Here is a 257,050-nt window from a genome sequence, read left to right on the forward strand (position 1 = left end):
CTTAGGATGACAATTGAAGCCATTTATCATGCTCCTACTTGAATGCCAAATCTTGTTACATACAGAACCCAGCTATTTCAAGGATGAGCTCTCTTTTCCTCTGAATAAAATCATGCTAGGTTTTACACTCAAATTTTGCTGACTCGAGATTCCGTCATATCATGCAGGATCTCAGTCCCCTGGAAAGTCTTCCTCTTCTCACGTAGATTTGGAAGTCCTAGGGGTTCCTCACTGATCTACAAACAAGCTCACACTCTTGGGTGCAGTGTGCTCCTCGGGCTTCCGTTGGGCCTCCACTATTTTAGTTGCTGCTCTACCTTATAGGAGAATGCCTTGCTTAGATGTTCCCAAACTGTGGAAACTCTTTAAGTTTCCAAAATAGTGCTGTGTTCCCAGAGAACAGGATCCTTGTCTCTCTCCTCCTGGGGGCTGGTCCTATGGGCTGGGGTAGCGACCAATGAACCATACCGATTCTCATTGTACTTAGCTCTCCTGTCTCCTCCCCTGGGACTTACACACACATAATCTTTACAGAAAACTTCTCCTTCACAAGTCCCCTTTTCAGAATGTCTGTCAACTCCTGCAAAAGAGGCCTGGGTAGTTAGTTGGCAGTCCTTCCTTTTCTAGCAGATCAACCTTAAGTTGAGTCGCAGTCTTCCAGCTTCCTATATATATGATTGCTAATTCTGTCGACACCCCCTCAAGAGAGGTATTACTTACCCCCGTTTTATTTGTTTGTTTGTTTGTTTGTTTATTTATTTATTTTTCTGGTATTACCACCATTGTAAAGAAAAAGAAATGGAGCAACATGAATATTAAGAAATGTATCTAAATTTATTGTTCTTAAATGTGACATATACATTAGATTTTAAAAATACTATTTTCCAAATTGCTCAAAGCACACTATGAACTTCACTGCATACTTTCTATAAGATAGTTTCATGACAGATATTATCTTCATTTATAGATATCCCTGTGGTACAGGGCAGATTTATACATTAATCCGGATGGTAAGATTGTGTGCAGTGTTTCATATTTAAGGCCTTTCTTCTGTAACCTCCTACCTTAGATTTTGCTCTTTTGGAAGCTGGTGCTTCAAGGTATATTTTCCAGTAGACTTTTCTGCTTATATTTGAAGATCATATTTTAAATATTAAAAACCAAACCAAAATGAAACTTAATATCAGCTTTTATATTAGCCAAGATTCTTGGCCAGAAGTAATATAAAGCTATTAGTTAAGGTAAAAAAAAAAAAAAAAAGAGTTATTTGTTGGCTCATCCAATCATACATGGAGAAGGGTAGGGGTTCAGCAAGCTGTTCAGGGACATAAATGCTGCTAGGATTCTTCATGTCTCTTTTCTTCTCCTCTGCGTATTGACTCCTTTCTCCCAGCTTCCTCCACAGAGCTGGAGATGTGGCAGCCAGCAGCACTTGGGTTCAGGGGAAGAGCTTCCCTTTTCTCCATAGATCCAATTCTGCAAATCTCAGGGAAGCCCTCAGACTGACCCACCTGAAAGATCACAGGTTCATCTCCGTGGCAAAGGATGCCAGACAGACCAAAAACATGTCTACTGCAGATGCTTTATTTTAAGATTTTATTTATTTATTTGAGAGAGAGCTGGGGCAGTGTTGGGCAGTGGGAGAGAGATAATCTTAAGCCGACTCTTCACTGAGCACAGAGCCCAATGCAGGGCTCAATCCCACGACCCCAAGATCATGACCTGAGCCGAAACCAAGAGTCAGAAGCTTAACTGACTGAGCCACCCAGGTGCCCCTACTATAGATGCTTTCATCTGTTTTGTCTGTTTTGGACAAAGGTGAGATATAAATAAATGTTATTGATGTGTTATATTAAAAGATGTAATTTTGGGGGCACCTGGGTGACTCAGTGGGTTAAAGCCTCTGCCTTCGGCTCAGGTCATGATCTCAGGGTCCTGGGATCGAGCCCCACATTGGGCTCTCTGCTCAGCCGGGAGCCTGCATTCCCTCTCTCTCTGCCTGCTTCTCTGCCTACTTGTGATCTCTCTCTCTGTGTCAAATAAATAAATAAAATCTTCTAAAAAAAAAAAGATGCAATTTTTGTGAAAATGGTTAATTATTAACCCAATTGTTGGTCATATATCACCAGAACACACAAGTGATGTTCATGTAGGCAGCTCTCACTTATATTCAAACTCATGGCTCTACCACTCTTATTTATTGAAAATGTTTTTCCCTAATCCAGTCTTACGAGCATTCCCCCGCTGCCACAACTAGGTTATTCTCCCCTTCCTTGAATCTGAAAGCAAGAAAGGATCAGTACCCTGAAGAGGAATGGTTTTAAAAAGTGTGGTATCTTATAGGTATTATTTCCCTTTTATATCTGACCAGTGGGAGATTTTAGAGTTATTTTAGCCTAAGTACCCCTTTATAAAATTGGAGAAGCTGCAGCTCATGGCAGGCAATACATTTTAGACAGGGGTCTTTTGATTGCATGCTTGACCTACACAAGAAAACTCAGGAGAAGATAGATTTATTTTAAACACGGAGATCTCACAAAAACCCAGAGACAGAAATCAAAGTTCAGCCTTCAGGAAAGGAGGCAATGACGAGGACTTACATTTAAACTCTGACATGTAAAGGACTTAGAAGTCTTTGCTCTCATCCTTACAACCTAGAAAAGGCTGGTCAGACTGAAAATTAATCACTTTTTTTGGACCTATAGAGAGACCACCACCCGGAAATCTGGAGACACAAGGATATCCAGGGAGTGAGCGCCAGGGTCTGCTTATCTGGAGCAGAGACTGTTAGAGCCATAAACTGGTAGGAACACTTTAGTGGTGACTCTGAACAGTTCCTGAAGTCTGAGTGGGATGCAATGGCAGAGTGAGAAACTCCTGGGGCTTCAGGCTTATAGGGGCCCACACACTTCCATGGACTTACCTGCAAGAACTGTGTTGTCACAGTGAAGACCCAAGAAAAATCCCTTATGGTTCTGACAGGAGAAAGGGAAGAGTAATTGTGTGTCGTAACGCCCAGGATCTTCTCCATAAGGTCTACTCTCCAGGAGAAAAGACTTTGCAGCTAGGATAAGAACATTCTTCCCAACTCCTAGGGTTCGTTTTGTTTAGTTTTGTTTTGTTTCTCCTCATCTAATGTAGGTAGGGGAACATAGAAAACAGGGGTCAGGTCTTCAAGGGAATAGATTGGAAACCCTGTAGCCGGTGAATGGATTAGGGAGTGGGGGTACGGGAAGCTACACTACAGGGGAAATACTTGTAAAGGTCACAGCCCAAGGACACAGGAGACTGATATTTAAATATTTAAAAGACTAATATTTAATCATAAGACCTAGAACACTCCTACATCCCCCATGTTATTGTCACACCCACAGGGTTTTGGTAAAGTAACAGTGAATTACAGTTGAAAGAGTTGCGAGATACAGACTCTGAGGAGGAGGAGTACCACCTAGGGAAGCCCAGGTTCAAGAGGGAAGGCAACTATAAGGAAATTAGAGGAATCTGTAGCCTCTGGCCCCTACAGCTACAGCATACATGAAATATATCCCAGTACTTAGCCAGCTTGACATACATCCTCATAGTAAAGTCCCGTTTACCTCAGTTCCTTTTATTCAATGCATCATGCCGGATTTCAACAATTACAAGACACGCCCGAAAGGCAAGAAAAAAAAAAGTTTGTAGCGACAAAGGAGTCATCAGACTCGGATATGCGCAGATTTTGGAATTATCAAACAGAGAATTGAAGATAACTATGATAATAAAGGCTTTAAGGGAAAAATGGGCAACAGATAAGAACAGATGGGCTAATATAAGCAGAGAAACAGAAACTCTATGAAAGTATCAAAGGGATATGCTAGGAAAAATAAAAAATACCCTAAGAGAAATGAAGAATACCTTCAATGGGTTACTCAGTAGACTCAACATGGCCAAGAAAAAAGACCAGTAAGCTTAAAAATAGGCTGTGAGCAACTTTCCAAACTGAAATGCAAGATAAAAAGGATGAAAAAACAGAACGTTCGAGAACCATTTTGAAAAGCAATATACAAGCCACTGAAATACTAGAAGGAGAAGAGAGAAGAGATGTTAATCCAAAGTTAACGGCGGGAGAACTATCCAAAGTTAATGGTGGACACCAAACCACAGATTCGGGAAGCTCAGAGAACACCGGACAGGATGAATGCCAAAAATGAAAAGAAAAACCCACATAGAGCTGTGTCGTATTCAAACAACAGAGGACCAAAAACAAAAAGAATGAAGGCAGCCCTCTTGCATGAGCTAGAAAGTGTCAGGCACTTCTGCTTCTTTTTTCTGTACCATTCTAGACTTTACTTTTCCATAACTGTTGTCTCACACACACCATCAAGGCCCCTTCTATTCCAATTATATCTCACTATTTTATAGCTCTAGTTCCTGCGTTAACACATCATAGATTCTTGGTTCCCAATTTTAAATTCCTGACAGAAAGGTGATTGGCCTGTTCATCTCTTGGAGGCAACAGAGGTCATCGAAAGAAACCTGTAGGTATGTTTCCCAGAATGAGTTGTCCACCTCAACCTGTGTTTTGGGGTGGAATAAAGTGTATGTATGGTTCCTTTTTCATCAAGAACAGTTTGTAAGTCACAGTTTCTTGGGGTTATGGGGTGACCAGGCAGCAATGTATGCTTCTACCACCAAACAAATTATGTATATAACTTAGGTGGAAAATGAGTTTCAGAGGGGTGAGGTGACTTGCTTAAGTAGCCAGTATGACTCAGACTCAAATCTACCTCACCTCTTCACCCAGTGATCTAATATATGGATTAGAAACAAGCTGTTAGGAAAATATATTGCCTGTTGACCATAATCTTTTGAATTATTCCTGCTCGTCCTTAGTAATCATTTTACTTAATTCTAGAAATGTCACTGTTTACCAGAGATTTGTTACACATACTGCATCTTTATGTAGAATAAAAACTTTAGGAATCACACCACCTCTTTTTAAAACCGGTGATATTGCTGGTTCTGGAAACTTTCTTTACCAACTAGTTTTAGTCACTTAGGGCTCTCAGAATAATAGAAGAAATAAAGACTATTTTACTCAGTGAATCTCAAAACGCTTTTTTGTCCTATGGGATATAGTATCTGCCATATCCCATCATTGTTATAGTTTGGATTTGCCGCCTACAAAGCTGTGTGGAAGTGCTAATCCCCAGAATCTCTGAATGATCCTATTTGGAAATCAGGTTGCTGCAGATGTGATTAGCTAGGATGACAACGTGTTTGAGTCAGATGGGCCTCCACCCAATATGACTGATGTCCTTCTAAGAGAATCTAAGACAAAGGCACCCAGGGAGAGAACACTGAGTGATGCTGGAGGCAGAGGTTTGTGTGAGGCAGCTGCATGGCCAAGAGCGCCGAAGATTGCCGAAAAACCACCGGAAACTAGGAAAAGATGAGAGAGGACTCTGGCGTGTTTCAGATGAAGCAAGGTCCCTGCTGACACCTTGATTTCAGACTCTTGGCCTCCAGAGCAGACACAGTAAATTCCTGTTGTTTTAAGCGACCTGGTCTGTGGTACTTTGTTAGGGCAGCCCGAGGAAACTAATATAATTGTCAACCTCTGTCTGAGCCTAACTCAGAAAGGGAAGCTTCTATGAAAATTTTTATTACACTCCTCCCCACCCCAAGTCACATGTCCTTTGATCGCCCAGTTCTGCCTTTTCTCAATACCTTGAAAACCCATACAACAAAAGGAACACGAGAGATAGCTCGTGTTTCTTTGTGAAGATGACTTGCTTCTGTTGGTATTCCCCAATTTCTATCTTCCCTCGGCAACGAACTCAGTATTGGCTTTGATCATCCCAAAGGACCTACATTTCACCAGTCTGGGAGGCTGGGTTCTTTAGGAGGAATTCAGGAAAGTACAGAGGCATTCTAAGGCGATTAGCCTCGTGAGCAACAGGAAAGCCATTTGAAATGTCTGCCCCTTCCAGGCTTCCCTGCCTTGAGGAGATAACGTCGGACACTCACCAGAGTGTGCAGAAGGGGTAGAGTATAGAAAAGGTGTTCTGCCCTCACAAACTCCTTCTGGTTCTATTCAGCTTTTTGTAATGTGTACTAAACTTCTCTGGCATCAAGTCCTATCAGCTTGCACTGGCAGTACAAATTTTTAGCTCAGAATAATTTAACCTTAATAATTTGCTGAGAAATTATAATAGGTATTTGTAACAACAAAAGTTCCTTCACTGCACATGTAACAACAAAAGTTCCTTCACTGTACATGTAACAACAAAAGTTCCTTACCTACTTTCCAACATTTATTTATTTATTTTTATTGTTTTTATTTAAATTCCAGTTAGTTAACACACTAGTTTCAGGTGTACAACAGAGTGATTCTCCCCGTCCACACACCACCGGGTGCTCATCACAAGAAGTGCCCTCCTTATTCCTTAGCATCTACCTCACCCATTTCCCCACCACCTCCCAGCTTTCCGGTATTTAGAAGGTGGACCCAGCTAGATTTGTATGAGGTTTGCGCTGCCTCTTTACATAGTTCCCTACTGAAATAGCTCTTGATCAGTGAATGAATCCTAACCAGTGTGACGGAAGAATGCCATAGGTGTGTGTATATCATCATCTGTAAGGAATAAACCAATATGGCACAAAATAATAAATGGCGGTGTTCAGGGACCCCAGTGGGTGCACAATAAATATTTATTGAGTGAATAGATGAATGAACAAATTCTGAGTACCGCTCATACATAGCCACGGAGACAGAGAGACAAAGTCACATGTTGAACAGCCCCTACAAAGAATGTGCAGGAATCAAATCAAAGGGCAGGAATATATGGAATTAATCCAGTTATCCAGCATACCCGAAAATTGCGTCTATCAGGATACCCACATTTCTGTAGGACTAAATATTGTTGTATGTCTCTTAGCTCAGAACATTTCCTCGCATAACCCTGGAAATGCAGGAAGAGGCCTGTGAACACCCGTGCACATTACAAATCTGCCGTCATGCAGACTAAGTGTCTAAAGGAGGCGGGCTGGAGCATTAATCTTGATTGTTCTAGGGTAGTCAGTTCTCGGATCTTGTGTACATTCCTTCCTGCATATCTCTAAACCTGTGGACACCAAGTCAGAGCATAGTGACATTTAGTAACAGAGAAAAGGAAGTAGAACTCGGATTCATATTTGACTAAGTCAACAACATAAGCAAACAAACTCCCTTTGTTGAAGATGGAGGGAAGAAGAAGATGTGTCCGTTAACTCTGAAGAGGGTTTCTCTTCCGGTCTTTGTTCGCCAACACGTTTATATTAACCGATCATTTTAGTAACTTTATTTTGTACCTACCCAATCCCTGGTAGGATTCCTTTTTTTTTTTTTTAAGCTGTGAGTTCATCAACCTGTTATTTGTTTCCAACCATTTAGGAACGAGAATCCACTAAGATTAATTTCTTTTTAACAGTATTTCAGAAACCCAGTTAGGAAATATGCATGGCTGATATCTTCCTAAAAGCCCTCTTCTTAGCTTGGAATATTTCTGAGGCTGCGAGGGCTTTGCATGTTAATATCCTTTTTAAAAGATTTTATTTATTTATTTATTTAGAGAGAGTGAGCAGGGGTGGGGTGGGGGCAGGCAGAAGGAGCCAAGACGGAGAGACTAGCAGACTTCTTGCTGAGTGTGGAGCCTGCCACAGGGCTCAATCCCAGGACCCTGAGACCATGACCTGAGCCAAAACCAAGAGTCAGAAGCTTAACTGACTAGGTGACTGAACCACCTAGGTACCCCATTGTATGTTAATACTTAATTGACAAGATTTGATGTAAAGTTCTTAAACTTGTCTTCAGAGTCTTCAAGGTATTTAAATAATGTGTGTAATAGGAAGCGATTCACTTCCTTATAAACAATTCTATGATCTCAGCTTGGGAACACAAGGTAGTTCATTTAAAAAAGTGAAAACTATGCTTTTTTGGTCTTTCTCTGCAGGGTACTGGATCATTGATTAGAAGCTTCTCTGAATACGGAAGTCAGTAATATACAGGTTGTGATGGATGCTTTTGGACGGGATTCATGAGAAGGAAAGCAGTCAGCAGGTGTGGGACCAGGCATTGGGACAGCAGCAGGCGTTGGGCAGAGACTGGTAGATGACAGTAGGTGAGGGTTGTAAAACCTATTAGAGATGTAGTTTTTGGTAGTCTGTAATTGTCTCAACAAGTTTCAGACTGCTGACTTTCAACGCTAGTTCTGCCAGTGTGACAGTGGGTAAACTTTCTGTGGATTGGTTTCCTCATCCGTAAAGTGGAGATAAACCTGTACCTGCCTCATAGTGTTGTTATGTGGATTAAATAAAGGATTGTGTGTAAAGGGCTGAGAAAAGGGTCTAGAGCATAGTATTTGCTTCTCTTGTCACCAGTTATTTTTTTTCCTTGTAACCAGTTATCATGCATATTATATACATGAGACTCTCCTAAGACTCAGGTCACTAAGCAAGAATGAAGTTTGAAATGCCTTTGGGGTATTCTTCTAAATGACTTCTGATTATCCTGACAATGTGTTCTACTTAAGACTAAGATTATTGGCCAAAGAGATTATACAGCAAAGTCTTTGTTTTGTAGGATCAGAAAGTTGGGCCAGTTCAGCTTCTTTCTACTTCCCCCACACCCTCCTTCAATGAGCTGAAGAAATCAACTATCATTATATGATATTGATCCCAGGAGGTACCACTGGGATATCAAAAAAATCTTGACCATTATTATGGCCAATTTTTTTAGTTTCAATTATCATGAGTCTTTTTGTTTGTTTGTTAGTGTAGGCACACGTTCTAGATTACCTCCTCATGAATACCTATGTATAGACAGGGTTTTCTGGGAGACCAGCAACCATTAATTCAAGTCTCATCACTTTGGGGTCTACTATGTAACGGCTCTTTTCCTGTTTCTATTTTCTTCCCAATATTCCACCCCATCCCACCCCACAACACACACCCCTAATTCTGATTACTGGACCCAGAACTAGAAGAAGAGAAAGTTTAAGAAACATCATATTTGATTGAATTGACTCCAATCTCTTTGTTCTAGAGTTGTTTATTTCTTTGTTTGTTTTAAAGGTCTGGACTCTAGAGAGATGTGGAAGAGAAAAATCATCGTAAACCTGAAAGACATTCTTTGCAAGATTTAGAGGTTGATTATATATGGATGTATTCCCTTTGTTTTAGTTTTTGTAAATAACATCTGGGCTATGGTTATCAGTTACATACATGCACTTAAAAAGTTTAGACAATAAAGAAAGCAAAGTAGAATATAAAAATCACATATAATCCTCCCACTCAGCTATAATACTAACATTTTTATATATAGCCCCCTAAGCCTTTTCTTATAAATACATATACACACATATATACTTTTTATTAAACAAACCGAGATCACAGAGCATACACTGTTTTCAATCAGTTTCTGTTTTCAAAGAGTAAACATAACCAAAAATGAATTTCAGGAAAGAAAAGCCAAAAGAGCATTCCTTTCAGTCTTCTCCTCACTAATTTTATCCACCTTATTTTCCTGGTCCTTTGCACTTCACCCTTTTTTTTTTAATTTCCATCTAGTCCTGTTGCAACTGGTTTCCTGTGTCTATTAGACCATGTTTTCAATCAGTAAGTTAGTAAAAATTTCCAAATCATAGAATGGGTAAGTATGAAGAAAGTATTCTAAGATCAAGGACTGAGAAATAATATTATTATAACTGACAGACTCAAACAGTTATTAACTATAACACATTATGCATGCTCATTCAGCTGTTGGCGACACTTACCCAAATATCAGAATTTGGCACCTTGCGGGGAGGAGACAGATTTTTGTTGAGATGGAAGCTTCAGCTTCATATGGGATCATTTTCTCAAGGAAATTCTGCTTCTTCTGGCCTTTATATTACTTGTTTTCCTCCTGGTTTCATCCTGGAATGGCATCCGTACATTTCTGCCTCCACAGAGTACAGCTGACACATCTAGTCTGTGGTGACAGAAACCGCAATGGTGGTTACGGGTTGCATGTGTGCACACCGGCACATGTGTTACTGTTTTGACCGGACAGAGACAAGAAGTTACATAGATGTACACAAGTGTATTTTTGTGCACCTTCCTGTTTGATGCTACATCTCAGTTGAAAAAGAAAAATACTGCCTCAATCTACCTTCTTGTGAGGCTATCTGTGGTTTTGCTGGAGATCTAGTCAAGACAGAGTAAATTCCAGAGACTACAGACCGTCCATTGTCTTAGCTATAGAGCCCACTGGCCTTTTCAAGTCCTGGACCGTTGCACAGAAGGGCAATACCACTCCACAAAAGGAGTTTTGCAATCAGGTAAGTTTAGGAAGTGCCTCGCTATCCAGTCCCCTTTGAAAGATTCATAACGCACACCAAGTCCTACAGCAAAGAAACACATTTATTCCAACTCATCCTAAACTTATTTAACCATGAAACTCTTTTAATTAATACCTATTAAGACCTCATTAGAATAATCAGCTTAAGCTTGGAAGCCTGGTCAGGGCCTACCGACCTGCCAGTGCGCCACCTGCTGGTTTCACTAGGTGAGGTCGCTCATTCAGGAAGCTTCTGTTTTCACGAACTCTCACTCACCATCCAGAGTTCATTGTCCTAGTAGTGCTCTTGATAAGCTTTTTCCTCTCATTGAAATACCAGGGACTGGACACCACAGCTTGCCATAACTCAGTTCCAAAAGGAGGTTTTCAGTGGATGTCAGACCATACAGCACTGAATATCAGTGTCCAAGAGGAGACAAGCGTCTGAACAAAGAAGAACAAAGAATGCGTGCAAAGAGCAAAGTCTCTTAGTATTCTAGGATTTTACAGATTAAATACGATGATAATAAATTCAGTCAGTCTATTCTATTTATTTTCTAATTTGAAGTCTGACTTCTTTTTAGCAGACTTGATCAGCATCTAATAGGCTGATGATCAAAGCTGTAATTTTACCTAAACCCAATATGAGTAATTTCACATAAATTTTGAGGTTTCACTGCCCTTGGTTTGTTCTTTCTTTCTTTCTTTCTTTTTGAGACTTTATTTATTTATTTATTTATTTATTTATCTGACAGAGATCACAAGTAGGCAGAGAGGCAGGCGGGGTGGGGGGCAGGGAGCAGGCTCCCTGCTGAGCAGAGAGCCAGATGTGGAGCTGGATCCCAGGGGATCATGACCAGAGCTGAAGGCAGAGGCTTTTACCCACTGAACCACCCAGGTGCCCCTTGGTTCTTTTTAAAAAAATTAATAATAATAATAATCATTATTATTATTATTTTGGGGGAGAGAGAGAGGAAAAACGCACATGTGTGAGGGGGGAGGGGCAGAGGGAGAGAGCGAGAATCTTAAGCAGGCTCCACATGGAGTACAGAGCCCGATGTGGCTCCATCTCATGACCCTGAGATCATGACCCGAGCCAAAATCAAGGGTCAGACATCTAACCGCTGAGCCACTACACTTGGTTCCTGAGGTTCTTAGAGTTGTTAAAATGATATCATAATTGATTTGGGAAGAAAAAACAAAAATAACATAAAGAACAGGAATGTGATGAGAAAGTACACTTCTGCCATAATTTATTTTTTAAAAAGCTTATTTTATCACATATTTGTTTATAGACTGCCACACAACCTAAGAAGAAGATTTTAAAATGTTTTCTACAAATAATCTTTCACAATCTGTTCTATACATGTTCCTGTCTCAAAGTAATATATATTGCTAGCAGAGATTTCTGTGAAACCGTAATTCTTGCTAGAACGGCTAACGGTTGAAGCGTATGCCCAGTTATTACCTGACACTGGGTGGGCTGAAAGGAGCTCGGCGGCTGGGTCTTCGGGTCCCTTCTTCCCTCCGCATCTCCGTCTTCTTATCTTATCTGGATTTCTCTAAAGAGCCCCAGTTCCATGAGAAAAAGCAGCTGGGTCTGAAACCTCTGCCTAATTCTTCTAGGGCGAAGGCACTTATGTTCCAAATTGCAAAGTTTTAAGGATAGAAACCCCCAATTTTAAATGCTATCAATTATTTACAAATAATTTTGTTCTCAAAGAAACATGGCCTAGAGTGTGTCAGCCTCACTATAAAGGACTGTCCGACTTCAGCTCCGGGAGCTATATTCCCAGTATTCAAAGATCAGGTGCATTGGAATCACACAGCAATGTTCATATGCTGATTCCTGCGCTTTTCCTCCAATCTCCGTAGTCTGGGAAGGCAGGCCTGAAGTCTCTGCAAGGTTAACATGCCCGTAGGTGCTGATCCAAACTCCCATGGAGATGGTTTTTCTTTAAATGATGATGATGAAAAAAAAAAAAAAATGATGATGATGGATCTCCTGGTAGAGTTGCCGATCCAAAGGAAGCATGACATTTGCATTTATTTAAGAACGTTAAGAAGGTCTCAGGTTATGTGCATGAGCACAGAAGGTGGAGACCTGCTCCAGGAGCTGATAAAAAGACAAATGTTGAAAGATCTAGTCTGATTTGTCGGTGAATTGTTTGTTATTGCAGAGAACGACAGACAAGCCAAGGACACAGATTTAGACTATTTATTAATGAGGGATGGAGGAAACCATGAGAATGGAAGATTGAATGCTATCACCCCTCAGCCTAAAAAAGGCTCCCAGTGATATTTCGGTGACCTTAACTCTGAACCCTGGCTGTCTTTAGAATTCTCCAGGAGTCAGCTTTTAAAATACACCAGTGCCTGGGCCCTACTCCAGACCAGTTAAATCAGAATCTCCGGGGGTGGCCTGGGGGTGTGGGTGAGGTCTGAGCTTTGGCTGATTTTAACAGCTCCTGGGATGACTTCCGTGTGCAGCCTGCTCGAGGACCACTGCTCGATGACACACGAGAAGCTATTTGAGTCACCTGCTCTTGCTGACGTCACAGACGGCTCGTTTAGCTTCCAGACTCTTGGAGCCCAGTCTTTAGAAGAAATGAATGCCTGGCACTGTTCTTTTATCGCTCGCTCCCACCTCTTAAACCAGCATCATTAGGACTCACTGTTTTATTTATAAAAGCAGTTGCCACCTGCTTTTTTTTTTCTTTTTAAAAAGATTTTATTTATTTGACAGAAAGAGAGATCACACACAGGCAGAAAGGCAGGCAGAGAGAGGGAAAGCAGGCTCCCTACTGAGCAGAGAGCCCCAGGCAGGGCTCGATCCCAGGACCCTGACATCATGACCCATGCTGAAGGCAGAGGCTTAACCCACTGAGCCACCCGGGTGCCCACCACCTGCTTTCTTGCCATCGTTTGTAGCCTTGTGTGGCTCAGAAAAGGACAGAAACTTACATACCTTACACATTTTCTAGTTAAAGTTTGGGGGGTGGGGTTGGGGGTGGGGGCCTTGTATTTGTGGAATTCGGTGATCTGTTGCTTGGCAACTTCAAGAGAGTTAAGCTTCTGCATTCCGCCAGAGTCAGAATTACAAAGTTTGGTGAGCCCCGTCAATTACCTCTTGCGACCAAAAGGAAATTAATTGTCCATCATGCAGAGGGCTTGAGAAGCTGGCATCCAGAGCCATGTGGCACTTCTTCTACTTGACTCCACAAATCGTTCTGCCCTTTAGCCCTCTCAGCTCTCGAGAGTTCGATCTGATCAGACGCGAGGCTGGAGCGTCTTGGCAGAAGGAAACGAGGTGGTCGGACTCTTCCATAACAACATACACAGGCAGTTACCGGAAAAAGCAACTGGATGAGTCCGCCAGCAGCCGATTTTCTTTTAAAGCAGGACGGCATCGGCCTGAGTGTAACCAGTAAGATCTTTGTAATCTGCACCTGGTTATGTCACTATAAATAGACAAGAATGCTCTCAGGAGGAAGAGGGTATTGTAGACCCTGAGAGACTTCATAGACTTTAACTCTGTATATTTTCCTGTGTAAATGTCAGCGGGAAGAAGAGCTAAATGTCAGTTACCAGCTGAAATTATGATTATATTCTCTTTTAGTCCTAACATTCTATATAACTACCTACTCTTGAAAATATAAAACTTTGAGTATTTTATTCAATTGTAGGTATTTTGTATTCTCTGTTTGGCAAAGAGGTGAGTCTGAGAATTTCTCCTTAGTTTTTGGTCTAGTTTTTCCACTTTCAGAAGTTGAAAAATTCCCCCAGAGCAGGAAGAAAGTGGACTAAATCCTTCTCTTTCCCTACCTTGTATTGTCCGTCAGTAAAGGCAAGTGGTGAGGGCCTGAAAGACATTTTCTGAACGTTCACTTTAAGCTAAGTCTTATGATAGGCTCACAGAAAAGATTAATTTGCTTAATATGGTACCTGAAACTATAGAAATAAGGAGTCGCAAAGGAAGGAGATTTTATCAGTGTCTGTGGTGGGGGAAGGGAGACTATGTTTCTGGAAAGATCTCAGTAAAGCAGGTTTCCTCTGAGCTGGCTTAGGTAGCGAAAGGAAGAGCATCGTGCATGGACAGGAGAATATGCACAAAGGCAAAAAGACTTTAATCCCAAGCATTATCAGAGAACCACAAATAGCCCAGTGAAGGCGTCAGTAGACGTGTAGAAAAGTATGAGGACTTGTTATGAAATATGTCCCTCTGGATATTAATTGCCTAATATCTTGTCCAAATTCTGGAAATTCATTTGAAAATCAATTGGGTTTTTGGCTCCAACTTGAGATGTGAGTAATAACTTAAATAGTGCCCTAATAATTATTAATTATATTGCCTTCCAGGTCTTTCCAAATCATCAAAATTGCGCTTAAAAGCTGAAATGTCTCAGAATGACTTTTCTGTTGCATGCCTTGTCGAGTTTATTCCAACCAACTATAGTCTGCATTTTTAATAGCTCTCAAATATGTTGACACTTCAATTAATTGTGGAACTCCCTTTGCTAATTCTGTGAATTTTGAGGTATCTTTTGGCCAATTAGGGGGACTCTTTCAGCATAGCCCGGGTCCTCTCTGAAAATAGTGTTCGAAATCTGGTATCCAAACAGACCCACTCACGAGAGTAGTGATTGTTACATGCATCCTTCCAACCAGTGCCCCCTGTGACACTGCAAACCACAGGAGACCCCAAGCTTGCGAGGTGTGTTTTCTGGGACCTCAGAAATGTAAATATAATCTTGGCACAACTACAGCTTATTCTATTATAGGGTAAGAAGCCAGTCATTGTCATAAATGAAGACGAAGGGCAGATTGAGCTCATTTTTAAAACACTGATTATATTCTAAATTTGCTTTTGTTCTTAATTTTTGTCTTGGTTAATTTTAGCTCTAAGGCAAATATCTTAAGTTCTGAAAAAAAATTTTTGATTAAAATTTTGTAAGGCTATAAGCAGACATTCTCACACTGCTATAAAATCAAAGTGGCCCAAGGGGGATTATCGAGTAAAATATAAAGTGACTGATTATTTAAAATGTGTTAAGTTGGGAAAACATTAAGGTGTATAAAACACGACACGTTTTATTCACCTTATCTATTCACCACATACATTGAATACCCATACAGTGCAAGACAGAAGAAATCTGGGAGAAGTCTTAATCATTTGGCTCTGGGTCAGTTTTAACAGCAAATATGTTAAATTCATCAACATGAAAAAGAAGGATCCTGCACTGGGAGAATGGAGATTAATGCATTACAGAACTTAGACTGTCAGTATCAATCCCACTTATCTGCCAAACTTAAAATAAGAGCTGCATTTTGACATCTGAAGCTAATGTAACATTGTATGTCAACTCTGCTTCAATCAGGAAGAAAAAAAAAAAGAGGGACACCTGGGTGGCTTAGTTGGTTAAGCATCTGCCTTTGGCTCAGGTCATGATCTCAGGGTCCTGGGATCGAGTTCCACATCAGGCTGCTGCTCAGTGGCAGGCCTGCTTCTCCCTCTCCCATTCCCCCTGCTTATGTTCCCTCTCTCACTCTCTCTCTCTCTGTATAAATAAATAAATGAATCTTAAAAAAAAAATGGCACTTTGGAATTTCCGAGACAAGAATATGGCTCAGTTTTAAGTCTTGATGCTTTGTTTATTTATTAAATTATTCTTTCATTTATCCACTAATCATATATGATATTAATCATATATTTATCCCACTACATAAGGTCTTTTGGATAGGTGCTGGGGCTACATCAGTGATGGAAGCATCTATAGGGCCCTCGTCTTCATGGAGCATATAGTCTGGAGAGGGAAACGGTCCCCAGGGAAACAAGCCATTTGTGTTTGAAGGAAACAAATTGGGAACCTCAATAGAAACAAAGAGGGGTGGCACTTTCTTACAAAGCTAAACATAGTCTGACTAGTGATCTAGCAGTGTGTTCCTAGATACTTACCTATAACTGATTTGCAAACCTAGATCAACACGAAAACCTGCACATGAATGTCAACACTGTTTTATTCATTATTGCCCCAAAGTAGAAGGAAAAAAATGTCCTTCAATATTTATTGTGAATAAATTTATTTATGTGAATAAATTAAAAAAAAAAACCTGTGTCACATCCATGTAGTGGAATATTATTTAGCAATAAAAAGAAATGAGGCATTAAGCCACAAAGGACATGGATGGATCTCTCTCTCTTTTTTTTTTTTTTTAAGTAGGCTCCATGCCCAATGTGGGGACCCAACCTGTGGCCCTGAGATCAGGAGTCCGATGTTCCATTGACTGAGCCAGCCAGGAGCCGCCCCCACACTTTCTTTCTATAATTAAAGACATGGACGAATCTTAGCTCCCTAGCCCCAACTGAAAGAAGCTGGTCGGACCATCAGGTATTGCATATTCAACTATATGATAATTTAGAAAAGCAAAACTAAGACAGTAAATGGATCGGCGGTTGACAGGGGATGGGAGAGGTGAAGAACAAGGATTTTTTAAGCCAGTGAAACTATTCTGTATGATACACTAAGTTTTTGTGAAAACCCGTAGTACTTTACAGAACAAAGAGTGAAATTTAATATATATAAATTTAAAATTATTTAGGAGATGAGAGGGTTCCCAGGATAGCACATAAAATGCGACAAAGGAATATAAATGTGTATTACAGAAGTAGGAATCAAGCTCACCGAAGGAATAAAGTGCTGCTCTAAGTAACTTCAGAAATTTAGTAAGACTAAAACTAGAGTGACAGTCCATAACCACTGAACTCTGGTTGATAAAGTTGTTTCCCAGGGGGGACAGGTAACAATTCTGAAACCACTGTACATATACTGGAATGGAACAATTAAGCAGATAGACAGTAGATGATGGGGGCGAGGCTGTTGTTGGGAGTGGGAGGTTAATGATGAACAGAGAAGGGGTAAGAGTGATCCGTGTGGTAATGGGTTAGAATTGAATGCGTCAACATTCATGCAGAACTCATGCATAGCTTACTATAAATATAGATGGCTACGTAAAGAAACACTTAACGGTTTGTGCATATACACAGGTTAGTATGGACACAGGTACTTCCTTACTCTTTGGAGCAAAGTCCCTACCTGCAGCCCGTATCAGCATGGGCCATCAGCTGAGAGGGTCCAGGAGCAACACTTGGTAACAGCAAGCACACCGAGTACGCAGATTTTGGCTTCCAGTGCTATTCTCCAGTAACAGCGCCAGAGTTTCTAGGAGAAATGCTGATTCTCAGACTGGTGGAGGAGATATACAAGATGAATTTGGAGTATCTTATAGTGCCAGAAAGGAAGAAAGTGTCCAACAAAACAGAACAGCAACAACAACAACAACAACAACAAAAACAACAAAAAACAATGAGGGAGGCATCTGAAAGATCTCCCAATGACTGAAGCTGAAGATCTGTGCAACAAAAGAAAGTAGTATTGGCCCAAAGCATAATATAACCACAGGTTCATAGTGTTATAAATGAATGATTGAGTAAATTCATTAATGAGGGGAAAAGGACACATCTTTCTCGCAAAACATTTTCATAATTCATGCAGCTACATTATACTCAAAGAGGTGGAGAATAACTCATGATCACTTAGGTGCAAGCTGTGCATAGTGACTTTCTTCCACTGAATACAGAAAGTGAAAAGGGGGGAAGCCTGACAATTACTACTTCAAGCCAGCTGACCAAGTTTAATTCATATCAACAATGATAATTCATACTGATAGTCTTTAATCTTGGTATGAAATAGTGCTTTACCTCTATGGTTTTCTCCCTCAAAATAATTACCCTCAACTAATCATGAGAAAAACATTAGATAATTCCCAATAGAGAGACATTCTACAAAATACCTGACCAGGGATCATCATCAACATTGTCAAGGTCATCAAACCAAGAAGTCCAAGAGACTATCACTAGTAGGACTAACCTAAGAAGATGTGATGACTAAATGTAATGTCATATCCTAGATGGGATCCTGGAACAGAAAAAGGGCATTAGGGAAAATACTGAGGACATCTGAATAAGTATGGACTCTCGTTAATAATGTGTCGATATACAATGGAATATTATGCCTCCATCAGAAAGGATGAACACCCAACTTCTGTACCAACATGGACAGGACTGGAGGAGATTGTGCTGAGTGAAATAAGTCAAGCAGAGAGAGTCAATTATCATATGGTCTCACTTACTTGTGGAGCATAAGGAATAACACAGAGGACATGGGGAGAAGGAGAAGAGAAGGCTGTTGGGGAAAATCGGAGGGGGAGGAACTGTGAGAGACTGTGGACTCTGAGAAACAAACTGAGGGTTTTGGAGGGGAGGGCTGTGGGGGGTTGGGCAAGCCTGGTGGTGGGTATTACAGAGGGCACGTATTGCATGGAGCACTGGGTGTGGTACATAAACAATGAATTCTGGAACACGGAAAAAAATAAGACAAAATTTTAAAAAATAATGTGTCAATATTGGCTTATTAATTATTACAAATATAGCATTCTAATGTATGATGCTAATAATAGGGGTAACTGGATGGGGAGTATATGAGAACTCTGGACTATCTTCACAATAATTTTGTTAATCTAAAAGTGTTTACAAGTTAAATTTTTATTTATGAAGGGTAACACCGGAGGAGCTCAAAGGAGGAATAAGCAAATACACAATCATAATTGAACATTTTAAGTCACTTCTCTCGATAACTGGTGGAACAACCAAATAATCAGCAAGAACACACCAAATCTGAACATGATCAAGACACTTGCCCTGTGTGACATATCTAGAGTCATGAACCCACGAACCGAAGAATATACATTGTTTTCAAGAGCATGTGGAACATTTTCAAGGACTGACCTTAGGTCTTTAGGAAAATCATTGCTTTCCAAATACTTCGGGATTATTCTGCAAGGCCCAGTCAGAATTACCACAGTGTTTATCTTTGGGGGGCTTGTATCCCTCCTGAGCAACAGTGAGGCCACGTGGGAGTTCAAGGTTGAGACTGGGAAGCAAGCATTGACCTAGGGTGTCCTTATAGAGACAAATCCCTTTATGAAAAAGCAGCAGCACATTGCACCATGCTTCTGAATGAAGAGGCACCGAGCAGGCCTTCCTGAAAGCCACAAGACACATAGGGTGGATTCGTTTGTTCTAGCAGCCATGTAAAACTAATACCGGTGGAACAGAGAGGAGACATGTTTCTACAACGAAGGGATGTGGAAATGAATTTTATAAAGGATAACAATATGGACATTGCATACCTGTTTAAATTAAAACGGGAAAGAAAATTAGTGACTAAAAGTAACAGTTTTAAAATGACTTTTTAAAAAATGCCACTTATATTGTTAAAGTATGTCAAATTTCTAAGAATTAATGTAATCAAAGATGTGCAAGATCTCCACACCGAAAACTATAAAACATTACTGAGAGAAAATAATGATAATCTAAGTAAATGGAGAGATAAACCATGTTCTTGGACTGGATGACTGAAAGTTATAAAAATATTCTTGCTTCACAAATTGATCTGTAGATTCAATGCAATTCCAATAGGTGTTTTTGTGGAACTTGGTAAGATGATTCAAGGCCAGGAAATAGCCAGGACACTCTCAAAAGAGAACAAGGTTAGAGGGATTTTTACAGATAACAAAACTTACTATAGAGCTTCAGTAATTAAAGCAAGATGGCATTATAGCACAAGGATAGAAAATAGATCGATGTAACAGAATAAGGAGCCCAGAAAAAGACCTGTGCATATATGAACACTTATTTATGAAGAAGGTGGCAGAACAGTAGAGAAAATCTATGTTTTCAGTTCTAGGTAGATTAATTCCAAATGAATTAATGATCTAAGCATGAAAGGCCGAACAATAACCATTAGACAAAGACATTAGATGACAGAGGATTTCATGATGATCTTGAGATTGGCAAAGATTTCTTCAACAGAACACAGAAAGCACTAAGCGCAAAGAAGAAGTTAGATAAATTGAACTACCTTAAAATTAAGAAGTTCTGGGAACAAAATACACCACCAAATATGCCACACTGGATGTGGAGCCTACTTGAAAAAAAAAGAAAGGAAAGAAAACCAGTTTGATCTCCTCATCTAAAGTTGATGCTTCGGGGCCCCTAAAACTTAGCGATTCCACTCAATTCCACTTCTAAGTGTATACACAGCTGAAATGCAATTCACATGTGCACCAAGAGACATGTACGTGCAAATATGTTTCTAGCAGCATTTTTCATAATAGTAAAAGCTAAAAGGTCAAAAGGTAGAATTATAGAGGACACGGATTGCATGGAGCACTGGGTGTGGTGAAAAAATAATGATACTGTTATGCTGAAAATAAATAAATGAAAAAAATTTTAAAAAAAAGAAGTAGCAATGAAAATGGTACATATGAAAAAAAAAGTAGAATTAGCACTATAGAGCAGAATGGACAGACAGAGGTATGTTCACACAATGTCAATGAATATGAACAAATGAATATATGCCCAAATTATAGTATTTGGGTATGTCTGCTTAGGTGAAAAAATGTATAAAGAGAAGCAAAGATGATAGATGATGAAGTCAGTAAACTGGTCCACTGCCTATCTGTATTTGACCACCTGCCCTAAACCTATTGAAAATTAATTACTGGGAACAGGCTCAGAAATCTGCATTTTAAAATTAATACACTCTGTTGACTCATCAGCTGTTGTAGGATGGAAAGAAAGAAGCACAGTGGGTTAGCAGCCCTCATCTCCATGATGATTAAGGCTAGTTTGTTGGCCGAATGCATGTCTAGGAGCATTTTGAGACTCCCTAGGCTGACATCAATTCTGCCCTTCCCCTAACTCCCACACACAGTTCCAGGTCCCTGGAGCTTGGAGACCCTCTTGTCCCCCTATTCATGGTCTGGAAACAATGTGCTGTGTGCTGGAAACTGGAGACTGTCCATTCCATACAAAATAACTGTGTTTCCCACCAAGACCCTCCTTGCCTTAAAAAAGTATTGTATCTGGATTTGGGGAAACAGAGATGTGTTTCGAAGGAAAGACACAGCATCTGTAAGTTCCTGAAATACTCCTCTGCTATTCAGTTTGACACTTTCTTGGGAAATCCAACACACTGGCTGTGATATTTCCTGTTCCATTCATAGCACTTTGCTTATTCTGAAAACAACTCCCTGGAGAACGACTCACAAATCCTGCTAAGACAATTATGAACTTAATGTTTGAGCTTTTCATGTATAAAAACTGAACACTTTACCCTTTTATGACAAAACGGAACAAACAAATCACTAAGGATGATGAGAAAGTCCAAGTGGGGTTGATTTCATGGGAGTTGGAGGTTATGGTTTGGGAGCATGGAAAGAGAACAGGAGAGGAAGCAAAAGTTTTACAAAGTCAAATGAGAAGATGAGTGTAAAGCCCTCCACATCCATAGGCTGTGGCTTCTAGACCCAGAAACTCACAACTTGTTTCTTCTACTTGCTTCAGGATATCGTCACCAAATTCTGCCTTCAGTACCACGGTCTGCAGAACTGGCTCCCGGGAGACTACAGATGCGAAGAGTGAGTACAACAGTCCGTCGTGAGCACAGCCTTTTTGCCAGGGTTGCTGTCTTTGTAACTTGTAGTTTTTTTTTTTTTTTAAGGCTTTATTTATTTATTTGACAGACAGAGATCACAAGTAGGCAGAGACATAGGCAGAGAGAGAGGAGGAAGCAGGCTCCCCGCTGAGCAGAGAGTCCAATGCAGGGCACGATCCCAGGACAAAGGGATCATGACCTGAGATGAAGGCAGAGGCTTTAACCCACTGAGCCACCCAGGAGCCCTGTAATTTGTAGGTTCTTGACTGTAGTCTTTTTGTTTCAATTTGCCTAGTAAAGGCAAGATGTCTTTAGCAAGAAAACAAGTATGTTGCCCTCTGGATCTGTCACTCTTATAAAAATGAATTATTCCAGGGCCCAAATGTCCTCGTCCATTTGAGTTCCAGAATGTTACTTCTGCCAGAGTTTGGAGCTTTAGGTAATGTCATCTGACCTTTACTGGGTACATCCAAAAATGAAGACGAGAAACCAAAGCTATAAACCACCACCTAGGAAACTGTATTTACTAACCTACAACCACCTTCACCCTGTTTTAGTTAAATTAGAATAACATTAGCTGCTATAATACACATCTCAAATTCCAGTTGCTTAACACAATAAAAGTTCATTTTTTTCTTCCCATAAAGGCCATGGTGGGGGTTTCGGGGGCAGATGTTCATGATGATTCAGGGACACAGATGCCCTTTATCTTGGGGTTCCACCATCCCCTGGCATACCAGAGTCCTTTGTTTTCGTCAGGATGAAGGTTAGGGAAGGCACACCTGCTTTCTTACCACTTCAGCCTGGAAATGACACACAGCTCTTGTGCTCACATTCCAACGGCACAAGTAGCCACAAGGCTCCACCGAGATTCCAGAGAGTTCAGAAGTGGGTTACTGGACTGGGCAGCCGCTTTCTGGTTAACAACGGTATACTATGGAAAGGAACAACTGGTCAACCACCACACATGCTGCTTTTGAGGAAGAAACATGATAGATTTTTCCCATATAACTTCTACCTCTCAGGGTTCCATCTTTGAAGGTTTAATAAGACTCATGATTAAAATCTCAAATTAGGACTTTTTAGCACTTTATAAAATATTCTGGTCATTGGTTTGCTGTTCTATTTAAAGATTTAACATGCAGGCATGTGTTGCAGGGAGAAGGGATGGTAAAATGAAGTATTCCGCAGCCTTATGGGGTTTTCCTAAATAATGGAAATAAAAGTTTTTAATGACCACCTGGGACAATCAGTCTTCTGCTGGCTTTCCTAGTAAAATCTGGCTTTATCGGAATAGTATATTTGAGGTGGGTTTTCTGTGCTCTTCTGTGGTTTATTGAGGCAAGTGGACAGGGCAGCTAACCATTTGTGCAATTGTTAAAATCAAGAAAGACTTTTTTTTCTCCCCTTTGCAGTAATGAATATAAAGTGAAAACATACTGCAGAGCTGGGAGACAAGTCTGAGCTAGGGCACAGGGAATTAAACAGCCCAATCACGTCCTTCATAGTAAGTTAAGGTGACAGTGCATCTGATCTGAGTGGCACAGAGTCCAGGCCTATTGCATTTATACTGATAGCTGTGCCCTTCAGAATGCTGATTAACCATGCTAATCACCAGTGGCCCGTGAGTGCCAGTAGGGAGCAGTCCCAGAGCTGGATGGGTGGAAGTTCTTGAACGGTGATAACATGAGCAGCAAAAGCAATCATTTCCTACCTGATAGTATTGCTGTATTTTCCTACCTCCTCTCCTACTGGTATGGTACAATGCTGATAGGAGGAAAGGTAGAGGAGGAAAGTCATGATAATGACTTTTTTTTTTTAAAGATTTTATTTATTTATTTGAGAGAGAGAGAGATAGCAAGAGAGCAGAGCAGGAGGGAGTGGCAGAGAGAGAGAAACAGGCTTCCCGCAGAGCAGGGAGCCCAACATGGAACTTGATCCCAGGACCCTGGGTTCATGACCTGAGCTGAAGGCAACCATCCACCTGACTGGGCCACCCAGGCGCTCCCATGATGATGATTTCTTAAGGGACTTAGTCCGTGTTGCCTTTTTCACTCTCCTCCCACGGTCATTTTAACTTAACTGACAACTCCTCTCTACGTCAAGGTAGAGTTACTTAACTTGGCCGAGCAATAACTTCTTGTTATAACTTCTTCTTGTATTTCTTCTCAATTTTCACACTTAATTTTTGGGTTACCAAGTGTGCCAAAAGCCCCTCACAGTGGGAGTTAAAACATGAAGTCAAGTGAACATGGCTCTGTTGATTGTCTCTTTGTAGACACACATCCCTTCGTAGATGCAAATCAGATGGGCTGTTCTTAAGTGCAATTTATGATCATCATAGGAAATATATTCTCAAATTCTTTTTTTTTAAGATTTAATTTATTTATTTGATAGACAGAGATCACAAGTAGGCAACGGCAGGCAGAGAGAGATAGGAGGAAGCAGGCTCCCCACTGAGCAGAGAGCCCAATGGGGGACTCAATCCCAGGACCCTGGGATCATGACCTGAGCCAAAGGCAGAGGCTTAACTCACTGAGCCACTCAAGTGCCCCTCAAATTCTTTTTCACAACTGCCTTTCAAAGAGTTCTTCGCTCTTATTTGTTCTACCTGCACTAAGGTGGTTTTCCTTTTGCATTACCAATAGTTTTCTTTGCAAGTGTTTGATTAGGTTATGGCTTTCCCTATGGTCCATTACATACTTGTCTCTCATGTTCAAAGAAAAACAAGGTGATAGCTACTGGAAGTTAAAACCTTTTATTTTTTTTCTTATTGAAGTAAAATTGGCATATAATTGGAGTGTAAGTTTCAGGTGTACAACATTATAATTCGATATATTTGTGTATACTACAACGAGATCACCATCATATGCCTAGTTATCTCTTATCACACCGTACAGTTGAGCCCCTTTATTCATTTTGCCCACCCCCATTTCCCTTCCTCTCTGGTAACTGCCAATCTATTCTCTGTATCTATGAGTTTGTTTTTGTTTTTTGTTTTTTTAAAGATTTTATTTATTTATTTATTTGTCAGAGAGAGAGAGAGAGAGTGTGTGTGTGTGTGTGTGCAGGCAGGCAGAGGGGCAGCAGAGACAGAGGGAAAAGTGGGCTCCCTGCTGAGCAAGGAGCCCGATGCAGGACTCGATCCCAGGACGCTGGGATCATGACCTGAGCCTAAGGCAGCCGCTTAACCAACTGAGCCACCCAGGCGTCCCGAGTTGGTTTTTGTTTTGCTTTGTCTGTTTTGTTTTTTAGATTCCACACAGAGGTGAAGTCATATGGTATTTGGTTTTCTCCATCTGACTTATTTCATTTAGCATCCATGTTGTCACAAGTGGCAAGATTTCACTGTCTTATGGCTGAGTAGTATCCACTATATCTTAGTATCCACTATATCCACATCTTCTTTATCCACTCAATGGGTAATCAATCAATGGATGCTTAGGTTGTTTCCATATCTTGGCTATTATAAATGCTGCTACAATGGACATAGGTGTGCATAAATCTTTTCAGATATGTGTTTTCATTGTTCTTCAGACAAATACCCAGAAGTGGAATTGCTGGATCATGTGGTAGTATATTTTTAATTATTTGAAGAATATCCATCCTGGCTTTCATAGTGACTGCACCAATTTACATTCCCACTAACAGTACACAAGTGTTCCCTTTTCTCTACAACCTTGCCAATACTTGTTATTCTGTCTTTTTGATGATGACCATTCTAATAGGTATGAGGTGATATCTCATTACGGTTTTGCTCTGCTTTTCCCTGATAAGTGTGATGTTGAGCATCTTTTCATGTATATGTTGGTTATCTGTATGTCTTCCTTGGAAAATGTCTATTCAAATTCTCTGCCCATTTTTTAATTGAGTTTGAGTTTTGTTGTTTGAGTTTGTTGTTTGTTGTTAAGTTGCATGAGTTCTTTATGTCTTTTGGATATTGATTGGTTATTGGATATTGGTTATTGGATATATCATTTGCAAATATCTTCTCCCATTTAGGAGGCTGCCTTTTTGTTTTGTTGATGGCTTCCTTCACTGTGCAAAAGCTTTTAAGTTTGATGTGGTCCCATTTGCTTATTTTTGCCTTTGCTTCTCTTGCCTTTAGAATCAGATCCAAAAAGCATCACTAGGACCCATGTCAAGGAGCATACTACCTATGTTTTCACCTAAGAGTTTTATGACTTCAGGTTCTACATTCAAGTCCTTAATCCATTGTGAGGTAATTTTTGAGTATGGTGTAAGAGAGTGGTCTAGTTTTATTCTCTTGTGTGTGGTTGTCCAGTTTTCCCAACAACGTTTATTGAAGATATTGTCCTTTTTCCTCTTGGCTTCTTTGTTATAAACTGATCATCTATTTTGTGTGGGCTTATTTCTGGGTTCAACAAATAAAGATCAGACATTATAAAATGGCAGTACAACAAACAGAAATGGTTAAATGGTTCAACTTTCTCTCCATTTACATTCTAAGGCAGATACTAGCAATTATTTTTTAATTAAAACTTCTCTCCAGCAGGAGCAATTGATTCTGTGGTGGAAGACAGACTATAAGGCAGCACTCACCAGCTCTCTCTTTACCTTCTCTTGTTCTTAGCACCACACTGTGTCCCCACCCCTGAATCCCTCTAGGATGTGCCCAAGTTACTCTTGGAAAAGGGTACACTGGCCTCCTTGATTCTTGCCATTCCGGGAGATATAATAATATGACCCAGATGTGACATGTGTGAAATCTCCTTGTGATATTTCCTTGACCACAGAAAACAAATTCCAAGTTCCTGAAGCAGCTCTCTGAACAGGAACTGTTTGTATGGTATATGGCCTTTTATAAGGAAGGGTTTAGGAGAACATTAATATTTTAAAAGGGCACCATGATGACAGTTTGTTGTGTTAGTTCAAGAGTATTTGTATCCATGTTTAACGTCCTTCTTTTTTTTACCTATTCTTTTCCTTCCACTTTTATTCTGTGAAGCCTTCTCTAAACCTTGGAAGATTTCTAAAAGCAGAAAGAACTCACTAGACTACCCTATATGCCATGTCTTCACACATAGAGAGCTTAAAGCATAAACAGGATGATATCAGGTGTTTCTGATCACACTTGTGATAAAATTCCAATTCCTTACTAAAACCTCTGAGGTCTTACATGAATGGGACCCTGCCTATCTTTCTGGTTTCATTACATGGTTCCTCCTTTTTGCTCACCTGCTGTTCCAGTTACATTAGCTGCTGTTAGCAACTTGAAAATGCTAAGCCATTTCCTACCTCGGGGCCTTTGCACATACATTCTCTTCGTTGGAATGCAATTATCCCAGCTATGCTGAGCTGTATTCTTCAGGTGTGAATTTAAATGTCACTTCTTCAGATGGGTCTTCACAGCCCACCATATTTAAAGTAAATTATTCATACTCTTTCCCTTTTAATTTCTATCTTGGTGTCTTGCTTGCTTTCTATGCACTATTGTATTAGTTTACTTGTTTATTTTCTCTTTCCTTTTCTAGAACATAAGCTTTATGAGATCAGAGACTTGTCTGTGTTATTTGCTTCTGTATCTCCAGCACCTGGGACAGGGCTCAACATAAACCAGATGCCCTAAGTTATGTCGAACAGTGGTTTTTATGGACTTTCCACTGTAGACTTTCCCCACAACATATTTCTCATACAGGCAGTTTCTTATTTGGAATTTGTCTTCCAAAAGGGAGTTTACAAAATGCTTTTAAAAATCAGAATGCAATTTTTACAGAAGCAAACTTCCAAGAACTTATTTCCAATGACAGCCTTTAGAATCCTGTGTTGTGCCACATAAAATTGTAATACCTTAAAAATTGAGTAAATAAATAGCACCTGGTACTGTTGCGTGTATACACGATTTTAGTTATATACACTCCTCCATCCCCCACCCCAGATCGGCAGTGGATTGAAAGAGATACAGCTAGGCAAACCCCAAATCTGAAAATACACATGCAGTAGTATAAACAAGATATGGGAAGCATGATTGCGGATGAGAGGGAGAGAGGAGAGAGATAAGTGGTACCTGTAGGGCCTAAGGCAGGGGAACGACCTTCCATTTGGTAATGTTGGTGTCTTGTGGCTCCCAAGCTTTGCTAATCTTGTTTCCATAGTGTCTCAAAGATCTACGCCCCATTTTGGGGTCATTTCCAAAGTTTATTGGTCCTGGAGCTGGGGTCCCAGGATGAAGGTGGAACTAGATGGGTTAGGGCATGGCCAAACAGAGGAGGCTCTTCCACAGGTTTTCTAGTCTACCTGAGAAAGGGGCAATACTACCTGAGAAAGGGGAATAAGAGAGGGGTAAAGAGCAGCCAAATCAGGCAGCCTGTGTCCCCTGTCCTGGGAGAGACTCATAGCTCCTCAGTCAAGGCTCCTTCACAACCAGGCCAGCTTCTGCCAGGTAGAGGCTTCAGGGAGAACCTTCCTCCTCCAAAGCCTCCTTGGAAGGCAGAAGTGGGGCCAACAGGAAAGAGTCTCACCTCCCCCTCAGCCACCAGGAGAAACTGTGGAATGAAACCTCCCCCCGCAAAGAGAAACCGGGTTCTGTCTCTCTTCCACACGGTCCCGTGCCTGCCAGCTGAGCTGCTTCGACCCTGAGATCCTGAATTTTCGCTGCTACCATAGGCACTGGCAGTGGCGTTCTTGCCCTTTCCGCACCCATCCCCCCACACCTGTTGCCTGACAGGGACTGACTTTACCGTTTTGCTCCTGGTACAGCCCTTCAAGATTCGTTCTGCTGGGGGAAGGAGACTCCTCAGGTTTAGTGTGAATGTCTTCATTGTCTTTTCTTAGAGCCATCCTTGTTTGCCTTCTATTGTTGCCAGAGGAAAGCTGCCCTTTTGGGATAGTCGAGGACTCAGGCAGGGCCAGGCCAGCAGACCGAATCCCCTAGTGCCCTCAATCTTCTTCCTCCTCCTCCCACTGCAGAGCTCCGCAGCCACTGGCTGCCCAGGTGTGCAACTGAGGGAACAGGGTCACTTAGAACAAGCCTCACTCACCTCGGAGTTCCCACATTCACTCCTGTTGTAAGCTGTCACAGCAGAAGGATCTTGGGATACTGAGATCTGGTTTGTTTCCTGGCTCATTTGTATGCCTTGCTGGGGGCGGGGGGATGGGGGTGGAGGTGCATTTCTTTTAAACTACAGAAAGAAAAAAAAAAGTCTCACATTGGCCACCAATAAATCTAGATAGCCTGAGAAGCAGTTTGCCTGCAATTGATGTCCTCACCACATTAAAAATGACAGATAGGCTGACTGATTGCCAGCACAGGCCCCAAAGAATCCCAGGAATGGGTCCCCAGACTCAGGAAATGCCAATGTTCCTTTCAGGTGTTGGGAATTTCGTTTTGCTCTCTCTGACCATTTAAAATTAGGAACCAGTCTAATAAATGGTTAAGTGAGTTTGTCAGAAAATATTCAAGTGTAAGGCAACAGTTTCCAAATTCCCTGCAGAGACTGGACACAGAGGAACATTGGCAACCAAGCCTGTTATTAAGAAGGTCACAAGATGCCATCTGTTCCCGTGTGCACCTTACTGTTCAAGCATAACATCAACGAGGAGCTGGCTGCAATAGATTTTGCTTGTGAACGTAAAAGTCAGCACTATAGTGGGGACCACAGTGATTTCAGTGGGCTTGTGTGAACAAACCATGCTGTCTGCCTATGGGATGCACAGGGTTATATGGGGAGAAGATGGGAAGAAGACAAAGCACTGTTGTTGGGTCTGTTTTTGCTTATGGCTCAAATGTAATTTGGGAAGATACTTGCAGGTCTTCCCAATCTTTTTCTGTCTGGTTTTAGCCATCTACAAAATACGGTCATAGCACTCTTTCTTTACCTATAATTATGACAGTAAGGTAGATAAAAAGACCTTATTCTTTTATTGACTTCATTTTTTTATCTATAAAGAAGTTGAAGGAATAGCACAATCAATATTCACTCACTCTTGCCTAGATTCTTCAGTTCTTAATATTTTGTCACATTTGTTAACATGTAGCTTTATCCTTATCTCTTTATTCTGATACTTGTATATACTTCTTTGCTGAACTTCTGAGAGTACATTACAGATATCATAACAGTTTATCCTTAAATACTTCAACACTTACCTAAGAGTAAGAATGTTCTCTTACATAACCATCCTACTGTTATCACACTCAAGAAACTTGATATTGATAGAATAATTTTTACTTAATAAATGGACCATGACATGCCTTGTTCTTAAAAATCTGTCAGGAAAAGGCTTGTTCTGTCATCAACCCCAATGGTTAGCAACTCTCTCTTTAAGACACTTCATATTTTTGAGGGACTTTGAAAAATCTAATGAAAGCTCTGGGCCCTATCTTCAGAAAAACATCCGAAAAGAGAGTTCTGCAAGCCAACAATGCATGCATCTTGGATCCCTCCAGGACGTCCATGGACTCTAGGTCAAGTGTTATTAATCTTTGATCTAAATTCTCCTCTCTTGTGTACATACAGTTTAAGACCATAGTTCTCAGGAAAGTTTAAGAATAGTTTGTCTTCCCTTTCCAACATTGTTTTGTGTTCAGGAGTCTTCATTTCAAGAAACCCAGAGTTTCAAGGAATTCAGAGATGTGTAGGTAGGAGATCATCCCCAATCTATGAGAAGGAATCTCAACCAGAAATATGGCTGAGTGTTATATTATGACAGACACCCAGGAGGTGGACTACATGATTAGAAGACCTAAAAGAATACTACTAAACTCGAGGGTCTCTGATCCTGGAAGCCCTGAAGCTCACAGTCCTACCCTTGCTTTCTTGACAACATGCTGTTAGAAACCAAATACTTGCAGCATTCCATCAGGATTGGCACAACATTTAAGGACCTAATATGTAAAGGTGGAATTTGTTGGATGTTACTAACATCGTTACTTTCATCAACAAAATTGCTCAGTTTGGTTATAATTCTAGGACTGGGAAGGGGAAACAGGGAGGTGAGTAAACACTAGAAAATCAGGGTAAGAGTAAATGTCCTTAATTAAAAGGCTGGTTAAAACTACCACTGTCAGGTTGCACTGTGGGCTCTATTTTGTCAACTGTGAACTCACAAAGAAAAAAAGTCACTAGCTAACCATACAACAACATACGTGGGCTCGCTGGTGTTCCTCTCCACAAGTGGACGAAAGAAAACAGAGATATTTCTAGCTCTGAGAAATGACCAAGTTTGGGGAAATGATGGACATACATGCTTTTCCCCCCCATAATCCACCAAAAAAACTTTCTGTAAAACTTTAATATTACAGAATCATATCATTTACTAATTACTGATTATCTCATGTAATTCTTGAAAGGAAGGGTGACATAAACTAGTTAAAGCCTCTGGCAGGCCTGTGGGATTTATAAAAGTCTTACAGAGCTTTGAAGGCTGAAGATTCACAACCAATGGAGTAATCAGAACTAATTGTGCAGGATAAACTTCTTATCCACCTGCTTTTACTTTAGCTATGAAAAAGTGGGATTTTCTTGAATTTTACTAAATAATTGTTGGACTCTATATTTTGACTTTAGCTTGAGATATCTTGTTTTTAAAAATTTATCAGCATAAAATTGCATAAATAGCAATAAGCATTTGAGAAAAATTGTTCCTCTCCCTTGACTCATTCCTAATGAAGAGACTGCATCATGTTATGCCAAGCAAGGCCTGTTTCTTCCTTTAAACCTATATATATATGATTTATTTATTTTTTAGAGGTGGGGATAGAACACAAGTGGGAGGGATAGAAGGAGAGGGAGAGAGAATCTTAAGCAGATTCTGTGCTGAGCATGGAGCCTAGTGTGGGGCATGACCCTGAGATCATGACCTGAGCTGAAACCAAGAGCTGGATGCTTAACCAACTGTGTCACCCAAGCACCCTGATCTTTATTTTTAATCAAATTAAATTTTTTCTCTTATTTTTAAAATCAAAATATACCAGAGAACTCAACATGATCAGTCATTAGGGAAACGTAAATTAAAACCATTGAGATACCACTCCACATCCATGAGATTGGCTGTATCCACAAAGACTGATAATAACAAATGTTGGAGAGGATATAGAGAAGCTAGAATCTTCATTGATTGCTAATGGAAAGTGTTGGAAAACACTTTGACAATTTCTTTTAAGTTAAACATAAACTCACCATAGGATTCAACAATTCCACATATAGGTATTTACCCAAGAGAAATGAAAACATATATCCAAAGACTAGCACATGAATGTTCACTGCAGCATTACCTATAATAGCCAAAATGGGAAATAACGCTTATGTCTATCAACTGGTGAAGGGACAACAAAATTTGGTATATTCATACAATGGAATACTGCTCATTAATAAGAAAGAACAAAATACCAAATAGCTACAATGTGAATGAACCACAAAAACATTATGCTTAGAGAGGGCAGACATAAAAGGCCACTTAGTATATGATTCCATTTAAGTGTAATGTCCAATACAGGCAAATCTATAGAGAAAGTAGGTTAGTGGTTTTCTGGGGCTGAGGGTAGAAAAGGAGATTAGCCATAAATGGGCATGAGAAATCTTACTGGGATAATGAAAATGCTCTAATACTAGATTATGGTATTATGATGATGGTTGTATAACTCAATAAATTTACTTGAAATCATTAACTATATACTAAAAGTAGGTCAATTTTATGATATGTAAGTTATATCTCAACAAAAAAATTTTTTCAACAAAACTGTTAAAAAAATGTATCATAAAATTGTAAAAAATATACCTCTTCAGACCTTGAGAAAAAATTATTGCCTTAGAATTTCAGCATAGCCTTGGTTCCTTCTGACTCTAAAAGTACAAGCTGTGTATTATAGAAAGTTCCAGGCATAAAAATGTTTAACTCAACTTACAGTTTCTGGTTCTGCTTATAAGGAGCTTAGAAGATGCCCCTCCATTCTAACAACAGGTAAAAATCTGAACAGAATTAAAAATCCACAACTCTTCTTGGATTCATAAGAAAGGTGAGGACACAGGGCAAACTGCTCCCCCTAACATTAGAAAGATGAAGTGAATATAAGTAGTCCTAGCTTACCAGAGTGAGACTCACCAGCAGAAACCACAATAGGAACCAGTAACAGGGTTTGAATATCTGAACTGTAATTGAGGAGTTGCTGGAGACTCAGTGCAAATAAGTCTGGGGGTTGAAAACTCCAGAGGGACCTAACCATATGAAAGTCCCTATAGTATTGTGAGATTTATCTCTAGGAATTTGGCCAGGTTATCACAGTAAATATCAGAGAAAAATTCCCTAGTGCTTCCAGCATGAAAAGAAGAAATTACCATTTTGAAGGACTCCAGAGTACTATGTTCTTCTTAACAAGGGCTGCCCTCAGGATAAACTATTTTACCAAAGTCTAATCTGCCAGGGTGTTCAGTTAGGGTACCCTTACTGAGCTGGTGAAAAAGAAATACCAAACTCCAGCCTACCCTAGCCTTCCATGAGGGAGAAGAAAAATACTCAATTCTAGGCCACTCTAGCCATCCTGTTCCACCTAACAGGGGAGGAAAACAAACAAAAAAACCACTTAGAAACACTTGTGAAGTTCACTATCCAGAGGCAGAGGCTCACTAAAAGACTGAGACTGGGCACCTGGGTGGCTAAGTGGGTTAAGCCGCTGCCTTCGGCTCAGGTCATGATCTCAGGGTCCTGGGATCGAGTCCCGCATCGGGCTCTCTGCTCAGCAGGGAGCCTGCTTCCTCCTCTCTCTCTCTCTGCCCCCTCTATGCCTACTTGTGATCTCTCTCTGTCAAATAAATAAGTAAAATCTTAAAAAAAAAAAAAAAGACTGAGACCTAATCATAGGACTGTAGAATGCTTCCCCTCCTCCTATACCCCACTACCTCATTATTAAGGGCTTATTTACAGCAAGTTTTTTCCTCAGTACATCATGTCCTGCTATCAAGAAAAAGTTACAAGACATACTAAAAGGCAAAACACAGTTTGAAGAGCGAGCAAGCATTAGAACCAGATGTGGCAGGCTTTGTTATTATTAGGTCAGGAATTTAAGACAACCATGATTCATATTCTAAGGGCTCTAATGGATAAAGTAGACAGCATACAGGAACAGATGGGCAATGCAAGCAAAAAGATGGAAATCCTAAGAAACAACCAAAAGAAATGCTAGAGATCCAAAACACTGAAAAAAAAAATGAAGAATGTCTTTAATGGGTTTATAAGTACAGTGGTCATGGCTGAGGAAAGAATCTCTGAGCTTAAGGTTTTCTCAGTAGAAACATCTAAAACTGACAAGCAACAAAAACAAAGATTGAAAAAAAAAAAAAAAAAGAACAGAACAGAATGCCCAAGGACTGGAACAACTACAAAAGGTGTAACATATGTGTAATGGGAATACTGGAAGGAGAAGAAGGAATGGAATAGAAGAAATATTGAACAACTAAGAATTTCCATTTCCACAAATCAATGTCAGACACCAAAGCACAGATCCAGCAATCTCTGGGAACCCTGAGTAGGGTAAATGTAAAACAAACAAGATACTTACATCTATGCATATCATTTTCAAACAACAGAACATAAAAGTTAAAAAAAAACTCCTGGAAGAAGCCAGAGGGGAAAAACATCTTACCTATAGAGAAATAAGAATTGTATCCAACTCTCCTTAGAAACTATGGAGGCAAAAAGAGAAGAGCATGAAATACTTAAGGTGCTGTGAGAAAACAAAACAAAACAAAACCCACCAACCTAGAATTCTGTACCTTGTGAAATTATATTTCACAAATGAAGGAGAAATAAATACTTTCTCAGACAAACAAAAAGTTAGGAATTTGTTGCCAGCAGATTTGCCTTGCAAGAAATGTTAAAAGTTCTATAAAGAGAAGGAAGATAATAGTTCAGAAATTCAGATCTATAAAAAGAAAGGAAAAGCACTGAAGGAGGTATAGGTAACGGTAAAGTAAAAACTTTTATTTTTCTCATTCTTAATCTAACAGATAATAGTTTGTTCAAAATGATAATAGTAACAATGTATTCAACCATGCAGGCTTATGTATGTGTCTTACGCATGTATGTGTCTTACTTCAAACAATGTAAGGGTTGGGGTATTGACCCTCCTGCACAGTAGAAAATCCACATATAACTTTGATCACCCAAAACTTACCTACTAACAGTCTGCTGTTGACTGGAAGCCACTGATAACATAAACAGCTAATTAACACATATTTTGTATGTTACAGGTATTATATACTATTCTTCCAATAAAATAAGCTAGAAAAAAGAAAATGTTATTAAGAAAATCATAAAGAAGAGAAAATACACTTATAATACTATACTATAAAAAATTCATGTATAAGTGGGCCTTTGAAATCCAAAACCAAGCTGTTAAAGGGTCAATTGTATATGTACTTATTTATGCTTAAATATAAGAGAAATGAATGACAGCAATGCTACAAGAGATGGGAGAGGGTAATTAGGAATATTTTATTATTATAAGCTACTTGTACCAGTCATGAAGTGGTGTAATGTTATTTGAAAGTGCATTTGGATTAGTTGTAAATGTATACTGCAAACTCAAGGGCAACCATTAAAAAAGTAAAAAAAAGAAGTGTAATTAAAATGCCAAGAAAGGAGAGAAAAAGGAATCATATAAAATGCTCAGTGGATAAGGCATTGGCGTCCTAAAATGCTCAGTTAAAACCACAAAAGCCTGAAAAAGAGTGAAAGACAAAAATAGGAAAAAGGAACAAGGGCAACAAATAGAAAACAGTAACAAATATGGTAGATGCTAATTCTGTTATATCAAAATCACTGTGAACATCAGTTCACACTAATCAGTAGACAGAGATTGTCAGTGGATCAAAAAATAAGGCCCAATTATATGCTGTTTACAAGAAACCAACTTTAAATATAAAGGCACATATAGATTAAAATAAATGAATGGAGAAAAATATGCTATGTTAATACTAAGAAAAATGAGGCAAGAATAGATATGTTAATTTAGATATATATATGATAGTTTGTAATATATATAATATAATAGAGATATTAATTTCAGACTTCAAAAGAGGGAGCTTATCAGGAATAAAAAAGGGTACTAAATAATAATAATTATAAAGGCATCAATCCTCCAAGACGATAAAATAATCTTTAATGTTCATGTGCTTAACAACACAGTGTCCAACGGTGTGAGGCAAAAGCATGGAATTGTAAGGAGAAACAGATGAATCCACTGTCATGGTTGAAGACTTCAGCATATCTCTATCAGAAATGGACAGTTCCAGTAGTAAGGACATAGTTGAACTCAACAACATATCAATCAATTAGATATAATCACCATCTCTTAGATGACTTCATCCAACAACGACAGAACACACATTCTTTTAAAGGTCACATGGAATATGGACCAAGTTAGACTACATTCTGGGAAATAAAACACACCTTAAAATTTAAGAGAATAGCAATCATAGAATATTTGCTCTCAGACCACCGTGGAATTAAATTAGAAATCAATAACAGAAGGATAAGTGGAAAATCCCCAAATAAGTAAACAACAGATTTCTAAGTAACATGAGTCAAAAAAGAAATCTGGAAAAGCTAAAGAAATATTTTGAACTAAGTGAAAATGAAAACACAACTTACCAATTTGTGTAATGTAATAAAAGCAGTGATTGGAGGGAAATTTATAGCATTGATTGCATATATTAGCAAAGAAGAAAAATCTAAAATCAACCTAATTTCTATGTTAGAAAACTCAAATAAGAAGAGCAAATTAAATTGAAAATAAGAAGAAGAAATCATAAGAATTAGAGCAGAATTCAATACAATTGAAAATAGGAAGTCAACAGAGAAAATTAAGGAAACCAGGAGCTGATTATTTGAAAAATGAAGAATTTCTAAGGGGGGGGGGGGAAATACATTAATTACTAATATCAGAAGTGAAAGAGAAAACATTGCTATAGACCCCATGGACATTAAAAGAATAATAAAGAAATATTATATATAACTTTATGCCCCCAAATTTGATAACTAAAATGATGTCTTCCTTGAAGACACAAGCTGCCAAAACTCACACAAGAAAAAACAGTGTGAATAGGCTTATATCTATTAAAGAAATTTAATCAGTAATTAACAACCTTTCCAAGCAGATGGCACTAGGCCTAGATGGGTTCACTGGTGAATTTTACCAAACATTTAGGGGAGAAATTATACCAATTCTTCACAATCTCTTTCAGAGGACTGAAGGTGAGGAAATAATTCTTAACTAATATAGTGAAGCCAGGATTACGGTAATGCCAAAGCAAGGCAAAGACTGCAAAAAAAGAAAACTACAGACAAATATCTCATGAATATAGATGCAAAACTCTTCAACAAAATATTATCAAATAAATCCAACAATGTATACAAAGAATTCTATATCATGACCAAGTGGGATTACCCCAGGCATGCAAGGTTGGTTCAACATTTAGAAGTCAATTGATGTAATCCATCATATCAAGAGACTAAAAAAGAAAAATCACATGATCATATCAATAGATGCAGAAAAAGCATTTGACAAAATCCCACACCCATTCATGATTAAAACAAAAATAGTCTCAGTAAACAAGAATAGAGAACTTCTTCAACTTATGAAGAAAATCTACAAAAAAACCTATAGGTAACATCATAGTTAATAGAAACATAAAGCTTTCCCACTGAGATCAGATAGTGTTCTTCTCTCACCTATTCTTTCAACATCATGCTGAAAGTACTAGCTAATGCAGTAAGACAAGAAAAGAAAATGAAAGTTATAGAGATTGGAAAGGAAGAAATAAAACTGTCTTTGTTCACATATGAGATATTATCTATGAAGAAAATTTTTTAAAATGATTAAAAAAAAACCCTCTCTTGGAAATAATAAATGATTATAGTAAGGTTGTAAGATACAAGGTTAATATACAAAAGTTGATTGCTGGGAGGCCTGGGTGGCTCAGTGGGTTAAGCCTCTGCCTTCGGCTCAGGTCATGATTCCAGGGTCCTGAGATCGTGTCCCGCATCAGGCTCCTTGCTCGGCGGGGAGCCTGCCTTTCTCTCTGCCTCTGCTTGCCTCTCTGCCTGCTTGTGTGCTTTCTCTATCTCTCTTTCTGACAAATAAATAAATAAATAAATAAATAAATAAATAAAATCTTTAAAAAAACAAAAGTTGATTGCTTTCCTATATGCCAGCAATGGACAAGTGAAATTTAAAATTAAATTCAGTGCAATCACTTAATCCTCACCAAGTTATTTTGTGGAAATCAACAAAGTGAATCTAAAATTTGTGTGGGAAGGCAGAGACAGAATGGTCAATACAATACTGGAGAACAAGAACAATGTTGGAGGGCTGACATTACGGAACTTCAATACTTACAATAAAGCTACAGTAATTAAGACAATGTGGTATTGGCAAAAGAATAGACATACAGATTAACAGAACAGAATAGAGGGCCCAGAAATAGACCCACATAAATATAGGCAATGTATCTTTGACAGAGGAACAAAGGCAGTGCAATAAAGAAAAGGGCCTTTTCAAAAAATTTTGTTGGAACAACTGCCAAATGGAAAAAAAAAAAAAAAAGCCACATGCCAAAAGGAAAAAAAAAAAATCTAGACATGTTCCTTACACCTTCACAAAAATTAACTCAAGATGGATCATGGACCTAAATGTAAATGCAAAAGTATAAAACTCTAGAATATAACATAGGAAAAACCTAGATGACCTTGGCTATGGTAATGACTTTCTAGATACAACACCAAAGGCATGATCCATGAAAGAAATAATATATAGGCTGGACTTAATTAAAACTAAAAACTTCTGCTCTGCACAAGACAATGTCAAGAGAATGAGAAGCCACAGATAGGGAGAAAATATTTGCAAAAGACACTTTTGGAAGGAACTGTTATTCTAAATATACAGAGCCATCTTAAAACTCAAAAAGAAGAAACAAAAAACTGACTAAAAAATGAGCCAAAGACTTTAACAACCACCTCACCAAGAAAGATATAAGTATGGCTAATAACTGGGCACCCGAGTGGCTCAGTTGATTAAACATCCAATCATGAAATCAGCTGAGGTCTTGATCTCAGGGTCATGAGTTCAAGCCCTGCACTGGGCTTTGCACTGGGCATGGAACCTCCTTAAAAAAAATTTTTTTTTTAAATTAAAAAATACACACGCACACACACACACACACACACACACACACGGGGGGGGCGTGGCGGAGAGAAAGAGAGAGACCTTCTTTAATAGGTGAATAGATAAATGAACTGTGGTACATCCAGACAATGCAAGATTTATTCAGCACTAAAAAGAAAGAGCTATCAAGCTATGGAAGACATGGAGGCATCTGATGTGCATATTACTAAGTGAAAGAAGCCAATCTGAAAGGCTAACCACTATATGATTCCAACTACCTGACATTCTGGAAAAGGCAAAACCATGGGTACAGTAAAAAGATCAGAGGTTGCCAGGGGCTGGGAAGGAAGAGGGATGAATAGGCAGAGCACAAAGGATTTTTAGGGCAGTGAAAATATTCTGTATGATACTCTAATGATGGACAAATGTCATTATACATTTGTCCAAACGTGTAGATTGTACAGCACTACAAGTAAACTGTAATGGGAAAGGTGATTGTGATGTGTCAGTGTAGGGTCCTGCATTTTAACAAATGTCCCACTGGGGTAGGGGAATGTTGGTGATGGAAGGCTATGCCTGTGTGGGGGCAGGCGTATTTAGAAACTCTATGTATCTTTTTCTCAGTGTTGCTGTGAACCTAAAACTGCTCTAAAAAACTAAAATCTTTAAAAATAAAAAGAGCAGCATTTGAAAGGTTAACTATTTTTAGATTGAGAAAGGGGACATAGCTAATTATTTTTAGCTGAATTAAAACTCAAGAAAATTAACAAAGACTGAAACACATCTGCTACTTGAGTCTTCAGAAAAACCTCACTAAGAAAGCCAAAGGACATGTAAAACTGAGTTATTTTAATAATATTTTTAAATTATAGACTTATATAATTTCAATGTCTCCTAGCTGTTATCAGTATGGTTTTCTTTTTAAAATAAAACTGAAACGTGTACCATTAAAAAAAAAATTACCTCTACCCACAAAAGCTCCAAAGTATTTACTATGAATTAACTTTTCGTCACAGTTTTGTTTTACCTCTTACTTTTCGTTGGTCAAATTCTAAAGGGAAATAAGGCACATGTGTACAATTTATTTGTATGGGTATGATCAGGAGTATAAGAGATTTTATCCTAACATTGGGTTTAATCCTTGTTTTTCCTCTTTATATGTATGCAGGACTATTTCCTCAAATAACCAGTTCTTTTAAGAATGCACCTGATGTCAAACACAGTGTGGTAAGTCCAAAATTTCTCAGCCATCATTTACATGGAGAGAGCTTAAATCATTGTACCTTGCATATTTTATTAAAAAACAAAGTTGGAGTTGTTTAGAATTATTTATTCATCAAACACTTGTTTATGAGTGCTTATTTATTGTGTGTGTAACTTTCTTTTAGGCGATGGGGTTAAAAAGTAAACAACCAGGGTTATAAACTGTTAACTGAAAAAATAAAATAAAATAATAAAAAATGTTACAAAAACACCTTTTGTCAGATTTTAAACTTTCAAATAGTACAGAGGAATAGAGACAAAGTAAAAAGTATCTGAAATCCTTTCTCTACCCTCAGGGATAATCACCATGAACATTTTAGTGAACTTCCTTAGAAATGTCTTCCTATGCTTATGCATAGACAAAGATAACACACACACATCCATGTGCACACACACACACACACACACACACACACACACACACAAGATACACTGATGGGATCTACTGTCCTCTGATCTGCTTTAATCACTGAATATTTTCATGAACATATTCTTTCAGTGTTAGCAATAATATTTACCATTTTTATGGATATGTAAGATTTCATGGACTGGATATATCAAAATTTTTAAATCTCTCATATTGCCAGGCATTTAGGTTTTTCAAACTGGCAACTATTATAAACAATGCAGTGGTGAATAAATTTAAATATAAATTTTTGCAGTTATACAATTATCTCCTCAGGGTACTTTCTCATAAGTAGAATTCTCGGATCAGGAGTTAAGCTTATTTTAAACTTTGATATATGGCCAAATTGCCTTCTAGAAAACTGGCCTCATGCACCAGCAGTACTCAACAGTGGCTGTTTTCCTATATTTTCTCTAACAGTGGTTTTGAAAATAATTTTAATATTTCCTACTTGGATAAAGATATTTTAATTTCCTTTTAACTTTAATTTCTTTATTAGTGAGTTTGAGTGTCTTCTATTAGTTATTCATAGTTCTTTTGTGATTATGGTCAATTCTCATAATTTGAGATAGTTATATTTTCTAAAGTCCTTACTAACACTGAATTACTGGACCATTGCTCCTAGGAGAAATGTAGGGCCAGGCTCCTGTGAGTCCCTGGTCACAACATTTTCATCAACTGTAAATTTGTGTTTATGTGTGTCTCTATTTAAAGATACCTTATTTCATAAGTTTGGTTGATTCATTAACTTTGTACTTACAGCCAACAGCACTCTAACTCATGCCTAAATGAAGTTGATCTAACAAATGTGTTTTCTCCATAAAGCACATCAAAATCTTCTTCCACTTAGGAACGTCACACAGCATGTCAGCACTACACTGGGGGCCATTTTAAACAGTGAAATCACCAACAAACCACATAAAAATGCAGAAAATGTGGCACTATATAGCCCCCCCAAAGGACATTTGTTTAAAGAGGAGAGCTGAAATAACACTGAGAAAATGCATGTCAGGTGACTCGAATTGTTTTGTGCTCTCTGAATGTCCTTGAATGCCTCCCTCAAAAATGCTGCATATAATGACTTTGGTGTTACAAATAAATTTTATAGAGTAGGAAAACTGGAAAACCTGGAATCCATGAATAATGAAGATTGATTATATTCATTTTCTTTGCCCACATTTCTGTTAGGGTGTCTTGCTTTACACATTGATTTGTATGTGCTACTTCTATATTAGGATAGTACCCTTTTGCCTATCCTATTTTATCAATATTTTCCCCATTTTGTCTTTCTATTCTACTACTGTTAGTGTCTGTTATTACAATGGCTTTTGACAGCAGTATCAAAAACTGCCTTTTGAATGAGGAACCACAACACTGGAAAAGCAGTTTTATTAAATTTCTATTGTTGTGAAGGTGGTTGGTATTTATTTTTATCTCTCTTTTTCATAGGTACACCAAGTTCTGTTTGGTGATTTTTCTACAGCACGTCCAAATTATGAAAAATCATGTAAGTCCTGTCCCAAACTATCACTTTATATCATGTTCTGTCTTTATTTTAATTATGGTCTTCATCTGATAATTTCCTCCCTTCCAGAGTCTGAGGCCATTTAAGGCCTTCTGCATTTCTGCTTCTTTCCTGCTGCCATGCACCGTGTTACTTTGTTGTACCTCTCCTAACAGTAAGGTTGGCAGGATGCAGAAATAAGAGGAGGGAGAAATCCCAGACAGACATTTTCCAGCAACAGCTTTGAAAAAGAGCATATACGTGAGAAGGTTGTGGTGGTAGTAAAAGTTGGCGGGGCTGGAGGTTAGTATGGATGTGAGTGTTTGGAACTATTGATTAAAAGTGACTTAGAAGCTACCCTATGACCCGGCAATTGCACTACTGGTTATTTATCCCAAAGATACAGATGTAGTGAAAAGGGAAGCCATATGTACCCCAGTGTTCATAGCAACAATGGCCACAATCACCAAACTGTGGAAAGAGCCAAGACGCCCTTCAATAGATGAATGGATAAAGAAGATATGGTCCATATAATACAATAGAATATTATTCAGCCATCAGAAAGATTGAATACCCAACTTTTGCATCAACATGGATGAGACTGGAGGAGATTATGCTGAGTGAAATAAGTCAAGCAGAGAGAGTCAATTACCATATGGTTTCACTTACTTGTGGAACATAAGGAACAACATGGAGAACATTAGGAGAAGGAAAGGAAAAGTGAAGGGTGGGGTTGGAGGGGGAGACAAACCATGAGAGACTGTGGACTCTGAGAAACAAACTGAGGGTTTCAGAGTGGAGGGAGGTGGGGGGACGGGTAAGTCTGATGCTGGGTATTAAGAAGGGCACGGATTGCATGGAGCACTGGGTGTTATACGTAAACAGTGAATCTTGGAACACTACATCAAAAACTAATGATGGACTGTATGATGACTAACATAACACAATAAAAAAAGTGATTAGGAATATTAGTAAGTTTCATTTAGTCATCTCACGGTAGACTATCACAAGCACGTACACACTGCCTGTCTCTTTCTACTAGGTATGAGAATTAAAAAGCCAGTATCTAAGAACCTGATCAACTACAATCAACTAAGGAAAGACTTTCTGAAGCACGTAAGAATGTTTTTGCTTGTCACCCAACAGTGGATTCCTGGGGTGGTGTCAGTAAGTGTGCACGGTGTGGAAGCAAGGACGGTGGTGTGTGTACGTGCAGAATTGGTAGGAAGGTGATCCCAAACTTATAATCATGTGACTAACAGAAAAGTCGACTGTTCTGATGAGCATTCTTTCTCAAAGCATCATGAACATTCTTGTATCGATTTCTCCATTTGTTGTGGAAACAAGCCCCAAAGAGGCTTAAGGTAATTGGAAATTTCTCTCCTACTGCCCAAATTTTCATCAGCGTTATCAGTGATTTGATAGATTCTGCCTCTTGCAAAAAAAGGCAATGAGTTCTCAGATTGTCCTTCCTTTCTGGGACCCACCCTGGGTGCCCACTGTCCTGGGCTCACTCTCCTCAGATGCCTGTTCTTCCATATCCAATGTCTACATCTCTGTTCCCCCTCACATGATCCTCCAGAGCAGGGACTTTGTCTCGCCTGATCAGACTTTCTCAAGATCCAGTAATTTTTTTTTTTTAACAGAATGCTAAAATGGAATTCTTTTTATGTCTTAAGAGTTCTGGCAGAGATTCCTAAAGAATGAGTTGAAAAAAAGGAATAAAAACTAGTTTTCTGCAAGCACTCTACTAACTTCACCTCATTTAATATAAAAGTTACAATTATTCTTGCTATCTTCTTCCTTTTTTTCTAATATTTACCTTTAAATTGACTTGAAAAAATCCTAGCCTCACCCTAGGTAATTATACTTGTGACACCATGGATTTGGTACTCTAGTTATGTGTATTAGAAAAAAACAAAACAAAACAAAAACCTGACCATTAAAATAAGAAGTGTTACTCAAGTACCACCTAACATTTTCACAAGAACCCCTGGTTGTATAAACATATCACTTTGGAAAATGCTCGTCTATGGGCACCAACTAGCTAATCTGATAAAGTCAGCTAATGGGGCAGGGTTGGACAACCCACCTGGGTTCCCAGGTAATTAGTCCATTGAATGATGGCCTTCCAGAAATTGTGCACTCTTCTTGACTTTTCTGCTGTAGTAGTTGATAAGTTTCCCACAGAGCATGGCAAGCATGAGAAGGCAGGGCCGTGGCAGGCTGTGGAGGGAGTTCTTTGTTGGGGGGGGCGGGCGTTGGAGCTGGCCAAGTCTACTGAAAGATACATTGTGTGTGGCTGGGGAGGGGGGTGCAAGGACCTCCCTTCACTGTAGGGTTGCTGCGTCCTTCTAGGAAGGGTAGATGATTTCCTGAAAGTATATTTACTGCTAGCTGGGCCTCTTGGGAGTTACTTGGGAGAATCATTAACTATTGCTAAATAAATAAATCCCTCTTGCTGCATGGAGCTGTACTGGCGCCAAGCAATTCCATTGCCAGTGGCTGCAGCTGTTGTGGGGAACAGTTGCCTTTCTCTTTGAGGTACTTCACCCACCCCCCTCCCCTAAAGTGATTTTTCCTAACCTCACAGTAGCCTTTTCAGTCAACGATTCCTGACAAATTAGTGGCATTACATCCCACTCTTGTTTTTAGGGTACAACAGGCAGAGAGTACTCCCCCCAGCTCCTGTCGCCCTCTCCCCACCTCCATATCCCCCTACTCTGTCCACACAATGAATATGGGGCACTTGTTTGGGAAACCTTGGGCCTGGAGCTCTAACCACAAAATAAATCATGACCTTTCATTTATTAGACGAGCCAAACTCAGAGGTGCTGTATCTTGGGGGAGGAGAACAGGCACTGAGATGTGAAATGCACAAACTCCCCCCATCAGCAACAGGCAGGGATTGAATGAAATGTTCAGCAACCGGTAAGGATTATTCTCACTGTTTAAGGTATTCGCCTGGAATCTAATGCCTTGGTAACCATCTTCTTAATATCGGTATTTCCGGGTCTTATCTTCAAGAAACGCACGTTGCGGGGCACCTGGGTGGCTCGGTAGGTTAAAGCCTCTGTCTTCCGCTCAGGTCATGATCCCAGGGTCCTGAGATCGAGCCCCACATCCGGCTCTCTGCTCAGCAGGGAGCCTGCTTCCCCCTCTCTCTCTCTGCCTGCCTCTCTGCCTACTTGTGATCTATCTCTCTCTCTCTCTCTGTGTCAAATAAATAAATAAATAAATAAATAAATAAATAAATAATTAAAAAAAAAAAAAAAAAAGGAAAGAAAAAAGAAAAAGAAACGCACGTTGCCAACCTGGAAAGCAGAGAAATTAGCACCCGGGAATTCAGCCTAACCGAACAGGAGGGAAGACCGGGGAAAGAATCTTAACCACGAAGGGAGGGCTAGGCAAGGCCAGTGGAGAAGCAGTGGTAGTGCCTTTGGGATTCCAGAGTTCCCGCATGTTCCTCTCTCCTGCTTACTGGCTGGCCTTCCTGACTGACACGATGTATATGATAGGAAGGTTAACAGAGACGGAGGAAAACGCAGGACAGTCCCCGCTCCTGCCTAAGACTGAGGGCTCGGCCACGTCATTCGCACCCAGTCCCGCGCACAGAGTGACCCCTGCGGGGGGCGAGCGCTAACGAGCGGGCCGTTCTCCTCCAGCTGCACGCACCGGGTGACTCCGCAAGCCTGGCCGGCTCGTCGGAAGACTCAGAAGGTGACCAGCGCTCCGCTTGTGGTCTGGGACGACCGTCACCGTCACTTAGCTGAGTCGCAAAACCAAGTCCCAAAGGTGGAGGCCTGCGGTTTGCTTAAGGACTCTGAGGTAGGAGCGGGCCCGCTCACATCTAGACCTTGACAGGCTGGCTTTCTGGGACCCCTTCCCGGGCTCCAAAACACCCCCAGGCCTTGGAAGCGGGAACAAAAGTTATCGTTATAATCATTACTGATTTTTTCAAAGGGAAATGCCTGGGAGTCACACTTCTCCGCAAGAGCCACAGAAATGGTGCTGTGGCCCCGCGACCTGTGGGCTCCCGCGTGGAGGAGCCTGTCCCTTCCATCTGGGAGACCCCGGCGCGGAGGGGCGCAGGGGCGTGAGAAAGGCTTTTTTGTATTCTGAGCACTCGCCCGGCAGAGCCGCAGCCTAGCACGGACTGCCTTCCCTCAGCCCGGGGCGTCGCTGGGGAGCAGATGCGCCCGCGCCGTCGGTGGGGGGCGGGGGCGACGCGAGGCGCGGCGGGCCGGGCGCTGGGGGCGGGGAGATCGCGGCCTTTCACGCCCCGGTCGTCCCCGGAGGGGCCCCTGCGGCCCCGAGGCTCCGCTCACGGCCCGCCCCTCGTACGCCGCGGGCTCCCTCTCCCCCGCCCTCTGCCCCCTCCTCCCTCCGCGCTCCGCCCCCCGCTCCCTCCCACATCCCGTCCGCCGGCTGCTCTCCGGTGCCGGGAGCTGCCGGAGGCGGGGCCGGGGCGCGGCTGCCGGACGCGGCGGCGCGGAAACCCAGCTGCGCGCGGGAACGAACCCGCCGCGGTCCCGGGCAGCGAAGGGCCCCAAGGGCTGGTGTCCTTTGAGGGCAGGGGGAACTGCGTGGTTAAGAAAGTAGCAGCCTCCTACCCCTTCCTCCCCACGTCGCGCCCCGCCCTCTGGCCCCTGCTCCATTTATTTCCATTTACCCAGACGGTGTTCTGCTGATTCCTGCTGAATAGAAGAGGTAATTCATTAAAAGTCGTACCACCATCGCTATCACCCCCACCCCCACCCCCAAACTCCTAGTGATTATTTTTGTTCTTTAGCCCAGGTTAAGCTAAATACATTCCCGGGAAGCCATCTGGTCTGGTTCCCGGGATCCCTTCGTATGGTTTCCATTAAGCTTGCCAAACCGTGCATTGAAAATGCAGCCTTGGAGCCACTCAGGAACCTCCAGGATTTTTGCCTTTGCCAGCCTCATTTAGAGAATCTCAGGCAGGGAGAGGTAAAAGCCTCTGCTCGAGTTCTGAGTCCAGTCCCGGTCTTATGCTACAGTTAATATGCTTTACTACTCCAAGGAAATACAATTCTCTGTGTTAACGGGTATCATTCACTCATTCATTCATTCATTCATTCAGTATTTGCTATATGCGAAACACCAATTATTAGAATTCTGTTTTAATTCTAAAACTCTGTGTTAACAGCTTTACAGATGAGTTTACAAAATAACCACAGAAATTGAGTTCGACCAGCAACATTTGTGTGATTGGGTCTACACCTTATCCTTTGTTATCTCCCATTCCACTACCTGCCACAGACAAAACACACACACACACACACACACACACACACACAAATATTAGCTTGTGGGAAAATATTCCCTTACACATAATTTGGGGGTTGTGGTCCAAGAGAAAAGGAAACAGGTTCATAAAAATCATAGTGTTATAATTGTAAAGTTCCTTAGAATTCACCAAAACTATGCCTACTGGTTTATTGAGGAGACTCAGAAAGCGTAGTGGCTCAGAGGAGGTCACTGGGCTTTCAGTACTGTTGCCTAATTTGAGGAGGAGCCCAAGACATCAAGTGCCATGTCACATACTGCACTCACTTTAGTTGCAGTCCGTCCTCTTTCTCCTGCTCTCCCCTCTGCAGTTTTCCCTCTCTGTTCTGCTCTGGGTCTCGCCTGTGGGGTGGTGGGGTGGTGGTTTGCAGTCCTTTCTTGATTCCCCTAACCTAGGCTTCACTCCCTTCTTGCTCTTTTTCTTCCCTTCCTATCTCCCCACCCCACCCAAGCCCTGACCATGAGATTTTATTTGGGTTTTTAAAATGAAACCAGGTGCTGCGTAGAACAAAAGCAAAGTAATAACAAGGAAAGACTATCCAACGCTGAAGGAATGTGCTGAGTTTTATGACTCAGGCTGTCCTGGCAAAGAACTCCGACTTACATGGAGAGGTGGGTGGCACAGAGCTCGGACCATACATGGCAGCTCTAGCCTCCCAGATAGGCACACTCAAGGCAGCCTGTGACTCATTTTCATAAAACCAGAGGCTCTTGTTCCTTGTGGGACAGGACTTCCTGGAGGCTAGAGCAGAAGGTTCTTCACCTTTTCCCTGTGGGGCCCATTCAGCCTGATGTAGCAGGGGCCACCTTGAGGTTTGCAGGAAGGAAGCCTGGACAGAAGGTCCTCGCTGGGAAAGAAAAGGGCTTGCTGGACTTGGGCAAGGGTTTTGGTGCATTGAAGTGAAGAATAGTGTGTATGCTGCAAAGTGACATGAAAATTAGCTTGTATTGTCCTGGAAACAATGGCTTGGGAGCTGCAGGTGATTCAGGGGAGCTGCTGCAAGCCCAAGGGGTGTTTGCTCTCTTTGCAGTAATGTGTGTCGAAGAGCGCGCAGGAAAAGCTGGTAGGATTCCAGCGGCGTTTGTGGGTGCTATCACTAATGCAATCAGGGGTAAGAGCAGGATTGGGGGGGGTGCTCTACATAAACACCTGAGAGACACCCAGGCACACATCGGCACATTCCGGGAATTCTTTGCACACAAGCACAGTAATGGGGTGAGGTGTACATTTTTTTTGGTTACTAAGAGACAGGCTAAGAGTTCTAAGGAGAAGGTCTCTCCCAGCAGAGGTAGTGGGAGGGGTCTGAACTTGGAGGACAGGGATGTGTTTGTGCTCCTTCATTACACAGGCCTGGGTGGAACGGGACCGGATAGTGCTTCTTCTGGTTTCTGCCACCTCAGAGAAGGCTATCACTTTTGGAATGAGAATGAGTCTTGACTGGCATAAGTGAGATCTCCATGCAGCAGCCTCTTGGATCGGGGCCTTATTTTCCCTTTTCTTCTTTCTTCTTTTTCTTTTCCCTTTCCATGGAATGCCCATTGAAAAGCTACAGTGACCATTCCATAATTGTTAAGAAAAGCTCGGGCTCCGCTTTTTTGTTAAAGTCTACTTACCTGGAAAAAGAAAGTCTTTTAAGGGCCATGACTTCATAAATATTTATAGTGTGAACAGGCGTCACTCGGGTTCTGTAGGAGAATGGGCTCATTCAGTTTTATTTATGATGTGACACTTGGGTGAGTGACATCCGTCATCTGGGTCGGTCCTCCACTCTGTTCCACTGAAGCATGTTTATGGAGTGATTATGTGCACAAATATTTGCTATATTTAGTCTCTCTCCTCCCCTCACCCCCTCTTAGCCCTTTCAACTCCCCAACCCAGCCAAAGGCCAAGCTTGTTGTCCAGGGAAGATTTGAACCCTAATGACAAGGCACAGGGCTTGAACAAATGGCGTGGAGGGAGGCAGTTAGAAAGGGACTGACGACCATTACTACAGCATTCTTATGCTAAGGTGCTTGTGCGGGGCCTCCCTGCAGCAGGTGAGGGCTCTCAGCTGGGCACGGAGCATTTGACAGGTGATGGGCCCAAGCCTGAGTGACGGATGCAGATGGAACCTTAGGAAACTTTCCTTCCCAGGGAACATTCCCTGGACAGGCTCTCATAGCCCTCAAATCTGTCACTGTGCATCCTGGGGCTCTGGGGGCAGGGGACAGTGGGAGCTCTGTGACCTCTGCTGGGTCAAGGTTTCTGGTGTAATCCGAGGCTGTTCCCACTCAGCCACACCTGGCCCCTGGCTGGGGGGTGGCAGCTGTCCTTCATCAGCTGGGAGGGGAGGGCCACCTTTGGCTTCTCGCTTTACAGCCACACATGGCTCGACCTAGGCATTCCAGGCTGGCCCCCAGCCCACTCCCCGGGCTCAGTGCTTGCCTGTGATCAGCTTGGCCACCTATTGTTTATCCTGGGAAGGGCCAGGTCTTGGCACAGAGGCCTGAAGTGTTGCCAGCATTTTATTTTTAGAGACAGGAAAATGTTTGCTTTTTGGCAGCTGCTTTTTTTTTTTTTTTTTTTTCATATACCGGGATGGCGTAAAAAAGTTCAAATGAGAGATTCCAAGCCTCAAACTCATGGCATATGACATAGGCAACAGTCCCATGAAGTTCTCATTAGAAGCCTTTGTGGAGCTAAGACATTTCATTAGCAGGTCTCTTGCGCAGAGTGAGTCTGCAGACCCCGTGGACCGGACATCTGATGAGTCCCTTTGCTGTGCAGTCCAGCTGGTCTGAGATTTTGCAGTTCTTACCTCCATTCATTTCCTTCTCTACAATTCATAATGTAGTCCAACTTGGTAGACAGAGTGAAAAAAACAATCAGCCTGCTGAATCCAAGGTTTGTCACCCCTCTGCAGACCCACGGTCATTGTCATCATGATGACTGGTACATTTCTACACTCAGAGGGCATTTCCAAGTTTTATTGGAAGTATTGTTTGCCCCAACGCAGTGTCTCTTAAATCATATTTTTGTAGGTCCCGTGATTCTAGCTACTGACAATTTATCTGAAAACGTCTTGTAAACTGTAATGACGTATGATGCAAAGGTGAAATGAAATGGAGACAAAAAACCAGAAACAGACTGACAGATACAGAGAACAATCTGGTGGTTTGTTGCTAGAGGAGGGGGGAGGGAGATGGGTGAAACAGGTGAAGAGAATTAAGAGGTGCAAACTTTCAGATATAAAAGAAATAAGTCACGGAGACAAAAAATACAGCCTAGGGAATATAGTCAGTAATACTGTAATAACTTTGTGTAGTTGCAGATGGGGGGAACACTTATCCTGGTGAGCCCTGAGTAATGTATAGAAATGCCAAATGACTATGTTGTACACTTGAAACTGACATAACATTGTATGTAAATTACACTTCCGTAATAGTTTTTTTTTTTTAATTTATTTGACAGAGAGATCACAAATAGGCAGAGAGGCAGGCAGAGAGAGGAGAAAGCAGGCTCACTGAGCAGAGAGCCCGACGCGGGGCTCGATCCCAGGACACCGGGATCATGACCTGAGCCGAAGGCAGAGGCTTTAACCCACTGAGCCACCCAGGCGCCCCCCGTAATAGTTTTTAAAAAGTATTGTGTTTTCTAACTTCCTTTATCCCCAATCTTTTCAAAAATCACTCTTTCTTCATTGAGATATAGTTGGCACACAATGTTACATTAGCATCAGGTGTACAACACAGTGATGTGACAAGTCTGTACGTGATGCTGTGTTCATCACAGGTGTAGTCACTCTTCGTCTCTATACCAGCTGTCTCCATTACAATACCATTGACTGTATTCTTTGTGCTATATCTTTCATCCCATTGATGTATTCATTCTATAACTGCAGACCTGTACCTCCCATTCCACTCATTTTGCTCATCTCTCCCCCACCCTACTGTGGCAACCACCACAAAAATAACCTTTTAATTACAAAAATTAAACACACGTACATTTGGAGCACCTGGCTGGCTCAGCTGATAGAGTGTGTGACTCTTGATCTTGGGATCATGAGTTTGGCCCCATGCTGGGCATAAAGCTTAACTTGCAAAAAAAAAAATACATTCTTCTTTGTCACCTGATTACCTTTTATATTTTTTATATTCTTATTTCGTTTTGCTGGAGTATATCCTTTGGTAGGTTATTCTTTTGCTTTCTTTTCTTTGCTGGAAAGTATCTGTGGATAATAAATTTTGAGGGCTTGTGTGTCTGAGAATATAATTTAATTTCTCTCTTGAGTGTGAGTTTGGCTTGTTATACAGCTTTGAGTTTGAATTTATTTTTCCTGAATGTTTCTAAGCTGCCGTTCCATTATTTTCTTGAACCTTCTGCAGTTGATCTAAATTTCACTCCTTCATAGGTAATCTATCTTATCCTATTTTGCCTTTCATGACTTTTTCATTTTGATGTTTTGGAGTTTAATTTTTCACATCTTTTTCACCTTGATGTACTGGAGATTTATTATGATATCTCTCTGTGTAAGTTCATTTTTAATGTTTATCCTCCTTGGGACTCATAGGCTCTTTCAGTCAGAGAGCTCCAGTCTTTCTTTAGTTCTAGAATGTGGGTCAGTAAGGAAAAAACAGAAAAGTTCCAAGGATCTATATACTAAAGTTCTAAGGAGGGGAGGAAGGGACAGGGTGGACTGAGTATTAGAGGGGGGATTTTAAGAGGTTCTAGAGAGAGGGAGAAGTGTAGGAGTTGGAGGGATTCATTGCCACCAAGGTAAAGAAAATGTCCTCAGAAGATTTTTAAGATTTTGCATGTACAGTAAGAGTATATCCCCCTCTTTGTTTTATGGGGAAGCTAAGACTTGAATTGCTGTTTCTGCTTTTTCTGTGGGACTGTTTTTTCTGTGATTTGATGCTAAACAGAGCCAGAAGATTGGGTTAGTTATAGAAACAATTATTATTACTAATTATTAACCAAGTATCTTTCTTTCTCTCAATCTCTCTCTGTCTTTCTCTCTCCTTTAACTTCTACCCACTCCAGACAACAGATTCTTGTTTTATATGATGAGGAAATGGAATTAGATGCCCTGAAGTCCTGCCGTTACTCTGACTCTCATTCCCTCTCTCTTCCTCATTGTTCATTTACCTACTTAAACATTTTTTAATGGCTAATAGCTTATAAGAAGCACAGACAAATAGTTTGTTCACTCATTTTTGTAATCTAGTTAGTCACTGCATGAGCTGTCATGAATAGATTATAGATGTGGACAGAGAGGACAGCACATGACCAAGCTAATAGCAGGTTAGGACTCCTGGATAACATCTGGAAAGCTCTGCCAGCCTCCCAAGAAGCTACTGCTCTAGACCAAGGAATTCCAATGTTCCATCGATTCTCTTGGTCCATTCTTTGGAGTTGATGAGTGGCATAGAGGAGAGATTAGGGAGCAGCACCTCTGGGCAAACAAAGGCAGAAGATGCCAACAAAATTAAAGTTATTCTTCTTGAAACCTAATTATTGAGTCAGTTTGCATTTTACCGTGCACTTCTTACCTCTTAGACAGTACTAAAAATAGTTATTAAACTTTTAAAAGTATGAAGACTATAGGAGTCATCACTGAGGACAGCTATTTCTTCCACTTCTAAATATACACATTAACATGTTTGATATAAAGAGCCAGTAAACATATGTAGCCTTTATGATCTGGATGACTCACTGTCTGAACCAAACAGTAATGAGACCTCGAGTAGCTGCAGCCCAGCCACCCCTGACAGATCCTGAGCTCCGAGGGGATAGATGTGGCTATTCCCATTAGAATTTGAGACATGCCTAAGTAGGACTGCAGTGTATCATATTAATACCATTTTATGGGTGGTGTGGCCCTTTTCAGATGACTCCATACATGGCGATTGAGCATTGGCAGGTGGGTGCCTGATGGTCTTAGGCAGGATGCAAGATGGTGATGGGAATGAACTCTCAAGTGCCGAGACTATCAAGGTCAGGGTCTTCCAGCCCTCCCTATTCTAGATGGAGGAATTTGTTCCATTGATTCTCTAGGTGCACCCACTGGAGTTGATGTGGGACACAGAGGAGAGAGATTTGGAAAAGGGTAGAGGAGACCTGATATCCAACCAACAACAGCATCTCTGAAGGCAGAAGAGGCACACAACTACTTCAGGATTCCTATGAAAACAGAGGGCAGCCAGGTGAAAGGGATTCACTTGGATCCTGAAGGGAACTGGGTGTTTCTTCAAGTTGCCATGAGCATTTCTTCTTTTCTGGAATGCAAGGTTTTCTCTACTTTGTGCATCCCCAGTGCTCTGTCCATCTCCAGAGAGGATGTACTTTCCAAATTATAGGTATTCCTGCCCTTCGGCAAAAAAAGTGTGACAGAGTGAGGTTTTTTGTTTGTTTGTTTTTTATTTTTAAAGATTTTATTTATTTTTGAGAGTGGTGGGGGGGAGAGAGAGAAGGCATGGGGGAAAGGGGCAGAGGAAGAGGGAGAAGCAGATTTCCCACTGAGCAGAGAGCCCAGTGCGGGGCTCCAACCCAGAATCCTGGGATCATGACCTGAGCCAAAGGCAGACGCTTAACCGACTGAATCACTCATTCCCCTCCCCCCCGACCCCAGTGTGTGGTGTTTAAGACTGCATTTCACAAAGAAAGAACCATGTATCTATAATCTCATGACGCTGTATGGTATTTTCAGTTTGGGGTTAATCTATAATTGATGGTGTCTCCTAACTCCTCAGATTTCCTACATTCTCCTTCATCTTCTGTCCAGTCTTTATGTCCACCAATTATGTTCTATACCTTTGTATGTCAATACCCTTCTGCAATTTGGTGCCCAAGGAAAGCATCCATTTCTAAAGGGAGAGATTCTGACATAATACCCACCCCTTGTTTTGAAAATGTAGGTTTTCATATAACAACACTTGTAAATGCAGGCCCACCTCTCAAGAAACATGTGACACGCATCTAGCAGATGTCATTACTGCAGAGCCTTCCCCTCAAAACCCTGAAGTTTTCACTTCCTCTGGACTTGCTGCTTTAATGGAAGAGCCCGCCATGGTGACACATACCCTCTGCTTCTCGAAGTGTGGTCTGCGCGGCTCTGCCAGATGGTCTCCTTCAGGATAAATGCTTTCAATATGATAATGTTTATATTTGTGTTTCTGGCATGAATTAATAAATTTCTCATGATATTTAATAAGAAACAGATTATTTCACTTCTATCTCATAAACTCTAGTACCTTTCTTTCCATTAGGTCTGATGAGGGTGATTTTTCTCCTGTTAGGGGGCTGACAACAAGCAGGGACAGAATAATGGAGCTGTGGCTCTTTTTCCCCAGCTGAAGAAGTGGTGTGCAGCCTAAAAGGATTTGAGATCCGTTGCTCTCCACAAAGGTCAGATTTGCAAAACCTTAGAAAGGGACAGTTAGTCAGGGCTCCAACATAAACAACCTCTCTTAAGCTTCAAGATTTACCCCCTGGGTCTAATATTCTGGAATTTGGTGACTAAGTCTGTGTTCTCTGGCCACATCCATCGTGTTTTTTTTTTTAGAGGCCTATCATATTCCCTTCTAAGCCTTCATCTTTCCACACTGAAATCCTTATTTTCTAATTCTGGCCAAAGTAGAGAGGGGCTGGGGGACTGGCTTTCCATCTCTTGACCATCTTTTTTGCAATTTTCTAGACTCTCATATTTAGGAGAAGTGCTACTAAATTTTATCCAGGCAGCCCATTTCCTGCGGACATCTTGGGCTAACGGAAGCTGGTGCAGGCAGAGCCCGCAATAGCAGGCATGGTATGAAGACAGACTTCATGCGCTTCGAAGGATGAGTTATATCAAAAGTGATATGGAAAATTGGTGTGGAGTGTGGCTGGGGATTGTAATGTCAGCAGCTTACACTTCTCCTCTTTGAAGGTGTGTGAAGTAGGAGAAAGGGAAAGGGGAGATGTCCTTGAGAGAGAAGGGAAGATGAGGCATCTTTTGGCAAGGGCCAGGCATACATGATTTTTTTCTCTCTCACTACCTGACTTAATGCAAGAGCAGTCTTTTCTGCATGTCACCAGATCCTCACCACCAATTCGTTCATTTACCCATAGAAGTTCAGTTTCCATGCCCAAACTATCACGGAAACCGCATCCTCAAAGATCACCAAGGACCATTAAATTGGCAAAGGCTAAAATCCAACTTCATCCCTCTGTCCAATGTCATATAAATGTCTCTCTAACCTTGGCTTCTCTGACAATGTTGCCTTTGTCTATGCTTTCTCTGCTGGTTTCTTCTTAGTCTCCTGAGTGACTTCCTCCTGCTTCACCGTGAAGTTGGTATCTCCCAATATCCTGTTTTTGGTGCCTTTGCTGCTGTTCTGTTGGTGCCGTTGCTCCCTTGATGTTATCGGCCGTCTGCTGGCTCCACCTCTCATCTTCGTGTCCACAAGTCTGATCATGAACCTTCTGGAATAAGTTGTTTACAGTCTTTCCTATGCAAAATTGTCCCATTCAGACAGGAAACTATTGCAAGACACCTGGCAAGGATGCCAAGGACCTGCTCCAGGACGTTAAGCGTGGAAAGAAATACAGGATTGATTCGTGAAATCCTTGGCAGATAAACACAACTCTGATGGATTGGTTGGCCAAAGAAAGGGAGGAAGAGAAAGGAGTGGGAGAGAAAAAAGGGGCCAAAGTTGAGTCCCAGGGTTATAGTTTGGGTCATTTGGAGGATGGTGTGCCCTTATTGAGCTAAGGAATACGTGGTTAAGGGGCAGGGACAGGTCTGAGGGAGAAGATGATGACTTCCCTTTAGGATGTTCTGAACAGAGCACATCTCTCTGCCTTTATTTTTTTTTCCCCATTCAAGTCTTCCTTTTGTAGTGCTGCTAGAATTGGCTTCCTAAAACAAAGGTCAAATCATGCCATTCTCCTCCTCAAATTTTTTTCTTAGTGCTTATTAACCACGGAGTAGTTTAGATGTTCAGTCTCCTTAACTAGTGTTTGAAGCCCTGTGCAAGCTGGCTTTGTTTGGTTTCATTATAATCTTCTAGCACAACAGAACCCACCATGCAATTTCTCACCTTCTTGCCTTTTCTCAAGCTGTTATTTCAATCTGGAATGCCCTCCCCACTTCTTCTGCCTAGAAAATTCCACTCGTCGTTTAGATTGTGGTCTGCATGGGATTACGTGTCTCATAAAGCCTCGTCTCGCCCTGGCTGGGATTCGTAACTCTTTTTTCAGTTTTTCCACAGCAATGTATGTGTATTTTTCTGGTATTAGAGTGCATTTGCTCAAACGTGCATTTCTTCTGTTGGTTGAGCAACTCCTCAAAGCTGGGAAACGTATCTTCTGTGTCTCTCTTTCATACCAGCTGCTTGCACATGACTTCCTACATATTTGTTGCTCATTAAATAATGAACGTGAAGCAGAGAAATTGGTCAAGGTTAGAATGCAGGGGAGTTTGGTGGGTTGGCGGGGAGAAGTGATCAGTAGGACAGACTTGAACTTGCTTTAGAATATGGCCAACTGGGAAAGACACTCTGTGTGTGAGGAATAGGTGCGGGGAATACTAATAAGGGAGCAGTGGATTCTGGGTAATGTGAGGGGCTCATATTTAAAGACAGGATCTCGTGACACAAAGTCATGCATGCATACAATTTAGCCTTGCTCACAGGCAGACAGGCCAAATTGTAAAGTCCTTCATCAGCAGGAAATTATTATTCTGCCCATTTAGGAAGATACATGGTCTTTTTGTGTAACCAAGATTCCCACATAGTTAGCTCTTGTGGCTGCTAGGTCTATTGTCTGATGCCATAAAGAGATGGGACCTTGACTGATAGTGTGGTGATGACCCATTGCTGTGCCCATTTATTTAATTGTAAAAAAGATGGGCAGGGGGATATTCTGATTAATGGGATTTCTTTGACCCTTAATTATTCTTTTCATATGTTACTCTTTCATCAACCTGTATTTATTTTCAGCAACACAAAGGAAACATGAAAAAAAATTGTCTTTTAATAATGTGAATCCCAGAATAATAAAATTCTGGCCTTCCTTCTGGATGCTCTTACATAAATACATATCTTTTATGTTTATAACTTCATTATATATATATATATATATATATATACTGTATGCATTCTTTATATATATTTTCTATGTATCTATGTAACTATCCATTGGTCCATGCTTAGCCCAATCCTCCACTAGCAAAAGGATTGCTCCTTGTGGGTTAGAGATAGAAACAGAGATGACACATACCCTATTTCTACTTTCAATCAGCTGTTTTCCATGAGGACAGATACTTCCCTGTTGAGTGCCAGATGCCTGGAAGATATATGTACAAAAGACACGTGTATGAATACAACACCATGCAAATCTAATGTAACCATTTGATTCCTCTTTGAGGTCTGGCTGCTGACCCCTTTGTTGGGTCCCCATTCAGGGTAAGTTGGTACCATTGAGAGATACCGGGATGCCTTTTGCTTGGGCTTGAGGCTGGCCTCAGAAGGCTAGGGGATGCCTCCTCTCTGGCCTCATTTGGGCTTTCCTGTGGCTTCCCCAGGTCAAGGAGTCTCTCTGAGGTGGGGGCAGCCACTATGTCTATCATGTGACTTCCCCCACATGGAGTCTTAGAAAATCTCAGTTCCATCACAGAAATCAAAAAGCAAGGCCCCAAGGACAGACTCTGTCATATAGAGCCTTCACCTGCTTCTCCTGTACCACCTCTTCCATTCTGTACCATCATGACTGAACACTGTCCTTGGCTCTGCCCAACTCCAACCAGCGGGAAGAAGAGCTTTGAGCTAACTCAGTGGGTTGGATATATAGCCAACTTTAGTTTAGAGGCCAAAGTGATGGCAACATTCTTGCTCAATGTGATAATTTCATTGGATAACTATTGTTCCCCATCTCACAAACTCCCCTTCTTAAGCCAACTCATAGTAACCAGCTATGGTCAGGTATAATTGACAGCACCTGACCTTAGCTTCACCGGGTGCCCCTGAAGTGTAAGGGCCTATTTAGCCAGAGCAGCTCCATCCCGACCCTGCCCCCCCCCCGCCCCCCCCACCCCCCTTCAGGGAACTTATTTAAAAACAAGTCCCGGAAACCAGTCCCAGGTAACAAAGCCCAAATACAAAGGGTGGGTCAGGTCAGGTGGAGATAACAGCCCAAATGCAGGGATGAGTCAGGTTACCTGGAGACATCCAATCAGTAAAGCATGCATACTGTCTCCCTAGCTACCAAGGAGTATGGGTCCTGCCTTTTGGGCGCCAATTCTGACCAAGGTGATAGGCTAGTTCCAATATCCACTAGGGTAAATTGTAATTCAATTGGTCACTTATGTGTGACCTAGCATGATTGTGCAGCTTTCTCTGTGTGTTACAATCTCATTCACCACCTGTGTGTGACCAGGCCCAACCACATGGCCTTTGCTCTATAAAAGTTAGTCTGTAAGGCAGGGAGGGGTCACCCTCTCTGTAAGAGGCACGGCCCCGGCCGGTCGGTTTGATTCTCTATGCTTGGCAGGAAATAAAGCTTTGCTTGACCTTTGCTTTGTATCAGTCTCGCTCCTTTGACCATGGACCCAACAGAAGTTCTGAACCATTGGCTTCTTTGTCACCTTTGTGGCTGCCCATGGGAATCTACTCAGCCATTCTAAATCATGGCCAAACCTGGAAGTGCAAGGCAGTTAACACTCTGGGGCTACTCTAACCCTTTCTTTCTTCTGTCCTTTGGGCTGTCAATTCTGAGATACATTTACACAGCTTCTCATGAGAGTTTCTGGAGGGATTGCATCCCACTGGTGCATAGCAATGACCAGCTGGCCAAGACACCTGGCGTTGGCTTTCCCTTCATACTTGCTTCACTCTTTCTAGTGCGCCATTTTGTTCCTGGAATTGCTCCCCAAAATGATCTCAAGGTTCTCCTTTTTAGGGGGACCTAGAAAATAGATTGGTTGAGGGAGACTAGCAATGCTGATCAAGCCCATTGCATTGAAAATGTCATAACAGACATTCTGTTTGAAGTGGGACATAAGAGGACAGGGGCTTGTTGGTCCCTTGGTCTGTGGACCACTAATTAGGAATCTCATTTAAAATTAAAATAGAAGCACACTGAAGCCAAGTGATGGCATTCCCTATCTAGAAATCTTTAAGATCAGAAACACACTGATCATTCTGGGGTGGTTTGGGTGGAGCTCTACATTCAGGCCAGAGGATGGCTAGATAAATTTCCCTGGTCCTAGACCAGTGTTTGCTCTTGCCTTTAAATGCGTGCTGATGGGGATAGGTCAGATTTTTCCCTCCGCCTTTATAAACACATGGAGCCTTTCTACCCAATGGAAGTCCCTGGGAGCTTTCATAATGTGTTTAGAGTTTGGGGGCTGAGAGTTTCTTGGTTCTTGTTGTTGTTGTTTGTTTTTGTTTTGAGAGAGAGAGAGAGGCAGAGGGAGAGGAGGAGAGAGAGAATCTCAAGCAGGCTTCATGCCTAGCATGGAGCCCAGTGTGGGCTCCATCACACAACCCCGAGATCATGACCTAAGCTGAGATCAAGAGTTGGATATTTCACCCACTGAGCCACCCAGGCGCCCAAGCGGCTGAGAGTCTTTTTAAACAAGTGGCAGAGTAAGCATTCTTAGTATATTCTTTCATTGCATTAAAACTAAAATGTCTTTCTACTTGCCATAAGCGACTATTTGCTGTTTTACAGAAAACATTTGAAACATTGTGCCAGAGAGCTCAGCCATCAGTCTTGCTGGTCGTGGGGAGGAGGCGGGAAGCGCCCAGTGGGCAGGAGGAGGAGGAGACGTTAGAGGAATGCAGGCCAACACTTTCCCTCCCCATCTGGTTACCTCTAACTCATCTAACCAGATCAAGTAGCCATAGTTTGGTAAAATATGTTGAAGCCACCCTCCAGATGACTGCAGGCGATCCAAGCATGATGACTTAGTGTTTAATCAGAAAAGAAACATTTTAGACCTCCCAAACTCTGAAGTGGGCAGAAAAATATTTTTAGCCATTTTTTCCCCCCTGCATTGAGTCTGTTGTGGTTTGAAAATGTTGAGATGTCGTTTTGGCCATAACTGCCTTGCAAGGATTCTGCTTTGTGACCGCCTTTGTTTCTAGGGGCTGATTTTTGCTTGCTCAGAATGACAGGATCATCGTTCATTATATGTTATCTGTTGGTGGGTGGAAGGGGTCTTACAGATCATTTAGTTGAACCTATGGCTTTTGAAGCAGGCCTCAAACTCAGGTGAGCTGATTCCAGGGCAATGGAGCTCAGGGCTGGGAGAGACAATCTGTAACACAGATCGTCTTGAATCGTCTTGAACTAACTAGGCTAGAAAACCACTGTTAGGGAGTGGCACAGGGGAAAGAAGTCTGAAGTGTGAGTTGAGGTGGACTCTGCCCTGGGTCGATAATTCTATTGAAAACTAAGAACTAATTAATGAGTACTTAGCCTAACTCTTCTTTTTTTTTTTAAAGATTTTATTTATTTCTTTGGCAGAGACAGATCACAAGTAGGCAGAGAGGTAGGCAGAGGTGGAAGCAGGTTCCCTGCCGGGCAGAAAGCCTGATGCAGGGCTCCATCCCAGGACCCTGAGATTATGACCCAGACCAAGGCAGAGGCTTTAACCCACTGAGCCACCCAGGCGCCCCTATCCTAACTCTTATCAAAACAGAATTTCAGGGGTGCGTGGGTGGCTCAGTGGGTTAAAGCCTCTGCCTTCGGCTCAGGTCGTGATCCCAGGGTCCTGGGATGGAGCCCCACGTGGCTTTCTGCTCCGCAGGGAGCCTGCCTCCTCCCCTCTCTCTCTCTGCCTGCCTCTCTGGCTACTTGTGATTTCTTTCTGTCAAATAAATAAAATTAAAAAAAAAAAAACCCACAGAATTTCAAAGGAATACAGCAGTTGACTGTCTTTTTCCCTTTTGCAGCAGCGACCATGGTGAGCACCGTTTGCATTTCCTGTTTTACAGACCCAGCTATCAAGAAAGAATTATGAATAGGAGCCCTGCTACCTCATAAACTGATAACCTGGGCCCTTCTGACCCCAGACAGGGGAAGAATGGGCCCCTCAGGCCCCACAGTCACCACACTTTGTCCCAGGGTCTGCTTTATGGATACCTGCTTTGTTAGTTAATGGTACTTATTTGCACAATAAACCTCATTTTGTGTAGGACTTTTCTGTGTTGAGACAGTGGTATAAGTAAGAACGTTGGTTGGGATCTCTGGAATATTTGTGGTTGATGGCCCTTTAGAACGGAGTCCAAATCCCCAAGGGCATTCTTTTATCCTGTGATTTCGCTTACAGGTTCTAAGGCACCCCTGGGAAGGATTCCAGTCTTCTGCAAGTACGATGTGGTCACCCAGCTGCTATCCCCTTTCTTCCCTCCCACCCCTTTTGTATGCCCAAGCTCCTTTTGGGTCTCCTCCCTCTCTGAAGACTGATAGCCCTGGGGAGCCTTGAGTTGTTTCAGCAGCTAATGAGATATGCCTTCTTCAAATCGTTCACAACCCCCACATCACCTTCGGCAGGCAGGAGTTCTAATATGGGGCTTCTGTGGGTGAGGAGGTGCCTATGCTCACCAAACCCTGATATTTCTCCCCATGCCCCTGTCTGTGACCAGGACTGGGCCTCAGTTAAATCCTCAGGGAGTTCTTAGTGGCCAAGAAAAGGAGCCAATCAGCCGTAGACACACTAGAGAAAAAAATGGCCTTGAGTCTTAACTTCAAGTATCCTTTTTTTTTTTTTTTTTAAAGATTTTATTTATTTATTTGACAGACAGAGATCACAAGTAGGCAGAGACGCAGATAGAGGGAGAGGAAGCAGGCTCCCTGCTGAGCAGAGGAGCTCTATCCCAGGACCCTGGGATTATGACATGAGCTGAAGGCAGAGGCTTTAACCCACTGAGCCACCCAGGCACCCCAACTTCAAGTATCTTAATCTAACATGACAGTAGGAAAAAGTTAAATTAAGTTAAATTAAGGTTAAATTCAAGTCGGGGCCACATGACTCGCTGGGAGCCTCCCCCGTGCACCTGCTGCAATGTAGGTAAGCAGAGAGGTTACCGGCCACGGTCTGGTCCATCATGGATGGATCCCATTCCAAGTCATTCCTCAGTCACCGGAAGCCCATTAGCGGGAGACCATTATGAAACTGACGATTTCATTTTCTTTGTATTTCTGGCTTTTCTCAATCACAGGGTGATTGAGATGTGATGTAGGTGTGGAGTCAAAGAAAATGCAGCATGTATACAAACTGAAAAGACACTCCAGCCTGTAGTGCTAGCAGAAGGCAAGGAAATCTGATTTATTTTAGAATTTTCAGTAAATATCAGCCACCCCCAAACAAAACTGGTATTGAATCAACTTGATTCAATCACCTAAAAATAGCTATTGGATGAAAACGTGAAGGGGAAAATAGTGTCTGATTAGTGACTGGTCGTTTTCAAAGTGACTTTTCCTACATCATGTCAATTTATGAAAAGTAAATTTGATCTTTTTCAGTGTTAGAGTGAAGCAGTTCATAATTTCTTACAAGGAGCAAAGGACATTATATTTATAAGCATGGAAGCTGTGAACAAGATAGAACATTCTCTTTTGCCGCTTTATATTTTTTATCAACCATCGCAGATTCATAGGGAAGATCTCTAAGGAACCAAACTTTAAAACGGATTTAAAAAAAACTTAGTGTGCTTGTCATCTTTTGTTTTGGCCTCAGTTTCTTTCTCTGGTACCTTCCTTTGAATGGCAAATCATTACTTGCATTTGGATAGATTATTATTTAGCTTCCAAAACAGACCATTTCCCCCCTCATTAAAATCTCATAGTTGCCAAACTTCATTAGGATAAATGGAATTATTCATCTGTTCCCCCCCTGCCCTTTGGCTGTGGGGTCAGTAAAATGATGTTAAGCAGGAGAGGGGAAGGCTGGTGAACACTTCAACATGTCACTAAGTAATTTCAGGAAGAAGCTGGTCTACAACTGTACTGAATGATGGATACACCCTCAGCCTTAACGGCTATTAATGACTTACATAATGACAGTTTGTATTATAACCATGGTTGTTCAAAACTTGCATTTTGCAATGGCTATAACTAGTAGTGGACATTTCCTAAAAATAAGCTGAGAAGTTAAAATGGGAAAAAAGCAAGGCAAATAAAACCCTTAGACTTAACAAGTAGTCAAGGATGGCAACCAAGGGTGGGGGAGGGGGGGCGGGGAGGAAAAAAAAGAAACAAAAGAGTATAGCCAACCTTTTTTTTTGTTTTAATTAGAGTATATTATACTTCCAAACTGGATACACTAGAAATTGGCAATGCAACATAAGATGCAAAGAAATATACCAGTTACTGTCAAAATGACCCTGTACAGCCTTGTAATGCAAAAAGCTTTATACAATACAAATTTTCAGTAATGTACACAAACCTTGACAGTATGATCATCTGAACATAATATGAGGAGTTAAAAAAAGGATAGAAGCAAGAAAGTGCTGAGAACTCTAACTGCAGTACTATATGGACAGATAAGCTAGCTTCCATTGAAGAATGCATAGTGAAAACAGAATTGAAGTTAGTTGGCAGGTGAATTTCTCAAAGATGTTAGTGTTTTACACGGAAAGGATATCTATGGAATAATCCTTCCCTGAGTATCGAACTGCAAACCAAATTCGGGGGTATATATTATCTCGGTGGAGTCTGAAAAAATGCTGTAGATTTTTTCTTTATTAATAACAATAATAATAATATAAAAAGTCAAACAAACTCCAAACACACCTTTTCTCACTCAGAAAACTTTTATAATTTACCAGAAAGATTGATGACTCTTTCCAAAGTGCTAAAAAAGTTGCCCAATTACATTAAGCATAACTAAGTCATTCAAATACAAGTTCAGTGGCAAGCAGTGAAATGCATGGCATTTGAGCAGTAAACATCTCCTTCCGACACCCCTCTTGCTCTTGCAAGTTTCAGCCGAGGACCTCCTATTGCACACGTGGCATGCTGTAAAACCTGCAGTCCTAACTGTCAGGGCCACCCTTTCAGGTTTTTAACCTGCTGGTGCTTCCGTGCGATTCGCCTGTTCTGCCAGCCTCCGTGGGATCCCTGTGGCCCTCTTCTGTCATCACTGAACTTGTAATTTTGAAAGCACATTATTAGCCAAGTGGCACATTCTCCATTATATGGGGATAAAGACAGGACTTTTTAAAAAACCAACCCACCCATATGCCCAGTATTCTTGGAGTGTATTGTCCGTATCTGTCTATAGTGTCTTTTACCGAGACATTGACATGGCGAGGTTGAACGACGCTTCTAACGTAGCCAAGAGCAAATGTCTCTGCTGGAGGATGACCGAGGGTTCGGGAGCTTCCTGCCCTAGCTGGCTCAGCCTCCCTGCCCCTGGGGACATCTCCTTAGTGTAAACAGGTTTGCCAGGGCTGGAGGACTGGCAAAGGGAAGTGTAGCACACCTGCTAGGTCTGGGGGAAGAAGGGTGGGTATGGGGGTGAGGGAGCCCATGGTATGGACCGACGGTACAGTCTTCTGGCTTCCTGTAGAACTGTACCAAGTTCGAGGGGGCTTTCAGTGAAGCAAACTGACTAGAGGAAGAAAATTAGGGATGCTTTTATTTTCCCCTGGTGAAACAGATGAAAAGAAAAATCCCAACTCTAGGATAACACATGATGGAAAACAGCAACGCAGTAAGAAAGCATTCCTCTTGTACACCAGTTCTTCAACAGATAAATAATATATAAACTTTTATATTCCAAACTTTCCATTCTTATACAGAGCACATGTCTTCCTGCCCTTTCAGCCTGTTTCATGCTGGAAATTGTTTTCTTACAAATACAAGCAATTAAGATATTCGGCCCAAGATGACTTTTCCTTTTCTTTTGAAATCACCCATTACATTTTTAAGATTCGCAAAGGGCTAGGCAACCAAATCCACATCTGCTTCTTGCTGCAATAAAGTGCTGCACGTAAGTTGCCATTTTAATGACCACAAAATAAAAGCTTTAAATAAGTATAAAGTTAGCCTCCTAGCAGGTTATAGCTACCAGGCGTTAATAACGTGGAATACAGAATTATTAATAACATGGAGAATACCGCTATAGCTAGACGATCTGCAAACACAAGGGAAACTTCTCAGCGGCATGAGTTGAACCGTAGGACTAAACAGCACCTTTTTGTTGGGTCTTTATATGTTAAAGAGGTTGTGACAAAATTTTCAAACATACAGTCTACTCATTCCATAGAAAAGGTACATTTTTCTTCCTTTTATTTTATTTTATTTTATTTTTTGCAGATGAGAAACAAAAACTAGTGCAAGACCAAAGCACTGTGCAAAACTGCTGTTTCCTTTTTTTTTTTTTTTTTTTTTTTTTAGTCTGAGCATTCATACCCAGAATTTATCCAAACCCCTTTAATCTCCTTGGCTGGATTTATCAACCATAAAATTTTTCACTCATACAATTCTTTTCCTGCAAATGAATGGTAACCACTGAATTAATACATCATATATATATATATATATACACATATATATATATATATATATATATATAATCTGCCCTTAAAAAAATGATGCACTGTGTGTGTGCACCATACACATTGTATACGTATGGAGACACACACACACACACACACACACACACACACAAAACACACTTAAGTTTTGTGATATTGGCTGCAGTGCTGCGAGAAATTTCTTCTGGAGTGGACTCTCGATTCTCGCATCTTCATAACCGAAAAGATCTGAGCACGAGGTCTCTGGCACCCGGTCGGAAATCTCCAGCAGCACTGTGGGTGTCTACCAGTCCTTCATCGACTCAAGCACCAGGCCCTACCACTCTGTAGCCATAAAATAGAGAGGGAAAGTTGATGAAGGAGCTCAGCGAGAGACTGTACGGATGAACAACCCGGGAGGGAAAAGAACGTTCATCGCTGTTAAAGAAGCCAGTACGAAGAAATGTGTGACAGAAATGGCATGGCACACGACACGCGGCTTTCTCTTTCCACAACACCCACACACCCCATTCACCCAACAGAAAAACCAAATGCACCAGTGCATAAGCGTACAAGTGCTGATTGCTATTAAGGACACTCTCTTTAGGGCTTAACAAGACAAAATTCCTCTCAGAGCAAAGTACGGAGAAGGGCCGAGAGTGGGAGTGGGGAGCTGGGGAGGCATGCCTCTGAAGGTAGAAGTATGCAGTAGGTCACCTCTCTGAAGATTGGATAAAGCAGCTTTCAGGTCAATGCAACAGGGTATCCACACAGAGCCAATCCTCTATTCCTTACTAAAGATATACAGTACACGTGGTTCAGACCCAGGGGCCTGTAGGTTTTGCAGCAACATACACCTGCTGGGGTTGTGTTTAAGTTTTGTGGGTTTTGTTTTTGTTTTGTCTTTGTCTCTTTGTTTTTGGTACAGAACACGGCTGCCCTCAGACAGTCTCAGCTCGTTCTCGCAGTCCGAGATAGGCGAGGAAGGAGTGTTTGGGTGAGGGGATGCTGGGAGGCGCAGTCTGAGGTCGGGGAGGGTGGAATGTGAGATCCAAGTGGTTCTTGGGGTACAACATTGTCAAGGGAATGAGATGGGCAAAATCCGAGTTCCGGTACTTGTCAAAGCGCAAAGGGGAGCCGTTGAAGGCCAAAGCCTTGAGTGCCAGGTTGGGCTCGGAGCTGCTACCGTGCGCGGCCGACAGGGCCACGGTCTGCAGAGCCTGGGAGGCGGACATGACCGACAGGGGAGACAGGAGATTCCGGGGGCTCCCGACGACGAGCAGCGGGGCCCCGGGGCCGGCTGGTTCCTTGGGGGCGGGGCCTAGGCCCTTCTTGTCCTCCTCGGGACAGTCCCCACTCTGGTGCTTCTTGACGTGGCGGCTGAAGACGAAGGGGTGTGTGGTCTTGAACAGGCACTCTTCGCAGCTGAAGGTCTGGCGGGGGGCGTGCTTCAGCTTCTTGTGCAGGTTGAGATTGTCCTTGCGCTTGCAGCTGTAGCTGCACTGGTCACAGTGGAAGGGCCGCTCCCCGGTGTGCACGCGCACGTGCTCGATGAGCTTGTTGGCGGTCTTGGACAGGTAGCCGCACTGGTCGCACTTGTAGTGGTTGCCCAGGCGGTGCTCCCGGGTGTGCGTCTCCAGCTCCAGCTGGTTGGCCTTCACCGTCTGGCAGATCCGGCACTTGTACTCCATCTTGTAGTGGGTCTTGAGGTGGCACTCCATGGCAGCGGGGCGGTTGGTGGAATAAATGCAGAATGGGCACCTGCCGGGCGGAGGGGGGAAGCAATGACAGGAAGGGTCAGCCGGACAGGCTCGGCGGCGGCCCCGCTTCTACCCTCCTCACCAGCCTCCCCTCACCGTCCTCTCCCCCGCCCCCTCCAAACTCAGAAGGCCTCGCCTGCCCCTGCCCAGCCCTGCCGCCTCTCCGGGGGGTTTAAGAGGACCCTCTTGGCTCTCTCTGCCCACAGAGCCGTGCCCGCTAAGGAGGAGCTCCGGCAACGTACGCTCGGCCTACTGTGGGGGTCTCCTGGCTGGATGAGTGAGCACCAGCCCACGGGAAGGGGAGCAGAGAAAGGGGGAGGAATAAGTAAGCGCTTGCTCCCCTCCGTCCTCCCCACCCATTCCCCTCGGAGCCCTCCCCGCTCCCCCCCAAGACACAGCAGAGGTCTAAACCTCATGACCTCCCCTCTAGATGGGAGCAACACAAAGAATCGACTTTTCATGCACCACACCAAGCACACGCAGAAAGGCTAAGAGTTTTGAAGAACAGCTTATAGGGGGAGAGCTACCTCCAGCAAACAGAAAGTTGTAGGGGTCAGAATCGTGCTTATTAAAGGGTGGTTAGGTTGAGAAGGCCTGTGTGTGTCTCTCTGTGTGTATGTGTGTGTGTGTGTGTGTGTACATAGATCTGTACTCCTAAATCCTATCTCCTACAGCCCTGGTTCTCCATCAGGAGAGGCAGATGAGGACCAGCACGGGGCTCTGGGGAGAGGGAGGCCCACCCACCAGCCAATCACTAAGGAGGGTTAAAGAGGGAGGGAGGCAACTGCTATTTGGAACATTATTCCATCATGGAGATAATAGTAATACAACTGGATCATATATTCTCAGTGGGCAGGACCACATCTTATATTTCTTCTGCGTTCTCGGCAGTGCTTAATAGGCACTGATTCATTACTGGATTGGTCTCTATACAGAATTTTGGCAGATTCTGGTCCCAGCTCCGTCACCTCTATCGGGCCATAGCTGGATATGCCCTGGCACAAAGCCCGGGCCTCTCCGAGGCTTGGTTTCTCCATCCTATGCAGGGAGGCTATGCCACCCCCCAGCCTCCTGGCTGTCCAGAGGGGCTAGGAGGAGCAGTGAGGGCATGTTTGCAAATTCTGCTGAGCTTCTCTTTTGGAAGCTGCAAAGCTCAAGTTGGTGGTTGAAATGATAGCTGTAGCGTGTTTGCTCTCTTTCCCAAAAGAATGCAAATGCAAAAGTGGCTGCCTTGGCTCCTGCCTGGCACCTGTAGGGCAGGGCCCAGGAGTGACTTGTCCTCTGAGGGTTTGGAGAGGTGTTCAACAGAGCCCAACACAACCAAGTGCGCCGTGCACTGCTCCTCAGCGCCAAGCTCGCCGTTAGCCTTTGCACCTCAGCTCACAGAAGAGTGCACACGAGAGAAATATAAAGCCCATTCCCAGGTCAGGTGCACACACAACCCCTACGCCAAGCTGGGCCTTACCTAGAGGAGTCTGAAACTCACCACTGTCCTGAGCTACGGCAAAAGAAAAATAATAGTATAATCTTATTTGATCTGCATTATGAACAGGATATAGAGTACAAGCAGTTCCATCACAGAAAAGCAATTTAGACATCGGCAGTCTGTTTCATTTTAAGAACATTTCTGTGACCCACAGCTCAATCTTTCTTTCGCTGCTCAGGCAAAGTGCTAAGGGTTTTCCGTGCTCCCAATATTTATCGTAAAGACACTCTCTCAGGCAAATTAATTCTCTGATATGGCAAAGGGAAAACAAAACGAAACAAAACAAAGACTCACTGTATAGCCAGAAGGCATTATCAATTTTTTCAAAGTATTCTTCTACTTGGTCATCCTAGAACATAAACTATTACACAGGGGACCGTTAGCACCACACCGGAAGTGTCTGGACCGGCAAAAAAGCGTCAGCATTCACTGTGCATTCTCCCCAATGGGTTGGAGGCCTGGGACTCCGTAGGTCCCCAAGGCAAGGCTAACTGACAAAGCCACAACTGGCAGGGGGCGCCGCAGAGTTAATGGGTGTGACTGGGCTACTGGGAAGGGCAACGAGCGCTAGTCCAACCACAAAACTACATGGTTTCTTTCATTCTTTCTTTTGTTAAAAATAAGAGTATACAAGTATTTAGAAAGGGACAGTGGGAACAAACCAAATCCAATACCCAAATAAGCTCTCGCTGGGCATTTCCCATTTCTTGGTTGTCTTGAATTATAATCTCCCCTCCCCCATCCCTGCCATCATCCCCTCCCCCTCCCACTTAAGTACCCCAAGAGTGAAACAAAATGGAATTTGACAGTAGGTGCTGCTCCCTGACTCCTCTGTTTGGGAAAGTTTTTGAGGAGGGTGCCTCTGACCAGGCAGGAGCCTGCAGAAGGGTCAACCCTGGACTGCCCCCAACACTTGACCCCCAGGCTCCTTTTGGATCTCTCCATCCCTCGCCCATTCAGGAGAGTCATGCCAACCTCTCTGGCAATATGTGAGTTTCAAAGATAAAAATGTTTAAAAACAAGAGGCCTTTTTTTTTCTTGTGTTAAGTAAAATATAAATTTTCATTCTTTTAATGACATGATTATTTCAGCTAAACATGAATAATTATGCCTTGAAACTTGTGTGTCTTCCTGTGCTCAACGACATATGCTTCTTTCTCTGCTAGATCCTAAGTGCCTTGTGAGCAGGGGCTGATTTCAGAATCACCCGGAAGATTAAACTCTAGTAGTACTAGGACATACATTTCCTGAGGGTAGATATGATGTTTTATTCCTCGTTTGCCCTTCAGCGCCTGTTATCAAGCCAGACACACCGTGCGTTTGGTAAGAACTGACGGGTTTCACTTCAGACCAGAGGGCTTCTTGCAAATACTGGTTAATGATGATGCTTGTTGTCTAGGTCTTTTGGGATCTGTGAGTAACGTGTGACTGGAAATGTCAGATCTCATGAAGGCTAGCCAGGGAGATCCCACTCGCAGTTCCTGGGAAGGAATAAGGCATGTGTGCAGGAAGACCTGAGGCACGTGATTTCTGCCTGAAAAACACTGCCTCCTGCCTGTTCAAAAAGGCAAGGATCCGATATTTGGGGGTGGGGTGCGGATGAGTTGTTGTGACGCTGGTTTAAAAGGCACATGGAAAATCATCTAAAAAAATAGAGACAGTGACGGCCGTGAGAGTGTAATGATTTACACTCGGGGACACTGACCCCCAAGTCCATACACTCCAGTCGGAACCAAACTCAAGCAGTGGAGGATGAGTCTAGCCCGGCGGGCTGAGCTGCTCCAACACGACGCTGGCTCGCCAGGAATCCTGGAAAATTTGTGAAATGGATTCTCCTGCTGCATCCGCTGACCCCTTGGGGACTAGGTCTGGTTCATATCCGGCTAAAGGTAGTAGAGGAGGTGCCTGACTGACTAGCCCAATGCCAAGCTCTCCCTCTCCATGACCCCAAAACCTTCAGGGCAGGGGGTGGGGTAGGGTTGGGGAAGGGTGTTTAATAACAACACAGTAAAAGGTTCTGTACTTGCTTTCCTTACTTGAGCCCACCGGTGGGGACAGTGTGGCATTTCTTATGCTCCAGCAGCTGTTCAGGTGTCTTCATGAACTTGTGGCACACGTCACACTCAAACATCCGGGTGATGAGGTGTATCTGCAGATGGCGCTCAAACATGTTCTTCGTCTTGCAGACAAAGTTGCAAAAAACGCATTCGAACCCTGAAAGGATGGGAGCTGGGTGTACTGGTGCACGGGGCAGAAGGATGGGAGGGGGCGGGAGGGGGGACAGACAGCCCCCTATTTCTCCTCTTCCCCAGCTATACCCTCTCAGGCATTGTTCCTTGCATCTCTGTGGCAAAAGGAATTAAATGTACAGCTCCAGAATCCATGTCACACGACCCATCTAGCCACCCCATATTTGGATGCAGATAAGCCATAAGAATACAAATTTTAGGTGATGATAGCATTATACTGTTCCCAGGCCTACTGTCTGTTTTCCAATATCACTCCCCTCCAGGGCTTATTTTCAAGCAGGCCAACGCACCTTTCTCTGGCTTTTCCTCACTATTCACTGAGGGCTGGCTCCCAGGTACAACAGAGATGACCAGCAGGTTGTTCCCATTCTTGTTTTTCTGAGAGCTGTCTGAATCATCTTTGCTGTTGGCTGAATCACTCAGAGCTGACAGGGAGGAGGAAGAGGGGCTGTTTGATTCACTGGGGGTCTTCCGGTCTTCTCCTGAAAAAACAAACAGACAAACAAACAAACAAAAAAACCCAAAAAACCCAGGTCTGTTATTTAGGAGATGATAACCCTTGAATAAGAGCAATTAGGAGTGGGGTTGGGGTCTCGTGGCTACCTCATTACTCAGAGAACACAGGGTGAGGTTCCTAGCTCTCGAGGGGCACCTACTGGGATCCAAGGTCCCCATCATCTATGTTGATGACACTTAGTGGTTCTTGGGAACTCTGTCATGCTTTAAACACAGTATCTCATTTTCTCTTCTCAAAAATCCAGTGAGACACAACTATGATCACTCCTGTTTTACAGATGAGGGAAGGGAGGCACCGTCAGGGTAACCTGGCCTAAGTCACATGCTAGTAAGTGGTGGAGCAGAGATTTCAGTTGGTCCGACTCCAGGATCCATGCTCTTCATGGACTGCACTCTCCCTCAAAATCAGGAGTAAACCAGTCATTAAAATCCAGTGTCAGGAGACTAATGCTTCCACTCAAGATGAAGTGTTAGAGACTGGGTTTACCACTGCTACTGAAACAAACAAAACCAGACAAAATGTATCAAACAATTGTTGTTGTTATTGTTGTTTTTTCCCCCAAATTAGTTTTTACGGCATTGGACATCAGGCACTGAAGAGTGATCCCTGGGACATAAGAGAGAAGAGAGGTGGCTCACTTTCTGCCTTGAGAGTTTACTTTTCTGGCTGCAGTGCAGGAGTGGGGAACTGCCCATCAGACTCACTGAGTTGAGGAGATAGTGCTAAGGGTCTGGGGAGGTCAACATGGCTGGACTTGGCAGGGCAGGGTGCCAGAGTGGGGAGATCAGTAGAGAGGAAGAAATCGAAGACCTGCAGGGGGTCCCCCATGAGTATTCAGCAGAGTAGGGATCAGAACACATGTGTGAGAAAACCCCCCCAAGGCTGGAGGGAAAAAAGCCACGTGAAAGGCTTAGAAAACACTGTTGCTTCCACTACACAGATTAGAAAGACTCACAATTCCCAGGGCATAGGGTAGGAAACTAAAGAAGATCTCTTAGAAGTTGGTAATGATCACTCCTAGTTGGACCACTGCTCCAGACCGGCCAGACAAGTCACAAAAACAAAACCCAAAGGAGTCAAATTTCCAAGTAATTAACTGCATCCTAAAATAAAGGTCAAGAATTTTTATGGGAATATAAAATATCCAGCACCCAACAAGGCTAATCACAATGTCTGACATCCAAAGATTAGCAGACATGCCAAGAAACAAGAAAACACAACCTAAAATGGGGAGAATGATTAACCAGTCAAAACTGACCCAGAACTCACACAGTTGTTAGAATTTTCAGATAAGGACACAATGTTATTATAACTATAGTCCATATACCGAAAAAGTTAAATAGAGATATGAAAGCTATAAAAAAGATCCCAATCAAATTTCTAGAGATGAAATTTACAACACCTGAAATGAAAAATACACTGGTTGGGATTCCCAGCAATTTAGACAGGGCAGAAAAACAGTGAACCTTGAAGGTAATAGTAATAGAAATTATTTGCAGTGAAACCGAGGGAAAAAAGAATCATAAAAATGAAAAGAGCATCAGTGGATTGTGGGATGTCTTCAAGTAGCTTACTATGGAGTCCCTGATAGGGTGGGAAGGGCAGGAAAATCTGAAAAGGCCAAAACCTTTCCAAACTGGGGAAAACCATAAACCCACAGATCCAAGAGGCGAAATGAACCCCATGCATAAGAAACATGAAGAAATCTATACCAAGGGATATCATAATCCAATCACTCAAAACCAGTGATGGGTATTAAGGAGGGCACATATTGCATGGAGCACTGGGTGTTACATGCAATGAATCATGGAACACTACATCAGAAACTAATAATGTACTGTATGGCGACTAACATAACAGGATTAAAAAAAATAAAGTTAGTTGCAATGTAGGAAAAAAAAAAGTGATAAAAAAATCCCTAAAGGCAGCCTGAGGAAAAAGGATACATTCTGTGTAGAGGAATAAAAATAAGGATGACAGCAGATTTCTCACTGGAAACAATTGCAAGCGAGAAGTAGTGGAGCGCCCTCTTCAACGTGCTGAAAGGAACAGCTGTCAATCTGAGATCTCATACTTTGTGAACATGTCTTTCAAAAACGAAGCTTCCCTCCCCACCCAAAAAGTGGAAAGAATTCATTGCCAGCAGACTAGAGTTATAAAAAATGTTAAAAGAAATTCTTGAGGCAGAAGGAAAATGACAGCAAATGTAAAAGTGGATCTACACAAAAGAATGAAGAGTCCAGGAAATGGCAAGTCTGTGGATCAATACCTGAGTTTTCTTATTTAAATCTCCTTAAAAGAGAATCAAAGTAACTTCGTTAAAAAGGCATAATGTCACATAGGGTTTACATAAATAAGTAAATATATGACAGTGATAGCAGAAAGGCTAGGAGAGGAGGAGACAGGGAAGTATGCTATCAGGAGGCTCTTACACTACCCATGAAATGGAAGAATATTACTTGAATGTGTGTGTCCTCTAATAAATTGAGATGTACCTTATGCGCCACAAATAGCTGGAGGGTTCTACATTGTTCATGGTTTGGGAGACTTGATATTCTTAAGATGTCAATTCTCCCCAAATGAGACGGAAGCAACCCCATTGTTTAAGGTTAGGGTAGGAAATACGGGGAGACTGTGCATCAGCTCCCTTCAAATAAGTCAATTAAGTAATCAAATGATTCTAAACTCTAGAAATGAAATGTTCTTTATCAGGAGATTAAAAAAAAAGTCATATATTATATACAGGCATAAAAAAGTCCAGAAGTAAACAAAGCTGCATGGTGGTGACAGGTAGTGCGTGAAATTATCAGCGGTATGTTTGTTTTCTTTTATTTGGTTTTCAGAATTTTCTAGAGTGACCATAAATTACCTTGTCCAATTTAAAAAAGGTTTTAAAAAGAGGAAGGAAAAAATATTTACCCTCTTACAATGTTTCCAAGTCTTGCTCCTGGCAGAACTACACTTATGTGCTGGGAAGACAACACTCTACTTCAGTTTACAATTTTTCAAAACCTCACTCCTAACAGAACTGAACTAGGTTCCTGGAAAGACACTATGTGACCTCACTCACTGACCCACAAGGAGGGAGGGAATATGCCTTTAAAGCAGAGACACACCCCTCTCCCCCTTTGGTACAAGGATGCTAGTGAAAGCTAGCCCCATCATTGCCAGTCTCTTATCTAAATATTTAACCAGGTTAGTCACATTTTGCAGACAAACAGAGTATGCTCAGTAGGGGCTCTGAGTCTACTGCTTCACCAAATCCATCCTCTAAGGTGGGTCTCATCCATAGACTCTTGCAAGTGATTATTTTAAATAAGTTTTGAGTTAAAACCTGTAATTTTAATTACCATCTTTAACAATAGCTTCCAGTGCCCTCAGGCTTAAGGGAGAGCTGGGGAGAGCTGCCTAAATTAATCAATGTATAAATATGCAGGTGCCACGGCAGCCACTCTGAGATTCGGTGGGAGGAAAAAGCCCAGTCCGCTCCTGTTGTAATCCCTACCCCACACCGCCTCCTCTGCTCTCAATCCTCATCTCCCTTTGCTCTGTAGGGAGGGAGCCAGGGTGCCCTTGTCAACTCAGTCTAGGGCTCACTGTGATACAAGAGGTCATTCCCTTTCAGCAGCACAAAGATTCTTGGTGAAGGACATCTGTGCACAGGTAATGCAACCTCATACATCAGGACAGCCAGCTCAAGAGAACTTGAAAAATACCCAAATATTTCATAATGGAAAATGGCAAAAAATGATAAATTGAGACCATAAAAATTACCAGTTGTCTTGCTGCCTCAGTATAAATACTGTTACATTTTCAATGTACATTTTTTTTTAGAAGTAAGCATATCTATTTTAAAATTGTTGCCATTAATTGCATTGTAGTTAAGAATAAGGACTTCAGATCCAGAATACCTGAGTTTGTGTGTGTATTTTTTTTTTTAAGATTTTATTTATTTGAGAGAGAGAGGCAGTGAGCAAGAGAGCACAAGTGTGTGTGTGGGGGTTTGCTGAGAGAGAGAGAAGCGGACTCCTCATGAGCCCAACTCGGGGCTCGATCTCAGGACCCTGGGATTGTGACCTGAGCTGAAGGCAGATGCTTAACCGACTGAACCACCCAGGTACCCCCAGAATACCTGAGTTTGAATGCCACTTCAAAGTATCATTTAATGGCTGAATGACTTAAGACAAGGGATTTAATTTAGTGCCTGGGTGTAATATCAGCAGCCTCATATGTTTGTTATGGGGGTTTTTATATATAAAGCATCAAGCACAATGCCTGGCTCATTGCAAGCATTATAGAATACATTATTATTATTATTATTATTATTATAAAATATAACACAAAATATTTATAAATAAAAACAATCATTGACATTTTGTATTCTCCCATGCTGTTTTATATATGAGGCACATAGTTGGCTCTCAGAAAATTTATGAAAATAACTCTGAATTAATGATTTTAAATGACAGTATTAGGGGTGCCTGGGTGGCTCAGTAGGTTAAGCATCTGACTCTTGGTTTCAGCTAGTTCATAATCTCAGCCTCAAATCAGGTTCCCCTCTCAGTGGGGAGTCTGCTTCCCTACCTCTCCTACTGTCCCTCTTCCTGCTCCTGCATACATGCTCCTTCTCTCTCTTTCAAATAAATAAATCTTTAAAAAAATACATCACATCCATGGGGTAGACTTATCCTCCACTACCTAAATATTTCCTTAAAATTAAATTTTAAGTGAAAATTAGTATTTCAGGGCACCTGGGTGGCACAGTTGGTTGAGTGGCTGACTCTTGATTTCAGCTCAGGTCATGGTCTCAGGGTGGTGGGATCCAGCCCTGAGCCAGGCTCTGTGCTCAGCAGGGAGTCTGCTTCAGGATTTTCTCTCCCTCAGCCCCTCCCTGTGCTTATTTGCACAAGCACTCACTCTTAAATACACGACTCTTAAAAAAAGAAAGTCACAAATCATATATAACTTAAAAAAAAAAAAGAAAACTAATATTCCATTGGTTGACTTTTTCCCCCTATGGCTAGACTCCCAGAAGAAGGATTACTGAATTACAGGCATTTTCAAGCCTCTTTGGTCTATACTACTTAAGTAGTTTTCAAAAGTTCTCCCACTCTGTAGGGTCATGGCCATAAAAATATCAGCAGCATCCAATGACTGTGGGTAATGCTGTAAAAAACACTCTTTTTTTTTAAATTTTTTTTTGTAAAACACACTCCTACTGCAATTGGTGAAATGTAAGATACTCTTGAGCTTTAATCTGATAACTAGAGAGGTCGAATATTTTTCCTTATGTCGAGTGGTTAGCTTTTATGTCTTTTATTGTGCACTGTTTATATCCTTTGTAAATTCTTCACTTAGAGACCTAAAGGGTTTCTTTTCAGTTTATATGAATTTTCTATGCAGTAAATACATCAGCCTTTGTCATTTTCACAAACACATCTTTCAGACTGGTTTTTTGGTTCTGTTTTCCTTCTCTTTTCCTTTTCTTTTGCAGATAGGAGAAGAGTCTTATGCATCAAATCTCTTGATTCTTTTCTTTTGCCATTTCTCGAATCACTTAAGCTTTCACAAATCCTCCTCGCTCTGGAAGTTTGATAAACATTCTATTTTCTTCAAGCTTTTCTAGGGCTGATTTGTTAAGGGGGATTATGTAAGCTGTCTGATATTTGCTTTGGTGTCAATGTGAGGTAAAGAACTGATGGTTGTATTTTCCAAACAGCTATTCAGGTTCCTCAGTGCTGTTACTGCAACATTTAAACACAGCAGCGAAATTTGCATTGAGGACGTGGGAGCACCAGAGGGAATATCTTCCCCGTGCTGATGTCCTCTGCGGACACAAGAAGCCAGGGAGTGGGAGGGAGAGGGTAAGGAGGGGTCACTGGGAAGAAACTACCTAAATGGAGGGCAGTTCCTCAGACACCCACTCAGCGCACTGCCTACAAGTGTGCCTTGGGTAAGAGTAGCCAGGAAGGAATATAGAAAGTCCATGGGTTCTGTGGGAGACAACACTCATCCTGTGGACCCCGACTTCACGTCTAGCACAAGAAGGCACTGCAGATTTCCTACGGCACTGAAATCAAAGTGCCCATTCCTATGACAGGTGAATCACATCAGAGAACAGGGTCCACAGAATCAGAGAATCTTCTGCCTGTTGGGCACCTTCTGCATATTCAAAAAGTCAAGGAATGGATGAAGGCCCAGGGGAGTTACATGAGTTTCCACATTTGCAAAGCTATTTATGGTAACATGGAGTCCAGAACTAAGATCTAGAATTCAAAGTGTGTTTCCCTCCATCCCAAGTAACTTCTTCCATGTAGAGTAGATTATATACCTAAGTCAGTAGACTCTCAGGGTTCAGTAAGGACCATGTTGGAATAATTTTCTTGCTTAGCACACACAGATGTGTGTAAATGTGCTTCCACATGAATGGATATTCACCAGATAAACATTTACTCCCAACTTACATGGCTCAGGCACTGGTCCAGGTGCTCAAAAGACAATGACAACTTAGATAAGCTTCTTATTCCCAGGGATATATAGTATAATATGTATCACATAGCATATATACTGCTGTATATCATAATTTTGTAATTATACAGCTTATTAATTAACAGATTTAGATCGACATATCTTGGGTCAAATTCAAACACTTCAGACCAGCAACAACATGCAAGAAACCCTCACTGTGAAGACCATTAGCTTCTAAAAGGGGTCCTTTGGCCAAATCTGGCCTCCTGTTTTTGTAAATAAAGTTTTATTGGAACATTGCCAGGCCCACTTTTTTGTGTATTGTTTACATTACATTCAAGTTCCAATTCATTCTAATGAAGGTAGTGACGGAAACTGCATGGACTGAAAGCCTAGAATTTTCACTATCTGGCCTTTACAGAAAAAAAAAAGGAAAAAAAAGACAAACTCTGTTAGTTTCCCTGGCTAAAATAAAGCCTATAAAAAAAGGTTATAACCTTATTCCCTAATAGCAGCAGTGTTAAAGGCTTCTTACTGTATTAAAAAAGCAATTTCTTTAATGCATTTCACTCTGGCTGTCTGTGCTAACAAATGGGAATATTCTTCCTAGGTAGACAAGGAGCCCCACCACCTCAGAGGGAACAAGATCTCTGTGTTCCCTGTGGCCCTGAGTGTGTTTGCACTGGTTACTTGTGAATGTGAAGTTTCCATCGATGACAATTAAGTGATTCTAAATCCAACTGCTTTCCAGCCACTATGGTTTCTACGGTTTCCTTGAAGTGGGGCGGTGGTAGAGGGGCTATGGCCTGGGGAAAAGGTTCTTGACTGGGCTTAGGCATACTTGGGAAGGAGAGAGGCTTAGAAGAATGGGAGAGTCACAGAAAAGAGGAAAAAAAAAAAAGATATCAGAAAATCCAGTGGAAATGGAAGAGAGGTTGGCCTTTCCCTTCATTAGCCACTCCAGAAATGCTGAATTTAGTTTGTCTTTGACCTGGGTTTCCCAGCTCACCGGCTGCCCACGGAGCTAATGCGGTTAGAGCCAGATAACCGACTGTAAAAATGGCACCTTCTCACCCAGCATAAGGGCTCTCTGTAGACCTCCAAGTCATAGCTGCTCAACGTATAACAAAAGCAAGCTTTTATTGCTATTGGCACCACGGAGCCAAGGCGGCTGCTTAATGCACGCAGAGCTCCTTCTGGGCTGAGCACATGGTCAGCACAACTATCTGGGAAATTCCCTTTCCCCAAATCCTTCAAGTACCAATGACGTGAGGGGCTGACCCAACCCCTAGGGCTGGCAGTTAGGAACATCAACTTGTAATCTGTAAGCACCACCAAATGGGGGAAGTGGAGGGGGGAGTGGAGAGGCTCCTCCTCATTCTCACTTAACGACTCCACCCTGGTGTCGTCTGTAGCCGTCACTTGTGAGAGGATAATTGCATGGTGAAGTGACAGTGTCAACATCGTGAAAAGGAACACGCTAACCAGAACAGCTAGAGCCTTAAATGAGGCGAACCCTGGGCAAGTCCTTCCCTCAGAGGAACGAGAGGTCCGTGTTGCCTGGCGAGGAGGACACGTCTGCCAGGTGGGAAAGCACTCTGGGGTGGTTGGGAGGATGGAGGAGAGAGAGACCGACAGCGATGGTCACCTGTGTGCTTGGTGCCAATGTGAGCCTTGATCTCTGCTTCCTCCATGGTGACAAAGTCACAGGCCGTGCAGCAGATGGAAAACATCCATTGCTCCTTGTCCACGTGGAGTGACATGTGGCTGACAAACTGGACATTGAGCTCGGTCTCAAATCCACACACGTGACAACTATATGAGGGGACGACAAAAAAGAAAAAAAAAAGGAGAGAGAAGAGTGATGCTCTGCGGTCCACTCAGAAAACCAAACTCTTATACACATGTATTCTCTCCCACCAAAAGGTTTTGCATTAGAAAATTCTTCGGGGGGCACCTGGGTGGCTCAGTGGGTTAAGCCGCTGCCTTCGGCTCAGGTCATGATCTCAGGGTCCTGGGATCGAGCCCCGCATCGGGCTCTCTGCTCAGCGGGGAGCCTGCTTCCCTCTCTCTCACTGCCTGCTTCTCTGCCTACTTGTGATTTCTGTTTGTCAAATAAATAAAATAAAAATCTCAAAAAAAAGAAAAGAAAAGAAAAGAAAAATTCTTCGGCTTTCTGGATGCCTCTGCAGTGGTCACCGCGCCAAACGGATTAAGTGCCGGCATAAGGCCACAATCCCATCCATGCCATAACGATGCTAAATCATCATAAAGTTAATTAAAAATTACAGATTCCAGATGCCACACCTCACCTTACTGATTCCTTTGGGCAAACAGATGTGGGGCAGCTTTGCCAAAGTATGAGTGGTGCTGGCACACTGGTGAGTTCGGGGCACCCAGCACACCCAGTGAGCTTCTCTCTGGCTCTGGAAACCCTCCGTGCAGCCATTGAAAGCACACAGGGGTCCTCGGATGGCACCACAGACAGGACCAAGTCTGGTCTGGGACAGTTTCTGATAGAAGCCACCCCTCCATGGAGACATTTCTCGCAAAAGCAAGTTTCCACCAATCTGTAACGTCTGCCCCTTGGGCAAGATGCTGACCCTGGGAATTTTATGGCAACCAAATCAAATACGGATTCATGGTTGAAAGTGGAAGGGAAACACAAAATTCCAGGTACTGAAGACAGTAAGCCCAAGGGAAAATATGCAATGCTTTCAGGGCGATTTCCCCAGTTTTCAGATTTATTTTTCCTACTCTTTTTCTCCGTAGGACAATTCTCAGGTAGCAGCAAGGTGCTCTTACAAAGGTGGAAACTTCCCAGCTGCACAAACCAAAAAGCTAATAACCCCCGGACCCCTGTCACTCTCCAGAGCTCCACCCCAGAGAGCCACCTCCAAGACCATTTCCCTTTCAATTAATTCTACGAGGGCCACCCAGGCCAAGAGAGGAGTCAGCACAGCTTCTGGATTCAGTCTAAGCAAAGCCAACGTTAAAACGAATGTTCGCACCATGACTGAGAAGAGGCATCTCATCACACATGCTCTAGCACCTGGGCGGGGAGTGTTCGAGAAAGCTGGGCACCGTTCCATTCACCCCTCACCTGTAATAATAAGGGTGCTTCTTCCCATCACTGCCTTCAGAGGTGACAGCGCTGACGATGTCCTCCGTGTCCGTGCTCACCAGCTTCACCGAGTGCACAGTCAGGTGCTGGTTCAGGTTTGCCCGGCACTTAGCAGCATAGGGGCACAAGTGGCATTTGTATTTTCTTTCCTCTGCAGGGGAGGGGGAAAAGAGGGGGAGGGGGAAGCGACAGGAAAAACCCAAACTGCTCTTAAAAATGAATACCCAACACCTTGCAAGCGACCACTTAAAGCTCTTCAGGAAAGGAGGGCTCAGATCTCACTTCAAACGGGGACCAGGGGAACCCCAAGGTATTCTAAGTATCTAAAAATCTTTATCCAGCAGGTCACTGTTGTATTTACGAGTGCCATCAAAGATTAAGTCAGGTCCCAAGGCAACTGGACCATCTGCTTTTTCCTAGACACCCACAGGTCCCTCTTCCCGACAGAGAGGCCCACAGGGGCTAAAAGAATATTGTGTGTGTGTGTGTGTGTGTGTGTGTGCGCGCGCGTGTGCATGTGTGTGCACGCACATGCTTTCCAAGTGTCAGCTGAGGGTGGGTGCTTAGCTGGAGAGAGGGAAATAGAACACACAGCCTTCCTGGGTCTGGTGTTAAGAGAAGCCCCATCATTTTCCCTAAGCATCAGGCCTAGGTCAGCCAAGACATCAAAAACTAATGAAATCAAAGGGGGGAAAAAATGACTCGTGGGAAATAATTGAATGGGAAATTTTCATTTTATGTAAATAAAATTAAAAATTGCAATTAATTTCTTAATGATAACCCTCTCATAAAACTGACAATGTTTCAGAACTCTTTGCAGAGTGGCATTCTGAATTCATTCGATTCATCAAGCAAATTATAGTAAAAGGAGCAGGCTTTGCTTTCAGTGGTGCAGATAAAGGTGGCCAAAGGTGGCAGAAAAAGCAAAGAGCAACTGCATTTTCTATCCCTGATTCTTCCTCTATATTACTGGGCTTGGCTTTACAAAATACCATTCTTATCTACTTCACAGAGAAGAATGAGGAATGAGGTTTTCCTCCAACAAAATGTAAGGCATCATCATTCTTACCGTAGATGGTCCCCCACATTTGAAGAGCTGGTGGCCTGGGGCTTGGCGGGGTTCAGGATGGAGCCCCACGGTGCAGATAAAGTACAGTTCTTTCTCCCGGGGGAGAAGGAACTGATTTTTGTTGCATTAATTAAGTTACTATTTATTCCTCCTTTATCCTTTCCTAATTTGGTTGCCTTCCCTTTTGCAACACGCAGAATCAAGCACATTTCTCTACTATTACGTGAAGGTAAAGATAGCAACTGTTTCCCACCAGCTGCTCTGTCCCTCTGCTGCTCCCATTTACCACGCCAGGATGAAACCAATGAGATGGGGTGCAGCCCCGGCCCCTGCACCCTGAAGATGAGAGCGGTATGTTTCTTAGAGTTCCAGAATTTTACTTGGATACACCTACGTGTCTCTCTTTCCTCATCAATCCTCCTTTCAATACAAATAAAAACCTTTTCCAGGGTCGCCTTTGAACGTGCCAGATAACGTGGTTTGAAAGGTCGGGATAGAAACATTTCCACCACTTCCTGTTAAAACTCTCTTAGAGAAACTCAAGCTCCCGAGAAGAGAGAAGCCGGTGACTCAGAGTGCGGAAGGCATCCGCGTGAGTTCCTGACTCACCTGTGTGCAGTGAGAGATGTCGAGACAACGTCTGCTGTCGGCCAAACACTTTCCCACACACATCACACGGGAAAAGCTGGTCATTGAATTTCCAGGATGGCAATCCATTTCCTGCCTCTAGTACTATCTTTTCTGTGTCTGGGCCAAAAGAGCAAAGCATCATCAGGGGTAAACAAGACATCGTGAACAAATTTTATTTTCATCAACATTCATCAGGACTTTAACAAAGGCTTCCTTCTGAAGAATGTGCCTGGTAACTGCCAGTAAGTTCCAGTAATCTCTGGTCTTCGTGTTCATTTCCGGTTTCCAAGAAGGATGTTCCCGAGAGTCGTGGTGGCAAATGGATTCCAATTCGAGACAAGTCTCCGGTGTTCTCTCTCTCTGTCACTAAAGGTGAGCCAACCAAGGCCTCCAGTAGGCTGGCCGCTCGGTTTAGCACTGAGCGCAGCATGGAGTCGGTACTCAACACTCGCTCAGTGGGTGAATGGCTGCGTGGCTTGTTAAAACCCCAGATATGCGCACTCTTGCCACCGGATGGCCAATAAAGAGCGCCTCATCGGATTCTGACAGGAAAACAAATAGTTGGATCCCCTGAAGGAAATATACTTCCACTGTCCTTTATGAAGAAAAGTTTTTATTTTTTTTAAGATTTTATTTATTTACTTGACAGAGATCAAAAGTAGGCAGAGAGGCAGGCGGGGGGCGGGGGGGAGCAGGCTCCCTGCTGAGCAGAGAGCCCGATGTGGGGCTCGATTCCAGGACCCTGAGATCATGACCTGAGACGAAGGCAGAGGCTTAATCCACTGAGCCACCCAGGCACCCTTATGAAGAAAAGTTTTGCCCTACGTTCTGGGTTGTGCCAAATCCTTCATGGGGAACCTAACCTCATAGACTTGGTGATGACAGCTGCATCCTACTTGCTACGGATGTTCCCTGCCCCCTCTCCCCCTGCCCCATTCATATGTGAGACCCTAATGCCCAATCCCCCCCAGGGCTGACATGGGTGGGTGGTGCGGGTGAGTCTCATGGATGGGCTTAGTGCTCTTAAAAAGGAGGACCCCCCCCACACACACACTCCAAGAACTCTCTTGCTCCTTTTGCCACGTAGAGACACAGCTAGCAGTAGGCAGTCTGGGACCTGGGTAAGGGCCCTTACTTAACTATACTGACACCCTGACTTTGGACTTCTGGTCTCCAGAACTGAGAACAATAGATTTCCACTGTTACTATAAGCCAGCCTGTCTGTGGTACAACCTCAGTGGACACAGACACTACTCCACATAAAACTCCATAAGGCAGGAGGGCATGACCAAAGTTTCCCCAGAGGTCTCATTCTATTAGGGAAAGTGATGAGTGCCACGGATGACCTGTACATAACTCACAGCCACGACTGAGATGTGTGGACATTAATACATCCTTTTGTTCCCTTAAATAACAGTTCTTATTTTCCCATCATCATCCACAGGATTCCCTCTGATTTTCTCAGCTGTGTTTCTTCTCAAGGAACTGTAATGGGCTGCACAAACGTAACTTTTACAGTGATGCAGGGAGATGGGTGACAGAGAGAGTATCAAAAAGGAGTGAAAGGACATGCTGATGAGGACCCTTGTCTGGGCCACTAAGAGGCCTCTGAAGGTCTCGCTCTGAACAACAAGACAATTTACTGAGTTGACAGCTTGTCCTTAACCTCGGTAAATGATCGTGGACCTTCTTAAAGCGCACTAGATGTTGCTTTATAGAACCCGATGCCAAGTGGTGATAATTAAATGGCAGAAAGAACTCTTCATAAGATCCACGTGGATGCAAATGCTCAGACCACCGGACAGAGACCTCAACAGAGGGAACTTTATTTCCCACAATGTAGTTAAAACTGCTTCCCGGGGCGCCTGGGTGGCTCACTGGGTTAAGCCTCTGCCTTCGGCTCAGGTCACGATCTCAGGGTCCTGGGATCGAGCCCCACATTGGGCTCTCTGCTCAGCAGGGAGCCTGCTTCCCCCTTTCTCTCTGCCTACTTGCGATCTTTCTCTCTGTCAAATAAATAAATAAAATCTTAAAAAACAAACAAAACTGCTTCCCAGATACAGACTTCCACCTGTGTTTGGGTGAGTGGGCGGGATCAGTTTTTGTTTGAATGCAGATTTGCCAGATAGTGTAATCTAAGGATGAGCGGAAACCAATACAAGTGTGTGTGGGGGGGAGGAGGATGGGGCGGGGGTGGCGGGGGATCGCAATCCTGTTTGCTCTGAGGCACCTGCCTGCAATCCCAACACTGATAAGGCCCATTTATTGATTTATCTTTGTTTGTTAAAACACAGCTCTTTGGGTCTCAGGGAGAACAGCTAGTCTTACGAAAGCAGGACCATGTGACTAAAACCCTGGTGGTGGTGGGGAGGGCAGGAAGGGGCAGAATGGTGGGCGGGGGGGGGGGGGGGGGGGGGGGGCGAAAAGGGAGGTCCTGGCCACTGAGCTGTTGAGGACACCAGATCCACTCTCAGATGACTGTCCTTGAACCCAAGCAAGCAGTGGCCATTCAGCCACGCAGCGATGAGAGGGTACTTTAGTGGTTCCTTTTAAGTGTGTAATCAAAATGGTGCTTCAAAGGAGGGCACCAGTCATAATCATAAGGAGAGGTCAAGAGGGCACAGGGTCTTCCAATAACATTCACAACTAGAATGAATTAATTGGGTCACATACCAAACATGATGCAATTAAAAGTAAAGAAGTCTCCTAATAATTCTTTCAAGTATTAGTTACACACTTAAGAAGCTGAAGCATCATAAGAACGCCAATTCCCTCCACAAGCCTTAGAAAACTATTAAAACTATGAATATTTGCTGTAACTAAAGCAGGAAGAACACCGTCCAGTCACGGTGAAGCGGCTAGAGGCATAAGGACCAGACCAGTGCTGGGACCCAAACCTTGTCTACACCGGCTCCTCTGCCAGCTCCTCTGCCAGTTCCTCTGCCGGCCTGATGTCTCCATTTCTAGCAGCCACCCGTTTTCACTTCAGAGGCTGGAACAAGGAACCACAGCCCGTTTGCAGCGGGCCCACAACAGACTTGGAAATCGTAGCGAGGTGAGGCTCCAGGGATCAGCAGGCGGTGCTAAGGGGGGCGTTATTTTGACAAAACAAGCACCGGGCGGGCCATTCCTCCATGTGTCCTGAAAACAGGGCCCCTCAAATACCACTTGAAAAGCTGCAGAATCTTTTTGGATCCCTCCCTCCCTCTCTTTTGCCACATCCAGTCAGTCCCCAAAAGCTATCAGTCTGGATCTAGGTGGAGATCTGAATGGGATGGGCACCCAGCACGGACATGCTTGGGAACGTGTGTGGTTTGCCTTTCCGAAGCAGGACTGGCCCGCATTAACCCTGAGAATTGTCAACTACGGCCAGTCATAGGCTCTGGAAGGGCAAGCCAGAACAGCCAGCACATTCCGTCTCTTGTTCTTGATGATCGACCATTACCAGAAATATTTCCCTATACTGGGGCGCCTGGGTGGCTCAGCTGGTTGGTCATCTGCCTTCGTCTCAGGTCATGATCCCCGGGTCCTGGGACTGAGCCCCACATCTGACTCCCTGCTCAGCGGGGAGCCTGCCTCTCCTTCTCCCTCTGCTCCTGCCCCCTGCTCCTGCTCTCACTGGTGCATGCTCTCTCAAATGAATAAAAAAGTCTTTAAAAAGAAGAAATATTTTATGATATTTACATTGTGAGCCTATTGATAAAGAAATATTTATAAAGACTGATTCATAGGCCTGCATTAGTATCTGTGAATGTAACCCTACATCCGGGAGACACCTGTGGGGACAGCCCCAGTGAGTATCTTGATTCCTAAGACACAGACACCCAGCTCCATCGTGTCCTGGGACCCTGGGACCTGAGTTGGTCTGGCTCTCACCGTGATCACAGGCCACAAGTTTCACAAAAAGAGTTCATGTTCCGATGGGTGTGTGGTGTGTGTGTGTGCACAACATTGTGGAAGCTAAGATTGACATATTTTTATGTAAAGTTTTTCTATTATTTGATTTTTAAAAACCTTTGGAAACGAACAAACAAAAGATCTCAACGATCTTTCTGGGATCTCAATTCTGCCTAAACGGAGTCATCACCTGTCACTATGGTTGCTAGTAAAGCCTCCCGAACAGCCCCTCTCCACACCAGTAGCCCGCCTCACTGGTTCCAGAATGGTCTTTTGGAGGCACGGAGTGGATGTATCTTGTCCTGTATTCCAATGGCCACTCCGGGCCAGGCTCCTTTGAATGCCTCCTGAAGAGGGTCACAATCCTTCTAGAACCACTGCCCACCTTCAGCTCCCCACTTCACCCCCAACCCCCAAACGCTCAGCAGAGAGTCGCTTGCCCTTTTGGAAAACACACCAGTCCCTCTGAGGCCCTCAGTAGTTTGTGAATCGGTTGTACCCCGCACCAGAGGCCCCACCCCATCCCCGCACTTCTGTACAACCAGTCCTGTCCAGATTTCATCTTCTCGGTAAAGCCTTCCCCAGCTCCCCAGGCAGAATAACTCACTTCCCTTCCCCTTTTATTCCCATAAAAGTCCCAAAGCACTTTTGTGAATGCGTTCCTTGCACCACCTTCCCTGTTATTTGTTGACATATCTTCTGTATTACATCTATCGTTTTCATGTACAGCAGCCAGCGAGTCCAACAGGCAGGGGCGCTCCATAAATGCGTTCTCGGGATCCCCTCCCCCTAGAGCGGATGGGGCTGGACGTGATTGACTTCTGCGTGGTCAGCATTAGCACAGTGCCTGATATGTAACATGGGTGTAATGTGGATATGTTGACTATATGAATGACTGAATGACAGCATCTCAGTGAGGCAGGGGATAAACACTATTCTTCTTTTATAGTGAGTAAGACTGAGGCCTGGAGATAGCGTTTCTTAAGTTTTAAGGCCAATTCAGGGTGAAAATAAGGCTATCTGTCTTTTGAATAGGCGTTTTAACCTCAACCCAAGAACTGTGATTTAAGGAACGTATCTGTGAGTCTGAGCCATACCCCAAAGGTTCTATAGCCTTACTTCCTCCCAATAACAACAAGCCAGAAGATTATTTTTTTTTAAGACAAACTTGCTGGTGGGCTTTGTTGATTGGTTAACCCAGAATCCCAGCACCCTATGAAGAACTCTTCACATTCATTGTTAGAGCAACAAGCACACAGCTAGCTGAGCTCATTTCCACCTCAATTATCTTCTTCTGTTCTGCTAAGAAAAAAAACAAGGGGTGCCTGGGTGGCTCAGTGGGTTAAAGCCTCTGCCTTAGGCTCGAGTCATGATTCCAGGGTCATGGGATCGAGCCCCGCATCGGGCTCTCTTCTTAGTGGGGAGCCTGCTTCCCCCTCTCTCTCTGCCTGCCTCTCTGCCTACTTGTGATCTCTATCTGTCAAATAAATAAATAAAATCTTTAAAAAAACGAAAACAAAAAACTTAGTCTCTTTTAGATTCATAAGGAATTTGCTTTATAAGACTTTTTTTTTTTAAGAGTTTATTTATTTGACAGAGAGAGAGAGATCACAAGTAGGCAGAGAGGCAGGCAGAGAGAGGAGGAAGCAGGCTCCCTGCTGAGCAGAGAGCCCTATGTGGGGCTCGATCCCAGGACCCTGAGATCATGACCTGAGCCGAAGGCAGAGGCTTAACCCACTGAGCCACCCAGGCACCCCTGCTGTATAAAACTTTTTACTGAAGTATAACATTTAGCAGAAAAATCCACATACTAGTTATCGCTTTTAAACTGTTCATGGTCATGAAACAGTTTGGAATATGGTATTATTTTAAAACATTTTGCTCTTTTTCATCTTTATTCCCATATCCCTTAGCACTTGTTTCATTATCTTAAGTAGCTGTGAATAATGATTTTCTTCATTTCTTTTATAGCAAAATCCTCCTCTAATGGTATCTTTTTTATAGAGAGTCTCCCAGGATTTTGTCTCCTACAAAGCATTTTATTTATCTTCATCGTCTTAGGCTCTCATTCCTTGGATATCCATTAATTTTTCCCCCAAATTCCTGACTATTCAGTTTTATCTGATCAGTTGTTTTCCCCTCTAATTCCCCACCTGTAGCTTTTGTCTTGAATGTCATTTGGGACTTTCCCTCTTTCTTAAACCGGTTTCTGTTTTACCTGAAGTAAATAACGCATATAGGAGCAAGCATTTTTATCCCCATGGTACAGCTAGAAAAACAAGAGCCGAGTGAAAGGAGGGTCACCATCTTAGCAGTCCCAATACGAGGGTCTCTGCTCTTCCCGTTTGTGGGATTTATTCATAATGATGAGGTCTAACAACCAGTTTGGCATACCGTGCCTCTTATGACCTAGTGATCCAAGGGGACACGTTTCATTTCACGCGCGGATCCTGGGACGATAAACCTGAGCAAGTGTTTCTTGAAAAACTTCCATGAAATAAATCCAGCTGCTAGAATCTGGGAGGGGGTCTGACAGACTTGAAGGAACATTAGATCAAGTACAGAACTCAGATTGTTTCAAATCCATCCCTTTCGTTTCCATGAGGAGGAAACCAAGGCAAAAATTCCAAGCCCTCTCCCACCCCAGGGCACCACACAACTTGTACAAAGTTAAGTACCAGAGGGGTGCCTCAGAGGGGTGGCTCAGTGGGTTAAAGCCTCTGCCTTCAGCTCAGGTCACGATCCCAGCATCCTGGGATCAAGACCCATATCGGGCTCTCTGCTCAGCAGGGAGCCTGCTTCCTCCTCTCTCTCTCTGCCTGCCTCTCTGCCTGCTTGTGATCTCTCTCTGTCAAATAAATAAATAAAAATAAAAGAATTTTTTAAAAAAGTTAAATACCAGAATCAAGGTTTTCATAGCAAGGAAGGCTCCATCCTACCCCAAGTTCAGGGAGAAACCTTAAGGATCTTCTCCTTCAATGTTTTCTTTTTACTTCTAAGGAAACTGAGGCCTAGAGAAATGAATTACCCCAGGTAACCCGGCTCATGACTCTGGGAGAGCAGAGACTTCAGACCCACGGGCTCACTGAAGCTCCTCCAAGCCTTATGGGATCAATGCCCAAGTCTACAACAAACAAGGAAGGGATTTTTCTTCTCCTCCTGTTCTTTGGCTCTGAGTTTAATATTCTTGGTTACAAGTGGACATGTGCAGATTTAGCAACAATTCACAGACACTAGGATTTCTTTCCGTTTTTCTTAAAAGTGTCAGCCTAGAATATTTCCAGCCACAGAGAAGTTAGAAACTGTAGTATGTCGAGAGTCAGAATAAAGAAGGAACAAGAGGAAGATCAGATGGGAAAATCCTAAAAGCCATTTCCGTCTGAGGTAAACTAGTTATTCCTGACGAAAATTCCCTTGGGCCTTTCACTGACACTTGGGGAACATTTTTGGTAAGAAAACCAAACAACCCACCCCCACCACCCTGCCACCCCCTGCAAACCATACAAAAAAAAGAACAAGAACAAGCAGGGCAAAGGAAAGGACTTGAGTTTGATTCTTTTCCATTCGAACACCATTTAGTCCCCGACTAAACTGTTTGCTTTGTTGGTGTGTTTTGCTGTATGAGAAGATCTCTGTATCTCCTGCCAAAACAATCTTCTCAAAGAACCATCTCGCAACCTGACTTTGGCAACAGAAAGGCGGAGAGGAGAAGGCTTTATTTGGTTAAAGCTGTAAGCAAAAGATTGGCCAAAATGTGACCTCAACGCATGAAGAACTGTCCAGATTGACTAAATCTGCATTGGCTGCTGCAGGAGGAAGAGGCTCTGGGGCCGCCTGCATTTTCCATTATGACAGATGGTATTTTGATCATTTCTTTCTTTCATTGTCAAGCTTTGAGTTTCAAGGCTGATCTCAAGTGAAATTCTGAAATCCTGTGTATTTAGAGGCAGAATCCTGATAGGTGATTCTCTGGTTAGATCCTGGCCCTGTGGGCTCCATCCTGTGGTTTCATGAGCTCTGCTGCCTTCTGAGGGCTGCTTGTGAATTGAGGAGTCAGCTGTGGTCAAGGACTCTTGGGGAGTTGACATCTCTGCTCTAGTGTCTGCAGTTCTTCTCTAGCCTTAATTCCACCCCCCGCCTTCTTAAAGGTCACTTCAACTTAGGGTAACTTGGCAGGTCGTACCAGATCTATTAGGTTCCCTAGGGTCACCTCTCTGCAGGTCTTGGTGTAACCAAATCCCCTTTAAGGACCGTTTCAAACACTCTCCCAAAGTGTGGGATTTTCTGCTGGTCAAGATGTCAGCTCAACAAACAGACAGGACAGCAGAACTACTGATCGTTTTGGTCAGTCTGTGACCAATTAAAAACACTGGGTGGTGCTTCTCAGGCACAAGAGTTCTCAGTTGATCTTCTGAATCTCAAACTTTACTGCTTACCTCAATTAGGGAGAGTCCACACACAGGCCCTGGGAAGATGAAACCCGTCAAGCATTTCTCCAAAACTTCCCAAGGAATAAATGCAGCTGGTAGAATTTGGGAGGGAGTTCTACCAAACTCTACTCAATAGAACATTAGATCAAGTAGAGGGCTCAGATTCCGTCAAATCCAACTCTTGTATTTCCATGAGGAAGAAACCAAGGCATAAATTCCAGGTCCTCTACCACTCCAGGGAACCCCACAACTTTTATCAGAATCAAGGTTGAGAACCAGAATCAAGACTTCCACAGTTATGAAGGCTCCATCCTGCCCCAAACCTTATGTCATGGAAGAACCTTAAAGATCCTCTTCTCCAAAGTCCTCTTCTTACATTTAAGGAACTGAAGCCCAAAGAACTTAAACAATTGCCCCACACTCTCATTCAGGCTCCTTTCAGCCTTGAGAAATCAATACCAAAGTCTATAGAACGGTTTGTGAAACTGGTTCTTAGTAAACATCCTGGGATCAACAGAAAAGTTGGACGACATTTTTTGCTTAGTACTAGGCAACAGTTAGCCTCAACGAAATTCTTACTGGTTGACCGGTAATCTCTTAAACTGGTAAAGAATAAGAATCAGAAATGCTTCCTACATCTGTTTTTTTTTTTGGGGGGGGGGTGCAGAGCATTTTAAATCAATAGAAGAAAACTGAACCTCAAATCCTCTGGTAATCAAAAACAGCTAGGACTTGGTACCCCTAAGTCCAGTGAGGCTGATCACATAGAACTTGAGAATTTCCAGAAACTTCTCTAAGCATCCAAACATGGAGCATCACTGCCAGACTCTGTCACATCTGCCTAACTTAACCTTTAAAAAAAAAAAAAATCCATTGGGAATTTGGATGTTTCTCCCACATTTTCCCCTCACTCATATTTCCAAGACCAGAGGCCTCAACAAGTGCTTACTGAACAAGTGAGACAGTCACATCACCAAGATCATGATTGTTGAACTAAATGGCAAACTGATTCTACGTTACAATGTAAAAGCAAACTGACAATATTGATTCAGGAGTCACATCTAAAGGACTTTGGTTATTATCTTGCCAAATACATCTATCAGTGATCATCTCTCTTCTTAATGACAGTAGTAGGACTTAAAGTCTCAGCAGATGTCTCAGAACATCCCAATGTTGAGGACATTTATAAATCTTTGTTAGAAAACCATTAGGCCTGAGAGCTATGTCCTACTTGAGGCTTTGTAACAGACACTGCTGATTGCTTACGTGATATCTAACAGAGCTACAATTATTGTATTTTTGAGGAGGTTTTGTGCCCAATTAAAAACATGCCTTCCCAGCCTCCACTGCAGAGAGGTGCTAGCCACGAAACACAGTTTGAGCAAATGAGACATAGGTAGGAGTTCCTGCGGAGAGAGTCTCCGACATTCCCCCACTCCCCGAAAAAAATGACAGTCTTGTAAAAAGGCCATTCACCCTGGGCTCTTTTTCCTTAGATGTATGGAGCGAGAGCAGACCTCTTTTAGCCATGAAGATGAAAACCATCTAATAAGGATTGGTAGAGCAGAACATTAGAAGGAGGCTGGGACTCAAACAGTTGCCTCCAGCCCTAGCCTCTCTACTTCTGAATTCCTTATTATGTGAGGGAAAAAAAACAAATAAATACAGATGCTCATTTGATTAATTTCACTGTGGGTAAGCTGAACATAACTGGAACAGATAAAGGCTGTATACCTAGTTTCACCCCATTCTGGCAGTTTATCTCCGTTAGGCAAAACAGTATCAGAGTTTATTAAAGGTATATCAATGAGATAATGCATAACTAACACAATAGCCTACGTTTATGGCAGATTTACCATTGTGTGAACTACTGCATTATGCAGTTTACACATATTATATTGAAACTTATAACAGCATTATGCATTGGTTACTGATATTATCAACCCCATTCTACAAAAAAAAAAAAAAAAAAAAAAAAAACAAAGAAGAGGAAGAAGAAGAAGTAGCGTCTTAGGGAGGTTGAGCAATGAATTCAAGGTAACCCAGGTAGCAAGGGACAGCCTATTGCAAACCCAAGTCTGTCTGTTTCCAAAGCCCATATCCTTGACCATTCATTACATTATACTATTCTTTACCATAAGATCAAAGAAGTAAATGCAAGCATTCTGGTTTCTTTTATCAGAGACAAATCTGCTGCAGCTTTGATTTGTTCTACTTTACATTTTCCTGTATTCACCAACCATCAAGAACAAGCATCTGCGATCGCATACATTTAAAGAGGGCTTTATTGGGCAACCCAAACGCTTCCCCCAGGACCTAAAGGGACAGATTGGAGGACTCAGAAGAGCTTCCTCCTCATTTCCCTTGCCCACCTCCTCCTGTTCCTTCCTGGTTCTTGACTACTGGTGGTTTGCTGCATATCAAAACTCCAAGCACCTATTATGTAAATTTTACTTACCAAATTCCTTTTAGGTCAGCATTCACTTGCCTCAGAATAAGACCCTATAATAACTATTCTTCCAACTTTTCCCAGGGAAGGAAAAAACAGGCACTCAAATGTGGAGCTAACCCACCGAGTATTAGGTGATGGCAAATTTTTAACTCTGAAAGAGTTTCCTCCTACAAATTATTAGAAAGTATGGGGCCATATCAGGACATCTCGGGAAAAAGACATTATCATCGTCTGGGCAAACAGAATTGGGCAAAAAGAGGGACCATTTTTCTCTTGTTTGGTGTTGAACGAGGTATTTAATATGTACTTATTGAATAGATGTGGGGCTGAAAAAACTAAAGGAAAACAGCAGAATATGTTAAGATATATGAAAATTCGGACTTCTGAAAATACATCTTAAGGGATGAAGATTTTAACGTCCACATCCTCCTAAAATTACATGATGTGCTCTGCATCACACCTCTAGAGTACTTTAAAAATATTTAGTATATTTCTTTTAAAATTCAAGTCACAGCCATCTCCAAATAGTATTCAAGTAAGCCTCTAGGGATTCTGCACTTCTCTTCACTAAGATTGGAATCCACTGGCATTCTCAATTATTCTAGTCCTCTTTTCTTACGGACAAGCCTTGATCATATCATCCATTCCTTTAAAGATTTCTAAATTTTCTTAAAGCCCTTATCAGCTCCCAGACACTGCAATATTCTTGTGTGACTACATCCAGTTTCAAATTTTCAGTCTTCTCTCTCTGCTCCTAATCTATTCAATTCTGTATTAATAGAAAATATAACTCTTCTATTTTGCCTTTCTCTTGACCTTGGGCTTTAGCACCTTATAAAATTTATTTTAGTTGATGTCAGCTTTAACATCTTTAGGCAACAATGATCACGAATATTTTTCTTCTTGACCCAGAAATGCTATCTATTTGATTAAACAGAGTTATGTGTTTTCATATGGTAGAGATTTCTGTTTGTTGGTTTATTTAATGATTTTATCCCCCCCACTAGGGATCACAGACAGGATCAGGAAATACCTTGTTAGCTAGGAGAGAAGGGAAAGGATTGTTAGTATTTTCCTATGAAAGTATGCCATAGTGATTGGCAGCCCTGGTAATTTGTTACTAAGAATAACAAGTAACACAGTTGGCAAATATTTTATTTTTAAAACAAATATATATCAGGCCATCTCCATAATAGTATCATTGTTAATAGTTCGAGTATCTCTGGCTAAGGTCTACTTAGCACTTACTTTGTTCCAGGCATGGTGCTAAGGCCAAGTCCTTTGCTTGCATTATTTCATTTAATCTTCACAACAATGCATTAAGATTGGTCTCATTAGGGGCGCCTGGGTGGCTCAGTGGGTTAAGCCGCTGCCTTAAGCTCAGGTCATGATCTCAGGGTCCTGGGATTGGGTCCCGCATCAGGCTCTCTGCTCAGCAGGAAGCCTGCTTCCTCTTCTCTCTCTCTCTGCCTGCCTCTCTGCCTACTTGTGATCTCTGTCTGTCAAATAAATAAATAAAATCTTAAAAAAAAAAAAAAAAGATTGGTCTCATTATTATCTATATTTTATAGAAGAGAGAAATCAAAGCTCAGAACCATTAAGGAATCGGCCTTTTCTCACAGAGCTGCTCAGAGGTAGAGCCAGGATCTGAACCCAGGATACTCAACCTAGAGGAGTGTGTGTGTCATCTCTGGCTTCCCTTACCCCACAGTAACCCTCTGGGTGTGTCCACGGGGTGTGTCACTCCTTTTTGTGAAGCATCTTTAGTCTCAGTATCAAAGTAGAAAAAGGCTGACAGTGGCTGGCCTGGAGATTTTCATAGGCTGATGACCTTGATTTGGACCAGGTCCTACAGAGGCCATGGTCATGTGTTTCATTTTTCTCTCTCCTAGGTGGCAAGTGTCACTGCATTCTATGGTCTCAGAAGAAAACACGGTCTTATCAGCTGCCTTGAACACAAATGTCCCTGTCGAATACACTATGGAAGGCTTAACGTCAATTTAATCCTATTCCAAACTGATATCCTATCGACAAGGGGTCTGAAGAATTGAACTTGTATAAGAGAGTTAGGGCATTATCATTATAAATAGAAATAAATGAAAAATCTGAGCCACTCTATTCAATCATTTCAGGATTGAAAGAATAAAAAATGGATTTTTGGCTCACAAACCAAACATGTAAATATCTATTGGCCTGAAAATATGTGAAGAAACAGATGATACTCAATGATACAACTCCAAAGTAGTTCAGCAAAAGGAAAAATCTAAAAAAAAAAAAAGTATCTTCCATTTCAGTTTGAAAATTGAATGGAAATCAAATAAATTAAATACAAAAATATCAACTATAATATTTCAGCTACAAATCAAACTATTAAAAAATCAAATAACAGATTTGTACAAACAGTGGCACTTCCTTCCACTGTATTGAAAATGCAATACTTTCCAGCTGTGTGTCCTGTATATGGTATATGTCCTGTAGGTGGTATTTGTGTACTTTACTTACATTTTCTGATTTGGTCATCTTTACTTCTCCTCTATCTTTACACAGATCTTAAATATAGTAGACAATACATATTTGTTGATTTGGTTAAGATTTCACTAATTATAGGCAAAGGAGGGAACATATGCATTAATGCATGACAGATGTAAATTCAAATAAATCACGGGCAAATAGACAAAACTGAGAAGTCCGCATCTCTGTGGTGCCTTTTCCCACCCCATAACAGAAAGCCACTACCACTAACTTTGATGATGAAAGTTCAACATTCTTTGGAGACTTGCCCTCAGCAGAATCTCTGCCTCACCTTCTGTGAACTAGGGAGAACTAAAAAGAAGGCACCTTATTCCTTCTACTTTCAAGAAAGCCTGAGGTGTGGGTCAGCTAATTGCCCAACATCATATAGTAAAATCCTGACTGTCAGTGAACCCGTCTTAGCGTAGTGCCCTCCTCCCCCCTGCTTCCCCACATGCTCAAGTTCAGGTTCTTAATCACACCACAGACCGAAGGCTTTGCATAACTAATCATTCTCCAAACTGAACACCGTATTAAAGAACATGTACTATAGTGGAGAACAGATGTCACCATGAGAATCTTATTTTATGCTATTCCCCACTTTTGGCATGTGCACATTTGTAACCTTAACATTGCATGAACAAAGATTCTTGCATTTAATATTAATATGGGGACTCACAAATGCTCCTCGAATTGGAACGCTGCCACATTCTGATGAACAGCGTATGGCTGTTTTTTCAGCGTATGAATTTGCCTCAAGGTCCTGTTGGTGTGTTCGGAGCTGAAAATGTGGTCACATTCTAATCTTACAGGAGATAATGTCAGGTGAAACTCGTAGAGATATCCCCATTTCTCATTTAAAAAGCACACACATACCCGACACTGTAAAGGCCAATGGAAAAGCTCTTTACTTATCAAGATCAAATCCACTGAGTTATTTCTACTGTTAAGAAATAACATCCTTGGGAGAACAGGGTACTGAATAACACCAAACCGCAAATACTTGCCTGGCAGGTAATCCTGGATAAAAAGTGAGTTTCCAAAGGGAAGGTTTTCAAACAGAGAGGCACACCTGTTCTTCCAAAGTGAAGGTTTAACTCAAATGGCAAACCATGATACCTAGACTAGGGCTGTTAACCACACATGTGTGCCTGCCACGTGATGTCAGTAACCATCAGCTCCTTATGGGTAGTGACGGCGTCTGCTTCTTCTTCCTTCACTGCATCACTTATAGATAATACCACCGCATTACTAAGGCACCATGACAATCCTAAGTAAGCCCTTCTAACCCACTTTTGTCCTAAGGCACAGACTGTGGAAGTGCTGAATCACGAGTTGATCAGGCTCATGTGTGCGGGGCATTAGGCACATTTAAAAGAAGAGAAGTAGAAGCAGCTGTCATTTCCCACAATTCTTTGCTGTACCTGTTGGGCTAGAGTAGGGTGTCTCATACCAGTGGCTCCTCGGCTAAGGCTTCCAACTTCCTTCCAATTCGAAGCCAGTCAACTAACAATCATAGAAAAATGTGTGAAAGAGAATTGGTTGTCACTTCTGGGCACCCATATATTTGGCCTATTAGTTGAATAGTCTTGTCTCTATATGGAGATAAAATGGTCTCCTGAATGCAGTAACCCACTCCAGTGTGACTCCATCGAACCACTTCTTTGCGCCTCGATGTGCACCCTGTCAAAAGGATGCTAACGTCCTCTATATCCTATTAGGTGGGGAAGGATGGAACCATTTGATTCCACAGGGTAGAAAAACTTACCATTTGCAACCGTGTAGGGAAGAGACTATTACTTCATTTCCCACTTTAATTATCAGCATGAAAGGAGGTTTTTACTCTTTTGAGTGGAGGGCTGCTGAAGAATACATGTTCCAAAAATAAATAACAACATACACAGATATGTTTTCACTTGTCTGTATGTACAGTATCTCTGGAAGGATGCCATGAAAACTGGTATCACTGGTTGAGGGGCAGAGAAAGGGGAGGATTGGGGAGGGAAGGGGGCAGTAGGAGCCAGGAGCAGTGCCCTGGCGGTGGAAAGAAGGGTGGGCGGAACCCTTTACTTCTTCACTTGCAAACTGAATTTCCAACCAACCCTAAAGATTTGGAATCATCTCACCACTTACCCTCTTAACACCTTTGCAGGAAATACAGCAATAGCACCAATAATAAAATCTACGGAGAGTTAATGATGTACCAGGCACTCTGGTAAAGTACCTGATGTCAGTTATAGCAGTGCTTTTCCCAAACAACCTATATGGTAGGTGCTGTCCCTTCTTCATAGATCCTGAACCAAACCACACACGCTGATTAGAAGTGGACATGCCGGGGGTGTCCTTCCAAAGACATCCCCGAGTTACACAATTCTGGGACTACATTTGCAATGATGACTAATCAATGGAATCCTAGTATGATCTCATATTCCAAAACAAACACTGAGGTGTTGAAGAGTCTCCCACAAACAAATCATACTTGGTCCAAGTCAGAGTAGGAGTCTCTGTGTTAGAGAAAAGAGACTCTAGAGAACAGAGTAAGTACAGATTTTGCTCTTAAAGGCAAACTCTCTGACTTTATGTAAAATTATTTTCAAAAGCTTCATGCTGACCTTTACAGACTTTCCCTCTACTACTCTTCTATAATAACAGCCAGAGGATTATCTTTCTATCAGGTTAACAACTGTTCACCTGGTCTCTCACATGAGTATTATGCTTTGTTCAAGCTGGCCAAGGAAGGATTTGCGAAGTCCCTAAACTTTTCAGAGATTATTTCTTACAGCACCCGCCCCCCCACAAATGCTGGCTTACAGAACGGACTTGTCCCCTTTTATGGGAGCTTTTCACCAACATAAGGCAACTAGTCTCCATCCCATTAGCTCCTTATATGCCTTTGTTTCCTTTATTCATTTATTTTAAAAAGAAAGAGGAAAGGAGTTGGAACCCTTCTTTTTCTGTTTGGAGCAATTAATTACTCTTGAATTACTCTTCAAGTCAGGAGTAATTTTTCAGCTGATACAATAATATGTTGAGTTTTAAGAGATCAAAGCTTTTGTGGTAGAAATGAAAATGATTTCTCTGAAAATTCTCATTGTACTGTTAAACCCAAAGGACTTCTGAGTGCTTACTAGCCAGCCTAAGTATTTTGGCATGGGTCGCTCTAAATAATTTTCATTTCCATATGACTGTATGAAATTATTTTCCTGATCATTTTCTGTCGGTAGAATAATAATAATTGCTATAGAGTCATCATCTTCATTCTTCCCTGAATTTAAGAGGAAATGGATAGAGAATCATCTTGTTAAGTTTTATGTTGTGAGGACCAAAGGGACTTTGAGAAGAAAATCACCCCAGAGTATAGGGCCTGTAGAAAATACATCCTGCCCTCAATGCAGCAATATGTACGATTTGCATTTCTACCACTTCGTATAGTGGTAAGACAACCTGCTTTCAGAGTTTACACTAGGAAAAAGTATGAAATGACCTAACAATGAACATAGATGTTTTATGGGCCAAACTATACTATCATCAATGTAAGATTTTCTTTGACACACACACACACACACACACACACACACACACACATACACGTTTGCAGCTTTAAAGCTATTCTAATTCTTACTTTTACTCATTTGCTTATTAGAGCTGAAGAGACAATATCAGGGAAGGAAATATAAAATAGTGTAGAAAGTAAGACAACTACAATCATTAATAGATCTTCTGAGCTTCCATGTTTTTACTGTGAGTTCTTGAATTCCTTTATGAGGAGTAAAGAAAATTATCAAGTTTAGTGAACTTTGTTGGCTCAAAGCGGAAATCTCTGCTAGCAAACATGAGGCAAGATTATGTATTGACAAAGCAGTTGGAGCATTAGTTGTCTACTCTGACTAGTCTACTGATGTGGCTTCATTGTAAGAAGCTGGCAATCCACTGGTTCATGAGTTAGCTCAAATCTACATCAATCCCAGTTCAGCTTTATCTTCACTTCAAATCAGATCCTACTTCCTTTTTTATTCAAGGATAGTGGGCATAGAATGTTACGTTAGTTTCAGGTGTATAACATAGAGTTTGCACAACTCTAAGCCACGTTGTGAGGACCAAGGGGACCTCACAAGCGTAGCTCCCACCTGTCACCATGCAAGGCTGTTACGATACCACTGATTATATTCTCTATGCTGGACCTTTTGTCCCCACGACTTATTCGTTCCATGGCTGGAAACCTGTATCTCCCTCTTCCCTTCACTCACTTTGCTCAGCCCCTCTCTCCCTCTCCTCTGGCAACCAACTATTTGTTCTCTATATTTATAGGTCTGATACTGCCTTTCGTGTGTCTGTTTATTCATTTGTTTTGTCAAAGCCCACATTTTGATTCTTTATTGGGGGTGAGGGTTACAACTCAAAATTAGGTCAAAGCAACCCATATTTATTGAGATTTTAAAACCAAATGAAGTTAATAGATATGTGCCTAATAAGATAAGCCTCAAAACAATAAAGGCTCAAATTAGCCTATATGAAATCAGTCAGGTGCAGGAACCCCATGATAATAACAATGTTTAGAGCTCTTAGTCTAAGGTGCTATGTTAAGGGCTGTTCTGAGTGATTTACATGTATTAGTTCAGTTATCCATATTATAACCCTACGTGTTAGATGTTATCATTATTAGCAATTTATAAAAGAAGCAAGTCCAGGCACAGGGAGTGGAAGAAAGCGTGCTTAAAATCAACTCAGTGAGCAAGTGGTAGAGCTAAGATCTGAGCCCTGGTGGTTTATCTCCTGTCCTAATACCGCTTCTCATGTGATTTAGGATTAATGTACCAAAATGAAAAACAGACCCTGGTAGACGCCATCATAGTCTCTGACCTCTATCCTCACCAAAGGCCATCTGAGATTATTAAGCAGTCTTTGGTTTCCTTGACCTTGAATTAGCCTAAGACAAGATATTTAAGGCAGAGAGAGCTTGCTGTCCTCCAACACCCATGGGTTTCTTCTTTCTTTAATAAAGGCACCTCTGAGTTTTAGCTGGACATGGGACTTCATAACAAAACATTATCAGTCTCCCTACCTGGTAATCTTAGCCACGAAACCACGTTCTGGGAAAGAGGATGAGCGCAAGAGAAGGGCAAGCCCCCTGATCTCGCCCTTCAGAGGGGGTCATGCCCTCGACTTCCTTCTTGCTTCCTTGCTATTTAGGATGTAGATGGGGTAGTGGGCACTGGCGCTGTCATACTGGACCATGAGATGGAAACTGTACGTCAAGGATGGCAGAACGAGACAGAAGGAGCCTGAGCATCCCGAACTGCCACAGGAACCTCCCACAGTTCATACTCTGGCTGCTATATGAGAGAAAGAAAAACTTCCACTGATTTGAAGCCACTGTTATTCTGGCCTTTTTTTGCAGCCAAAACTTTCTCCTAAGGAATGCATGTAATTTCTTGTATCATTTAAAGGATGTTCAGTTAGCTTACGGGGTGTATATAGGACTCTCACTCTATCAGGCGTGTTCTCTGTTTCCTGAGATTTTAATGATAATTCATGAGCAAGATTCTGTCGTGTTTAATGCTTGTTTTTCAGACCAGTGTTCTACCGGAATAGTGTCAAAATTGGCCAACTGTTTACTATGAAACAAGCACAAGTGTTAATAGAACTATTAAATAACCAAAGTGTCGCTTAGAAACTTGAAAAATATTCTAGAAATACATGTTTACACACAATTGAAGTGGTATCATTTAATTCATCTATCTGGTCTATGCGTTTTAGCTTTCAATATGCCCTTGGTATACATCTGCCAACACCTAAGGCAGAGTTTCTACCTCACCACTATTGACATTTTGGACCAGCTAATTCTTTGTTGTTGAGTCTGTTCCATGCATTGTAGGATGTTTGGGAGCATTGCTGGCTTCTACCAGCCAGAGGCCAGTGGTATCTGTCCCCTTAGTCATGACAATGAAAAATATCACAGACCCTGCTAAATGTCCTCTAGGAGGCAAAATCACCCCACTCCTCCCCCCCACCCCAAGTTGAGAACCCTACATTTCATATATCCCTGGCGGCAGCTTTTGGGAAAGCAGAGTGGGTGACTATTTAAATTCTAGCAGGGATACAGACAGGTAGATTCTTAATATACGTTTCCAGGATAGTGGTGCCCTGGTGATTACCAGGGGCAAGGAGAATGAGCTGATTCTTATTTTTTAAATTAAGAAGTTCACCAAGCTTTCAATAAGAAAATTCACAGGGTAGTAAAAAAGTCATAGGCATAATTCCAAGCACATTTAACTATTAGTCCAACTTCCTCTATCCAAGGTTAGGATGAAAATAATTGTCCGTGTTAATAAAAAAAAAAAAAAAAAAAACCTCTGTGTATGAATAGAATTCTTTTATAGAAACTCTAATGATAGTAGAAAATGTGACCCTTCAGAATTGAGAGCACTGCTCTATTCAACCTCCAGTTCCTCTTAGCCTTTATATGTTGCCAGCACCGTATTTTTCAGACATTTAGATATTATATACGTGTAAAAAGTGAGAATGAGTTGCAGGTATTTTCAAACATGTAAGCTTTTTTAGCCCCGCCAGTCAAGTTCTCCTACCCTGATACCTCTCTCCATACTTAGTGTTGAATCTATTTCAGTGAATGGAACTGTTCTATGTTCCATGGGATCTGCTCATTCAAAGCGAAGAGTATCTTCAAAATCTCTCTTTTATTAGGAAGAGTTGGGGAAGAAGTGTTCTCTGAAATGGTACGTCAGGCCTGTCACCTGCCCTGAAAGGGAACTCGGGGGGTGAGGTGAGGGAAAAGCTGTCACCCTGCATTTCTTTTGGATCACTACACTCATCAGGAAGGTCCCCAGCACCTTTGGCACAATTACTGATTGTCAGGGTGTGGGAAGCCAATCAATTTGATGTTCATTTTCATCAACAAAGCAGAAGTAATGCCCCAAGGGTGGGATGAAAATGACATTATGTTTTAATTGAGAGCATTCTCTCTTTGCTGATTTCTGGAGTGGGTGGAATCCAAGCCGCATCTTCTTTTCTCTTTGAGTGTTACATATGCTTTTAAAAGTTTAGCTCATTGCTGCAATCCACCATTTCCACAACCCAAAACCTCCATTATTTCAATCCGAGCATTTTAGCCTTCACGAAGGTAGGGGAGGGGGTGGATGGCAGGAAGGGTGAGCTATTCAGAGCAAGAGATTATTTCCAAAAATGGAAATGAAAGGCAATACACTTATCCCTTACCTAACACACTGAATAAGAATGAAGGCTGAGCATTGTCATAGTTACCTACACCCAAGAAGGTGCAAAACCAAAGACCAGTTCAGGTATTAAGGATCCTAATAGTTCAATTAAAGGCAGAACTTTAAAAATTCCTTCTATCTTTTTCCTCCCACTTAAATTCACTTTGGCATCACTTTAAGATTTTGAAAAGCCATTCAGAGACATTTGTTCTTCAATGAAATTCATTCAAATGTAAAACATCATTACTTTCTCTTTCTTACCTAGATACAAAGTCAAGTATTACCAGAGCATGCTGGGAAAGGGTTTGATTTTTTTTTGTTTTGTTTTTAGTACAGTAGGGCATAGTTTCAAAGGTCTGGTTCCAGAGTGATCCAATTATTTCAATGCAAATGGGAACTGGAATCCAAAAGGTGCAGGGGCACAAACCAGTCTGCTGAGTCAAAACCAAAAAAGGTAGTTCTTGGATTTGCCAGAAGGGAACCCAAAGGTGGGAAAAGACTCCAGGTATCCCATCCATTAGCCCAGTGATGTCCAAATGTCCGGTTGTGACCCACTGGCAGATCATGAAATGAACTGAGGGGTTATCAACCAGCATAAAAAAAAAAAAAGGTAAAATAAAATTCGATAGATTAGAAAATATCAGATATGGTACATGTGTGAAGATTATTTCATTCATCTGTCTTTATCTATCAACCACCTCTCTGTATATTTTACATTGTCATTTAGTACACACAAACACATACTTACATATAAACATGACATTTACTCTGGGTTTTGGTCAAAAAAGCTTGAAAGATATACCAACTCAGTACATCATTCCACTTACTTTATTATGATAAAGTCTCTTAAGAGTCCAACTCTATTAAAACAAATACATAAAACAACAACTATCCTTTTCCTAGTGCAGATTTACGACTCTTTCTTCCAGGAATTTCTTTAATCCCACACACCTCAGCAATTAAAAAAAAAAAAAGGCGAGGGGCCCAAGCTTGTTACCACCTGCAAGAGGGTAAGAAAATCACTTCTTTGCTAGCAAACAGTGTATCAGAATCACTTCCTAGTTCCTCATTTGCACAAACCAAGAGTCATGTGGGAATTCAGTTGTTTGCAAAAGGATTTGGAAAGTGTTATGTATGTAATCTGGAAGGAGTTAATATCATCATCTCTAGAATGTCAACCACACAATCTGACCTGTGAGACATCTTCTCTGCCTTCCTTCGGAGCAGAGAGGTTTTTCCAATTGATCAAAAGATTCCTTATGAATCAGTGTATATGACTCCCCATGACTCTAAGAATGTAATAGAGTTAGCAATATCATTAGCTTGAGCCAGTAATGATTTCCCAAAGGTCTAACTGCAGGTTTATCCCAGTTCCCCAATAAAACAAAAATGACTTCAATGCATTCTGTTTGCTAAGCACACAGGAACATCCTGGTTGGGTTATTTATGCATACCAAAAAAGAAAAAAAAAATCCACTTTCTCAAAATGGATGCAGTTTCCCTTAAATTAATTTCTTTTTGTTATACCTTGTTCTAATACATAGTGTGAAGAGTGGCCACCCTTGCTAGGGAACAATTAGTTGACTTAAGAACTTCTTTTTTTTTAACTATGAAATCTCTTAAGTGGAAACTTCTGTTTTTTTTTTTTTTTTTTAAAGATTTTATTTATTTGACAGATAGAGATCACAAGTAGGCAGAGAGGCAGCCAGAGAGAGAGAGAGAGGAGGAAGCAGGCTCCCTGCTGAGCAGAGAGCCCGATGCGGGACTCGATCCCAGGACCCTGAGATCATGACCTGAGCCGAAGGCAGCGGCTTAACCCACTGAGCCACCCAGGCGCCCTGGAAACTTCTGTTTTAAATTGCAAAGCCTTTTTAGAATTTTTTTTTTAAGATTTTATTTATTTATTTGACACACAGAGAGAGAGATCACAAGTAGGCAGAGAGGGAGGCAGACAGAGAGGAGGAAGCAGGCTCCTTGCTGAGCAGAGAGCCCGATGTGGGGCGCGATCCCAGGACCCTGGGATCATGACCTGAGCCAAAGGCAGAGACTTAACCCACTGAGCCACCCAGGCACCCGCTTTTAGAAATTTTGACCAACATGCTTTCACATGCAACAAGGAAATGAACACACACCCACCCAAGTGAAAATAGGTATCGCTGGACCACTGATAAAGTTTTGTCTCTCCACAATCCCCCCTTACCCCAGCGAATACTGAAGCTTGCATCATCCCGGAGGAAACTGTAATTCACACTCCCTCTCTCGCTCAGTATTAAGTAGTCAGCCTCACAGCTTGCCAACAAGGAGTGGACTATTCATTTTATCACTGAAACATATTATCTCACACCCTATCTCAGCAAACTGTCTCTGAATGGCTTGGCTGAGAAGCGGGATGGTTAAGAGATCTATAAAAGATTTAAAAATGTAGCAGCTGAAATAATGAATACTGTTATGCTGGAAATAAATAAATAAATAAAAATAATTTAAAAAAAAATGTAGCAGCTGAGAAATATATTTGTATAATATAAGTCTTGCAAAGTCTACGAGAACCTACATTTCCTCATATATTATGGATAACAAAATATTTTTTTAAAGGGATTTCAACATCTGAGGATTACTGGTGATAAGTGGGATGGGGCATGTTAGGCCCAAAGGTTGTCTTGAACTTGAATCCACCAGTGATGGTGGCGATCCTAACTTAGTAACTAGGTTTTGGATGATTTAGTCCTGGATGGTCTTTCTCAGGATGGAAGGCAAAGGAATTCCTTATTCACTACTGTTTCCATGAGTGGGGCAAAAGCAAATTCCCTACTCCAAAAAATTCATAGTATGTGCTGGCAAATAAGTCTTTCTGATTGTCAGTAACGCGAGTATGTAACAAATATTTAGGAATTCTGTTGTAAATAATGAATTTTATTGTCGTACACAATATAATTGGATATAACATTTGTAAAATGCCATCATTAGTGGTTTTAGGATTGTAAATCACCTCTTCATTGCCAGAACTGGCAAAACACACATATACAATAGCCTCTAGGCACGCTTTGTAAGCATCTGTTAGAGTAATTTGCTGTTTTATTGGTGAATTCATAGTTCTCTGACATAGCTCTTTACAAATAATACTGGAGCAACTCTTGTGTGAGGCTAAAGTCACTTTTCTTACGAAGGCATTCTCTTTTCTACAATGAATTCTAAATGAGGAGTTTGTCTTGTTGTTTTAAAAAATCTCTGAGCTTAAATTCTGTAACTTCTGAGCCTTTGTATTGGGTTGAATTTTGTACACTTTTCCCATAAATATTGTTAAATATCTAGAAAGACATGTTTAAATAACCGAAAAAGAAAATCAAAATTTTAACTAAGCACAGTTAAAATATAATCTCTTTTAAAATAACTTAGCAGGAAGAAAAATTAGAGACAAATCAAGGGATATGCACAGATCCCATTCACTATAAAAATAATACTCAGCAAATTAAATCAACTTTCTTTCCCTCTCTTATCTTTGTGCAGGGCCTCTCTGTTTCCATTAAGCCTTTTAGGGACTTTATTCAGGCTTTAAAGATTAAACAAGAAAGAGTCAGATTAACTTTTTAAAATGGAAGTGAGATTATGCCATTTCTCTGCTCCAAACATTCCATTGGTTTCTGGCATAGCGGCAGTAAAATCCCAAGGCCCCGTTCTTCACCACAAAGCCCTACAAGCTATTCTCCTTTATTTCCCTCCGGCCTCCCCGCTATTCTGGCCATTACTTCTTCAGCCAAACACCTCGGCCTTGTAGTTACTCCTCCCTTTGCCCAGAATGCTCTACCTCACATGGTGTATGGCGGGGCAAGACTGGCTCCAGGTGTCTACTCGATACCTTTTCTCTCTCTTAGCTTTCTCCACCACCGTACCTCAGCCACCCCCTACCTCCCAGTCCCCGCTTGCTTAGTTTGCCCATGATGTAATTAGATATTACATACAAATATATATAACATGTTTTTAGGATGTTATTATATATGTGTGTACATATCACATTCAGTCTGTATAATTAGCTGTTTATTGTCTGCCTCTCTTCCTCCAGTGTAAACCCTGTAAGGACAGAGACTGCATTTTATTCACTGCTACCTGGTGTATAATAGCCGCTCAGTAAGTATTTGTGGGATGAATGAATGAATGTTCTTTTCATCCCAGTGGTAAATACACCTCATCACGGCTTCTCACACTGTTCATCAGATATTTAATGATGCTGAGATCCTTTTATTTTTATTTTTATTACTGTTATTTTATTTTTTTTTTAAAGTAGGCTCCATGCAGGGGACTGAACTCATGACCCTGAGATCAAGACCTGAGCCGAGATCAAGAGTCAGATGCTTAACTGACTGAGCCCTCGGATGCCCCCAACTCAGATCCTTTTATACTTAATCCTCATAACATCTCAGTGTCCCCCAACCCTGAAGGAGTAGAAGGCAAACAATCGAAGGGGAGAGTCAGTGAACCTGTCTGTAGTCACTGAGAGCATCCCTGTAACTGACCTCTTCTATTAGGAAACTAAAAAGATGCAACAAAAATGTGAACGCTCGTTATTTTTTTTTTTTTTATAGAACTACGGAAAATATCCTCCAGAGAAGCTATCATTTTATTAATTATACCAGAATGAATAACATTCATAAGACCAAGCGGTGCAATGCAATCGTACAGCGGATTGTTCCCGGAAACATTATTTCCACGACCAAGTTAAATAAGAGGGTGTTCAGTGCTTCTCTAACAGCGGGTCCCCTAAGGTAAATTTAATTCATTGATCTCCCTTGTAAGGTTCAAAATAAGGAACCACCCTGAAGCTTCAACCGTTCCACAGGTGAGCTGAGTAAGGACCCAAACTGAAATATGTATTTAAATGAGTCTGGTCCTATTTGTATTTCCCACGAGGGTTTCACAGCTCTTTGTTAGTAACTTGCAGGATATTTAACAGGAAATTTTGGGAAATGACTCTGCCAACATTTGCTCATGGTAACACAAGATGTTTAGAAGCCTTGGACACCCATCTTGCGTGACCATAATAATTATTATTATTATGTATAATTAATTATTATGTAATAATTATTATTATGTAACTTAAAGCATGGTGAACCGTATCTCTGCTCCTTAACACCTTATTCCCTCTAATAAATTAGTTTTCTTTCTTTATGAAAGTGTTCCGTGGTCATGATAGAAAATGAGAAGAACAGGGACAAATGGGGGGAAAAAAAAGAAAGAAACACAACCACAGATCCATCACCACTCAAAGACAACTGCTATGAACATTTTGGTGAACTTTCATTTTTATTCCTTTTTCATGTCCAAATGCCTTTTAAAAAAAAAAAAACATTAATTACTATGAAAGGCATGTAATTCAAGGCAAGTCTTAGTATGACACCAGTGATGATATTTTTAAAATACCACATTTTCGAGTGATAAAAGTAACAGTTGGGAGATAGACCGGAGTGCTTTAAAAATTAACATTTTTCATAAAAATGAAAACCAATTTGGCCAAAAATAGTGTCAAAAATAACTTTCACATACCGAAAGCATGCCTACATGTTAAAAGCATTTGCAAAAGTACACATTTTTTTTTTTTCCTGAGTAAAATTTTCCCCTGCTTTCCTTTTGGCAAGTACCTACACAGTACTTACAAAATTAGTGAGCAAGAAAATAATTGGTATGAGTCATTTTGTCTGAAAGACAAAATAGTTACCTAAAATCCATACAACCAATTAACTCTTGCTGCCATACTCTAGCAAAGACTGACAGCCAGAGTTTGGACCTAACCTTTTTTTTGTAACTAGTTTTCCCTTTGGGCTATCTGACTCCCTAATTACTGTTTCCCCAGCCTTTTTCTCATCTCTATAATGCGGCTGATTTCCCAGATAACCTCACCAATGCCTTTCCCGGGACCCACCCAATCATGAATCTTTCAATCGAAGGTCCCTGAGCCTAATTCCATTGAAGTTAAAAGAGAAGCAACTGATTGAGTGACTCATTCCTGGATACTTCAGGCAGGAACTAGATGATACAGATGGATGAGTCACTTTGACTGGGAAGCCTGGATGGGAAAAAGTACCCGAGGGTGCGTGTAACAAAGATGGGGAAATCGTGAAGGTAGTAAGTGCCAATGAACACAAGGCAGGAAAACAGTATGCCTTAGTCTGAGGTACTTTGGTATCTTAAGATGGGGCTCTTCTTTCCAAACACCTCTTACAAGGTTTTTTTCCCCTGACATTTTCATCCCGTGTAGCTGAAAATATTTCCATTCACGTTTGTTGCTTTTTAGCTAAGTCTACCATTTTTTCTGGGCTCACATTTAAACTGTGGCTCTGTGGAAGTGGATCTCCTTGTTCAAAGCTCCAGCCATAGCCTCATGACAGAAACTTCCAGAAAGATCTGGTGTCAAGCATTCAGCACCAGAATATACAAGGTAATTTCTCCTTTGTTCAAAATGAAGGGAGCTTATTGGTGTTTTCTGATTATAAAAATTAACATATGCTTATTGAGAAATGGAGGTCCATAAAATACAAGTAAAAATCACTTGAAATCCCAAGTAAATGGAGACAGCAGTTAATATTTCTACATCTATCCTTCCTGATTTTTTTCCTGTATGCACACATATTTATAAACAAGGGGATCACACCATTCAAGAGGATTCATAACCTGCTTTATACTTCCATGAACTGTACGGAACAGTTACTTAACTGGCTTCCAGCTGGGGTTGCTCACTGAAGAAAGATGGCTAAGAATCACTGCTTTGTCTATATTTTTAGTAGTTCATTTAATTTACAGATTATTCATTAAGGCTCCCAGTCATCATATGTATAAATGACAGAGTCTAAGAAAGAAAAGTGATTTGAACACATACTTAGTTTTTTTTTTTTTTTAATTTCAAGAAGCTATAAAGGTAATGCAAACTAATGGTAAGAAAAACAGAACAAAGGATATAAACTGAAAAATAAAAAGTAACTATTCCTTACTATCCCTCTCCTCCCAGTCCAAGTCCTTTTCACTCTTCGGTGGTAATAACTGTTAACAGTTTATCTATGCACATGCAAGCGTATTATGTGCACATAAAGGCATCGCCTTTTCTTTTTTTTAACACAAATGGGATCATGTTACATATGCCATCCGTAGCCAGTTTTTTCTGTGTTTGTTTTGCAAATCTAACATTATGTCTTGGGCATCTTTTTAAAATGATTTTTAAAGATTTTATTTCTTTATTAGACAGAGAGAGAAATCACAAGCAGGCAGAGAGGCGGGCAGAGAGAGAGAAGGGGGAAGCAGGCTCCCTGCTGAGCAGAGAGCCCGATGCGGGACTCGATCCCAGGACTCTGAGATCATGACCTGAGCCGAAGGCAGCGGCCCAACCCACTGAGCCACCCAGGCGCCCTGGACATCTTTTTAAATAAAACCCTATGGATTTCCTTCATCCTTTTTTAATGGCTGTGGAGTTTTCCAATGAGCAATGTCCCATGGCTCATTTCATCCACTCCCTACCTATCGACATTGAATTTGTTGCAAATCTCTAAGCAGCAAAGCACATCGCTGTCCATATACCTTAGGTCCTTGTCCATATACTTTAGTGTTACTTGTTCAAGTCTATTTGTAGATTAAAAATTCCTAGCATGGGACATCAGGTTCAAAGCTCACAAAATAACACGGAGCACTGTATTTCTCTGTAACTTAGAGAACTCTTTTCTTATTTGCATGTTTAATAGAGTATTTAGTGGAGGTCTTGCCACAAGTAAGCCCCACAATGGCTCACAGTAGGAAAAAGGGGACAGAAAAGATCGAGATGAGATAGAATGCAGAAGCACTGAGAGCACAGGTGGCGGAGGGCAAGAATGGCTGTGCATGTGAGCTCATTTCCAGCTCTAGTAGGGCCAATTCTGTTGTCTCTTGAAGAGGCAAGGGGAGAGGTATAAGACGAGGGAGCTGTGTAGCTTTAGAGCTGTAGAAAACGGCTTTTCTTTCACGTGTTAAGAAGCGACTGAGGAAGTGGCAGAAGATTTGTGGAACATGTTTCCCAAACAAGACGAAAAGTCATGTGTAATTTTTTAATGATTTGAAAGGCGGGGAAAAAAAGATATTTTCATTTCCGGGGAGATTCAGGCCTGAATTCAAATCTCTCTCACACAAAGTTTCTCTTTAGTATTTTTTTTCAAGATTTTATTCATTTATTGGAGAGAAAGAGTGTGTGTGTGCATGACTGGGGGGCGGGGGAAGGAGAAGAAGGATACGGAGAAGACCCCCCACTGAGCAGAGAGCCCGACACAGGGCTCCATCCCAGGACTCTGGGATCATGACCTGAGCGGAAGTTGCCTAACCAACGGAGCCACTCAGGTGCCCCCTCTTCTGTATGAGATACGCCTATGTGAACTTTTGCCTTATTTGGATCAAAATACAACAATGTCTTTTAATAAAAATAATTTACATTAAGAGAATCTCGTTTGATAAAGCAGTTGGCTCACAGGGATGGGAAAAAATCCTGTATGAAATAATTCCAAGCTTTTTAGTATGAGATTTGACCTAGGGGATTTTGTGCCTGGGAAGTTTATTATTACATGTGAAAATCTGTGTAATAATAACAGTTATTCAGCTACTGGACTTTCACATCAAACCATCAAAACTTTTCTTGTACTTCCATTTTCTACTCTTTGCCTTTGGAAGTGCTGTCCTAGAGTTTCTTTGGTGGTTGGCAGTTAGATCTATATCTAAGGTGAAAAAAAAAAATGAACACAACATCCCAGCAATTTTTCTTTTGTCCAGCTAAACCATTTAATTCTAAAAAAGAGAGTTACATCACGGTGGTGGGCTACTCCCATCAGATTGAGAGACCAGCTATATTTGGAAAGGGTTTTACTGCACATCTTATATTTAAAGATTTATATTTAAAAGGGATCCATTTTTATCTGTAGTCAAAAACAGATCTGTGTTATAATCAAAGTCTTATCAGATCCCTCCTTAGAACGTTTAACACTAGTACTTACAAACAACATGGTTTTCAACAATATGTTTTTGTCCCAAGATTTGATGATCAACTCTATTAGGCGCTAGCTTCTGGGAGATAGAATGATCAATAAGACTGTTTATGCCCACCAAAGGGCTTCCAGTTAATCAAGAATGTGATGAATAAACAGAGAATTCTGAGTATCTAAGGACCTCAAAGAAAGTGGTGGCTAACCCAGTTTTGGAGGAGCAGGGAACAATTTCCAAAGAAAACACAGACTGATCAAAACAAAACAAAACAAAAACCAAACAACAACAACTCCCCAAACCAATCAGGTGGATAAGAGAGCACAAGTGCAAAGTTTAGACTTTATCCAGAAGGCAATGGGAAGCCAGCAGGGCCAACGGTGATATGATGAGATCGGCTTTCTAGGAAGGCTATGACTGCAGGATGGAGAGAAGGGCCTGGTGGGGGTGACCTTGGACCTGGACAGACCTGCTAGGGGCTGTTGTTTAATCCAGGGGACCAAGGATGGAGGCTTGAATGAAGTAACTGGCAGTTGGGACTGAAAGAAAAGAATGCATTTAGGAGAGAGCTGGGGAGGGGGTGGAGAATCAGCACAGGAGGAAAGGTAACTGAGCAGAAGTGGAGGGGAGGAAGAAGGAATCATGAAAGACAGGCAGGGAATGCGTCACCCTCACTGGTCTTCGGTGGTCCCCGGGCCTTTACTCCTTTATTTCCTGCCTTCCCACTGCCAGCACCTGTGTATTGGTCCCAAGGGCTTTCTCTGGCCACTGAAGCCCGCTTTGCCCACCCATGCAGGAGACCAGAGTTTTGGGGAATTGACTCTTGGGAGCAGTTTTAACGGATCAATGGCTGACCGCATAAACGTCCCAGCTCTCTGACCTCTCAGGTAAGAAAATCTGAGGTGTGCACCTCCACTGCTTCCCAGAACTCCCCCGTGAAATTCACCCCCAGCTGCTTGCAGCACGTGACCTGTCTGATGACATTGCCTTTACTGGCTGCCTTCTTTCCCTTGCTCGCTTTCCCATTGGTCTCCCAGTGTTTCTCCTGTGTCACTTCCTAAAAAACTATATGCACTCAAATATTTGTCCCAGGATCTGCGTCTAAGGAAACCCAAACAAATCATGTCCAACCTTAAGGTCTGTGTCAGGTGGGGGACGATGATGATGCTATCCACTAAGACAGAAAACAGGAGAAGAGGAGAGGGAGGGGGGCTTTAATCAAATGATCTATCGATTAACTAATTAATTAGTCTTGGAAGGGACAGGGGATGGTGGGGGAAATACTATGCTTAGTTTGGGACCTGCCGAATTGGAAGAGCTTGGGGGACTTCTGCATGGGTTATCTCCATAGAACGCCAGCAGATGGTACAGGGAACCAAATATCATGAAGCGAATTCCAAGACTGCCCATACTTTTGTGCTTCTAGTTCACTTTTCTTTTCTGGATGATACACTGAGGACAGAAACGATAAGTACACCGAAAAGGAAAGATGCTGCATGAGGGAGAGCCGCCAAAAAAATGAAGCCCCTGACTGTTCTTCCTAGAACAACACCAAGAAAGGGCTGTGGCATGATATGAGGCTCTTCCTTACCACGGGAAAAACACTCATTTGGCCTACAGATGGGAATCCAGAATGAGTTTGTTTAAATGAAAATAGATGGTCTAGTTTGCAATGACTTTTCTTTTTTTTTTCTACCCTGGTTACCGGAGGGCAGTCGCTGCCCTGAAAGGGAATAAACACAAAGAAGAAATTGCATGAAATGAGAATATGTATTTTTGATAGCAAAGGAATGGAAGAACATATTGTATATACAGAAAAGGCCTTGTAGATTGAATTAGCCAGTCCCAAACTGAAGCCAGAGGTTACCACATTCCAATTTTCAAACACATACTCTTCATCATCCCTTACCCGTACTTGAGAATTTGGCCTTTTATTCATTCTCAAGGCACCTCAATAGTCTTTGCGAAAGTGAAATCATGACCATAGCCTCGCTGAGGCCTTGTAAATGGTATGCAGAGAATTTTATGTGAGCACGTACATATTCGCTGTGCTCACAGGACACTGGGCTGGGGGCCAAAGAGGACCCAGCTCCCCAGGCTTTTGGATGTTACAATCCCCACAAAGAACAAACATGAAAGTGTTAATGATTATCTTAAGTACCAAGCGATTCAACCCCTGTGCCATCTGGGCAGAGATAAAGAGGCTTAGCCAAACAACCACAGTTGGGTTTCTGTGTCTCCCCCCAAGCCACCTTCGTGGCTCTTTATAGAGAGCTCAAGGGAGGCATCCCAACTGCACACAAGTTCCCCCTTGGCAAGACTTACCAACCTTAAAAAAGGTGTGTCTGCACTTCAGCGTGTGAACCCCCCGGCTCTGGGTCTGCAGAGAACTCCAGTACTGACAGTTTTGAGCAGGGATAACTTGGACACCAAGCTGACCGGGCCTGATACAAGCACTTTCTCTACAAGGAGTTTTGAACAAAGTCAACGGCTCTCTTCTGGAACTCACCCGTGCTCTAAGACCGAAGTGGGCTGGTGAGGGACGGATGGGGCCAGTTATGAGCACATCTTTTTGAGCCTCAAATAACATCATCTGGATCAGGAAGATCCAGCACAAGGAAAACGTGCCCCCTCTGGCAAACAGCTGGACAGACTACAGCTCATCTAGGGCAAGGACATCAAAGAAACGCTATCAGCGGTACAGAATAGCTTTCCAATCTGAAACACAACAGGAATCAGGTCTATCGGCCTCCGTGTCACTGGGTGCAGGGCAGTAAGTTCGTGCTACAAATGGAAATGTTCCTGCAGACTAAAAGGTGGGTAACTGAAAGACTGCTGTCCTCTTATCACTGTCGTAGTCTCTGAAGTGGACGTGCACGGAGATTCACGGCTTGGAGGTGACTGCTTGGCGTCTAGATCCCTCCATTTGTGAATAAGCCAATTAGCCCTAAGGAACGCAGAAACACTGTCATGGTACGCGGCTTGGTGAACTTTCACAAAATTACATATGCGTGCCGTCGGCAGCCAGACAGAGAAGCAGATCTCTCTGTCTGCTTCCTAGAACCCTTCTTAAGCCCCTCCCCACTCACTACCACCTCGGTGCTGAATTACTTATGGTGAATGTCCTTCCCCAACTCTTAGCGGGGGTGGTGGAATTTCAGGAGTACAGACTCTGTTTTCCCCTGGTTCCAGCATTCTAGTTTGGGCCCTACAAAAAAATTAAGGGCCCCTGGGCTGAAGTTCCAAATGGCAGAGTTTCTGAAAAAGAGGGGATATGGAAGAAGTCTTAGAAGACTTCTATTTTCTTCCTACTGCAAACTGGGCTAGATTTACACCTGGATTCTCCTGATTCCCAGTCTAGAACTTTTTCTTCTGCACTGCTGACCAGATTCCCACTACCTTCAGCATTCCACGTTTTATCTCATCAGAGGTTTTTAGAGTTTTCTGAAACGATGCCTATGGCTCAGACAATCTATTAAAAATTACAGAGGGGTGCCTGGGTGCCTCAGTGGGTTAAAACCTCTGCCTTCGGCTCAGGTCATGGTCCCGGGGTCCTGGGATGGAGCCCTGCATCCAGCTCTCTGCTCAGCAGGGAGCCTGCTTCCTCCTCTCTCTGCCTACTTGAGATCTCTGTCTGTCAAATAAATAAATAAAATCTTTAAAAAAAAATTACTGAAAATAAACACGAACTCTTTCTTTAATTGTCTTAACTGAAAGAAACATTTTAAGAGATGATGAGTATCTGATATCTAAGTATTAAAGGAAGAAAGAAAAGAAAGGAATGGAAGAGAAGGGGACAAAATTAGAATTACATGAATAAACAGCATATTCTTATCTCGTAACTTCTTTGAAATATCTTACGAAGAGGACTACTTTTTATTCCTGGCTAAAAGAGGGCAATCTGTCAGGGAGACTTCAAATGCCAAGTGTGGGTATGTGGGAGCAAACACTGCAGAGACACGTTCCCTTGGCTCACTGCCAGTGACATCACACCTGACTCAGTGGGCGGCGATGACGGGGCAGAAAGAGAAATGTATTGTGCAGTTCTGGGTTTGAATTCCAGTGCTGCCTGTCTCTCACCAATGGCATGACTTTGTACAAGTTATTAATTCTCTCTGCAAAAGGTACAAACTTGCGGCGACAAGACAAATAAGTCACGGGGATGTAACGTATGGCAAGGTGACTATAGTTAATGATGTGCTAATTTTTAAGTTGCTGTGAGAGTAGATCTTAAGAAGTTCTCATCATGAAAAAAAACTTGTAACTATGTATGGTGGTGGTTATAACATAAACTTAGTGTGGTAATCATTTTACAATATACATATACCAAATTGTATGTTATTGTTATGTTTATACCTTTAATGGAATCTTACATGTCAATCATATCTCAATAAAACAAGGGAAAAATTATTAAATCTCTCTGAACCTCATTTGTAAAGGAAGCATAGTTCCCATGTCTCAACGAGTTGTTTTCAGAATTAAATGGGATGACATAGGTCCTGTGCCCTAGTAACTACATCTGACCCTTCAAACAACATGGGGGTGGTTAGGGGTGTCGACCCTATGCAGTTGAAAATCTGCATATAACTTCTGACTCCCCCAAAACTGAACTACTAATATCGCACTGTGGACTTGTAGCCTCACCAATAATGTCAAGAGTCAATCAGCACATAGTTTGTATGTCATATGTATTTTATTCTTTTTTAAGATTTTATTTTTTTATTTGACAGATAGAGATTGAGAGCACAAGCAAGGAGAGCAGGCAGTAGGAGAGGGAAAAGCAGGATCCCCTCTGAGCAGGGAGCCCAGTGCGGGACTGGATCCCAGGACCCGAGGATCATGATCTACGCAGAGAGCAGACGGTTAAGTGACTGAGCCACCCAGGTGCCCCTGTATACTGTATTCTTAACAATAGTCAGCTAGAGAAAAGAAAATGTTACTAAGAAAATCATAAGGAAGAGGAAATACATTTCAAGTACTGTGCTGTATTTATCGGGGGGGGAAAAAAAACTGCATGTGAGTGGACCATATTAGCTTCCTTCCCCATACACAAGGAATTTGTGGAATCAAAAAGGAGCTTAAGCTACAACACTGTGGACACCAACAACACTCAATGTTCTATTGCTTATTTGTGACTTATTCTGAATTTAAAAAGAATGTGCTGTATTTGAAAAAGGATTAAAGAAAACACTTTGCTATATTCCAGGACAGCTTTGTCTGTCCGTCTGTCTCTCTGAGCTGGTAAGGGTTAAACATAAATAAAGGTGACCGGCATACCTTCCTAGCGAGCAGTATGAAAGAGGTCATCCCTATCCGCCTAGTAGCAGGGTTGGCTGACGGTCGGCTCCAGGGGCGGGGGCGGGGCTGCGGGGGTCACTTAGCACCAGACATGCTTTATCTAGATCTCAGCCAAGTATATGAGATGCGACCCCTTGTATCAGATTGATGGGCAGGACAGAGGGAGGAAAATAAATCGAGAATTGGCCTGGTGACGAGGCCGGCCACTCCAAACCTGACTTTCTAACTTAACAGCAGATCCTGATGGACAGAGCAAGTTCTAGAAGGGACTCGACCTTCCCCACGTTCTTTACATCTTGTTTCCCTGTTCTAAACCACCACCACCACAAAAGGCGCCATTTTCTTTTTCAGGGGTGCTGGCAAAGAATGAGGGTGGGGATGGGCACATGTGATTGTTGGTACGTTTTGCATCGTGAAGCTCTAAGCTGCCTCGGAAATATCCAACAGAAGCATGCGTGGCTCCAAACTCTGAGAGAGAATTCCACAGAGACCCACATTTCCCTTCACACCCGCTCCGCTTGTGTTTTTGTGTTTTGGCTTAATACAGAGCAAACATACTGTGCCTTCAAAATCATCGTAAAACAGAATGGAAGCTCTGCATTGTCTGAACGGGGTACTGAGACGGAAGTTCTCCTCTCCAGAGCTTTGGCTTCCAGAAGGACGCCTGGCTAAGGGCGAATGGCCGCAGGTCGCACGGTCCTACGTCCACTCCTCATCCAGAGCAGCCCGCGGCACCCTGAGAAACAGCTGCCCCCACTCTTTCCTGTCTGAATGCACATCTTCTACAAAGTGAGACCACTACTGATTAGACAAAGAACCTTAGATTATACACAGCCTGTAACTGCCATCATTTCATTTCTTCTGTAAAAGGAAAGGGAAAGCGCTTTCATTTCTTTAGTAAAATCACCATCAGCAACACCGCCCCCCAGGGTATGCCCCGTCATCTATTCATGGCTTCCAGGATATCTGGTCCCCCCATCCCTCCAGCAGAAGGGGACAGCAGCTTTGAACTCATCATTTTATTAAGGATCCCTGGTATCACCTCTGTCCAAGACATTCACAGCAAGTAAAAATGTTAGATCTTGGCACGTGAACATTCTCTGGTTCTCAGGAAAGTCAGTCTAGAAATAGTGGCAGCAAGGAAGGCCAGGACACCGTGAAGCTCTGTGTTTATTCTGTTTCTCTGGGACGGTGGCAGCTGTGTGTCTCAGATACCATCTGCCGAAGGCAAATGCCTAGTTAACTGTGCTATTCTCGATTTCTTCACAGTCCACAGTCCTACCCACCTCTCCCCACTTTGCTATCCCCCATACCGCTTGCTTCATTCTCCACAGGCCTGAGACACCATCACAAAGTGCTGGAGGGATCCCTCTGGTCTGGAGCCATGGGACCCTCCACAGTGCCCTCATGTGGAGCACCTCCTCCGCCCCATGGTCTGACTCCACAGGTGTTTAGAAGAGAGTCTCATTCCCATTGACAGAGGGTCTATAAACACATACCAATATAGAGTGCTAATTAATGCTACGGTCTTCAGCATTTGCAAAGGACTTCTTAGATTGGAACCAGGCATGTTAAACTTCATTAATTATGGTCTCTCCTCATTGGGAGTTTGAGACAATTCCTTGGGCTTATATTTGTCTTTGCGTTAGCTCTTCAAAGAAGAAGTTTACTAAGTAAATAAAGAACAGAAATAATATTTTAACGATAATGTTTAAACTACTGGAGAGAAGATTCCTAAGGACACTCAGGCATTTATTTACACACTAACAATACATTATTTTCTGCCTAGTCACTACCTGTCTCCTTCCTGGCTTCCCTGTTGCTGCACAGGCACTATTCCTCCCAAACTGAACGTGCTTCTTGCAAAGCTAACCAGTCTCTCAAACCACCGAACTCCTACCCACCTCTTCCTTTTCTCTTTAACGCACGCCGTTGTGAATAACACTGCCTTAGTGTGAGAACATCCCCACTGGACTCTTCTTACTGGCCACATCTCCACTAATTTAGCAATCTGCTGCCCACTAAGTCTTCCGGAATTTTCTATAAGAATCCATGACTCTCATACCTTCAAACCTTAAGATCTTCAATTATAGCTTTAATTTCTTTATTTCCAGCATGGCACTTAGCAGAGTCCTGGAATAACTGTAGGTCCACAGTCTCTATCTGAGACCCCTGGGCTCTGATGTATTTGGTGATTCATTCTTTTCCTTATTTCAGAACTCTAATACGGTGCCCAAGACATATTTTACATAACACTCCCGTGGGCCTTCATAATCAAGCACGTTGATATTTCTATAACAAAATGGATGCATTCCGCCGTTGGCGGTACATATGCGCTATAAATAGTCTCCCATTAGGTTTTGCCACCAAGTCACTTATTTAAAAAATTGTGGTTGGAAGAGCTTTTTGGATTTCAGAGTTATGGGTAAGGGACTGGAGAGTTGCAGTAGGAATGCATTGGCTACTTAGTGCTATCCAGACTTGAAAGAGATGTTTGCTTGAAAATTCTCATGTTCTTTTGTTAATTCAGATTGTTCTTCTCCACAACTAACCCAAATTATTGAGGCTTTTCCTTACAAAACACGTGTTCAGACTATGAGAGCTTTGTGATTATATGGTTGTCCTTGTCCTTTTTAATCGTTCTAATTTTGATTCCATTTCTAAAGCATTTTCACCTTTTTTGTTTTTTAAAAAGTCCCTTTTCAGTTGTCAGTTTTAGCAAAATATGAATATAGTCATTTTGCTTGTCCTCTGCCTGAAGGCTTTTTGAAGTATAGAGTGATTATCTCTCAGAAAAGTAGATTTACATTTCGAAAATCCCAGTTACGCTAACTTCCCACCCAAAACAAAAGTTAGCTTTTTAAGTGTGAGCTTATCTAATCTGTAATGCATCTGTCAAGCAAACCCCAGAAACCCCCTTTAGACGCAGTTAAGCACACACTGATACCGCTCTTTGAGGTCGGCTTGTAACTTGACCAATAAACCCTTCTTAAAATATAGCCAAGCCAAACATTAAGGCAGCAATGAGGGCTTGCTTATACATCACGGGATGCTGGCTGTATGGGTCACAGCACTCTGACGGCAGTTCCTAGGCAGATATTTTGACATTAGAAAGTCACAATCCATCACCTTAACAGAAGGGTGATAATTTGGGGACCAGGAAGATGGCTATTCAAAATGACACTGTGGGAAGTAAACAGTAGTTCAAAGAGCCCCTGTTTGAGAATGAAGACATCAACTAAGCAAAATTTCTTTCCACCTCTAGAACCAGATATTATGTAATGTGCTTTTGTGTAAGCATGTTCTTTATGGTGTTTGAATAGAAAAGTCCTGCAAAGCTAAAAAGCGTGTAGGTATCCGGACTCTTTGGGGATGAGAAGAAACGGATCTGTCGTCACAAGACTAAAATGTGACAAAGAGTTGCCTTTCCCCCCACTGTTTGTCACCAACCATTTCCAGTGACCTGTGATACCCCCAAGCCAATATTTCATAAGAGGCTACTTGGCTCTTTCCGAATTGCAAAATACTCAGATCTCTAGCCATCGGTGACACCAGGCTCCTTGGGTGTGTGGAGGACACTTGGACTTTATTCTCGCAGGGGTTCCTGGCCAACAGCCCTGCTGTGAGCTTCTCCTGAACTTGTAGCCTTGGTCTCCCACACTCTCCTGGACAAGTGAGTGGGTGGAGAGGCCACGGAGAGCTTCTGACATTCTCTCATGGCTGGAACTACAGTTACAACAGCAGGAAGCTTCCCGGCTGCTGCACTGGGGTTGGTGTGGGCGTGGCGGTGGGGGAACACTGGTGAGGAGTATGGGATACAGTGCGGTGGTTCTCTCTCATCTCATAATAACTCTGAGAACACACGCACAGCCCTGAGGGTTGGCCATGCTGCTGATAAGGGGACAGCAAACACATCTTGCCCTCTACCCTGGAAAGGAGAAATGCAAAAGGAAGAGCGGATAATAAATTAATTATGTATTGATGCTGAGATTGCAAAAAGGCGCACTAAATGGATATATGCAGATAGTCTGATTAAGAAGAGAGGTGGAATCCGGGGGGCAAGATTATCTTAATGAGCTGTGCTGCTTCCGTGGAAACCAAAGTGGTCTTTGTGGCCACCCACACCCCACCAGGGTCACGACCTTCCCTGCTGGCGATTAGTTCTTGCCACTGCCCTCCTGCATCTTCCTGGCTGCCTGCCTGAAATACTAAAAGCGTGTAAAGCAAATTCTTTTCAGGTTATACTTCGCTATTTCAAAGAAAAGGAAATTTGCGACATGAAAGAAACATCAGCAGTTAAAGAACAATAAGTTCCTAAAAGGAAAAAGAAGCACTTTATTACGGCCTACATTTTATTTTAATAAACTTTTGCAGCTGTTTAAATTGAGTTTCTCCTCTTTTTTAAAAGCCTAGCTTCATATGAGTAACGTCCACATCTAGGCTGAAAGTAGCTGCACATGTACACATTTCAAAAAAGTCATTTTAAGCAACCAACAGCAGAAGCAAAGTCAATAATGTTTCCATACCTGGCGTTGATATTCTTCCGTGAAGCACAGATTCACTGGGTAGCAGGTCTTTTGAATTGGATGTGAATGGTGATTGTCTAAATGTATCTTCTGAAAAGAAAGGGCTGGGGTGGGGGAGGGGGTGAAGTTTAGTAAATTAAAGTTATTTACATTACCCTGAGCATCTGGCCCCAAGTGCATTAAATCTACCCAAGTAGGCTAGATTTAATGCACACACACACATACACACACACACACACATACATGTATTTACACACACACAAAAACATATGAATGCAGGATAAGGTATTTTTTTTAATGGTGTTAAGAGAATATAAGAAGATTGTGCTTAAAATGGAGAAAGAGAAAATCTATGACATCAGTCGAGCGCCATCTGTATATTCTGCTGGTTGGATTTATATTTAAGGTGACCATGTGAAACATCGTCTTTGAAACACCGTTAAACCCACAGTCAGGACAGCTGAGCCCTGAATTTTACTCTTGCTCTGTGTGTCCTGCCAGCGTGTTGCGCCCAAATGAAGACCAACGGCCCGATTCAGAATCAGAAAGGCCTATTTGAGGTTCTTCCCAGAGGGGTGAGACATTTGCCCTGGCTCACCCACTTTCTGTCACCCAAGCCGTCAGGGCCAATAGCACGCATCAGAAGGACAGCAGGAGGCCACAGTCAAGGGGCCATTGCACTGAAGGAGACAACTCACTCGTCCCCACAGAAGCTAAGACTGTATCCTAGAAATGTCTCGGTTTGGAAGGAGCTAAGCCGGCTAACGGGGAGACCTTCATTTCCCATGAAACTGAGGCTCCTACCTGAGTGACTCTAAGTTTCCTGAGGGACTCAGCTAGAACGAGAATCAGGATGTCAGACACCCAGCCAGGGTCTTGCTCTACAACCACCGTGACTGCGAACACAAAGGCTCTGGATGTTTTCAATCAGAGGATCTTAACCCAATGGCAGCATCCGCCATCCATGCCTCTAAAGTAAACTGTACATGAGTATTGCGATCACATGTGAGAAGACCCCCGTTATCAGTGAGGTCCGACCTGGAGAACAGAAAGCCCAATTTATTTACAACAGAGGAAATTTAACGGAGGGAACTGGTTCACAGGTGGTGGAAGGTCCACAGGGAGCAGTTATGAAGCCCAGAGCCACAAAGAACAGGAGCCACCACCGCTCTGATGCTGGGGGGACAAAAGGAAGCGGTAAATGGAGCCTAAGGGCTGGGGACACCTGAGGGAGCCGGAGCCATGGAGGAGGGAGACGCAGCTCCTGCAGGAGACAGACGGAAAGGGAGTGCTCTTCCTTAAGCCCCACCCCCATCTCCCGCCAGGACTTCTGATTGGTGGAACCATCTGAGAAGCTAGGGAGAGGTAGATTGTAGGGATCTGGTCCCGGGCAAAACTGCCCATCAGGGGAAGGAAAAGATCTGAGGGCACACAAGACTAGGACTGCCATACTGGCGTTGCTTTTCTAAACGTGCCTCCAGGCTACAGTTGCTGTCATTAAATATTAAAAGGAAATATTAAAAATAAAAATGGGAGACATATATTTATTTTAAAAAACATAATTAACTATGATTTTATAGGACTGTTAATTTTAATGCAACTTTGTGCAGCGTGCTTTTTAGTTATACCTTAAACATAAAACCATTTAAATAGGCTTAGGGAATGACCTGGCTATAGGCTAGTAGGTGAAGGGCAATGGGAGACATTGTTTTAGGCCAAAGAGCTCATCACTTGCAAGTGAAACAAAATACTAGAAAGGACAAGGCAATGCAGTACAGCGGCTAATGGTGTGTGCTTAAGCAGCTCTGAGTTCAAATTCCAGCTCTATGGCATTTGGCTGTGTGGCCTTACACATAGGACTTGGCTTCTCTGAGCCTCCGTTTCTTGTCTATAACATGGGATGATCATAGCGTTCACAGCTCACAGAGAAGCTGTCAGCACTGAATAAGATGGTCCACAGAACATGCTTTCCCAGTGCCTGGCAAACACGAACTATCCAATAAATGTGAGCTACTTTTTATTTGTACCTCTGTCTAACTCAAAGAGGAGCATAAATGAACCAACTTTTCCTTACAAGTTGACTGAAAGTGTAGTTTTCTTGTATAAAGTGAATCAAGAAAAAGTCACTCTGAGTTGAAGAGCCTCTGACTTCTGGGTGATGAGGTTAATTTCCAACTCTTCCAGTAAGAAAACTGTTTATGATCAGAGGACCTTTAATGACTTAGACCATGGAGGATTGTGGGTCAAACCCAGAGTGTAAGGCTTCTTGATCCCTACCTCATTAGCTCAGGAGCTTCCAGACGAGGGGGTGGAGCTACCCTTGTGTCTGAGTGGATGGTTCACAAGGGGAACACCAGGACCTGGTCCCTGGGCACGGGATGAAGATCAGGCAATGGGCCTCCATGTTACTGGGACCCTGGCTATAAAAAGCACTGGAAATCTGAGAGTTTAGGGAAGCCCACGAACTCTTTGGTCAGAAATGTGGAGACTTCCCTCTGAGAGCATCACGAATCCCAAGAGGGGCCCCCTGACGGGCATCTCAAAATATTACCTATCTTGCCTTGGAGAAATGTAGGTACTTCCCTCATTCCCTCGGTCTGACAGTAGCTATCTAGTGAGTGCCTAGGACATGCCAGGCCCTGCGAACATAATGGTCGGCCTAACCGGCTATGGCTGCAAATCTCAGGGAGCACAAAGACCTGTGTGAGGACATGAAAGGGAGCCGCATGGAGACTAATGCTGTGGAGGAGAGGGTACGCGGTGACCGTGGTGTTCTAGCCTAGCCAGGAAGGCCAGCCAGGGCTTTCTTGCAGAAGCTGCAACTGAGCTGAGACCTGAAGGGAGGGTAGGGTGGTCGGGATCCAAGAGGCTGGGGACATGTCCCCTGCACAGCCAGACAACACAGCCAGTCTGCGGAGCTGGCAGAAGGCACACTGAGGAGGGACATGAGGCCAAAGCCTCGGGCATGCACACTGCGTGCAAGGATCATGACTTTGTCCCACCAGGAGCGGGAAGCCCTGTTGTACTTTAGGAACGTGAGGGATGGACTAAGATTCCAGTTCCAGGAAGCTCTGGCAGGGGGCGGGGTGGTGGGGGCTTGCAGAAGACATGTCAGGTGGCCAGAGCAGCGGTCCATGTGGACATGGTGATGCTGGTGGCCAAAGCTTCAAACCAGCAATGACATGTACAGAATGGATAACAGTGTAGGAGCTAGGGTAGGTAAAGACCACGGGTACATCTCAAACCAGCCCTCAGGTTTCCAGGTGAACCAGGCCGAGGCTGCCGCACTAAACTCTGGGAAGAGCCTCCTAGGTTTTGCTAAGACACGGAAGAGGGTGAGCTCTGCACCCCATGTGTTCTCTGGGACAGTGCATATTTCCAGTGATGGGAGGAGAAAAGCCCTATTACCACCAAACCACTCAGAAGAAACTGAGTTGAAAGGGAGACAATCACTGAGGGCAACAGCATTCCAAATAATTTTCTACCCCGGATGCAGCTTTATTCTGCATAGAACAGAAAAGGTTTCTTGTGAGGGACAAGGAGTCACACTGAATACTAAAAAGGCACAAAAGGGCAAACAATGTTACGGGACAAAGAATCAATGAAGACACCTTCACAAATCAAGGCTGCCTAAGCGAGGTCTTATCCAGAAAGAGACGATATTAAGGTTAACAACAGAGAGCATGACTCTCGGGCCACATGCATAGCTGCAATGCTCTGCCCTTGTCTGCATTCATTCCGGGGGGAGTGCCGTGGTTTGGCACACCGTTTTGCATCTGAAAGATCAGAGTCTGAATTCCATACTGGCCATTTAATAGTTAAGTGCCTTCTGGTCAAGTTGACAACCTCTCTAGCCTCAGGTTCATCACTGGAAAAAGCTTTAAATATGCCTTCTTTCTAAGGGTGCTGTAAGGGTTAAGGAAGGTGTTTCCAGGTCAAGTTCTTAGCACCTAGTACTTGCTCAATAAAATGTAGCAACTGGTGCATATATTGCTACTAAGTATCTGGCACTGTTCTAAAGTACTCTGTGTACTTCAAGGGCACTTAATCCTCACAAGAGCCCTGCTATCATTATTATTATCCCTATTTTAGGGATGAAGAGATGCAAGCACAGAGAAGTGAGGTGATTGCCCATGCTCATGAACTGAGCCCCTGAGCCCAGATTTGAATACAGGCAGGTTGGCATCATGGTCTGCACCCTTACCCACTAAGCTATGCTGCCTTTCCTGTGATCCCTTAACATCCAGGCAGCTCATGGACAGTAGAGACCACAGATAGTCCTTGCAAACAGAGAAAGAAGAAGGAGGGCTGAAGGGGTGATCCGGCAGCCATTTCAAAATTGTTTAGTCTTTACGTCCCTGTAGCAGATATGCCCCAATTTTCTAAAACATCTGCAACCCTGAGGTTAGTCTGCAATCCTAAACATTCCCCACTGCCCACATCCACTGCTTTTGAGAGCAATCTCATCCCCGTTATGAAGCTTAAATGAAGAGGTCAGAGTAACGAGAAGCCTCTATTTCAGCACAGATACGAAACTCCTGGTGGCACTATGGCTACACAGCCATGTTAATGTCTATTAATCTCGCAGCCACATAGATTGGCATCTATGTTCAGGAAGTGGAGGAGATATAACCAAACTTGGGAGTATGCCCTACATAGCAGGTGCTTGCTCTTCATGGGATTAGATCTCCAATGACATTGGTCATCTTCAACTCTGCCCATGTTCTGAAGACAGAAGACACTGCACTTGCAATTTCGCGCCAGGCGATGTGATTTTCAGGGTGCCCAGATGGTATTCCTTAAGCTCCTTGTCTTCTCTCATGCCTCATGCGTCTGTGAAGTGCAGAACCCACCGCTCTTAGCAGAAGCAGCCCAGGTCTGCAATGGACAAAGCCGGCACTGCATTCACGCGGCAGGGTTGGACAGTGGTGGGAGAAGTGGGTGGAGAGGGGAGCTCCAGGACATGCCCGGCCCAGAACAAACCCGGTCTGCCTCTCCTCGGGGAGAACAAGAACGGAAATACAGACTTTCTGATAATGCTCGACTTCAAAGCACATTGGTTACTGTCCTCCAACTAGTCACTTAGTCAGTTCCCAGTTCCTCCAGAAATGCAGCCAGCTTGTGACTGCTGCATGGCTCTCGCTTCCTGACTCCCCAGCTGCCTAAATTTTAGTCATTTCACTCTGAAAAAGCCTCTCCAACAGAGAGTGAGCTGAAGAAGAGGAAAAAGGGAAAAACTGTCTCAAAGTGATTTATTTTTGGTTAACATTTGTGGTAAAAAAGTTGCTAACGGAAGAGGTTGAAACTAAAAGGCAATAGGAGGGGGGATCACCTGTCCTCATCTAACAAAATCCCCACCTGCCACAGTATATCGCCTTTGGCCCCAGACAAAGACCCCAGAACCTTAGTTCATGCACATAAATGTTCAGAAGCAGCATCTGGATGCCGCCTGTGTAGACTCCCCCATTACTCTTCTTGCCTTTTGCTACTTATAAAAGACAAAAAGTTTATCTATTCAAGTCTCTTTTCTGGATGTAAATGCAATGGACCTTGAATGCATATTTTCATTTTTCTCTTGCAGAAAATCTAAGGGTTACAATACGGGGGAGCACCGCTGTCACTGTGGCTGGACAATTCCAGGCATCAGACCGCATGAATCGTAGGGTCAACAGCATGAGGCTGGGAGAAGGAAAGATTTACAATAAATAATAAAACAGTTCGTAAAAGATTATGGCTGTAAATAGTGATACATTTTGCTAAGTGCCGATTGTGGCACAAATATTTCCACCTTTAACATCTGAGTGCCAACTGGGAGCTGTGTTTCATGCAGAACAGAAGTCCATCAACTTAAAAACCACCCCTCCCTGTGCACCAGCATTGAAACCAACACGTTACAGGAATTATCGTGTTGATGACAATAGCAAAATAAAACAAGAAGGAAAAGGGAAAGCAGAAAATGGATACAGTATATAAGAGAAAGTTGGGAAAAGTACTGTATTTTTTTAAAAGATTTTATTTATTTATTTGAGAAAGATAGTGAGAGAGAGCACGAGTCAGGGGAGCAGATGGAGAGGGAGAAGCAGACTCCCCGCTGAGCAGAGAGCCCGATTTTTGTCAGGGGGGAGAGTAAATCCCAGGACTCTGAGATCATGACCTGAGCTGAAGGCAGACGTTTAACCAACTCAGCCACCCAGGTGCCCCAGGAAAAAGTGCTATAAATAATGACACAATTATTTCAAAGGAGCAATGGAAAGTAAATATGTATTTTTTTTCCCCTTCTAAAAGACAATTATAACGCTTAGGACTGAACTTGGGAATGGCCAAGAGAAAAGAAAGATTAAACAAGGGAAAGAGACTGCTCTGTAGTGAGTTTTCACTCAGAACCCGTAAGGATCTATATACTTCAGGGTAGAATGAAATTCTATTAGTGTAACAGTTTCAGACATATCATGCGGAAGTGATACTCTGACTTCATTTGCACATGTACAAACTTTTTCCTTAATGAATAAAAAACATGGTGTATTTTCAAGTTAAAGTACTTGATGGGCTATTCAGCTATGTCTCATACAACATACGAGGGCCTCAGGGTTTACGTCCAAAAGAATCCGGGTTAAGTTTTGTTCTGTTTTGTTTTGTTTTAAGGAAATTTTAAGAATAAGTGATCCGACTCAGATATTTCTGAGAAGCTACATATTGTGAAAGGTTTTGTGGGGCTCAACGTCTTCTCTCTCTAGCGGCTACCCACTCCCCAGCAGACCCCAGTCCCTGGGCCACCTCACCAGATGGCCTTGTTTACACGGCTTGCCTCTTCTCTACAGCCCCAGCTATTAATTCAAGTCAGTAAAATAGGAGTTTTCTGTACGGATATATCCTGTTTTGTTTTATTTTTAAATATTTTATTTATTTATTTAACAGAGAGAGAGAGAGAGAGAGAGATCACAAGTAGGCAGAGAGGCAGGCAGAGAGAGGGGGAAGCAGGCTCCCTGCTGAGCAAAGAGCCCAATGTGGGGCTCGATCCCAGGACCCTGAGATCATGACCTGAGCTGAAGGCAGAGGTTTAACCCACTGAGCCACCCAGGTGCACCATATCCTGGTATTTTTAAGACTCAAATTCCATATATTAATCTAAAACCACTGTACTGGTCTTTTTAAAACTCTGACCTCTGAATCACTTCAACCTTGAGACACACCTCAAGAGTGACAAACAGTATTAACATCTTGAAGTGAGCAGGAGACACTGGCTGTAAAAACAATCTTGCGTGTCTCCAGAAGCCTCCAAAAAGACAGGCAAGAGAACAAAGTGATTCCAAGTATAAATCTTACTCTCATTCAAGGACTTTCTGTCTGTGTGGAATATATATGTGACAGATTGAAATGGATACAGGTAACTTCCACATGGTATCTCCATGCATAGATAATGACACGAAAGGGAATGACAACAAACTGGAAATGTTTTCTTTGAACAAAACCTAGATCTGGCTAACAAAAACAGAAGACGGCCCTTGTGGAAGAACGAAAAACATTGTTTTTTTTTTTTTAAAGCTTTTCCCACATATTAAATATAAAAGATGGGATTATTCGAAGATACAGAATAGGGGTACTAGTCGGATTAGCTTGTACTATCTTCTCAACATTTCCTCAAGTACTTTAAGGTCAGAAGAAACTTTCTGAGAAGCTGAAGTAGGTTGTGTGAAAATACGTCCACAACTGAACAACAAAACATCACCACACTTTCTTTTTGATTTTTCAGTTTTTATAAAAGGTCAGTAACATTATTTCATTTTCAACTTGATTTTCATACTTACTGCAAGAATTTTTAGGAAGTACTTATTTTTTTTTATCTCAAATACCACTGGCCTTGATTAATTTCTTTGCTAATAATTTATAATGGAATAATAGATGCTTAATATATTTTTATATATTTGCATATCTATGTGTTTTATAACATTTATAATGATTGTATTTGAAATACATTAAATCCCCAGTTCTACAGATCTCTGTAGAAAAATTTTTAGTACTGGGCTACCTGGGTGGCTCAATCAGTTAAGCATCGGTCTTCTACTCAAGTCAAGATCCCAGGGTTCTAGGATCGAGCCCCGTGTCGGGCTCCCTGCACTTAGTGGGGAGCCTGCTTCTCCCTCTTCCTCTGCCCCTCTCCCCTACTTATGCTCTTTTCTTAAATAGGTAAATAAAATCTTGAAGTAAAAAAAAAAAATTAAAACACTTTTTTTTTAGAAGATTTTTTTAGTACTTTACAAAACCCTAGCTAGGTCATTTTGCTACAGTATAACAATTGCTCTGTCACCTTGGACTGTATGTGGTCCTCCCAACTTCCAGCTTGGGCCTTCAATTTCATTTTGGTTGGGAGATTAGCTGCTGCTTCTGACATGGGCCCGGATATTAACATTTTAGGTATAGCAGTCAGTGCCAATTTTCCTAGGAAGTTCTAGCAGTCTGTTAAAAAGGTAATCATCTATAATGAAAGAAAACCATTTTAATGGCGTTCGCCAACACTGCCCTTCTCTTTGCAACACCATAGAAATATGGACCCCTTATTCTTGAATGATTTTAATGTATTTATTTTAATAAAAGAATTTGAACATGGGGGTGGGGACAAGCGCTCAGGACTAAAAATCATTGCAAGCCTTTGACCCGAAGACAACTGTGGCCATCCAAAACAGCAAGTTCCCTACTGAGGCTTGAGAGGGACATAATAGAGGAGAACACCTACAACCCCCGTGGGCAGGCTTCGAAACCTGGCTGTTGATCATGTTGGATGCACACATTTTCAGAGAAAAGAGGACTGTACTGAATAAAACGTGAATTAATCACTACACACTGGCAGACTTCAGCCAGGACGTTTATCTACAAATTGAGGCTGGCACGACAGACTCAGTGGGTTTCTAAATGGGGCTTGTGGGCAGATGGAGAGCCAAGGTCATTCGACTACTCATATGGGCACCAGATTTTCATCTTTAATTTTCAGAGTTGACAAGAAAGCTAAGTTGTGTCTCCTCCTCCTCATCCATTGATATGACCGCACACTTGGCTGGTGCCGATCAAACAGAACTTTCTCAGCAATTAAAAACATTCAAATGTGTTGTTGATTCTGTACGATGTACAATGGCATTGTGGAAAATATTCTTATTTCTTAGAGGTATACATCAAAGAATATGTATTTTCAAATATTTTATTTATTTGAGAGAGTGAGAGAGCTCAAGCAGGGGGAGCAGCAGAGGGAGAGGAAGAAGCAGGCCCCCCGTTGAGCAGCAAGTCCCATGGAGGATTTGATCCTAGGACCCTGGGATCATGACCCGAGCTGAAGGCAGATGCTTAATTATCTGAGCCACCCAGGCACCCTGGGATGCGACTTAAATTGGAGGGAAGAAAAGGTTCATGAAGTAAAGTGTGGCAAATGTTTTCTCAGTGGGTGATGGGAATGTGGTGGTTTATTTCATTATTCTTTCTACTCTGTTTTGAAATTTTTGATAATAAAAAAAAATCAATAACAACAATCAAAGGAAAATTCCAACCCAGACAAACCATCAAAGAGAAGAATAAATGGCAATAAAAGAAAATATACAAAAGAACAAACACAAATGCCTCCCTGTGAACAAAATGCTTGACAGCACTAAGAATCAATAAATAAAAAGACTGTAACTATAAAATAGAATTTATGACCTCCAATCGGTGAAAAAAAATTTAAATGATAAAGCCTAAGACCTTTAAAATATTTTCTCTCTCTACCTCTTCTTAGCTTCTGGTAGAATTACAGATTCAACTTTTTTGAAAGTCCATTAGACAAATCATGCAAAAGCCTGAAAACTGAATGCTTTTTTGAAATCCATTTACCCCCAGTTTGTTTATATTAGCAACAGCTTAGGAAAACCAAACCAAACCAAACTCTTGATATCCAATAACAGGGGACTGATTCAATACATTATGACATGTGCAAACACTGAATACTATGTAAACATTAAAAGAATAATACTGAGTTATGTTTACTGGTACGGAAAAAGTTCTTAGGATATTGCTAGGTGAAAAGAGAAGTCTGCAAAACGGTATATACAGCTGGATCCAGTTTTTACAGGAAAGTATATGTATACAAACAGACAGAAATTCAGCCAGGAGCTACACTACCAACTTAGCCGAGGCGGTCTCTATGTAGCAGCATTGATTATAAATGATTATTTTTTCTTCTTTATGTTTTCCTCCAATAAAAGTTCTTTTTAAAACTTAAAAAAAGACTCAGTTTTACAGTGTAGGAGTCTTCATTGTTAAAGAGACTCTTAGTTTTTTTAAAGAGTAAGCCGAGGGACGATATAATGGAAGGCAGTGTTAAGACCCAGGTGGGCACAACTGTCTGTAAATCAGGATTCCACCAGGATCAGGCAACTTTAGGTGGAGGAAGGCCAAAAGCTATAGAAGGGAGAGGCCGTTGAAAATATCAGAGAACATCAGAGCATCTTACGAAGAAATATATATTGGTAATGTCTTTTAAATTTTCTTCTTTCAACAGCACAAATGCCTTCTATTTCGGGTTGTCTCAGAAGCAGGCCAGTCTGTACAAGCTAACACCAAGTTTTCAAGGAACAATTCCTGCTGCTGTAGCTCGAGCATTCATCCACTGTGGGGCCATGAAACTTCTCAGGACAAGGAGCACAATGCCAGGCCTTGTGGAGGGCCGCCGCGGCGGTGAGGCCAGACCCAGGGAGCCGGAGCCAACCGCAGACCACGGAAGTGAACCTGCACGTCCGGATCCACGAAATGTCAGCTTGTGAGGGACCTGGATCTCCCACGGGACTCGGACTTTAAGCATAAACAAGGACAACAGGCTTTCTGCTCAGGTGAGCCAAGAACAGATGAACTCAGTCTTCCTTGCACTGACCCAAGACTCTGTCCTATGGAAGCTGTGAGTAACGCTGGTGAAATGTGGATGCTCTCTGGTCTGCATCACCCAAGAGGGCTTTTTACCCCTCAATAGAGGCCAACCCTTCTATATCTGATATGCTCCTAGTGACAACCACGGAGACACTCTTGCGAGAAAATCCCAGATAGGAAGACCAGGACTGGGCTAGCACTGGGCTAGCACCTAAACCACATATATACCTTTTGGTCATGTCACCCCTGCATAACCTTTCAAAGGTGGCTAAGGGAGAGAGCTGGATGTCTACTTAGAAAGCCTGACACAATTAAACTTTATCCCTGGTTATTCTGAGTTACACAAAAAAGATGGACCACTGGTGTAAGTTGCCAGAAGGAAAGGCAGCAGAGCTTGTGGGAAATGAAGAAGAGGGACATCCCTCTTTTAGATCCTCAAAGAGAGATTTAAACTTGTCTCTTTACAATAACACAATACCAAATGGTTCTGGAAGCATATTGTTTCAACTGTAACAGTTCAATATAGGCATCACAGATGGAAAGAAAAATGGCAGGGGTGATACAGGACAAATACAGTGCAGGAATAAAAAGTACTGAGAAAGGTCTGATGAAATAAAAAGGAAAAAAACCCAAGTGGCAGCAATGGACAAAATAATTTTAGGCTATATGTAAAACAATCTACTGTTTTCAAGGATGACTTTAATTTCTTTGAAAACTCAAAGATAAGTTCAAAAGGATGTATTGCCAATGAAAAGACAGTCAACCTTTGTGCCAGAGCAGCTGTGGACAGTGGTTCAGGTTGTGCATTGCACAACCTGCTTAATCACAGGGGGATGCTTAATCACAAGTATCAAAATGTATGTATTTATTGTGACAGTATTCCAGTAGATGGCAGTGTCTTGAGGAAAAGTGTCAAAGTTTGCAGGGGCACCATATGGCCCGCCAAGAGCCTTGACTTCACCAAAAAAACACTGAATGTCTTAACTGAAGGAACTTCATGAAATTAGTAGCAAATTCCATTTTTTTAGAAATGGAATCTCAATGCATTTAATTTTAAAGTCCTTAAATTTAAAGGGTAATGAAAAAATGTGGAGACCTTCTCAAAAATCACCAATTTCATGTGCTCTCTTTCTTGTTTATTTTCTTAATTGCTTTTGTCTAACCCAAAGTTCTTTGTAAATAATGTTTTACTTTTTAAGGTAATAGAGCATTATTCTCTTTGGCCTTCCAAAAAAATGAAAAGAGGAAATTGTACAAATTGATGATTTTCCAAATGTGTGCAACTTCTATTACTGAATCATAAATATTTAAGGACATGCATCCAAATGACCATATAGAAAAATTCTATATTGGACACTTCCAAGTGCATATGTCTTTTAATGAGCACTGTAAGTGCCATTATCTAAATCATAACGAAGAGTCCACATTCCAAGTTCTGAAGATTGAGCAAATTAAATGTTGGTTGGCATGGCGTGATACAAGTCTACCTTTCTCTGATTTTCCCACTTCTGCATTTTGTCTTGTAATGGGGAAAAGGACAATTTGGGTAAACACTTCCTTAAGTTTGGAATAAAGCAAGCCAGGTGTGAGAAGTTTTTCTTAGGGCCTGCAATCTTATATCCCCAAGGACACTGAATTATTAATGGGTAAAAGAGAGAACAAATAACCAAGAGAGGGTTCTTGGCAGCCATTGTTTGACGTTCATGGTGTTACACAACATTGAGCATGTCCAATTCACCTGCCAGGAGCTATCTGATTCTTACTCTAGGGTTCCATTTTCCTATTTCGATCTTATCCAGCATCTGGCGGGGTGATGGCCCATGTCAGAAGATGTAGATCTTCTTTTTATTCCATTAAACTTTGGGATCTGGTTATGATATCATGCCTCATATATTTTCATCAACAAATGATCATATTAGCTGGTTATCTATTCCCTGCAGAATCTAGGCGTGCGCTAGGAAAGGAAATAAAAAATCAGGATTTTATTAGTCTCTTAAGTGTTCAGTCCTTCTGTTCTCCTGGGTCTGGCTGGACTGTCTCCTCATCTCATTTATCAGGTAGAATGGCATCAAGAACGCTCCGTCCACACACTATCTCAAAGGAGATGCACAGCCTTCTTAACACTTAGATTGAATTTGCTAGACTCTGAGGTTAAACAGGCAAAAGAACTGCTGTTTTAGCATTTATAGTGAAGTTCCAACTAAAGGACTGATTCAGTGGAGGTGCTCCTAGGAGGGCACAAACAAGGGTGGAGGGGTTAAGGGCAAGGCATCGGTGAGCAGGACCACATGACCCAATCATTTCAGCGGTAAGTAGATTGATTTCTCCACCTGGCTACACCGTGCACTCCGGTGGACTGTTTTCCTCCTTTACTTTTGGGAAGAGGTTACTAATGTAAGCAGCTGGGTCTCAGTTCTTGGGGTGAAAGAAAAAGCACTCTCAAACACGTTCTTAAAATGATGTCTGGGATTTGCTTTAAAATAATTCAGGGGGAGGGGAGCGAAAGGAGGAGACCTTTCAACAAGGGTCACGAGATGATCATTGTTCAGACTGAGTGATGGGTACTTTCTCTACTTTTGTATATGTTTGAAATTTTCCACTGAAAGAGTTTTTGTTTTTTTTTTTAAATGAGGTAGAGAGCCAATGACCCAGAAACTTGCTAGTTCCCCATTTCAACCTTTAGCCTCACCCAAACTTTTTTTTTTAATTGCTAACAAGGAATGCTGTCTAACATCATTTTCTCTCTCCCTATCTGTCCATCTTATAATAGAGATATTAACAGACAGCAGAAATGCCAGTGGAAAGGATCTGATGAGGAGGGAGGCACAACGATCAGCCCGTATGGGATATGGTGGGATATGATGGATGGTGGGCTAGACACACATTCCCAAGCTTCATGCTCTCTTGGTGCCCAGGCATGGAAATCCACACCCCATGTCTTCTCTCCTTGGTTAAGCACATAGTGGAATGCCAAGCTACAGTGTTTCTTCCTAGGCTGCTACACTTTTCCTTAGTTCTTGTGGTTGGAATGAGAGTCAAGACCAAAAAATGACAAACAACTGTGGAGAAAGTTGTGGGTTTATATGACAGGGAAAGAGAATCAGCTGCCTCCTTCCAGGACTGCACATCTCTTCTCTGCTCTTGGCGCCCTGGACATCCAAACTCTAGGGCCAGGAGGCCCTAGAGGTAGCTCAGGAGGAGCTCAGGTACCCCCTGGCATCTGGAAAAGCCTGACCCTCTGTACAGTGCTACGGTCAACGTACCAAGGCCCGCCCTTCAGAATTAAACTATTTTCGGTGTACCCAGCAACTCTCAAACATGGCAGATTCTGAACTTGACTGCAATCATGAGCCACTGTTCTGGACAGCCGGATTCTTCTGGACCCAGAAGAAGATCCCACTAAGGACCTAAAGATCCAGAGATAAGGAAATGTGGAGGCTTGATGTCATTCTTTTTGAAAAGTATTGCAAATCCTACCTTAAAAAGTAACCCCCATGAGCTGACCTTATGCGTACAGAATAAGAGTTCCTTCTAAAACAGAAATCGAGTAAGAGAGGGAGCTGGCATTTTTCCCCCTGTCCCTGCCATCAGTTAATTGAGGTTAAGGAGGATTTCTTGGCACAAAGACACTTGATTCTATTCTGCCCCAAGTAATGAGGTGAGAAGGTAAAAAAGATATCTGTTTGAGGAGAGTCTAACTGAACAGGTTCCTACTCAAAGGAATAAAAACACACCAAGGATTCTATAAAAGGAGAATAAACCCAGAATTCTGTAACACTGCTTGATGAACGCTTACCATGTTGGGGGCTCTCGGCAAGCACCTCTTCCTCTGCTTTGGGCAAAAGATCTGATTTGGATTTCTTCTTACTCATACTCTCCCAGCAAGAGAAGAATTTAAAGATTGCCTCATTTTTGCCAAATGGCTAAAAAAAATTCTCTTCTATCCTATAATTATGCTCTAGCTCTAGCCAAGGCAATTTAGGCTGTGAGATGCATTTCACTCATTTGGGGCTAGTTCAAACCTCCTCTTAGTCTTCCCAGAGAACACCTGAAAAGCATAAAATAACATGCCTTTGCAGCATACCTTTCTGTTATGTACATATTATGATGGGATCTTAAAGATCTAGCAGAAAGCCCACAGGGGGTGCTGGCGGGTCCTGCCCAGAGCTCCTGTACTTCATTACTGGGCTCCCCACGAGAGAGAGCAAGCGATCGAGCGAGCAAGTGGCTGGCCGTGCTGGCTGTGAACGGCGAGGGGGAACTGCCTTCACCCTTGGAGCCTCTGCAACGAAGAGGTTCCATATCCCCTGCTGGAGGTGACCCGACGCTAGAGAACAGCGCGGAGGTCCAAAGAGCTGGCCCCCTTGCCTCCAGGCAGGCTTTACCCTGTGGTGCAATTCATGCTCCAGAATTCTCTGTGGGATCAAGCCAAAGCTGGAACCCAGCGAAAACTACACCCTTGCTCCACGATGTCCCCTTCCCTCACCCGCCACCTTCATTTCCCAGCAGGGTCCCCTGAGAGCAGTCCCTCAATAGTCCCTTCCCGGGAATCCTTGTCTCGGGCTCAGCTTCTAAGGAACCTGACCCGTGACACTTCAACAAATCTATGGAAGCAATTAAAACGATGATTGGTTATTTTTAGTCTGCTGTCTTTCATTGTCTCCCAATCAGGACGGCTTCATGGGTTTACAGCCATGGCCGCAAGCAGAGATACTGAACAGTCTTAAGATGACATGTGGAAGGTCCACTGGAATCTGCACCAGGTAACATCTCCTATTCGGGCATCCAACTTAATAGACAAGTAGCCCTCCCAGCCCCCTGACCTATTTCCCTAAACAATGTGCAGCCCAGATTGAAAGACCCATTTTACAACTGTGTACTTAATACACATAGACAAGGCTATGCCCCTCTTCTGTTTCGTTACAGCAGGTTTCGTTTTCCTGGTACCATATAAACTTCATGTGAGGCCAGCTGGCTCTGTTCTAACTACTGTTTGACATCTGATATCCCTAAATTCCAATTCATAGAATTAAAAAGGAAAAAACAACTCAGGTTAAGGTTCAGATGAGCACATGCCTGATGATGCTCTGAGGTCGACTCATACCACCTCAAAAGAGAAAAACATCATTTATCTTTTGTTGCAAGAACTAAAAACACCAAACCAGTCAACTGTTCCCATCAGGAAGAATCTACGTTTGCTCGTGAAAGCTTAGTTCCTTGACTGAAAGCCTTCTTGGGAGCGCACATCTCATTCTCCCTGTTCCTATTTCATCTGGTAAAGCCCACCTCTGAGGTTAACCCAGGGACTGGAGAGGCGGGGGTCTGAGGGTGGGGGACGGTCCTTAAAAGCTAGAGCTCCTCTCTCCCCTGAGGTTCCTTTCTCGCAGTGGTGGGGTATGCGCTAGTGGAGCACAGCTGGGGTCGGGATGGCCTTTCAGGCTGGGGAAGAGTGGTGGCGCGGCTGGTCCTCCTCCCTCCATCTGGCTAACGGAGGGGCAGCCCACCTTGGCGGACCTCCTCAAACTGCCTTTGGCAAATGCACAGCATCCTTATCTACAGCTGTTAATGACAAAGGTCTTCCTGCAGCCTTTTTGAAGCATTTTCTCTCACTTGAAAATGTTCTCCCCTCCTAACAATGCTGTGAGGTAAAAAGCTGGGGTATCCTTGGTGACCAGTGATCTGTTCACACCTGTGGAGCTACTGAGGAGCCCACCTTGGTCTCCTGACTGGGTGAAGCCTTCCTGAGATACGGACCCAGCCCCCCGATCCTAGCTGTGCCACCCGCTTAAACTCCCAAGTCAAAAAACTTCTGCAAAGAGAGTAATAATATGACCTACTTCACAAAACTATTATAAGGAGTAAAACAAAAACAAAAACAAAAACACCTGGAAAATTCTCCAGCCAAGTTAACAGCTATTAGATGTTTGATAAATATTAGTGGTCTTCCCCCTTGGCGCGGTTGCTTTCTGTATTATTTCCACAAAATTTCTAACACAAACTGGGGGCAAAAGGCATGACTCCTTTGAACCCAGCGGGAGAAAAGAGTTCGGGGAACAATGCACCACGCGTGATCGGGGCCTGATGGCCCACACAGGGGGTGCTCTGAGGGGACCCCCCTTCCCAAAAATGGCTTACCTGGTGGTCGTCCGAATGGTGTTTTCTTTTGTGTGATTGTGCTCTTTGCTCACTTTTTCTGTAAGAAGAAAGAATGAAACATCCCTTGTAGGTTGTTCTTACTCAATTTGAGTCTCTAAGGCTTAAACAGAAACTCCCTCAACGTTTCTTTTTCTCTTTTGTGGTTTTCTTTTGGTTTCCTTTGTAAATATTCAAACCCTCCCTGTCTTATTCATAAAGACAATCATTAAAAGCATATAGACAGCATCCACAAAAATATCTTAGTAAAAACCAATCAAAGGGAAACAGTCACTGACAAATTTCAAGTGTGTTGTCTGATTTTAATGAGGCCTTAATAAGCATACATACACACGGAGAGATGCGCACCAGAACCCGTTATTCCTACTACATGTTTCCCCAACTGAAAATTTCTGCTTTCCTCTGATTCAGCATGAAAATTGCAGTTGTTGCAACTGTTCCGCTTCTGACTTTGATGACAACCTTTAAGCATTCTGTATTGTCAGGCCCCTTTGTGCGAGGGGATATAAAAACAGCCATAAGACCTCTGGGTTCTGCAGCCATCGAGCGCTTATTCTGATAAATGTCACCAGGGACAAAAAAATATCATTAGACAAGCAGAGGTAAACCCTCCCTTTTCTGTCTTGAGGTCTGTATCTACCAGCTGTCAGGAATTATTTAATTAGCTTTCAAGAACACTAGAGTTGAACTCCGGCCTTCCCAATCCAGTTCAAATGGGAGGATTCTGCCCTGACTGTCACAGCCCTCAACGGCTTCAGCAAGCAGAGAAAACCTGGCCAGCTTGACGAGGGTTTCGGGTTTCCATGGCAGAGCAAATAAAAAATCCTGATCTTAGGGATTTTTGAACAAATTAAAACAGATAATTTGGAAAAACGAAAGACTTACAACATCCACCCAATACTTGTAACACTAGGCTGAAACGGCTACGCGCAAGTTGGTGTGGACGGTCGCTTTCTGTGCACTAGACAATGACAACAAGGCTGGATTTGGATTCAGAGGCAGTATTCTTTCAGAGAGCAGGAAATCGGGGCTAAAAGACTTGCTTGAGGTCACCCAGGCAGTAAGTGACAGTGGCCAGGTGAGAACTCTCAGACACAAAGTTTGTCACTGATAGCAGACAGTGATAATGTACCGGGAGAGACAGAGACTTTCTGAAAAGAACCACACACTGGCCTCACTTTTGCAAATTGTAACTGCTAAGTCCTTTTCAAAGTTATATTGTTTCTAGATATGCTTTCAGCTTGTTTAAAAAAAAAAGAAAAGAAAAGCACCTGTAGGATTTGGAGCTCTGGGGAGCTTGGGACAATCCACGTGTCCTGTGAAGTTTATGGAATTAACTATTTCCATTACTGCAAGGCTTTGCACAAAGAACAATCCCTGTTTAAGAAGCAGGAGGCCACCATTTCCGGAACCAAACGATAGTTTCAAGCTCTGGCGCTGTGTCACCAGGCCAACAACAAGGTGAACTATCATGATGGTATGCAGATTCTAGCTTCTTCTCCCTGATATTTTTCTTAGCAGGGAAAGCAAGTGAATACTTAAATAATGAGGCATCTCGTGGTGTTTTGAATATGCTATCCGTAATGAAACATTCATAACAAACTCTACTGATGCATGAACTTCTATACACAGGCCAATGCTTGAGTGTGGACAAGCTCTGTGTATTTCAATGAATCTGAATCTTGTACGTGTCTGTATCTTCAATCTCAATCATGTTCAAATAATAACAGCATGTTAAATTTGTTCAGGACCAACACTATGCAGCTTGAAAGAGTTAACAAAGGTAACCAAGAGGACCATCAACTGTTCTATCAGGACACTTAGCTGAGCTGGTAATTCCTACACCTGTGAATTCCAAATATTCAAAGTAGAAACCGTCGGTTTATAGAAAAACGCTCTGCAAGGGGATAGCTGGAAAGAGTCCTCACATTTTCATCTACTCCCTTTACTTGATTTTTTTTTTGTTTTTGTTTTTGGCAAGATACAGTACAATCTTAATTCAAACCGCACTAATTTGGAATTCATGGTAATTCAGTCACTGTTGGAGTAAATTGAAGTTTATCTTTTGAACACTTGGGAAAAAAAAAAAAACAAGAGGCTGTTAATCAGATCAACTGCCTAAGCAAAAGTCGAGGTGAGATGTTTAGCCTAGTCAACAGGGATCATTTGCACGGAACTGAATAGAGTTCTAATTTCAAGTGATTCTTAACTATTTATTAAAGAAAGTTTGGCAGGAGTTCCACTTGGCAACATTTTATTAACTGTTAGTTTGAGTGGCAGTATGCATGTTAAAGTAACAAAATTGATTTCTGCCTGAGAAATTCTATAATGCGGGTGTTTTTACTTTGTTAGAGTGGCTTTCCTTCCAATTATTCCCAATTATTGACATTTTTCTGCACAGAAATGTACCTGACAGTTGAAAGAGAAGCTCGGAAGCCATCTTCACAGAGATGTCCTGACTGAAGAGGTTTCTCTCTGGGGGCACTCTGCCCTCTGGCATCTTCTGTAAGGGTTCGGTTTTCTCTCGCCCGATTAAAGTGCTATAGCCAACATTCCGGCTGGGTGATACCGAGACATGCGAGTCCTGGATGTCGACCTCCATGGGCTCCTCTTTAATCTTCACCATCTGAGTCTCCTTGTAGCTCTCCGCTGCAAGCAGGTGAAGGAGGAGAAACCAGAACACCACGGTTTTAAAATTCTGAACCAAACCCAGTTTCTTTTCTTTTTTTTTCTCCTAAGATTTTATTTATTTATTTGACAGATAGAGATCACAAGTAGGCAGAGAGGCAGGCAGAGAGAGAGGAGGAAGCACGGTCCCTGCTGAGCAGAGAGCCCTATGCAGGGCTCGATCCCAGGACCCTGGGATCATGACCTGAGCTGAAGGCAGAGGCCTTAACCCACTGAGCCACCCAGGCGCCCCATCAAACCCAGTTCCTAATCACAGAGAGAACCACTGGGATTGTTTCTGGGAGCAGGTGAGACAAGCACCACAGCACATGACATACAGACCGAAAAACTGCTAGTTCAGCCCACCTGGTTTCCTGAAAATGTAGGGAACGGAAGCCCAGAGAGAGTAAGTGGCTTGCCCAAGGTCACACCTGCACCCGCAGAACCAGGCCCAGCCAGGTCTCCGAATCCAGCACTCGGGGTCCGGTGACCAGGGTCTCCCGGCCACACCCCCATGTGCTCCATCCTCCCTGCTACGCTGCTTCCAGAAGTAACAGAGAACATGGTGAACGTCTGTCCCTGTTTCAGGACTTGCTCATTTCAGCGAACCCAATCAAAGCGAACATTTTACTATGACAATTGCCTCCCTTTATTTTTAAAGCCCTGACCAGTTTTTTTTTTCTCTCTCTCTCTTCTAGGGCACCGAAATTAATAAAGGGTAAACAGGGTCGATTCAACTGAGACATTCATACCTTGCTGGGAGCTAGTAATCCTCAAGACCACCTAGGAAGTTAATTGCAGCCCAAGGACCAACACTTAGAAAAACAGCAATCTTACAGGTTATAATAATGGTTCAATTTACTGACTGCTTTTGCTTTAGGTGTGACTATTAGATGTTTGATCTTTAGTCGGAAACACATATTCGCCTTGCCAAGTCGGACTGTTTTTATGTCCATGCATTCTGTAGTGCTAATGACAGAGCCTCTTTGAAACAAGGTGGGGCACTTAGCCCAGCCATTAATTTGGGCCACTTTGAAATGAGCACACTTTCAAATCAATAAGCATTTATTAGTAACTATAGTATACTCAGCATTCTGGGAAAGAAAAAAAGAGGACATAAAATAGTGGGTTGAGGGGTGACCCCTCAAATTCTGCCTATGTCCTAACCCCAGGAACATGTGAATGTCACCTTATTTGGAAAAAATGTATTTGCAGATGTGATTCAGTTAAGGATCTCAAGATGAGATCATTCTAGATTACCCAGGTAAGCCCGAAAACCAATAATAAGTGTCCCTCAAATAGGAAGATAAGGAAGAGACACAGGAAGGGCACGTGAAAACAGAGACAGTGCTCTGGACTGAATATGTGTTCCACCCTCTGCCCCAAAATTAATACAGTGAAACTCCATGCCCAGTGTGATAGTATTTGAGGTGATTAGTCATGAGGATGGAGCCCTCATGTACATATTAGTGGCCCTACAAAACAAAAGACCCCAGAGAGTGCCCAGACAGCAAATGTGTGGGCTCTTTGATTTCAGACTTGCCAGCCTTCAGATCTGTGAGAAATACATTTTTGTCATTAATAAGCCACCCAGTCAATGGATTCTCTTAATAGCACAATGATGGGAGCAAGACAAGAAATTAGAGTCATGGTGGCCACAAGTTAAGGGGTCTCCCGGCCACACCCCCATGTGTGAGCCACCAGAAACTGGGAGAGGTAAGGAAAGGGGCTCCCCTAGAACCTTCGGATTTTGGACTTCTGGCCTCCAGGCTGCAAGGGAATACATTTCTGTTGTTTTAGGTTACAAAGTTTGTGGCAATTTGTGATGGATGGATGGATATAGCAAGAAGCAGCAGTGGGAAGCAGGCGGGACAGATGTGAAAGGGGAACCTCCCTGCTGTAAGGTGGACGGCTAGAGAAAATGACACGTTCCTTACAAAGCACGAGACAGGGTGAAAGCCAAGTACATGTGCCGTTTATTGAGTTGTAGTAAAGAAGACGGAAGAGCACTTCCAATTGAATAATTACAATTAATATAGTGTTGTCCATAAAGGCTACGTAAGAAGTGGGCTAATTGTTCTTTTCTCCTTCCCGACATGTTACACATGGTTTTCAGAGTAAATGACTTGTTTTTTTTGTCAGCAACTAAATTGCCAAGCAACTGTTATATTTAATTTAGAGCCCTTCCCCCTTTCCCAACTCCTGCCGAGCTGTGGTTTCTCGGTGTATCTGTGAGGCTCACAAAAACCAAGTTGATTCAATCATGCTTAAAAGAAAAGACAGAAAAGAAAAGAATCTGAAGCTTCCAAAGTCACACGCCTAGCTTCTTTGCCTCGGTCTGCAGTCCACCTGACTGTTTCGGGAGTATGAACTGCATCCCTTACCACGTCTTAAGGATCTGATGACCTGATAGTCACCACGACCTCTAGCCACCTCACCCATAGGTGCAGTCACAACGCACACCTCCCTCTCTGCACTCCCCCAAAGTACGTAATGTTTGGAAAATAAACAGTGGGGTCAGTGACACAGGTATGTAATGATGTCTCTGAACCCTGCAAGTCATTCCAAGGCTTGAAGACAAACACAAAAATATACTAGAAAGTGAGTCACTTAATTCCACAAAAATCTCAATGCTACGAAGAGCAAAGCTAGAAAGAAGCTCCAGGATCTTACTCTTTTTCCATCTCCTTTCCCCAGCTTTGCCCCTGGGTTAAAAAATCATCTGGCTACGGGTACCACTGGCTTAAATGGTATCAGGTTTTGAAAGCTTCTTGGGATAACTTCAAGTATGATTTACATGAAGGGCTTTCTGCCCTTTCTTACGACAACTCTTGACCTTCCACGAATGCACAAAAGACTGATTAATGGTAAAAACCTCTAGCATTTTTAATCCACCTGATAGACTCCAGACTCAAAGAGTGCTCAAGCTGACATCTCTCAATGGGCAAGTGAGACATAATATAAGAAATATATAAGAAAAGATTTGCCAACTGTTCTCTTGCCCTTTTTTGTTGTTGTTGTTGTTGTTGTTTTTAAAGCAGGGATTCTTAACCTCAGCCCTGCTGACATCTGGGCCCAGATCCTTCTTTACTTGGGGAGGCTGTGCAGTGTGTTGTAGGATGGTTGGCAACATCTCCGGTTTCCACCTACTGGGTTTCAGTAGCACTCATCCTCCAGCTGTGACAACCATGAATAACTCCAGATGTTGCCAATATTCGCTGGGGGCAAAATCTCCCAACGGAAAACCCCCGCTGTAGAGTTTTTGCCACACTTCGGTGTTCAACCCCCTTTTCCCAAATTTAATCAGAACCCAAGGCAAATAAGAAAGAAGAGCTCCTCTTTAGCTTAACCCCCCCCCACCCCCATATTAATCACCATCTCAGCCTGGTGCCTTGGACAGGCTGGCCTAGGAGGCAGGAGACAGGCTGATTTAGGAACAGATCCTAAGTCGGCCAGAGATCCTATGGGTCCTCTCTCGCCTTTGCCTAAGGTGTCCTGACAACACAGTGGTTGAATTAATCTTTTTAGTCAATCTTTACTCACTTGACTTCCACACCCAGGGACATGTCTATTATCCAGGGTCTACCCTTTCCCATCACCTTCCTTCTCACACATATCATGAAGCCTTTTAGAATCTCTTCCTAAAATAACAGGACAAATACTAACTTTACCCCAAGTGGCCTATACTGTTATTCTGAGAAAAAAACTGGCCAGTGGAAAAAGATGAGAGACAGTGTTAACAGTAAGGTAATGTGTGGGAGGTGGGTTGTAGGTGACTGTTTATTACAATGCTCATTTGTATCTTGTAATTTTTCTCTGATCAATACAGATATTCCACCATTTACTTACATTTTTAGAAAATAAAAAATGACTACATATGCCCATAAAAAAGATGATTATTTCCTCTTTTAGAAGCATTTAGAACACTGTGTATGTTCCTGGTGGCATTGCAAGAGTGGGTTTGCAAATCAGATAAGTCCGATTCAAACTTGCTTGGCAACCGCAGGGGAAAAAGCCATGAGAATTTCATAATACGGTCTTTTCTACTTTCACAAACACAGTACACGTAAGTAATGATCAATTAGTATTATTTCATTCATCAGTCATTTGGTCATCGCACCATTTGAAAAATGTCTACTAGGTACTATGTGCTATGTACTGTGTCTACTAGGTACAATGTACTATGTGCTATGTACTGTGTCTACTAGGTACTATGTACTGTGTCTACTAGGTACTATGTACTATGATGAAGGAAATGTGGGAAACAGAAGCAAAGACGACATGGCTCTTGCCCTCAAGTACTTTAAATCTACATGAGTGATCAGACAAGTATGAACAGCCCTCTAGTAAAAGAGTTAAATTAAAATGCAGTGTGGGAAGAGGAGTCAAGGGAGACCGGGAACCCAAGCACAAGGGTGGAATTGTACTCTGCCTGGGGTGTTTGGGGGAATATCATGTTGGCGGTGTTGGCTGGAGGGCCCGAATCGAGAGATGGAAATGGCACCCTGAGTAAGCGAGACTCACGAGGTATAAACATAAAAGCAGCTCGACTTCTGACTTCCACTGTCTCATTAAGCCTGCCCTGTAGGAAGAGTTCCTTTCCTGTCCCTGGCTGAAAACTCAGGCCCCATAACCTGATTAATTCTTTGATAATACAAAGCCTTACAGTTCTCTAAACAGCAAAATGGTCTTGATTCAGAATCCAGAAGTTCTAATCCATTTGTCAGTTTACAGTTCCACCTCCTGAGAGGGGAGTCCTTGCCCCTCCCTGGAAGGATCTCCAAGGAGCCTTTTGTGGGGGAGGGAATCACATCAGCTCTTCTCCCTCTCTTGTTGCCTTCTCCCCAGCACACTAGGTATCTTTCCAGATCCTAGAAAAGACTAAAGGAGAAGCGGGGGAGAGAGGATGGAAAGCTCTTTGCCATCCCATTCTAGAACGGTTTCACCCTATTTAGACCAGCAGGTGTTTCTCTCATGGGATTCAAGGGTGGGCTCTTCAGAGACCTATAGCTTTTTTTTTTTTAATAGATTTTATTTATTTATTTGACAGAGAGAGACCACAAGTAGGCAGAGAGGCAGGCAGAGGGAGGAAGGGAACCACCCACTGAGCAGAGAGCCCGATTCGGGGCTCGATCCCAGGTCCCTGGGATCATGACCTGAGCCGAAGGCAGAGGCTTTAACCCACTGAGCCTCTCAGGCGCCCCGAGGCCTATAGCTTTGAAGTGATCTTTCCCCTAAAGATCCCTTTATGTGGCTGAACTCCCTCTTGTCTGTGGTCCCTTATTCCCTCCATGAATCCACCTGTCCATCCCATTTTGTCATTGTGCAACTACCAATGGTCTAGGCGGCCCCACCGGAAGGCACTGAAGGCCATACCCAGGCCAGCCCTTCCGGGTGAAAATGGTCTACACTGAGGCCAGGGTTGACAGCTGCCTCTGTACTTGATAGGACAAAGAGCGCCAGCTCAGTCGCCGGCCCCTCCCCCTCCACACAGCAGCATCTCTCATGCACGCAGTCCCCAAAGCAGCTGGCCATTTCCCACCCTCTAGCTTTCCCAAGGCAGACACGGGGTGGGTGCCAGTGCACAAGGCTCCCCACCTGAGGACCACACATGACAAACGCCCCCGGGGGGTGTCCCTTAAGCTGTGCTCTCTAGATCTGGAGTGAGGCCGGTACCCCTTCTTCCCTCATCCCCGCCACCCTGCAGTGTGGGGAGCACTGCACAGGGGTCTCCAAGATCCTCTCACCTGCACCTTCGATGGCGACTCTACGTTTATACTGTCAGTTCGGCCAAGAGGTCCAAGAGTAGGGTGTGTGGTAAAATTTACCACTTGAGTTATTTTTGAGTGTCCAGTTCAGTGGCATTAAGTACATGCACACTGTAGTACCATCATCCCCATCCACCTCCAGAAGTTTTCATCGTCGCTACTCCTTCAACACTAACTCCCCATTCCTCTTCTTCCCCCCCAATCGTGGGACTACCACAGCAACCACCTTTCTGTTTTCTGACTCCAGGACAGAGTTTCCGTCCTCTCTCCTCCCCTTCCCTCCCTCACCCCTCTCCTTTTCCCTTCCCTTTCTTCCTCTTCCTCCCTCCTGGCTTCCTTCCTTCCTCCTTCCTGTCCCCCCACCACCTCCTTCCTGTCCCCCCCACCTCCTTCCTGTCCCCCCCACCTCCTTCCTGTCCCCCTCCACCTCCTTCCTGTCCCCTCCCACCTCCTTCCTGTCCCCCCACCACCTCCTTCCTGTCCCCCCACCTCCTTCCTGTCCCCCCACCTCCTTCCTGTCCCCCCCACCTCCTTCCTGTCCCCCTCCACCTCCTTCCTGTCCCCTCCCACCTCCTTCCTGTCCCCCCACCACCTCCTTCCTGTCCCCCCCACCTCCTTCCTGTCCCCCCCACCTCCTTCCTGTCCCCCCCACCTCCTTCCTGTCCCCCTCCACCTCCTTCCTGTCCCCCCACCACCTCCTTCCTGTCCCCCCCCACCTCCTTCCTGTCCCCTCCCACCTCCTTCCTGTCCCTCCCCCCACCTCCTTCCTGTCCCCCCCCACCTCCTTCCTGTCTCCCCCCACCTCCTCCATCCCATCCCTTCCCCTTCCTTCTTCCCCTTCTTTCCCCCCTTCCCTCCCTCCCCTGCTGCCCCACCCTACCTTTCTTTCCTTCTCTCCTCATCCCCCCTCCCCCTCTCCCTCCCTTTCCTTCTCTTCCCTTAAAACCCTTCACACTGGAACCTCGGTGCTGAAGCCAACGCCTCTACTGAACAACCCTTTAACAAAGACCGTCATACTATACTCCAGAGAAATAAAACTGGAGAGGTAGGTAGGGGCAGAACGTGGCATCTTCGGCGGGCCCCCCCTCCCCCCGGAAGCCCAGACGGAATGGGGGCGAGCGAGGAGCAAAGCGTTTGGGAGGTTTGCCCAGGGGAGGAGCGCGATCAGGTTGCACTTCAGAAGGCCAGCCTGGCAGGGGCACTTGGAAGGCCCAGGAGGAAGTGGAAATGGGGGCAGTTGTCAGGAGCTTAGTGTGGTAATCCAAGCAAGGAGACGCTGAGGGCCTGAACGAAAGGTCAGGGGGATGGAAAAGATTCACAGGATATTCTAGAGGTTGAATGGGGAGGAACTGGAAGTGCCTGGCTAGGAGTCTGAAGGAAGAATGAAGAGACCGATGTGAGAGGAATTACGAAGAACGTGTGTGCACGGCCAGGGGTAGCGTGATGAAAAAAATAATTCCATGACTGCTAAAAGCCTTGAGGTTTGGGAGACGCTCTCAACAGGAGTAGGAAAAACAGAAAAGTCGGGTGGTGGAGAAATAACGGAGGGCGGGGCGTTTTCAGGTCTGTTTTGGCTAAATACTTAAATTTCCTGCAGGAAGTGGAGGGCAGGATGGCTGTGGGCAGCAAGAGGGGAGTCACCGGTGACACACAGACCGCGGGCATCCGACTCCAGAGAACGCGGTGAGATCCCAGGCAAGGGGAGTAGAAAGCAGCGGATGGGGCGGCACTGGGACCTCTACTCTTTGATGGGAGGAGGAAGAAAGAGTGAGGGAAAGAGGAGGCAAGGGAGCGGCCCAGCGCGGGGTTTCATGGAAACCCAGACAGAAGGACAGAGACACCCCAGATACCTTCATGAGAGCCTCGTGCTTCTAGCCTGCAGGCCTGTCGCAGGGGCCCACCGCATTCCTGCCCTGGGGCTCCTGCACCCTTGGATGATTTCTTCCCTTAGTTTCTGTCCCCTGTAAAGCCGCAGCCCCCCACCATCCCTCCGCACACCTGCAGATACCTCTGCGTGCGGCGATACACAATGTTCCAGTCGCCTCCACGTGCCATGCTCCCATGCTCTTCCTCCCCCTATCCCCTTCCGAAACACCCCAGTAACGTGCTGTTCAGATTTCAAAAGTACACTTGGCCTTTGAACCACATGGGGGTCGGGAGTGGTGAGCCCTCCTCCCCCCACACAGTTGAAAATTCACATGTAACCTCTAACTCCCCAAAAACTGAACTACTCATAGCCTGCTGCTGACCAGAAGCCTGACGGATCACGTACAGCCAATGAGCACATATTGTGTTCGTTGTATGTCTCATAAACAGTGTTCTTACGATAAAGTAAGCTAGAGAAAACAGAATGTCAGAAGATCATAAGGAAGAGACATTTAAGGCACTGTACTGTAATTATAAAAAAAAAAAATCCATGTATACGTGGATCCGTGTAGAAGCGGCCAGTACGATTCCAACCCGTGTTGTTCAAGGGTCATCTGTATTCAGGCGTTCCCTCTGTGAGCAGCATTCCTTTATCGGTGTCCAGGGACCCTCTCTCTCCCCACTCTCCCCTAGCTCCTTTGGCCTCTAGATCATTTGGCCCCTGAAAATCCTGGAGCGAGCTGCCACCATGATTCGCCAAGTGGGTTTCCCCTCTGCACTGAACTCTCGGGGGTGAGCGAGAGTCTAACTCATCTTTCACTCCCGAGATGTTGCACAGGCCTGGCACATTCGATATTCTTACTGTGTATCTGTCACCTGCATCCCCTGAAGCACAGCCCACAGCATGTGACGCTATTCTCTGTCTCTTGACTTGGGTCTGCCTAGTGCTATGAACTCATACATGCTATGAACTTAGAAATAAAACAGGAGGGGCACCTGGCAGCTCAGTCAGTTAAGCATCTGCCTTCGGCTCAGGTCATGATCTCAGGGTCCTGGGATCGGGCCCGCATCTGGCTCCCTGTTCAGCAGGGAACCTGCTTCTCCCTCTCTCTAAACCTTCCCCTACTCTTTCTCTCTCTGTCAAATAATAATAATAAAAAAAAAAATCTTTAAAAAAAAAACCCAAAATATGAAAAGATAAAACATTGACAATAGCACTGAAATGGACAATGAAAATTGACCCTTCTCTCTCCAGGTGGCTCACGAACACGATCTCGAACTAGCATTTTAGAGTCATAGGAAGCTTGAAAGAATGTGTGTAGAAGCAACGCCAATGACGTGTTGTGGGAACAGTACACTTTGTAGAGTGATATTTGTGTCAATTCAGTAAATTAATAATCTTTCATCTCCAACGGGCCATCCTCAAAGATACGGGGGTTCTCACTGGTCCTACAAACACGGTCCAGATATGAAACCCGATTCCAGTACATGGCGGGTTTATTACTGACACTCTGTGAACAATAGCCCAGGGCAATGGGACCAGGTGATGGGAAAGGAACAACCAGGGACAGGAAACGAGCTCACACGGCGGCACCCTATCGCAGGGCCTAGCACCCCCTGGCATCTGATAAAGGTGCCCGCTCTCTGCCTTTGCTTTCTCTTGCTTGACTCTGCCCTTGCCAAAAGCAAAATGGCTAAAGAGTCGACCTGTGTTTCCTTGGTCACTCAGGGAAAGACGGAGCCCCAGGCCTCCCTGAGCAGAGGCGCGGATTGAGGTCAAAATGGAAATGTTAATCCACAGAAGTTTGACACCAGCCGCTGGACTCTCTCTCCTCAGACAGAAGCAAAGTGGGGGTGAGGTGGCCTTGGCCCGGCCTTCCCCTGTGACCGGAGCTGGGTCCCCGGTGATGAGAAGAGAAGCTAGCCTTGTTCTTTTTTTTTTTTTTTTTTAAAGATTTTATTTATTTATTTGACAGAGAGATCACAAGTAGGCAGAGAGGCAGGCAGAGAGAGAGGGGGAAGCAGGCTCCCTGCTGAGCAGAGAGCCCGATGTGGGACTCGATCCCAGGACCCTGAGATCATGACCTGAGCTGAAGGCAGAGGTTTTCACCCACTGAGCCACCCAGGTGCCCCAGCCCTGTTCTTTATATGGAAACAAAGAACCTGAGTCTCACACGCTGAATGGTATCTTCCTCTCCTCTCCTCTAGCCTACCCTGTCTCTGGAAAGTACTGATCGCATGGAACATGAGCACCCGCAGCCTGACACAACCTTCCCTTCTTTAGGGGACTGGATCAGTGCAGGCTTGGTGTAGGGAAGCTCATCTTCAGTTTCTTTTTTCTCCATGCCGTGGCTCTTGGTTCCTTTCCAGGATGCCTAGAGCGCAGGGAGCCTCGGCAGGGAGAAGCTCCCCTTTCCTGTTCCGAGGAACGAAACCCAAGGCTCTGACTTTTCCACGGGTGCTGCCACACCCCAGAGAGAGGCAACATACTCTGAGCAGCCTCCTCCGCTCCCTATGGACTCACTGCTCCTCTGCTCCTGGGGAAACCAAGAGCAAATGTTCACTGTGAAACAAAGCAGTGGGGCAGCAGGTTTTTCTCTGGTTCTTCTGATAATACACAAGAACCTTCCAGAACAGAAAAGCCCTACAGTGACCTACAGTGACCTGCAGTACACACACACACACACACACACACACACACACACACACTTTTGATTCCTAAAACAATTTCACAAACATTTGATCAGAATTGGCCTTTCGAATTGGCTCACCAAAACTCTGAGTTATTTCCCCTCTATCATAGGCAACCTGGCAACTCAGAAAGAAATCATAAACATCTGAAGATTCAGCTACGTGCTCTAGAAATCACAGTTCACCAGACAGAGGTAAATAGGGGGTCAACTTGGAAACAAACTTTTAAAAACCTACAGGGCACCTGGGTGGCTCATTCGGTTAAGCATCTGCCTTGGATTCAGGTCATGATCTTGAGGTCCTAGGATGGAGCCCTGCATCAGGCTCCCTGCTCAGCGGAAAGCCTGCTTCTCTCTCTCCCCTGCCCCTGCTCATGCTCTCTCTCTCTCTCTCTCTCTCTCAAATAAATAAATAAATAAATAAATAAACTATTTTTAAAAATAAAATAAAAACCTACAGTGAGGAGCACCAGGTGTTCCATCTGAATCTACAAGGAGCAGATATACCCCAAGTAATGGAACTTGAACTTTAAAGATAATGAAGAGTTAGTAAGCTCTGGACGTTCTCTTTCAGGGGTCCAAGGAACATTATTTTCCATCAGAGCAAAATACTTGAGGCTTTATCCTTCCGTTGATTTTTAAGCTTGCCTTCTCATCCTCCAGACCAGCAATCAATGCAACAGGCCCTTGCTGAGATAGCTCAAGTGGGCATTCGCTGGTGTTTTCAGATTGGCCACGAAACCGGGCCCTTGGATGCAGCACAAGTTTTGGACTCGATTCTGGGTCTGATGTTGCCTAGTGTTAGATGACACAAGAGGCACGCGTGACAAAAAGGAGGTCCCTCTGTGGTCATGCAGAAGATGATCACAGGTCAGATACGTCCATCACACGAAACAAATTCTGAAATCAGTTTCACGTGTGTCCAGTGAAAATCGAGAATGAAAATCCTTTGGTCACTGGAGGCTCCGGGAGGTCAGTTTCTCTGACCAGCAGATGATATGGAGCTGCTCTGTCATTATCTGTTGAACTCTGAGTGTCCCAGCGTTAATGTAAAACCCCCCCAATCATCTTGTTTTCTTTTCATTTGATGATTTCACTAGAAATTAGCTAAAGAGGTGCATTTAAACTGTATGTCCGCCATTTGGTAACATTCCAAATGATCTCATTTTTAAAAAATTAACCTATTTTTCATCTAATGTCCAGAATATACTTCGATTGTCTCACATTAAAGAAAGAAAGAAAGAAGGAAAGGGGGTCAATTAAAGTATCTGATCTAATCTTAAATCGACTTAATATTATTATTATCCTTTGCCATTTAATAAACCTAAGCCCTGTTCACCTCATCCGCAATGATTAATAGGTCTTTATATATCCTTCTATGAACCTGACTCCTGGCTGGGGGTGGCGGGGGAAGAGGGTGCATGCTTAGGTTTTAAACAGAATCCCTCCAAGACTCAGTAAAATTCCTGCCGACATGAAAATAACCAAAAAGCAAGGTCCAGCTCTGTCAAGCGATCAGCTGGCCACTGCATTGTGCACACTCAGGAGGGAGGACAGAGAGAGTCCCTAGAACCCAAAGACAGGAGGGAGCAAGTGAAGAGTTTTATTTCAACAGCAGAGAGTGTCCTAACTTTTTAAGTATTTTCCTTTAAAAGATAGTATCAGGGTATAAGTATATGCAGACAAGTTTTACACATTTTCCTTGGGTGGTGCTAAATATTACTGAATCATGCCTCCAAGTCTCTCTGCTGAGAAGACTTGATTACTTCTCTTCCATTGGTTGGTGTTTCCAGCAGGCAGGGAAAGGCTGGTAAGCGTGGTGCAGAGCGCAGAACATCCCATAACAGAATTACTAACCCAGGCACTAGCCAACTAGAGCAGGGCAGTGAGGTTTGGGTTGGGATAGACGGGGCGGGAAGAGAGCGCAGGACCTGTGCAGGAGAGGGCGCTGTTTTATTCCCTGTTGTGTCCCTAGGACCTAAAGCAAGTCTTAGAATATGGCAGGAGTTCAATAAATATTTGTTCGAAAAATGAATAAGTGAAAGAAAAAACAAACCAAAATGAGAAGAAAGAAGGAACACCATAAAGAAGAAATGGAAAGAGAGAGGAGAACTATAGGATAGAGTTCATTTAAACCCCGAAGAATTCTTTACATAATTGTGCCACAGATCAAATCCCTCATAGCCGATGATAAATGAACGTCTGCTTTCGCTAGGGCACTGTCCCTAGCTCCTTTCTTGCGGGAAGCCTTAGACTGGGCGTGAGACCATTTGACAGTGGAAAATGGTCCCTCTGGGCTCTTAATTCCCCTTGGTTCTTGGAGACATGAGTGCATGGGTATCCTCATGATGTATTCTGGCTGTGCTTCAACCTTCTCTTCCAAATGTTTTTGAAATCAAAGCTACTTACAAGTAGCAATAAATGACTCATTTGAATTTCCCTTCCTCACTCTGTTTCTGTGTCCTCTCCCATGCAGGTGCTGAAGAGCAGCAAAACAGCCAACCGGCGCCCACGGCGGGGTGGGGGGGGGGTGGGAGGGCAGAGGGGGGTCAGATTTGCTAACCCCAAATCTGACAACGAGGCCCTAACGCTTGGACACTCATTGCTACCGCACGATGAAGGTTTTAGCTCTGGATGTCTCCCGGAAAGCCAAGAAAGAGTCATATAGAAGGAGCGTTCTAACACAAACAATGTGTTAGGAGAATATATTTTAAACAGCCTTAAAATGGGATAAACAGGGCGCAAAGGCTTTAGCACAAGTAATTGAGAAGAGACCACCATCTGTCTCGGTTAAATTATCCTCCTACTCCCCAGTTTTCTTTTTTCTTTTCCACAGCTCTTTAAAACAAAGTGGAGGAGAAAAGGTATTATCTACATATTATCCAATATGTGAGCTAACTAAGCGTCGATGAATTCCATCTGAAGACGAGTACCAATAATCAAATGTGCAGAGTGAGGCAGGAGGATTCCGCTCTCAAGGTCTGCCCCAGAAATCCCTGCAGGCTCACTTTCATTCTCATTAGTCTTTGGGCTCTGCTGAGAGACTCTTTTCTTTCCTTCTTGACCAGAGGGCCTATGAACGTACATCTGGCTACTTGTACGTGGACCACAGGAGGCCTCCAGAAAGGCTCTCTCCATGAACACCCAGGAAGGCTCTCTCCATGAACGCCCCCACCCCCAAACCCTAGGAAGAATCTCTGGTAGCAACAGGAGGGAACTGTGTGTCTATGTTTAGGTAGGTTTATGGGGATAAGGACGGTAGGAGCAGGAAGTAAGGAAATGAGTTCATAATTCATTCTTTAAACAATGACCCTCACAACCTGATTTTGGCCCCAAGATGAAATGTGGTGGGTCACAACAATATTCTGTCACTTCCCCCCATCTCTCCAGCTGGGGAGAGAAGTGATCCAAGAATATGGCAAGTCCCAGGGAAACCAGGAAATGTGCTGGAATCCTGCTGCTGTCCCAAATTTAGAAAATAGGAAGTAAATCACCTCACAGCACAAACTCAGGATGGTCCAGACTTGGGAAAAGGAGAGACAGGGGTGGTGGAAATAGAATTATGAGGAAGGGAAGAACAAGACCCCTTCAGAAAGAATGTCGTTGGTTCTCGCATTCAGATAAAGCAAAAATGACCCTCTCAAACCTTTGTCTTCATAGAAGAGTAACAGAAGCCATAAGGCAGAAATAGAAACAAAGCCTGAAGTGAGTAGAAGGAAGGGCATAATAAAGATTAGAGCAGAAATGAATGAAATAGAGACTAAAAAACAAAACAAAACAAAACAACAGAAGAGGTCAATGAAACCAGGAGCTGATTCTTTGAAAAGATAAACAAAACTGATAAACCTTTAGCCAGATTCACCAAGAAAGAAGGAGGACTCTAATGAAATCAGAAATGCAGAGAAATAATAACTGACACTACAGAAATACGAAGGATTATAAGAGAATATTAGGAAAAGTTGTAAGCCAACAAATTGGATAACTTAGAAGAAATGGATAAATTTCTAGAAACCATCTAACCTTCTAAAACTAGATCAGGAAGGAATAGAAAACTTGGACAGACTGATTACTAGTAATGAAACTAAATCAGTAATCAAAAAACTTGTAACGAGCAAAAGTCCAGAACAAGATGGCTTCACAGGTGAATTCTACCAAACATTTAAAGAAGAGTTAAAACCTATTGTTCTCAAAATATTCCAAAATACAGAAGAGGAAGGAACACTTCCAAATTCATTCTACAAGGCCAGCATTACCCTGATACCAGAACCAGATAAAGACATTAGAAAAATAAAACTATAGGCCAATATCTTTGATGAACATATATGCAAAACTCTTCAAAAAATAGCAAACCAATTTTAACAAGGCATTCAAAGAACCATTTGCCATGATCAAGTGGGATTTGTTTCAAGGATGCAAGGGTGGTTCAATATTTGCAAATTAGTCAACGTGATACATCACATTTATAGGAGAAAAGATAAAAACCATATGATCATCTCAGTAGAAACAACAAACACATTTGACAAAGTACAATATCTATTCATGATCAAAGCTCTCAACAAAGCAGGTTTACAGGGAGCATATCTCAACAGAATAAAGGCCATACATAAAAACCCCACAGCCAACATCATACTCAATGGCGAAAAACTGACAGTTTTTCCTTTAAGATCAGAAATAAGACAGAGATGTCCACTTTTATTCAACACAGCACTAGAAGTCCTAGTCACAGCAATCAGACAACAAAAAAGAATAAAAGGCATTCATATCAGTGAGGAAGAAGTAATACTTTCACTATTTGCAGATGACATGATACTATATAAAGGAAACTCTAAAAACTCCACCTAAAAACTACTAGAACTGAAATATGAATTCAGTAAAGTCAAAGGCTACAAAATTAATATATAGGAATCCACTGCATTTCTATACACTCACAATGAAGTAGCAGAAAGAGAAATTAAGAAAACAATCCTCATTACAATTGTACAAAAATAATAAAATACCTAGAAATAACCCTAACCAAGGAGGCAAAAGACCTGCACTTAAAAAACTACAAAACACTGATGAAAGAAATTGAAGATGACAGAAAGAAATGGAAAGATATCCCACGCTTATAGATTAGAAGAAGAAATATTGTTAAAATGCCCATACTACCCAAAGCAATCTGCAGATTTAAGGCAATTCCTATCAAAATACCAATAATACTCTTCATATAACTAGAACAAATAATACTAAGATTTGTACAGAACCATAAAAGACTGAATAGTCAAAACAATATTGAGAAAGAAGAACAAAGCTGGAGGTATCCCAATTCCAGATTTCAAGAGATACTACAAAGCTGTAGTCATCAGAACAGTGTTGTATGGGCACAAGACCTCACATAGATCAAGAGAACAGGATCGAGATCCCGCAAAGAAACCCATGCTTATATGGTCAATTAAAGCAAAGGAGGCAAGAATGCACAGTGGGGAAAAGACAGTCTCTTCAACAAATGGTGTTGGGAAAACTGGACAGCTACATGCAAAAGAATGAAACAGAATCATTATTTTTTACACCACAGGCAAAAATAAACTCAAAATGGATTAAAAACCTAATATGATATCCAAAACCAAAAGCTCCTGGAAGAAGACATAAGCAGTAATTTCTTTAACAGTGGCCATAGAAACATTTTTCTAGATATGTCTGCTGAAGCAAAGGAAACCAAAGCAAAAGTAAACTACTGGGACTACATCAAAATGAAAAGTTTTGCACAGGGAAAAGAAACATCAACAAAACAATAAGGCAACCTACTGAATGAGAGAAAATATTTGCAAACAATATATCTAATGAGGGGTTACCATCCAAAATATATAAAGAACTTAACCCAATACCAAAAAAAATTAATAGTCCAATTAAAAATGGGCAGAAGACATGAATATTTTTCCAAAGAAGACATACAGACGGCCAACAGACACATGAAAAGATGCTCAACATCACTACTCAGGGGAATGCAAATCAAAACCACAATGGGATAATACGTTGTGTCAAAATGGCTAAAATCAACAACACAAGAATCAGCAGATGTTGGTGATGATTTAAAGAAAAAGGAACCCTCTTCCCACTGTTGGTAGGAATGCAAACTGGTACAGCCACTGTGGAAAACAGTATGGAGGTTCCTCAAAAAATTAAAAATAGAATTGCCATGCCTACTAGGTTTCTACCCAAAGGAAATGAAAACACTAATTCAAAAATATATATGCACCCCTATGTTATTTACAATAGCTCAGATATGGAAGCAACCCACGTGTCCATCTGTAGATGAACGAATAAATAAGATGTGATGTGTATCTTATTTAGACACACACACACACACACACACACATGTGCACACGACAGAATATGACTCAGCCATAAAAAAAAAAAAAAAAAGAATGAAATCTTGCCATTTGTAACAACATGGATGGACCTAGAGCGTATAATGCTAAGTGAAATAAGTCAGTCAGAGAAAGACAAATACCGTATGGTTTTAGTCACATGTGGCATTTAAGAAACAAATGAAGGAAGGAAGGAAGGAACGAACAAACAAAAAACCCGGACTCTTAAATTCAGAGAACAAACTGATGCTTGCCAGAGGGAAGGTGAGTGGGGGTACGGGTGAAATCGATAAAGGAGATTAAGAGTACACTTATCTTGAGCACTGAGTTATATACAGCATTAAATTGTATACCTAAAACTAGTAACACTAAATTTTTTTTAAGATTCTATCCATTTATTTGACAGAGGGAGAGAGCACAAGGGAGAGAGAGAGAGGGAAGCAGGCTCCCCGCCGAGCAGAGAGCAGGATGCGGGGCCCGATTCCAGGACCCTGAGATCATGACTGGAGCCGAAGGCAGAGGCCTTAACCCACTGAGCCACTCAGGCGCGCCAACACTAAAATTTTTAGAATTTAGAAAAAAACATTAAAAAAAAAAAAAAAGAAAAACAGAAGCCATAAAAGAGAAAAGTTTGCTTCATAGAAGTTTCCCATTCCTGGGCCACTCTGGACACTCCCCTACCCAAGATAAACAGGGCCTGTTGTGATCAGACTGTGAGTATCTTCGGTGCTCAGTGCCATAAGGGGCCCAGACACTACCACTCCCTAGAGCCCCTGTTCAGTGGGCGATGCGGCCATGAGTAGCAGACAGGCTGCCTGAAGTAGGTAAGGATTCCCTTCTCCAGAGGTAGATCTGTGATACCAGCTTGTATCCAGATGAACATGGAATCCCTGGGCTTTCATCATACATGTGAATGGTCCCGTTCCTTGACACGAATACGTGAAAGGTGAAAAGTCAACATGGCAAGGGAGAGAAAAGCTACTGTGGAATGAGAATGTTTTAGATCTCTCGTTGAGGGAACTAATGGTCATGCCCTTCTCCCAAGACTGTAACTGTGGTAACATACGGCCAAGAAGGTTGCGGTAAAAACCACAAAAAGCTAGAGCAGTAAGAGGAGATAGGGCACATGGCTTCTACCTGGCAGGGACCTTTGTCTTCTGTGTGAAAAAGGGGACAGAATGCTGGACCGGTTACTCGAATTTTTGCATCCACACTGCACCTGGATCCCTCAGACGATAAAGCTTCTTTGTAGAGTTGTCACCGTCGAATAGTATTTATTAGTGGTCTCTCTGTGCCACAGCTTGTGTTGTGGATAACTTCTGTAGTCATTTATCCCAGGAAACCAAAACCAGCACAGGAATCAGGACTCTACACTACCCCAACTGCAAGCACATTTTCTAGGTATCTTTTTATTTATTTATTTATTTATTTTTGCTCAGTAGTACCAAGGAAGACCTGGAGCATCTCCTCATCAACCTATCTTGCCTGCACCCCCACCCCACCCTACAGCCCCACCCTCAACCCTCACAGCTGGGATCAAACCCCTCCCTCCCCGAGTTCAGCCAAACAGAAGAGGACTCTATAACGAAGGTAGAGCCAACGACATTCCTTTCAGAGTTCTTGCCTGGTTTCTGGAAACACACGCCAATACAAATTTTCGCGGCTATATTAATATATGCAGCTATGCAACAGGGAGATGATCATAAGACTAGAGCCCTTTTGAATCCGGTCCTTCTAAGTCGCAGGCCTCAGTGTGGGAGGCAGAGGAAGCCATGTCAAGAAAGCCAAAGGATGACCAGAGGGGAGAGGGCTCTTTGGCGGGGGGGGGGGGGGGGGGGGGGGGGAGATGCAGAGGGGCTGGCCCTTGGGGGTGAGCCGGAAGAGCTCCCACATGAGGTGGGAGGGCAGCCACAGCCATTCAGGTTGTGCCTCCAAGATCTGTAAGCTGCGTGTTAAATTATGAAATGAGTAGAAGGCTGCTCGCTAGTCAAAGAGTGAGGGTAACACCAGTTATGGTGGGAGAATCTGCTCGAAGCAAATCACCTCTTCTTGCTGGGAAAAGAATGGTCCTTCCGAATGCACACACCTTGGTGCTACTCTGTGCTGTCTATACAGTCAGGAAAATAACACCGCTGCATCTCCATTAAGTTTAACAAGATCTAGACCTTCAAGAAAAGGATTCTTTGTGCTATATAAACATGTCACATTTTTATCTTATTAAAGTGATCTAGTCCCTGTTGGTATAAGACATAGTTTTCACACTCCATATACCCTCAGTTCCCACTGAGTTTCAAGCACCGAAATTAGAGTCTAATCCTTTATTTAAGATTGAACTCCCCCAGCCATGGGTTTCCTGTGTATGTGTGTGTACATACATAAACACATACATATGCATATACATACATATTCTGAGGGTTGCTTAGGATATATAAGGCATGAGGAAAGTGATCTGGTCATTAGTTGCAAACCCATTAATAGTCACATTCATTAGAAGTCATTTTAAAAGTTGGCATTCGGGGCACCTGGGTAGCTCAGTCAGTTAAGCGTCCCATTCTTGATTTTGGCTCAAGTCATGATCTCAGGGTCATGAGATCAAGCCCCACAGGAGGCTCTGTGCTCAGCACAAAGTCTGCTTGAGATAATCTCTCTCTCTCTCTCCCTCTCTCCACCTCTCCCCCTGCTCTTGCGCTCTCTAAAATAAATAAGTAAATCTTGAAAAAAAAAAAAAAAGTTGACACACAAATATTCTTTGCCATCAGCTGAACTACAGAATGCTATTGCAAAATACAGAAATCAGACAGGTCAATTCTACTAGGAGGCCTGCAGTCAATAAATTAGCTTTCATAGGCTTTACATCTGCAAATTAAATGCTGCCCTCATATAAGTAAAGAGAGGCTTTCATTTTAATATTAAGCAAGTCTGCATTTTTACTTAATTTCTGGAATTATGATAAATGTGGTGGTGCTCACAAGCAACCAAAGAAAAGAGATAAACTGGACTAAATCAAAATTAAAACCTTTTGTGCTACAAATAATGCCATTAAGAAAATGAAAAGACAGCAGAGTAGGCAAAAATATTTGCAAATCCTACATCCACTAAGGGGCATATATTCAGAATACTTAAAGAACTTTTACGACTCAAGAATAAAAGGACAAATAACTCAAAAAGCAGGAAAAGGACTTGAATAGACATTTCTCCCAAGAAGATACACAAATGGCCAACAAGCACATAAAAATATGCTCAGCATCTTAAGTCATCAGGGAAATGCAAATTGAAACCACAGTGAGGTACTAGTTCATACCCGGTAGGATGGCTATCATAAAAAAGACAGACAATAGTAAGTTTTGGCAAGGATGTGGAAAAATTAGAACTCTCATACATTGCTGGTGGGGATGTAAAATGGCACAGCTGCTTTGGCAAATGACTTGGCAGTTCCTCAAAATGTTAAACATAGAGTTACCACTTGATTCAGCAGTTGCACTCCTAGGTATATACCCAAGAGAAACTCAACATATGTCCACAAAAAAACTTGTACATGAACGTTCACAGCAGCCATAAGTTGGGCAACAACCAAATGTTCCTCAGCAGATGACTCGATAAACAAAATGTGGTATATATCCATTTTATACCATGAATAAAATTAACATGACATTACTGGTATATTTATTCCAATAATTCCCAGTGGAATATTATTTAGCCACAAAAAGGAATATTGATACATAGATGAAGTTTATTTTTAAATTTTTAAAAAGACTTTACGTATTTGACAGAGACAGAGCAAACAAGCAGAAAGAAAGGGAGAGGGAGAGGGAGAAGCAGGCTCCCCACTGAGCAGAGAGCCTGATGTGGGACTCGATCCCAGGACCCCAGGATCACGACCTGAGCCCAAGGCAGATGCTTAACCTACTGAGCCACCCAGGTGCCCCCAGAGGTGAACTTTAAAAACATTATGTTAACTGACAGAAGCCAGTTAAAAGAGACCATATCCTGTAGGCCTCCATTCATATGAAATGTACAGAACAGGCAAATCTATAGAGAGAGCGAGCAGATTAGTGGTTGCCTAGGGTGGGAGTGACTTGGGGATGGGTAAGGCGTAACTAACTGTTAATGGGTACACAGTTCTTCTTGGGGTGATGAAAATGTTCCATGACTAGATGCGATGATGGCTGCAGAACGCTGTGAATAAACTGAAAACCACTGAACTGTACACTTTAAATCAGTAAATCTTATGGTATGTGAATTAACTCTCAAGGAAGATGTTTTTAAAAATGAAATGGTGCTTAAAAATCAGTCTAGAAGTCCCCTCAAAAACATAACAATGTGAAATAGATAAATTCTTAGAATTTATATTCTGGATTCAACCAGCTTCTCCAGGTGCTCAAAAGAGTGGAAGTGAAAAAAAGAACTTCTCGTTTCAGGCTGAGTAACAACGCCGTTTGACATTTTTGTGTTCTCAGATTCTCAGCACCATGCATTTGACAATGTGATAAATAGACAGTACTAATGAAATAAAAAAAACAAAACGCTTCTCAACTGATACTTCACAATTATTCTTTAAATCTTTTCCTTCACTTTGCTACCACGTCCGTTTGTTTGCTCTAGGACTGAGTGAGGAAGTAGAACCACCAGGAGCAAAGTGAGATTGGCCCTCCTGTGTGGTTCCACCACTTAGAGGACGGGTAGGTTTGAAGGAGACCAGTCTGAGCTGACATTAATAGAAAACTGAAACACCTACTTTCCACCCTTGTAGACTATTACTGAAGCCATCCTGCTTATCAAGTTTGATCAGACGACAATTTTCCAAAGGAGAAATCCCAAACAGAAGAGTGAATAGTTATCGTCCTGAGAAATGGTTTGGCTAAAATCTCTTATTTATCTCCAGGAATTCTTTAGAATAGGACAGTCTCTCACATGGTCTTTGATTTGCTGGGGAGAGGGAAAGGAGGAGCTTTTTCCTCTTAAAAACAAAACAAAACAAAAGCCAACATGGTCCAAGAATACTCATGAAACTTAACACCAGAAAACACTGAAAAAAGCAGTATTAACCTAAGGCTCAAAAGCAACACTATCTTGATTTACTAGGTACATGTGCCCTTCCAAAAAAAGGTTTCCAGATACTGTTATTTCGTAATACGTTAAAAAGAATCTCTACTGAAGAGGTGGTCTTTTAAAAAAGTAAAATGCAGGGCGCCTGGGTAGCTCAGTGGGTTAAGGCCTCAACCTTCGGCTCAGGTCGTGATCTCAGGGTTCTGGGATCCAGCCCCATAGCTGCTCAGCGGGGAACCTGCTTCCCCCTCTCTCTCTGCCTGCCTCTCTGCCTACTTGTCATCTCTCTCTGTCAAATAAATAAATAAAATCTTTAAAAAATAAAAATAAAAAGGAAAATGTATGTTTGATAGAGCCTTGTCCTCTTTTAGCTTTAACCTAAGGCATTCTTCTCAGATGGACAAAACTTATTGCTTTAACTAACCATTTCCTCAGCACAGTGCTTCTCAGAACTTAGCTGTCAGGATCACATGGAAGGCTTGCAAAACACAGACGGCTGGGCCTCCAACCTCAGAGTTTCAGTGAGGTCCAGAGTAGAGCTGAAGAATTTGCATTTCGAACATTTCTCTGTCCTCCCCCACCCATGCTGATTCTGCCAGTCTGGGGAACCACACTTTGAGAAGCCCGGCCTCACCACCTACAGAGCGGAGAAGCTGGCTAGGCAAAGTCCTGGCTGGGCGGCTCTTCCCCAAGAGTCTACCGGAAAAGAAAGGTAGAAGTCATTCAAAGGCCAAAACACATTTACATTCAATATTTAAATAACAGCAATTACCATAATCTGCTCCTCAAACTTTTGTGGTTCATACATATATTGTTTATCTTCCTGGTTTCACGCCACCTCCATTCTTGCCCACCCAAGATGCATTTCTGGGGGTTCTTCTCCCTCCTGGCCATCCTATATGACTGCAGCCGTGTCTCCCCCCACATGCTCTTACCAAGTTTCCACTGGTGGATCCCATCTACAGCTGAGGCAATCAGCTGGAGTTTGGAATTGGGACTAAGAAATTTCTGTCTGGCTTCTCTTCTGAACAAGAGGCAAACTCAGAAGCTGCAAGAAATTTTCATTTCCCACCATGTGAGCCGGGCAACAGAAAAGGTCCATTTGTATGCACAGAGAAGCAGGGATGAGGTAGGGAGTGAGAGTATCTTGGTTCCCATATGGTCTTCCAGACCCCGGCTTCGGTGAAGGACTCACGCCCTTCTGCATCCCTGCTCTGGGGTTCCATAAGTTAACCCCAAACCTGGCACCTTCTATTAAATTCCCCTCGCTTGCCTAAAGTGGCTGAAGAGGATTTATTATGTCCAACCAAAAGAGCCATAATTAAAATGGTTACTAAAGTCAATTTTGGGGTCTCTTTCCTCTCTCTCTCAGTTCACTGCAGAGATTAACCTCACCTTAGACTTCATTCCACCCAAGTTTATCTGGTTCTAAATATTTCATAGCTATGAGGTGCCTGACTGGTTCAGTTGGTGGAACATGTAATTTGATTTTGGGGTCGTGAGTTCAAGACCCATGCTGGGTGTAGACATTACTTTAAAAGAAAAATTATTTTATATATATACATAATATATATTATGATGCATAATTTTATATATGTGTGTGTGTGTGTGTGTATATTTCACAACATCTCTATGTATTTCAAAACCAGGCCTGCTTGGATTTTTCTACATGAGACAATTATAATTTATATTTCTCTCTAAGACTAGACTGGGATAAATGAATATGAATCAGAAATGAACAGAAATCAACTTGGTTTCCTTCCTTGTGCACAGAAGTAAGAAAACCTATAGGGGTGTCTCGAATTGAGATCTAATATGAAGTTTTATTTACCATGTTAGAGAAACTTCAGTGCTTAATTTTTCATTAATGCTTCTGAAATAACTTCAGCTTTTATTTTTGTGGAATTCCCATGTTTAAAATGGCATTTTTAACCCGATACTTCTAGATCCAACCACCTACATGGTACATTTTATGCATTCATTCCCATGCAAACATGTGGCTTCCCAAAAGGAGAAGGGGCATTTCTTCATGTCTGTGTGTCTGGCTACTCCTCTTCCCACACAACAGAGACTAAACAGATCACGTTTTGTGTCACCTTCAGCACTGCGTCACGTCTATGATAACACATCTGTTCCAAAAGTTTGTGAGGTCGCTCGATGTTGCAAAACCAGGGTTTCATAGTGACAGGATTCTCTTCGTCTGTCTAACGTTACAGATCCTCTGTTCTGAACTTCAGGATTTTGGCCTCCTTGAATCAAGGTTTCTGGGAATTATCTTTGGCAACTCTGCACTTCAGCAGAAAAGTCTGATTGTTTTGGCTGCCTTGTGTCACATAACAACAGGTAGTCACAGACATCCAGCGGTTTCCTCAGAGTGGGTTGCTTTCTTTATGGTAATCAATTTACTTGGCCCAGCTGTCAGGCACTTCACTTCCCAATTAACAACTGGAAGTAGAACTTGAGCCGCAGGAAGGAAGAAAACTCAGATTTTCCCAAACACACAGTTAATGAAAAACTTAGCCTAGCTTCTACCTCATCTGTGTTTTTCCCATAAAACGTAAATGTCGATTTGGAAAACAATATACCTACAGACATTTCTCCACCCAGGAAGGTCTCACATGATGTTTGACTGGGCCCTGTGCCCAACATCCATCATTAAGGACATAACATAAATTAATTTAAAACTGGAAATGAAGCAGCCAAAATTGTTGACCAGTTTCCTCTTATTAATTCAGTGAAAAGACCGAGGGCCTACACTACAGATCACAGCTTCTAATCTCAAGGAAAGAAAAAACAAAGAAGAAAAATCCTTTTATTCCACATCTTAGCTATTCCTTTGGTCAAAACTGGAAGAAGAAACAAAGTGTGTGATAATGCATGGGGCATACTTTTCTCACTCACCCAACTCTTCCTGGCCAAAAGGATTTTCCTCAATGTGGCAGACGACCGACCATACATGGAAATTAGCAAGGCAGGAAGCGGTAGAGACTCCTGTTTATGAGAACACCCGTGGCCAGGCTTTGGGGTATCAGCTGAGATGAATCGAAGGCATCCCTGACTAACCTGTATGGCGGCTTTGGGAGATGAATTATCCCTCTTGTCTGCTGAGGGACAGGAGCTATCACGGGAAGGGGGACTTGAAGACACTGACAAGTTCTTTACGTGGATGCCTTTCAGGACATGAATACTGAAATTGTTCAACTGCAGCTGGAGGAAAGAGAATATAGGAAGTTTTCCCCTTACATCCTCCTTCCAAGAGCACTGAGCCATCTATGATAAGAAACTCTAATATCCTGTAAACCCAGTAAAGGGTGAGTCCCCTTTACCTTGGGGCTTAGGAATGAAAAGATACCTGTTTTTAAGTCACATGTCTATTTCTAGGACTGACTTGGAAACTTTACAGTTTACCTGACCATAGTCTGCTAGGGTGTAGAAGTATGGAGTTCAAAGTGCAAAACGTTTATTGAATGGATTTCATTGCCCTGGACTTCTGACTAGACCATATGCATTTAGAGGACAGGGGCTGGGACGCTATTTCTTTGACCTGAGTCTCTTGCACAAAGAACGCTGGAGGATTTTTTTCTGGGGTTAAAAAAAAAAGTTACCTTAGTCTTTCAAGCAAACTAGGAAGCAGGGCAGACGCCCTTTGGAGATATGACTATGTCATCCAATCAACTGTCACAGAACTCCACAGCACATAAACTCAGCAAAAGTTGACATAAACATAAACATTTAGAAGGGCCATTGCTGTCCACAAATATCATTAAAGGTGCATGGCTGTATGGCTATATGGCCATAGTCTATTTGAGGGATCTCATTATTATCTAGGAAATGATTTCATACTTCAGTGTCCAAAATCACATCAGCTAAAAAGATTAGGATAAAATGTTTTCCTTAAAGAAAATTTTCCCTGAAATCTCATTTTGGCATATTATCTTCTGGGGCCACCCCACCTCTCTCTGCTCACAGTACTGGTTGCCCAGCAAACTCTGAAACAGAAATAGCATACACTGGGATCCTGCCGACCGGAGCCACTGTTGGAAGAGGGTCATTGCAATGTGAAAGCCTATGCTACGGGAGAAGAATCAGAGAGCTGTGTGACCCCTGGACTCGATCAGAAAAACAACAGACATACTATTCTATGTCACTGAGACCTTAAGTATAAGAAAATATGTTGGCCTGAACATCGTATTTTTAAAATTTCAGCTTTCAGCAATCAGCACAATCTTGCTAGGCCTCCCATCTGCTAACAAGAAGCTGTACGATCACTGCAAAGTTTAGAGAAACAGGGCTATAATAAGGATGTCATAACTGTACTCTGCTTTATCTATCACAAATCATGTTCCCGTGAAGTTCCAGTGTGTTCTAAATTAACATCAAAGGAAAGAATTCTTAACCCCACCAACTGGCAAATACAGGAATTTCAGCTGTTCTGATATAATGGCTCTAAGTAAACCCCTATTAATTTCTTACTTTCCAACCTACTGGTCACCCAGAAACACCATCAGAATGGCACCGAGGAAATGACAGGGAAGATCTCTGATGCATCTCTTGCTTTCATCCTCCAAGTACAGGGAGTTACAGACTGAAAACAGTTTCTGATTCGTATGAGCATTCTGAATATAGTTTCTAAAAAATTGCTTTTAGTGAACTGAGGCTGGGATATGACTTGGTAAGAATATTATTATTGATACAACTTTTCTTTCCATGCTCTGAAAGTCACACCTTTGAATTTAAAAGACACCAAATTTTTACATGCTCTAAGGGGGGCAGATGGGAGACTGGAAAAGAACCCCAAATAGATTAATTTCAAATTATAACCCATTCTCCTATCTCTGACAGGTAGATTACATTTAGATACTACTAAAAATGTGTTCATTCATCCTAAGAACTTAGATTATTATAATAGTCCACTATGAAATTTTCTCTTCATAAAACCTCTTACTGCTACTCTATTGCTAATTACTACAAGCACCATCTCAACTACTTATTAAGTTAAGAAACATATTTTTAATGGTTCTTAAAGAATACAGCATAAATACACACAAGAAGAAAGGCCCTCTATTAGGAAAAAATATTTTGATCAATTAACAAAAGTGCTTTGCATGTCATTAGAATGCACTCAAGATTATGACCGGCATCATCTTAGAAAGCAGCAGTGTTTTCCAACAATTCCCAGGAAAAGAAGGCTGTATTTCACAAGACCAGGTACGCAGACAACATCTGCAAACAAATTCGTACACGCGACGCAGAAATGCGAGCCAAGCACCCCGTCATTCCTGAATTCGCCTCAATAATGTGATATTGCTACCATTAGGCTAATTATAGCCCATGCAGGAAGCAGCCCAGTTGGCTACAAATGAAATGAGCAGAATGTGAATATTTTAGAATAAATCAAGTACCTGATAGTTTCATGAGAAGTTCAGACGCTGCTTTGACGGACATATCCTGCCTTAGCACATTCCCCTTCCCTTCCTGGGGCTTAAGGGTGTCCTCAGAGATGCTCGAGGCCGGCACTTCCGATTCCGGGCTGAACACGTAGCTGGACCGAGGCAAAGTGGCACTTAAGGCCTCCTCTTCCTTGGGCTCCTCTTTCACTTTAAAATTAAGATTCATGGGCTCCTTCTGATTTGCAGCTGTCAAAAGAAGAAAGGCATTGTATATATATACATAAACAAAAGGCCACTCCCCCTCTTAGCTGCCCCCGGACTTTATGAAACATGGAATGCACAATCACACTGTGCTGACAGCAGGAGGGACCACAACCCGATCAAAACAGGCTGGGACCTGGGCAGGAAAAAATACAATACGCTCTATGAGCAGCGGACTCTGAAGAACGTGCGCTTCCGAATCTTTGGAAGAGATCATATTTTAAGAAGAGTTGCCTCTACAAAGTGGACATTTTTCTCTCTGGTTTCCCTAAATGTCTTCTTCCCTGTATAAATGCTGCCGCTTCACTGACCTGTGAGGCTTCCCCCCACTTAATCTTATTCTAAAATAATGCTTTCAGGCAATTATGCTGCCATAAAATCCTCAATATAAACATGAGTCAGAGGCAATACCCAAAGCAAAAACCTGGGGTGGGTGGTAAGGTGAGGAAGAATTTGCCAGAGAGAAGCTCAGACTAGAGATATCCCACTTTGCCTTATTATGAAATGGACGCTTCTGACCCACCAACACTGGGGCACGCACTTGGAACTGTTTTTCCAGTCACGGTGAATAAACCCATATCTGTAGCTCAAGTCATCTCTGAGACCATGACGGGCTTTTTTTTTTTTTTTTTTTTTTTTTAAGATTTTATTTTTAAGTCATCTCCATGCCCAACTTGGGGCTTGAACTTACAACCCTGAGATCAAGAGTAGCACGCATCACTGACGGAGCCAGCCAGGTGCCCCTCACGAGGGGGCATTTAAAAAAAAAAAAGAAAAGAAAGAAAACCATTTATTTTGATGTAATTTTAGATTTACAGGGATGTTCCAAAGATGGCTCAAGGAGTTCCCATATATTCTTCCCTCAGCATTCCCCGATGTTCGCATCTTACATAAGCATGGTATGTTTGTCAGAATTAAGAAACTCACAATGCTATGAGCTAAACTCCAGATTTTATTCAGATTTCACCAGTTTTTCCACTAATGTCCCTTTTTCCATTTTTAGCGTGGTTGGTTGGCGTGGAGTATGTGGTCAGGGCAGAGCTAACTGGCCTATTATGGGATGGCTTCTGTGGCTTGGCTACACGATAGCAGGCCTTCACCCACTGAGCTACACACTCCCTGAGAAAGACCAAAGAGGACAAGTATTCTCCACCACCACTGGCCACTTTCCCAGGCAGCTTGCTCCCCTCTAATAGGCCATGTAATCGGAACTTTAGGTTGGTTATACTAGAGGTCTTTTGAGAAGAAGAGCTCATCCTAATACGGAGTTCTTAGTAACACTCACGAGAGTGAACCCAAAGCCCACTCCCGCCTAACAAATAAGAGGATAAAAATAAAACTCCAAAGCAAGAACTTCTAACTTGTTACCCATCACCGGCCCTAGCCAGTACACAAGCACAAAATCCTTTCTCCCTTGTGCCCTTGAAGGGTGTACACTCTGGAGTTCCAAGTTCACAGAGACAAGTATATTTAGAAACTGGACTGTGGAGGCTAAGGTGATGACATTTGAAAGTTTTACCACCAAAAAGACGCAGAGCTGGGATCAGAACCTATTTCTATGAGCTGCCTGCTCTATGTCCCTTACCTACCCCCACCACACCATTCTTCCACTCCCGGTCCCTGTGCTATAACAGCACTTGGATGTAACTTGATCTTCAAGTGCCACCTTCTCAATGAAGTCTATCCTGACTACACTGTTCAGAACTGCAATCCCCGCCCCATGGTACTCACAATCTCTCTTATCTTACTTTTATCTTCCTTTTTTTCCCCAAAATACTTACCACCTGATAACTTCTGCTTAAGGCCTGAATTGTGCCCACCCTCACCAATTCTTATGTTGAAGCTCTAACCCACAACAGGGCTATATTTGGGAACAGGGAGGTAATTAAGGTTCAATGAGGCCAGGAGGGTAGGTCCCTAATCCAGCACGATGGGTGTTCTATAAGAGACACCAGGGATGCACTTACACAGAAGAAAGATCGTGGAAGGACCCAGGATGAAGGTGGCCAAAGTCAAGCCAAAAAGAGAAGCCTCAGGAGAAACCAATCCTGCCAACACTTTGAGCAGACTTCCAGCCTCCAGAACCATGAGTGGTAGGTTTCCTTTGTTCAAGCCACCAAGTCTTTGGTATTTTGTCATGGCAGCCCAAGCAGACTAGTTACATTCCATATGAGTTTCTTATTTATTATGTTAACTACTATGCTTTCTTCCCCTAACTCAAAGGTAGGCTTCAAGAAGGCAATGATCTTTAACACAGATGTACCTTGAGTGCCTAGTACAGGGTCTGGCACATAGTAGGTGCTCAAAATATAGCTGAGGAATGAATAAAATATGTCGGCTACAGATTAGTAACATCTGATGGTCCTTCCCTATTACCCGTGGAAAACAAAAACCCCCAATCCCAGAATATTCCGCTGAAGGCAATCGGAAGTGTTTTCCCTAGATCTGATACTTAGGCTGGGAACAAGACCTAGAGATAAAAGCTCTGCCATCTACACCATAGCATGTACTGAGGAGTCTGTGATACTCATTCACTTGGACTTTGGCATTACTGAGGGAGGAGTCCAGAAAATTTTCAACCAAAGTGCTTAAAATCTGGCCTTCTGGGGTGCCCCGCCGGCTCAGTTGGTAGGACACATGACGACTGATCTCAGGGTCATGAGTTTGAGCCCCACGCTGCACACAGAGATTACTTTACAAAAAACTAAAAACAAGTAAAATACAATACAATAAAATTTGGCCTTTTGGGGACAACGCCATCAGAATCTAAACCAAAGAGAACAATGATGGTTTCTAGAGCAATCCTTATGTATTTCTGACCTCAGCAAGGAAGGTAGATCCTAAGAGGACTCTGTATTTAGCATACTTCTCCTCTTTCAACCATTTCCTGGGGGTAGTGGGACTGCGCGGTGGAGGGAGGGGGCTGCAGGCTAGCTCCTAAAGCTTCTCTCACTCTATGCCTTTCTTCCAGAACCCTTTATAAAATCCTCTTCCAAAAGCATCCTAGTTAGTCACCACAAAATAATTAAGTGGTGTGTTTTCTGTTAAGCCTGAAACTTTGATTCTTTGGGAAGGAATAACAGAAAGTTATGTACTTTTAAAATGCTTCTGTATCTTTTATTTTAAAACTTCTAAAAATTCTAAGATGAGGCTAGGAAAGAGATAAGAAACTACTGGAGCCCAAGAAGCAAATCCCAATTTCTAGGGAGAACAACCTTAAGCTGATGGTCTCTGAAGATAAAAATAGCTTCTAGAAGTATTCGTCAAAATAAATTCTACATAAGACTTAAGAAAAAAAATTTATCATTGTTAGTACAACCCAGATTTAACACAACTTCAAAAAGACATTTAAAAACATAAGAGGCAAGCTAGCATGTTGCTGGATTATAAATCTGCAGGCATTTCATACCTGGTTTTTGTTCTGACAATGTCAAGAATTGACATAAATGCTGGGGAAATGTAAATATAGCTAATAACAGATCACACACACACACACACGCACACACACACACACACACAGCAACCCCGTGGGAAACACTAGTTTGCCCAAGTTTTAATTTCCCAAACACTCTAGGTCTAAATACCAGAAATACTAATACTAAAAAAGTACATAAAGCCTATGTTTTAAGATCAATATGACTGAATAATTGCCATAGTTTTTTATTATCTTACTTTTGTCTTTTTATCCTACTTAAAAAAAACTCATCCTCTTTCTACAGAAAAAGGTGGAATTATAGATGTTTTCTTTTTTCTTTGGGGGAACTGTTAAGAAAAAGGGAACCAATTACAATTCACAGCCTACTCTTGACTTCATTCTTACTACCACAAAGATCTGTGCACATACGGAGTTCCATTGGTAAGAGACTTTCTCAGCCCTTACCTTGACTTCTATTTAGGTATCTTCAAGTTTCCAGATACTCCATTTTTAACACATGGAGGAAACCCCACAAATCAAAAGGCCCCTTCTCGGGGGTGCCTAGGTGGCTCAGTGGGTTAAGGCCTCTGCCTTCGGCTCAGGTCATGATCCCAGGGTCCTGGGATCGAGCCCCGCATCGGGCTCTCTGCTCGGCAGGGTGCCTGCATCCCCCTCTCTCTCTGCCTGCGTCTCTGCCTGCTTGTGATCTCTGTCTGTCAAATAAATAAATAAAATCTTAAAAAAAAAAAAAAGGCCCCTTCTCTGTCTGTTCCAAACATTTTAGGACCTTAGCCACTTTGATTATAAATTATGTATATTCGTAAGTTCATGCACTCAATGAAGCTGGGCTGCCATTTAAAGGAAACAACTCAACTTTTTGAGAATTTATACAGGATGCGAGATAAAGGCTCACATGGGAAACAAATGGGAAAGCCACTGGGATAAAATGATTCCAAGTTTCCAATTCTAATGGGCAGGGATTAATTAACTGTTAAAAAGACAACAACAACAACAACAACAACAAAAAAACCTCTTTAGAGCAAAGAGTCATCAGTTCACACCGAGATCCCTTCTAAGCACCCCAAGACTCTTCCATAAACTTCCTTAATAGTGCACACACTCGGCATTTGCCTAGTTAACAGGAACTGGTCCTTCATCCATCACAGAAGATAACTATTACTACTATCTTCATTTTATGAGCGAGGGAACCAAGGTCCCAAGAAGTTAACAGCCCAACCCCTTCTAATCACAGAGACACAGACTTCAGGGTGTCTGGCTGAAAACTCACCCACCCTCTCTCCTATCTTTCCAAGTGCCTTTGAGGGGGGTGCTACCCTAAGCAGTCGGACTATGGGCTTTGGAAATAAGTGCTATGGAGTGAACAGCCTTTGTTAGGGAGAAAGGGAAAGGTGGGACATGACCTGGAGGTAAGGGGCAGAAAACGTCCCTTTCCCATAGGAAGGAGTTTTGTGAAGATCTGACTAAGAAGGTGGAAGAGGAAAACGGGCCGCACCGTGGCTATTCCGCTCTGTTCCGTTTGTTCCCTCTGGTGAAGGAAGATGATACTTTCCTGGCATTTAATAAGACAGAGCCCTCTTTCAGCTCAGAATCTAGCTATTTTGTGAATGCTGAAATGCTACGTGAAAAAGGTAGACCATTAAGAATGTTATTTTCTACCTCACCCTAAAGCAGAGCCTAAGACTCTTGGCCCTGGAAGGGGCCACAGATGGGTGGTTCTCAAACAGTGTTCCCAGGAATCCTAGGATAAGCTTCCAGAGTCCCAACAACTGTTTGTTCCAAATTTAAGCTTTTAAGATTATTGAAGGCAATCGAAAATTTAATTGAAAAATATGTACCCTCATCTGTGTTCTAATGGAGACCACTAATGTTTACTTGGGTTGACAAGTTAATTCCGTTGGTTTCACCTGCAATGCAGTTCCTCCTCCTGTTATCACAGGAGTGGTAGAATTCTAGTAATATATCATTAATAAGGAAGTGGATGGCGATGCACTGATCTTTCAAAAAATTCAGGGGTGTCCATGTAAAACTATACAACTGTGCTCCTACTGGAGTTGACGTGCATGCCTGCAATCCGGCTTTCTCAACCTCAGCACCACTGACATTCTGAGCAAGAAAATTTGCTCTGGAGGACTGTCTCATGCACTGTGGGATGTTTAGCAACATCCCTGGCCTTGCCCCCACTAGCTGGCACTGCCCCGTCATGAAAACAGAAATTTTCTAGACTCGGCCAGCTGTGTCCTAGCACACCTGTGGTTGAGAAGCATTACCTTCTGTTAAATGCCAGCTTGGGTTCAAGTGTATCTGCTTTGGTGAAGCCTCTCGTGATGGTGGACAGACTAAGACACACACTGATTATATAGGTCTGCCTGGGTCTATCATTTATAAAGCACTTAGTAGGGGTCAGGAAGTATGCTAAGTGTTAACTTATTTGAATTAATTTATTTGCTTCTCACAACAACCCTAATTGTATGCCCGTTTTGCAGTTGAGGAATGTGAGACCAGACAGAGTGAATAAACTTCCAAATGCCAGTTATTGGAGCAATACCGAAGAGGTTACTATAGGATTTCCAGGGGCCTTTACTGCATATTGCACATTTTGAATGCTCCTGGTCTTACGACAAGGAATGAGGGCAGTTGCTGAATGTTGTCAACTTGGAAGCAAAAACTTCTCATTATTGGTACCCTTTTTTTTGAGCAGCTGAATAAATTTAATTAAAGGCATTTTGAGATCACAAGATGAATTGTTACAAATCTACTCTCCTTTACCACAACATCCCTGTATAAATGTATTTCTGGAAACTGTAATCAGCAAAATAAATTCAGAAATATACAATAGGCAGACGCTGCTAGATGACCTCCCCTCATCATAACGCTGAGCCCATGTTTTGTGCTTATCAAAGAGCACCTTTGCTCTGATTGCTGGATTTTTTGAATAAATAAATACAATAACTGTGAACTTAAAAAATAAAGTTCTGTTAAAAACATTCTATGTGTTTTATATATTGAGTTGGCACTTGATTTTGTTTGGATAAATGAGGTTAGTGTTTAAAAGAAGAAGTGAAAACCATTATTGTTTTTACTTCTTTCATTTCACGATAAGTAAACACAGGCTCAGAGAACGATACGACCTGTTTAAAATAACACAGCTCCTGAACGATGGAACCAGAATCAGAGCTCAACTCCCCATATTACAAATAACCACCCAAGTTCCCTTGTAAATATATGTAAGTATGTATGATCTGCCAGGACCTGGGGGTTATTTGACAACCTGATGCACATTAGGTGAGAAAAAAAAAACATAAATTGCCTTCTAAAATTATAAGGAAAGCCAAGATGCAATTAAATAGTAATTAATTAGAGTGGAGCATTGCTTTTAGATGTTAAGCATATTATTTTCAAATAGAATGTTTAAAACATCAGCTAAATATTTTTAAATTTTGTTCTCTAAAAAGGTAAACTACATAATTTACCTTAAGTAGTTTTATAATTAGTGTTTGGAGAAGTTTGAACCATCTCCTATTTCTCATTAATCCCCACGTGAGCTAATCTTTAGCTACATTTCAGTATCAATGTCCTCCAATCAGGACCACACAGGTCCCCGATGACAGTTACCATTACTGTATACAGGGACCAAGGGAAAACAAAAAAGGTCAGGATCAAGGGTAATAACAATGAGCGGTGTCTCCAGAACTGTAAAATAAATAAATAAGGTTTTCCTCCATGAACTGAACTAACAAAATCAACACATAATGAGCAAAAGTCGCTATCTGCAGTAATCCGCTTAACCGACAGGATATCTCCCTTGTCAAAAGCAGGAAGGACAAGTCCTGGAAAACCAATCAAGTCATGAGTAAACGCGAAAGCTGTATTTTAAATTCATTCTATTAACACGTACAAAGAATGAAATGTATGAACAGCAGTGAAGTGATTTGTATGTATGAACAGCATGAAGTGATTTGAGATGAGAAAAAAAGAAAACCTAAAGATTGGATAATATATTTCCGACACTTTTCAGGGAAGTTGGTGACCATCTGCCCCAGATGACATCTCCTCTTGATTGTTACACTTGTCATTTTAAATTACCATGCTGACATTCTGGTTTATCCATCAGTTCTTAAACAATTTTTGTCATTGTGGAACACCCGGAGAGCCTGAAGAACTCTTGAGCTGCGGTAGACTAGAAAATGGCCATTACGGGGGTTGTGTGGCTAGCTCAGTCGGGAAAGCGTTCGGCTCTTGATCACGGGGTTGTGAGTTCAAGCCCCATACTGGGGGTAGAGCTTACTTTAAAAAAAAAAGAAGCCTTAACAACTCCCTTCCCTGAAGCCCCACCCCTTTTTAATGTGACTTCGCAGCTCCTGGCATCAAGAGGTGAAGTACATTTTCCCACTCCCTAAGTCTTGGCTGGAGCTGTGGCCTGCTTTCGTCCATAGAAGGCGGTGGAAATGATATTGGGCCGGTTCTCAGTCTAGCCTCCAGAGGCCTCATGCACTTCTGCTCTCTCCTTTGGAACCCTGCCCGGCTGTCATGTGAACGAGCCTGGGCTAGCCCACTGACGATGAGAGACCGTGGAGAACAGGGAGAAGCCATCACTAGCTGAGGCCATCCTAGACCAGTCCACACCCAGCCCAAGTGGCAAAGGACTTCAGATAGATGAATCAGCCTGGAGACCCGAAGAAGCACCCTGCGCTTCTTGGGCCCAAATGCCAATCCACAAAATCATAAGCTAAGTCCATGGTTATTATTCTGAGCTGCTAAACTGTGGAGTTGTTTGTTACTTAACTAACTGAGTGACAGACTCCAGCTCTTAGCCTCGGCTGGCCTAGAACACGGGGCATGAGAAGACACCAAGGGACTCACTGCCGTCAAGGTTCCCTTTGAATGGCCCGCTCACTTTCCACAGACCACCACTCTGCTCCATCTTCTTTCTTGTGACACTAGGAAGCTAGGTACAAATCTGCAAATCTCGTTTAAGTGAAGTAATATCACAACCTCTGAAAACCTCACGTCCAGATTATGACTAGCAGAACATCTATGGTATAATCCATCATGGAATGCACTGTGGATGGTATGAAGATAAAGATGTTACAAAAGAAACACTATCTGACCCCTCCTCCCCCACCTTAGCAACTTGACTTAGTTCAAGAGATCAGACTAATCAAGCAAGAGAATGAACTATGCAGTAACACAATCCCCAGCCTGGGTGATGTAGACTCTAAATATTACCAGAATTCACATGGGGTGAGAGGGTTGGCAGTAAAGACCAGAATAACAGGAGAAGGTTTTACTGAAGAAGTGGGAACCAAAATACTCTTTGTGGGATGGCCAGCATTTGCACAGGCCAAACAGTAGGAGAGGGTATCACAGGAATGGGCCCCAACATTGTTAGAAATTCCCTACAAAGATATAGAATCACTGTGGGTCCGAGAAGCATTAAAACAGCTCATTTAGTTTGAAGGACATTATCATTCTTTTTTGAAAAGTTCTGATTTCCCCCCTTTGTACCTAACAAGAGGAAGCTGCATGGATGGCCACAATTCGAATGACCAGACCCTGGAACAACATGAGTGAAGGCAGAGAAACAACAGTGAGAGGGTGTAGGTTTGAGCTGGTGAAGACAGTCAACATTCTTCTGGAGAGCAGTGAGGATACGGTTCCTCTGGAGAAAGGAGAGGCAGGGGCAGAGCCTGATACAAGAGGTTATCAGAAGAAGAGTTTGTTACAATGTGTTGGAGGGCCTGGAGGGGGCTGCAGGGGTGGAGAGGGCATCAGGGAGGGAGCGGAAGAGGCAAGCTGCTTAGGTGTGAGCTGATGGCCAGGAAAGGCTGCACGCAGAGGGCTGGATTCGAGATATATTTTCAAGACACAAAAAATTTAACCAGATTAGTGACTGAATTAGCATGCATTAGAAATGATGCCATGGTTTGAAGCCAAGGAAAATAAACAGTGAAGCAGACGGAGGTCAAAAGACAGTTCACTCAACTGAGAAAAAAAATTAAGTAATAGCTAATTAAGTGGTCATGAGCCAAGGCTTTGCAGCTCGGCAGAGACGAATCTTCGCTCTCTTCCTTACTGCCAAAACCTTTGAAGCCTCAACTTCCTCATCTGTAAAATAGGTTTAAAATTATTGACCCCTCAGGGCTTTTAAGAGGGTTTAATGAGAAATTACATGAAGTTGTGGGCACAGGGCCGGGCTGGCTGTAGACACATTTGATCAGTAAGCAGTAGAAGTGGTAACAGTAGTAACAAGCAGCAACATCTCGAAGAAAATAGACTAATGAGGGAAGGAAGGAAATGACTTGGATTCAGGTTTGCAGCAACACTGGCTTTGACAAATCTTCCCAGGGATCTGTCAAGATAAAAAATCATTCTCAGCGCAATTCTAGAATGAGGTATACTCTATCTAACACAGTGAGGAAGAAAGATCTAGATTCCGTCATGACCCTTTTACAGCTAATCTCACTGTGTCTCGGTCTTTGTCTACATGCTTGTCAAGAGGCAATGTATTTGGAAATATGCCATATGCTGTAAAGCCCTACGGAACTATTAGTTGGCCTTACTGTTACTACCATTTGCACTAAGTAATTCCTGAAAAGCCTAAAAGAATTAATGCAAGTTTCAGTGGTGTCCGACATACAGCATTCAGAGAATGGCTCCATGCTGGGGACTCTAGCTCCACGCCAGCACACCAGGGCAAAGAACAGAGCCAAGTTCAGTCACGCTGCCTCCTTGTTTTGTGATTTGGGGTACGGGCAGCCTGGGGGAGGAGGAAATGTTGGAACCAGGCACCCTGGATTAGAATCCCAGTGCTGCCGCTTATCAGCAGCATAAACTTGGGCAAGCCTCTCAACCTCTGTTTCTCGGTTTTCATCTGTAAAATGGGAATCCGAACTTTATGCACCCATAGAGTCGTTATGAAGGTCAAGGGAGCTGAATGACACAGAGTAAGCACTAGATTATATGAGTGATTGTTAAGGAAAAATAATAAACAATGAGCAGATGTCACCAAATCTCCACAGACGTTTCAGGACATGGGTGTATACCCCCAGACCCTGTTTTCTTGTGATGCCACCTGTTCCTTTTGTGACTTAGATCAGTCCTTGTTTCAGGGAGTAGCAAGTCATTGAAAAACAGGAGTCACACTCTCCCTCTCCTATGAATCACCACGGGGGTCAGTAAAATCCGGGATTTCAAAAGGGCATTCAGGCTTGCCAGCATGGATAAGGGCCTAAATGCTGTTTCCGACACCAGGAATTTCAGTCACATGATCAGTGCGTGCCCATCACGAGAAAAGCAGGGCAGGGTTAAAAAGATGGGCCCGGGCTCCTGACTGGTTCAGTCAGTGGAGCGTGTGACTCTTGATCTTGGGGTGGGTAAGTTCGAGCCCCACGTTGGGAGTAGAGATTACTTTAAAAAAATAATAAAATCTTAGGGAAAAAAGTAAAAATAAAATAAAATAAAAAAGAAGGGCCAACCAAGGCATAAAGGAAGGTTGTTAAAAGTTAAACCACTGGGGAAGACACACAATTAGGGAAGGGAAGCGGGAGGCCCTGACGACTGGCACGGAACTCTCGGGACACGACTGGCACAGGCTGGTACTGACTTACAAGAAGGCTCATTTGGAAAGATGTAATACAGAAAGCCGACCAGAGCTCCCAGGCAATAAGGACGACCCGGTTTACCGCGCATCTTCTCCCTCCTCCAGCACCCCAACAAAGCCCTCGTCGGATAGGGCGGCTGCCGTTTACGGACTAACTGTGTTGTCACTGCAGATGCAGAAAATTGTGTGAACTAGGTGGAAGCAGAAGAAAGGCCCACAGGAAACTGCAAGAGAGTATGCAAACACGGTCCGCAACTCACCTGTCTTTGTCCAAGAAAGCCTCTGCTACGTTACAGCAGAGCTCCTCCCAATAAATCAGAAACAGTTCAGCCTGGACCCATTGGTAAGTCACTGCTTTAAAAATGCCATCTCTCCTAGTTAAAATTATTTTGGACTCCATTATACAAAATTAATATAATGTGGGAGACAGTATGATTTTTTTTTTTTTTTTTTTGCCAGTTTCCAAATTAAAAATAGTTGAAATGACTTGTATCTTTTATTTTGGAAAACCAGGGACAAAAAGATATTCCCAGCCTACAACGGAGGTGCCAAGTATCTGTCAACTGCTTGGTTACAATGTGGAGAGTTAGAATTAAATTTCCTATCTTGAAAAGGGTAGCTCTGAGGAAGAGAAATGATGCAAAGGCTGCTGCAAGCAACTTTGAATCAGGCATGTAATGATGATACTCCCAGGTCCTCGATGCTCTCGATCAGTCCTGAGACTTTCTGGTTCTAACTGGAGAACACACCAAGATGCTTCTTCTACTTCTCCTGCCATGAGGCCCCACAAGGAAAAACAAGGAGCTCAGGGGCCATGACTCACCCGGGCCTCTTGTCAACCTTGACCTAGGGTGGATGCCTCAGACTCATCTCACACCACCCACTAGGCCCCTTTCCAGGGTCTGAAATAGAAAGGAAGGAAGGAGAGCAGTACTGAAAAAAAAAGACAAAAACAAAAACAAAAAACACCACAAAAACGGAAAAAAATTGTATCAGGTACCACGTGCATGTGCCACACCAGTGGCCCACAGGCCCAGGTGCACGAGACTCATTTGAGGATTAAAACAAAAAAACAAAAATGCCAATTGACTAGGCCCTTGCCCAGAGCAATGAAATCCTAACTTTGAAAGTAGACTGGGCCCTGGCATTTTAAGAAGCTCCCCAGGTAAGTATACGGTGCGGCTGAATTTACACTCGGCTAGTTAAGGGAGAGGGGAGGCTCAGAGCAGCAGGAACTCAGGTGCACAGCTGAGTGAGTGCCTCTCCCCTGCACGCCCCAGTCACAGGACCACTGGATCACCTGTTCTGACATTCCACCATCCACCTGGGTCTTCAGGCTCCCAAGAAATATCTGTGCAAATATGTAAGGCTATAGCCCTCCACAGCCTGCCTCTGAGGCTGAAACCCTGGGCAAAGTTTACAAAATTATATTTTCCATCAGTCCAGAAAGCCAGCAGCCGGGGCTTCCCCATCCTCTTCCCGGAATCAATTATGAAGCTGCCTAGGAGCCTCGGTTCTAGGGGAGCAACATTAATCTTGAAGGACTACGGAATGTTAAGTGCGGGCTCAGCAGAGGAATAGCTGATAGATCGGAGAACGGGTTTGATTTCACAATCACACAGGCTGGGAAAAACCTTAACGTGGAGGTGGGGGGGTGGTGAGAGAAGGACTTCCAGTCTGTTGAAAACAGCATTCTACCAGCGATTTTTTAATCCCACTGGGTTCCATTAAGTCATCTGGATGCTTAGTTTTCGTGGAAGGAGCAAGAAAGACTTCCCTTAATAACCAAGCAAGAAAGAATCAAGTGTTTTCCGTCTCTCTTTGGGAAACAAGTAGGTATGTGCACGCTTGAATCTGTCACTGTGCTCCAATTCTGCAGTCATGGGGCTGGCACAGAGACTCGCAGACTTGGTGCCCGCAAACAGCTGCACCCTACAGTCCCAGCAGGTGCACGCACAGAGCCCAGCTCAAAAATTTGCTGCAAGAACAATGGCGCCGTTATGACACCGAGGGACCAAGCCAGATACTAAGCACATACTGCGCTACTTCTGATGACGGCAAGAGCTAGAAACTCAGCCACAGCTCCCTGAGATCTGGCCTTTGGGTCCCAGGATCCTATTCACAGACAAGGCCAGGTAAAGCACAGTGATGGCAGTTATCAAGGATAAGGCCCGATCAACCAGAGAGTTAGTGGAAATTAAGGGGAAAAAAAAAATCTCTCCAGAAAATGTATTCCTTTCCTTTGAACATTTCTTTTCCTCCTGTGGGCTGCGCAGGGCCACAGTCACCAAGTTTACATTTACATCCAAATATGCACACACAAAAAAAATTACCGATGCATCTCACTCCCCGGTGACTTTGTAACAGGTTGCTAGGTAACAGTGCATACAAGTCAGGTTTCAAGACCTCTAGTAAGCCACCAGAAAATAGCTGCATGGGTCTTTTGCATAAAGAGTGTGCATTTGTTATCTGTTTTCTTATGCCAATTGATAAGTCAGTAAATACTCCCACTGCCAAACTGTAAACAAGTCCCATCAATAACTAACTGAGAAAACAGATCACAGTGGAAGGCTTTGGTGCAGTCTTTCACCCCAACCTATCCGGCTGGCTTCTCTTGAGTCTCTCCCGTTTGCAGTGCTGGCTCTCAGCACGCCTTATCTCAGACTCCCTGAGATTGGGTCCGGAGCTAATTACAGCCTGAGCCCAGCAGGAGTAGTGTACCATAACCAAGCATCCTATCTGAAGACCAATCCTTCCTTCGTCCCCCTCTCCCCTTCCTCCAGATCTAAAAACTTCTTGCAGTTCTGGAGTAAAGGCAATTCTGGAGTAAACCTAATCCTACGAGGTACTCACCCCTGTCCTTAGTCTCGCCCCACCTCCTATCTATTAAGTAAGGAAAAAGTCCTATGTTTAAACCACACCAGCTGAATACGCCGTGCCACTTGCATTCCTTCCCTTGGGAGTGCACTAGAAGAGCCCCGGAAAGGAGCCCTCTTTGCTATAATATTGGTGGGCGGCGAGACCAACCGGGAAAAAACAGAGATGCACACCCTGCACACTCCCTCCCCGCCCCCCGGCAGAGGTGAAGCCTAAAGGATCAGCAGCAAAAGGAAAACTAGAAACATGCATTTCCCCCCATTTTAAGAAATGTTTAAATATAAAACTCAAAGAGTCTACAAGTCCATTCTCCCCTAGACTAAGGTGGGAGAAAGCAGGCGAGGGGAAGAGAGGAGAGAGCCAACCCCCCCTCCCCGGCCCCCGCCACGTTCCTCAAGGCCACAGGCAGATACACTTGGCTTCCCGTGGCCTGACCATTTCCAGCCGAGGACTCTGCACTCACGCTGTGGGCTAGTGGGTTGGAGTGCCTGGTTGTTAACATTCCCTGCCCTCGCTGACTCCCCGGGTCATTTCTGACGCCTCACTTCTTGTCCCCTCCATTTCCTCATTTCTTCCAACTAGTGTTGTGCACTCCTGAGGGGCAAAGATCTAGGTGCTGGGGACATTCCGAGAGACCTGACTGAAGTGTCACTGAGCAAAGGGACTTCCAAGCGAGTGGAGCCGAACCTCTAATTCACCTGGCAATGACATTTAGTGAAATGTGACTCACAGTCCATTTAAAGGAAGGCGGTGACCAATTATTCTCCATTTAAAAGGGTATTGTCAATCTCCAAAGAGCTGAAATGGCATTTGGAAATCATCGTGGGGACTGCCATCTTCACTGAAAGACAGAACCAACTCTCAGCTGACCTTTTCCCACCCTCCACATCTCTTTTACAATTTTAAATCATACTTTAAAAAATGTTACAAGTAGCAGCACAATCTCGTGTCATGTTTTATCATTCCCAAACAGTCAGGACAAGCAGCACTCCCTCAATATCGCCACACCCCCTACTCAACTCCGCAACTTAATCAAAGAAATTGGAGGAAAAAATGAAGGACAAAAACAAGAAGAAATGCCATGTGTAATCTGATGATAAACGTGATGTCGATTAACAACGAATTTTTATAACGTCTTTCATCTTCTTTCCAAAAGGCAGTGGGGTAGTTGGGAAAGATTATTTTTTAAAAAAAGTTGTTTGCTTTTTTTTTTTTTTAATTTCACTTTGCATGAGGCACCTAAGGTAGTTAAATTCAGGGAGGCAGAAAGTAGACTAGTGGTTACCAGGGGCTGTGGGGAGGGCAGAATGGGGAATTGTTGTTTAATGGGTATGAGGTTTCGGTTTGGGATGATGAAAAATTTTTGGAGATGGATGGTGGCAATGGCTACACAACAGGAATGAAGTTAATGCCAAAGAACTGTATACTTAAAAATGGTTAGAATGGTAAATTTCATGTTAGGTACATTCTATTACAATAAAATTTTTTTCCAGTGGAAAAAAGAATGTGACGATAATCTTTATCATTTGCACAAATTTTAAAAATATAATTCCTAACAGGAGTCTCTGTATATATGTCCTTTAAAACTCTTCCAAGTTAAGGCAATAAAGAGCTTGAATAATGCAAAATGAGACGTTCCATACGAGCACTTTAAAAGAACCAAATGCAGAGACAAGTTAAATATGGCCCAAGGTCACACAAAGAACTATCACCAACTTGGCTCACCATGTGACCTGTTCCCCACAACAAGAACCCATAAAGGGGAAAACCGGAAGGAAATCAACAAGCCCTGTTGTTTCTAGACCCAAACCACAGCAATGACTACTTCCAAAGGACTGGGAGGGGGGAAAAAAAGGTCGAGGAGAAAATTTATGAGAGTGTAAACAATTAGAATGTAAAGGGACCTTGAAATCATCTAGTACTACCAGCTCATTTTACAGATGAGAATCCTGGTAGAGAAAGAGAGAGAAAGTAAGAGAGAGAGAGAATACAACCCTATTCAAGTACCTGACAGCTTCATGAGAAAATCAGACGCCATCTTAACAGAGATGTCCTGGCTGAACAATGCTGACGCACTGTTGGCCACATACTCGGAGGGGTCTTTCAGCTTTGTGTGGTTGGCCGGCCTGTCGGCAGCATTCAGAGTAAAGGAGGTTGGCAGGCCGTTATCTTCCTTGGGTTCCTCCTTCACCAGCAAAGGCGAGACGCCAGCCCCACCCTGGCTAGTCCTCTCTGGAGTGTTGGACGTCATCATGGTCCCCACTAGCTCTGTCCCTCCTCCTTCCCTTTGCTGCCCCAGGCAGGCACTGTCACTGAGGTGGGGAGATCCCTTGACATCTGGGTCTGGGATCTCCTCCTTCACCTTGGCTTCTGTCCTCAGGAAATGCTGATGGCAACGCATGTGGAGTTTCAGGCTGAAGTGGCGTGAGGAAGTGAAAGGGCATAGCTGGCACTGAAAGGTCTCTCCCCGGTCCTGGTGCTGATGAACCTGACGAAGAAGCAAGAAGAATGAGCTCTCCACCATGTGCTTACGGAAAATGCCTTGTAGTACATCCAGACCACTCATCAACCATTTCCTCACAGTACCAAGGGCCGGCCCAGGAAACAGAATCACCAGAGGAGCATTTCATTAGCGTGCTCCACATGATGAGGGCCGTCCCTACACATAACACAGGTCCACGCAGGTTAAGAGCCCATGATTAGAGCCACACTCACAACGGGGGGTGCTGTCTGCCCATGGAGGCTGTTTTCAGGAGAATCCTCCTAATATTCTAGTCATCTCATCTCGGTGGGTCTTCAGAGACAATATAAACCTAGCACAGTGTGACCTTACATAATTATCAGTCGGGGGGTCAAAAGAGGCAACCTGTCAAGTAATTCCTCTCACAATAACAATAAGGTAACATACCCGATTATTGTCACTCAGAGAATTAGCTCTGTTTTGCAAACATAATTTCAATTTTCAGAATGCTTCTCTAGGTAATTAAGAATGTGGAAAATGATGTCTCTGGGGTATTCCCATTTCACAGACAGGGAGACGAAGACTTTAGAGTAAGTGGCTTGAGCAAAATCACATGAGAGATAAGCAAAGCAGAGTGGAGAAAAACCAAGGTCTGATCCCCACCAAGTATACTCGGCAAGATGAAACCAATGTTTCCCAGTGTGGTTCTATCGGGCTCCCAATTCTGATGTCTACAGTGAAAGAATGCAGACTTCTAAATCCAGCTTCAGCCCTGCATGCACAATACCTGTAAAAAATTGGAAGAAGCTTTTTTCCTCCTGTCCCTACCAAATGCAGTGCTTGAAAAAGTGAGGAAATCATCGCACCGGACTGAGCCAGGCTTCAAGCTGGCAGGTGCTCGTCAGCTTGTAACTCCCCCATTGAGCTCTGCCAATGTGCTTCGGCGCTGACCTGCTGCACCCTGCTATTTCAGGACCGCCCCTCCCTTGCGTAGAAACTGCCAATTGTGTAGATTTGGGCCAAATGATTCAGGGAGTTGTGGGATCTGGACAGGCCAGGGACTGGGATTCAAAACCAAAACAGAACCGACACCTCATGTTCCAGGGGTGACCTAAGCGGGACTTGAACCCAGGTCTAACGAAGGTTAAAGGCTAGTTCGTTGGTTCACTGCACCACCTGGCCCCTCTGCGTAGGCTTCCTTTCCAAGAGAGCAAGTTTTACTACAGCTGTTTATGCATTCTGAATGCAATCCAAAAGCATTATTCACCAGCCAAAACATACTTTTAAATAATGTTAAGTGACCAACAAAAGCAAAGAAATTAAAAGTTAATGGTGAGATCCTGTCGCTACAGCACCCCACTGTGGCTTTTTGAAAAAAACAGCCGAAAAGAGATTCTGGGTCCCCCAACGCTTGCATTTCTCAGAAATAACCACATTAACTTCAACTCAGTTGCAACAAGGGCTTGCTCATTAAAAGGCTTCCCCCTCTGCCGGGTCGGGAGGGGCTGGGGGTTAGGGATGCGTTTGTCACTGGCTGTTAAGATCACCTCTCTCTGTTCTTTCACAACAAAGGGATTTCACGGTGGAGCTGATCATTTCATTTTGCTTCCTCACAGAATTGTGAAGGTTCCCCGTCTCCTCCACCCAACTCCCGCAGCAGCCGGGCACCTTGGGGGCTCAGGTCGCAGCCCCACAGGACCCTGACAGGTGTTGCCTGGAGCACGCCCGGAACCCGCCGTCCCGGGAGCGGGGCGGTAGGGCAGATTCCGTTTCAGAAGTGTCCTTACATCCATTGAGCCGGGAGAGGAGAGGAGCTGATCCAAGAACAGAAGCTCCGGAAGCAGCTTCTGGAAGAAGGGAAAGGACAGAGAGCGAGCCCAAGTTCTAAAGACGAAAGGGAGCCCTGGACTGAGAACAGTCCGTGCGCCACTATTTTTACGTGTCTTCTTTTCCACCAGATCCTGGCTTTGCTGTATTTAGTTGTGGAAAAATCAGTGTCGGTTTAAAGAAGGAACCGGGGCCGTGGTGGTGACTCTCACACTTGCCATTTTATTGGAGCTGCCCCTTCCCAAAGGGGCGAGATGTCATTCTGGGCCTTTGAGAGAAGTATTCTCTCTATCCTCTTGCGGCTGCTTCTTCCCTTCTGTCCTGACAGAAACTTTCTGTGATGATTTCTAATCTTTGTATCCCGACGTTGGCTTTTAAATCCCTCTAAGTCCGCTAATGTGAAGAAACGTTTGTCTAAAGCGTATCATTCTTTCCAGGCTGAAGGACCGGTGACCCTGCACCCAGAGCACCTACGGGGGCCAGGTGGGGACTGGGATAGAAGCCGTTGTTACCCCGTGAGGTCCATCTCCCGGTGGCAGTGGGAGGAACATGAGGAATCTCTGGCACACACCTGCTCCCCAACCCCTCCAGGGAACAGCGCAGGGCAGGGAAGGGGCTTCCTCAGGAGTCACAGCTCCCTAAATGGCAGGACCCCGTGCTCCGACCCTTGCCCGGTTTCTTGCCATTACTCTTCCACTGCGCTTTATTCTAGCAGTCCTCACCTCTTCTGTTCAGTCTAGGCTTATGAATTTCATATTTAATTCCTATAGGCTCACTCATCCAGGGAAGTTGTAAAAGGCTTAATGGAAATCTAAGATAACCGTGAGGAAGCTGGAGGCATTTACAAGCTCCTTCCTCAGCTGCCCATAAAAACGTTGGCAAAATATACGAAGGAGGAAAGGCAGGTTTAAAAAAAAAAGTACAGTGCCCAGCACCGAGTGGGAACACGGTAAATACTGCCCTTATTGAACAAATGAAGTCGAATCCCAATTTGTCCGAAGTCCATAGCGTCAATATGGAAGGACATACATTAGAATGGCAACAATGGTTATTTCTGTGTGACGGGATCGAGGGTCAATTTTATATTCTTGCCATTTACCGGTATTCCTAAACTGTCACCATTAAAGATTCATCACAAAAAGAAAAAGGCAATAAAATTTAGACTAATTTTTTATCCCATGGCATTACTTTATTTCCAAATGTAAATTCTAACTCTGAGAACTCTTGGCTGATAATGACCGGGTTAGCTACATTTCCTGAGTAGGCTCCATGCTGGGCACTGTATTCAGTTGCTTTATGTCCATTATCTCATTTAACCCTTCTAATGACTCCAGACTCCGGGCGACAGATCGGATGATTATCTCCAGGAGTGGAAGCGAAGGCTAGGAGAGGTTAAATGATTCGCCCAAAGTCTTACAGCTACTAAAAGTCGTGGAACTGAGATTGTGACTGAGGTCTTTCTGACCGCACGCAGTGGGAGATCCTAATCTACAGGCGACATGGCCCCCACTTCACAGGCTGGAACCATTGTAGAAAATCCATTCATATTTTCAGTCTCTGGTGAATGCAGCAGGAGTACCTATTCCCAAGACCACCGCCACTCTGCTGCTACATAGACTCTGTTTATGGAATGTCTCAAAATTAAAGTACGTCAAATCAAAACAAAAGCGTGAATTCTTTGACGAAGGAAAGAAAATGGCCCATCGGGGAGGTGCAGAATAGAGAAAAAAAAGAGTACACCATTTGATAAAATTAAACTTGCATGAGCCCTTCTCACACTTCCCTTATCAAAAGCTCGAGTCGTAGCTCAACAGGTTAGGACACCACGAGTTTGAATAAAGTAGTAATTTCACACAACTGCTTTATTGTACTGGTTATTGATTTGTTCTGAAAGCATTCTGAGACCCCGCGACCCGCAAAGCCCTGGCAGCTCTCATCTGTAACACTGTCATGGCCGACCATCTGTATCATCAAGGCACCCAACTCATCTCCCTGTAGTTTCAGGGTCAGTAGTTCCTGCTATTGAAAACCCGGCTTTTTTTCCATGGGTTTATAAATAGGTTGTTTTATGTGACCCTGAGCTGAAACCAAGCTTACAAGGTGTCAGGCTAGATGCAAGTTTTCTGCTCACTGAAGCTTTAAATTTGCCAGACCTGATTTCTAAACACAGCGTAGGACACAGTAACGAAAACAAATTTTAGTTTTAAAGGCGTTCCCTTTTGAAGTCTTATCCTGCTAATGAAATCCACTTCGCAGGTGTAAAAGACGAGATTTTGCTTTGGGAAGAGGCATTAGAGGATGAGGAGGGGAATGGAAAAACTAAGTAGGCTCAGTAAAATCCAACCGACCAGAACTCCTGGTTCAATGGATTCTGAAGACGAAGGGCAAGCGACTCCCGGGAGAAAAGGACAAATGACAGAATACCAATTATACCATGGATTTAATTTTTCTTTTTAATCTTCTAAGCCAGCTCCTAAAATCAGGAGAGGTTCTGTCTGATACCACTTTTTTAGAGCTACAATTTTAAACAGTGATCACTGATCTAGTGAGAGGGATTAGGCTACAAGGTTTTGGGGAAAAAAGGAAATATCTTAAGTACGTACATACACTACGCTTCTTATGGCAGGAAAGTAAAAACGTTATAAACAATGTCGACAGCCAAGCCTTACTGAAAATATCAGTGGGAAAATAAAGGTGTTCAAAGACAATTATCGAAATTAAATAACTACTACTGAACATTTCCTATGTCAGATACTTTGCTAACAGTATCCCCTTAAATACCTGTGACAACTCTTCCAGACAAATATTATCATTCTTGTTGAACAGATGAGAAAATTGAGAGCCTAAAGTTCATTTGCTCAAGGCCACTTAGCTACTAAGCTGCACAATAAGATTTAAATGCAGGTCTCTCAAATTCAAGAGCCCATGCTCTTTCAATCTCGTGATTTTCTTCTTTGAATTTCAGAGAAAACCTGTATTAGTAATGGGGTCTGCCAGAAAGACTTCGAGGTGACTAAGTTTTCTCCATCTCACATAAGAGGGAAAGGCAGTTGTTTTTAATAAGACACTGAAACCAATGTCCTTAGATGTTTGGTAAGTGTGATCCCGGGAATTAGGACAGCACACACACAGACAGCCCTTGGGAAGACCCAGTCTTGCCAGGAATAGTCCCCCATGCCTCACACAGGGCAAAAGCTAGAGTCCAGTTGTCTTTCAAGGTCCTCACCCCTCCTACAAGAAGCCTCTGAGTGTTCCTGTGGGTCTGTAAGCTGGAGAGTAAAGCGCCATCAGAAGAGGGTAGACCCCTCTTCGGAGCATGGGTCCAACAGGCTGGCTTGTACTCGTCTTTCCTGCTCCTTACTCTTCCCCAAGTATTCCTCCGAGCACCCAAAGCATGCGTTGCCGTGCAAGGCCAAGGTAGGCTGCTGCTCCCCAATAGGAAAGGGCCCTACTTTATGTCTACTCTTTGGATAGAAAAGCTTCTTTTTGCCTTTAAAAGGTAAGGGAATAGCATTACAAAGGAAAAGCTTTACCACCTGCTTCTTTGGTGCTGCCTGACATGGGGACAATGAGCACTGCATTCCGTAAGCTCCACCGAGGGCCCCTCTCTTGCCTAGAGGCCTCCTGCACTGGACCTTGTGCAAGAGCTCTGGCTTTGCCTGTCTCTCCGTGAGGCCCGTCCGCAGGTGGCTTACCTTCATGTGGGATTTGAGATTGTCCTTGCGAGCACACCGGAATGGACAGAGCGGACACTGATGACTTTTTAAACCTGTGTGGATTACCATGTGCCGCTTCCAGTAACTCTTCCTTTTGATAACCAAACCACATATCGGACACTGGAAAGGCTTTCCGCTTTCCTCTTCGGAGGCTTGCAAGAGGGAGAAAGAGAGAAAAATTGAGGAAAACAAAAAGGTATACTGCAGCCAGCACTAATTCACATGCATCGCTAATAGAAAAAGCACTAGAAAGGATGTGGGGTTTCTCCTGGGCAATTCCAAGACTTGACCCACAAGGAAGTTTTATCACTGCTTTTCTTCAAGTAGGAACCCACCACGTGCATCTCGATATTTCCATGTAGGTTCCATCTTTCAAAATCTGACCATGCTGCCATGTGACGGTCTTACTTTCAAAAGCCATCCCACCGCTCCCCTTCCCCCTCCCCCCTCGACCTAGGAAGGCATCTGCAAAGGGGCTTTGCCTGGTCTGGCCTCGTTCAGCCCAGAAAAGCTTGACTTCGGGGGCTTTGTTTTCCTGAAGGAAACCACCAGACCGTATCAGATATGAGGCCATATCTGAATTCCTAAACTTAGGAAACAGCAAGAAATAAAGAAAAATCAAATGGGACAGGCAACGATGCACGGCACTGCACTGAAAACTAAACAGCCATCATAAACCTCACGAACTGAACTCCAGGGGAGACAAATTTTAGGATCCCACCGTTGGCTTGTTTAGTTATGTCTTGTGCAAACGCTACTGCCAATCTGACCATTAACGGGTCTTGAGGTCAGGGTTTTTCGCCCACTTATTTCTATTCCTCTGGTTGTCACTAACAAGATCCACCACCTTCCTCTGCCCTGGGCCCCACCACCCGCCTGGGGAAGAGCTACAACAGGGCAGTCACAAATGCTTCCATTTTTTAGGAAAGCTAAAATAACGTCCTCCTCTCTGCCCCCAGAAAAGGCTCTCCATGGGGACATTGTGTTACTACCCCTCTGGTCTACCATGTTCCATAGCTCAGTGCCACACTAGCTTCTGTAAGCAGGGGACACAGAAAATTAAAATAAAGAGAGTTGAAGATTCAGACTTTCCTTTCTTCATCAGAAAGATGAGGGATCGAAATATTTCCAAACTGATTAAATAAGTCGAAATATACTCACAAAATAAAATATATGAAGCCATTCTTTAACACGAACTAGATCTGTAGATGCTGACATAGGAACAGGTCCAAGATTTAAGAGTTAGCGGATAAAGCAAGATAGAAATCTATATGTCTAGGCTGATTCTATTTTTGTTTTCTAAAAAATGAGAATCAATGGTTGCTAATACAGTGAGGTGACAGGTTGACAGGAAACTTTATAAAGGATGGATCAAGCTGACAACACCTAAAGCCACTCATGGAGTTTAACAACACTGAGAGGGGATAGACATTGAAGACCTTCTGGTAGGCCAGCTATGAAATATCCCTACAAAAAATGTAATCAAGCCTCTAATTAGCTAGAACTTTACCAGAAATACAGGTGGTTAAAATAGTAACAACACGGTAAACCCACATGCCCAAGGGGACAGAATCAGCCAAATACACAACATGGGAAATTCTACAGGACAGATGACAGTCTCTTCAAGGAAATGGTGCTAGGGAAAGGGACCCGGTTATAGAGACACACCAAACAAATACAAGGTGTGAAGCTGATTTGATCCTAACTCAAACAAAGCAATTAAAAAAAGACACTTCCGAGATAACTGAAGGAACACTGATTGTAACTCAGGCGTTCCATAAAATCATGAAATCATTGTTGATCCCGTTCGATGTGGTAAGAGTTACTGTGGTTATTATTATTTTTTTTCCCCAAGTTTTCTCTGGTGGAGATAATATACAAGGTAATACAGGCAATGGGTATCAGATCTGGGACTTGGTTTTAAATGCTTGGGCAAAAACAGGGAGTAGAAAGAATGGGATGAGTAAATGAAACAAACAAAAAAATGATATCCTCTTATTTGTATGAAAATGGTGCAGAAGCACACCCCAGAAACCATTAAGCAGTTCCCTTTGAAGAACTGTGAATTAAAAGGAAGGGGTCGGAGAGGGAAACTTTTGTTTTTATTTTAGATTCTTCTACACACACTAGATTTTTTTTTCATGCCCACATTACTTTTATAATTTTAAAAGGGTATATTCTCATGTGTAAACTTTAAAATCATCTTATTATTTATTCATCAAGTCAACGGAGTCTCTGTATGCAAAAGACCACTTACCATGGATGGAACTAGAAGCGTTCTGGAATACGCGTAGGGCATTCCAAAAATTCTGTTTTACTCTGACAGGTATAATAAGCAATATTGTTTACCCTAACCAAGCAACCTGAAAAAGAATCTGCTAAAAATATGCCTTCAGGTCTGGAAATTTTTCTGTCACAAGCATTTCCTTTTCTGATTGGGGGATGGATGGGATTGAGGGTTCTTTCACTCTAGGACAAGCACACTTTGTAGAGGCCTATAAACATGCTTGTGCTTGGTTTTGTTTTTCCGAGGTTTTTTGTTTTTTGTTTTTTGTTTAACCTGCCTTTCGCTTTCCTGCTGTTTTTTGTTGATTGCCTCTGCTGACCTGGAGTCCTATCCCTAATGTGGCCTCTCATTTTCTGTCCTTCATTGTCGTTTCTTCCACTCTGGTATCTTGATCACAAAGACTACACACTGAACAACAGATTTGAGAGAAAAGGCTGAACCAGGCCTCTAGGTGAGATTATTGTCATAAACCAGAGGGAAAAAAATGATAATGATGTCCATTTGGGGTTGTAAGAACATCAAAATAGTTAGAAAGACATATACAAACAGGCTGCTGCTAATACCCATTTTTCCCAGTATCTAACCCGCAAACTGCCTAATTTTACAGAATTGTCTGGGAGAGCAGAGAAAAACGGAGATGTCCTCCACTGACCTGAGGTTTCATGACCCATCACAGGAAGGCAATAAAAAGACATTAACTGACAAAAGGAACATGGCCAGGGCCCCCTGGACACCCTACTTTGCTTAATATGACCAATAGCTTCCTTATTTTTTCTGACACTCCCCACCCCTAGTGTGTATTACAGAGTACACTACATTAAATCCTGCATATTAGCATTTCATATAAATCTATTTTATTTTGGAGCTATGCTTCCTTAGTTTTAATTAATACCAAAAGACACACATATTGTGTACAAATTAGGATGTCCTTGGATTGACTGGGGAAAAAATTAGAATAGTCATAATGAAGAGAAACTGACAACAAAATATGTGTCAAAGTGCTAGACTATTAGAACGGTTTGAAATTTTTAACTAATCCTGGGAGGAAAGGAAGAAGACAGAAGCCAAATGATAAAAATAACCATAATACAATGATCGATTTTCAAAGTTGGCCATTAACCTCCCCGGGAACATCTGCATTTTTATTTATTAAATATTTTTTGATATTTTAGTAGGATGCCCTCCCTGTCTTAAGGGAGGAAGTAAGGATGTATTCTAGTTTGGATGCCAAACTATTTTCAAGGAACTGACAGCTGTAAATTTCACTCAAATTTAGAGCCTAAGGAAATATGACCACTTCCTCAGACTGTACCACACATTCTTAGGGCGGTAGGATCGAAATGTTCATTATTTCACCTAGTTTACCACTGTCTCATAAGCAAATTCCCCTAAATATATCACTAGCTGGTTAATTATCACTACAAACAAAACTAAATCCCACCAAATGCTAACAGACCCCGTAGCGTGGATAGTTGCTACTTTGCCTCTTTGGAGAAACACGTTCTCCTTACAGACAACAGTATGATTGGAATAAGAGAGATAATAAATGTGTGTAAAATGTCTGTCACACAGTAAAGGAAAGCTACTGGTAGTAGCTGTTGCAATAGCAGTAGGGATGACAGGCTCTAGTCGTACCTTCCAAACAAAGCAGGAAACTCACCAGGAGAGTAGACGTAAATTTAAAGAACTGACATCACATAAATACAGAGCTCAGGGCCTGGCCCAAAAGGGTGGTTTGTCACAGAAGCCTGAAGAAAATAACGGAGCAGGAGTCCACTATGCTATGCAGGTAGGATCCGGCTCAGCCGAGGCAGAACTCTGATGGTAAAATTCAGCTCAACAATGAAGAGAGGCGGAACAGACAGAAAGGGAGGAAGAGGGGAGCGGGGATTGGCTGGGGCAAGGCTAGAGGTCTTTACCTGTGTGTCTCCAGCACCAGACAGTGCTAGGTATGATACACAAGTCAATCAATTGTTGGACTGTAATGAGAGCAACTGGAGAGGGCTGGGTCAAGAAAGTATCCAAAAGTGAAATGAGTGCTGGAAATGGAAGAAAAAGGTACAGGAAGCTGCCAGCAAGTCCCAGGAGACGAAATGTCAGCCCAAGAGTGCATGCTTTTCACGTAGCACGCCAATACATGTCTCAAATGAATGGGTGTGGAGAGATGTTCATGTACTTAGATCTTACTTATTTCCAAAACGAATTCGGAGTGGCTGATATTTAAAATGCATGCAGTATGACTACACCATTAGTAAGGTATAATGGTGAGTGTTTAAACTATTTACAACGGATGAGATCTGCCCAAGGCAGACATAATCTTGTGGGAGAGTTGAGGGTGAATTTTAGAAGCAGCACAGTTAATGCAAAATATAGGGGAAAAAAATGTGTTTGAGTTGACAGAGTTCAAGAATACGAAAGGAAAAGCAAGGAATCTTAACACAGGAAGGAATCTTGGAGATAATTCCCAAATAGCTCAGTCCATAGATGAGAAGACGAACTGAGGTGTAGGCTTAAAATCCCTCTGCTAGTTAGTGGCAGGGCTGGGATTAGAGCCAATATATTCACTTCTGGTTTGGTGTTCTACGCTGTTGTTACATATAATTCGTAAAGCAATAACAACACATATTGGGGGAAAAATATCATGGAGGCTTTCATTAATGACTTGCTTTAACTCAAGGTAGGTATTTTTAAAACCAATGCAACTGTTTTGTATGCCTTGAAACCAAACTTTTCTTTCTTAGATCCTATGTGGCAATCTGCAGAAAATCGAGCTAATTTGCAAGTAGTTTGTGGGTAGTATCTGCATACACATCTTACCAAACACATCAAAGGAATTCAAGATGCCAGGTGGCCCTAGGTATGCATAACCCTCATCACCAACTCCACTCCAGGTCTACCAACCCACCAGTGCACATCTGTGCAGGATGACCTATCCTCCTTTCTAACAATATAAACGGAATTAATATCTTTTAATAGAATTGCATGGGCATGTCTCTCAAATGCTACTTCCAGGTGTAAAAAACTATGCTGGCAATGAATATCACTGGTTTTATCTGCTGTTATTGACTTGCATGTTACTAATGCATATTGTTAACGATTGCTAAGTATTCAAGAAAACTAAGAAGTTTTAGATATTTAGATTATCAAGACTAGAGGCAGTCTGAGTTTAAAGCGCTGGGGAAATATAATTGAGGTCAGTGACAGATAGTTCTGAATCTTGATTAAAAAGAATCTTGATTAAAAATCTTGAATTTTCTAAGCAAGTTCCTGTCTTGTGATCATTCCCAGATCATGGCTCTAAAAACCATGGACCTAATGGGAGTAGAGGAGGAGGTTACCTCACTTTCTGGACTTTCTACGGCTTTGCAATAAATTTTAATAACATCACATAAATACGAAAGAAAACAGTACCCAGAACGTTTCTCTCTCTATTGACCCAAGAACTATTCTTAGCCTTCAGTGGTATGACACCAGCTTTCTTCTAAGCATATTTAAATTTTATTCAGTAAAATAAGATGTTTTGGAAACCCTCTCTCCAAAACTCTCCTTGTTATTTCTTTTAACTAGGAGTCTGGCATCCTGGGAATCTTGGTGACCGTTTACAAGAAACTTTGTCTTTAAAATAAAAACCATTTATTTTATTCTGAGAGGCAACCAACAGTAGCTTCAAAGAGAATTGAGTCAATGTGTGACATTTATCTTTATAGCAAACGGACATAATCTTCTCTCTCCCGTGTCCCCTTTCAGAGGAACAGTGCAGCATGTGCTGGGGCGCGGGGTCACATGAAAGAAACCTCCTCCTCAAGTGTCACGTCTCTCTTGCAGGGGGGAAAGGCTACTGAGTGGTGGGCTCTTTAAAGGAATTAAATACACCATGACCTGGCAACAACTGAATCCTGTTCAAAAAAGAGGAATAAGGTCAGACCTAAAAGACACTTTTTTTTTCCCCCCATGGTTTGGACTTCCCTTGACCTGAAGAAGGTCAAAGAAATGCTGGTGTCTAAATTACTCAATACAGGATTGACTTTTCTAGCACATCTCTCTTTGTAACTCCAGAATCTACTTTCTATGCCCTTTTTGCAACATTTTGGGAAACAGTTTTAAATATAAGCACTGCTTGAAACCAGGATGGTGTGTTGTTATCTTTAAGGATCTTTTTTTGCAGGCTATTATTTGTTTATTTAAATGAATAATAGGCAACACACACCCTTCCCTGCTGCAAGAAGCCAGCCTACCTATCTATTGTGAATTCAACTAAGATTTCTTTCTAAGGTAAAGAAAAAAAAAAAGAAAAACAAAAAAACAGAGAGACAAATGTTCAGAAACATGGGTGACAGCTCTCACCACATTCTCAGAATGCTTTCTTGGTAAAGAATGACATCTAGATTCAAATTACATCTGAATCTAGCCCTGGATTGCCCTAAAACCAACAGTACAGTGTATAGAAAGGGAAGCAGGGGGGCAGAGGGCAGATGGAGAAGACCCACCTTTCCCTTCCACTCCTCAGATTCAAAAATTGGTAACAGCAACCAAACCATCTCTCCACAAAATGAAGACAAATAACAGAATGGAATAGTTCATCCACTCCTCCATAACCTGACACCTAGCCAGCATGCCATGAAGGGACGACATTGGTTTTAACCGAGACGTGCCACAGAGACTCCCCTTCCCCAACCACCAACCCACACGGTCAGACACAGAACTGGAATTTAGGATGCGTCCCATGGACACACGGAACATTTTTCGAGGGACTATGTCAAGAGCCCTCGTGTCTGTCCTCACAGCGCTGTTCCCGCGTGTGTGAGCTTTACACAATGAGTGACTCGTCAAGTGGGGCTGCTTCAGCAGCGCTCGGATGGTGCCGAGGGGCACGTGGAGAACAGGGGCCTCAGGGTACCAGTCAGTCCGCAGGGGGTTGCAGAGACACAATCAAGGAAGTAGTTCCTTTCCCCCCATCTTTCAATTTGTGAATACTCGTCGATTAAAATAGTCAGGGTTTTGGCAGTAGAAATATTTAGCAAAAGGAAAAGAAAAAAATGATTGTTGGTAGGTCCATGTAAAATTCTGCTTAGAAGCTCTTTGAGATGTTGGTGTGAATTAAATGCATTTAAACCATAAAGGGAAGAGATCTTTTCCCTTGGGTGTATATCCTACAATAAAACAGGCAAAAAGTCTCCTGTGCACTGGAAGTTCATGACCTCTTTTACATCTTCACATGCATCTAAGCACTTGAGTAGAAAAAAAAAATTACACTTCACCTCTACTGTTCATTATACCCAAGACACTTCACAGTGATAAAGCTGCTACAATTTACATCAGGAGCCACAGTTTTATCAGTTACCTCTTTCTGAGTCTTCAGTCAACTAACACTGATTATTAATTTTGTATAACCTTTTCCAAGTAACTTATGTCCACATGAATTTATAGCGTAAACATCATAAACACATTAATTCAACAACCACGTAGGAAGAATATTTATAAAATTACATGTTACATATAGCCACGCCTCTCTTTCTGCTGCTACGCGTAAATGAAATTTCTCTAAATGAGGAGTGATTTATTCCATTGCAAAATTACCCAGCTTCCTTTGCTCTTCTCCTGGTTTCCTAATTTTAGCCATTCCTCTCTTTATCTCACCAGATGGCAGGTAAGAAGTGAGGAGACATGAAACTCAGAATTGGTAAACATTTTAGGATTTTATGGACACTTCAGAAACTCTGGAGTGAATGGTTTGGATCATTCAGAGTCATAAAAGTTCCAGATATCCATTTTCCTAGTTCTATTCTGCTGTTTACACAAGTTTTAAAATAATTAGAATTACCGCATATAGCCCACTCAGCAATTTGAATGGAAATTTGTCATAAGTGCGTCAAATTGATGCTAGCTGCGATCGTTCAATTATTTGCCATTCTAAGCACTCTTCATCAATGTGGCTGCAAATAATTCAAAGTTGGCTAGACACACACAACGGCAGTGTTTATACTGACGAGGACACACATAGCCTACTTCCTGTTCCAGTCTGACAGGATATCCTTGGGAGACATCTGAAGCTCCATACATCCATCCCAGTACCGTGAATTTATCATACACACAATTTAAAAACAAACCAGTACAAGAAGTGATGCTTCCACCGTGAGAACGCAAGTGACTAAATCCCTCCCTCGGGTGAACAACTTGCGAATGTCAAGGCTCCACAAGACAAGCGACTTCTCCTTTGGAAAGACTGCCCTCACACACACAAAAAAACTTATGATTCAAATTTTCCACATGCACATTCCTTCAGAATCTGATTGGATTTGAATTAAAAAAAAAAAAAGCATTTGCAGGAAATGCTTTGATTATGTCTGAATGACAATATTCTTTACAGTTCTTATATGACAAGAAATTACAGAAGAACAGGATAAGTGGGAAAGGCTTAAATTCTGCACAAATAAATAACAAAAATGCTAACATAAAAGTGTATAGTGTGATAAATTAGGGCAGAGTAGTTACTGTATACAAAAGTCCATTTGTGATGGGAGGCAGCAGGAGGGTGGGCTCTCCCTTGTCCACTGTTTCAAAAGCAGCGGGTTTTTTTTCTCCCCCTATGTTCAGTGATGCCATGCACTCCATGACAAAGATGCTTTGATCTTCTCCCATTAAATATGTCTCGTATGGACCTAGCCTGCACTTGGTAAGAAAAAAAAAAGATCATTTATATGAAAGGGAGGAGTACTGCACGTCTCTAAGATTATTCATTACCTTTCAAAAATGAAGCTATTTGTGAAGTCTTTGTATAATACATACATGAAAGCCCACTACACTGCTTACTTAAAGTATTTTCTTGTGCTCCTGCTTTTTTATTCTTGCCTCAGATGAGACGGGAAGCCCAACCGAAGAAAGCAGGGAAGAAGACATGGCAATTTACAGTGAAAAAAGGAAAAAAAAAAAAACCTTATACGATGGTTGAAATAAAAGATTCCATACCTGAATTGGAGGGTTTAGAAACTCTTCCCTTAGGAACGGGAAGTAACAATAACTCCAAGGACTGTGGCGGTGGTGGCGGAGGCGGTGGGGGCGGTGGCGGAGGGGGCGGGGTGACTTTTTCTTGCTTCTTGTCGGAAGGCGGTGGCGGTAGAGGGTCCTCAGGCACCAGTGACGATTTCTCAGCCAGAAGACTCCCCGCAGCCCTTGCGGCCACCTCTTTCAGAAGGGCGGCCGAGGAGGTCATGGAAGCCAGGGAAAGGAAGGAGCTGGCGGGAGGCGGGTGCTCCTGACCAGGAGTCAAGCTTCTCTCACTGACTTTCTTGGATAAGGCTGCCAAGGTGGAACTGGCAGACTGGGAGCTAAAAGGGGAGGAAAAGGACTCGAATCGCATGGTCTCCTCAGTCCTGGTGAGAGATTTGTCCTGCAGAACAGCATTGGCTGCAGCTTTCAGTTTTAGGATGGCTGAATCCGGGGACAAGCCGCAGGTGGTGGTTGAGTTGGACAACCACTTACCTTGATTCCATAGAAAACGGTTACTTGGAGTGTATTGGTCATTCTGTTCCTGCTTCTCAGCCAACTTCCTGGCAAGAACACTGAGCTGTTGGGCATGGTGGGACGGTGGGGAAAAGGAGAGATTCGAGCCCACGTTTACCGGGGACTCCACCCTGCCATTGGCCGTGGCTGTGGCATCGAGTTTGAGGGAGCCGGCCTCCAGCAGCCGCCTCAGGTTGCTGCTCAACGGCTTCGTGGAGCCCGGGGGGTCATCTTCACACAAAGAAGACACGCCAGGGGAGAGGTGGTCTTGACACTGCAGTGAGTCTCGCAGGACCTCACCGTCAAGTCCCACCAGCTCCAACGTGTGACTGCTGGGGGTCGCGCTGCCCAAGGAGGTGTCGGGGGAAGTGGACTGCTCCCGGATCCGGTCCTCCAGAGACAACTTATAGTTCTCCTGGACTTCTCCATAGGATGCTTCTGACGGAGTCTCTGAAGAGTTTCCATACCAGTGCTCTCCTTCACTGAGCTCTCCCTCCGCCTCTTCCAGCCTACTAACATCTGGGGGAATTAAGAAGATCAGGTTTACTCCCGAGTGAGCACCAAGCAAGTCTGAAGACATTCAGACCGAGTTGACGACATGCCTCCTCTTCCCCTCCCCCCCGCAAGAACCACAAGAAAGACAGCAACAACCTTACTAGAATGTCAGGTGCTGAGTCAGACAGTCTTGGCATTCGCCTGAAAGAAGGTAAAATACTAAACAGGCAAAGGTAAAAACACACCCACCTACGAAACATATTCATCTTTCTATAATTACAGCAGACAAGTTGAAATGGAGAGGGAGGGTGGGGAGAAAAATGCATCTGGTAAAAAAGGAACTGCATGGAGAGGCTGCTATTCTCAGTGGTGGGAGAAACGGAGAGAAGTTTGCTCCCTTGTGAAAAAAACACCAGCATGATCCCTTTAGTGTCCCATCACAGTTAGAGAGAGGCAGCCTGGCAGGGTGGGAAAATGTTGTCTGTGAGGTACAAGACAGTGGGAAGCTCGCTTCCCCGCCTTCTGATTCCATGACCTCAGGCAAGTCGCTCAGCTGGTTTGACAGAAGATGCAACTGAATTTTTTTTTTTTTTAAAGTTCACCCAAAAATGTAAATAATACCTGCTGTTATATATTGCAACTTCACCCAGTTGTTAGGAAGTTTAAACCATAAAGCACGTGACTGTGATCTGCAGATGCTCAAGTTCTCTACGAAAATCGGACCTCGTGAGCAAACACCATTCACATTACTGTTTCCTTCAAGTGACGACGTTGCCCATGTCATGCACGTCACTTCTTTGAGAGCCCTGGCTTGCAATTACCAGCATGCCTGCCATCCTGACACAGGCAATGATTAGGAATTTGTTCCCTTACTCTACTAAGAGTCCCTTTTAACGATCTACCCACCACGACCACCCCTCTGACTGCCCCTCAAGCCCTACTCAGTCAGAACTTCCTGTCACGCCAAGAGCACCGGGAGGTCTGTCATTTTTCTACCTTGGCTCAAGACAGTCCTCCTATCAGGCATGTCCTTGTTTTCCCCAGAAAACCAGTCTATTTATCCTTCAACTTCCCACCTCAAAAGTTTCTTCCTTGTGATTCTCTATGAACTCTCAAAATGAATCTCTCCTTCTCATTCGTTCATTCACTTATCCAACCAATAATTGTGAAGTACCTACAGCCTGCCAGGCATTGTTCTAGATCATTCTAGATTGGACCACATTGAACAAAACAAAGATCCAGCCTTCTTGAAGCTCACATCCCAGTGGAAGAAGATAGATGTCACACAAAACTTAAAAACTAGTGAGTCCCAGAGTCAAAGAGTAAGCCAGAGCGTGATGAGTGCTACGGAAAGAGATACGTAGCAGGACAAGGAGGTTTGGGGGTAATGAGGAGGAGGTGAGTTTTGATCTTAAATGAGATGCTCAGACTGGGGCTTTGTGGAGGTAGGGACATCCGAGCAAAGATGGAAGAAGTGAGCAATTGTTCGGGCAGCTGTTCTACCTCTGGGAGAACGTTCCAGGCACAGGGAGCCTCTGTAAAGTCCCTGATGTGGGGTCACGCCGGGTGTGTTCGTGACACAGTAAGGGGGCCAGTGTGGGCTGAGTGGAACGTAAGGGTCAGAGCAGGAGGAGAGGAAGTCAGAGAAATACCATGAGAAAGAAAGAGGGATGGGGGAGAGTGAGGGTGGGTGGGAGTGTGTGGAGAGGCAGCAAGGCCAAGAGACCTGTGCAACGCTGTAAACTGCTGAAAGGTCTTTTGCATCTGGTGAAACTGGGAACCACAGAGGGCTTTGATATGATGTGACTTGCATTTTCAAAGGCCTCTTCTGGCTGCTGTGTGGAAAAGAGGCTGTAGGCCCAAGGGTGGAAGCAGGAAGACCGGCTACGAGGCTGGAACCCAGGGGAAGGAGGACAGTGTGAAGTTCAGCTCAAGGGGACTGCCAGCGGTGAGAAGCAGCCAGACTCTGTGCATCTTCTGAATGCAGAGCCCACATTCCCGTGTTTTGTTTCTATTGATTCTGTATCATTCTAAATTACCTATTATCAGGGCATCTTCTAGAAGGTAAGTGGTGGTGTTCCTCGGAGGCAGATAGGAGCTGTATCACCCGCACATCCCTCCCTGTGGCTAGCACAATGCCTGGACCCAGGAGAGTTCAATGAACGTTCAGGGACTGAGCCCAAACTCCGCATTGTGCCAAGTTTTGCTCTATAACATGCTGTTTCTTTTCTGAACAGAAGTAGCTAGAACTAGTAATGCATGAGCTACAAGCTAATACATTGATCTTCCCATGCTATTTAGAGAAGACATGTCACAAATGACAAATTCTCTTTCCCTAAGCTAAAGTTCTGCAACTCCTTCCTGAGATTCTTTATTAAATTATCAAGAAAATGTAAAATATCAAATGGAATTTGCTGGAAAAAGGCAGATAAAATTGAATTTTCTCTGTTAAAAACAGTCTGGTTCCTTGTGATTTGCCACATTTCCTTCTTCCCACTCGATTTCAACATTTTTCATCTTTGCTCCAACCGGCAGGACCCTGAACTACTCGTCTCCCAGTGGCTTCCCGAAGAGATGCTTTTTACCAAACACCAAGCAGTCAACATCAATTTCAACAATAGGGCTAATTTCAAGTTCCTTTGGCAAACCACCTTTCCTGATTTCAGTTTAAATATCCCATCCTTCAGAAAAATCACATGGGAACTGTCTTGTAAATAGTAAGAAAAGTAAAGGATTTAAAAATCACTACACTAAGAACAGGTGACTATCTCCTCCAAGAGTCTCTTTCTCTGATCTTTATTGACACTCGCTCAAAGAACATAGGAAAATAAATGATTCAAAAGTAAATAGTTCTGGGGGCGCCTGGGTGGCTCAGTGGGTTGAGCCGCTGCCTTCGGTTCAGGTCATGATCTCAGGGTCCTGGGATCGAGTCCCGCATCGGGCTCTCTGCTCAGCGGGGAGCCTGCTTCCCTCTTTCTCTCTCTCTCTCTCTCTGCCTGCCTCTCCGTCTACTTGTGATTTCTCTCTGTCAAATAAATAAATAAAATCTTTAAAAAAAAAAAAAAAAGTAAATAGTTCTGGGTTATAGTTTTGTCATACGAGAGTAGCTCCAGAGAGTCAAGACTGGTCTAGAACCAATGTGGTAAGTGCCGGAGAACAAGGTACATAAAGCCAGGGTTTTTAGAACCACAAAAAATCGTAACCACTTGGCCAAGGCTTGTCATTTCACGGAGACTGTTAAATACTCTGAAGGGCTACCTGCTGGGAACAAAGACACATGGCTACCTACTGCTAATACCAGAATCAAGAACCCAAATCTCACAACACCTGGCCAGTGCTTCTCTGCACAGCCTCACTGAGCCATCTGCCAGATGCCCCTGAATAGCAACTTCTAGTGAACTTGGAGCAGCTACTCTCCCAGACCGGTCATGCATCCTTCCACTCTCTGGAAACAGAGGGGACCAAGAGAATCCCCACAGATAAGGACAGTATTCAGCCCTTATCTTGAGATACACCATTAGAGGTCAGTATCCATTATTCCCATACTCTAATCTCTCCATTCCCTCCCTGCAGCTTCTTTGTTGCCCTGGTCAAAAACTGATTCACATGCTTCAAGGATTCAGCACATCAACGGGGCAAAGCCCCAAAGACAAAGCTGAATTTCCTACCCCCGCCACAGCCTCCGTGAGCAAGAACATTCCCCTTCCAAAGGTTCTGAGGTGGTGAGCGCATCAAAAGCTGGAGTCGGCCATTCAGGCTCTAATCCTATCAAACAGTGATAAGGAGATCCCAACCTCTTGGAGGAGACAAACAGCCGATACCTACATTTCTGGCAACGTTCCCAATTCTTTCAAAAACAGAAGCTCCAAACAAGCAAACAAAACATTTCTTTAAACAGACCAGATTCCATCCTCTGAAATACCTGGATATTTCTCAACCATCGAGTCCTCGGTTCTTTGTGGACATGGCCGAGAGACACTCTCTTCTGGGCTGCAAGGAAACTCCGGTCCATTTAAAACTGATAATACTCTATTAATTGCCTTCCTGAAGACGCTGCTACTAAAATTGAAGTTATTCAAGTAATAAATGACCAAATAATGTTAATGCACGGCCTAGGAGGAGCTAGACCAGAAACCCGAAGAGAAACATTTTTGAAATTATTTTGGCATCACCTGAAGTCAAGCAAAAAGTGGGGGAGGTGTTCAGAGAAATGAATGCAAGAGAAGCAGAGACGGGCACAGGTTGCAAACCATCCTAAGAGGCTCAAACACACACACTCTCAGTTCACAAAACAGCAGCAACGAGGCTTTTCTCCCACAAATACGAATTCTCTTCCCCCTGCTGAGCTGCTCTGTATTTCACATCCGATTTCCAGCAGGAGATGTCCTTGAAGGCTGCACTGGTCCAGCTGCAGGGAGCTCCCCTTTGGTGGGGTGGGCAGGAACTTCTCGTACCTTCTAGAGGAAAGATGGTCTCACTGGAGAAGCTCGAAACAAAGCATCCCTGCACTTTGTGGGACACCACACACTTTTGAAACAAGCTGGGCTTGGCTTTTGACTCCCTTTCACCCTTCGAAAAGCCCCTGGGCAGTGAGACAGCTCCATTTTCCTGTCTGTCACAGGCTCAGCATCATGGCCCCTCACAGCTGAGCACCCCACACGCCGCCGGCGGTCCCGGAAACACTTCCTGCGCACACCGACTGTGCAGTTCACAGCTTTCCCTACTAAGGCTCCGGGGGAAGCCTCCAAACGGCCAATGTAAATAACTTCCTTCTAAATACATTATTTTTAACCTCCAGAATAGGAAGCTATTTCCATTGCTAATTTTACAACAACCTATGTCTCTGACAGCCAGGTTCACACTCATTCCTGTCAATTTTACACAACAGTCTGTTTGGGTGTTTTTCACTTTAAATCATAAACTCAAAGAATTAAGAATAGAAATGGTACAATTACGGAACGAAAATATGCTGAATAAATTTTGTTTCCATGTGGTGAATATTTCTCCTTTGGGGAAAACAAAACAAAATTCCACTACCTAACACATTTATTTATAATTCAGTTCTCAAGCAGAAAATCGGTAACTCGATATTCACAACTCCTGCTGCATTTTTTTTTCAGCTCACTTCCTTTTCAGTTTGACAGTTTTTAATCAGATGCATTTAATTGGACAAATACTCAAATCAATCCTCGATCAGAAAGAAGGGGATGAAAAGAGGAGGGAAAATGCAGAAAAGAGGCACCTATTAATTTTCATGCCTTTTGGCTGAAGTTAAAGTAAGTGGAGATGGAAATCTAAAAGCCCCGTTTCTAAATCTACCCTGAACCTATCCCACCAGTTGGTCCATTGCAAATCTAACCAGCAGCGTTTGAAGAGTACAAGGTTTAAATTCTCAGAACTCGCCTGGGATGGCGTTGACTCAGAGTCAGTCCTCTGACAGTCAACACCTTCTAGTGGTAACAGGTGTGTTCACTGGTACCTACCAACTAACCGTCTGGCTCATTTTCATCTAAGAATCTTCCAAGGGCCCTTCCTTTCCAGCCAGCACACATCGATAGCTAAATATCTATATTTAATTTTAAGGTCACGTATCCCTATCGCTATTAATCACTTGGACCTGTAATACCAACCTCAAATCATACAACCAACTTTCCCATGCAATTTTATACAAAAGTGGTGTGTAAAAAAAGTAGTTTGAGGAGCTCTGTATAGAAGCTACGAACAGAGCCAAAGCTAATAACTGACTTAATTCGACAAACATTTCCTGAGCATCTACTCTGTTCAAGGAGCTGTTCTCTGCAACTGGGAACCTCAGGGTATAGCAGGCTCTTGCCCAAAGGCTTGTAATCATCAGGGAGCGAGGGCTGCCCAAGCACCCAAAGCACAAAGCGAGCAAGAGCTGTGGATGCATAAAACAACTCCAATGGTGCTTTGGAAATGGAGCTTGAAGGGATGAAGATGATTTTAGCAGATGACACCAGAAATTCACGTAGGGGACGGCTTGCTCTTCTGAAACCATCAGACAGCAAATAGCCTTGTCACGGACTCAGCTAATATTTGGGTGACATGAGTTAGCGAAACTAACCTCATAGAAAGGTTTTTATATTCTTAATTCTTCACATTTAAGAAACAGACCATCTACTGATTTGTTAAAGGGCAGATTTTTGCCAATTTTCTTATCGTACCCACTCCTTTTGAAATCAGAGCATTTTAGATTATGAATGCCTGAGGTGGGACCACGAGTTGGGTCATTTTTGTATTCCTGCTTGATGCTCTGCCCAGAGGATCAGGGCCGTTGTGGTTGTAGTGACCACTAGCCCTGCATGAAGTGACAGGTGAGACTCTCAGCCCCTGTACCAAACCCAGAGAGGGGCCCAATGGAGCTAGCATCTGGGAGAATGTCAACCTCAGAGCTCGCACGCGCGCTCTCTCTCTCGTCTCTTCTCAGAGGTTAGGCTCCTCCTCTGAGGCCACCTTCCCCTGGAGGCCGAAAACCTGGCTGCACAGGTTCTGGGTTTTCACTTTTAATCACCTACCACCTAGAGAAGGGTCCTTCCCCTCGGGTGAGCCCGCTGGAGGTCAGGTTCCGCTCTCTGGACTTAACACGGAAGCCAGAAGGAGGCTTCTACAATTGGCTTAACGTGAGTGACAGAAGAAAAAGGAGGGAAGAGGCACCAGGAAGACAAGAATGGTGACCTCTGTAATGTTTAATAAAGGTCTGGCACGCTGCACATCAGGCTGTTCTGAACCAATCTGATGATCTGAAGCAGAAAACATACCCTCATTTAGGCTGGTCTTAACCTGCCAATTTTTACACTGTCCCTTTGAAGCCTGAAAGTTTTAGCACGTCCCCCACACTAAGAGACCTCTCAAAGGTTCGGGGGTCCAAGACCATGGTATTAAAACACATGGGTGGGCAACTGGCCCTTGGGCCAGAACCTCAGGGATCACAGTTAGCAAAATACTGCAATGCCCAGGGTACCCAACCGCTGCCAGCAATGCCAAGAGGAAAAGTTAAGAACAGCTAGTTACTTAAAACTGCCAGGGTAGAGAAGACAACCAGACTCCTGTCACCAGTGCAGCTGGGGAAAAGGGGCCATGAGGGCACAAGGAAAATGGGAGGAAGTCTGGAGAGGGTAAGAGCCCACAGACTGAGAGAGCACCAAGAGGCCCCCTGGGTCAAGCCGCACATCTTGCACACAGCAGTATTTTCCAAGTATTGTTGTAAATGTCCACGAGTGAAACAAAGGTAACACAAATGAACACATCACTCCTTATCTTCAAAGGGAGGTGCCAACAGTATCTGAGTGGGTTTCAGTATCCTTATATAAAGTTGCCAGATCTTCCAGTGACCCAGGAGCTACCCAACCTCCTCCATCAAAGTGCCCATCTCTGGGGACACCCGGGTGGCTCAGTAGGTTAAGCATCTGCCTTTGGCTCAGGTCATGATCCCAGCGTCCTGGGATCAAGTCCAGCATCGGGCTCTCTGCTCAGTGGGGAGCCTCCTTCTCCCTCTGCCTCCCCCTGCTTGTGTTCTCTCTCTCTCTCTCTCTCTCTCTCTCTGGCAAATAAATACATAAAATCTTTAAAAAACAAAGAAAAAAAAAAAAAAAACCCTGCCCATCTCAACACAAACGGCAACTCCTCTATCCCCATGATTGCTTTGAACAAAAACCCCGCAGCCTGCCTTGACTCTTCCCTTTCTCTTACACCCGTCATCAAATTCATTTGCAGATTCTGTCGGTTCTACTTTCCGTATACATCCCCAGTCTTGCCACTTCTCAGCATGTCTACGGTTCCCACCCTGACGTACAGCACTGCCGTCCCTCACCGGGCCTATGGCAGTATCCTTCCAGCCAGCCTCCTTACTTCCGGTTCTTGCCCCACTCTGCTCAGCCAGCAGCCGCAGGAAGCTTTTAGAAATCTATATCACACCTCATCTCCTACTGCTCTGCCTTGCTAATAAATAATAAATAAATAGCAAATTTCCCCCAATTAGCCACAGGGCTGACTCCTTTCGTTCCTCGGGTCTCCCGTCCAACATCACTGTTTATTAGAATAAAAGCTCAACGAGACAGCAGGCTTCATTCTGTTCGCTGCCGTGTGCTCATCACTTAGAATGGTACGGAGCACGGAGTAGGTGCTCAGTTAACTCTTTGTCAAACGTATGAATGAGGAGGAAGAATGTGCTTAACAGTCAGAAAGGCAGCACTTGTCAGTACTGAAAATGAGAACGGTTGTCAAAATTACAAGTGATAATCCTATTTTTCTCATGTGAGTCAAACATGAAATAGGGAAAAGAGTATGTTTTGCAAACTTTTGCACCAGTCTCCCTAGCGGCCAAGAACACAGAACAACCGCCCAGGGAAATGATGAAGCTGAAGTCCCCTCCAGGAGACCCCAAATTTCTTTCGACTCTTGGCTCAGCATTTCAAGTGAATCCCGTATTCTGCTCTATACTGTGGCTGTGCTTGTTCTTACTAAATACTACAGCGGTGTAGCTCACAAGCCTCCAAGGAAAATTTCTTCTCTGCAGGGATGCACCACGTCTCTCTGGATTCCCACCCACTCTGGAGAAACACACACCCTATGTGGGGAAGCAAGGATCTATGAGAAGTATCTAGCCCAGTGTCAAGAGCTCAGTAAAGGGTGGCTATCCTTGTTACTATCATCACTATCAGAAAACAGAGAGTACTAGTCCTCTTGCCCCCACGTCAGAAAGAAAAGCTAAATCACAGAGGGTAACTTCCCCAGACTGCACCATGGACCTGTAAGAGACTAAGAACTCTATCTGATAAATTTGGATTTTGTGTCTGTCTGAATTAGAGATGGAAAAGCCTTGGAGATTTAGTCCATATGGCTAGTCTCTAGGCAGAGGTCTAGAAAGGCCAGTGATTAGCCCATGGTCCCCTACAGCTGATTTACCAACACAGACAGGACTTGAGCTCAGATGTCTCACTCCAAAGGCCAGTACTTCTACTACTAAATCATGGTGCAATCGTCATGAAGGGAACAAGAGAATTCTAGAACCAGCCTTGGAACACAGGAGCCTCCCAACAAACATTTGTTGAATGAATGAACAACCATGCATCAAACACTACAAATATACAGGGTGCTTTAGCAGATGCCTGATTATTTGTCAGCAAATGTGAGCCTTACGTGATTTTATGTGGTAGACCACAGTCTCTTCATTCTACAGACCAGGAAAACAAGATTCCACAGGTTAATGGCTTACCTAACATACACACCTAATGAGTGACAAAGCGAGGTTCAAACCCAAATCTTCAGGAAATCTAAGAGAACGAGTAGCTTGACAAACAAGTAATTATCCAGGTAACCAAAAAGTACCCCGGGAACTTCAAGTAATCAACATTTTAAATTTTATTTTGCTGGGATTTCAAAATACATACGCCCTCAGAGATGAGTCCCTTCCTTCTAAACATGTGACTGTCTGGCATCGTTGTGGTAACAACCACCTGGCTTACTAACACTGTGTGGAAACTACGGATGAAACCTCGTGTCAAGCCTTGAATTGTGGCCCTGCGAAAAGCCGGTGAAGTCCAACCACCAGGACCTGGGACTGTGACCTTCTTTGGGAAGATGGCCTTTGCCGATGATCAAGTTAAGATGAGGTCATTAGAGTAGGCTAATCTCCTAAGACTGGTGTCCTTACAAAAAGGGGAAACGTGGACACAGAGACAGACATGCGCGCAGTGAAGACTGGAGGGACATTGTCACCGCCAAGGAAGAGAGAGGCCTGGAACAGACCCTTCCTGTGTCCTCCCTGTGTCTCTGTCAGCACCTTGACCTTGGACTTCTAGCCTCTAGCACCGTGAGACAATAAATTTCCGTAGCCACCCAGTTCATGATACCTCGTTAAGGCAGCCGCGGAAACTAACATACACGTAGGCCTGAGACTTTTTTTTTTTTTCTGGATTTGCTCACCTCCGGATTTTAAACTATGGCCTTGGTTAGTGCTGTAGCTTTTGTCCAAGCTGGCTATTACTGCACAAAACGGACCGCCCTGCTGCTCGGTGTGAAGTCCTCTGAGGTTGCAGGGACCGTGAGCAGATAGTTGGATGATTTTTACCTACCTCTAGATTTTAACCAAATTTTGTGCAAATGAAAGATTTTGAGAACGAACGGCATTAGGTAAGAGAAGGCATCTATTACTAGAGCAACTTCAAAATCTCCAGACCAAGAAATATACTCATCACCATGTACGTTGTGGCAAATTAGGAAGAAAGGGACAGTTCAAAATACGGCACGAATCCACTGCCGAAAGGTCAAAGCAGAGACCAAAACACTACTGGTCAGCCCACGGACTGATTCCGTTGCTCCTTCACCCTTCCACGCGCCTCCGTGTTACAAAAAACATACAGAATCTGTCCCCTCAAGCCATCAGAAGTAAATTTACTATGGCTACCATTGCCTGATCAGAAAAATTGTCTGTTAAGGCTGATAAATCAGTCGATTATCTGCTTCCTTGACTTTTATATCCTCTTGTATAAATGTTTTCATCCCAACATTACCAATACCTGTTATAAGATGAACAATATATTACCAAACTACTGAAATCACCAGGAAATTCTTAATAGATCAAAAAAGAACATTACTACAAAAAAAAAAAGCCCTAATAACATAATAATGCGCTCTGTCGTCTCTGAACAGCACTCTATAGAGAGATAAATGGCTACTTATTGAAATCTCAGCTTATACATAAAATGATACATTTCTTCGAGGGCACATTTGCCAAGCTTTGACATCACGTACCTTGTAATGAAACAGATTATGCTCATAATCATTCTGCCTGCCAAAGGAAAAGTTCACACAGTAAGTCCTTTATTTACTAAAAATGTATGTCTACACTGGGAGAAAATGGGCCTTTGGGGAAGAGAGATTTACCAAAGGAGAGGAGATGGAATTGCTTTTTATTTAGTCTTTAAATACGTACAAAACAAAAACTGCAGAGAAAGCAGCTCCCAAGCTCTCCCCCACCCCTATAATCACAAAAGGATATTGGTGTAATGAATTGGGAGAGATCTTCCTTTCTTTCTTTCTTTCTTTTTAATTAACCACGAGAATCCATGACATTGATTACAAGGACAACCCTAACTCAAAGTTAACTCTAAACACTGACTTAGGCCAACAATTTTAACCTTTACTCTGACCAGGCTTCGTGCCATGGCGGCTGTCAAGTGGTCAAATGTATTCTTAACTGTTGTCTCCTGTTACTCCCCCTGCCCACCTTCTGGCACACACGCACAAGAAGTGAACGATGGAGGGTCAAAGATAATGAAAACAACAAATATCACAAACAACCAACAAACTAGGGCAATTCCAAGGGTCCCCTGCCGCTAGATGACCCTCACCTCAACAACTGGGGGTCCTATGGCTTTACCCACTTAATTCTCTTTGAAGACTCCCAGGGGTGAGAGCTTTCCACAGGCATGTCCACTTGGGGTTTCACCAAGAAATCTTCCCTAGATCTTTTACTCGAAAGACCTGGCTTTCATTTTCAACGGCTTTCTAGCCATCTATCCCCATGAGTGATGTTCCACAAGAGAAAACATCCATTCCACTTTCCAACAAAGCTCAGATGCTTCCGGGAAATGCATCAAGTGATAAAGATGAGGATGGGAAATGTGCTCTACAGATCCCTGCTTCAAAAGGAACATTACATCAAAAACTAATGATGTAGTGAATGTTGGCTCACTGAATTTAAATTTAAAAAATTTAAAAATAACAAAAAATTAAGAAACAAACAAACAAACAGAGACTCAACTCCAAGGTAGAGGTTCAAGACTATAAAAATCCCTCTGACAGGCATAGGTATGGCCCCAAAGTGACCAGGAGGGGTTCGTATCACTCATACTCCTGTTCCTCTTCTTCTGAACCTTTTGGGCGGAGTCCTATAAAATGCCTTAATTTTGTATTTAAATGTGAACATCACTTTTTTTTCATTTTCTAGAACTTTCAACTATAGGCAGCCCTTAGGCTGCAGTATTTCCTGTGTACTTGAACTCAGTTACTAGTCTCTCCTCCATCAAAACCCGGTATTTGAAAAGAAGGATGAACATGTGTTGGACAATTTAAAGAAGTCTATTTGAGGAATACAAGTTTGAAAAGCGTTTTGATATAAATATGCTCAATTAATCAGGCTTTGTTTTTAAATTTACATGTTTTGACGTTACTTAGAGAAAGCCAAATTCTTTTGGTATTTCCACATTAATGTCAGCAGCAGTGAATCCAATAAAGCAGGGTCGGCAATCTTCTTCTGTGAACGGACAGACCACAAATATTTTAGGCTTTATAAAAGGACGTATACGTTCTAGGTCCCATAGTCTTTGTTTCTCGTTGTTGCCGTTGCTTTTTTGTCTTAACGATTGTTTAAAAAATATAAGAACCATTTTCTTAGCTCAGAGGGCCGCACAAAAACAGGTCAGAGTCTGCTGCCCCACAACTCGAAAGAAGAGGTACGTTGCTTTTTCTTTATAATAAAAGCAGAACAGTGTTGAAAACAATATTGGACCTTCAGATACATGGCGACAAGCTTCATCATCATCATCTTAATCCAACCACCTCCGTGAATCACGAAGCACCTCTGTGCCTCAGTTTCTTCAGATTACAACGAGAGGTAAGAACAGATCAGTGATGTCTAAACCATACCGTCAAGGAGGCGAGAACTCCAGGGAAGGACACAGGACCACGGACCCACCCCATCTCCCACCTTAGCACACATCTAAGCAGCACAACCTGGCTATGCTCTTGTCTCTAGACTGGAGCTCCCCTTAAAGACAAGGGTTCCACTATTTTTTTTAAGTTTTGAAAAATACCATATTAAATGATCTCAGGAATCCTCCTGCTGTGAACCGTCTATGAATCCATTATTGGATAATCAGTCCTTTTCAAGTCATTTTACAGGGAAGTGGCAGGTGGACAGGAAATTACTTAAAGTCCTATGTTGAGGTATTTAAAGGAAGAGAAATCAGAACAAGAGAGCTTCTTCTAAGAGGCCACCTGTATTCATTTAGATTGGTGGGAATCCACCAGACAGCCCTACCAGAGGGTTCCCAAGTCCCGCAGATGAGGGCTCCGGGAAAAGCAGAATGGTTTAGCAGCAGAAAGAGCTGGGACTTCAGACTTGGGACCTGGATTCCCGTCTGAATTTGGAACTTGCCGGCTATATAACTCCTCATGTTTAATAAACAAAAACCAAAGAGCTCACTAAACACTAACCCGCAGAGCAGGCGTTAGGAATATGGCGATGAACCAGATAGATGCAGAACGTTCTGCCTTCCATCACTGCATCCCTCATCTGTAAAGCGGGGTTATAACACCTACTCCTTCTCCTGTACCTCATGGTCCTGCAGAGATGGCAAAGCATTTGTAAACTGCAAAGCAGAGACAACATTAAACTAGCAAACTAGAGACTCTCTTCCTTTTAAGTACATAAAATAAATGCCAACTTCAAGAATTCATCAAATGAATAAAATAAGACCACAATAGGTTTTGCAGAGCAAAACACTTCTAGGGGCACCTGGGTGGCTCAGTGGGTTAAGCCTCTGCCTTCGGCTCAGGTCATGATTTCAAGGTCCTGGGATCGAGCCCCACATCAGGCTCTCTGCTCAGCAGGGAGCCTGCTTCCCCCTCTCTCTCTGCCTGCCTCTCTGCCTACTTGTGATCTCTCCCTCTGTGTCAAATAAATAAAAATTTTTTAAAAAATTTCTAGAAGCTGAAGCAACGTGACAAGACAGAAAAGGCACAAGCTTAGACACCAGACATTCCCACTCTGCTTCCTAACAAACCCACCTGACATCCATCCACGGGCCTATTCTCTCCTTTATAGAATAGGATACTAATATCTATTATTTCACAGGCTTATTGCGAAAGTAAATCAGAATTAGGTAAGTAAAGCACCTGGCACAGAGCTGGCACTAGTTGAATAATAGTGTCTGTCCCCTTGCCCTCCCTCCCAACCACCTAGAAATTTCAGATGAGAGAACATTTGATTTTAAATGGTAGGGCTTACCTCAAAATTGTTGATACTGCTCCCCAGCTCTATATCATAATCACCTCAACCAAAGAGGGCAGGAAACTTCTGGTTGTTCTGACCATGGAATCCAGATGTAGAATATGCCCAGTCATCAGGAAAATCTTACAGTCTTGGCACAGTTTGAGGACAGAGAGCGAGCACCAGCCAATAGCTGAGGGGAGACTCTACAGTCTGGAATGTGCCACAGACTTCCAACCACAAAGTTCTCTCTGCACTTCGACTGTGGTATCCCCCTGTGGTGCAGGCCATGGCCTCTGCTCTCCTCGGCAAGTCTCCTCCGGAAGCACATGACTTTCCCGAGGCATCTCTAGGCCACATCCATGTGAATGTCTGTGGCACTGCTCATCACCTCCCACCCGGCCCAGCTCGACAGTTTAGGCAAATCATGCTCTCATTTCTGAGAGACAATGACAACAGGAGAAGTTCTCCAAAGTGCCTTCTACCCCTAAAATGTACCCTTTGACTCTGGGACCCACTCTGAACTTCATTTGTTCAACTCATTCATTCATTCAACAATGTTTATGGGACTCGGCCTATTTCTTCGATCCTGTGACCCATTCTTCCTGTCCTTCCTTCATTCATTTATTCAACAAGATTTGACCACCTACTATATCTCGGGTACTGTTACAGGCAAGAATGTACAAAAATGAATAAGGAAGAGTCCATGCCCTTAGAAAGGTCACGGACAGTCAGGACACAGAGGAAGAAGGAGCTACATTGTGGCATGGGAGGTCTTATGAGGGACCGATGGGAGCCAGTGGAGGGGTTGCCTCATTCTGCCTGGTGGATGGGACGACAGTCGGGGACGAGGGGAAGCAGGGAAGGCTTCCCTTTAAACTGAATGGTAATGGATAAGCAGGTGGTAATCGTGCAAATCTGATGGGTTGAAGACATCCCAGAAACAGAGAAAAGGAATTCCAAAATAAGGAAATAAGGAAATCCAAACACGGAGTTCTGTAAACTAGAGAATTCGGTACGAAAGAAACAAAGGGTATATGGCAGGGCCAAAAAAAAAAAAAAAGGGAGGCTCAGATGATGAAGCACTTTCTATACTCTGCTAAGAAGAGCAAGCTTGACCCTTTGAGGCGATGTCTAAAAGATCCTCAATACATGCATGAGTGTTTTGGAAAGCCCACTGTGGTAGCAGTGTGAACACAGGGCTACATAGAGGCCAGGGGACAGGGAAGGGGACAGGACACTGAGGCAAAAAGAAGATAAAAAAGAATATGAATCCTTAAAAAAAAAAATTTTTTTTTAAATTAAAATTTAAAAAATTTTTTTAAAAAATATGAAGAATAACAAGAGAATATGAATCCTTACAGGAGAAAATAGGAGTGTAAACTACAGCAGTGGCATGGAGCAGGCATGAAGGATTCCAGAAATACACCAACAGGAGAGTCAACAGTCTGGGTGATGGGCTTGATGCAGGAGGAAAGGCAGAGCACGGCACCAAGGATCCCACTCAGCTCTCTCTGTCTTGGGTGAGTGGGTTAATGGTTGGTGAGGGCAGCAGCCCAGAGAGAGAGAACACTAGAAGCCCAGAAATACTCCCAGTTGCCCAGGCCCCTAACCCATGGCCGTCTGCCGGAGGCAGCCACGCCCTCTCCACAGTAAGGCACCCTAACCCGAGGCACCCAGTGGAGTGCTCTCCTTCCCTAACAGGGACACCAGGAAGTCACAGGGTAAGCATCAAGCGTCTTCACAGATCTGTGATGTTAGATATATGCCTGTGTGAGGAAGAAAAATACTAACAGCTAAGTTTATTTAAAACATTACTTTTATTTCAGAACAAATAGATCTATACTACAACAAAATACATATTTTCATTCCCATTTGCAGACAGAACAAGAGACTTCAAAGAAATCCCATAGACGCTGAGAAGACGTGTGAGCAAAGGGTTCCCTGTCTTCCGGGCTCTCTGTCTTTTGGGTTCTGCATTAGAACATTACCAACTAAAGCTGAAGAAAGACAAACACCAAGACTTGCATTTCCATTCCTATGGAGACAGCTTAGATAGTGGTTCTGGAAGTGTGGTCTGCAAATCCCTACTGGGATTTGAAGTATCCTCAAGACCAGAACTGTTTTCATAATAATTTATGAAAATTTGCCCGTCTTCACTCTATCGACATTTGTAATGATGATACAAAAGCAACGACGGGTAAAATGCTGGCACCTTAGCTTGAATCAAAACATCCTAGCATCACTGTGCTCCTCACTGCCACAAACTCAGTAAAACACATGCACACCACCTCCCCAAAGTAAGCAAACCTGTCTGTTTGATGAGGCAGCGATTAAAAACTATTAATTTTATTAAAGACTGACGCCCAGGGTACCTGCGTGGCTCAGTTGGTTAAGTGTCGTCCCAGGACCCTCATCAGGCTCTTTGCACAGCAGGGAGCCTCCTTCTCCCTTGACCTCTGCCTGCTGCTCCGCCTAATTGTGCCCTCTCTGTTTCTGTCAAGTAAATAAAATCTTTTTAAAAATTGTGTTTAAAAATAAATAAATAAAGGCTGACCCTGAGTAAACATCTTTTTCATATGATATGTAATGAAAAGTGTCCATGAAGCACTTCTACCATTACTGACGTGTGATGGCTATCTCAAGGAAAAGTAAACCCGGGCTTCAGTCGGGAGCTGAACCAGCCACTCTTTTCAGGGAACATCTCTTCTAATGAAAGAACAACGGCTCAACTAGGGTCACTCAAATTTGGGTATCTCTCTCTCGGAAATGTGGCACACTCTCGCTTGGAAACAAACGAAGTTAAGGCTGACGCTTTAAGAAAAGATGGACAGTATTGGTAGCCACTGATAAAATTCAAGCTTGCAAGCATGGATTAGAATTTTGGAAGACCCACATCCTACACCTTGAACTTGACAGTCCCTCCAGACAAAGTGATTTGCTGGGCAAGGGCACAGCAGCACTGTTCCTCACAGCAAGAAGGAGACACGAACCATACGTCCATTGTGGTGTGCTTCATCAGTGTCTTATCGAGAGCAGGGACAGGGACACCAGCTATGAGCATCAGTGTGGCTAAAACTCACCAAGATAACCGTTGAGTGAAAAACCAAGGTGCAGAATGCGTGCCGTGTGCTACCATTTTTACAAATCCCAAAGACAAGCTAACCCAAATAGGGTAACAGAAGATTTCTGAGAAACAGAAGATTTAGGGTAATGGGAACAGGCAGCAGGAGAAGAGTACCTTAGAAGTTTGATAGTGTTGAAATGTGTTAGATTGGGCAGTCGGTTTACAGATGTCCCTTTTATCATTACCTTCATTACCTTTGTATAAATGTTAGCTGTGTTATTTTTTGGAAATAGCACCTACTTTATGACCTTCAAAGGGAGGCACGCATTAGAGCTCTGCTTGCCAGGAAAAACCAAAGAGGTGAGGAAGGAGCAAGAGGCACCTTGCTCCTGCACCCCTGAGCACTGGCCCCAGAAGCCCATCTCTGGCAGGTCTCCTCCAGAGATACCTTCAAGGTGGCATCTGGGTCATTCATCTATTTTGGTTTTTCAACAGCCCTTCCTACTTAAAAAGACTCCCTCCCCCCTGCACCCTTTAGGCCATCACTCTCCGTCTCCTTTGTGACCACAAAAAGAAACTACAACATTTCACAGTTGATTTTGTATTGTATCCAAACTACAAAACTTAGTAATCGTAATCCCTTATCATCTGGACCAGCTCCTACTACATTTTTCCTACCTCCTATCCTTCTACCACCAATATAATCCTTCTGATTCAGCTAAGTTTCTTCTCTTAGTGTCTCCCACATACTTTTGGCTTATTTCAACCTCTTTTGGCTAATGCCATTTCTTCTGCTTGGAATGTTCTCTCTTCTCAAGATCTAAATGCATCCCTTCCTCGAGGACGTTTGAAGCACCGCTTCTCTCCAGGAATGTTTTCCCCATCACTCTCACTCCCAGTTTCCTCGAACATTTACACATCTAATTCACATTATATCGTCGTGCACTTCTTAGCATATTGATTTGTGCTTATCCTCTGATTGTTTTCTGTCAACATTTGAAAGAACTGTCAGCAGAGACTGCCTTCTCTACAATTTCTACCAGGCAGGTAAATGCTCAAAACTTTTTCTTAACGAAGGAGCACCCAGTAGGGACCACAACTGCCAGCAGATCATGTCCTCGCTGGGCTAGTACAACACTGCACATGTTGACATATACTCTTATTCTGTGAAAAGGCTTTTGGTTCGCTATACCCAGAGATGTTTCCCTCTGTTGGAGGAACAGATCTCGACTCTGTGACAGAAACCAAGCAAAGCAGCATCTGCTTTATAGAATTATTTTTCACAATGGTAAATGATTTCAGAGTTCAACGTGTCTCCTCACATACCAACCCTCTTTACCTGAAGTCCTTAGAAAATCACTCTGCCAGGTGGCAGAACCAGCTTCTTTTTAAACACAAGAACGTCTGTTTCAATTTTTCCACAGTTGTATTTATTCAATAGTTCCTTATCTTTTAAAAAAAAATCAGTTATCTTCCCTGTAACTTCTACCCTCTTGTTCCTAGACCCTGTTTTCTGCTCAGCATTTCAGAAATCTATGAAAATAACTTTAAAGCCAAATTTTAATTATTTGTTTCCATCTCTTTCTCTGCCTCCTTGGCTTGAGCCCCTCGCAAGTACGGACCATGCTCTATTCAACTCCACTGATCCCTAGTCCCTGGTAGAGTAACCCTCAGTTACTACTGAATGAATGAATGAATCAATCATGAGTTATCAGACACAAGCTACAAATTTAGGAGAAATGACAATTCAGAGTAAGTTTACTCCCTTTATCACTTGACAGAACTTCATATATTTGAATGTAGTCACCAGGCATGACTGTTCCTCTCTCTTCACTTTTAGCTTCAAACTCAGAACTCGCCAATTGTCGCAATCATTAATTCCTCTGACGATGATTTCAGGAGCCTCCTCGCTTCTAGTTGCCTCCCTTCTGCTGAGCAGTTTATCAATTTCCCCCTTTAAATCAGGGCACCCAATCTGGCATTCATCGTACAGATGTGATCTAATCAGTTTACAAGACCAGCATTGCCACCCTTGTTCTGAATTCAGTACTTGCATTAACTCAGCCAACTCCGCTGAAATGCATCCATTTTTTTTGAATGAAGGCTGAATTTTAAATGTTGCTTGTTATCTTTCTGCTTGTTGTCTACGAATGTGGTTATGTCTGAGGATGGAAGCTGGGAAAGGGGGCTTTCACGTTTTACTTTAAACATTTCTACATAGTTTTCATTATTTATACTAAACATGCACTATGTTTGCCATTAAGAGCCAATATAGACTTTTAAAAATAAATGAATAAGAATTTGTATCTGTGATTTCTATGGTTTTGGTCTCATGGAGTACACTTAAGCATATTTAAAATACTAGTACTTCTTCTTCTTCTTCTTCTTCTTCTTTTAGGGGGGTATATATTTTCTCACCTATCAGCAAGTAGCCATTGAGTAGCTACTGACACTTCTAAATATGATCTCGTGGTCCAGCCAATCCAAATCCCACTTCTAGATTGTGACATTTCTCTCTTCCGAGTGATGTCACAAAGCAGCTTACTATAATTTGGTTCCCCTCTTTCTTAAGGTCAGATTAAAACCCAGTACGTGACTATTCAAGGTTTGCTTTCCCCTAGAAGGGAAAAAATCATGTAGCACATTTCAGGAACATTTCCTGAAGCAGAGGGTGTCCCACACTTTGTTTCCTTCCAAATACAGCTGTGTTTCATGCTCTGGAGAGGACTGTTGGGTTAACAAGTGGGGCCAAACAAGCACAGATTAGAAGACAACTATAATTCTAGGCCATTACACGAAAGCAGTGTTCTCCATATGGAGCACGTAATACAGACCCCAGAAAGCGTCACTGCATGTGTCTCTCTAATTCTCTTACTCTCAGCTGAGTCTGAGGTCAAAATAAATCTTTGAGGAAAGAAGTATATTATTGGTGGCACAAGTTCTCATGAAACACAGAGCAACACACTCCATCAGCACCTAAGGGTCCCTCCTATCATGGAGGGCCTCTGAAAGGAGTACAGGCGGCAAAGGCATGTCCTCCACATGCGGGGCCCCAAGAAGGTTCCAAAGTCCTCAGAGACACAGCAGGCCTCGGGAGACCAGCAGATGGTCCAGCCCTTCACAGTGCTGACACTGGTGACCTCAAGCTAGTTTCTTCCTCTCCGTGGCTCAGTTTCTACTTCCGTCCAAGTGGTGGGAAAAGGAGTCCATCCTGCTTGCCTACAGGCAGATGAGATCAGTGAAAATGCTTTGTGAACAATGTAACATACACCGAATGTGTGGGTAATCTAGTATCCATTTTACAAGATGGTGCTACTAAGCACAGAGAGGTCCACTGGCTTGCCCAAAGTCACAAAACGGGTGAGGAACCCTAGTGATCATGGTGGGAGAGGGTGCGAGAAAAGAAAGGAGTCCATGCCCCCTTCCTAGGGCAGGTGCCTCCCTGAGCCTCTGGTTTCAACGTGGAGGAGTGGGAGTCAATGAGTTATTGCTAGGGTTTTAAAAGCAAATTATCGATAAGCCATCCAGGCTCAACATGACATGTATTTATTTTGGGGCAGAAATGGCATCAGCCCAGAGTGGAAGTTCCGGTCAGTTCAAGGGTCCTCAACACTGGCTATCCATTCAAGTAATTTGGGCAGCTTTTTAAGAATGTCCATGCTCAGGATCCATTTCGAGCCATCAAATTTAAATTTCTGGGGGCAGTGGAGAGAGGCAGGTATCTTCTTTTTCTTAACCTCCCAAGGGATTCTAATGTGCAGCCAGGGTTGAGAATCACTGTGCTGCCGAATGGTGATCAGAAACTTACAGGCAGCAATAGTTGTCTTTGATTGATTACACGGCAGTTGGAGCAATCCTACTGAGATCCTTAGTTGAAATGAATTTACACCTCATATATCGTGCATATACTATGTGCCAGACGTGAGCCTACACATCAACATGTATGAACTCAGTTCCCGTAAGCCTTACAATGTTCCCCCACTGCACGGATGTGAAAACAGGCAGACGGCTGCAGTCCCTTGCCAAGGTCACGGCTAAAACGTGCTGCAGCCAGGTCGGGTCTCGTGCATCTGGTACCAGGATCTTAATCCCCACCCTCTACTGCTTCTTAATACAGCCATAGAATGAGGTTTACAGAACCTTAGCCTCAACAATGAATTAAAAGCTCACAGAATGTTGGACAATGTAAAACAGTTTGTAATCCAAATGCCCGTGGGGGCCAGGAGGTAATATACATGAGGGAGGGGGGCAGGTGTGTATGCAGACAGGGACGTGGCAGCAGAGTGGTAGGAACTGTGGCAGACTGACGAGCACATGCCCGGGGAAGGGAGACAGCCGCCACCGACGACAGCAGATTGCTGCCATGTGGGGAGGTGGGCCCCGTGCTGTTGGCTCGTCCAAGTTTTTAAAAGAAGCTAGAAATTTGGATTTTTATGTGAAGCCGCCCATTTGCAAATGCGGCCTCAAGTTTTTAAACATACTGTGGAGGGCAAAACACATCAGTAGGCCACTAGTTTGTAACCTCTGATATGATCTATCTCACACACACAATACAACACACACATAGGCACACACACAAACACACAAACACACACCCCTGAATCCTTCATTTAAAATTAATTTAATGTGTTCTCTTGGACTGGTTCTCTGCAATTAGAAACAGCAGATCCTGCCTTTCCTTCCTTCGTACAAAATTTAAACTATTACCTAAACAACACATGGAAAAACCAATATAAATTTCCCCTGGGTAATTTTAATCACTGGACTGACTGTTGAATAAATGAATAAATAAACATTTATTAAATACCTATTCTCTCATTTGAATCTCACTGTAAGTCTGTGAGCGTGGATTTATTGTCCTCACTCTACAGTAAGACCCAGTCATAATTCATACGATTATTACACAGTTTAGACATAATTCAGGTCAAATCACAAACAGAACATGTTCCTATAGTAAAAGTCTAGTGTAATACTGTTGGCCTATGAAATGAGTATTAGTCAAGCCCTAATTTAACAGCCTTATAAAAGAATTTTACCGTATCATATTGTTACTCATCGTTCTAATGAGAGATAAGGAAAAAAAAGTGTTTACACACTGGAATCTCCAAAACGTCCTGGGTCAGAAATGCCTGTAGTCTAATCACGATCTAAGCAGATGGAAATTTATTTCATAAACATAATAAGAGCTAACATTTCTTCAGCTCTTCCTATGCAGCCGGCACTAATTAGGTAAGGTTTTATGAGTGTATCTATTATTGATACTTATCAATAGCAATACTGACATTTATCAACCAAGCTTCACACTAACCCTATGGTAGAGGAACTATTACCACTACAGAGAGATGAAGACACCAAAGACGGGGAAGTTCAGTCATTTCCCCAAGGTCACACCGCAAGTGAGTGCCAGGACTGGGTTCCGAACAGCCTGATGCCAGACTCCATACATTTATCCACTGTGAAGTTAAAAAGCATGTGTGTTCTCTGTTTTCCCTGAAGTCATACCATATCCAGTAGACACAGTGAAGAGAGGGCAAAGTCACGTGTTATTTTCTCTCTCTCATTATGAACAACAAAAGCTTTTCAAAACACACTACCAGACAACTGAAGATACACTACCAGACAACTGAAGTATACCTCTAGAGAAATCTATCGCCTCCACAAGTACGGTAGCCTGTCTCCAAGGCTCAGACAAGCAGAATGCTGCTGATCAATCATGCCAACGGTCGTCTTTCGCTGGCCTTCTCCGGTCCCCTCTGAAGCCCAACTTCTTCAGAGCACTCAGAACAACTCAGCCTGGATCCTCCTCTCTCCCCCTGCACACCGCACTGCTAATGGGGTCGAGCCACTTGTCTGACCCGGGCAGAAATGACAAGAGAGAGACAGAGAGAGAGAGATTATTTTAGGGTCTGCTTTTTCAGGCTCAAGCTTCAGAGAAGGCCCAGGCATTTCTTCCCTGCTGACAGCACCTGGCTGAAGTCGGACTTTTCTCAACATCGGAAGCCATGAGCACCTCAGCCTTGGTCATTTAAGAACCCTTGAGACAGAGGAACTTCAGTGGTGGAGGTTGTTTTTTAATAAGAAGGGAAGGGAGGGCTGGAAACAATATCCTTTTTAGGCACACAGAATCTGCTGCATTTAATATAACCCTAGGTCAGTCTGTGAAAAGCAGAGTAGCTAAAGGCCACATGCTGATCTCAGACCGTAGGCGTGTATCACTGTACTTTTTACAAAATTAGCTACAGTGCAGCCTCCCTGTGAGTGTGTGTGTGTGTACATGGCAGTGAAGCTGACTTTTATAAACAGCAATATGCACCCATGCAACTAAAGATCAGTATCAAGCCAAAGTCTGATTTTATTTTATGAATCTACCTTGTAACTACAGCATTTCTAACCCAACGGCGGGTCCTAGGGGGTATGATAAGAGTCATCTGAAAGGCCCTTGCTTTAGCACCTAGTCATACACCATTCTTTGATATCATAAAAATGTAATTTACAGACAGAAGATAGAAGTACAAAACTTGCCTCTACACGGAAGAGGGAAAGCAGCGAGTAACTTCAGCCCATCGAGGACTCTTAGCTCTTTCTAAGGTCTGTACTTTGCACATTAGTTTCTTATAAAATATGACAGAAGGCATTTCAGCGACCATTGACCATAAAGTATTTTGTACACTTGGCCCTAGATAGTATGAATTACCAAGCTACACCTAGCAAAGTAGGGAACAGAAAGAATACATCAGACTCAGGACGCAGCATCATCATTTATAACCTCTATCTCTAACATGTGATTCTCGAGGACTTTAACTAAGCGAGAATACAGTAGTAATAAGGTTTGATGGGGGGAAAAATGCCCCATATGTCTCAACAGAACAAGGCCCGGACTGGAATTCTTTGCAATAAGAGAAAACTCAGAATCTATTCCTTTGCCACAAAGCCCATGGTCTGGTAAAACCTTACGCTAGAAAGCCTTTAACGCCCCCAAACGTCCTCTTTTGTAGGTCATACCATCATTATCTTGTTCTGTGATCGGTTTGATTAAATTATAGAAAATTACTAATACATCACTCAGAATGGAGAGATCAGTTAAGGCTGTTGTGTTTGTGTTTCGGTCCTCCTGTCCTAGTGCTCCAACAGGTACTTCAAAAAGGACGGAGCAGGGACAAGACAACTTCACACAAGGAAAGTGACAGGATACCAGAACCTTCTGTCAGGCAGGTTCCTGCCGCCCTTCGGCTCTCATAGACAGCACTGCTGACCGGTCCCAGGAACCAATGGAACTTCACACAGTGACACTGTGGGCTCCCCCGTTTCCATCACGCCTTGTCACCAGTGCATCCAAAGACGCCACTTGGCATGCAGGTGACCAAGGTGAGCGATCCTGGGTGAGTTTTTCTGTTTTGTCAAACAAATTCATCCAAACGATCAGAACCCCAACAACTGGGATCACTAAAGAAAGTGGTTTACCAACCCAGTCAGGCAGCACACATTTCATACCCAATCTTCCCTATAGGACCATCCTGACATTAATAGGACTCTCTGTATTTTAAGGCACCTTTTGACCGCAAGAGAAGCCTGTCTGGTTCCTCCACCAACACAACACCATCCCTTGGGTGTTTCCACAGCCTTTATCCATCTAATTTTATAAGCCTCACAAGACAGAGATTTTCCACACCTCCCTTGGACCTCTCCTAATAGAGGCCATTCAAAGGCTCTAAAAACTCAGAAGCACAGTCAGCCCTCACACAGGCTGAAAGCTGTCCAATTTACCCTTCTCCAGCATGATTTATTAACACTTTGTGCCGGAGACTGGTCAGCTCACACCAGCTGTGTATCCCCAGAGCGAGATGGTGGCCCATAGATAAATTAAAAATCAATTTTTTTTTGTTAGAAACTATTTTGAAGCATTAGAAGGAATGTGATTTTGAACTATCCCCCTTATTTTAACAGGAAAGTTCCGTGTACCCTACTTCCCACATTAGGAATACATGGATTTCTTTTAGGAGAACAGATGAACGTTATTGCCCAGTATCAACTCAGCCTGCTACGTGGTACTTCAGGATCACTAGCTCTGTCTGACAGGAGCAGAGAAATATTTTATTGCCTCCGACTCAAAATTTTTCCCTGTGGTTCCTGTTATAGTCAGGAGGAAGTGCCTCGTCACTGAAAAAATTAGTAAGCGTAGGTAGGGGAAAGAGTTAAACCTTCGACCCTTTCTCTGCCAACAGATATATAAAGACATGGAAAAATACGAATATAAGGGCTCCTGTTGCTTTCCTGTCATTTTGCTTCCCACATTTACTAGAAAGCAAGAGACGGTTTTTAAAGTTTTGTTAATGAAGAACACAGTAACCTGTTCTGGTCTTGACCCACAACTGAGTCAACAATGAAAATACTAGAATAGCAAAACAACTGTTGTATTCACTTTTCCTTGTGCTCCCCCTTGGGAATAGGCATCAGGCAGATTTCCAATGATAAATATAACAGGATCTGAACTCATACATGTTCAAGGGTAAGTTGCAGCTAATGAGGAAATTTTTAAAAATCCTGATGGAACCCAATGGTAAAAGACTTTACAGATGTAACAAACACAGGGGAAAGCCCTTCCTGACCCTTTCCCTCCTCAGTCAGTGAACCCAAATGTAACGATGTCCACAGAATGCTAAGGGCAACCCACCACCACCCCCACAAGGCCCGGCAAACAGACACAGTATCACTTTCCCCCTCTTCCTCTTTCTTAGACTGACAAACATTTTTCAGCTATGCATTTTGGGATTCTGCTACAGATAAGCTCATGGTATAGTTCAGAGGATCCCTAGGACATTTTTCTGAACGTGGAATTGGACCTCTTTGATGGAAAGAACGTTTAGAAAAAAAGCCATCAGCAGCAGCAGAATTGTATTTAAATTCCCAAATGATAATATTGCTTTAGGGCAAGAAATAAAGGCTTTACTTGGAGTCATGATTTTTTTAAAGCTACTTCTCAAAAAACAGTTTAGGTTTAACATCCTTTGTTGGTGGTCTCCTCCAAAAACTAGCACAAAACTTCTTTTTGTAAGTGGAATCACCACGCAGCTCTATAGGAGCTTTTTCTTTTTCTGCATATGTATGAAGCCTATATAACACACACACACACCCCACTGACTTCAGAGGCCCAGGAGGAAATGACTAGGTAGAATTTTAAATCAGAAATCTAACGCTTAGGTTAGTAGTGTCAGGTTAAAGGCTCGCCCATCCCCAAAGCTAATTCGGTTCTGAACAGTCCCATGGGTGTCTCGTGGAACAGAAGGAGCTAGGAAACCTTAGCAGGCTGAAGCCCAGTCTGGGGAATTGCTGGAACTCCGTGCCAGGGGCTGAGGCGCACCCCAGACTCGGTATCAGATAATACCAAGTGCTCGTCTGGATTTCCAGGACTAATCTACTCGAGGGTGGAACTTCCAGGTTCCCTGGTGCCTGTGCTGCCGAGTGGGAGGACTTTGTCCATCCACACTGTGCCTGGCTAGTATTATATTTTATAAAAGAAAAATTAGGTTCCACACACAGAGTCTATTAGTAGCCATGGTCCATGGGAGGGGCAGGTAATGCTATGGGAAAGTAGAAGTTTCAATAGGTTCAGTTTCACAAGTTTCTTTTTTGTAATCTAATTTGTATTCTACTTCTAATTTTAAATGTGTTTACAGTTTCTCTAAATTCTCAAAGCTCTATCAATAGTGGCTATTAGCCACTTTTGTGTTTACTCAGAAGGGTTCTTTGGTTCCAAAAGCTAGTTTGCCCATCTCATTCCCCCTCCAACCTCTTCCTTTCCTCCCCACCCCCAAAATTACACACCTCTCTCCTTTCTTGTATTAGGGTCAAGTTTAAAATCTAATGCTGTATAACTTCTTAAAACCCTGAGATGACCTATCAGGGCCACAGTAATCCCCAGTTACTTTATTTTAACTTTATACAGAAAGGTTCTCCAGGTTAAGAAACCCCCCCCCCATATAAGTAAACAAATAAAGAATTTAGCATTGAAACTGGGATTTAAGACTAGAGGGATATTCTACATTAAATACTGATTTACACTAATTTTACCAAAGTCAATATTTATTACCTCTCCCCACCATTGCAAGTTTCTTTAAGACTCACTCAGCACTTAGGAAGCTTTGGGTTACTGTGTCTGAATTGCAAAACACACCATTTGCCCAGAAATTGCTCTTAGTCCAAATGCAAATTGCTTACAAAACATGTGTAAACCATGCTTCAAACAGGCAGCACACATCCACAAAAATCCATTCAATGCAAAGGTAAGTGGAAAAGCTTTGCAAATTAGGCTTCCCTTTAAAAACTGGAGGGACATTTACGGTGTTTCCAAAAGGTAATTGCTTCTTACTTCAGTAAAAGTGGCTTTATGCGACTGGAAGGAGTTTATTTATTTATTATTTTTAAGTGAGTGGATAACAGTATTCAATTAGAGAACAGGGTGGGAGAGCCCACTCTTGAAATATAACTTAATCGCCAGGCACCCGCAAGCAGGAGAGGCCCACCGAGCATACGAGCTAAAATGGAGCCTGAATTTCCTCTCAGACTGAGAGGGTAGTCGCACGAGGTCAGGGTCAAGGTCACCAGCAGGGCAGCCTGCAGCTGCCCGAATGCGCTACACACAACGGGAGGGAAGGCGTTCCATCTCCGTCAGAGCCAAAAACAGATAAATCCCTTCTCCTCTCCTACCCTCCCTCTAACCTCGCCAACATTTTTTTTTTTTTAAGCAGGGGGAGAAGAGAAGAAAGGAAAATGACCAAATAACCTCACCGCCCTGGTTTTCGCACACAAGCTCATCAGCTCCCAAAGTTGCCATCTAAGGGCAAGTTCGCAGAGAACACTGAAGCCCATTTTGTCCGAGCAGGGCAAGCCTCCCCCGACCTCCCCCCAGGATTCCTGCCTCCTCTCCCTCCCCCGCCGCACGCCCCCGAGAAGAGCTGGGAACTGGCCGGCCGGCCATGTGCACGCACACACTTCTTCCACCAACTGCTGCGAGTTTTCTGTGAATCGCAGCGCGGAGCCTCCCAACTCGCCCTCCCCGACTCCACCGCCTTCTCTTTCCTCGCACAAAATTTCCCTACACACGCAGCCGCCTGCGAGTGATTTTATGTGCATATATATTACATATGTGATATTATCCTCAGAACCTCTAGCGGGCAGGCGAAGAAAGGACTGCACAGGGGCATTTTTTTTTTTTTTTTTTTTTAAAGGAAGGGGAAAAAAGCACAACCCAAGCCCTGTGCGTCGACTCCTGCGTACCGGGAAGGGGAAAGAAAGAGGAATGTTTGCGGAGCGGGCTGCCTGCAAGTGCCCTTGCTCACCACTTCGGCCGCGGCCCGGGTGACACAGAGCCGCGGGGGCGCTCGGCCCGAGCCACCCGCGCCCCTTGCCCGTCCCCCGGGCAGGCAGCGCCGCGGATATTTCGCGAGGGGGAGATCGATCGCGCTGCCTGTCTGCAGCGGAAACGCACAAGCTCACACACAACCCAAGCCCGAGACACCATAACCTTAACCCTTCCCCCACCCTCCGTGAACTTCAGGTGACCGACCACGTCGGCCTGACACCCAGGCGGGTAGGCGCTCCGGCTCCACTCCGCCCCCAGCCCGGGTTTTGCAGGATCGGGCTCCAAGCAGAGGCAGACCGCCGAGAGCGGGGAGCAGTGCGGGGGGAGAGAGGAGAAATTGACCCTCGGTCTCCCCCGACCCCTCCCTCCGGCGCCTCCGGCGTCCCCTCCTCCCCGTCACCCCGCCCCACGCCTTCTCCCCTGCCCCCTCCTCCGTGCATTCAAGGAGCCGGGCGGCCCCGGGGGATATTTTTAGTTGCTTCTTTCTCCTTCACTTTTAGCTTTAGCAGCATCTCGGAACACTCAAAGCGGAGAAAGATTGGAGGGGGGGGGAGCTGGAGAGGGAGTGGGGGAAAAGTTAAGAGTCTAGCAAAGAAAAGCCGGAGGGAGGGCGGAGAGGGACCGGGGGCGCGGGTGGAGGAGGGGAAGGGGACCGGGCCGTGCCGGCGGGTGTGTGTCTCCAGTTGGTGTGTGTGGCTGCAAGCCGGGGAGGGTTGTGATGCACTTTAGTCCTGGACTCTGCTCAGGCTCGCCGGGGAGGGGGGTCTGAGAGCCCGAGTCTCGCCGGCTCCGTCTGCTCCGACTGACCCCGCATTTTATTGCGGCCAGGAGCCCTGCTCCTCCCTCCCCTCGGCTCTGCAGGGACCTCGCGCGCCGCGAGCCGCCCTGCCTCCTGCCTCCGCCTCGGCGCAGCTCCCGCACCCCACATCCGCCCGCCGCTGCCCGGCCTCACCCCCCGCCCGGCCGCCTCGCGCCCCCCGCGCCCCGGCGCGCCCCCTCGCCCAGGCGCCGCGGGAGCAGCCGCCCGGCGGCGCGTGTGTACCGGTGTGTTTGTGTGCGGTGCCCCCACACCCTCCCCGGCCGCTACCGCCTCGCCCGCCCCCGACTCCCCTCCTCCGCCGCCGCCTCCTCCACCTCCGCCTCCTCCTGCTCCTGCCGCCGCCGCCGCCGCCGCTGCCGCCGGCGGCTCCGGGGCCGACCAACCCCGGCGCAACCTTTAGCCGGAGACGGACCTCTCCCTGGATCCCGTCCCCGGCGGGTGGCCGCGCGTCCTCGCCCCGACACCCCCAAACGCCATGTCACGGCCCCCAGCCCTCCGCACGCCCCGACCCCCGCACCCTCAGGCACCGGGATCCACAAGGATTTTTTTTTTTTTTTAAAGATTCCAACCTCTCCCACCTCCCCCCTCTCCGACTCCCCGATTAAAAAAAAAAAAAAAAAAAACCGGCATCCACACTACTCCCCTTCTCGCGTCTCTCGCCCCCTCCCCCCAGGAACCCGGAGTGAGGAGGGGGAGGGGGAGGGAAAAGGGAAAAAAAGCCCGATCTCAAGGAAAAAAAGAGGGGGGGTGAGAGAAAGAAAGAAAAAGAGAGAGAGAATAGAAAGGGCACGGGGCTGATCATCACCAACATGGCTGCCTCAGCATAGACCTAAACGAGGAGTAACCCGGGCTGTGTCTTTGTCAGTTTCACCTCTGTAACCCTAAACTAATGCAGAAAACAACGGAGGAGGCTGCGGAGGGGAAAGAGGAGAGGGAGGGCGAGAAAATGGCACGAGAGGAGGTGGAGAAGGGATGACTTACGTGAGGGAAGGCGCTTGGGCTGCTCCTGCTTCCTCCTGGGCATTTTCCCCCTTTTCTCACATTCTCCTCCTTGGTTAATGTGAGATCAAATAAACCCCCGTGGGGGCAGAGAGGCAGACACTGGCAGGAGCCGGGAGGTAGTTGGGGGGCGGGCGGGCGGGCAGGGGGAAACCCCTTCTCTCCGGTGTGTGCAATGGGTTGAAGCTTGTTTCCTGGAGCCAGATGAGGGGTTCTCTTCTTTTCTTTCCTTTCTTTTTTTCTTTTTTTTTTTTTTTTTAAATTTTTGGTCGTGCACCTGGCTTGTCCCCGAGCGTAATATTCTTCAATGGAAACGGATCTAATAGGTGTGAGTGTGTGTGTGTCCTATGCTCGCGTGTGTGATGGGAGGTATAAATAAATGAGTGCCGGTGCGGCGGTGTCTATGGCCGCGCTCTGTGTCTCCGAGCCCCTAACACTAATGTCGGGATCAAAGGGCAGCGGCGGCGGCGGCACAGCTCACAGCTCGCTCTCTCGCTCTCTCTCTTTCTCGCTCTCTCTCTCCTCTCGCGCGCTCTCTCTCTCTCTCTCTCTCTGTCACACACACACACTCACACATACACAGAGGCACAGACTGAGGGAAAGAGCGAGAGCTAGACACACACACACACACACACACACACACACACACACACGCAGAGCAAAGAGGAAGGTGCCCTAAGGCTCCCAGGGCGGACTCAGCCTGGGATTTGCAACCGCTCGGTCTGGAAAGAATGGGGGGCGCGCATGCGGGGGTGGGATGGAGTTCTTCAAATTTATCCCGCTATTCGCCAAATCTAGGGGGAAAAAAGTTTTCCCCACTCCCTGAACAGCGATTAGTTCATTACTCTTGCTGCTTTTTTTTTTTTTAAGAAAATAGATTTTTCTCTTAACTTTCTTTTGTTTATTAAACTACATTTTGTTCTGCATAAAATTCTTCAGGCTTTTTCACTGCAAGAATTATTCTCTCACCCCCATCACCTTAAGTTTGTGGAGGTTACGGTTTTCCAAACACTCTTTGAAAAACATTCCAATAAAAATAATTTTTTTAAAAAAATTAAAAGATAGCAGCATATGGCGAAATCGATAACGAGGTTGATGGAGTAAGTGCCCAGTTTTGGAGTGTTCAGTGGAGTTAAAACTGAAACGTGCTGCCGAAATGAAAATTACATCCCCTTGGGGGGGGGAATAAGATTCGGTCACCCCCATGGTTGATTTCACTGCTACGTGATACTCCTACAGTGCACAGAGAGATCTTGACTTCTGAAATTTACTTTTTTTTGCTGCAGTAGTGCAGGTATGTGAAGCTTACCCTGAAGCAATTCTAGTTTGCATTATGAACCCAAATATAGCAGTTTTCATCAACTTTACAAATCACACATCTTTCTTCAAAGAGAGACATAAAGGGGAAAAATAGAAAAGGATGGGTCTCACTCTAGCACAAAAGGTACTTGGTGAAAGAGGACTGTTCCCTTTGTGACTTGCAGTCATTTGGATAAAAGTTCACTCAGAGGTTGTTAATGATTTAAACTCCAAAACCTGCTACTATAATTGAAGTAAAAATGGTCTGAAGAAGAGTTGTTTCATAAAACTCTCTTTGTAAGAGGAAACTTTGAACTTAGCAGAATACATTATATGTCATGAGTCAGATGTAGCTAAAAAATAAAAAGGTGAATTATTTAACTACATCTTCCCTTTTTAGCTTTTTAAAAACTCTGACTCATCATCTTATTATGTTAAATATTTTCTTACCATTTTTAAAATAGACTTTTTCATCAAAGAAGGTGGAGGCATGGTGGAGATACAGAACGTTAAAATGACACTCTGTGAGTTTACACAGATAGCTAATGCCTCTTGGAGGTTCTAGCCTGATTCTCACAACCTGAGTGGTGTTAACAACAGCCCTGGTGGATAAATCTCTATAACCCTCTTAAAAATAACAATAAGACCGTATATTGTGTCCTTTTATTAGAGACGCTTAAAGAGTGTTGGATCTCCCATAAGATGTTTCTCATTGATAATGAAATATCAGGATGAAACCCTCCCTGCCAACTCCTGGAAAGATTCAGCTTCCCCGTGTGACAAGTAATGCTATCCGAAGCGGGTTTTGAAACACCTGCTTGAATTCAATCTAAAACCAAAACTGGGAGCAGTCAAGTTTAAAATGGAGCATCATTCTTAAACCAATTCTTCCCTGAGTGTTGGCTTAAGAAAACCGGTCATCTGAGTTTCCCTGAGTTATAATTTGAGAAGGAATGACTGTCCAACTCAGATCAAACTCAACTTACCATGACTTTGACTATTGTCAGTAGCATTGGACTTGAAATTAATATGTGAATGGTGTTAGAGCCCATGCATTCCAAGTAGACTCATTGCCCTGAGTATGAGGTATCTACAAACCTAACACAGGGTAAACAGAATGGTCACAACACTCTACCACTGCATGCTCCAAACCTTTAGCTAGGATTTAAAGAACCAGTACTTTGCATAGACTCACCACCTCTGTCTTCCTGAATTGCTGTGACTCTTTATAATGCTTAGTACACTATAATCAAAAACATACTTCAGGCCTTTTCTCAAAGTAGAGTACATTTCCCGTGACTTTTTAAAGGCAAATGTTGTCAACTTTTAATTATACAGGTATTCAATCAACAGCCAAAAGCATTTTTAATTGAATTTATTCATACCTCTACCACTTCCCAAAAATTATCCGAAGTAGTGCACAGCAACAGAAAATGGAAACAAGGACAGGACAATTTCGTTTAACTCTCAGCTTGGTATCTGTCTGCTACAAAGCACTCTTCAAGGGCACTGGCATTTCCCCCTCAATGGTTATATGTTCAGAGAAAGCAAACTAATTTTAATGTTCGACCAATCTACAATATTAGGGAGATAGATAGCTAGAAGTTGCTACGCTAGATTTCCAAATCAAATGAATAAGTGATTTTGGGAATGCATGCCTTTTGGATGCACATAGTCATGAACCTTTAACTTGGATTATTCTTGTCCATAGTCATTATTCCATTTGTTTCAGCCCACAGTCCAAGCTTTTAAAAGAATATTTCATTGGGGTGCCTGGGTGAATCTGTTGGTTAAGCGTCTGCCTTTGGATCAGGTCATGATCCCAGGGTTCTAGGATCGAGCCCCACATGGGGCTCTCTGCTCCACGGGGAGCCTGCTTCTCCCTCTCGCTCTGCTCCTCCTCCCTGCTCATGCTCTCTCTCTCTGTCAAATAAATAGATTTTTTTTAAGAAAGAATATTTTATCTTAATAATTATAATACTCTCTCCACCCCATCTACGTCACTTCTCAGATGTGAGATTAGAATAGATTTTCTCAGAACTGGGCATTTTAAGAAGATGTTTTATAAGTGCTCTCTCTCACAGGAGTGCATTCTTTTTTTTTTTTAATTTTTAATTTTTTATAAACATATATTTTGATCCCCAGGGGTACAGGTCTGTGAATCACCAGGTCCACACACCCCACAGCACTCACAGGAGTGCATTCTATCCTAGCCCAAGTATTGCTAGAGAAGGAGACAGAGGGAGCACTTCCCCTAGAAAGGTGTGTTATCTCTAGAGGGGTCCTTGAGTATTTTTGTAATAATACTAAGATGTTATTTGCCCTTTTATCCATGTTCATATTTCTACTGATGATGCAAAAGCAATGGGAATAAAATGCTGGTAGCTTAGCAGCTTGAATCAAGGCAATGGCTCCAAAATGTATTAGTAGTCATAGTCTACCACCATGCACTTAGAGGGGAAAAAAAAAGGAAGATTCATTTTAAAGTTTCCTTGATGAAGCAATAAAATCTACTAATTTTATCAAAGCTCAACCCTTGAGTATGAGACTTTTATTTATTTATTTTTAAAGATATTGTTTATTTGACAGACAGAGATCACAAGTAGACAGAGAGGCAGGCAGAGAGAGAGAGAGAGGGAAGCAGGCTCCCTGCCAAGCAAAGAGCCCGATGCGGGACAGGATCCCAGGACCCTGAGATCATGACCTGAGCCGAAGGCAGCAGCTTAACCCACTGAGCCACCCAGACGCCCAAGTATGAGACTTTTAAATACTCTTTGTGACAAAATGGTTGGCACATAGAAAGTACTCCTGGTGCATACAGACATACAGCAGTTGTCACAAGGAAAATCGGTTGTGAGATTGTTTGATATGGCTGTGTTTTTCATGGAATATTATTTTTTCTTGAAAGATGACTGATGGACAAATTGCAGTTATGCAGATGTTGGATATTTCTCCAAAAAATGAATAAAGTAATCCTGTAACTTCAAGGAAAACAATGCACGGTATTTTTTGGCAATGATAGTATTTGTACTTATAAGTGAAAATTAGAATTTTAGATAACTTGTATCCATCACTGCGAGTTTAACAGCTTCCTAATACAGGCTTCTCTGGTGAGATCCATGGTGATGTTAATGAATATGACTTTTATATATTGTGTCAACATTTTGGAGGAACAGCATAACTCAGTGAACCAATATTTTCCAAATGACCAATGCGTGATGTTACACATTCATGGTGAAGGATCCGTTCAGTGTACAAGGTAGACTAGTGGATTTTAGTCTAAGAGTATAAAAAGTTCATTGATACAGTTCCGGATTTGGCACCATAAGTGATTTTTAAGAAATTGCCAGTGATCAAGTTTTGGTGTGGTGTCAAAGAAGAATAGCCACAATGATCTGGAAAGGTTGTTAAAATACTCCTCCCTTCCTCCTACTACATATCTGTATGAAGCTTGCTTTTCTTCATGTGCGCCTTTAACCAAAGCAACATATCACAACAGTGTGAATGTGGAAGCTGATGTAAGAATCCAGCTCTCTTTTACTAAGCCAGACATAATAGCGATTTCAGAAATATAAAACAAGGCTACTCTTCTCACTGAAATTTTGTTTTGAAAAATACAGTTTTTTAATTTTAAGATTTTATTTATTTATGACAGAGACGGATAGCGAGAGAGGGAACACAAGTCCAGGGGAGTTGGAGAGGGAAAAGCAGGTTCCATCTGAGCAGGGAGCCCGATATGGGGCTATATGCCAGGACATCAGGATCATGACCTGAGCCAAAGGCAGATGCTTAGCGATTGAGCCACCCAGCTTCCCTGAAAAATATAGTTATTTTTCATAAATATGTTATCTTAAATTGAGTTTATTTTTATTATATGTGAATTAATAAGTAAATATTTTCTAAATTCTGCAGTTGTGATTCATGATATAGTGAACATCAACAGACATAACCCATGTACACAAAACTTCTCTGGAACCCTCTATACCTTTTAAGAGTATAAAGGAGTCCTGATTCCAAAGGGTTTGAGAATCTCTGCCCTAGAACTTAATTAAGATGCAGTTTAAAAGATGGGGTTGGGAGGGAGACAAACCATAAGAGACTGTTCATCTCACAAAACAAACTGAGGGTTGCTGGGAGAAGGGGGGTTGGGAGAAGGGGGGTGGGGTTATGGACGTTGGAGAGGGTATGTGCTATGGTGAGTGCTGTGAATCGTGTAAACCTGACGATTCACAGACCTGTACCCCTGGGGCTAATAATACATTATATGTTAATAAAAAATTAAAAATTAAAGATGCAGTTAAAGAACTTCTCTGGGTGTTCCCCAGAGCTCTGGGGATCCAATTGCAAATATGTTTCAACTTTTCATAAAGTGAAACACACTTAGCTTCAGGAGTTGAGAGTAGGTTTTCTGTGCCCCAGGACTGGTTCCTCTGATGAGATCCCTTATGAAACACGGAGAGGCTGTATCAGACAGGATTTTCCAGAGTAACAGAATCCATAGGATATATATATATAAGTATAGAAAAGAGGAGATTTATTATAGGAATCAGTTCATATGGTTGTGGAGGCCAAGAAGTCCCACGATCTGCTATTTGCAAGATGAAAACCAGGAAAGCCAGTGGTGCGATTCAGTCCAAGTCCCAAAGGGCTGAGAACCACAAGAACCCATGTGTGAGCACGGGAGAAGATGGATGTCCCAGCTCAATCAAAGAAAGGGGATTTGCCCTTCCTCCAACATTGTTCTATTTGGGGCCTTCAACAATTAATGTCCACCCTTATTTGTGAAGCTGATCTAATGACTCAAATGGTAATCTCTTTTGGAAAAACCATCACAGACATACCAAGAAATAACATTTTACCAGCTCTCTGGGCATCCCTCAGCCCAATCCAGTTGACACATAACATCAACCATTGCAGAGGAGAATTAGGTGTTCAACAAGTCCTTTGGAATATATCCAGCCTTGGGGAGAAGCTGACTATTCTGAACGCAGGGTCTGAGTATCTTTTGGCCCCAGGCCCTTTAAGGAAAGTGAAACCACTAAGGGTCTCTCTCTCTCTTTCCCAGGCCCTGAGCTCTCTGCCTCAGGACACTCTTTACCCCCAAAGTGCTCCACATTTGACATTTTAAATAATTAGTGCCTGTCCCAAGGCAGAGAAATGGGTCTGGCGTCTCTCCTGGCCTGGACCTCACGTGTTGTAAATCAGTATGTGGTGACGATGACCAGTCATCATTTACACAGAGAGAGGCATTTGCTGTAATCTGTACTTGTGTTCTTAGGAGGTCAGGGCCTGGCTGGGATCAGCAAATTTTGTCACAATTTGGATAAACCATGCTTTCAAAATCATATGACCTGACAGAAAACCTGGCACAGGAAACACTTCTGAGCATTTTTGGGTGCCTTTCGTCAAAATTCATGCACTTGGGATCTTTCCCTTAAATATCTTACCAATTGTTTTTCAACTCTGCACCGTCTCAGAATACAAGTCATATTTAGAATAGGTAAATTCCTGATCCCTGGGATCTATGTTTCCTCAGCAGGTCCAACCTGTCACCTCTAATGACTGGGTCGCTTCGGCCATCCTTATTCATTCCAAACTTGAACCCCAGTTGGGACTAAATCTCTTGTCTCTAAAGCCTTATGTGCCAGGATTCTTAGCTTCTCTATCAATTTAACTCCTCTGGGTGTTGTTGTTTTTTTTTGTTTTTTGTTTTTTTCCTACACGAATGAAAACTCCCCTAAGCAGCTGCTCCCCACTTTCATGCATTTTTCCAACTGATTTGTCTGGTTGCTTAATGTACTTCTTTGTTGCTTGACCCAGTCACCTTCTGACCTGCCTCAAATCATACTGCTGTCTCTTCCAAGTCCCCTCATGCATTGTGGCTTTTCTCCCAGCTCCTCTCTCTGGCCATGATCAGTTCTGATTCAGTTTCTTTACAATGTCTATCTTTCCCTTTGTCTATTCCATTCCCCACTGCCTTTACCCACTGTGGGACACCCAGTGGGACATCTTGGCAAGGTTGTTTACCCAACCCACGTGCCAAGCAACTTTTGACCATGCATTGTGTGGCATAATGCCATCAGAATAACAAAAAGCAAAACTATAGCCCACTAAGTATCATAATTTTTGGTGACCAGCCAATAAAATGAGAGAAGAAGCGAATCAAAAAGCTTCCAGTCAGTTTCCCTTTTATACTCTTGCCTCCATGATTCCTATCTCTTCCATCCATAGTCATGCTGGTCTGCCTCCACCCATTTTTTTGGCTAGATTTCATGTGGTTTGATACCTCACAGAAGGTAAGGCCAACTTACCTTGAACTCCAAATGCATCTTTTCTGTGACTGAAAAAAGGCTGGCTATGCCTTTTTTATTGGATTAAAAGTCCTTCTGTATACAACTGCACGTGATAGCGTCATGGGAGTTAGCTAATAGGTTCCCTCTCTTCCATCATTTACCCACATATTTTAATATTTTTAATAAGGAGGGAAAATTAGAGCTTCAAATTAAAATCACAGAATTTTATGACCAAAAGGTGCCTAGCAGATCACACAGGTTGGCCCTGGTATTTCACAGATGAGGAACTGGAAGGACTGAATTATTGGATGATGCTGCTAGCTGGGCTCTGACTGGTGACTGTTTGATATTTCAGAAAACTAGAGCTCAAACATAGGGTAATGTGAAAGCATATTGATGCATCCTGATGGATTTAAACCAATTTTGCAAGCCAGAGCTTAGAAGCATTTGATAGAACAACATAAAAAATTAGGGAATTTAAATATTGTACATGGTAAATTCAGCATTGGTTTGATATTATTGAACTAGTTCCTGGAAGGTTCTCAAATGTGAACAAAGAGTAACTCTGGGGGCTAGAAATAAACTTTTAAAATTTACGAAAATATTTCCCAAACCATAGAAATAAACTCCATTGAGAATATGGATATTGTTTTTAAAATTTTTATTTTATTTATTTTATTAAATATTTTATTTATTTATTTGAGAGAGAGGGAGAGAGTGTGCACGCACGAGTGGCAGTAGGAGCAAACGGACAAGCAGAGTCCCCACTGAACAGGGAGTCAGACTCAGGGCTTGATCCCGGGACCTTGAGATCACCTGAGTTGAAGTCAGAGGCTTAACCTGACTGAGGCACCCAGACACCCTGAGAATATAGATACTATTGATTAAAAGCCGGAAACCATTAAAAAAAAAAAAAAAAAGTCAGGAGAAAGGAGATACTATATCTTCCAAGCAGAAACTCTGCAGACATTTCAAAATACACTGTCTATACCTTTATGAAAAGAGTGTTTCTGAAGTCCAACTTTTGATTCCATTCCAGTGTTGGCCAGCGGTACACTTAGCCTCAGCCAGTTGTCTTATAGAAGTCTTTCATTGGAGTTCATAGGTACCTTGGAAGAATGTCAATATATCCGTTCAAATCTATTACTCTTAAAGCAGAAACGATGAGTCACCCAACCCTGAGCCCTGACAGCAGGTCAGTAGGGTCATTTTCGTGTTGGAAGGATGGGCGCTTTTAACAGCAGCTGCTCCTGGAACCTCATCCTTCTAACACGTTTCACGATTACATACCTGAGGGACAATGGGGAAAATGGAGCTTTGTGAAATGTTCGGGACAGACAACAACAACAACAACAATAACAAAAAACGATACCTATAAACCGCTCAAAATGACAGGAAGGCACAGAATGGATAAAGGACAGTTGACAAGCTTGTCCCGGGATCTGAGCACAACTGGTTCAGTAAGTGTCCTTTCGGTAAACAGATACTGGTGAATGGATTAGCAAATGAGTGTGGAGTTACACTCGAGAGATGAGCTGCTCTGTGGACATTCTGTTTGTAAAAGCTTCAGAGACCAAGACTCCCTTTGGCATCTGCCTGGTTCTCAAAGAGCACAGAGGACTGGCTGCCAGCTAATTCCTGTTGGATGTCCTGAAAAACAGAAAACAGACATGGCGGGAATTACTTAATTTCCACAGGTCATGCCTTCAGAAATTTGCACCCCATGAAGTTCAAGCTTCATTTGTGCCAGGTCGTTTGTTGTTTTAGAGAAGGTTAGGTTGCTGACTGTTTTTCTGTTTTTGTTTTTGTTTTTTAACATATTCTGAGTCCTTGAAGAGTTTGCTTCTTTGTAGGGTGTCCATGAGAAGCTTTGTTGTGTCTTTTGCATAAGATAAGTAGTTTGTTCAGCAATATTTCTGTCTGAGTGTCAACATAGTTACATATGGAGTCGGGAGAGAACATACTGGACCAGCAAGGGTTCCCTAATTCCTTTTCACATTAACTTTTTAAAACATTCCTATGGCTGGGGAAGCTGAGGCATGGCTCAGGAAAGAAACTGCTCCAAACCATGTTATTAGCCCACTTTCACTTGGAGCTATACATATTTTAATTCAATGACTAGTATTCTACTTCAGCCCTTAATGATCTCTCTATATCAATCAGGCAGAAGCCTAAGGAACAGATGGGCCATGTTTCATGCCTTAGAGGCCAAGAGACTCCCAGCTTTTATCTAATAGGGAAGGAGTTAAGCCCAGATGCCCTGCTTCTCTCCCCAGGAAATGCTGCTTTCAGTTGCCTGAAAAAGTGTGAGCTCCCATGGCCATATGCATTGTTACATTACTAAAGAGAACAAAGTAATTTCTAAAAGTAACCAAAAATTTAAAAAAATAAATAAAAAATGAAAATAAACCCAAACACATTTAGGCAGAAATGGACACACTGGTGGGTGGTTCAACCCTGCGGATTGGTTCTTCTACCTTCGTTTCTCTCAGTTCTCCTCCTTCCTCTGCTTTGTTCTGTGCTCCAGGAATCGACCCCAGGTGACTGCATCACCGAAGTTCCCTGGCTGGCTTGATACAGTTAGGTCCAGTCAACAGCAGGTACTCATGAGAGGAAAGGAGTGGGGGAGGGGCAGAAGGCTAAGGCTATTTTTTCTCTCTTCTTTTCCGGCTTTGATGCCTTGGCTGTAATTCTGTCCTTCCATGAATATAAGTTCTGAGCACAACTCAGACCTCATTGGATTTGGGATTACTATTTCCACCCCTTGTTCCTTCAGTTCGAGTGGGGGTAATAGCCTCCCACCACAGCTAGTCTCTAGATGTCTCAAGAGTCCTCATTTATTCCCTATAACCTTATCCGTAGCTCTGTGGGCAGTCCCTTCGTTAGAGGTTCTTTATTTGACTCATATGAGGTGAATTCTGTTCACTGACTGAAACTAGATTGATGAAGTTCTTTTGATTCATTCATTCATTCACCAACTATTTAAGTACTACTGCGTGCAAAACATTGCACAAACCACTGGGAATACCATTGCTGAGTAAATAGTAATATTAACATTGACTCTAGATTTTACAGAACTCCCAAGTCTTATTTTAATTAACGCTTCTTTGTTATTATCCATAAGACTGAGATGATTAAGGAAAAAAAAAAAAAAAAGAAAAAACTGAGGGGCGCCTGAGTGGCTTTTTTAGACGAAAACGTCTGTCATTGGCTCAGGTCCTAATCTCACGGTCCTGGGATCAGTCCCTCATTGGGCTCCATGACTGGCGGGAAGTCTGCTTCTCCCTCTCCCGCCCCACTCATACTTTCTGTCACTTTCTCTCTCTCTCAAATAAATAAATAAAATCTTTAAAGAAAAAAAAAACCCTTGTGTTTTTTTTTGTTGTTGTTTGTTTGTTTTTGTTGTTGTTTTCCTTTTAAAGCACAGAAATTCTCCCTGTCAGCTAAGAACTCTGAGAACAGGAAATTAAGCTGCGTGAGAAGTAATAATAAACCCAGACCAATATGAAGCAAATAATTAATAAATGCTATAGACTGAAAGTTTGTGTTCCTCCAAAATTCATATGTGGAACTCCTACCTCCCAATATGATAGTATTTGGGGATGGGGACTTTGGAACGTAGTTAGGTTTACATGGGTCATGAAGGTGGGCCCCCATAATGAGTTGGTGCCTTTATAGGAAGAGATGCTGAAGAGCAATCTCTCTCTCTTTCTTTTTCTCTGAGAAAGGCTCTCTGAGGATACAGGAAGATGACAGTCATCTAAAAGCTAGAAAGAGTGACACCTGGCTGGCTCAGTCAGTGGAGCATGTGACTCTTAATCTTGGGGTCATGAATTGGAGACATAGGTTGGGTACAAAGATTACTTAAAAATCAATCAATCAATCAATCAAAGCCAGGAAGAGACCCTCACCAGAACTTGACCATGCTGACACCTTAAACTCAGACTTTCAGTCACCAGAACTGTGAGAAAATAAATTTCTATTGTTTAAGCCACCTAGTCAATGGTATTTTGTTATGGCAACTCCAGCTGATCAATATAGCAGCTAATAAAAATTTAAAAAAAAAAAAAAAAAAAAAAAGGAAAAGAGAGAAAGAAAAGAGAAGAGCAAGCAGAATTGGTTGCCTAAAGAGAAGCCTTTATCCTCCAGTCCTCCAGGATCTAGAACTATCTCAGTCCAGCACTCTTAGTAAAACTATTAAGTGGCCCAGGTTTTCGCCTCCTTGGTCCTTCTCCTAGCCCCCTGGCAGCATGTTGGGTGCCCAAGTGTGCTCTCAGCCGCACTGTTCCTTTCAGCATCTAGCGTAACCACTGCACTGCCCACCAAAGCTACCCTCAATCAGCAGGCCAGGCTCACCATCTTTCTACATTCAAAATATCCCTGTTCTTGTTTTCTCCCAATTTGCATGTTTACATTCTCCAAAAATGATAGCCAATGGGATAATGAGAGCTACTCATTTTTTTTTCTTTTTTTATTGCCCACAATACTGAAACATATAGTTATGATTCTTTTAATTTAAAATTTAGGCATTTAAAACCAGCAACAATAATATATTAGCTACTCAGTGCTGATGTCTTCAGCAGTACGAATAGATTGCTATCATATTTTTTCAAAGAGGAATATATATGAAGTAGCCAGAAAGTCTAAGATATCATAGAATAAACATGGCCATCTTTCTGGAATGCTCCTTCCACTCCAATATTTGTTGGGGAGAATTAAAGTAATTTAACATTCAAATAATTTTAGACATACTTTCATTAAGATATGTGTGGATATACTAAGTATCTTGGTTTTTCTTATGGAAAATGGGGGCTAATGACTACAAATTCCTTACTCTATGAATTTGGTGTGGGATTTCAATGAATCCGATGTGCGACGCCCCAGGCACAGTAAATGTTCCTGATGGCATGGGCTACGCCATGGGGTCCAAGCTCTGCATAAACTGTAAGTCAAAACGCAAGATCTCAAAGAAGTTTTGCTGGAAACTTCTTCAAGCTCTACCCTCTAGGCTCCCATGGGATAAGTATTCATTTTCTTTGGCTACTAGAGGCAAAGTTTGAATATATTACCTCTGCTTTCTGGATTCCCCATGCTTTATCCCAGTGCAGTGACTTTAATAGCAGGAATTTTAGGCATTGTGGCATTCATTCAGTTATAAATTTCACGTATAAAACATTTATTGAGGTTTTCATGATTTGATTTGTTGTAAACCAACCTATTCTCGCTCCTCCACCCCCATTGTTGTGCCTGAAACAAAATAAATGACCCCGTATTATTTGGCATTCATCTGACATAAATCATAACCCACATTGGATTACTTTCAAGTCTACATTATAGTCTTACAGAAAAGTACAGTTCTGAATGAGCACTACCCTTTCCCTTTTAACACTTCTCGATGTCCAAAACAAACAGATAGGCAAGCAAAAATTTTTTAAAAATAATAAGAAAGAACAAAGTAAAAAACAAAATTTAGGGGCACCTGGGTGGCCGGTGGGTTGAGCCTCTGCCTTCGGCTCGGGTGGTGATCTCGGGGTCCTGGGATCGAGTCCCGAGTTGGGCTCTCTGCTCGGCGGGAAGCCTGCTTCCTCCTCTCTCTCTCTCTGCCTGCCTCTCTGCCTACTTGTGGTCTCTCTCTGTGTCAAATAGATGGATAGAATTTTGAAAAAAAAAAAAAATTACTTTATGAACTTGGAATTGCTCTGAATTCAGAGAAAGGATTTTTAGACCAAAAATAAATAAATAAAATTGAATTAAAAACAAACCAACCAACCAAACAAAACAAAGTTTATATATATAAATTTTAATAATGTTTAACCAAATCCTAGTTTGGAATTTTATCCTTTAAAGGACTAAAGTCAGGAGACAAATTTAGTTGTCTTAATGTACTTTGAATAAATGAATGCCTTTTTAAAAAAAAAGATTTATTTATTTATTTTAGAGAGAGTGAGCATGAGCAGGGGGAGGGGCAGAGAGAGAGGAAAAAGAAGAGAATCTCCAGCAGACTCCCCGCTGGGCACAGACCTGGAGGTGGGGGTGGGGGGTGTCAATCTCAGGCCCTTGAGATCATGACCTGAGCAGAAATCATGAGTCCAACACTTAACCAGTTGAGCCCCCGGGTGCCCTTAAGTGAATGCTTTGAGTTACACACTATTTTAAGTACCTGTGTCACTCCGCTAGTTACTATGCTGGACAACTGCATTCAACTCACTGCAAAATACACTCAATACTTAATAATGACATTGCATGCATATTACCAACCTACACCAAGTATGCTTTGGATGTACAATGTGAAAAAGCAACCACAGTCCGGCTGTCACGGACCAAATACCACAATGACAAGTCACGATCCTTTCTGTGAAACATGTTAATGCTACTACCTTAGACTTTATCCCGTTAAAATGCTTTAAAATTTAACGAAGTAACGAAACATATGAACACGGGGAAAAATAATAAATGTAGTAACGTCTCATTTCACATGCTTTCGCCAAAGAGTTGTATACTTACTGAAAGCTCTTTAAGTACAGAAATCACTTAATTCACCATTCATTTGTGATTAAGTAGCTTGTCTCGATGGACAATGGGAGCAGGGGTGGGAGTGGGCTGCACGCTGTTGAACAGGGAAGTCAGGGCACCTCCTGGCTTCTCCACTCCAGGGACTGCAGACCATTGTTGCCGTATTGTCCCATCTTCCGGGAGAAGCAGGAAATCTGAATGTACTGACAAGTCTCCAAGTTTGGGGACATATGTACTAAACAAAGCACATCTGTGCGTCAGATCTGGGGACCACCAGTTTGTGGTCTCTCCCAATAAGTCCTTGCAGTTCATGCATTACTCACATGGATCAACCCAAGAAATAAATGAGGCCGCTCAAGTGCCATTGCGCATTACAGATTCAGAGACCCTCAATTCTGGAAGTGGGTTAGCACTTCTCGAGACTAGCTTCTGACTTATCTACCCTAAAACTGGGGCAGACTCTCATCAGACAGATCTTATTGGGAGATAGTTCCTTCTTAGAGTCTATCAAAATCCGGCATTTCCCTTCACACCTATTAGGATGGCCTTTACTCAACAAACAGAGAGTAACAAGGGTCAGTAAGGATGTGGAGAAACTGGAAGCCTTGTGCATTGATAGTAGCAGAGCCCCTGTGGAAAACAATACGGCAGATCCTGAAATAATTGAATGAAAATCATCAGATACTCCAGCATTTCCATTTCTGGATATATATCCAGGATGACCGAAAGCCAGGACTCAGAAGATATTGGAACCATCATAGTCATAGCGGCATTATTCGCGGTGGCCAAAAAGCAGAAAGAATCCAAACATCCATTGATGATTGAATAGTGGTATAGACATACAATGGAATATTCTTCAGCCTTACAGAGGAAGGAAATTCTGACATGTGCCGCAACATGGATGGAATTTGTTAAGTGAAATAAGCCAGACACAAAAGGACAGATATTGCACGATCTGACTTATGTGAGGGACCTAGAGTAGTCAAATGCATAGAAAGAGAAAGTAGAATGGTGAGTGCTCAGCATGGTGGGGAGGAGGGAACGGGAAGTTTTTGTTTAATGGGCACAGCATTTCAACTTGGGAAGGTGAAAGATTCTGGAGAAATTTGGGTATAATGGCTGCACAGACCATGTGAATTATATTTAAAGCCACTGAATTGCACCTGAAACTGGTGAAGATGGTAAATTTTATGTATGTCTATTTTACTAGTATAAAAAAAAATGTGAAAAAGAAACCTAGCATTTCTGCCCTGTGCTCTGGCTTTTGCTGTCTGAAGCCATATTCCATCAGTCTGCTCTTTTTCATGACTATCCTCCAAATGTTGGTTGAGAACAGCCAGTTTTCCTTTTTGCATCTTCCTGCTCTCCTCCAGAGTTTTTCCAGTCTGTCTGGGTCCTGCACGCAGGCCAGAACACAGTGACTGTGCGATGCTGAGCAGGAAGCTTGCCTCGCTTGCTCTAACTGCAGACTCTTCGGACGCCGCCTCCCATGGCATGGCGGTAGGTTTGATCTCATTTTCTTTGGTCCCTGAGAGCTTGTGTCTCTAGCATTACTGGTATGGCTCACTTATCTCCAAACACTAGACAGCCTCCAAGGAGAAAGGCAGAGAAAAGGAGATCTCCAGGACCATGACGTCTTGATCAGATGTCTTCAAAACTGATCTACAAGAAATGCCTTCATTTCTCTGGATTCCAGAACTGCGGCACGAGCGGGCTTGCATTTCCACTGAAAATGCATCTGTAGTTGAAAAAGACACCAAAGGGAGCTTTCTGGTTCATCCATGGACTTTTCTGCCTGAAAGCTGTGCCCATCAGAAATCAAATGAGACTCAAAGAGGAGAGGTCCTGAAAAGTGAAGACAAAACGGCCCCCCTCCCCGCTGTGCTTTGCCGCTATCTTAGTTCTGATACTTTTACTACTAAACCATAAATGTAGCCTTAAAAGCTTAAAAGTTGGGGATGCCTGGGTGGCTCAGTTGGTTAAGCGGCTGCCTTTGGCTCAGTCATGGTGCTGGCGTCCTGGGATCCAGTCCCACATTGGGCTCCTTGCTTGGCGGGGGCTTGCTTCTCCCTCTGCCTCTAGCCTGCTACTCTGTCTGCCTGTGCTTGTGCTCTCTCTCTCTCTAACAAATGAATAAAATCCTAAAAAAAAAAAAAAGCTTAAAAGTTAAATTTTCCAAGAAGGGCTCCTCCCACCTTAGGTATCAACACAACTAATTGTCCTTCTTCCTCTATACCCCTCCCTAAACCCCTCCCCACCAAAAGGGGCCCTTTGAAATTATTTCTCACTTGGTATTTATCTGCCCATACAAGAGAACATAATAAAAAGTGACTTCCGAAAGAAACTCTGACAGAATCCATGAGCCCTTTGACCTCGCTGACTTTAAGGCATCCCAGCTGATTTCCTTTTAAGAAGGGAGGCAGGAAAAAAAAAAAAAAAGCTTCCTTGCGTAAATGGCTAGCTTTGCAAAGCACCTCGAGAGGTCTGGGGAGTGTGGGGAGCACCTGGCTTGCTGGCTCAGGCTTGGGTTCCACTGGGTCATGTTAACTATGAGAATGCCCACTAATGCAGGGAGATGACCTCAATTGTCTCCACAGGATGTAGGACGGCTAAGGGGCAATGTAGCAAGTGGCGCAGGCTTCACTATTAACAGCTTTAAATAACACCGGTATTAGTAAAGGAGCAGCCACGAGCCTTGTCATAAACTTTATGAGTTCATGACACGGTGTGACAAATCCTCCTTGAAATATTGGTTGTACCTGAGGGATTCCTGATGGTGCTGGATATGGACATAAGGTAAGTGAGCGAGCAAGAAAGGTCATCTGTGGCTAAGCCGACGTCCATCCGTGGACAGAGGCATTATTATATATCAGTATTCACTGTAACAACAACAGCATGCAATTTGATGGCCTTTGAATATTGCCGAGTGCTTCCACACTTGTTCTAAGTTACCTGTGCCCGTGGAGCAGGTAGAAAGTCCGAAGGAAAGCAGCTTACATGCAGCAGAAGCTGATTTCAGGACACAGGTGCAATTGATAACCCATCTGAAATCACTCGTTTATATTGGAAAGTTAAAAAGTCAATAGAAGTCCCTTGTTTGAAATGGCCAGAAATGTTCCATGGTCTACTTGTGGACTTCAACAAAGTGTCAAAAATTCTGAGCACTGGGGCTTTTTCTTTGCTCCTCCTTCCCTTAGAGCTACCCAGTCCCCAACTCCCAACTGGAAGCTGGGCCCTAAGGCTTTCTCTGGCCTCTCAGCTCCCTGCCTTCTCCAGGAGCCCACGCACCCCAACACCCTGCCTCTCTGATCTCACTTCCTTCCCTGTCCCTCCACTCTGACTCCTCTGCTCACAGGCTGCTTCTCCTTCCAGCAGGCCCGGCTCTCTCTGCTGCAGGGCCCAGGGCTGCACTGCGACTTCTGTGGGCCTCCTGCCACTGAACAAAATAATGATAACAAATTTTATTTCACTATTGCATCGGTATAGAGATGAATATATTGATGTTACATATGAAAACACTTCCTTTGATCTGAAAGTTCTTTTCTTCCCTTCTGATTTTAAAAGAAACAAGAACAGTTTGTGGTCCCCTCAGTGTTTGTCGATCCTGATGAAACGCTCGGCCTTGTCGAGATTTTCGCTTTGCTGTTCCTCCTCTTCGGAACACTCTTCCCCCAGATAGTCACGCAACATATTAATCTCACTGAATTCGTGTTTGGACAAAAGCAGGATCTTTTGAGAATGGCTTTTTCTAGTTACCTTATCTAAAACAGGCCCCCACCTCAACTCTAGGCAATCATTTTCATCCCTTAACCTGGCTCTACTTTCGGCGTAAACCTCTAACATCATATTAGATATGGATGTTTTACTTGTTTTTGGTCTGTTTGTCCCCCTAGAATGTACGTTTTTCTGACACTGAGGTACACTGTCCCCAGGGCCCCACACATTGTCAGGCACACTGTAGATGGTCCTCAATGTTTGCTCCATGCTGAATGAATTTGCATCTGAGGTATTTCTTCTACATTCCAAAACTTCATTTTCCACAATACAAGGAGAATAAACAGCGAGCATGAGGGAAGTAGGAAAATGTTTTCTTATTCAAATATCTGACCTTATGGAGATCTCAAAAAGGTTTATGACAATGCCGGGAGGTCCTAGATCTTGGAACTGGGGCCCCTGCTCTGTGTCCTCTATCGATTTTTACATTTTCCAATCCGAGTACATACCGCCTTGTTCTATGATCAGGCACGGTTGCTAAGGTTTCATATCCCTCACACCTTCTTGTATCTTATCTTAGTAAGAATACTTAACCTGAGATTTACCCCCCTAATTTTTACGTGTAAAATACAGTATTATTAACTATAGATAAAATGTTGTACAACTGATCTCTAGAACTTACTCATCTTGCTTAAACTGAAGTGGATTGACAAGCAACTCATTTTTATTCCACTCTTTAATTCAATGAATTTGCCTATTTTAGATACCTCACATGAGTAGAATGATGCAGTATTTGTCCTTCTGGAACTGGCTTTTTCCACTCAGCATAATGACTTCAAGTTTCATCCGTGTTGTCACATGGTGTAGAATTTCCTTCTTTTTAAAGACTGAATTCCAGTCTACATATCCACCACATTTTCTTTATCCACCCATCTGTTGACAGACATTAGGCTGCTTCCACATCTCTGCTGTTGTGAATAATGCTACAGTGATCATGGGAGGACAGATGTCTTTCAAGGTCCTGATTTCAAATTTTTTGGATAAACACCCAGAAGTGGGATTGCTGGATCATGCAGTAGTTCCATTTTTAATTTTTTGAGGAAACTCCATATTGTTTTCCATAGAGGTTGTGCCACTTTACATGTCCACCAACAGTGTACAAAGGTTTCAATTTCTTCACATCCTCACCCACACTTGTTATGCTTTTTTGTTTTGTTTTGTTTTATAAAAGCCATCCCAACAGATGTAAAGTGATACCCCCTTGTACTTTTGACTTGCATTTCCCTCATGTTTAATGATATTAAGAGTCTTGACATATGCCTGTTGGCTATTTCTATGTTTCCTTTAGAGAAATGTCTATTTAAGTTTTTAGGCTATTTTTTTTAAAAGACTTTATTTATTTATCTGATAGACAGAGATCATAAGTAGTGGGAGAGGCAGGCAGAGAGGAGGAAGCAGGCTCCCCACTGAGCAGAGAGCCGGACGCAGGGCTTGATCCCAGGACCCTGAGATCATGACCTGAGCCGAAGGCAGAGGCTTTAACCCACTGAGCCACCCAGGTGCCCCAAGTTTTTAGGCTATTTTTTAATTGAGTTATTGGTTTTTTTGTTATTGAGCTTCAGAAGTTCTTTATATATTTTGACTATAAGTCCGTTATCAGACAGATAGTTGGCAAATATTTTCTCCCATGCCACTGGTCATTTTTTTCACTCTGTTGCTCATTTCCTTTGTTGTGCACCTGCTGACTTCTACAAGCACGTACTGAGTACTCAATAAATTGTTCCTGAATTGAAAGTGAATGAAAAGGAAGAAGAGAAAGATACAGGGGATTCTGCAAAAGTGTAAAGAGTTTATATTTTCACACTGGATTGCACAGAATGAATGAGGATGGCTTCAACAAAATGCAGAAGCCTTGCCAGCAGACATGTGTCAGATAGTACAAGAGAATGATTTTAGTGTGCAAAAAAGAGGGCTTATCAATGTAGCAGGCATTGAGAAACAGGTGTCTGGAATGATGCTTGGAGTAGCAGGTCTGACTTTTTGGGTTGCAAAAATCTCTTTTCAGAAAAAAAAAGAGAGAGAGACAGAGAGACTCAATGGCTCTTTGAAAAGTCCAAGGACAGGCTTGCTTTATGCCTTCCTGGAGTCCTGGCTCTTGCGGTGTCATTGCGCTGGGTTGCTCTCTCTCCTCAACTCCTGCCTCCTGATGGGGTGACTTGCATCTAAGCTCCACCTTGAAGTGAAGAGGGGGTACAGCTCTAACCCTTTTGTCCTCTCAAATCCAGCATGAGCAGAAAGAGGGTCTCTTTCCCAGAAGGATCTGTTAGGTCTCCTTGTGCTTTCTTGGCTCTGACTGGGCCATGTACTTGCCTTTGGCCAAGTCACAGCACCTCGGCAGAGCGTGTGATGGTGCACTCACTGTCTCTGGCCTGGGTCAGCTCCTAGAGTGACCTGTGGTGCTGAGAGGGTGGTAGTTTGCTCCTGAGCTATAGGGACCAAGAGTGACTGGTGTGGGTGCCCCAGATCACAGTTATAAGGAATAGGGTGTATGGCCACTGAGTGGCCAAAAAAACAAACGTCCACTCTCTTGGCTCCAAAAGGAAAGTGTAATGGATTGGTTTGGCATAAAAGGCCTGGACTTGATCTAAGAGGTTGCAGGGAAGTATGCTAAGTATTGGATTCCCCAGGGATAATGAGAGAAGATCATTAGCAAATGTGGAGGAAAATTAGATTTCCTTCCTCACAATTCTTGTGTCCTGTTACGTAAGCAATTCCTATGATTTAAGACACAAAGAGGGAGAGGTTCATTTTGTTGAAACATTTAAAAAAAAAAAGAAAGAAAGAATTTTGTTTTAATACAGCTTCAGCTTCAGCCCTGATTATGGGTATGGGTGGGGAGCGAATTACCTTTCTTCACAGAAGAGAAGGAGTCTTTCCTCTGGGGACGATGCTTTATAGGAAGAGTAGGTGATTTTTCTACAGCCGCCCCTGACTGGACGGTCTTAAGTAAGTCATTTCTGTGCCTAAGAGAAGTTGGGTAAATGCCAGATGACTTTCTGCCTGGGCTTAAGTGTTAGACAAGAGAGCTTCGTGGATGTCTTGTTTTATTACATTTTCAGAGGGGAGACAGACTCTCCCCAGCTCCCCTGGTAGCCACAGCCCACTTCCAGGAGCAAACCTGCCTTCCTCTCAGCTTATGTTGTTGGGGTCAGAGAAGAGAGAATGTTTGTCTCACTGAAGTTTTCTGAAAATCCATTGAATCATAGGCCACAGTGAATTGAGAGGTCTGCTCACCTCTCTGTGTACTCTAAGTCAGAACGCCACTTAAGATCACATCAAACAGACAAGCGCTCCATGTGTTTTCCCTCAACCCTACAAATGGCTATTCCATGGAGTAACAAGTTCCACGGAGCCATTATCAGAGTATTTTGCCTCTTTAGAAAAAAAGGGGGGGGGAGAGAGAGAAAGAGAGAGGCACAAAACAAAATAAATAAGAAGATTTAATTCAATTCAGATTGTAAATACCCTATTTCATGGCCATCCTCTTTCTTCCCCAATATGGGGGTGGAGGATGGTGACCTTTCTGTTCCAAACTTAAAATATCATTGTGAAAACAAAAGCTTAGAATTTGGTAAGTATGAGGGCGCGTGGGTGGCTCCATCCGTGAAGCCTCTGACTCCTGATCTCAGCTCAGGTGTTGATCTCAGGGTTGTGCATTCAAGCCCCACGCTGGGCTCCATGCTGCTTGAGGAACGTACTTTAAAAAAAAAAAAAAAAAAAAAAAAAAAAAAAGCTCTTGGTAAGTATGTTCTTTTTAGAAAGTGGGAGGTACCAGTCAGGAGCTGTGTTTTCTGCTGATTTATCTCACAGACTAAGAGAGCAACACGCATGTAAAATACTTGGCAATCCTTTGGCTCAGCTTCTGTAACCAATCAACGAACCAACCAACCAAACCTTTGAAATGACACTACATTAGTTTGGTTTTGTTTTGGCCAACTAAAATACCACAGAATGTTTTCCTTTCCCTGTTTCTTCCTTCACTTAAAAGAGAGAGTATGCATCTTCACTTAATTGACTAACTATATGCACTAAATACTGATATCCTCTTCCTTAGGAGGAAAATAGTGTTTAGAATTTTAGATATGGATTTATAGTCTGATAACATGATGTAAGCATCTGCTATGAAGCTCTGTGACAAACCTCTGAGACAGACCTTCCTTGTCTTTCTTATTCTTTCCTGCCCTCCACCTTGACCCCTGCCCTTAGCATCGAACCAAAGGAAGCTAAGGAGGCAAAGGGATGGCTCCAAACTCAGAAGCAACAGGATGGAAAATCCTGACACCATCCACACCAGTCAACATCCACCCTTCCCTTCTGCCTTGAATGATTGAATAAATGGATGAAAGCAAGAGGGAGGGATCTTCCCATGTGCTAATGTTATCCCTCTAATAAATACTGCTCTACGCAGCTCTCCCAGCAAATCTCTATTCCCACATCCATTAACAGGGTATCAGGATATCAGTACTACTTTTTATCCAGCTGCATCAGTTTACCCTGTGCCTTTGGCCATGGGGTCCCTTGATCTCTTTTACATTTTTAATTTGGTCCCCCATTGCATCAGTTTAATTGAAACCAGGATTTCTTTCATGACACAATTCTCTTATCATCTTTCTCCACCAGAAGCCACTGTTCTTGCTTATGGGCTGAGAAGAAGCGATCCCCTTCCTGATCTCTGCTAATTGCAGGCAACAGCTCCACTACCTTCTTTTCTGAAGTCTACCTTTCATGTATGCCAGCCTCTCTCTATTCTTTCCACCATCATTTCTCATCTTAGAGAAAACTTTTGTCTTCTTCAATGACTTCAGATCTGTGTCCCATATATGGCCAACATCCACTAGTATTCTGATATTCACATGAATGGTACAACAACCCTTCAGTTTCATGACCTCTTAGGCTCTGAAGACAATAATCTCCACTCTTTATTGAACCACTGGTGTGACCTCATCTTAATCTTAGACTCCATATTCATTTAGGACTGCTCTTTTCTAAAACTTCATGGTAGTTAGCCTCTAAAAATGGCTCCCAATAAGTTTCTTTTCCAAGTACAATAAAGCTGCCCTACACAGCTTATTTACATTTAAATATATTTATATTTAGATATACAATTTATTTATTCTTCCCTTGAATCCAGGCTGGGAATAACTTACTTTGGTAAATAGAGTGTGGTGGAAGTGACATCTGTGACCTTTGAACCCAGGCCTCAAGACAACTGGAAGCTTCTATTTCCTCCCTTTTAGAAATCAGCTAGAAGTCTGATAACTCTGAGACAACCATGCTGTGAGGAAGCTCAAACTAGTCATATGCGAGCCCATGTGGAGAAAGAGAGGCCTGGGCATGGCCCAGCTGTTCCAGCCAACCCAGCTAAGGCTCTAGACACACCAGTGAGGAAACATCTTAGACATTTCCCAACCCAAATTAGGAAGTGCGGGAAGCAATACATTATTATAGATAAAAGCCACTAAATGTGGGGTGGTTTGTTACATGCCAGTGAACAACCCAAACCATCTGGAGGTACAAAGTTTCTCTCTAGCCGTAGTACAACTTTCCAAGTCTCCCACAGTTTCATTGCGACCAAACACGTCAACCACCAGTCTTCAGAGGGCTGTTTAAAGGTTACAGCCCATCAGCCTGCTACCATATGCAAACCTGAATCCCACAAACATGCTCATATTTTAGATATCTCCTTTCTCTTTAAAATTCCCTTCTTTATACTCTGTGACATTGTTGTGGTTCCAACTTATCTCTCCTTTTCCCTCATCCATACATTTCTTATAAGAGTTGTCTGTTTTTCCTGACAGTATTTCCTCATGGCCTTTTTTCTTTTCCTTTTTTTTTTTTTTAAATTTTATGTATTTATTTGAGAGAGAGAGAATGAGAGAGAAAGCATGAGCTGAGAGAGGGAGGAGACTCCCTGCTGAGCAGGGACCCGATACGGGACTCCATCCCAGGACACTGGAGTCATGACCTGAGCCGAGGGCAGACGCTTAACCAACTGAGCCACCCAGGCGTCCCTACCTACTTGCTTTTTGTTTCAATCATTCAACAATAGTTATTGAGCTCCCACCACATACACTATTTCAGGGATACAACAGTGAATAAAAAATATAGTACCTCTGCCCAGTCTTTATGAAGATGACATTCTGAGGAGGGAGTCACAAGGAGATGGATGATAACAATGAAAAAAAAATCAAATTTATAATGTCAGGTGGGGATTCATGCTCTGGAGAAAAAGTGGAGTAAAGGCAGGGAGGTAAGGAGGCCATAACCTTGAGTCCTGATCTTTGCTTCCTCCGCTTAGTGTGAGCACTGGGTCTTGCTTAGATTCCCCTCCCTGAGCAAAAGTCTAGTAAATGCCTCCTGGCAGAGAGCTCAGGCTCTCTTGGGCTTACTTCTTCTAGTGATGATAGCAGCCACTTGTGCAATGGCTGATGTTGGTTTGTATGTTTTGTCCAGTTTTCTAGTTGTTTATGGTGGGAGGACTAGTCTGGTACTAGCTACTTCTTCACAATCCAAAGTGGGAGTCTTCTGGCTTACATTTTAGAGGATGGCTCTCACTGCTGTTCTCGATTCCTGCTAATTTCTGCCCTTGCTGTCCTAGTTGAATTGCTTTCACATCAGTTCTGGGCACCAAATCCAGCGGGCTCTTCATAGGCTTTATACTTCTGGATGTTTCCACAGGATTTGATTTTATTGGTTGCCATCACCTCCCTGAAATTCTCTCCTCCTCTGGCTGCTATGATACTCAGGGTTTTGTTTTGTTTTGTTTTATCACGCTTCACTTTGTGTGCTCATTTGAATACACACCATCTTCTCCACTTGACTGCAAGCTCCTGAAAACAGAGACACGAATGGTTCATCTTTATGTACAGATGCCTAGTGCAGTGCTCTTGACTTCAGCAGGGACTCAGTAAGTGTTTACTGAATGAATTTGAAACACGGCAATAAAAGATGCAAATAGGAAGTACCCTGGGAGGGGCACAGAGCTGATCAGAACTTTCTCTGCATGATCAACAGTCTTGATTTGCCAAGGGTGT

At 43.0% G+C, this 257,050-nt stretch overlaps 2 protein-coding genes and 2 long non-coding RNA genes across 30 annotated transcripts; 2 read left to right on the top strand and 2 right to left on the bottom strand.

Moving 5' to 3' along the window:
• Positions 1-6,433: 6,433 nt before the first annotated feature.
• On the bottom strand, positions 6,434-13,531 carry LOC116584310. Of its 2 annotated transcripts, none has more exons than XR_004283149.1 (3): positions 13,308-13,531; positions 9,795-9,991; positions 6,434-7,106 (listed from the first exon to the last, which is right to left on the bottom strand). It is a non-coding gene; the product is annotated as an uncharacterized LOC116584310 (long non-coding RNA). The 2 variants fall into 2 exon arrangements; XR_004283150.1 differs by lacking the exon at positions 13,308-13,531 and adding an exon at positions 11,808-12,306.
• C2H4orf51 (chromosome 2 C4orf51 homolog) lies at positions 13,438-96,202 on the top strand. 15 transcript variants are annotated; one of them, XM_032332432.1, is made up of 7 exons: positions 13,438-13,766; positions 21,807-21,880; positions 40,185-40,243; positions 42,135-42,192; positions 43,232-43,305; positions 45,855-46,017; positions 95,960-95,978. In XM_032332432.1, exons 1-6 carry the CDS (start codon positions 13,534-13,536, stop codon positions 45,960-45,962), a joined length of 606 nt encoding a protein of 201 aa, XP_032188323.1. In that variant the 5' UTR covers positions 13,438-13,533; the 3' UTR covers positions 45,963-46,017; positions 95,960-95,978. The 15 variants fall into 15 exon arrangements, with proteins under 15 accessions (XP_032188323.1, XP_032188324.1, XP_032188322.1 ...); XM_032332433.1 differs by lacking the exon at positions 95,960-95,978 and adding an exon at positions 81,238-81,294; XM_032332431.1 differs by lacking the exon at positions 95,960-95,978 and adding an exon at positions 61,794-61,876.
• On the bottom strand, positions 65,840-232,811 carry ZNF827 (zinc finger protein 827). 11 transcript variants are annotated; one of them, XR_004283148.1, is made up of 16 exons: positions 232,120-232,811; positions 200,850-201,902; positions 191,576-191,748; positions 185,600-186,080; positions 169,431-169,664; positions 142,054-142,293; positions 139,627-139,684; positions 122,611-122,714; positions 83,268-83,405; positions 81,569-81,740; positions 80,114-80,280; positions 71,771-71,962; positions 71,268-71,445; positions 69,526-69,592; positions 69,211-69,243; positions 67,689-67,746 (listed from the first exon to the last, which is right to left on the bottom strand). XR_004283148.1 is itself a non-coding variant. In XM_032332419.1 (15 exons), exons 1-14 carry the CDS (start codon positions 232,160-232,162, stop codon positions 69,228-69,230), a joined length of 3,249 nt encoding a protein of 1,082 aa, XP_032188310.1. In that variant the 5' UTR covers positions 232,163-232,811; the 3' UTR covers positions 67,659-67,746; positions 69,211-69,227. The 11 variants fall into 11 exon arrangements, 9 of the variants coding, with proteins under 9 accessions (XP_032188307.1, XP_032188310.1, XP_032188309.1 ...); XM_032332419.1 differs by lacking the exon at positions 69,526-69,592 and having other exon boundaries at positions 67,659-67,746; XM_032332418.1 differs by lacking the exon at positions 69,211-69,243 and having other exon boundaries at positions 67,659-67,746.
• On the top strand, positions 148,963-156,256 carry LOC116584311. 2 transcript variants are annotated; one of them, XR_004283151.1, is made up of 3 exons: positions 148,963-149,124; positions 152,749-152,830; positions 155,112-156,256. It is a non-coding gene; the product is annotated as an uncharacterized LOC116584311 (long non-coding RNA). The 2 variants fall into 2 exon arrangements; XR_004283152.1 differs by having other exon boundaries at positions 155,472-156,256.
• Positions 232,812-257,050: the final 24,239 nt, after the last annotated feature.

Source organism: Mustela erminea, chromosome 2, assembly GCF_009829155.1.
Source record: "Mustela erminea isolate mMusErm1 chromosome 2, mMusErm1.Pri, whole genome shotgun sequence".
In the NCBI taxonomy this organism is placed as follows: Eukaryota; Metazoa; Chordata; class Mammalia; order Carnivora; family Mustelidae; genus Mustela; species Mustela erminea.

What these genes read in the sequence shown, in the direction of transcription:
- C2H4orf51 (XM_032332425.1), top strand. Translation starts at nt 13,534, where the DNA reads ATGTGGCACTTCTTCTACTTGACTCCACAAATCGTTCTGCCCTTTAGC. An exon ending in GGAGACTACAGATGCGAAGA is followed by an intron (nt 21,881 to 40,184) that starts GTGAGTACAACA and finishes ATATGTATGCAG; the next exon opens with GACTATTTCCTCAAATAACC. An exon ending in TCCAAATTATGAAAAATCAT is followed by an intron (nt 42,193 to 43,231) that starts GTAAGTCCTGTC and finishes TCTTTCTACTAG; the next exon opens with GTATGAGAATTAAAAAGCCA.
- ZNF827 (XM_032332416.1), bottom strand. Translation starts at nt 232,162, where the DNA reads ATGCCCAGGAGGAAGCAGGAGCAGCCCAAGCGCCTTCCCTCAC. An exon ending in ACCATTCGGACGACCACCAG is followed by an intron (nt 122,715 to 139,626) that starts GTAAGCCATTTT and finishes CCCCCACCCCAG; the next exon opens with CCCTTTCTTTTCAGAAGATA. An exon ending in AAGCACCCTTATTATTACAG is followed by an intron (nt 80,281 to 81,568) that starts GTGAGGGGTGAA and finishes CCCCTCATATAG; the next exon opens with TTGTCACGTGTGTGGATTTG.